General features: G+C 45.0%; 1 protein-coding gene across 2 annotated transcripts; it reads right to left on the reverse strand.

Annotated features, from left to right (window-relative positions):
• Positions 1-44,600: 44,600 nt before the first annotated feature.
• ANAPC1 (anaphase promoting complex subunit 1) lies at positions 44,601-230,728 on the reverse strand. Of its 2 annotated transcripts, none has more exons than XM_073672779.1 (47): positions 230,192-230,728; positions 229,140-229,301; positions 206,434-206,485; positions 205,358-205,458; positions 195,590-195,672; positions 194,417-194,490; positions 194,179-194,321; positions 192,181-192,407; positions 188,599-188,805; positions 188,416-188,511; positions 184,839-184,929; positions 179,427-179,492; positions 175,451-175,591; positions 173,934-174,074; positions 169,725-169,785; positions 156,970-157,157; positions 155,499-155,573; positions 154,898-155,163; positions 152,631-152,722; positions 148,698-148,846; positions 148,157-148,235; positions 147,900-147,933; positions 147,754-147,824; positions 138,585-138,763; positions 137,550-137,779; positions 135,577-135,695; positions 135,083-135,354; positions 127,087-127,321; positions 124,833-124,924; positions 120,405-120,539; positions 112,276-112,358; positions 109,065-109,143; positions 108,831-108,905; positions 108,404-108,480; positions 107,404-107,494; positions 107,286-107,333; positions 106,717-106,910; positions 94,663-94,749; positions 93,984-94,101; positions 93,764-93,841; positions 92,478-92,545; positions 76,316-76,454; positions 71,810-71,896; positions 63,960-64,055; positions 57,787-57,985; positions 56,827-56,958; positions 44,601-45,416 (listed from the first exon to the last, which is right to left on the reverse strand). In XM_073672779.1, exons 1-47 carry the CDS (start codon positions 230,402-230,404, stop codon positions 45,301-45,303), a joined length of 5,841 nt encoding a protein of 1,946 aa, XP_073528880.1. In that variant the 5' UTR covers positions 230,405-230,728; the 3' UTR covers positions 44,601-45,300. The 2 variants fall into 2 exon arrangements, with proteins under 2 accessions (XP_073528880.1, XP_073528881.1); XM_073672780.1 differs by lacking the exon at positions 44,601-45,416 and adding an exon at positions 50,573-50,883.
• Between the last annotated feature and the right edge of the window lie 57,630 nt (positions 230,729-288,358).

Below are 288,358 nucleotides of genomic sequence, written 5' to 3' on the forward strand. Positions count from 1 at the left end.
TAGATCTTAACAGCTAATTTACATATTAAGAAAAATGTGCATTACTCTGGAATAAAACATTGGATCACAGATATTAAGGTATCATTTTATTCAACTTCCTGTGACCTAAATGCTCATATAGATGGCTTATAATCTTATAGGCATGGAATGAACAAGTTGGAGACATATTGCAACATATATGTTTTTGCATTCTTCAAGAACGCCTTCTTTTAGAGCCTGGATGCTGGATGGAGGGTGATGCTCAACCGTACTTGTCTCTTCAGAATTCCCCATAGATGTTTTGATTATGTTCGGATCAGGAGACAGACTTGGCCACGGAATCACTTTTACCCTGTTCCTCTTCAGAAATGCACGTAGCCTTAGATATATGTTTTGGATTATGTTGGTTATGTTGGAAAAGTGCTTGTCTACCAAGGTCACGGAGTGATGGTAGCATCTTCTCCTTCCATATAGATAGGTACATCTGTGAATTATTGATACCATCAGTGAAATGTAGCTCCCCGAAGCCAGCAGCACTCATGCAGCCCAACATGAGGACACTGCCACCACCATGTTTCACTGTAGGGACATCATCTATGCAACATCTATAAAAAAAATAAAACGGAAAAGATACATTTGAAAACAACTACACATGTTGCCTGACCACTTTCTTTTAAAATAAAAAGTCAGACAATCGCAGGAAACCTCTTATGTCAAATGTGTCTTTGGATGGGATTCTTCAGTGTTTGGTCTTTTTAATGGCTTATATGTAAAGCCAAGGCGTATGTCAATGTATACAATGCAGTGGAATACATTGTCCATAGGTTTCTGTGCAAAAGAAAAACAAAAAACCACATGGCAAGTAGCTTTAGCAAATTAGCACATGCCAACTAATACTGTTTGAACATATGCCAAAAGGATACTTTATGAGGCTCTGAGGGTTTACTATGTGAAGTAAACATGGCCATACCTAGTGTGAAGGAAATTTTGCCAGATTAAAGTGAGGAAGCTAAAAGGAAACCGGCAGATGATTCATGGTGCTGAACCACGGCACAATGAATCAGAGACGGGCTCTGTTATTGCACACATATTGGTGTCACTCTGAAACGCTGCATTCTTTAAAACAGAGTGTGAATGACCAACTGTGGAGGTATGTATGTGCCATCTTCTCCCTGCCATGCTGTCAGTCAGGGCCGAGAGCACAGTTACAGCCGACGCTCTGAATTCAGTGACTGAACCAGCGCCGTCCACGTAACTGCAATCGAATGCTGCCGGGGAGAATATAGTTAATTTTCTCTCCGCAGTGTTTGGCTACGTACAAGGGCCAGCCAGATTAATAATGCTATTAACCTGCATATTAGCCCCATATCTGCAGGTTAATAGCGTTTTTGCCTTTAACAGGTCTTTCCTTATGCATGTAGTGACCTGTTCCTCCAGCCCCAGTTTGAAGTGCGTTCTTGCCGAAACATCACAGCCTTACAGTGTGAAACTGACAGGTTTCCATTAACGTTGTTTCAGCTGCATAAATAAAATACCAAACAGAGCTGGGGCGTAACAGTTCATGTGGTTCCCACCTAGCATTAATCTAAGGACACTGGTATTTATTCTATATTCTTTATCTTTGCCCAGGCATGCCTAAAGTGACAATGGCTGAAAGGAAACCAGTCAGGCCTCCTGATGCTTTTGAATTGCCACATGACCTTTCAGAGCGTTATTGTTAGCCCAATGTTTTTATGGAACTGCACATACTTTAGTAAAATCATCCTATATACAGCTGTATGAAAATGAACCTGGAGTAGTTTGATGAGGTGTTTCCGCACTGACAGTGGTCCAGATTCAGAAGCTGCAGTCACATTCCTCCAACCCTTTGGTCTTGATTGACAGTGCCTGCACTCTCTGCATCTCCTGGCATCTCTCTTACTCTTTCACAGCTCTGCTAATCGACAGCTGAAGCGCAGAGGTGTGACAGGGGCTGAAACATGCCAGGAGGAGCACAAACTGTGAAGACGCCTACAATGCAAGGATTGTTGCTCACATCCAGGGAACATGATGTTGGTATCGTCAATTCAAGGTGGGTTGGCCCCCGCCTCCTCCCTCTTAACTCTATCCCCCAAAAACGACAGACACCATGGCTTGGATGTAATTGGCCACAGTGGCCTTTTATTAACGCAATAATAAAAAACGTGTTGTATTTTTATATACAGTTAGGTCCATATATATTTGGACAGAGACAACATTTTTCAAATTTTGGTTCTAGACATTACCACAATGAATTTTAAACAAAACAATTCAGATGCAGTTGAAGTTCAGACTATCAGCTTCCATTTGAGGGTATCCACATTAAAATTGGATGAAGGGTTTAGGAGTTTCAGCTCCTTAACATGTGCCACCCTGTTTTTAAAGGGACCAAAAGTAATTGGACAGATTAAATAATTGTAAATAAAATGTTCATTTCTAGTACTTGGTTGAAAACCCTTTGTTGGCAATGACTGCCTGAAGTCTTGAACTCATGGACGTCAGCAGACGGTGTGTTTCCTCCTTTTTGATGCTCTGCCAGGCCTTCATTGTGGTGATTTTCAGTTGTTTGTGGGCCTTTCTGTCTGAAGTTTAGTCTTTAACAAGTGAAATGCATGCTCAATTGGGTTGAGATCAGGTGACTGACTTGGCCATTCAAGAGTATTCCACTTCTTTGCTTTAATAAACTCCTGGGTTGCTTTGGCTTTATGTTTTGGGTCATTGTCCATCTGTAGTATGAAACGACGAGCAATCAGCATGGCTGCATTTGGCTGGATCTGAGCACACAGTATGACTCTGAATACATCAGAATTCCATTCGGCTGCTTCTGTCCTGTGTCACATCATTAATAAACACTAGTGACCCAGTGCCACTGGCAGCCATGCATGCCCAAGCCATCACACTGCCTCCGCCGTGTTTTACAGATGATGTGGTATGCTTTGGATCATGAGCTGTACCACGCCTTCGCCATACTTTTCTCTTTCCATCATTCTGGTAGAGGTTGATCTTGGTTTCATCTGTCCAAAGAATATTCTTCCAGAACTGTGCTGGCTTTTTTAGATGTTTTTTAGCAAAGTCCAGTCTAGCCTTTTTATTCTTGATGCTTATGAGTGGCTTGCACCGTGCAGTGAACCCTGTGTATTTACTTTCATGCAGTCTTCTCTTTATGGTAGATTTGGATATTGATACGCCTACCTCCTGGAGAGTGTTTTTCACTTGGTTGGCTGTTGTGAAGGGGTTTCTCTTCACCATGGAGATTATTCTGCGATCATCCACCACTGTTGTCTTCCGTGGGCGCCCAGGTCTTTTTGCATTGATGAGTTCACCAGTGCTTTCTTTCTTTCCCAGGATGTACTAAACTGTAGATTTTGCCACTCCTAATATTGTAGCAATTTCTCAGATGGGTTTTTTCTGTTTTTGCAGCTTAAGGATGGCTTGTTTCACCTGCATGGAGAGCTCCTTTGACCGCATGTTTACTTCACAGCAAAACCTTCCAAATGCAAGCACTACACCTCAAATCAACTCCAGGCCTTTTATCTGCTTAATTGAGAATGACATAACAAAGGGATTTCCCACAAATGTCCATGAAATAACCTTGGAGTCAATTGTCCAATTACTTTTGGTCCCTTTAAAAACAGGGTGGCACATGTTAAGGAGCTGAAACTCCTAAACCCTTCATCCAATTTTAATGTGGATACCCTCAAATGAAAGCTGAAAGTCTGAACTTCAACTGCATCTGAATTGTTTTGTTTGAAATTCATTGTGGTAATGTCTAGAATCAAAATTAGAAAAATATTGTCTCTGTCCAAATATATATGGACCTAACTGTATATACATAAAGACGCGTTAAGGTCCTTGAAGCTAAGAAGAATCTGGTGATCCCAATGACACACCTCCACTAAGTCCCAGCCGCACCTCAAGCTCGGGAGCACCACAAACCCCTCTAATGGGGGGTTCAAAAGTAGTCTCAAGACGCCACACCCAGGTCTCGACATTCCTTTGCCGTGAGTCCCACAAATCACCAGACCCAAATACCACACATATAAGCGAAGGATCCATGTTCTGTGGACACTCCCATACCAATTTATAACAAACTTCAAGGACCCCAAGCTCGCCACCACAAGAGTACTTGACTCCTTAAGTACTCGAGACTCCCCTTCCTCTCATAAAATTCGCCTGGTCGATGCCCCTCTGCAAGGCTGATGACCATACGTCAATTCCGCCACTGTTCAAATGAACTCCGTCACTCAACCAAAAAATAATTCAAGCCATTTTTCAAGCCAAAATGTCTAATTGACCCCCGGTCGCGGAAACAAAGTTTGAACTGCCCTGCTCACCTTCCTCAGAGCTCTATTCAGACTCTGTACTGACCTGGCATTTCGCCAATTCTTGCAGGGAACAATTTCTGACCAGACTGTTACCATCCCCGGAAAAGATGCCCAAAGCCGTGAAAAGTCATGCCCGAAGTCTTTAATTAGTCCCTACATGGCCGAACTCATTGCCCCCCCATGTGTAACAGCAGTATATCTGGTGGGCGATCTAAACAAACAAATTTATTTACCTCCTGCAATACCCTGTTCCACCCCATCCCTCTAAAACCCAGCCAGCGTATGGCGGCTTTGTCCATTGAGATGCCGAGTTGCCTTCCATCTTGTCTGCCCGCAACGCGCCCCCAGTGTAGGTAGGAGTGACCCAGTATTTAAAGCAGTAGAGGGGAACAGGGCCGCGTGCAGGGCCGGCGTCAGCACCCTGTGCACCCGGGCAAGTGCCAGGGCCCTGAGGAGGCAGGGGGGCCCACTGGCGGTCGCACACCCCGCTGGGCTATGGGCGGAGGAGAGCGGTGCCAGTGCCCACCCTTCTCCCCCGCTTGCTCAGGGCCCCGGCAGCCGGACACTTACCTCTCCCCGTACCTCCGCAGATCCTCCGTCTTCCTGCTCTGCACTCCCTATGACGTCTCAGGTCAGAGGGTGCGGTGACGTCTTTCCACCGCGCGCTCCCCTGAGCCGTCACAGGAGCGCAGAGCGGGAAGACGCTGGCGACGCTGGAGTCCGGACCCGAGCAGCTGCAGCAGGTGAGGAGGAGGGAGGTGAGTATTTGATTTTTTTTTTTTTAATGTATGGAGGCATGGGGCATAATATGGGGGGGTGACATCCTGCATGGGGCATTATAAAGAGAGGGGGGGTAACATCCTGCATGGGGCATTATAAAGAGAGGTGGGGTGACATCCTGCATGGGGCATTATAAAGAGAGGGGGGGGTGACATCCTGCATGGGGCATTATAAGGGAGGGGGGGTGACATCCTGCATGGGGCATTATAGAGAGAGGGGGTGACAGCTTGCATGGGGCATTATAGAGAGAGGGGGAGACATCCTGCATTGGGCATTATAAAGAGAGGGGGAGTGACATCCTGCATGGGGCATTAAAGAGAGAGGGGGTGACATCCTGCATGGGGCATTATAAAGAGGGGGGGTGACATCCTGCATGGGGTATTATAGAGAGAGGGGGTGACATCCTGCATGGGGCATTATAAAGAGAGGGGGGGTGACATCCTGCATGGGGCATTATAGAGAGAGGGGGTGACATCCTGCATGGCGCATTATAGAGAGAGGGGGTGACAGCCTGCATGGGGCATTATAGAAAGAGGGGGTGACAGCCTGCATGGGGCATTATAAAGAGAGGGGGGGTGACATCCTGCATGGGGCATTATAGAGAGAGGGGGTGACATCCTGCATTGGGCATTATAGAGAGAGGGGGTGACAGCTTGCATGGGGCCTTATAAAGCATGGGGGTACATCCTGCATGGGGCCTTATAAAGAGGGGGGGTACATCCTGCATGGGGCCTTATAAAGAGGGGGGGTACATCCTGCATGGGGCCTTATAAAGAGAGGGGGGTGACAACCTGCATGGGGCATTATAAAGAGAGGGGGGGTGACATCCTGCATGGGGCATTATATAGAGAGGGGGTGACATCCTGCATGGGGCATTATAAAGAGAGGGGGTGACATCCTTCATGGGGCATTATAAAGAGAGGGGGGTGACATCCTGCATGGGGCATTATAGAGAGAGGGGGTGACAGCCTGCATGGGGCATTATAGAGAAAGGGGGTGACAGCCTGCATGGGGCCTTATAAAGAGGGGGGGTACATCCTGCATTGGGCATTATAAATAGAGGGGGTGACATCCTGCATGGGGCATTATAAAGAGAGGGGGTGACATCCTGCATGGGGCATTATAAAGAGAAGGGGTGACATCCTGCATGGGGCATTATAAAGAGAGGGGGGTGGCATCCTGCATGGGGCATTACAAAGAGAGGGGGTGACATCCTGCATGGTGCATTATAAAGAGGGGGGTGACATCCTGCATGGGGCCTTATAAAGAAGGGGGGGGTACATCCTGCATGGGGCATTATAAAGAGGAGGGGTGACAGCCTGCATGGGGCATTATAAGGGGGGGAACAGCCTGCATGGGGCATTATAAGGGGGGGGGCAGCCTGCATAGTGCATTATGTGGGGGGAACAGCCTGCATGGAGCATTATAAGGGGAGGGACTGCCTGTATGGGGCATTATGTGGGGGGTAACAGCCTGCATGGAGCATTATAAGGAGGGGGGACAGCCTGTATGGGGCATTATGTGGGGGGTAACAGCCTGCATGGAGCATTATATGGGGGCCAGTATCCTGTATGGAGCGTTATAAGGGGACCAGTATCCTGTATGGAGGGTTATATGGGGGCCAGTATCCTGTATGGAGCTTTATAAGGGGACCATTATCCTGTATGGAGCGTTATATGGGGGCCAGTATCCTGTATGGAGCTTTATAAGGGGACCAGTATTCTGTATGGAGCCTTATATGGGGGCCAGTATTCCGTATGGAGTCTTATATGGGGGCCAGTATTCCGTATGGAGCCTTATATGGGGGCCAGTATTCCGTATGGAGCCTTATATGGGGGCCAGTATTCCGTGTGGAGCCTTATATGGGGGCCAGTATTCCGTATGGGGGACAGTATTCTGTGTGGAGCGATTCGCCGGTTTCTGAGCTATTGTGGAATTTACAATAGGTGTCGCTCATGTAATGTAAGAAGTGAAATCTTTGCATTGTACTAATATATATATATATATATACAGTACAGACCAAAAGTTTGGACACACCTTCTCATTTAAGGATTTTTCTGTATTTTCATGACTTTGAAAATTGTACATTCACACTGAAGGCATCAAAACTATGAATTAACACATGAGGAATTATATACTTAACAAAAAAAGTGTGAAACAACTGAAAATATGTCTTATATTCTAGGTTCTTCAAAGTAGCCACCTTTTGCTTTGATGACTGCTTTGCACACTCTTGGCATTCTCTTGATGAGCTTCAAGAGGTAGTCACCGGAAATGGTCTTCCAACAATCTTGAAGGAGTTCCCAGAGATGCTTAGCACTTGTTGGCCCTTTTGCCTTCACTCTGCGGTCCAGCTCACCCCAAACCATCTCGATTGGGTTCAGGTCTGGTGACTGTGGAGGCCAGGTCATCTGGCATAGCCCCCCATCACTCTCCTTCTTGGTCAAATAGCCCTTACACAGCCTGGAGGTGTGTTTGGGGTCATTGTCCCGTTGAAAAATAAATGATGGTCCATCTAAACGTAAACTGGATGGAATAGCATGCCGCTGCAAGATGCTGTGGTAGCCATGCTGGTTCAGTATGCCTTCAATTTTGAATAAATCCCCAACAGTGTCACCAGCAAAGCACCCCCACACCATCACACCTCCTCCTCCATGCTTCACGGTGGGAACCAGGCATGTAGAGTCCATCCGTTCACCTTTTCTGCGTCACACAAAGACACGGTGGTTGGAACCAAAGTTCTCAAATTTGGACTCATCAGACCAAAGCACAGATTTCCACTGGTCTAATGTCCATTCCTTGTGTTCTTTAGCCCAAACAAGTCTCTTCTGCTTGTTGCCTGTCCTTAGCAGTGGTTTCCTAGCAGCTATTTTACCATGAAGGCCTGCGGCACAAAGTCTCCTCTTGACAGTTGTTAAAGAGATGTGTCTGCTGCTAGAACTCTGTGTGGCATTGACCTGGTGTCTTATCTGAGCTGCTGTTAAACTGCGATTTCTGAGGCTGGTGACTCGGATAAACTTATCCTCAGAAGCAGAGGTGACTCTTGGTCTTCCTTTCCTGGGGCGGTCCTCATGTGAGCCAGTTTCTTTGTAGCGCTTGATGGTTTTTGCAACTGCACTTGGGGACACTTTCAAAGTTTTCCCAATATTTCGCACTGACTGACCTTCATTTCTTAAAGTAATGATGGCCTCTCGTTTTTCTTTACTTAGCTGCTTTTTTCTTGTCATAATACCAATTCTAACAGTCTATTCAGTAGGACTATCAGCTGTGTATCCACCAGACTTCTGCACAACACAACTGATGGTCCCAACCCCATTTATAAGGCAAGAAATCCCACTTATTAAACCTGACAGGGCACACCTGTGAAGTGAAGACTATGTCCGGTGACTACCTCTTGAAGCTCATCAAGAGAATGGCAAGAGTGTGCAAAGCAGTCTACAAAGCAAAAGGTGGCTACTTTGAAGAACCTAGAATATAAGACATATTTTCAGTTGTTTCACACTTTTTTGTTAAGTATATAATTCCACATGTTAATTCATAGTTTTGATGCCTTCAGTGTGAATGTACAATTTTCATAGTCATGAAAATAGAGAAAAATCTTTAAATGAGAAGGTGTGTCCAAACTTTTGGTCTGTACTGTATATATATTTCTCTGCGGTATCTGTGCATCATGAATCGTGGTATGTATTAAAGGGGCCCACTGAGACTCTTTCGCCCAGGGCCCAGAAAAACCTGGAGCCGGCCCTGGCCGCGTGGGCGGAGCCGTGACATCGGCCGAAATTCCAGCCTCAAGTGTCCGTCCTGGTCGCCCGCTGGTGGCCGTCCTGGTGGTCCCGCTGTGATTCCGGCATCTCCCGCTGCCGTCAAAGGGTAAAGGAGCAGAAATTTCCAGGGGGCCGAGGTGCTGGGCAGGCCTTTGGTAAGTCAGGGGGCTGTGTGAGGCTAGCGAGCATAGGGGATGAAGAGGGGGCTACAAAAACCTGCGTGAGACTAACGGGCCGGTGGGGGAAAAAGCGGGGGGCTATGCTACCTCGCCCGCTGCCCGGTCCATCGCCGCCCGCCGTGCTCCATTGCTCTTCCCTGGTCCAGGTTGACAGGCCAGGTCGCAGCTACTCATGTCTTTTCCCACAGTCACGTGACCACAGATCCTGCAGGTCGCGCCCATCCACTTTCCCTTAGACCTTAGCCCAGTCGGGACCTTGATTATTCCGGAGGGAGGTGTCCCGCTCGTGTTAGGGTCCTTGAAGCTAAAAAGGGTTTGGTGATTCCAACAACACAATTCCACTTCCAGCCGCACACCTCAAGCTCGGGAGAACCACCACACCCGGGACTCAACATTCTTTTGCCATGAGTCTCACAAATCACCAGACCCCAATCCCACACATATAACCAAGGGATCCATGTCCTGTGGACACTCCCATACCAATTTGTTACCAACTTCAAGGACCCTAAAGCAAAGACCAGATCACACCAGCTGGCCGACATGACGCTGCAAAAGGCATCCACATTAGGCACATATTGCTCTAAGTTTGTAGTTCGCTTGATGACATTTTTCCTATAGCCGCTCACACTGGCTCCAGGGCACCGGGGATAGGCTTATTGCCCCTTGTGTTGATGCAATTGATTTCTTTACTCTTGGTCGCTCCCACCGACTCAAGGGCACCCGATACATTGCTGTTTGTGTGTGCACTCGATTATTGCCTTGTCCCGGTGAGAAACAGGAGTGGGTTAGTACAAACATTTACAATCCATACCAGAATTATTAAGTCACATGTAAAACAGAGAGGGTCCTTGAAGCTACTGATTGTATTGGCAAACATGTTCTACCTCTTTCTGGCTCGTAGGAGTCCATTTATTCTGTAGACATGCAAATTAATGCAAATTATGATTGTCCTGCCCCCAGGGACTTTACCTATACCTGAGATGGTTACCCCTCCATACCAGGGGGCCATACCTGGGATTGTTACCCCTCCACACCAGATGGTGTTGTAGTGCCGGCGTCCCTGCCCTCTGCTAGGCAGGGACGCTGTTCCCCTCACCGCTCTGCTCCGTGCCCGGCGTCCCTCTCCCGCTCTGCTGGCAGCGCGCGCTCCTTCCCGGCCACTGTGCTTAGGGCGCGCGCGCGCGCCCTCCCTCCCTCTTAAAGGGGCCGCGCGCGCCGTCCTAAGGAGTTCCCGGCCAATGGCCGGAGGACTTTACCATATATAAGGCACCTCCTCCAAAATGGAGGTGCCCGAGCAATGTTGTTGCACTGTTCACTACTCTGCTTCAGCCCTCAGGTCCCGTTGCCAGTTACCTGCCAGTTACCTGCCAGATTCCTGCCTGATTATCTGCTACCTGCCTGCTAGTCTGAGGTCCGATGGTCTGCCTTGCTACTCCTGTCAGTCTGTCTAAGGACCAGCCTGCCCGCTCACCTGGGAGCGCACACCAGCCACCTGCCTGCTTGCCTGAGGTCCGACGGTCTGCCTTCCTACTCCCGTCAGTCTGTCTATGGATCAGCTTGCCCGCTCACCTGGGAGCGCTCACCTGCTACCTGCCTGCTAGTCTACCTGGAGGCTCTGCCGTCACATGCTGTGACCACCTGCCTGTCCAGTGACTCCTGCTCGCTCACCTGGGAGCGCTCATCTGCTGCCTGTCTGCTAGCCTACCTGGAGGCTCTGCCGTCTCGTGCTGTGACCACCCGCCTGTCCAGAGACTTCTGCCCGCTCTCCTGGGATCGCTCATCTGCCGCCTGTCTGTTGGTCTTCCTGGAGGCTCCGCCGTCACATGCTGTGACCACCCATTTATCCAGAGACTCTCGCCTGCTCACCTGGGAGCTCAAGTCTACCATCAGCCGCCACAGGTCGTACCAACCCTTTACCCAGAAACTGCCCCGGTCACTTGCCGTGACCACCTGCCCGTTCACCCAGAGACTGCCCCAGTCACTTGCCGTGATCTCCTGCCCGTTCTTCCAGAGACTGTCCCGGTCACTTGCCGTGACCATCTGCCCGTTCACCCAGAGACTGCCCCAGTCACTTGTCGTGATCTCCTGCCCGTTCTTCCAGAGACTGTCCCGGTCACCTGCTGTGACTGCCTGCCTGGTCGCCACCCGCTCCCTTACAAGGACTGCCCCCTTGTATAGTAGCTCAGAGGTTCCGCCTCCCAGACCCGTTACAGTTTGCTCGGGCCATGGAACCCGGTGGCACCCAAGCTCCCTCGCTCTCGGACCTCTGTCATGAACTGTCCCGTCAGAGGTCCCAACAGGAGTCCATCCTGGGTCACCTGCGGAATGTCAATTCTCGCCTGGACACTCTGACTGCTCCACCAGCAACCACCGCCAGTGCCATGACTCGCAACCCGGCAGCTCCGCTGCCCACCAATACCATGGTATCCTACCCCGGACCCCGGCTTTCTGCACCTCCTCGCTTCGGAGGCGACCCCGCCCAGGCTCGGGGCTTCATTAATCAGTGCACCCTGCACTTTGAACTATTGTCCCACCAGTTTAACTCCGACCGGGCCAAAATTGCCTTCATCATGTCCCATCTCACCGGGGAGGCCCTGGCCTGGCTAAATCCTCTATGGGAGAGAGGAGACCCCCTGGTGTCCGACCTGCCTGCCTTCCTCACGGCTTTCCGGAAAGTCTTCGATGAACCCGGACGGAAGACCTCATCCGCATCGTCTCTGCTACGCCTCCGTCAGGGAAGTCTCACCGTGGGCCAATATGCCATACGGTTCCGTACCCTTGCCTCGGAGCTGGCCTGGGATAACGACGCTCTGGTATCCGTCTTCTGGGAGGGTCTGTCCGGCCGTATTAAAGATGAACTTGCCGTTCGGGACGTTCCTACCACTCTCGATGACCTAATAACTCTTGCCACCCGGATTGACCTACGGTTCCAGGAGCGTGCCAAAGAGGTCACCCGTGAGAGGAGGTTTCCACGTCTAGCTCCTACTTTTCAGAAACCCGTCACTCCCTCCGTCTCTCCCCAGGTACACTCTCCTGAGCCTATGCAGGTCGACCAGACCAAGATGGTCAAAACCCGTCAGGACTTACGCCGTGCCAAGGGGAGCTGCTTCTACTGTGGCAGTAAGGAGCACCGGATCCGTGCCTGCCCAGAGAGGTCGGGAAACGCCTGTGTCTAGGTTCGCTCAGAGAGGTCGACCTAGACAAGAATAAATCCTCTCCATCTCTGCTGCTGTCAGTTTCAATCGTCTGCGGGGAGAACCGTTATTTCGAACTAGCCCAACTGGACTCTGGAGCTGCCGGGAATCTTATTTCACAGTCCCTGGTAGAGAAGTACCGCATCCCCACCAAACCTCTGGCTGTACCCTTGTCTGTTGCTGCCGTGGATGGGGGTCTCTTACCACGCCCCATCCAACTCATCACCGAATCCATTACTCTGCAAGTGGGAATGCTGCATTCTGAGAGTATCTCCTTTCATGTTCTGCCTGGACTCTCTCACGCCCTCCTGCTAGGTCTACCTTGGCTCCAGAGACATGCACCCGTGCTTGACTGGCAGACCGGAGAAGTCCTTCGCTGGGGACAGGACTGCCATAAGACCTGTCTGGTTCCCGTCCATCCCGTCCGTCCTTCTCCTACCCCAGCTAATCTACCTGGACTTCCGATTCCTTATTGGTCTTATGCTGATGTCTTTAATAAAAAGGAAGCAGAGACACTACCCCCTCATAGACCATACGACTGCCCTATCGACTTGTTACCCGGTACTACTCCTCCCCGTGGGCGTATTTATCCATTATCCGCTGCTGAGACCCGGTCGATGTCCGAATATATTGAGGAGAATCTGGCCAGGGGATTCATCCGGAAGTCTACCTCCCCGGCGGGAGCAGGCTTCTTCTTCGTAAAAAAGAAGGACGGCTCTCTCCGTCCCTGTATAGACTATAGAGGCCTTAACCAGATCACGGTGAAAAATAAGTACCCCCTTCCGCTCATTCCGGAGTTATTTGATCGTCTGAGAGGGGCTAGAATCTTCACCAAACTGGACCTCCGTGGGGCTTACAACCTGGTTCGTATCCGTCAGGGGGATGAATGGAAGACGGCATTCAACACCCGGGACGGCCACTATGAATATCTGGTAATGCCCTTTGGCCTCTGTAACGCTCCTGCCGTCTTTCAAGAGTTGGTCAATGACATCTTCCGGGACCTTCTCTACTCCTGCGTAGTGGTGTACCTGGACGACATCTTGGTCTTCTCTCCGGATCTCCAGACTCACCGGAGGGATGTTCGTCAGGTCCTGCTCAGGCTCAGGCAGAACCATCTCTACGCTAAATATGAGAAGTGCCTCTTTGAGCAGACCTCGCTTCCGTTTCTGGGCTACATTATCTCTCAGACCGGCCTACAAATGGATCCTGAGAAACTGTCTGCCATCGAGAAATGGCCCCGACCAGAGGGGTTGAAGGCTATTCAACGGTTCCTGGGCTTCGCCAACTATTACCGCCTCTTCATCCCGCACTTCTCTTCCCGGACTGCCCCAATTTCCGCGCTCACCCGTAAGGGTACTAATCCCAAAGAGTGGCCGCCCGAAGCAGAGGAGGCCTTTCTTTCCCTAAAACAGGCCTTCTCTTCCGCCCCGGTGCTGCATCGCCCGGACGGCAACAAGCAGTTCTTCCTGGAAGTTGACGCCTCCTCCTCTGGAGCCGGAGCGGTACTTACTCAAAAATCATCTTCCGGGAGAATGGTAACTTGTGGCTTCTTCTCCAAACTCTTCTCCTCTTCTGAGCGCAACTATTCCATAGGAGACCGAGAGTTATTGGCCATCAAGCTGGCGTTGGAGGAGTGACGTTACCTACTCGAGGGGGCTCTTCATCCGGTAATAATTTACACTGACCACAAGAACTTGGCTTACCTCCAGCATGCCCAGAGACTTAACCCGCGCCAAGCCCGGTGGTCCTTGTTTTTTGCTCGCTTTGATTTTGTTCTTCATTTTCGCCCGGCTGACAAAAACGTCAAAGCAGACGCCTTGTCCCGATCCTTTCTGGTGTCCGATCTCGAGGAAGAACCTAAACATATCATCGATCCCGCCAGAGTAATGCAGGTGGCTCCCGTGAGTCTAAATCGTCTCCCTACCGGTAAGACGTTTGTTTCAGTACCTGATCGGGAGAAGATCCTACACTGGGGCCATTCGTCTAAACTAGCTGGCCACGCCGGTCAGAAAAAGACCCTCCAGCTTATTGCCCGGCACTATTGGTGGCCTACCCTGCACAAGGACATAATAGACTTTGTTTCTGCCTGTGTGTCCTGCGCCCACAACAAAGTCCCGAGACATCTGCCAGCCGGACGCCTCCTTCCGCTTCCTGTACCTGCTGCCCCCTGGCAGCATATAGCAATGGACTTTATAACTGATCTTCCCGTCTCTGCCGGTTGTACGGTCATTTGGGTGGTCGCTGATCGCTTTTCCAAGATGGCTCACTTTATTCCCCTGCCAGGCCTTCCGTCTGCACCCGAGCTGGCTAAAGACTTTATCCGCCACATCTTCCGTCTTCATGGCCTGCCCCTCCACATCGTGTCGGATCGTGGGGTACAGTTCACCTCACGTTTCTGGAGAGCCACTTGTAAACTACTAGACGTCACCCTGGACTTCTCTTCCGCTTACCACCCACAGTCCAATGGTCAAGTGGAGCGGATCAATCAGAACCTGACCAGTTACCTCCGGCACTTCGTTAATGCCCACCATTCTGACTGGGTGGATCTCCTACCATGGGCCGAGTTCTCTTATAATAATCACGAGAGCGAATCCTCCTCCAAATCCCCGTTTTTTGTAGTCTTTTGTCAGCATCCTCGGATTCCTTTTCCTGTCTCCACCTCTGTGGACAACCCGGCTGCGGAATCTCTCGTTAGCAAATTTTCCTCCATATGGGTGAGTACCCGGTCCGCACTCCTTCTGTCATCCGAGCGTATGAAAAGACACGCTGACAAAAAACGCCTGGATCCTCCACAATTTCGTCCAGGAGATAAAGTCTGGCTCTCATCTAAATATGTTCGACTCAAGATACCTTCTTACAAGTTAGGGCCTCGGTTCATCGGTCCTCTGGAGGTCATCAGTCAGATCAACCCGGTGGCCTATAAATTGAAACTCCCGGCCAACTTACGGATCCCTAACTCCTTCCATGTATCTCTCCTCAAACCCGTGGTGCTTAACTCTTTTTCCAAGTCTACAGGTACGCCTCCTGCTCCGGTTTCTGCTGAGGACGAGTTTGAGGTAGAGAACATTCTTGCCACCAAAAGGGTAAGAGGAAAGACCTTTTTTCTGGTAGATTGGAAGGGGTTTGGTCCTGAGGAGAGAACGTGGGAGCCCCGGGAGAACATCCATGCCCCTCTCATCCTAGCTAAATTTCTATCTGGCCTAAAAAAGGGGGGGCCTAAAGGGGGCGGTACTGTAGTGCCGGCGTCCCTGCCCTCTGCTAGGCAGGAACGCTGTTCCCCTCACCGCTCTGCTCCGTGCCCGGCGTCCCTCTCCCGCTCTGCTGGCAGCGCGCGCTCCTTCCCGGCCACTGTGCTTAGGGCGCGCGCGTGCGCCCTCCCTCCCTCTTAAAGGGGCCGCGCGCGCCGTCCTAAGGAGTCCCCGGCCAATGGCCGGAGGACTTTACCATATATAAGGCACCTCCTCCAAAATGGAGGTGCCCGAGCAATGTTGTTGCACTGTTCTCTACTCTGCTTCAGCCCTCAGGTCCCGTTGCCAGTTACCTGCCAGTTACCTGCCAGATTCCTGCCTGATTATCTGCTACCTGCCTGCTAGTCTGAGGTCCGACGGTCTGCCTTGCTACTCCTGTCAGTCTGTCTAAGGACCAGCCTGCCCGCTCACCTGGGAGCGCACACCAGCCACCTGCCTGCTTGCCTGAGGTCCGACGGTCTGCCTTCCTACTCCCGTCAGTCTGTCTATGGACCAGCTTGCCCGCTCACCTGGGAGCACTCACCTGCTACCTGCCTGCTAGTCTACCTGGAGGCTCCGCCGTCACATGCTGTGACCACCTGCCTGTCCAGTGACTCCTGCTCGCTCACCTGGGAGCGCTCATCTGCTGCCTGTCTGCTAGCCTACCTGGAGGCTCTGCCGTCTCGTGCTGTGACCACCCGCCTGTCCAGAGACTTCTGCCCGCTCTCCTGGGAGCGCTCATCTGCCGCCTGTCTGTTGGTCTTCCTGGAGGCTCCGCCGTCACATGCTGTGACCACCCATTTATCCAGAGACTCTCGCCTGCTCACCTGGGAGCTCAAGTCTACCATCAGCCGCCACAGGTCGTACCAACCCTTTACCCAGAGACTGCCCCGGTCACTTGCCGTGACCACCTGCCCGTTCACCCAGAGACTGCCCCAGTCACTTGCCGTGATCTCCTGCCCGTTCTTCCAGAGACTGTCCCGGTCACTTGCCGTGACCATCTGCCCGTTCACCCAGAGACTGCCCCAGTCACTTGTCGTGATCTCCTGCCCGTTCTTCCAGAGACTGTCCCGGTCACCTGCTGTGACTGCCTGCCTGGTCGCCACCCGCTCCCTTACAAGGACTGCCCCCTTGTATAGTAGCTCAGAGGTTCCGCCTCCCAGACCCGTTACAGGTGTTACTTTTTCTGAGAATTAAAATTAATGAAACGTTCTTTGGAAGCCGACGAACATTACTACTACTGCCAAATTATAAGTAACCTCAAGGACCCACTAAAAGGAAAACCAAATTTACCTATCTATCTATAATACAATAACATACATAATAATACACTATAATACACACCCACGTATACCTACATACCCATTTCTTTTTTTTTTTTGTATATGTATTATATAGATACGTATAATGACTAGAAACAGTGTATCTATACAACAGCTTGTTCTAAAGTTTAAATGTAGGTATCTTTCACTAATAAACCCTACACCATGTGAGTAGATATGTTACTTAGAAACTCTAAGGTATATACAGGTTGATCCTGAAAACTATAACATCATACCTGCCCCCTTATCTGATCGGATAGAAATATAGCATGTAGGTCTAATATTAGCCGTCTGCAGCCATAAATGTACCTCTTGAAGCTCATCAAGAGAATGCCAAAAGTGTGCAAAGCAGTCATCAAAGCAAAAGGTGGCTACTTTGAAGAACCTAGAATATAAGACATATTTTCAGTTGTTTCACACTTTTTTGTTAAGTATATAATTCCACATGTGTTAATTCATAGTTTTGATGCCTTCAGTGTGAATGTACAATTTTCATAGTCATGAACATACAGAAAAATCTTTAAACAAGAAGGTGTGTCCAAACTTTTGGTCTGTACTGTATACCGCCCAGGAACGGAGCCTGTCCCCATATTACACCTATAGTATGTAGTGTGTGACAGAGTCACTGGTAAGGAATATGAGGGGAGGTATGTGTCGCACAGGTTGCTAGCCTGTGAGAACTGAAACAAGTGGACTTTTTGCCAGCATGTTATATGCTGGTGGGTTATCTCACTTAAAGGGTGTGACTGAGCATCGTTTAAATGTTCAGTCCTGTTTTTTTTTTCTCTGAGTTGTGTTTGGAGAGTCAAGGTCTCCAGACTAGACAGCCATAGCTCAGGAGGGAGCTGAAGGCTGGACATAACCTGTGTGGACGACCCGACCCGCACACACATATATGGACTGTGCTATAGGTTATCTTTTGTTTAGCTGTTTAGCCAAGTAAGGCTGTATTTATTTTGCTGGAGTGCAGAGCTTTATGCTGTTAATAAAGCCTGCAAGGAAAACCCGGGTTCCTGAGTCTACTTCTGGAAGTGGCCGAGCGAGTCGTCCTACCACAAGTGATAATGCCCTTGATATACTGGCTCTGTATTCATAAGCATAGAGCACAGGAATGGAGCCTGTATCCATATTACACATATATATTTTATAGTGAGAATACCCTTGATATACCGGCTCTTTATACATGATACGTATACTGCACAGGGGTTGAGCCCGGATTGAGTGAGAACACCCTTGATATACTGGCTCTGTATACATAAGTATACCGTATAGTGTACCGTGATAATACCCTTGATAGTGACAATACCCTTGATATACTGCCTCTGTATACAGTACAGACCAAAAGTTTGGACACACCTTCTCATTTAAAGATTTTTCTGTATTTCATGACTATGAAAATTGTACATTCACACTGAAGGCATCAAAACTATGAATTAACACATGTGGAATTATATACTTAACAAAAAAGTGTGAAACAACCGAAAATATGTCTTATATTCTAGGTTCTTCAAAGTAGCCACCTTTTGCTTTGATGACTGCTTTGCACACTCTTGGCATTCTCTTGATGAGCTTCAAGAGGTAGTCACCGGAAATGGTTTTCACTTCACAGGTGTGCCCTGTCAGGTTTAATAAGTGCCATTTCTTGCCTTATAAATGGGGTTGGGACCATCAGTTGTGTTGTGCAGAAGTCTGGTGGATACACAGCTGATAGTCCTACTGAATAGACAGTTAGAATTTGTATTATGGCAAGAAAAAAGCAGCTAAGTAAAGAAAAATGAGTGGCCATCATTACTTTAAGAAATGAAGGTCAGTCAGTGCGAAAAATTGGGCAAACTTTGAAAGTGCCCCCAAGTGCAGTTGCAAAAACCATCAAGCGCTACAAAGAAACTGGCTCACATGAGGACCGCCCCAGGAAAGGAAGACCAAGAGTCACCTCTGCTTCTGAGGATAAGTTTATCCTAGTCACCAGCCTCAGAAATCGCAGGTTAACAGCAGTTCAGATTAGAGACCAGGTCAATGCCACACAGAGTTCTAGCAGCAGACACATCTCTTCAACAACTGTTAAGAGGAGACTTTGTGCAGCAGGCCTTCATGGTAAAATTGCTGCTAGGAAACCACTGCTAAGGACAGGCAACAAGCAGAAGAGACTTGTTTGGGCTAAAGAACACAAGGAATGGACATTAGACCAGTGGAAAATTGTGCTTTTGTCTGAAGGGTCGAAATTTGAGATCTTTGGTTCCAACCACCGTGTCTTTGTGCGACGCAGAAAAGGTGAACGGATGGACTCTACAAGCCTGGTTCCCACCTTGAAGCATGGAGGAGGAGGTGTGATGGTGTGGGGGTGCTTTGCTGGTGACACTGTTGGGGATTTATTAAAAATTGAAGGCATACTGAACCAACATGGTGTTACGGGTCAGGGTGGTGGAACCTCTGTGCCACGATGCAAGGAGGGACCCAGAGGGGCGTAACTAAGTATCAACTCAGACCGACCCTGATCGTACGGCGGGTAACGACTCCGTGACCAGGGAGGGACCGAGCAGAGGGACCAGGTGCTACTCTGGGGACGACCTTGTAAGAGATCAGGTGGCTCCCACGGGTCAGAAGACTGGGACTGACCGGTATAGCGGATGGGCACAACAAGCAGGCAGAAGTCTCTGGGTTAGTTGTCGGGTGGTCACGGCACGTGACGGCCAAGCAGGCTGAAGTCTCTAGGTTAGCAGGCAGGTGGTCACGGCAAGTGACGGCAGAGCCTCCAGGTAGGCTAGCAGGTAACAGGCAGGTAACAGGCGAGTGCTCCCAGGTGAGCGGGCTAGCAGGCACGGCAGGTAGCAGGCAGGTAACTGGCAGGTGCTTCCTGGTAAGCTGGCGGACTTGCCCATAGACAGACTGGTGGGTTGAATGCAAGACAGACTGTCGGGCTGAAGAGTAGTCAGGCTGGCGGACTGGAACAGTAGTCAGGCTGGCAACTGGACCTGAGGGCTGAAGCAGAGGTAAGTATACTGTGCATCAACTATTGCTCGGGCACCTCCATTTTGGAGGAGGTGCCTTATATATGGGAGGTCCTCCGGCTATTGGCCGGGGACTCCTTAAGACGGTGCGTGCGGCCCCTTTAAGAGAGAGGGAGCGTGCGCGCCCTAAGCACAGTGCCCGGGAAGCTGCGCGCGCCGGCAGCTACAGGAAGAGGAGCGCAGGAGGACGCCGCGTGGGGCGCGGGGAGGTGAGAGGGACGGCATCTCTGTCTGGCAGGGGGCAGAGACGCCAATGCTACAGTACCCCCCCTTTTACGCCCCCTCTTTTTAAGGCCAGAAAGAAATTTTTCAAGGAGAAGCGGGGCATGGATGTTCTCCCTGGGTTCCCAAGTTCTCTCCTCTAGGCCAAACCCCTTCCAATCCACCAGAAAAAAGGTTTTTCCTCTTACACTTTTGGTGGCCAGAATATTCTCTACCTCAAAAAACGTCCTCAGCGGAAACCAGAGCAGGGGAAGAACCTGGATTGTTGGAAAAAGAATTAAAGACAACTGGTTTGAGGAGAGATACGTGGAAGGAGTTGGGAATCCGTAAGGTGGCTGGGAGTTTCAACTTGTAGGCCACTGGATTGATTTGTTTAAGGACTTCGAATGGACCGATGAACCGAGGACCCAACTTGTAGGAGGGTATTTTGAGCCGAACGTGTTTGGAGGAGAGCCAAACCTTGTCTCCCGGACGGAATTGAGGCGGATCCAGACGTCTCTTTTCAGCATGTCTCTCCATCCGCTCGGAGGACTGAAAAAGTGCGGACCTAGTATTCTCCCAAATGGTGGAAAACTCGCTGACCAGAGACTCCGCGGCAGGGTTGTCCACAGAAGCGGAGACGGGAAACGGAATCCGGGGATGTTGACCATAGACTATAAAGATCGGAGACTTGGAAGACGATTCGCTCTCATGGTTGTTGTAGGAGAATTCGGCCCATGGCAGGAGATCCACCCAATCACAATGGTGAGCGTTAACAAAGTGCCGGAGGTAGCTGGTAAGGATCTGGTTGATCCGCTCCACTTGACCATTGGACTGTGGATGGTAAGCGGAGGAGAAATCCAGGGTGACATCCAGCTGCTTACACGTAGCTCTCCAGAAACGTGAGGTGAACTGAACCCCTTGATCCGACACGATGTGGAGGGGTAGGCCATGGAGACGGAAGATGTGAAGGAAGAAGTCCTTAGCTAGCTCTGATGCAGATGGGAGACCAGGCAGAGGGATGAAGTGTGCCATTTTAGAGAAGCGGTCGGCGACCACCCAAATGACTGTACAACCGGCAGAGACAGGGAGGTCTGTGATAAAGTCCATAGCAATGTGTTGCCACGGGGCATCAGATACGGGAAGAGGCAGGAGATGACCGGCTGATAGATGTCTGGGAACTTTGTTGCGGGCACAGGACGAACAGGCTGAGACGAAGTCTACCACATCCTTGCGCAGGGTAGGCCACCAGTAATGCCGGGTGATGAGCAGGAAGGTCTTCTTTTGGCCAGCGTGGCCGGCTAGTTTAGATGAATGACCCCAGCGATGAACCTTCTCACGATCTAGTACTGTTACAAACGTCTTACTGGGTGGAAGACGAGTCAGATCCAAGGGGGCCACCTTCATCACCTTGGAGGGGTCGATGATGTGCTTAGGCTCCTCCTCTTGATCGGAGGACAGGAAGGATCGGGACAAGGCGTCGGCTTTGACATTCTTGTACTCCGGGCGGAAATGTAGAACGAAGTCGAAGCAGGCGAAGAACAAAGACCACCGGGCCTGACGCGGATTGAGTCTTTGGGTATTTTGGAGATATGCCAGATTTTTGTGATCCGTATAGATGATCTCCGGGTATAGAGCCCCTTCAAGCAGGTAGTGCCACTCCTCCAGCGCCAATTTAACAGCTAACAATTCTCGGTCTCCAATGGAGTAGTTGCGCTCAGACGAGGAGAAGAGTGTGGAGAAGAAGCTGCAGGTTACCATTCTCCCGGAAGAAGACTTTTGGGTGAGCACCGCTCCGGCTCTGGAGGAGGAAGCATCAACCTCCAGGTAGAATTGCTTGTTGCAGTCCGGACGGTGCAGTACCGGGGCAGAGGAGAAGGCTTGCTTTAAGGAGAGGAAGGCCTCCTCAGCTTCGGGCGGCCATACCTTAGGATTTGCTCCCTTACGGGTGAGCGCAGATATGGGAGCAGTCCGGGAAGAGAAGTGCGGAATGAAGAGACGATAGTAGTTGGCGAAGCCCAGGAATCGCTGAATCGCCTTAAACCCCTCCGAATGGGGCCACTTTAGGACAGCAGAGAGCTTCTCGGGATCCATTCGTAAGCCTGTCTGGGAGATAACGCAGCCCAGGAATAGAAGAGAGGTCTGCTCGAAGAGGCACTTCTCGTATTTTGCATAGAGGTGGTTCTGCCTGAGCCTAAGCAGGACCTGACGAACATCCCTCCGGTGTGTAGGAAGATCCGGAGAGAAGACCAAGATATCGTTCAGGTATACCACCACGCAGGAGTAAAGAAGATCACGGAAGATGTCGTTGACCAATTCTTCGAAGACAGCGGGAGCATTGCAGAGACCGAAGGGCATCACACGGTATTCATAGTGACTGTCCCGGGTATTGAATGCCATCTTCCACTCGTCTCCTTGACAGATTTGGACCAGGTTATACGCTCCACGTAGATCCAGCTTGGAGAAGATCCTGGCGCCCTTAAGGCGATCAAACAACTCGGAGATGAGCGGCAGGAGGTATTTGTTTTTTACCGTGATCTGATTGAGTCCTCTATAATCAATACAGGGGCGTAGCGAGCCATCCTTCTTCTTGACAAAGAAGAATCCGACTCCAGCCGGGGTGGTTGATTTCCGGATGAATCCCCTAGGCAGATTCTCCTCTATGTACTCAGACATGGCCAGGGTTTCGGCCGCCGACAACGGGTAAATACGCCCACGGGGTGGAGTGGCGCCTGGTACCAGGTCGATCGTGCAATCATATGGCCTATGAGGTGGCAGTGTCTCTGCTTCCTTTTTACCGAAGACATCCGCGTAGGACCAGTAAGGAGCCGGTAGACTGGGTAAATTAGCTGGAGTAGGTGGTGGACGAGTCGGGCGAACCGGAACCAGGCAGGTCCTGTGGCAGTCCTGCCCCCACCCGAGTACTTCACCGGATTGCCAGTTCAGCACGGGTTCATGTATCTGGAGCCAGGGTAGACCTAGCAATAGGGAGTAAGAGAGTCCGGACAGCACATGGAAGGAGATTTTCTCCGAGTGCAGCATTCCCACCTGCAGGGTAAGGGGCTCAGTGACGAGCAGGATGGTCACCGGAAGGAGTCTTCCATCCACGGAGGCGACGGACAATGGTTCAGCCAGAGGTTTGGTGGGAATTCGGTATCTCTCTACCAGGGACTGGGAAATGAGGTTTCCAGCAGCTCCAGAATCCAGATGAGCAATTTCAAAGAGACGGTTCTCTCCCCAGGAGATAGCGACAGACAAAGTCAGGGATGGAGAGTGCTTACTCTTGCCTAGGACGACCTCTCCGAGCGGTCCTAGACACTGAAGTTTCCCGGCCTCTCCGGGCAGGAACGGATCAGGTGCTCTTTACTGCCACAATAGAAACAGCTCCCCTCGGCTCGACGTGACTCTTGGCGAGATTTGACCATCTTGGTCTGGTCGATCTGCATGGGTTCAGGCGAGTGCGCCCGGGGAGTGACTGGTTGAGAGGCAGGTCTCTGGAAAGTGGAAGCAAGGCGGGGTAGCTTTCTCTCCCGGGTGGTCTCTTTGGTGCGTTCTTGGAACCGGATGTCAATCCGGGTGGTGAGTGACACCAGGTCATCCAGAGTGGTAGGAATGTCCCGACCGGCTAGCTCATCCTTAATCCGACCGGAAAGACCCTCCCAGAAGACGGACACTAGAGCCTCGTTATCCGAGTCAAGCTCAGAAGCGAGGATACAGAACCGTATGGCATATTGGCCCACGGTTAGACTCCCTTGGCGGAGGCATAGTAGAGAGGAGGCTGAAGAGGTTTTTGCCCTGATTCATCAAAGACTTTCCGGAAAGCAGTGAGGAAAGACGACAAGTCGGACACCAGGGGATCCCCTCTCTCCCACAGGGGATTTAGCCATGCCAGTGCTTCCCCAGTGAGATGGGACATGATGAATGCCACTTTGGCCCGGTCTGAGATAAACTGATGTGCCAAGAGTTCAAAGTGCAGGGTGCACTGGTTTATGAAACCTCGAGCTAAAGCAGGGTTGCCGGCAAAACGTGGAGGTGCCGAGAGCCGGGGTCCATAGCCGGATGCCATAATAGGACTAGGTTGTGGTGCCGCGGAAGCAGGTGCTGCCTGACCAGAGATGGACACAGATGGATCGGACAATGCCCCTAGGCGAGAGTTTAACAGACCGCAGGAAGGACAGGACCGACTCCTGTTGAGTCCTCAGACGTAAGATCTCCTGGAGCAGGTCGAAGATTGTGGGGGTCTGGGGGCCACCGGGTTCCATGGCCCGAGCAAACTGTTACGGGTCAGGGTGGTGGAACCTCCGTGCCGCGATGCAAGGAGGGACCTAGAGGGGCGTAACTAAGTATCAACTCAGACCGACCCTGATCGTACGGCGGCTAACGACTCCGTGACCAGGGAGGGACCGAGCAGAGGGACCAGGTGCTACTCTGGGGACGACCTTGTAAGAGATCAGGTGGCTCCCACGGGTCAGAAGACTGGGACTGACCGGTATAGCGGATGGGCACAACAAGCAGGCAGAAGTCTCTGGGTTAGTTGTCGGGTGGTCACGGCACGTGACGGCAGAGCAGGCTGAAGTCTCTAGGTTAGCAGACCGGTGGTCATGGCAAGTGACAGCAGGAGCCTCCAGATAGGCTATCAGGTGGTCACGGCAAGTGACGGCCAAGCAGGCTGAAGTCTCTAGGTTAGCAGGCAGGGGGTCACGGCAAGTGACGGCAGAGCCTCCAGGTAGGCTAGCAGGTAACAGGCAGGTAACAGGCGAGTGCTCCCAGGTGAGCGGGCTAGCAGGCACGGCAGGTAGCAGGCAGGTAACTGGCAGGTGCTTCCTGGTAAGCAGGCGGACTTGCCCATAGACAGACTGGTGGGTTGAATGGAAGACAGACTGTCGGGCTGAAGAGTAGTCAGGCTGGCGGACTGGAACAGTAGTCAGGCTGGCAACTGGACCTGAGGGCTGAAGCAGAGGTAAGTATACTGTGCATCAACTATTGCTCGGGCACCTCCATTTTGGAGGAGGTGCCTTATATATGGGAGGTCCTCCGGCTATTGGCCGGGGACTCCTTAGGACGGCACGCGCGGCCCCTTTAAAAGAGAGGGAGCGTGCGCGCACTCCCTAAGCACAGTGCCCGGGAAGCTGCGTGCGCCGGCAGCAGCAGGAAGAGGAGCGCAGGAGGACGCCACGCGGGGAGGTGAGAGGGACGGCATCTCTGTCTTGCAGGGGGCAGAGACGCGGATGCTACACATGGCTACCACAGCATCTTGCAGCGGCATGCTATTTCATCCGGTTTGCGTTTAGTTGGACCATCATTTATTTTTCAACAGGACAATGACCCCAAACATACCTCCAGGCTGTGTAAGGGCTATTTGACCAAGAAGGAGAGAGATGGGGTGCTACGCCAGATGACCTGGCCTCCACAGTCACCAGACCTGAACCCAATCGAGATGGTTTGGGGTGAGCTGGACCGCAGAGTGAAGGCAAAAGGGCCAACAAGTGCTAAGCGTCTCTGGGAACTCCTTCAAGATTGTAGGAAGACCATTTCCAGTGACTACCTCTTGAAGCTCATCAAGAGAATGCCAAGAGTGTGCAAAGCAGTCATCAAAGCAAAAGGTGGCTACTTTGAAGAACCTAGAATATAAGACATATTTTCAGTTGTTTCACACTTTTTTGTTAAGTATATAATTCCACATGTGTTAATTCATAGTTTTGATGCCTTCAGTGTGAATGTACAATTTTTATAGTCATGAAAATACAGAAAAATCTTTAAATGAGAAGGTGTGTCGAAACTTTTGGTCTGTACTGTACTTGATCTGTATACATAAGTAAACTGCATCGGGGACCTGAATACAGGTCACATCCATATAATGAGCAATGATCATTTTCAAACACAGGATCTGTACACATAGCATGGTCCGTATATAACAGATTAAACATATATAGTGAGGAATGATCTCTTACATACACAGGATCTGCAGGCATCCAGACTTAATACATGGGAAGGGGGGGAGGGGGTTGTTTTTAAACAGCACACAGCAGGGTCAATATACATTTTACTGACATGAATGCACTCTCTCCTCTTACATATACACCCCCCACCCCAGCTGTTCCTCTCTCCCAGGTCTCTAGTAAATGTGGCTGTCCAGCTCTACTATTAAGATCATAGTAGTGGCAGACACTGTATGAAACCATATGTGATGTAGGAACTAATACTACAATAGTACATGAAGTCTAAAGTGAATGTGGTCATATCAACAGCAATGTGAGGGTGATGTCCTAGTATTATACTTCCCTGAGGCTGCAGATGATGATCCTGATGTGTGCTCCAGGGAGATCACGGCTGAGGGGTCACTATGGACGCTGCAGACGTGGGACTGGAGGGAGGGGAACAGTTGTGAGAACACGTGGGGCTGCTGGAGAGAGGATGGGGCTGGGAGGGAACGCAGCAGCAGAGGGACACAGAGGCTGCTTTGACGGTGGGGCTGGGAGCCAGGAGCAGGGATGCAAGCAGGGCAAGGGGGAGAGAGCACATGGGCAGGGGAGAGACAAAGGGACGGGGAGACACGTGGGCTTGGGAGCAGGGAAGAGACAGGGGCATAGAGGCTGCTGCCTGCGAAAGACAGGAGCAAGGATGCAAGTGTAGCGTCCCGAAGGTTCGGTCGCTACAGAGGTATTGCATCTCAACCAGATGTGCGATATCTCACTTCCAGGTAAGGATGGAGTGTGGATCAGGACCTGACACCTGCATGCATTACACCACATTTCAGGGGGGCAGGGCAACCGATATGCTCCAAGTAGAGCACGACAGTCCCTGGCTGGAGTGGGGGGGAGGGAACACCGAGGAAGGGGGGACCCTGTAGTGCATAGGAGGGAGAGAGCAGTTCCTGGGTGCACTTAGAGGGAGGTATAAAAGGTGGGCACCATCTTAGAGATGGGGAGAGAAGAAGTTCAGTCAGTAAGAGGAGAGGACAGGGAGCAGAGGCTCAGACCGAGCTCTGCTCCGCAGGCAGGCCTGGGAGAGGCCAGAGCCTGGAGGAAGGAGAAGGAAGGAAGAGGAGCGGAGGAGGCTCCTGGAACAAGGAACGAAGGGACCCCAGGGGTGTGGACCGGCGAGTCGCCACCGCACACCCGAATCTACCTGCGTAGGGGGGTCAGGCCAAAGGGGGAGTCCGGTCCCCGAAGCTAGTGGAGGCGGGGAACTACCCTCAGCTAGAAACCGGAGGCTGTGACATTTTTTGTGGCGCAGCCCCTCGCTACACCCGCTAGGAAGGCACCACATAGGGTCAGGGAAACGGCGCCAAGGTTTACCAGAGAAGGCCCGAGGCCGCCGGACAGAAGCGAGGTCACTGGCGGGGTACGACAGGCCAGAGAAAGGACACACAAAGGGGGTCCTGTGAAACGCTCCAAAGTTATCTGGGAGTAGGCCGAGCCCCTCACCTGGTGAACACAGAGCGACGTGGAACATTATGATCAGCTGTAGTAACGTGGATAAAGAACTGTGAGTAAACACCCTGGACTGCATTACAGGACTCTGTGTCGTTACTGCTGCTCCCGTGCGCCATCACCCCCAATATCCACACTTGCTGCCCTGAGGCTATACTCCTCCCGTGGGGAGTTGTACTATCCTTCGCTGCACCCACAACACCAGCCTCAGCGGTCTGCCCTGCAGCGGCGGTTCACTCTGACCACAATTAACGGGTGGCGTAGTCGGACATTCAGCATATAGACTGCCATTTGGTTTGACCGCCCTGGGCACGGACCGGATCGCCGCCACGGAGACTACCACCCCCAGCATCCACAAGAGGTCCGGTTCCGGGTATTCCCACACACACACGGCCCAGGGGGCGCGTCACAAGCAGAGCAGGGGGGGACTCGTGGGCAGGGGGGTAGGGGAGAGACAGAGGGACAGAGAGAGAACACGTTGCTAGGGGGCAGGGGAGAGACAGAGGGACACAGAGGCTGCTGCGATGGTGGGGCTGAGAGACAGGAGCAGGGAGAGGCAAGAGAAGAGAGAAAGAGGAGAGGCAATCTTATCTGTGTCCAGGGAGCAGAGGGTTCTTAAGTTTTCCACTGAAAATGGTGAAAGAGACCAGGGCACTCCTCCTGTGGCCTTATAAGCGGCCCCCACTTGACCCCAACCATCCCTATACCTGTCCCCACCTATGTCGCACCAGCATCATGCCGGCTTCTGCCCCACTGCCTTAGGCCGTTGCTCTAGCCTTTTCTTGACTGCAGCTTCTTAACACAATCTAAACTCTGAGTAAACGCCTAAGGTCTCACTCACACGAGCATATAAATTGGATGAGTGCAATGCGAGAAAACATTGCATTGCACTCTAACCAATATTAGTAAATGAGTCTGTGCTGATCTGTGAGTTTTTTCTCAGCTCGGATCGGACTGAGAAAAAAATTGCATCATGCTGCAATTGTCTGCAAGAATGAGATCGCACTCGCCAATGCAAGTCAATGGGTGTGAGAAAAAAAAGAATCGCACGGTATATGGACCATGTGTGTGTCGTCTGGTTTTTACGCACTTATCTCAAGGAAAGCCTGACATTTCATCAACCAAGTACAGTAAATTCACAGCCCGAACTGTCAGAATAGAATAGATAGAAACATGTCAGTGAGACATATAAGTGCAGTGCATGTGTAGTTTACAGTAAATGTATTAAGATAATAAATATAAATGAAAAAATAGCGTGGGATCCCCCTTATTTTTAATAACCAGCTGAAGGAAAGCAGACGGCTTGGGGGCTGGTGTCATTATTCTGGGAAGGCGGAAATAAGCATGGAGCCTTTACCACTTATTAAAAAGGGGACACCCAATAAAAAAATGACGTGGGGTCACCCCTATTTTTAATAACCTGCAAAGGCTAAGCAGACACCAGTAGGCTGATATTAATAGGCTGGAAAGGGGCCATGGATATTGGCCCCCTCCCAGACTAACACCAGCCCACAGCATCCCCAGAAATGGCGCATCCATTAGATGCACTAGTTCTGGCGCTTACCCTCTGCTCTTCCCGATTGCCCTGGTGCATTTGCAATCTGGGTAATGGTTTTGGGGTTGATGTCAGCTGTGTAATGTCCGCTGACATCCAGCCCAGGGGGTAGTAATGGAGAGGTGTATATAAGACACCCCCATTACTAACCCCATAGTCAAAAGAAACACACACATTAAGTCCTTTAAATGTAAAGAGCACACCCTGACCCTCTTTTATCCATTTAATACCCTTAAAAAATAAAATAATCCAAAGGGGCCCGCTGTAAATCCATAACAAGGAGGTCCCATGACGATCCCCGACTCTGCTACATCCAGAGGCTGTGCTGAGCAGTGACATCAGTAATGTGACCGCTAAGCATGGCCGCTGGAACACACAGAGTAAAGTGTGAATCCATCTGCTGTGACGAGAGTTGACTTCACTAAGGTTATCGCAGTTCACAGCCGATGAACTGCAGTAACAGTGTGAGAAGCTGCAGTAAGTTCACACGCTGCGAGCAGTGACATCAGTAAGGTTACCACAGTTCATAGACTGTGAACTGTGATAACCTTACTGATGTCAGCACTCGTCACAGCAGCCTACTCTCTGTGTGTTCTAATTACTGTCACCGCTCAGCACAGCCTCTGGATGTAGCAGAGTCAGGGATCATCGTAGGACCTCCTTGTTATGGATCTACGGCAGACCCCTTTGGATTATTTTATTTTTTAATAGTATTAAATGGATAAGAGAGGTTCGAGGAGAGCTTTTTACAATTAGGAGTGCTTTTTACAATTAAAGGACTTTTCTGTGTGTGTGTTTATTTCAGCTGAGGGCAGGTGTTTTTAGTCTGGGAAGGCACCAATATCCATGGCCCCTTATCAGCCTATTAATATCAGCCCGCAGCTGTCTGCTTAGCCTTTGCTGGTTATTAAAAATAGGGGGGACCCCATGTCATTTTTTTTTGGGTCCCTTTTTAATAACTAGTAATGGCTATGCAGACAGCTGTGAGTTTATATTAATAGGTTGGAAAGATCCATGGATAGTGACCCCTTCTCAGAATAATAGCACCAGCCCCCAGCTGTCTGCTTTCCCTCAGCTGGTTATTAAAAATAAGGGGGATCCCACGCCATTTTTTTCGAATTATTTAAAAAGGTTTAATAAGGCAAGTTTATTATATGTAGGGGGCTTATGACATTAAATATCTACAGGACTTCTATCCCATTTATTCTATCTCTGTATATAACATTGCTTTATTAGTTTGTAAACTAACTTGAAATACAAGAGAATTACTGTACGCATTGCAATGGATGTCATACGGATGCTAGGTGAGAAAAATCGCATTGTACTTGCATGACACTTGTCCTACTTTTCTGGCTCAACATTGGACTGATTTTTTTATATGTTAGTGTGACTTCAGCCTAACCGAACGAATCCTACTTTCCTGGATCATTATCATACAGCAGGGGTGCATAACATTTTTTGGTCCAGGGGCCACATTGTCATATTGAACCAATCCGAAGGGCCGCATAACAAGCGTCAATACATCATCAGAATTAAGTGTTGAGTATTTGAGAAGGATTTGGAGAGTTTCTTCTCAAAAAAGAAAAAAATCAATGTGAACACACCCAAACTTACACTGAGTTTTTGGAGCAGAAACTCAACCAAATTCTCCTCAAATTCAAAACTTAAGTTTTGAGGATTTTTCAGCTTCAATATGAAGCACATTATGGATTGCTACATGATCAGAACATGAATGCAGTGCCAGAACCACAGTCAGTACATGAAAGCAGCGGCAGAACCAAAGTCAGTACAGGAATACATCACTAAGCTTAGTACAGTGATGAATTGCAGTTTCAGGTTAGCCATATATACACTTGTATCACGTAAACCTGCAACACCCAGTAAGTCCTTAACAATGGTAAGGAGATACTGGGAGTTGTTGTTATCAGCCATCTTTAGACTGTGGACTGTACAGGAATCACAGCACTGATGAGACACAGAAAGGAATACAAATAAACTTTTATATCCAGACTTCCCTCTTCTCCATCTTCAGCAGCACTTTCCAACATGCTGCCCTTAAAAATAAAAGTATCATTATACTGTCCCATAAAAATCCTGCTTCCCTGAACAAATAATTGCCCCTCAGTGTGCTTCCTGCACAAAATATTCCCCCACACACAGCTAAAAAAGTTCATTTTATAGACCAAAAAATATGGTATATTTCCATACATAAATAACTAGCATGATTACAGTGGTGCTTGAAAGTTTGTGAACCCTTCAGAATTTTCCATATTTTGGCATAAATTCTACCTAAAACTACATCTGATTTTCACACAAGTCCTAAAAGAAAAAACAAATTAAAGTAGTCAAAAATATTCAAATTTGTATTTTTTTAAATGATTTAAATGATCCAATAACATCTGTGAGTGGCAAAAGTATTCAAACCTTTAGGATTAGAAAATAATTTTAAAGGTGAACTTACAGAGTATTTTTGTCCCCCCCCCCTTAATCAATAGGATAACAATTAGGTGTGAGTGGGCAACCTGTTTTATTTGACCCCTTCCTTCTGCAGCCAAGTTTCGTTTTTGCGCTTTTGTTCTTTCCTCCCTTTCATTGATACCAATCTGGGGTAGATAGTGTTTTGAATTGTTTTTATTTCTTTTTTTATTTTTTTTTTTAAGGGAAGAGTGATGACAAAAAAAAACAATTGTCATTTTTTTTTTCTCAGTATAGCATTTACTGATCAAGAATTGTACATTTTGTTTGCACTTTTACAGATGTGGCGAAAGTAAATTATATATTTTTTTAATTCATTTTTATTGGGGGGTGATAGGGTGATTCAAACTTTTATCTGTATCTTTAAAAACTAATTATAGACACATATGTAAATATACACTGCTCAAAAAAATAAAGGGAATACTCAAATAACACATCCTAGATCTGAATGAATGAAATATTCTCATTGAATACTTTGTTCTGTACAAAGTTGAATGTGCTGACAACAAAATCACACAAAAATCATCAATGGAAATCAAATTTATTAACCAGTGGAGGCCTGGATTTGGAGTCACCCCCAAAATTAAAGTGGAAAAACACACTACAGGCTGATCCAACTTTGATGTAATGTCCTTAAAACAAGTCAAAATGAGGCTCAGTATTGTGTGTGGCCTCCACGTGCCTGTATGACCTCCCTACAACGCCTGGGCCTGATGAAGTTGCGGATGGTCTCCTGTGGGATCACCTCCCAGACCCGGACTAAAGCATCTGCCAACTCCTGGACAGTCTGTGGTGCAACGTGACGTTGGTGGATGGAGACAGACATGATGTCCCAGATGTGCTCAAATGGATTCAGGTCTAGGGAACGGGCGGGCCGGTCCATAGCTTCAATGCCTTCATTTTGCAGGAACTGCTGACACACTTCAGCCACATGAGGTCTGGCATTGTCCTGCATTAGGAGGAACCCAGGGCCAACCGCACCAGCATATGGTCTCACAAGGGGTCTGAGGATCTCATCTCGGCACCTAACGGCAGTCAGGCGACCTCTGGAGGGCTGTGCGGCCCTCCAAAGAAATGCCACCCCACACCATTACTGACCCACTGCCAAACCGGTCATGTTGAAGGATGTTGCAGGCAGCAGATTGCTCTCCACGGCGTCTCCAGACTCTGTCTCGTCTGTCACATGTGCTCAGTGTGAACCTGCTTTCATCTGTGAAGAGCACAGGGCGCAAGTGGCGACTTTGCCAATCATGGTGTTCTGTGGCAAATGCCAAGCGTCCTGCACAGTGCTGGGCTGTGAGCAGAACCCCCATCTGTGGATGTTGGGCCCTCATACCACCCTCATGGAGACGGATTCTAACCGTTTGTGCAGACACATGCACATTTGTGGCCTGCTGGAGGTCATTTTGCAGGGCTCTAGCAGTACTCCTGTTCCTCCTTGCACAAAGGTGGAGGTAGCGGTCCTGCTGCTGGGTTGTTGCCCTCCTACGGCCCCCTCCACGTCTCCTGGTGTACTGGCCTGTCTCCTGGTAGCGCCTCCAGCCTCTGGACACTACGCTGACAGACACAACAAATCTTCTTGCCACAGCTTGCATTGATGTGCCGTCCTGGATGAGCTACACTACCTGAGCAACTTCTGTAGGTTGTAGAGTCCGTCTCATGCTACCACGAGTGTGAAAGCACAACCAACATTCAAAAGTGACCAAAACATCAGGCAGAAAGCATTGGCACTGAGATGTGGTCTGTGGTCTCCACCTGCAGAACCACTCCTTTATTGAGGGTGTCTTGATAATTGCCAATAATTTCCATCTATTGTCTATTCCATTTGCACAACAGCATGTGAAATTGATTGTCAATCAGTGTTGCTTCCTAAGTGGATAGTTTGATTTCACAGAAGCTTGATGTACTTGGAGTTACATTCTGTTGTTTAAGTGTTCCCTTTATTTTTTTGAACAGTGTGTATATAAACAGTACAGACCAAAAGTTTGGACACACCTTCTCATTTAAAGATTTTTCTGTATTTTTATGACTTTGAAAATTGTACATTCACGCATATTATCAGATCCATACACTTTTTCAGGCATCCAGTTCACAAGGAGATCAATACAGGCAGCCTTTTTTGCTGACGACGTAATTTTATTTATGTCTGATCCCATTCAGCATTTGCCTAAAGTTCTCGGACTACTTAAAAACTTCGGCACTTACTCCGGTTTAAAATAAATGTCAAAAAATGCGAAATACTCCCCTTAACCAAGAGAGGAATAAAATTATTCCAGAGTGGATCTTTCAGTGGCATAAAGTTAGCCCCCTCATATATTACATACTTGGGTATCAAGATAGGTCGCTCGCCCTCGTCTTTATACACTCTAAACTATCTCCCCTTATTAAGAAAATTATTAATCAGCTAAAGACCTGGCAAGATCTACCCTTATCCTTTATGGGTAGGGCACACTAGGTGAAGATGATAAGTATGGCAAAGCTCATTTATCATCTACATACCTTACCATTACTTTTAAAACACTCAGACGGTACTATACTTAATAGAGCTTTTAGTCAGTTCATCTGGAAGGGAAAACGTCCTAGAATAAGTAAGAATAAACTGATATCCTCCAAGGAAGAGGGAGGCATCAACTTTCCATGAATTTTCTAACCTAGAAAACCTTTCTAACAACCTAGCTTGCCTTTTTCAATATATAATAGATTGGCTTCATAAAAGAAATACATATTCTCGCTAGATTCTGACTATGCATCCCCCTACAACTTAACAGCTCTCTTCCACTCATGTTTTACCTCGCTACCCTTAGTAATCAAGAAATCCGTGATCTTTAGAGATAACTATCCCTACATGGAACGCAGTCAGGAAAAAATATGGCCTTTCATTCAGAATCTCAAAACACCTTCCGTTGTGGCACAACCCAGAATTCCCCCAAGGTAGTGAAAATAAATTCTTTATAAAATGGCAACAAGCAGGTGTTCTGAACATATCTCACCTTCTTCACTCAATTGAACAGAGATGGCTAACATGTTTTGAAAGTTTAGGAAAATATGAACTACCCCTACAGCACTATTTCCAATATGGACAGATCAAACTCTCCGTCATGGCTAACTTAAGAGATGTTACTTTTGAAGCTTCCCGAAATGAACTGGATAATATCCTGTCATCTCCAATGGGTACCCCCTCAATATCTACACTATATTCATCAATGAAACCTAACCTTGTGGAAACACACCCAGATACCTTTTTTAAGTACTGGAAACAACAATTTGATCATGTAGATATCCCCGAGAAGATTAGAACGGGTTGGAGGATATTCAGGAAACATATTATAAATGAGTCGTGGAGAGAAACTCATGGTGTGATATATGCCTTTAATCTACCAAAAAAAAAAAACCCCCCACTTTCTAATAGACTAATTCCATGTCCCAAGTGCCAATATCCACACTGACCTCCTACATGGCCTTTGGTCCTGTCCTGCATCGGTTTCCTATTGGGACCAAGTAGCTGACATGATTAACACCACATGGGGACCAGGATATGACCTTTCTCCATGTTTAGCCCTGCTGCATGTTTGGACTAACATAAACTACCCTAACAAATTAATAGGGAGTCCCTTGAAGCTACTACATACCTGGCTTATATTGGCAAAAAAACAGCTCCTAAAACATTGGCTAGATCCCAATATCCCCCCCATTACGGAACTAACAGCACAAATGAACCATTATATGGAGGTAGAACAACAAGGCGCCCTATGTAATAAAGAGAAGCAAGCAGGCAAATTCCTTCTAAAATAGAAACAGTTTATTATAAATTGTTATTCAATAGAAGACAAAAGGAAAATGGTAGAACCCTTTACATCTACAGCATGGTATATACTAGAAGATCTCAAAAATAACTTAGGTCCACTTCGTTTAACTTAATATGAAGAAGAGAATGGTGAGAACAAACAATGGGCCAGGACTTCTGGCAAAGATATAAATGCATTAATTATCCATGATTGCTTCAATGAGATATAAGACATACTGTCAACTAATTCATTTTGTTGTTTGTTATATCTGTTATACCAATTAAATATGTGAATAGAGTTGCTATAGACCCAGTCTGCGTACGGGCACTCTTACCTCTCTATGTACCAGATTAGATGTATGTTATGTATTAGTGTTTTGAAAAATCATATAAAAATGGATGTTGAAAAAAAAATCAGCACTTTGACTAGGCCACTCTTAATTTTGTTTGTCTTAAGCCATTCAGAGATGGACTTGCTGGTGTGTTTTGTACATTCTCCTTCAGGATTTTTTGGCAGTCAGCAGAATTCAAGGTTCCATTTACCACAGCAAGTGTTCCAGGTTCTGAAGCAGCAAAGGCAGCCCCAGACCATCACACTACCACCACATTTTACTGTTATGATATTCCTTTTCTGAAACGCTGTGTTACTTCTATGCCAGATGTAATGGGACATACACCTTCCAAATTGTTTCATCAGTCCACAGTATTCTCCCAAAAGTATTGGCAATCATCAAGATGTTTTCTGGCAAGACTGAGATGAGCCTTTATGTTCTTTTTGCTCTGCAGTGGTTTTCGTCTTGGAACTCTGATATGTTTGCCCAGTTTCTTTCTTATGGTAGAGTCATGAACACTGACCTTAACTGAGGAAATTGAGGCCCGCAGTTCTTTGGATGTTGTTGTGGGGTCTTCTGTGACCTCTTGGATGAGTAGTCACTGCGCTCTTGGAGTAATTTTGGTCTGCCAGCCACTCCTGGGAAGGTTCACCACTGTTCCATGTTTTCGCCAATTGTGGATAATGGCTCTCAATGTGGTTCGCTGGAGTCCCAAAGCTTTAGAAATGGCTTTATAACCTTTTCCAGACTGATAGATCTCAATTACTTTGTTTCTCATTTGTTCCTGAATTTCTTTAGATCGCAGCATGATGTCTAGCTTTTGAGGATCTTCTGGTCTACTTCACTTTGTCTGGCAGGTCCTATTTAAGTGATTTATTAATTGAGAACAGGTGTGTCAGTAATCAGGCCTCTGTGTGGCTAGGGAAATTTAACTCAGCTTCCCAAAGATGTGATAAACCTCAGTTAGGCTGTGTGCCCACGATGCGTTTTTTAAGCGTTTCTGCAGCAGCAAAAATGCTGCAGAAACGCTTAAACGCATGGTAGAAGGCCTGCCATGTTCCTTAATGATAATCTGCATGTGCTGTGCACATGCTGCGGAAATTTCCACTACGGAAAAAAAAGCAGCACTACCAATTATTTTGCGGAAGTGCTGCGCTTTCGCCGCCATTGACTTGCATTAGAACCCGCCAATTCCGCAAGACTGCATCTGTACTTGCGTAATTGGCGCCTTCTAATGTGCGGATGGTACCCGGGTGTGGAGGACAGGAGACTCTCCTCCGGACCCAGGTACCATTAAAAGCTGTAAAAAAAAAAAAAAAAAAGAATAACATAAAAAATAAAGATTATATTCACCTTCCGACGGCCCCCGGACTCCTTCCCTGTACTTGCCTGCAGATCGCGCAGGACTGAAGGACATGCGGTGACGTCCTTCAGTACAGCGTACCGCGATCTGCCGGCAGCCAGCACAGGAGCGCAGCAAGACTGCAGGGGCCATCGGAAGGTAAGTATAGGTTTATTTTTTATTTTTTGACATTCTCTCGGGTCACACTATAGAAATCCATGCCGTTTGCATGGATTTATATAGTGTGACCGAGTTGTCAAGCACTTTCCAAGTGATGCTAAAATCTCTTGGAAAGCGCTTGTCAACCCGCGTGCGGAAATGCATGTGAAGAACGCTTCATGTCCGCATGTCCCTGGCAGGAAAACCCATGTACAATCCGCATGCGTTTTTTTCTGCCAGGGAGATGCAGAAACGCTGAGGAAAAAATCCTGAGCATTTCAGCATAGCCTTAATTTATGTTTTAAAAGGGGCTGTGGTCACTTTTTCATACAGGGCCCTGTAGATTTGGATTCCTTTTTCCCTATATAATAAAGACCATCATTTAAAAACGGCATTTTGTGTTTGTTATCTTTGTCGAATATTTAAATTTGTTTGGTGATCTGAAACATTTACAGTGACAAACATGCTAACGAATAAGGAATCAATAAGGGGCAAACACTTTCACACCACTATATAATATATATATATATATATATTTTACTACTGTATATTTTAGTCCCCTTGGGGTTGTCTGATCGCTTGCACTATATACTGCAATAACAAAGGCATTACACATAGCAATATAGTGGAACTTTACAGGAGGACCAAAATGGCAGTGAAGGAGGCATTCAGCAGGCCCCCAGCTGTCCTGTTAACCCAATGGTGTCCCACGATCGCATCACAGGGCATCGATGGGAGCCAGTGTGAGCTGTCAAGCAAAGTCACACAATCCATTTAAACAGCATTGTCAAATTTTTGCAGAAATATGGAAAATTTTGAAGGTTTAGCATACTTTCAAGCACCATTATACATCTGACTAGTGAAAATCTGTACAGTAAGCAATACTGCTATATCTGTATCACATTATAGGTATGGGTAGAAATAAAGTGTGAAATATAGAAATAGTACTTAAATGTTTTCACATGTTGTGATTGAGTGGTCTAACTTGACTCTGCAGCCATATAGGTTGTCAGCCAGCTTTCAAGTAAGAAAAGGCTGAATTTAGAAATTGTGTACGACACCTCATGTCCAATAAGGAAACACAGGAAAAAAACCAAAATACATGCCGTCATTCTATCGCATTTTATATTGGCAAAAATTAAGAGACTACTGCAAAATTTTCATTTTCTCTGATTTTTCTCTTTATAGGGTATATTTTTGAGTAAAATGTACATTGTTGTTTTATTCTACGAACTACTGACAACAGGTCTACGAAATTCAAAGCTAAAAATTTTGCATTTATTTGCAGCAAATGAGAGATCGTCAAAATAATAAAGAAACAATGCTTTCAGACCTCAAATAATGTGAAGAAAACAAAGTTCTTATTAATTTATAAACAACAATACTCATGTTTTAACTCAGGAAGAGTTCAGAAATCAATATTTGGTGGAATAACCATGATTTTTAATCACAGCTATCATGCGTCTTGGCTGCTTTCCACCAGTCTTTCACACTGCTTTTGGTTGACCTTCTGCCATTCCTGGCACAAAAATTTAAGCAGTTCTTGTTTGAAGGCTTGTGACTATCCATCTTCCTCTTGATTACATTCCAGAGGTATTCAATGGGGTTCAGGTCTGGAGATTGGGCTGGCCATGACCGGGTCTTGATGTGGTGCTCCTTCATCCACACATTGATTGACCTGTGTGGCATGGGACATTGTCCTGCTGGAAAAAACAGTCCTCAGAGTTGGGGAACATTGCCTGAGCAGAAGGAAGCAAGGGTTTTTCAAGGATAACCTTGTATGCGGCTTGATTCATACATCCTTCGCAAAGATTAACCTGCCCAATTCCAGCCATGCTGAAGCATCCCCAGATCACCATTCCTCCACCAAATTTCACAGTGGGTGCAAGACACTGTGGCTTGTATGCCTCTCCAGGTCTCCGTCTAACCATTAGACGACCAGGTGTTGGGCAAAGCTGAAAATTAGACTCATCAGAGAAGATTACCTTACTCCAGTCCTCTATGGTCCAATCCTTATGGTCTTTGGCAAACTTCAGCCTGGCTCTCCTTTGCTTCTCATTGATTAAAGGCTTTTTTTCTAGCTTTACATGACTTGAGGCCAGCCTCTAGGAGCCAGTTATGAACTGTTTTTGCCGTGCACTTCACCCCAGCTGCCATTCGCCATTCCTTTTGTAGGTCACTTGATGTCATCCTGCTGTTGCTGAGTGACATTCAAATAAGATGACGGTCATCCCGGTCAGTGGAGAGTCGCTTTCGCCCTCTGCCGGTCTGTAGCTTTGTTGTCCCCAATGTCTTCTGCTTGACCTTGTTGTAGTGGACTGCCGTCTTTGAAATTTTAAGGATGGAGGCAACATGATGCTCACTGTATCCCTCTGCTAGTAAAGCCAGAATTGAGCCCTTCTTTTCCTCACTCAAGACTTTTCTTTCCAACTCATTTGGCATGGTTAAAAGTTATTTTTTCATTCAAATTACTTTTGGCCTATTCCTAGCACTTGTTTTGCCATCCAGCTTGTCCTATTGCAAGAGGATTGTGAAGACCACAGCAGTGTTTTTTATACTTTCCCTCATTACATAACATTTGGTTCAGGTGATCACCTAATCAGAAGCACATTAAGTAGAATGAGGTGGACTGTGGTTGGAATTCAACTGACACTGGAATGGAATGGCTGTCAGACATGTAGAGATGGGGATTTTTAGAAAACTGTGCAGTGGTCTCTTAATTTTTGCCAGAGCTGTATACCATCTGATCAGTCTTCGGTCTTAGAATAAAAATTAATAATCTGCCATTCATGCCATACAAATTCCGTGTTGTCTTCTAAGTATAGTGCCTCTGCCAATACAAATATTGACTCAAACTAATAATATTCTAGATAAGGGTTCAGCTACATGCTAAATACAGTGACTGTCTGCTAAAGAGAGGCCATTCACCAAGAGGCAGACTGAAATATCTGTTTGGGAGTGACTACTTACAAATGAGTTGAGCTCAATGTTAACAAAGCAACATTTGTAATGAGAAACAGACAAAAGGAAGCATCAGATAGCCTTCAGCATGAATAGAACGGCACGAGAGAAGGCTTGTATAACTGGAATGAATTAATGCTAATTGTGCTTCTATATTGAGCACCAATGTGCATGTCCTATTTGTGTTATTATGATAATAGTACAAGCACCTGTCTGGTTCATTCATAAATCACAGTTGAATTATTTATTTTACTTACTTATATAGCGCCATTAATTCCACAGTGCCTTACAGACGTCGCCACTCTTCCCATTGGGGCTCACAATCTAAATTTTATACCAGTATGTCTTTGGAGTGAGGGAGGAAACCCACACAAACACGGGGAGAACATATAAACTTGTTGCAGATGGTGTCCTTGGTGGGAGTTGAACCCAGGACCCCAGCGCTGCAAGGCAACAGTGCTAACAACCGCAAAGACCTACACTACAGCACTGCAATTATAAAAAGTTCAGAGGTTTTTTCCACATCGATTTTTGGAGTGGAAAGCACGTTTTCTGTGTAAAAGTGATTTTTTGAAGTTCCAGCATCAAGACTTCATATATTAACACATTGCCCATAGGAGAGCAAACTTACCTAAAGCTTTCCACATATTTTATAAAACTTCCTTTTTATTATTAAAATTGAATTAATCTCCCCAAGAAGAGAGATTAAATAAATGGAAAAGACTTGTGTCTGAAATATATAGAGACAGAATAAATAATAAAAATGTTTTGCTTTATAAAATAGAAAGAAAGCTTTAGGTAATAATTTGCTCTCTTATGGGCAATTTGTTAATATAGTTTTATTATATAACACCACCTTATAGCAACCATCCCCAATCTGTGGATCAGGAGCCACATGTGTCTTGCAAGCCCATGTGTGGCTCACCGCTGTCTGCCAGCTTGGTGCACCAGGTTTAGCAAACAACTATGAAAAGCATAACTGTGCAGGGCTGCTCACAAAAGCCACCATCTGTAGAAGAGCAAATATGCATGCATGTATACTGATGGGGAGGAGCGGGTAAATATAATAAACAGGAGATAGGATGATACTGGCAGCTAGAGGGGTGTTGGAAGTTGGGAGTGATGGGAATATCATCAAAAAGTTAATTTATTTCAGTTCTTCAATACAAAAAGTGAAACTCATATTATATAGAGTCATTACAGAGTCATCTATTTCAAGTGTTTATTTCTGTTAATGTTGATGATTATGGCTTACAGCCAATGAAAACACAGTCATTATCTCAGTAAATTACGATAATTAACAAAAAACACCTGCAAAGGCTTCCTACGCGTTTAAAAAGGTATCTTAGTCTATTTCAGTAGGCTCCACAATCATGGGGAAGACTGCTGACGTGACAGATGTCCAGAAGGCAGTCATTGACACACTCCACAAGGAGGGTAAGCCACAAAAGGTCATTGCTAAAGACGCTGGCTGTTCACAGAGTGCTGTATCCAAGCATATTAACCCCTTAACGACCTTGGGTCTTTGCTTTTGTGTTTTCATTTTTTGCTCCCCTTCTTCCCAGAGCCAGAACTTTTTTAATTTTCGTTCAATATGGCCATGTGAGGGCTTATTTTTTGCGGAACGAGTTGTACTTTTAAACGCCATCATTGGTTTTACCATATCGTGTGCTGGAAAACGGGAAAAAATGTCCAAGTGCGGTGAAACTGCAAAAAAAATGCAATTCCACAATTGTTTCTTGGGTCCTTTTTTAACCACGTTCACTGATTGCTAAAACTGACCTGACATCATTATTCTCCAGGTCATTACGAGTTTGTAGACACCAAACATGCATAGGTTCTTTTTTTATTTAAGTGGTGAAAAAAAAATCCAAAGTTTGCTATAAAATAAAAAAAATATGACGCCATTTTCGGAGACCGGTAGCGTCTCCATTTTTCGGGATCTGAGGCTGGGTGAGGGCTTATTTTTGTGCGCCAGGCTGACATTTTTATTGATACCATTTTGGGGTAGATCCGATGTTTTGATCGCCCGTTATTGCATTTTATTGCAATGTTGCAGCAACCAAAAAAAACGTAATTCTGGAGTTTAGAATTTTTTTCTCGTTACGCCGTTTACTGATCGGATTATTTTTTTTTATATTGATAGATCGGGCGATACCAAATATGTGTATGTTTTTTTTTTTTTATATATATATAAATATATATATATTTTATTTTGAATGGGGCGAAAGGGGGGTGATTTAAACTTTAATATTTTTTTAATATTTTTAAAAACTTTTTTTTTTTTTTTTTTTACACTTTCTGCTTGCTTCTATAGTCTCCATAGGAGACTAGAAGCAGCAGTTGTCTGATTGCTTCTACTGCATACAAGCGATGAGCAGATCGCTTGTATGCAGGAGAAATGCTCATTTTCTGGAGACCCTGGGTTGTCATGCCCACCCATTGGTGACCCGCGATCACGTGATGGGGGTCACCGATGGGCGGGGCTTAGGACGCGCTTCCCGGAAGCGCGAGTTAAATGCCGCTGTCAAAGATTGACAGCGGCATTTAACATGTTAACAGCCGCGGGTGGATCGCGATTCCACCCGCGGCTGTTGCGGGCACATGTCAGCTGTAATCATCAGCTGACATGTGCTCGGTTCAGTGCGGGCTCACCGCCGGAGCCCCCGCTGAACCGGCCTTCCCAACCTGGTGCATACTATTACTGACCAGGTAATGGAAAGGGGTTAATGGAAAGTTGAGTGGAAGGAAAAAGTGTGGTAGAAAAAGGTGCACAAGCAACCGAGATAACTGCAACCTTGAAAGGATTGTTAAGACAAGGACATTCAAAAATTTGGGGGAGATTCACAAGGAGTGGACTGCTGCTGGAGTCATTGCTTCAAGAGCCACCACACACAGACATATTCAGGACATGGGCTACAAGTGTCGCATTCCTTGTGTCAAGCCACTAATGACCAATAGACAATGTCAGTCGTGTCTTACCTGGGCCAAGGAGAAAAAGACCTGGACTGTTGCTCAGTGGTCCAAGGTGTTGTTATCAGACGAAAGTAAATTTTGCATTTCATTTGGAAATCAAGATCCCAGAGTCTGGAGGGAGAGTGGAGAGGCACACAATCCAAGCTGCTTGCGGTCTAGTGTTAAGTTTCCCCAATCAGTAATGGTTAGGGGAGCCATGTCATCTGCTGGTGTAGATCCACTGTGTTTTATCAAGACTAAAGTCAGTGCAGCCGTCTACCATGAAATTTTAGAGCACTTCATGCTTCCCTCTGCCAACAAGCTTTTTGTAGATGGAAATTTCATTCTCCAGCAGGACTTGGCACCTGTCCACACTGCCAAAAGTACCAACACCTGGTTTAAAAACAACAGTATCACTATGCTTGATTGGCCCACAAACTCGCCTGCCCTTAACCCCATAGAGAATCTATTATAGAGAATCTATGGGTTATTGTCAAGGGGAAGATGACAGACACCAGACCCAACAATGCAGACGAGCTGAAGGCTGCTATCAAAGCAACCTGGGCTTCCATAACACCTCAGCAGTGCCACAGGCTGATCGCCTTCATGCCACGCCGCATTGATGCAGTAATTGATGCAAAAGGAGCCCCGACCAAGTATTGAGTGCATTTACTGAACATACATTTGAGTAGGCCAACATTTCAGATTTTAAAACATTTTTCAAGCTGTTGTTATAAAGTATTCTAATTTACTGAGATAACGACTTTTGTGTTTTCATTGGCTGTAAGCCATAATCATCAACATTATCAGAAAAACACTTGAAATAGATCACTGTGTTTGTAATGACTCTATATAATATACGAGTTTCACTTTTTGTATTGAAGAACTGAAATAAATTAACTTTTTGATGATATTCTAATTTTGAGAGACACCTGTATGTAAGCATACTGCCTATAAGGAAGGGGGCACTAAGTTTCAGCGTGCTTTCTGTGCAGAAACTTTGGCTGTAATTATATCACGACTATGGGGCACTTGGTGTCACAAGGTGTTAAGTGAGAGGGGTCCCGCAGAATGTGGCTCAGGACAAACTATCACAGCTGAATGTGGCTTTATTTGTAATAAATAGTGATGAGCGCAAGCGCTCATTACTCGAGTTTGCCTAGGGTTCTCAGGTATCGCAGGTGCTTGAGTGACATGTTGAGTCCCCACGCCTGCATGTTTCGCGGCTGTTAGACAGCCAAAAAAAAAACATTCACGGATTCGGATGCATTGTGGCTGTCTAACTATTGTGAAACATGCGGGTGCAGGGACACGAACATGTCACTCGAGCACCCGCGATATTCGGTGCATACAAGAGCACCCTAGGCAAACTCGAGTAATGAACACTTGCGCTCATCACTAGTAATAAAGGTTGGGGACCACTGACTTGTAGGATCGTCTTCTTTGTAAATAGGCATCAGGACTACAAACACTGGCAGAAGTCCGACAACGGAAGGTGATTAAAAAACTGAAAATCTTTGGCTAGAACTATCAATACATTTCATCAACTCAACATAGTATAAATAATATACAATAAAAGGAGGATGACACAAATGAAGCATTGCTTCTTTTCTCTTTTTATTTTAACAAAACATTATGTACAAACATTTTGCAGCATCACAATTTGATATCTATAATACAAATACACCAGAGATTTTAAGACATAAGAAACATGACTGTACTTCACTTTGTCTTGATCTACCAAATGGAGAAAAAATCATTGCAAATCCCATGTTCTTACACTATGTGGTTTCGGCTTTTGATTTGTGTATCCTACTAATTAGTTCCCTTTGGCATTTGGTTCTATTCGACAACATGAAATTACATTATTGCTTGTAGTAATACAAATTGAGAGAGGATTATGGAACGATGTTCTGATGTATTTCCACTCCTAAATATGAATGTCACTATTGTAGTAAAATATTATAGGCTCTATGATCTTCCACTGACCACAAACGTTAAGGGACATCACGATGGTGCTCAGATAGTATCAAAAATATGCTGTGTCCCACTGTTTCCACAATGTACTGTATTACAGATTACAGCCCTCCCGCAATGACTGCCAGCATTAGTAGCCTATAAGTCCAGACCATGTGTTTTGTCAATATTGCATGCAAAGGGGGCATCTATATCTTAATACTTCGCAATGGGATTACATCCATGTGGACCATCCAAATTATAAAATGCTGCTATCAGATAAGGCTCATTCTTTTAATACAGCGCTTCCAGAATTTGCTTTTAGGTTTCTTTTGGTCAATCTGAGAGTTGCTATAGGACCATAGACTGTGGATTTCCAAGTAGAAGTGGTGCCAGCCTAAGTAGTGCTCTCACTGGAATTTTGAGGTTTCGGAATTTCAAGAGAAGCTCAGAGAAACTATTACTTCCTATGGAAAAAAAAAAAAAGATAGAAAGTAATTTCAAACATTCAAAAATTGAACTTAAAATGTATTATTGTGGATGAAATTAAACATGTAGGCCCTGATTCATCAAGACTGGCATTTTGCATGCCACTGTAGACAGAGTGTGCCTGAGTAAGATGCGCTAAATTCATTAAATAGCATGTGCCTCTATAAATTTGGTGCATCTTTCAGCTGCAGTGCACTTACAGCAAGAAATCTACTCCAGTCAGGTACTAGAGTACATCACTCATAATTTAGATCACCTTTTTTGTGCGCTCAGCCACACCCTCTCGCGGAATCTGCTCACTTTTCAAAAGTGGGTTAGCTGTCATAAACTGGTGTAAAAATACACAACAGTCACAAAATGTTTCCACTATGAGTTGTGCAAAAATGTTGTGATATTTCAAAGCGGTATTACACCATAATCATAATTCTTCCTAGTAATTGAAGAAATTCACCACCTCAATGACAAGTTAACTCAAGACACAACAGATTTTTTTCAAAAAGGATAAGTGAGCTTTCTGTCCAGTCTGTTATTCTGCTGTAGGATTTTTTTTCTCAGTCTGACCGTCAATGTTGATCGATGTGCACAAAGTTTGAGGTTTGTTTTTTTTGAGAGGGTACGATCCAATAAAAAAGCTTAAAAAGACTTTATATTCATTTATATTGTAAAACCACTTTTCTGTTCATATGTTCAATGTTTAGAGCATTTTTAGAGAGTTTTTGAGGTTTTTTGTTTGCACTTCAGACTTTGAAATATAATTTATTTGAACTGGCTCCTGGTGGAATCTGCTTCTAACCAAGCACTGTCAAACCAAAAAGCTGCAATAAGAGCCTTCATTGGGGGACACAGGAAACCATGAGTGTATGCTGCTGCCACTAAGAATTACAACCCAAGAAAAAATAGTCAGCTTCTCCTCAGCAGTATACAACGGATACTGGCATTAAGCTATTCAGTTAGTGGAAAAAGCTGTAAAAATTTTTTTATAAAAAACACATATGCCCAATGGTGCAACAAGAAAAAAGGGATATGTACTGGGTCCTCAATGAAGACTATGCGAAAGGGATTTACTTGGGTGCTTCATTATGGAACAGAGGAAAACATGGGACATCCCAAAGCAGTTCCAAGGGTGAAAAATATATTAAAATCCCACAGATAATCACCAGACTTATTGCTGCTTGCAGTCGCATAAGAAACAGCCAGTACTCGACGAGGTCCCTCTGAGATGACAAACGGCAATCTGAATATCTAAAGGAAGGTGTGTAAGGATTTCTCTGCTGGACTAGAGAGAGGAGGAGGACAGAGTGAAGGCAGAACGATCTCTTCGTTAATATGGGAAGAAGAGAACAAGAAAAGAAGAGGGACAGGAGAGCTGCCAATTCTGAAACTCGCCTGATGGAAGTTATCGCAATCAGAAACGCCACCTTCCAAGAATCAGAGGAAATGTTCTGTATTGGTTCTAAAGAATTACACTGTAAAGCGCTAAGCATCAGGTTAAGATCCCAGGGAGGCTGACTAGGAGGAGCAGAGTAGGCCACATCCTGAAGAAAGTGCTGATTTGAGGCTTAGAAAATCTGTCTTTAAATGGATGGATAGGCTGAGATCTGACCCTTGAGGGATCCGAGGGCTAAGCCCAACTCAAAACCTGACTACAGGAATGAAAGGAGAGACCGAGACATAAAAACATAAAAATGGCTTTTATGCTTAGATCACAATCTGCACAACTTCATCAGGAGAATCTCAGAATTTCAGAACTGTGGCTTCACCAGTCATGCCATTAACCTGAATGACCAAGAATTTGGGTGAAAGAGAACCCTAGGAAAGTAGGTCTGGTGGATAATGCAGTCTCCGTAGAAAATGTGCATAGAAGTTGACCACTTTCACATACCAGTATCTTCTGGTAAATCAGGGGCCAAGACGGTGACAGGAATTTCTCCTTACTTGATCTTCTTGAGCAACTTGGTTAGCAAAGATAAAGGCGGGAAACAATTAAGGGAGGAAAAATCGGGATCATGGAATTGCCAGAGCATCAGCGGCAAGTGCTAGGGGGTTGCGAGCTCTAGACACCAACTGAGGGACTTTGTGGTTGAGTCTGAATGCGATTAAGTCGACATCTGGAGTGCTCTATTGAGGGCAGATCTGATGGAAGACTGTCACATGCAGGAACCACTCTCCAGCGGTTAGCCCTTTGAGGCTTATAAAGTCCACGGCCTAGTTGTCTACTCCCAAAACGTGGATCACTAAGCTTGCCAGAATTCTATGTTTCTCCCAGTCACGAATCTGTGATACCTGAGAAATGGCTTGGCAACTCCTGATTCCCTCCTTCATGGTTGATGTAAGTCACGGTGGTGGGGTTGTCAGACTGAATTCAGATTGGGATACCTGACCACTGGTCCTGCCAATGTATAAGTGATAGATGAATTGCTCGGGGTTCTAGGACATTGATGAGAAGTAGGGCTTCAAGACTATTCCACCGATCCTGCACTGTAAACTTCCAGAAGACTACTCCCCAACTGAGAAGTCTGGCATCAGTCATCACAATCTTCCAATCAATTGGGAGGAAGGAATGACCAAGACGACTGAGGAAAGAGTTCCGCCACTAGATCAGAGACTGCCTGACTTGAGTGGGCATTTGGGAGAGAAGGTTTGAGCGATCAAGGGAAGGGACAGTCCTATGCCAACAGGAGGGGCCAGCTGTAAAGGCTTGATGTGGAACAGAGCACAAGGGATCTCCTCATTGGCTACTTCCAACTTGCCAAGAACGCTCAAGCAGAAGCATAGATGTAAGGGGCAAGGAACGATTCAGAGACTGGATACCGGTTTATAAAGCCAACATTTTGTTTTCTGGAAGAAAAACTTTTGGTTGGACGGTGCTGAACAGCATTCCGAGGAAGATGAGACACTGTGTCGGGGATCAGGGATGACTGACTGGTTGACAATCCAGTCGAAGAGGAGCAGTAAGTCCAGTGTGATCTTCAGACTCAAGGTTCTCTGAGCAGGAAGAAACATTGACAAGGATGTCATCCAAGTAGGGAATAAACACTATCCCGCTGACACACAAAAGGGCAATTCGGCAGCCATGCATTTTGGGAACACCCAGGGGAGCCAAAAACTGAAAATGGGACTGGTTGACGGCAAATAGAAGGAATTTCCAGTGTACTGGAAAGATTGGTATTTGGAGAAACAAGGATGTTGAATCTTTAATGTCAACTGAAAAAAAAACTCTTCAGGTTCTATGAAGGCAACAGCAGAACAAAGGGACTCCATCCTGAAGAGGCAAAGCCGGACAAGCTTGTTCAGCAATTGTGTGTCCAGAATGGGACAAACCGAACGGTCCTTTTTAAGGATGACAAAAAAGTTTGAATAAAACCCTTTGAAACGTACTTGAGAACCGCAACAATGACACAGGACTGGAAAAGTGAACAAAAAAAAGGCTTGCCAAAAAAATGGCCACTGGGGAGGGTGTCTGTGGGATATGGGATAGAAAAATACGATCTCGTGGAGTACTGGAGAATTCTAATTTGTATCTGGAGAAGACAATTTCTCTGACCCAGGCATGGTTGAATGCAGGGAGACATATCCCAAAACAGGAGGGAGACAGCCACCCACCCAAAGAGGGTTACCGGGTGGGAGTGCCCTGTTTTGCAGAATAAAACTTGTTGCTTCTGATCTTTTAAGACTTGGCAGGCTGAATGCCAAGACACCAGAGAACTGAAGAAAGAAGCTGAACTGATTATCTTCTTTGAAGGATCGAGTAGATTTAGGCTATAGAAGCAGGATGCTCTTACCACCTGTGGTATCCAAGATCATAGAATCATAGAATGGTAGAGTTGGAAGGGACATCCTGGGTCATCTGGTCCAACCCCCTGCTCAAAGCAGGATTCACTAGATCATCTCAGACAGATGTCTGTCCAGCCTCTGTTTGAAGACGTCTATTGAAGGGGAACTCACCACCTCTCGTGGCAGCCTGTTCCACTCATTAATCACCCTAACTGTCAAAAAGTTTTTTCTAATATCTAATCTGTGTCTCCTCCCATTTAGTTTCATCCCATTGCTTCTAGTCTTTCCTTGTGCAAATGAGAATAAAGATGATCCTTCTACAATGTGACAGCCCTTGACATATTTGTAGACAGCTATTAAGTCTCCTCTCAGTCTTCTTTTTTGCAAGCTAAACATTCCCAAATCCTGCAACCGTTCCTCATAGGACATGGTTTGCAGACCAGTCACCATTCTGGTCGCTCTTCTCTGAACTTGCTCCAGTTTGTCTATGTCTTTCTTAAAATGTGGTGCCCAAAACTGTACACAGTATTCCAGATGAGGTCTGACCAAAGAGGAGTAAAGACCGATAATGACTTCACGTGATCTAGACTGTATGCTTCTGTTAATACATCCCAGAATTGTATTTGCCTTTTTTGCTGCTGCATCACACTGTTGACTCATGTTCAGTCTATGATCTATTAGTATACCTAAGTCTTTTTCACATGTACTGTTGCTTAGCTCTATTCCTCCCATTCTGTATATGCTTTTTTCATTTTTATTGCCCAGATGTAGTACTTTGCATTTTTCCCTGTTAAAAACCATTCTGTTGGTTGCTGCCCACTGCTCCAGTTTATTTAGGTCTTTTTGAATCCTCTCTCTCTCTTCTCTAGTATTAGCTATCCCTCCTAGCTTTGTGTCATCAGCAAATTTAATCAGTTTACCCTCAATTCCTTCATCTAAATCATTGATAAAGATGTTGAACAATACAGGTCCCAGGACGGAGCCCTGTGGTACCCCACTTGAGACATTCATCCAGCTGGATGTGAAGCCATTTACAACCACCCTTTGAGTCCGATCACTAAGCCAGTTATGAATCCACCTAACAGTTGCCTGGTCCATTGCATACTTGGTCATTTTTTCAATAAGGATGGTGTGAGATACTTTGTCAAATGCTTTGCTGAAGTCAAGATATACTATATCTACAGCATTTCCCTGATCCACCCAGTCAGTGATTCTGTCATAGAAGGAAATTAAGTTAGTCTGACATGACTTGTTAGTTACAAACCCATGCTGACTCTGGTTAATCACTTCATTCTTATCCATGTACTTACATACATGTTGTTTAATAATTTGTTCAAAGATCTTTCCTGGTATAGAAGTCAGACTCACCGGCCTATAGTTCCCTGGGTCCATCTTCTTCCCCTTTTTGAAGATAGGAACAACATTTGCTCTTCTCCAGTCTTCTGGGACTTCTCCTGTTCTCCAAGAATTTTCAAAGATTATGGAGAGTGGTTCTAAAATTTCTTCTACGATCTCCTTCAGTACTCTGGGGTGTAATTCATCTGGACCTGGAGACTTGAACTCATTTATGTTAGCTAAATATTCCCTCACAATCTTTCTGTTTACAGATAACTTGGATTCCTCTATTCCTTTAAAAGGACAGTGAAGATCAGTTGATGTTACATTTTCTTTCTGAGAGAAAACAGATGCAAAATAGGAATTAAAAAGTTCGGCCTTCTCAACATCCTCTCTTACCATTTCTCCATTTTCATCCTGTAAAAATCCTATAGCATCTTTGACTTTTCTTTTACTTTTGACATACCCCCAAAATCCATTTTTATTGCTTTTGACATCTCTTGCAAGCCTTAATTCATTGTCAGCTTTAGCTAACCTGATACGTGCCCTGCAGGATCTGCAGACTGCATTATAATCTTCTTTAGATATGCCTCCCTCTTTCCATTTAATAAACATTTCTTTCTTTCTTTTTAGCATGTGTTTAAGTTCTGTGTTCATCCATCCTGGTTTCCTTAAATGCTTCCCATTCTTCCTACTTTTCGGGATTGTTAACGATTGTGCTTTGAGAATCTCATTTTTAAAAATTTCCCATCCTTCCTGGACATTTTTGTCCTTAAGGACATCCAGCCATTGGATCCCTCCTATTCTCTTTCTGAGTCTCTTAAAATCTGCCTTTCTAAAATCTAACCTTGAAGTTTGAGTCTTCACATGTCTTCCTCCTCTAGTTATCCAAAATTCTATAATAGCATGATCGCTGCCTCCTAGGGTCCCAGCCACCTTTACCTCCTCAACCATTTCCTCCCTGTTTATAAGGATCAGATCCAAAGTAGCAGATCCCCTTGTTTTCTCCCCTACCTTTTGGAAGATAAAGTTGTCAGCAAGAGAGGATAAGAATTTGCTTGACCTGTTAGTTTTAGTTGAGAGAGATTCCCAACAAATGTCTGGATAGTTGAAATCTCCCATGACCACTACGTCATATTTTTTGGAGAACTTGGTCATTTGATACATAAAGAGTTCATCCATATCTTCAGCTTGCCCAGGTGGCCTGTAGTAAATGCCTACAATGGTGTCCTTTCCGTTGTTCTCTCCTTGTATTCTTACCCAGTTTCCACAGAACTCCCAGTCTCTGAAGCTTCAATCTCTGTGCAGATATACGCTTTTCTAACATACAATGCAACACCTCCTCCTCGTTTATCAAGTCTGTTTCTTGCAAATAAGTTGTATCCTTTTAGCCTTTTATTCCAATCATGTGTATCGTCCCACCAAGTTTCAGTGATTCCAATGACATCATATTCCTTTTCCTGCATTAGTAGTTCCAATTCTCCTTGTTTGTTGCCCATGCTTTGTGCATTTGTATAAAAACATTTTAGTTTGTGATTGGTTTCTCTTCCTCCCATATTATTATTTAAATTGTTTTGTCTTTGTTCTTCTTTTCCACTTCCAGTAGCAGAGATCTCAATAGTATTTGTCAGCTGTCTGGCTTTTTCTGGCCTTTTGCTTCCCTTCCCACATTGTTCCCTTCCCACATTGTTCTAGTTTAAAGCTCTTCTGATGAGTGTAGCAAGGCGACTTCCAAATACATGTTTTCCAGTCTTCGTAAGGTGCACCCCTTTTAACCCGAAAAGTTTTAACCCGAAAAGGCGAGACCACTTGAGCGGAAGGCTCGTAAGGGAACATTTGGATGCATGGTCCGCATTCCACAATTTGAGCCAGAGGATTCGACAAATCACTACAGTGTTGTTAGATGTTTGAGCAGAACAGCAGGCAGCCTCAAAAGAGGCAGAGAGTAAAGATATTTACCTCCATGGGCAATCTGATCTGCAAGATCTGCCAACTCTGACTTTGGAGAACCAAATATGATGCATTGGCCCAGGTGTCATTTCCTAGGCAGTAATTGCCTTGGTAACCCAGGTAGCAGCAAAGGCTGGGCAGCAGGCCGAACTTACAGCTTGAAATGCAAACTTGGCCATGGATTACAGTTGTCAGACAGTGGGGACTTTTAGAGAGGCTGCGTGAGTGGTTGCGTCGTGGTTCTTGATAATCTACACAATGAAGGGTCCATTGAGGAAGAGAAAGAGATTCATTCGAAAAGGAAACAAAAGCTCCATGTGTTTTCGTCTATGGAAAAGTTTTTCAGGTAGCGTCCACTCCTTGTCCAGTACATTGCTTAATTCTAAGTGGTTGGAAAAACATTTGACAGCACGTCTGAACCTCCTAAAGGTCACCAAGTCTACAGAGGGTGAGGGATCGGCTTCCTTCATGTGGAGGGATTGGGTTACAGTACAGACAAGACTGTCAACCATGTATCTCAGCTTTAGCGCTTGATCAGCAAACCGATCAGAGTCCGAATCAAAGCTGTGTTCCGATACCAGAGGTGACTGCGCCTCTGAGAAGCAGGATGGAGAGTGTGGTGTCTGAGTGGTGGATCAAGAGGAAAAACGAACTCTAGGTCACTGATGGGATCAGCCATGCTGGTGGATCTGACTCACACTGTGCAGTGGTTGTAGCACCCACTACATTAGTAGATATGGGTAGCCGCTCCATGAACGTAAATGGTCAAATGTGCAACAGACATGGAGGTTGATGGCCCAAGCTGGGGGGAGGAAGTGGAGGAACTTTCTCATTGCAGGGGCTCCTAGCAGACCAAGCGCAAGGACCACACCATATCAGTAGATGAAGGCTGACTGTGTTGGGAGAAGAAAAGGTCCTGCCATCAAGACAAGAGAGGATATGGCCTGACCCCTGGCAGACTGAGCTCTCAGTCTATTGGGTCGTGACTACAGAGGTGCCCACTCCCCCTCTGTTTCTTTATCTAGAGGGGATAAAGGAAGATCAGAAAATTTTTTTAAAAAAACATCATCGGCAGAAACCAATTTAGAGAGAGACACGAAGCTAAAATGAATATCCCAATAGAAACGCCCAAGAAAAACTGCTTAAAAAACTCCTGAGGGAAAAAACCGCTCCCAGAAGCTAGTTCACTTTTAAAAACCTCCATGCACACATAGCCTAAAAGATAGTTTTCATGGACCCACTGGTGGCTCTAAACGATCACTGATCGGTAAATATTTACAGATCAGCAGACTTTTAATAGCCCATTTAGACAGGCAGACCACAGTAAATGATGCTCATTCATCTATTTGTAATAGATTGTTCAGTGTGCAAATTCAGGGCTGTGGAGTCGGTAAGCCAAACCTCCGACTCAGACTCCTCAATTTCCCTGACTTCTCACTCCACAGCACGGCCTCAGTACTGAGCATGTACATAAAGTGCAGCACAGATGCATCTCAACTAAAAACCTAGATCTAGATCTAAGAGCCTAGGACTTTTCATAACTTTCCCAAATTCTTATGAAAAAATTTACAGCACATACTGCATTGAACTACTGTACCAATTTATTATATATTTTAGGAGTCAGAGTCGGTCCATTTTATACCAACTCCACCAAAATGGACACCGACTCAGACTCCACAGTCCTGGTATGAATAGGCTACCACTGTTCTCGGCAGCACAAGTCCTGTTAGCCCTGGACTATCTGCTGTGGAGAACAATGATGTATTATACAGCACAAAAGATCATGTCACCTGATGAACAAAATGCTCTTCCCTTGTTTTGTGTAGTCTGGTGGAGAAAAGGCACCATTTTTTTAAGAGGAAAGACAGGAACCATTGGACGTTCTAAAGTCGTCCCTAGGGTGGGAAAACTAGTTCTGCAGAAGGAGGAATTGCAATCCCTCAGGTTACTAAGTAACTGCCTTGTAGTACCCTTCTGCTAAGACTTACATCCCTACACGCAAAAGGTAAGTGCTCCACAACGATGTGGACTGAAGCTTAAGTAGTGGCCCGAAGAAATAGAAGAACAGACACTTGGAGGCTTAAGATTCAGGAGGCTTCTACTCCGCGGTGGAAGAAAGCTGTGCCCTGCAGGGGCATCCTAGCTTAGCCCGAACTTCCACATTGGCAATTCAAAACCAGAGAACAATTGTAGCCCTAGAGGCTGTCTGACCTCTGCTAGAGCATATCGGGATGATCCACAAGGCAATCGAACATTTGATGTTGTCAGAGCTGTGCAACTCTACTTGTCTTTCACAGCTCTCTTCAGATTATTTAAGGACCTCTCCAAGAGATGAGAGGCGAAATACTGTACCTAAAGGAAGAAGAGCAAAATCGCCTCTTTAAGATGATAGGCAGAGAGAGAATCGCGCTAAAGCGAAAGGAGGGAGCACAACACCAGGCCAATTTGTCCTGGAGAAGAAGACCTTTTCGAAGCCCTGCCTGATGGAAGAAAAGAAAATCACTCTTCAGGAAAGCCGAAAAGGGGAGATATTTCTGATTGGCACAAAAGGAGGACCGAAGTACATCCAATAAGAGAGTGAAGTCCCACAGATCCATGGGAGCTAATACGGTAGACCCAAGTTTGCCCTGTCCTGACCTATGAACTACAAGTCAAGTTCCGCTGGACCAGGATAGCTAAGGAAGGAACCTGGCTCTTGGGAGTCATTCCTGGCTCAAGACAGACCTGCAAAAATTAAAAATTTCCTAACCTGCCTAAATCAAGGCTAAGACAGGCCTGCTTCACAGACCCATTATCTGCCTCCAAATGACACTGAGCTAAACTGGATAACTGGGTGTCAGATGCCGATGTGTAGTATGGTGGACAGAAGTCAGCTTAAGATGTATTCTTAGTGTCAGCCTCCAGGTGGCAGCATATTAACCAGTGGCTCCTGTCCCCCAATGAAGCGACCGAGAAATTAATATAGGTGGCTATGTATTTTGATAGGAAGAAATAATGTTTTGCAATATAATGCAATGCTTTCAATTTGTTATACTTGGGAGTTGTTGGCATCATTCATATTTTGTACCGAAACAATAATGTATATTAAATCATATGGACAAATGCTTAGGTCCAAATTAATCAAGTAAAAAGTGGTGTTCACCTTGCCAGAAATCTTACTCCAGTCAGACACTAGAGTAAGATTTCTGGCGTTCGGTGCGCCACAGCTCGTCATGAACTAGATGAGCTGTGGAGCAATATCACTGTTCCACACCAGCTTCACTGACTTTGGTGGAGCTGGTTGAAAATGGTGTGAAAACACTAAAAGTTGTTATCCTCTTGTGCAACCTTGATTGGCGAAAACACTGATGAATTGAGGCGTTACTATGCGTCACATTTGATGACACGACATAAGTCACGCAAGTTTTGTATTAAAGCCTTGTAATCCTAGTTAGCCATTATCATTTAAACAGTTATGTTTATTTTAGAAAATCAGTTTTCATATACCTTGTCAGGGATTTCTGAGTTAATAGACGGGGTCACTGTTTTAGGGTTAATATCTCTTCACCAGAGTAGAGAGTGACTACAAAGAACATTTCTTTGTATTTGTCTTATCCTGCATCACAAAGACAACACACCGATATCTGCAACAAGAGCTGTTTGTTCCTTCACCCTTCTCCAGCGAGGGTAAGTGGAACTCACCTGAAAATGCAACTGGCCAAGCAGGTGCATCCCTAAACAGATCATCTCTGAGATGGAACCTATCTGGAAGGTCCCAGGTAAAGTCCTCCCTCAGGAAACTGCTCTGTGGATAAGGTAAGTATCTGCGCTGAAACCCTCATCTAAGGGTATGTGCAGACGATCTGGAGCCGGCTGCGGCCCCGAGGCTGCAGAGAAGCCGCTTCCGGCTTCAGCTCATTATGCAAATGAGTGGCGGCTGTTTTTTTTCTCACAGGCAGCCTTTTCTCATAGAGATTAGGTCTATGGGGAAAGCCCGCATGCGGACCTGCAGGAGGAAATAGACATGCTGCGGTCTGGAAAGACGCGCCACATGTCTGTTTTCGCGTGTGTGCCGCAGACGCATAGTGGGCCTGGGATTTGTATAAATCCCATCCACTATGCTGTAACATCTGGCTACTGCGGATTGCACGCAATGCACTTGCGCTGCGTCCAATCTGCAGCGAACACTGACCGTATGCACATACCCTAACAGTGAAGTAAGGCTGAGGGAACAACAAAGGTAACAAGTATTGCTCCAATGTAATGTAACGTTTACAAAGCAAAGAAAAAAAAGCTGCCACAGATTAGCAAATTTTAAACAAAATGACAAAAAAACAAAATTAAAATTACCGTCCAGTCTTTCAGATAATTCTTTTGGTGCCGGCACAGAGTAGTAAACCAAGAAACAGGATAGCATATTAAGCTGAGAGTCTTCTACACACTGACCAGCTAAATAAGAGTGCAGTGAAACATCCCCACCACCTGCCAAAAAACAAACGCTTAGATAGTCAACAATACAAGGAATACAAGACACTAAGTAATAATGTTATCAAAGAAATAAGCTTCTTTATGCACTTATGAGTCATCACTAGAACTGCCACTAGAACTCATCATCCACTCTGGAAAACCACTCAAATTAGTCTTTGTTAAAGCAAGACTAACTGCAAGCTCACTAAACGATCAGGTTACAGCTTCTATTAAACCCTATGGAGGAAAGGGGAAGTAAAGGTAACTAAGGAAGAGAAAAACAGATCCGTGCTGCAGCTTTTTGCATGTAATGAGTCTTGTCCCTGAGCTGGATTCATAGCTACACTGCTCAATACTGCTGAACATGTCCTACATGCCGCTTATTTTGTCTGTGTGCTACAGAGAAGGAAGAGCAGGAATTCTTTTGTGTGCGGAGAGTAAGACATCATAGCAGCTTGTCTCCATCCACAAGTTCAGAGACAACTGAAAATAAATTATGGAGCCCGCAGAGGGGAAAGCTGGTAAAAATTTTTTTGCAGGATACAAGTTATATAATGGCCAAAAATAGTGTTATTGCTCATGTAAACAAATGACAGTTCATTCAAAAAAGTTACTTGAGACAACAGATATGAACAATTTTACTTTATATGAACAGATGAGCACCCCAAGTGACAGCCAGCTGCTCCTAATGCCATAAAAATAATGTATTGTAAAATATGGGACATGAACGCCCATGGGGAGAACAATTTTTTTCTTTATAAATCACAAAATAGATGACACTGAATAATGTGCATACTATATAAAGTTTGTCACAAGTTTTCAGGCTCATGCCAAATCACTTACATTGCAGCCATTGATCCAAGGTGTTATCGATGGTACATTTCATCACTGGCAAAAACTCAGAGTTCATAAACAGTCCACGGTTGGGGTTGCTTTTCATCCTTTCCTGAAGGTTCTGGGAACTGAAAAATTCTAGAACCAACTTGATCTGCCACAGTTCAAACGTTTCTGTTGTTTCCTTTCTTTCAAGTGTTCTCACGGCCTTTGCAAAAAAGAACATAATCCAAGTCAAATAATTTCTGTAACCACAAAGACCAGCTCGTGGACCATTGTGGCACAATTTTTGGAAGAAAGCAACCATGCTTTTCTATTCCTGTACAACCCTTTATTAACAGCAGCCGCATTCTGGCGAATTATTGATGGTAATACAGAACAAGTGCAAAGATACCAGAGGTTATAGTCAATCCTTCCTAATCCAGAATACTGCTAATCACCCTTAGGCCACGGCCCCACTATCAGTATTTGGTCAGTATGTGGTCAGTATTTTTTCTCAGGAGTGGGAGCCAAAACCAGGAGTGGGTGATAAATGCAGAATTGGTGACTTGTTTCTATTATACCTTTTTCTCTGATTGTTCCTCACCTGGTTTTGGCTCCTACACCTGAGAAAAAATACTGACTGAATACTGACCAAATACTGATAGTGGGGTCGTGGCCTAAAAAGGTTATCCAGTTTAGAAAACCCATTAGGGGATGCTAAGGTAATTTAGAAGGGTCTTACTTTGGGGGACCAGTCAGTCCTGCATTGCACAGACAGCCCACTGATTTGAATGAACACTGTAATTTATCTAATTTCCTTAGTGGTGGTGCCGCAAAAAAACTGAGCACTTATTGCCAGATAACTGCAGTAAAAGCACAGTCTGAAGTAGCAATAAAAAGTGTCACATGTGAGGAATATATAATCTTGGAAAAAACTGAAACCGTACTACCGCGTTCGCACTCCCTAAACACACCAGATAGTGTACCTAGTTGGATAGCATCAATATGTGCATAAAAAATGGGTGGATATAAGATAAGGTCTGATAAACTGAAAAACAACCCTACTATGGTGGCTGCTCCACCTCCAACCGATTAATTATGCCTATAGACAAGTGAGTAGGGCATATGCAGAAAATTGGATAGTATTTGGCACATATGTAGTTAAAAGGTCATGCACAGAAAAGCTGCTTGCTAGCTAGGATGGTGGTGATCGTGACCTCTACTACAAATAAACTAAGTGATGAATGTTAAAATACCTTGTAAGTGCCCGGATGCTCTACGGACTGGCATTGCTGCCACCGAGTTAGTCCCGCTGTAGATGTCAAATGTCAGATGGGGGAGCGTCCTCCCAGAAAGGCTTCACTCAGTACGCGGCAGACAGCGTGTGATAAGACAGCATGCTCCGGCCGGAAGCCACGCTGCTGACTGACACCGCGCGCAGGGGGCGTGAAAAAATGATGACGTCACAAAAAAGGGGCTAGGCACCTAGAACAGGCCACACAGACCAACGCGTTTCGAAGGACGCGATCCTTCATCAGGGTGTGGCCTTCAAACACTGATCCAGGTTTATATAGCCCCACTAATCAGACCTACAGCGGGATCATGGGGTGTGGATAACAAGAAAATCTACAGGGGTCTAAAACCCTTGCCAGTGACTTTGGGGATCCTTCTATACAAAGTGAGTGGGAGGAGATGGTCTCCAGTTTTTCAAATAAAACACTTCAATTTATATTAGATTAACGGAGGGAGATTTTAAACAAAACTGGGACTCGTATTTCCCAGTTGTTTGAACAACTCAAACCTTTCCATCACCTTAATAAAATTCAGGATCTTTCAACTAGCATCATGAATAGGTTGAAAGACAAGGAAAAAACAATCATCCAAAAAAAGCTAAACAAATTCTCCCGGGACAACATAGCCCATGAGGTATACCCCCATTCTCCTTACAACATCACTTCGCCGGCAATACCAACTCATGTCCAGAGAAAATCGAGAGAATGGATTGTTCTGGACGAATATAATGCCACACCAGTACATAATGTGTCAGATATTTCAATAGTTTTTTCCACATACACTAATACCAACTCCACCCAATATACTCCAGTGTCATTGCACACTAGATATAATCTTAGGATGGATAATATTGCAGGATGGGATATCCCTATCACTCCAGGTAATTCGATTAAGGCTAATTTGACCCTTATGGAGGATTCTACACAGCAAGAGTTGGTTGATGGTGAGGAAATGGTGAATGTCCCCACAGCTAATAGATATTCTCAACTGTCCTCGGTGGCAGAGGTTACTACCAATGAAAGGGACAATAGTACTGCTGAAAAACCGAAGAGCTTTTCCTACATAACCAAACGGGGGAAAAAATCCAAGGCTTAATAAAAAGCTCAATGTATCTAACACACCTAAGTACAGTAATAACAATCAGCAACCCTATACCACTAGAAACAATGGGAGCTCACTGGGTAATAGGACTAATGGACACCTGTCTACCCAAAAGAGAGGAGGGAGAGTGCATCCACAACCCAAGAAAGATCAGGATTTTTTCAGGTCAAGAGTTTTAAAATCAAAAGAGGTAAGAGAGGGGGGAAAGTCGCCAAAACAAAAACAGAAATAGAGGCACCAAGGAGGAAGAAACCCTCCTCCAAAAAGGACTCAAATTTGCTCCAACTAACCGATGCCTACCCTTTTAATTTATACATCAGCACGAAAAAATATTTGCGCAATTTAGCTCTGAAAAAATATTTTATGAAAAAAGAGAACCATGGTACCGGTTTTACAGACACTAATCAGAGGGACAGATTTGTCCACAATACATTATCCAAGAATTCGATCTTTAATCCATTGAGTATTCCAGGGCATTTGTCACTTTTGACAACATGGTTACCTCCGACATAAGGAAAATTAAAAAGAGAAACCCCAAATATATCCCTCAGAACGTGAGTAAAAAAAGAAAAAATGGCAACTACGCAATTACAAGATAACCATGAATTAGTTATTCGACCAGCAGATAAAGGAGGCGGGATTGTCGTCTTAAGTAAACCATGTATGATGATGAATCCTTGTGTCTCCTAGGGGATTCAATCACCTATAAAAAAAACAGCTAAGTGACCCCACTACAAAATTTATAAAAGAACTAGGTGAATTAGAAGGGAAATCCTTGGCTGTTTTAAATAAAAAGGAGTATTATTTTATACTCCATAAAACTCCGAATCTAGCGGTGTTCTATCATATCCCCAAACTTCGTAAGAACATCACATGCCCACAGGGTAGACCTATAATTTCAGGTATAAATTGCCTTACGGCGAATTTATCAAAATATGTGGACACACATCTACAGAAACGTGTTCCACTTTTACCTGCGTTGCTAAAGGATACTGGTCATGTTCTTCAAATCTTAGACTCACTCGAGTGGAAAAATCGATATACTTTAGGGACTTTGGATATCAAATTCCTATATACAGTCATTGATCAACAAAAAGGGTGTGAATCAGCGGGTTACTTTCTGTATAAGTCTAATATATATGAGGACACCCAGATTCAATTTATTGTTGATAGCATCAAATTCATCTCAACACACAATTACTTCGTGTACAACCGTCAATTTTATTTGCAAACGTGGGGGACCGCGATGGGGGCGTGTTTTGCCCCCAGTTATGCAAATTTATATGTGGCCAAATGGGGGGAAACCTGTATTTTTATTAACGGACAACTAAGGAGCAACTTAGTAATGTGGCGGAGATTTATTGACGATGTCCTCTTTATTTGGGACGGACCTCAAACTAGTCTTCAAACATTTATTACTAGTTTAAACAAGAATAGTTTTGGGCTTCAATTCACCCCGACAATAAGCCAAGTTGGTGTGAATTTTTTAGACCTATTTTTGTAGATCAGGGTAGACTCTGTACTAAATGTTTCCGTAAACCTGTGGACTCCAATAGTTTCATACATATTACAAGCAGTAACCTACCAGTATGGCTAACTAATATCCCGAAAGGACAGTTTACATGCATTTGGCGTAACTGCACTAAGGTGGAGGACTACATGGTGGAATCTGATTATTTGAAACATCAATTTTTAAGTAAAGGGTATGAGGAGCACCATCCGGAAAATTCTATTTAAGAAGTATCACACATTCCCCGTAAAGATTTGGTGTTCAAACAAAGAGGTTACACTGAACTGAACGACATTGCCAAACAGATAAATGAATTACCAATAATTACTCAATACCATTCAAACCACCGGATTATTCGGAATATTATTAACAAATATTGGCCGATCTTGAAACAAGATAGATCTATAGGCACTTTATTACCGGACCGCCCTCGGTTTGTATACAGAAAAGCATAAACTATCGGTAATCTTGTAGCCCCGTCAATAAAAGCAAAACTTAACTCCTTAATACTCTCTAGGGCCATTTAGGGGAATATGGGAGTATCGAATATAGGTTTTACTCCGTGTGGAAAGTGCTCCTGTTGTATCCGTACGAAAATGCATAACAGAGTTCAGAGTAGTTTTTCTAACTTTAATGGGACCCGGCTTTTTTCTATCAAGGAAACCATCTCCTATTACACAATGGGGGTAATCTATATGATTCGGTGTCAATGTAACAAAATATATATAGGTCGTACTAAACGGAAACTGTTGGTACGTATTAAAGACCATTTGGACAATACTGAAAAGGGGTATAAGGGACACCCGTTATCTCGCCACTTCTCCGAATATCATGGTCGATCATGTATAGGTATTCACTTTTGTGGGATTCAAAGAGTCCAACCAAATTGGAGGGGTGGGGATTTTTAAAACAAATGTCAAGGGTGGAATCCAAATGGATTTTCACACTAGACAGTTTGGCTTCTAGAGGGCTCAATCATGAGATTGAATTATACATTTTTGAATAGCATTGTCAGCTATAGGGCCCTCTTTCCGGGTCGTATTTTTTGGAGGAACTCGCCTTCTCACTGCTTTTCATTTATTATATATATATGTATCATATGGTTTTATTTACCGATTTGCCTTTGTAGGATTAATAACGGCGATTAAAGATTGATCCATCTATTGGCATAATACCACTATTTATTATATTTTTATTATTCTGCAAGGGGGGTTGTTTAAGCGTATAAGCATACTGATGAACAGTACAAAAAAACAAAAAACAAACCCAGTCCATATTTAGTAGGGATTTTTAATTGTTAATTATATAATTTTATGCACTTATTATGATAATAAAGAATTTTTTGTAAAGGTAAACTTTATCAGTGTTTATATGTATACATTTTATAAAATCATTCTCCTCTTTTTGGTAGGTTGCGTACTTGTATTAGGAAGATTCTGGCAACTGCATCTAATTTATAAGCATTTATAGGCCCCCTGTAGGTTTTCTTGTTAGCCACACCTCCTGATCCCGCTGTAGGTCTGATTAGTGGGGCTATATAAACCTGGATCAGTGTATGAAGGCCACACCCTGATGAAGAAGGACAGAGTCCTTCGAAACGCGTTGGTCTGTGTGGCCTGTTCTAGGTGCCTAGCCCCTTTTTTGTGACATCATCATTTTTTCACGCCCCCTGCGCGCGGTGTCAGTCAGCAGTGTTGCTTCCGGCCGGAGCACGCTGTCTTATCACACGCTGTCTGCCGCGTACTGAGTGGAGCCTTTCCGGGAGGACGCTCCCCCATCTGACATTTGACATCTACAGCGGGACTAACGCGGTGGCAGCAACGCCAGTCCGTAGAGCATCCGGGCACTTACAAGGTATTGTAACATTCATCACTTAGTTTATTTGTAGTAGAGGTCACGATCACCACCATCCTAGCTAGCAAGCAGCTTTTCTGTGCATGACCTTTTAACTGCATATGTGCCAAATACTATCCAATTTTCTGCATATGCCCTACTCACTTGTCTATAGGCATAATTAATCGGTTGGAGGTGGAGCAGCCACCATAGTAGGGTTGTTTTTCAGTTTTATCAGACCTTATCTTGTACCCATTTTTTATGCACCTATTGATGCTATCCAACTAGGTACACTATCTGGTGTATTTAGGGAGTGCGAGCGCAGTAGTACGGTTTCAGTTTTTTCCCTCATTTTCAGGACAGGTTATTCACACAGAGCCTGTGTCACTACCAGCAGCTGCACACAATTTCAGAAGTGCAGCGCGAGCGTGTTTTTATATATTATATGTTTGAATATACTTACCTGGTCAATTGCAATGTATGCAGGGAGCATTTCTGGATTCTCTTGAGTTACACATTCATACAAGATTGATGAAAACAAGTCCAAAATTTCCTGCTTCTAATGAAATAAAACATGGTACAATTATTTTTAACTTGCAGGATGAATGAGCAGTACTTCATGCTAAAATACACTGTGTTCCAAATTATTATGCAAATAATATTTTCTCAGATTTTCCCAAATTACCTATATGAATTGCAGTCATTGTAATTTTCCAGTCAAATAACTATTAGAGTACAATTGAAAGGTTTTTGTACAAACTGCCTATGATAACAGTATATTTCTGCATCGTGGGCACATAGCCTTAGGCTACATTCCCACCATCCAGAGCCTGCTGCAGCCCCGACGCTGTGGAGAAGCCGCCGGCCGCTTCCGCTCAATAAGCTAATGAGCGGCGCCTCTTTTTTTTCACCTGCAGACTTTCCTCACAGAGGTTAGGTCTATGGAGAAAACCTGCATGTGGACCCGCCGGAAAATTGACATGCTGCGGTCTGGAAAGACGCGCCGCATGTCAGTTTCCACGGGTGATCTGCAGACGCATAGTGCCTCAAATCATTGTCATAGTGCGTCCAATCCGCAGCGATTAGTGATCGTGTGCACATACCCTGACAGTAGGTGCATTGATTGGTATAAAAATTAGCCACTTTTACACATGTACCCTTGCTGTGCCTGATCTAGAGTGAAATTTTAGAAAACCAATTAATACGTAACTAAAATCTTTTTTTTTAATTATACATCAGCCTTTTCAAAATTAAGAATTATTGCAATATAACCCATGACCTTATTTTGCCTCCTTCTCTCCCAAACATGCTGATTTAACTGCCTAGTTCAAACACCGTAAAAATCTGCTTTCAACTGCAGCTTAGCAAGAATCCATGCTCTACTACAATCACAGTATGGAACATTCCCTGTCTGAGTATGGGGGAGCAGACTCTTTGTAAGGCTACTGTCACACTATCGGTATTTGTAAGCCAAAACCAGGAGTGGGTGAAAAATGCAGAAATGGTGCACGTGTTTCTATTATACTTTTCCTCGGATTCTGCCACTCCTGGCTTTGGCTTACAAATACGGAGAGAAAAAACTGACCAAATACGGATAGTGTGACCGTAGCCTAAAAGAGTGGATTCTTGCTGCACAGAAGTTGAAACCAGATTCTTAGGGAGCTTGAACTAAGTAGACAGTTTATCAACAGACTAACAGTGTTTGTGACAGGAGGTATAATATAATGAAATACATTACAAAAAAAAAAAACACTTTCTAAAAGGTCAATGTTAAATAAAAAAAAGTATAGTCTTTAAGGGGGAATAAATACAGATTAAATAATTGAAAAAAACTCAGGTAGACATATCTGCGCAGCCAATTCAGCTGCACAGGGAGGAGTGTCCTTGATCTGTATCTTGGATGCTAGCTCATAGCAATATGTGTTATTTCTTAGGCAAGACATTATTCGGAGCTCACACGTAGATTTTGTTGATGTAGGGGACCTTTTAGAATATGACTGATTTCTTTATAGTTTTAATTATTGATTTTCATTTATCGTTTTTTTTCCCAAGAATTCAAACTCAAGACCTTCAATGCAAACTCAAAAAGCATTAAAAAACGAGCCACAAAAACAACGTTTTTGGATGACATACTACTGTAAATTTAACCCCTTCTTGACCAGTTTTCACTTTTTGCACTTTAATTTTTTCCTCCCTTTCTTCCAAAAGCCATAACTTCTATTTTTTACATCGACATATGAAGGCTTGTTTTTTTCCAGGACAAGTTGTACTTTTGAAGGACACCATGCATTTTTTCATGTGATATATTGTGAAGTAGGAAACAATTCTAAGTGGGTCAAAACTGCAAAACAAGCACAATTCTGCCATAAGATTTTTGGGATTTTCTATACGACACAATACGATTTCAATTTTCAGTCGATGGAGCTGTATGAGGACTTATTTTTTGCCCCCTGAGTTGACATTTTAATTCATACCATTTTAGGGTAGGTCCGAAGTTTTGATCACCCCTCTTAATGCATTTCTTTGCAGCATTGCGGTTGGTGAAAAACTACAACTCTGGTGTTTAGATATTGTTTCTCACTACAGTGTTTACCCATCAGGTTCATTTTATACTTTGATAGATTGGACTGTTATGGAAGTGGAGATATCACGGGAGTATTTCTTAAATGTCTCTTTCATTTTAATGTGGAAAAAGGAGGTAATTCAATTTTTTTTTCTACATATTTTAAAAACCATTTTTTTGTTAACTTTACTTTGTAGTCCCCCTAGTAAATTTGAACCTGAAATCATCTGAACACATATTATACACAGCAATACCATAGTATCGTTGAATGTAGCAAAACTCAAGATCTCCTATAAACGCCAGTCACAGGCTGGCCTTCATAGGGGTACAGACATGACAAGCATGGGGGTCTTCAGTAGACCACTAGCCCTCATGGCAGCCCACTGTCACCCCACAATTGCGTTCATGTGCAGTAAGAACAGATAGCCAGTAGCATTTAACAGGTTAACAGACACAGTTGGACCTTTGCTCCTTTTGCGGCTGTTAGAAGCAGATGATGGCTGAATAGCACAGCTATCATCGTCCGGAAAGATGACGACTCACCTATTGAAAGAGCAAAGAGACAGCAGACATACATAACGTGGCATTATACCAAATGTCGGTAAGGGGTTAAACTAACCATATGCTTCGTTTCTCATTTTTTTCTCTAGAAATGTGGAATTTGTACCTTTACACTTTGAAAAAGTAATTGCACAGAGAAATCACTAGCAAATAATGTGCACTACTGAATGTGGGTAAACACACACGATCCATTCCACTTTACAATCTTGCTGCAAATTAAAACGCATCAACATATGTCACGACTCTAGAGGTTATGGTGAATTAGGGAAAAAACGTGTGCAGGTCAGATACTGTATTTTGAAGGGGTCAATAGACCCAAGTAATTTTCTTGCTGTATTGCATAGTCAAGCTTATGTCTTGGGAGGAATCCCAACTATTAACCCCTTTACCCCCGAGGGTGGTTTGCACATTAATGACCGGACCAATTTTTTCAATTCTGACCACTGTCACTTTATGAAGTAATTAACTCTGGAAAGCTTCAACGGATCCCCCTGATTCTGAGACTGTTTTTTAATGACATATTGTACTTCATGATTGTGGTAAAATTTCTTCGATATCACTTGCGATTGTGAAAAAAATGGAAATCTGGCAAAAATTTGGAAAATTCTGCAATTTTCAAAATTTTAATTTGTATGCCCTTAAATCCGAGAGATATGTCACACAAAATAGTTAATAAATAACATTTCCCACATGTCTACTTTACATCAGCACAATTTTGGAACCAAAATGTTTTTTTATTAGGGAGCTATAAGGCTATGTGCCCACGATGCAGAAATGCTCCGGATTTTTCCGGAGCGTTTCTGCATCTCCCTGGCAGAAAAAACGCATGCGTATTGTACATGCGGATTGTACATGCGGATTGTACATGCGGATTGTACATGCGCTTTTCCTGCCAGGGACATGCGAAAATGAAGCGTTCTTCACATGCATTTCCGCATGCGGGTTTGTCAAGCGCTTTGCAAGCGATTTTAGCATCACTTGGAAAGTGCTTGACAACTTGGCCACACTATATAAATCCATGCAACCGGCATAGATTTATATAGTGTGACCTTAAAGAATGTAAAAAAATAAATCTATACTTGCCTTCCGATGGCCCCCGGAGTCTTGCTTTGCTCCGTTCTCACTTGCCGGCAGCTCGTGGTACACTGCACTGAAGGACCTGCCGTCACATGACTATGACATCAGCGCAGGTCCTTCAGTCCACCGCGATCTGCCGGCAAGGGAGGACAAGCGCAGCGGGGGCCATCAGAAGGTAAATATAACATTTATTTTATTCTTTTTTTCACAGGTTCTATGGTACCCGGGTCCGGAGGAGAGTCTCCTGTCCTCCACACCCGGGTACCATCCACACATTGAAACACGTGGAATGCGCATCTACATATGCAGTGATGCGTGATCCATGCGAAAACGCAGCGCTTCCGCAAAATAATTGGTAGTGCTGCGCTTTTTTCCGCAATGATAATCCGCAGCGCAAATTTCCGCAGCATGTGCACAGCACATGTGGATTATCATTGGGGAACATGGCAGGCCTTCTACCAAGCGTTTTTTAAGCGTTTCTGTGGCGGAGTTGCCGCTGCGGAAACGCTTAAAAAACGCATCGTGGGCACACAGCCTAAGGGTTAAAAGATGACCAGCAATTTCTCATTTTTCCAAGAAAATTTACAAAACCATTTTTTTAAGGACCACATCACATTTGAAGTCACTTTGAGGGGTCTTTATGACAGAAAATACCCAAAAGTGACACCATTCTAAAAACTGCTCCCCTCAAGGTTCTCAAAACCACATTCAAGAACTTTATTAACCCTTCAGGTGCTTCACAGGAATTTTTGGAATGTGTAAGAAAAAAATGAACATTTTACTTTTTTCACAAAAATGTTACTTTAGACCAAATTTTTTTATTTTCGCAAGGGTAACAGGAAAAAATGGACCCCAAAATTTGTTGTGCAATTTTCCCTGAGCACGCAGATACCCCATACGTGGGGAAAAAACACTGTTTGGGCGCACGGCAGGGCTCGGAAGGGAAGGAGCGCCATTAGACTTTTTGAATGTAAAATTTGCTTGAATAATTAGGGGACGCCATGTTGCGTTTGGAGAGCCCCTGATGTGCCTAAATAGTGGAAACCCCCCACAAGTGACACCATTTTGGAAACTAGACCCCTCAGGGAACTTCTCTAGATGTATAGTGAGCACCTTGAACCCCCAGGTGCTTCACAGGAGTTTAGAACATTGAGCCGTAAAAATACAATTTTCACATTTTTCCCACAAGAATGTTTTCAGCCCCCAATTTTGCATTTTTCATAAGGGTAACAGAAGAAATTGTACCATGCAGTTTGTTGTGCAATTTCCCCTGAGCACGCAGATACCCCATATGTGGGAGAAAACCACTGTTTGGGCACATGGCAGGGTTCGGAAGGGAAGGAACGCCATTTGACTTTTTGAATGTAAAATTTACTTGAATACTTAGCGGATGTGCCCCTGATGTGCCTAAACAGTGGAAAACCCCCACAAGTGACACCATTTTGGAAACTAGACCCCTCAGGGAACTTATCTAGATGTGTGGTGAGCACCCTAAACCCCCCAAGTGCTTTGCTGAAGTTTATAACATGGAGCCGTGAAAATAAAAAAATCAAACTTTTTCAACAAAAATAATGTTTTCGCTCCATTTTTTTTTATTTTCACAAGGGTAAGAGGAGAAAATGTGCCTAAACCGTGAAAACCCCCCACAAGTGACCCCATTTTGAAAACTAAACCCCTCAAGGATTTTATCAAGGGGCATAGTGAACATTTTGAATCCAGAGGTACGACACAGAATTTGATAACATTAGGTCATCATATTGAATAAGTTGTCATTAGTCTTGAGAGCAAGTGCTCGCTACTTGAGTTTGCATCAGGTACACGGGTATGCACCATGTATCACGGGTGCTCAAGTGACACCCAAAAATAAACATGCGGGGATCGCTCGTGCATGGCAGGCAATCCACGCAAGGTTTTTTTGTCCACGAAGCATATGGGGCAGAGACTCGAGCATGTCATTCGAGCACCCGTGATACCCATTGCATACCCGAGCACCCGATGCAAACTCAAGTAGCGAGCACTTGTGCTCAACACTAGTCGCCATATCATCTTTTTTTTTTTTAACTTTTGAAAAAAATCACAACCCCATCACAAACCTAACCCTAGCCCAACCCTAACCCTAGCCCAACCCTAACCCTAACACAACCCTAACCCTAGAGTTTATTTTTTACGCCGTTCCTAGTGAGGTATAAGTGATTAGAAAACTTTATTCTTCGGGTCGGTGCGACTACAGAGATACCAGAATCATATCGGGTTTTTATTATTGACAGCTGTCACACACTAAAAAAACGCATATTTTTGCAAAATCTAGTTTTTGCATCGCCATATTTTGAGAGCTATAATTTTTCTATATTTTGGCCGACAGAGTCATGTGACGGCTTGTTTTTTGCTGGATGACTTGACGTTTTTTTTGGTGCCAGTTTCAGGCACTTGACAATTTTTGATCGCTTTCTATTCTGATTTTTGGGAGGCAGAATAAACAAAAACCAGCAATTCCAGAATTTTTTTTATGTTTTTTTTTTATGCTGTTCCGCGTGTGGTAAAATTGATAAGGCAGCGTTATTCTTCGGATCAGTACATTTACAGCGATACCACATTTATATTGTTTTTCTATGCTTTGGTGCTTTTACACAATAAAAGCTATTTTATAGAAAATAAATATTTTTTAGCATAGCTTTATTCTGAGAGCTATAACTTTTATTTTTCGGCTGATGGAGCTGTATAACGGCTTGTTTTTTGCGGGACAAGATGACATTTTCAGCGGTACCATTTTTATTTATATTAGTCTTTTTGATTGGCGTGTTATTTCATTTTTTGTTTGGCGGTATGATGATAAAGCATTGTTTTTTGCTTCGTTTTTTTTTTTACCGTGTTCACTAAAGGGGTTAACTATTGGGACAGTTTTATAGGTCAGGTCGTTCCGGAAGCGGCGATACCAAATATGTGTACTTTTATTGTTTTTGTTTCAGAATAATATTTATTGATGGGCACATTATATTTTTATTTTTGGTGGATTATTTTTTTATTTTTTTTTAAATATTTTTACAATTTATTTTTTATTTTTTTAACACTTTTTGGACTTTTATTCTGTGTCCCACTCTGAGACTTTCACTTTTTTTATTCTGATCGCCTGCATAGCACAGGAATGCAGCACCATCCCTGTGCTATAAAGGCTGTCAGTGCTGCACAGGGAGAAGATAGTTTGGTCATGCACTGCGCATGACCAAAGAATCTTCCTGCTGTCTAGTGACCCGGATGATGTCATGACGACATCGGGTCGTCATGGCAACATCCGGGAAGCCACGGCAGACAGCGCTGGAGGCCGGAAGAGGAGGCGAGTATCCCGATCACCTCCCCTTGCCACCGCAATGCTGCAATCGACTTCAATTGCAGCATTGAGGGGGTTAATGTGCCAGGAGCGGTGCGGGACCGCTCCCTGCACATAGCACCGGGTGTCCGCTGTGATAATCAGCTGGCACCCGGTAGCGATCGCCCCGCACCGCTTGTGTGCGGGCGCGATCGCCGTATGACCTAATAATACGTCATTGGTTCAATCGGCCCAGGTCACCATGACGTACTATTAGGTCATACATCAGAAAGGGGTTAAAAAATAAAGAATTCCTGCCAAATCACAAACTTAATAAGTGACACCAAGGGCAACATACACATTTCTTTAAATACTGATTTTTTGGTGGGGTCTCATGATTTGAACAAAAATAGCTATGTGTAAGGTCATAAAGAACTTGACAAACGCAGACAATGTGATAAAAAAAAAGCCGGTACACAGAGACTGACGAGCACACTGGAGCAGAACGTGATATCACAGATAAAATACCTAATTATAAACTATTTTTTATGATCTCTGCAAATCCAATCAAGCTTCATGCCCCATAGAGTCATTGAATTACTGCATTTTGCAGCCACTTCACTGTTTTTCCAGTGCAAAGAATCTTTCAAATAGTCTTTAAAAGCCATGATGAAATGTTTTTTTGATAGCTTCAAGATTCTTTCCACCTTATTTCCTTAATTTTTTTCCTATTTAATTTTGCAACTCTTGTGTCACAGTGTGGAACTTCTCACTTCAACAAATAGAATTAAACATGATCCATAATTACCTGGCCCATGTCAGATAAAGGTTTACAGAAATATTCTGCAAATGATAGGAGTGCTGGATCAGATGTGAAAGCAGAAATGGCTTCGGGCTAAAGCAGGAAGAAACAAACAGTCCATTTACAAAATGCTTACATTTATAAAAGGCAATATACAAGATCTCTGTCACCCATTTATAAAATGGTTAGAATGTAGCTGAAATAGTAACCGTCGTTTTAAGATAAGATACAAAGTAGATTCTATGTAGATAGGAGGAGATGGAGGGCAGAGCTCTGCCTCTAGCTCCTCCCCTCCATAGAACCTCATCAGCACCAACTGTCACCTTCTCTCTCAGTAATGTAAGAATCTGTCTTCACTGAATACAGATTTTAACCAGGAATTGAGAATTTTGGAAATCATCAGTGCTGGCAGAGAAAAAAAATAAAGTAGATTTATCTGATAAGATACATTTCAAAGTTGCTTATTTTCATGTGTACTAATGATTTACTAAATAAAAATGAAAAGGACAATTACTTTAAGAGTACCGAAGAACAAAAAGCTGAATAAAGAATACACATTCCGCAATTTCCAGTATAACACATGCAGAATCACCATAATTTACAGTAAGGATTATGAGCAATCTTAAAGCAGATTTACAGTTATTTACCTGTGGGTGCCCTTCTAAACGTTATCTTTCAGTATGATAAAAGATACCAAAAGTGAGTGTGTCAAAGGCAAAATGCATTATAGCAACCATACTAGCACTGTACCTGTTACTGGAACAGTGTCTGAGAAAAGAATATGCAAATGAGGAGGCTTCGTGCACCTTTGGCCTGGCCAAGAGTTTGGTGAGCTGTTCCACCTCAATATTTGCATATTGGGGGCCCTCCTCCGCCGCTGATTTACAGCGCTCCCTTCAGAGAGCAAGCACTGACTGAATGCTGCCAGCGTACGTGCACAGAATAGACGGGCGAGTTCTCCTGTCTCCTTTCTTCTGACGCTGTCTGCTACACTAATACACCCGGAATTGTAGCAAGCAGAGTCAGAAGAAAGTGGACAGAGGACTATGTGCGCAGCCGCACACATACCGGCAGCATTCAGACAATGTTCACTCTAGGAATCGAGCACTGTCAATCAGAAGCAGAGGAAGGCCACCAATATGCAAATGAGGAGGCGAAATGAGGCAACAAACAAGTGGTAGCCCTGTCAGTCCAGCTGAGCAGGAAGGGAGCAGCCAGCACGACATTCCTTCAAGACTTGTCACGTAGACCCCGGCCAAGTCTTTATCCCCAGCGTTCCCGAGAATAAGGATGCTTAAAGGAGAGGAAGTCGAGCATGTGCACCTCTGCTCTAATTATGCTCTATGGGACTGTAGAAGATAGTGAAGTACAGCACTCTGACAGTCTCCTACAGAATGAATGGTGCGCATGCTTGACGCTCCATTCCTTTTATATGGAGCGTTGCAGAACATCGTTCTGAAGATTGCTGGGGATCCAAGCAGTTAAGCCCCTAAATTATCCCCTATCAGATAAAAAAAACTTGGTTAATACTTTCTTTGTAGAGCTAATTATCACAAATGACAAGCAGAGAAGTGGGATTAAAGCCAGCTGGTTTCCATGAAATTGTGCAGCATTGGATTGTGCACAGCTGCAGTCACCCCACCCATCCTCTTCCTAGAAATCTGACAATGAGGTTTCTTCATCTACATAAATACACACATTTTACATCTAGAATTGCATGTGTGAAACATCTGCTTTCACACAACATTCCCACATCTTAACAAATGAGTCTCTTTATCCAACACTTCATATAGCAATGCCATGGGCTGAAAGACACCACTCACATGATCAAAAACATGGCAGCCTTAAGTGATTCTTGCCAACTGTGAAATCTCTCTAAAGTTCACTCCTAATGTGGACCAGAGCTTTCTGTGAAGATGCTATGATGTGGTCTCAGAGCGGACCACCCCTCTAGAAGACCCTTTTTCACTGCATTTTTAGAGATCAGGTTACATTGTAGTGAAACAGCTACAAAACGGAGCTAAAAAAAAAACCACAGAGATTTATCAAAGTGCAATAGATGCCGCAGTTCTATGTACTACGCAATTGTCTGGTGTGAATCCTACTACGGTTTTTCCACAAATTAGCTATTTTCAGACAATTTATACGGAATAAGCACCCATCCCCTATTAAATCGCAAACTCTGTCCAGTTATTTTAAACAGTAGAAAGTTATGTGTACTCTTAAAGGCGTGAGCGCACAGTTTGGGGTGCGGAAGGCAGGTAAGCAAAGTCCCCACAGTAAGTATAATCAGAAGGTGGAGTTGATAAAAAGTCACCAGGGAGTCCAGATTTCTGTAAAGCAGACGTGACTCTTGAGTTGGGAGCTCTTTGAGTCTGCAGACTTGTTCTACCTTTGATTTCCACTGGATGATGGAGGGTGCTGATTTGGATTTTCACATAGTAGGAATCAGGAATCTAGCTGAGGCCAGTAAGTGTCTAAGAAGAAATAGTTTGTTTCTTGAAATTTTGTCTCTGGCTATTATGCCAGAAATATGTCTACTACACCTTTTCCAGTCATGTTTTGAGGATCTGCTTTATGAAGCGCAAGATCTCGGACCAGAATATTTAGATTTTTGGGCATGACCACCACATATGGTAAAGCATAACAACCTCAGAGAGGCATCTCCAGCACATTCAGCTATATGCTTTGTTGAAGTTTGGCTGAAATGATATGCCACCTCTGTTTTCTTGCATACGGAAGCATTTAGAGAGCTTCGGGGCAAGTAGAATTTTATCCACCTCCATGGTTGAGAAAGACCTGTTTAGGTCGAGTTCTGATTTGCTAAGGAATGGGAGCTTTTTGGGTATACAGAGAGAGACTATTTGATTGTATAGAGTCGCAGTTACCAGTTTTTGAGGCCTAGCCTTGGCCAGGAGTGTCTTGAACGTTATTAGGTGTCTGTCTGAGTCTGGGTTATTTGCAATAGATTTAAAAAGGAGTGTGAATTTGTGGAGGTGAAGAGGGTTTAATGAGTTAATGCTTGGGAGTTTTTCTAATTCCTCTCTAGTGGCGATTAATCCTGTTTCCAACAGGTCTTGTAGAGGCTTATTGGAGTTGCTCAATGCGTAAGGGAGGGTTTCATTTTGTATGGGTATAGGCGAAAAAAATATGCAGAAAAACACGCAGCATGTCCATTAATTTTGTGGACATGCAGCGTAATTGCTGCCATTGACTTACATTGAAAAGCATAATATCCACATGATTACATGTGCACATGCGGATATTAAGCAATTCAATGTGCGGATGGTACCCGGGTCTGGAGAAGAGGAGACTCTCATACAGACCCGGGTACAAAAATAATTTAAAATAAAAAATAAAGATTACACTTACCTTCCGGTGGCCCCCGGTCTCCTCAGCGATGCGTCCGGTCTTTTCTCGGCTCGCGATGGTCTAAAAGGACCTTCCATGACGTCATTTATTCATGTGACAGGTCACGCGACCGCTAACGTCGGCGGTGCAGTGACCTGTCACATGACTAAATGACATCATGAAAGGTCCTTTCACACCACCGCGAGCCGTACAAGAGACCGGACGCAGCGGAGAAAAGAACGGGGGCCATCAGAAGGTAAGTGTAATCTTTATTTTTTATCATTCTTATTCTTTTTAACTATTACTTGGTGACACTATATATATCCATGCCGGTTGCATGTATTTATATAGTGTGACCAAGTTGTCAAGCACTTTTCTAAGTGATGCTAAAATCGCTTGGAAAACCGCTTGATAACCAGCATTCAAAAATGCTTGACAAACGCTTCTACCTGGCAGGAAAAAAGCATGTAAAATCCACATGCGTTTTTCCTGCCAGGGAGATGCAGAAAAAATATGCAGCATTTCTGCATCGTGGGCACTTAGCCTTAATGGACATGCGGCGTATTTTTCTGCAATGATAATCCGCAGCGGAAATTTCCACATCATCATTGGGGACTATGGGGCACGTATTACCAAGCGTTTTTTAAGCGTTTTCACTGAGAAAAATCCGCGGCAAAAACGCTTGAAAAACGCATAGTGGGCACGCAGCCTAAGGGGAACAATTTTCCCTTATATGGGGTGTGAACCGGATTTTTAGAAGCAACTGCGGTAAAAGGGTTTTTTGGAAGAAGTTAGTGCAATCAGCAGGAGAGAAGATAAGCTGTCGGAGAAGATAAGCTGTCACAGAGGGTACATTAGGTTTTCTTCTTGAACCCAGGTTTTATGTGTGGGCCGTTTAATCTAGTCCACGACTCTCTGGAGGTGGATAGCTTGCGGAAATTGGTGGGGCTGGTTTGTCAATGCCTCTTTTGCACATTGTTTTCTGATCCACTGACATTTGAAAACATTATTGTGAGGACTGTGTATAGATAAGAAGTCTATACAACTTTATTCTTTATTTCTAAATGTCATTTCGCTAATTATAGCACAGTTTTAATATCACATGGAAAATAAGAACACCGATAATGAAATAAATGAAAATTCATTAATTGAATTAGGTACCTTAAAACTACGAGCTTCTGAGTTTCTATGAGTAACAGTCTGAGCAAGTAGACTTCTCCAGCCCATAGGGTCCTCCTTATAGGACAACTGACCAGCCCTGAGTTTCACATACAAAACCCCATCCTTACAAAGAATTGACCTAAAAAATAAAATAAATATATATAGTGAGGCTGTAAAGTTTTGTAGCTCGTGTTAAAGTCAGAGGTCAGGACTCCAGAATTGCACACATGGGGTTGGAATCTGACCAGAACAATATCATCTATATGAACTTTGTATGTTCTCTTTATGTTTGCATCTGGCCCCTCTGAGTATTCTGGCTTCACGGGTTAATTTTGTCCTACAGTAAAATCAATGAATTCTCTGCTCAGCACTTTGCAAAATGTGTCAACTATATACATAAAATTCATGAAATCGTTTTTCACGTAAAACTGATGGACAGGGAATAAAATTAAAATTAACACAAATGAAAGTTGGTGATTACTGCTTAACCCCTTAAGCCCCGCGGGTGGTTTGCACGTTAATGACCGGGCCAATTTTTACAATTCTGACCACTGTCACTTTATGAGGTAATTACTCTGGAACGCTTCAATGGATCCCCCTGATTCTGAGATTGTTTTTTCGTGACATATTGTACTTCATGATTGTGGAAAAATTTCTTCGATATCACTTGCGTTTATTTGTGAAAAAAACGGAAATTTGGCGAAAATTTTGAAAATTTTGCAATTTTCAAAATTTGAATTTTTAAGCCCTGAAATCAGAGCGATATGTCACACAAAAGAGTTAATAAATAACATTTCCCACATGTCTACTTTACATCAGCACAATTTTGGAACCAAAATTTTTTTTTGTTAGGGAGCTATAAGGGTTAAAAGTTGACCAGCGATTTCTCATTTTTCCAACAAAATTTACAAAACCATTTTTTTAGGGACCACATCACATTTGAAGTCACTTTGAGAGGTCTTTATGACAGAAAATACCCAAAAGTGACACCATTCTAAAAACTGCACCCCTCAAGGTGCTCAAAACCACATTCAAGAACTTTATTAACCCTTCAGGTGCTTCACAGGAATTTTTTGAATGTGGAAGAAAAAAAATGAACATTTAACTTTTTTCACAAAAATGTTACTTTAGACCCAATTTTTTTTATTTTCACAGGGGTAACAAGAAAAAATGGACCCCAAAATTTGTTGTGCAATTTCCCCTGGGCACGCAGATACCCAATATTTGGGGAAAAAATACTGTTTGGGCGCACGGCAGGGCTCGGAAGGGAAGGAGCGCCATTTGACTTTTTGATTGTAAAATTTGCTTGAATAATTAGCGGACGCCATGTTGTGTTTGGAGAGCCCATGTGTGCCCAAACTTTGGAGCTCCCCCACAAGTGACCCCATTTTGGAAACTAGACCCCCCAAGGCACCTTTCTAGATGCATAGTGAGCACTTGGAACCCCCAGGTGCTTCACAAATTGATTCGTAACAATGAAAAAGTGAAAAAAAAAAACACTTTTTCATTTTTATGAATCAATTTGTGAAGCACCTGAGGGTGCCAAGTGCTCACAATGCATCTAGATAGGTGCCTTGGGGGGTCTAGTTTCCAAAATGGGGTCACTTGTGGGGGAGCTCCAATGTTTGGGCACACAGCGGCTCTCCAAACGCAACATGGTGTCGCTAACAATTTGTGCCGATTTTCCGTTAAATTTGTTAGAGGACACCATTTTGCATTTAGAGAGTCCCTGTGTGCCCAAACATTGGAGCTCCCCCACAAGTGACCCCATTTTGGAAACTAGACCCCCCAAGGCACCTATCTAGATGCATAGTGAGCACTTGGAACCCCCAGGTGCTTCACAAATTGATTCGTAACAATGAAAAAGTGAAAAAAAAAAACACTTTTTCATTTGTATGAATCAATTTGTGAAGCACCTGAAGGTTCCAAGTGCTCACTATGCATCTAGATAGGTGCCTTGGGTGGTCTAGTTTCCAAAATGGGGTCACTTGTGGGGGAGCTCCAATATTTGGGCACACAGCGGCTCTCTAAATGCAACATGGTGTCCGCTAACAAATTTAACGCAAAATTGGCTCAAATTGTTAGCGACACCATGTTGCGTTTGGAGAGCTGCTGTGTGCCCAAACATTGGAGCTCCCCCACAAGTGACCCCATTTTGGAAACTAGACCCCCCAAGGCACCTATCTAGATGCATAGTGAGCACTTGGAACCCCCAGGTGCTTCACAAATTGATTCGTAACAATGAAAAAGTGAAAAAAAAAACACTTTTTCATTTTTACGAATTAATTTGTGAAGCACCTAGGGGTTCCAAGTGCTCACTATGCATCTAGATAGGTGCCTTGGGGGGTCTAGTTTCCAAAATGGGGTCACTTGTGGAGGAGCTCCAATGTTTGGGCACACAGGGACTCTCCAAATGCAACATGATATCCGCTAACAATTTGAGCCGACAATTTGTTAGCGGATATCATGTTGCATTTGGAGAGTCCCTGTGTGCCCAAACATTGGAGCTCCCCCACAAGTGACCCCATTTTGGAAACTAGACCCCCCAAGGCACCTATCTAGATTCATAGTGAGCACTTGGAACCCCAGGTGCTTCACAAATTGATTCATAAAAATGAAAAAGTGTTTTTTTTTTCACTTTTTCATTTTTACGAATCAATTTGTGAAGCACCTGGGGGTTCCAAGTGCTCACTATGCATCTAGAAAGGTGCCTTGGGGGGTCTAGTTTCCAAAATGGGGTCACTTGTGGGGGAGCTCCAAAGTTTGGGCACAGAGGGGCTCTCCAAACGCAATGTGGTGTCCGCTAACAATTTGAGCCGATTTTCCATTCAATTTGTTAGCGGATACCATGTTGCATTTAGAGAGTCCCTGTGTGCCCAAACATTGGAGCTCCCCCACAAGTGACCCCATTTTGGAAACTAGACCCCCCAAGGCACCTATCTAGATTCATAGTGAGCACTTGGAACCCCAGGTGCTTCACAAATTGATTCATAAAAATGAAAAAGTGTTTTATTTTCACTTTTTCATTTTTACGAATCAATTTGTGAAGCACCTGGGGGTTCTAAGTGCTCACTATGCATCTAGATAGGTGCCTTGGGGGGTCTAGTTTCCAAAATGGGGTCACTTGTGGGGGAGCTCCAATGTTTGGGCACACAGGGGCTCTCCAAACGCAACATGGCGTCCGCTAACAATTTGAGCCGATTTTCCATTCAATTTGTTAGCGGACACCATGTCGCGTTTGGAGAGCCCGTGATGTGCGTAAACAGTGGAGCTCCCCCACAAGTGTCCCCATTTTGGAAACTATACCCCTCAAGGATTTTATTAAGGTGTATAGTGAACATTTTGAACCCAGAGGTACGGCACATTATTTGTTTACATTAGGTCATCATATTGAATAAGTTGTCATTATTCTTGAGCGCAAGTGCTCGCTACTTGAGTTTGCATCGGGTACTCAGGTATGCACCATGTACAGCGTGTGCTCGAGTGACATGCTCGAGTCCCTGCTCCGCATGTTTCACGGTTATTAGACACCCAAAAAAAAACATGCGGGGATCGCTCGTGCATGGCAGGCAATCCCCGTAAAGTTTTTTGGCCGCGAAGCATATGGGGCAGAGACTCGAGCATGTCACTCAAATACCCACGATACTCAATGCATACCAGAGCACCCGATGCAAACTCAAGTAGCGAGCACTTGCTCTCAACACTAGTCGCCATATCGTCATCTTTTTTTCTTACTTTTGAAAAAAATCCCAACCCCAGCCCTAACCCTAGCACAACCCTAGCCCCAGCACAACCCTAGCCCCAAACCCAGCCCTAACCCTAGCCCAATCCTAACTCAAGAGTTTATTTTTGACGCCGTTCCTTGTGCGGTATAAGTGATTAGACGACTTTATTCTTCGGGTCGGTGTGATTACAGCAATGCCAGAATCATATGGGGTTTTTATGACTGACAGCTGTCACACACTAAAAGACGCATTTTTTGTAAAATCTAGTTTTTGCATCGCCATATTTTGAGAGCTATAATTTTTCCAGATTTTGGCAGACAGTCATGTGACGGCTCGTTTTTTGCGGGATGACTTGACGTTGTTATTGGTGCCATTTTCAGGCACGTGACATTTTTTGATCGCTTTCTATTCCGATTTTTGGGAGGCAGAATAAACAAAAACCAACAATTCAGGAATTGTTTTTTTTTTTTTTTTTTTTTTTTATTCTGTTCCGCGTGTGGTAAAATTGATGAGGCAGCTTTACTCTTCGGGTCAGTACGTTTACAGCGGTACCACATTTGTATCATTTTTCTATGTTTTGGCGCTTATACACAATAAAAGCTATTTTATAGAAAAAAATATTTTTTAGTATCGCTTTATTCTGAGAGCTATAACTTTTTTATTTTTCGGCTGATGGAGCTATATGGCGGCTTGTTTTTTGCGGGACGAGATGACGTTTTCAGCGGTATCATTTTTATTTATATGCGTCCTTTTGATCGCGTGTTATTCCACTTTTTGTTTGGCGGTATGGTGATAAAGCATTGTTTTTTGCTTGTTTTTTTTTGTTTTTTTTTTACCGTGTTCACTGAAGGGGTTAACTAGTGGGACAGTTTTATAGGTCAGGTTTTTCCGGACGCAGCGATACCAAATATGTGTACTTTTATTGTTTTTTTTTTATTTTTTTTATAATAATATTTATTGATGGGTACATTATATTTTTATTTTTGGTGTATTATTTTTTTTATTTTTTTATAATATTTTTGCACATTTTTTTTTTTTTTTTTTTCCACTTTCACACAGTTTATACACTTTATTACTTTGTCCCACTCTGGGACTTTCACTTTTTTTTTTCTGATCGCCTGCATGGCACAGGAATGGAGCACCATCCCTATGCCATGAAGGCTGTCAGAAGTGCACAGTGTGAAGATTGCTTGGAGATGCACTGCGCATGTCCAAGCAATCTTCCTGCTCTCTGGTGACCCGGATGTTGTCATGACGACATCGGGTCGTCATGGCAACACCCGGGAAGCCTTTGCAGACTGCGCTGGAAGCCGGAAGAGGAGGTGAGTATCGCCGATCACCTCCCCTTGCCCCCGCAATGCCGCGATCGACTTCGATCGACTTCGATCGCAGCATCGCGGGGGTTAATGTGCTGGGAGCGGTGCGTGACCGCTCCCTGCACATAGTACCGGGTGTCAGCTGTGACAATCAGCTGACACCCGGCGGCGATCGCGCCCGCACAGCCTGTGTGCGCGCGCGATCGCGATGACGTACTAATACGGGTCTGGCTCTTAAGTCCCAGGGCACAGACGCGTATTAGTACGTCAGATGTTATTAAGGGGTTAAAGAGCACCTGTCAGCAGGATTGTGCTCAGTAAACTACACTGTTAGGTGGGCGACATTACACTGATTAAAATACCTTTGATTATTAAATCCGTGCTGTGGTTCTTGTGTAATCTTTACTATCAGTTTGGAGATGATGATATGCTCGTGCTTTGGGGCGGCCTGTATCTGGTGCTCTGCTTACATATTCATCTGTATGCTCTTATGACAGCTCACTGTGCCTTCACTGACCTGCCTCCTATTTTACATAATGCATCTAGTAGTGCGGGGCTAGGTAAAATAGGAGGCAGGTCAGTGAAGGTACAGTGAGCTGTCATAAGAGAATACAGATGAATATGCAAGCAGAGCACCAGATAGAGCACACCCCACAGGCCGCCCCGGAGCACGAGTATATCATTATCTCCAAACTGAAAGTAAAGATTACACAAGAACCACAAGATGGATTTAATCAACCAAGGTATCATATTAATCAGAGTAATGTTGCCCACCTGACAGTGTATGTAGTTTACAGAGCACCATCCTGCTGACAGGTGCGCTTTAAATAGCAATATTAAAGACCTTGTTATACTAAGTAATATACTAAGTATTCTGTGCAGCCTGTTCCAGCTACTGAAATAGACAGGGCAAAGGTTGTCATGATATGAAATCTTTATAGACTTTATATACAAACTAGAATCGGACTGGAGCTGAGGACTATTGTTCCTTCTTGAGACAGGATATTTGCCAATAAAGTTATTTCATATACATCCATAGATGTTCTGAAAAACAGGCAGACAATTAGTTTGGCCAATCTAGTCGTACTTTCACATATATCCTCTATCGTGGCCAAACATTTACCTGAACAGACAATGCTACTTACTGGAACAGAATATCTTTAGAAAGCAGATGAGACATTTTGCACATGTAACAAAAGTTTTTTATGGTGTAATTTTGCTAACACTGATCTAACATTTGTACAGTAATCTTGAGAATTAATGAAAAATTGCAATTAATAAAAACTTCCTAGAGCAGTTGATGGCGAATCTTTTAGAGACCGAGTGCCCAAACTGCAATCCAAAATCCAGTTATTTATCGCAAAGTGCCAACACGGCAGTTTAACCTGAATACTGAGGTTTTAGTTTAAAAAAACAACTCATACATTGGTGTGCTATAGAGTCTACAGCAAAGAGCTTGTAAGCACAGCACTCCCAGCCTAAGATACTAACCACCGATTGCAGTAGAGGTCTGTTCTTGAGAATGGAGAGGATTTTTAATCAAAAGTAAAATTGTTTTTACCACCTCTTTGCAATTGTAACGCTTTATCATGATGAGAATAACCCTTTAAGCCAGGGATGTCAAACTGAAATACACAGAGGGCCAAAGTTAAAAGCTTGGACAAAGTCGCAGGCCAACCTAGATATTTGTTAAAAAAAATATCTAGAATTGAGGATATTTTTCCTTATAAAATAAAACAATTAACTTTTGGAATTATAGTGGAATAATATAATATGTTATGTAAGAGCAGTAAAAAGCATATGGCCCAATGGCCTAATTTAAATAGTAATAAAGGATAAAAAACTTTGAATAAAACAGATAAAGTATGATGCAAACAAACTACCCCCACAAGCACAGTTTCTCCAACTGTAATCCCCACGCACAGCCCTCCATCCCGCGCAGCGGGGCCCCACGCACAGCCCTCCATGCCGCGCAGCGGGGCCCCACGCACAGCCCTCCATGCCGCGCAGCGGGGCCCCACGCACAGCCCTCCATGCCGCGCAGCGGGGCCCCACGCACACAGCCCTCCATGCCGCGCAGCGGGGCCCCACGCACACAGCCCTCCATGCCGCGCAAAGGGGCCCCACACACACAGCCCTCCATGCCGCGCAAAGGGGCCCCACACACACAGCCCTCCATGCCGCGCAAAGGGGCCCCACACACACAGCCCTCCATGCCGCGCAAAGGGGCCCCACACACAGCCCTCCATGCCGCGCAAAGGGGCCCCACACACAGCCCTCCATGCCGCGCAAAGGGGCCCCACACACAGCCCTCCATGCCGCGCAAAGGGGCCCCACACACAGCCCTCCATGCCGCGCAAAGGGGCCCCACACACAGCCCTCCATGCCGCGCAAAGGGGCCCCACACACAGCCCTCCATGCCGCGCAAAGGGGCCCCACACACAGCCCTCCATGCCGCGCAAAGGGGCCCCACACACAGCCCTCCATGCCGCGCAAAGGGGCCCCACACACAGCCCTCCATGCCGCGCAAAGGGGCCCCACACACAGCCCTCCATGCCGCGCAAAGGGGCCCCACACACAGCCCTCCATGCCGCGCAAAGGGGCCCCACACACAGCCCTCCATGCCGCGCAAAGGGGCCCCACACACAGCCCTCCATGCCGCGCAAAGGGGCCCCACACACAGCCCTCCATGCCGCGCAAAGGGGCCCCACACACAGCCCTCCATGCCGCGCAAAGGGGCCCCACACACAGCCCTCCATGCCGCGCAAAGGGGCCCCACACACAGCCCTCCATGCCGCGCAAAGGGGCCCCACACACAGCCCTCCATGCCGCGCAAAGGGGCCCCACACACAGCCCTCCATGCCGCGCAAAGGGGCCCCACACACAGCCCTCCATGCCGCGCAAAGGGGCCCCACACACAGCCCTCCATGCCGCGCAAAGGGGCCCCACACACAGCCCTCCATGCCGCGCAAAGGGGCCCCACACACAGCCCTCCATGCCGCGCAAAGGGGCCCCACACACAGCCCTCCATGCCGCGCAAAGGGGCCCCACACACAGCCCTCCATGCCGCGCAAAGGGGCCCCACACACAGCCCTCCATGCCGCGCAAAGGGGCCCCACACACAGCCCTCCATGCCGCGCAAAGGGGCCCCACACACAGCCCTCCATGCCGCGCAAAGGGGCCCCACACACAGCCCTCCATGCCGCGCAAAGGGGCCCCACACACAGCCCTCCATGCCGCGCAAAGGGGCCCCACACACAGCCCTCCATGCCGCGCAAAGGGGCCCCACACACAGCCCTCCATGCCGCGCAAAGGGGCCCCACACACAGCCCTCCATGCCGCGCAAAGGGGCCCCACACACAGCCCTCCATGCCGCGCAAAGGGGCCCCACACACAGCCCTCCATGCCGCGCAAAGGGGCCCCACACACAGCCCTCCATGCCGCGCAAAGGGGCCCCACACACAGCCCTCCATGCCGCGCAAAGGGGCCCCACACACAGCCCTCCATGCCGCGCAAAGGGGCCCCACACACAGCCCTCCATGCCGCGCAAAGGGGCCCCACACACAGCCCTCCATGCCGCGCAAAGGGGCCCCACACACAGCCCTCCATGCCGCGCAAAGGGGCCCCACACAGCCCTCCATGCCGCGCAGCGGGGCCCCACACAGCCCTCCATGCCGCGCAGCGGGGCCCCACACAGCCCTCCATGCCGCGCAGCGGGGCCCCACACAGCCCTCCATGCCGCGCAGCGGGGCCCCACATAGCCCTCCATGCCGCGCAGCGGGGCCCCACATAGCCCTCCATGCCGCGCAGCGGGGCCCCACATAGCCCTCCATGCCGCGCAGCGGGGCCCCACATAGCCCTCCATGCCGCGCAGCGGGGCCCCACATAGCGCTCCATACCGTGTAAGGGGCCCCACATAGCGCTCCATACCGTGTAAGGGGCCCCACATAGCGCTCCATACCGTGTAAGGGGCCCCACATAGCGCTCCATACCGTGTAAGGGGCCCCACATAGCGCTCCATACCGTGTAAGGGGCCCCACATAGCGCTCCATACCGTGTAAGGGGCCCCACATAGCGCTCCATACCGTGTAAGGGGCCCCACATAGCGCTCCATACCGTGTAAGGGGCCCCACATAGCGCTCCATACCGTGTAAGGGGCCCCACATAGCGCTCCATACCGTGTAAGGGGCCCCACATAGCGCTCCATACCGTGTAAGGGGCCCCACATAGCGCTCCATACCGTGTAAGGGGCCCCACATAGCGCTCCATACCGTGTAAGGGGCCCCACATAGCGCTCCATACCGTGTAAGGGGCCCCACATAGCGCTCCATACCGTGTAAGGGGCCCCACATTGCGCTCCATACCGTGTAAGGGGCCCCACATAGCGCTCCATACCGTGTAAGGGGCCCCACATAGCGCTCCATGCCGTGTAAGGGGCCCCACATAGCGCTCCAGACCAATGGCCCCACGCAGTGCCCCACGCTTGCTGTATACTGGCCCCATGCATTCCGTATTAATGGCCCCATACCTGTATGCTGGCCCCCCACGGTGCCCCATACCTGTATGCTGGCCCCCCACGGTGCCCCATACCTGTATGCTGGCCCCCTACGGTGCCCCATACCTGTATGCTGGCCCCCCACGATGCCCCATACTGTATAATGGCCCCACATGATGCTCCATACTGTATAATGGCCCCACACGATGCTCCATACTGTATAATATAATGGCCCCACACTATGCTCCATACTGTATAATATAATGGCCCCACACGATGCTCCATACAGTACACTGTGTGCAGAATTATTAGGCAAATGAGTATTTTGATCACATGATACTTTTTGTACATGTTGTCCTACTCCAAGCTGCATAGGCTTGAGAGTCAACTACCAATTAAGTAAATCTGGTGATGTGCATCTCTGTAATAAGGGGGGGTGTTGACTAATGACATCAACACCCTATATAAGGTGTGCTTAATTATTAGGCAACTTCCTTTCCTTTGGCAAAATGGGTCAGAAGAGAGATTTGACGGGCTCTGAAAAGTCCAAAATTGTGAGATGTCTTGCAGAGGGATGCAGCAGTCTTGAAATTTCCAAACTTTTGAAGCGTGATCACCGAACAATCAAGCGTTTCATGGCAAAGAGCCAACAGGGTCGCAAGAAGCGTGTTGGCCAAAAAAGGCGCAAAATAACTGCCCATGAATTGAGGAAAATCAAGCGTGAAGCTGCCAAGATGCCATTCGCCACCAGTTTTACCATATTTCAGAGCTGCAACGTTACTGCAGTATCAAAAAGCACAAGGTGTGCGATACTCAGGGACATGGCCAAGGTAAGGAAGGCTGAAAAACGACCACCTTTGTACAAGAAACATAAGATAAAACGTCAAGAATGGGCAAAGAAATATCTTAAGGCTGTGTGCCCACGATGCTTTTTTTAAGCGTTTCCGCAGCGGCAAAACGCTGCAGAAACGCTTAAAACGCACGGTAGAAGGCCTGCCATGTTCCCCAATGATAATCCGCATGTGCTGTGCACATGCTGCAGAAATTTCCGCTGCGGATTATCATTGCGGAAAAAAAAGCAGCACTACCAATTATTTTGCGGAAGTGCTGCGTTTTCGCCGCCATTGACTTGCATTAGATCGAATGGATTACGCATCACTGTATATGTAGATGCGCATTCCACGCGTTCTAATGTGTGGATGATACCCAGGTCTAGAGAAGAGGAGACTCTCCTCCGGACCCGGGTACCATAGAAAACAGTAAAAAAAAAAAAAAAAAAAAAAAAAAAGAATAAAATAAAAAATAAATACAGTACAGACCAAAAGTTTGGAGACACCTTCTCATTTAAAGATTTTTCTGTATTTTCATGACTATGAAAATTGTACATTCACACTGAAGGCATCAAAACTATGAATTAACACATGTGGAATTATATACTTAACAAAAAAGTGTGAAACAACTGAAAATATGTCTTATATTCTAGGTTCTTCAAAGTAGCCACCTTTTGCTTTGATGACTGCTTTGCACACTCTTGGCATTCTCTTGATGAGCTTCAAGAGGTAGTCACCGGAAATGGTCTTCCAACAATCTTGAAGGAGTTCCCAGAGATGCTTAGCACTTGTTGGCCCTTTTGCCTTCACTCTGCGGTCCAGCTCACCCCAAACCATCTCTATTGGGTTCAGGTCTGGTGACTGTGGAGGTCAGGTCATCTGGCGTAGCATCCCATCACTCTGCTTCTTGGTGAAATAGCCCTTACACAGCCTGGAGGTGTGTTTGAGGTCATTGTCCTGTTGAAAAATAAATGATGGTCCAACTAAACGCAAACCGGATGGAATAGCATGCCGCTGCAAGATGCTGTGGTAGCCATGCTGGTTCAGTATGCCTTCAATTTTGAATAAATCCCCAACAGTGTCACCAGCAAAGCACCCCCACACCATCACACCTCCTCCTCCATGCTTCACGGTGGGAACCAGGCATGTAGAGTCCATCCGTTCACCTTTTCTGCGTCGCACAAAGACACGGTGGTTGGAACCAAAGATCTCAAATTTGGACTCATCAGACCAATGCACAGATTTCCACTGGTCTAATATCCATTCCTTGTGTTCTTTAGCCCAAACAAGTCTCTTCTTCTTGTTGCCTGTCCTTAGCAGTGGTTGCCTAGCAGCTATTTTACCATGAAGGCCTGCTGCACAAAGTCTCCTCTTAACAGTTGTTGTAGAGATGTGTCTGCTGCTAGAAGTCTGTGTGGCATTGACCTGGTCTCTAATGTGAGCTGCTGTTAACCTGCTATTTCTGAGGCTGGTGACTCGGATAAACTTATCCTCAGAAGCAGAGGTGACTCTTGGTCTTCCTTTCCTGGGGCGGTCCTCATATGAGCCAGTTTCTTTGGAGCGCTTGATGGTTTTTGCAACTGCACTTGGGGACACTTTCAAAGTTTGCCCAATATTTCGCACTGACTGACCTTCGTTTCTTAAAGTAATGATGGCCACTCGTTTTTCTTTACTTAGTTGCTTTTTTCTTGCTATAATACAAATTCTAACAGTCTATTCAGTAGGACTATCAGCTGTGTATCCACCAGACTTCTGCACAACACAACTGATGGTCCCAACCCCATTTATAAGGCAAGAAATCCCACTTATTAAACCTGACAGGGCACACCTGTGAAGTGAAAACCATTTCCGGTGACTACCTCTTGAAGCTCATCAAGAGAATGCCAAGAGTGTGCAAAGCAGTCATCAAAGCAAAAGGTGGCTACTTTGACGAACCTAGAATATAAGAAATATTTTCAGTTGTTTCACACTTTTTTGTTAAGTATATAATTCCACATGTGTTAATTCATAGTTTTGATGCCTTCAGTGTGAATGTACAATTTCCATAGTCATGAAAATACAGAAAAATCTTTAAATGAGAAGGTGTCTCCAAACTTTTGGTCTGTACTGTATATACTTACCTTCTGGCGGCCCTCGCTGCACTCCTCCTCGCATGACAACAGTTCGCGATGTACTGAAGGACCTGCGCTGACGTCATAGTCATGTGACGGATCATGCGACGCTGACGTCAGCAGGTCCTTCAGTGTACCGCAGCCGGCAGCCAGGAAGGAGGGAAGCAACACAGCGCGGGCCATCAGAGGGTAAGTATAGATTTATTTTTTTATTTTTTGACATTCTCTCGGGTCACACTATAGAAATCCATGCTGTTTGCATGGATTTATATAGTGTGACCAAGTTGACAAGCACTTTCCAAGTGATGCTAAAATCGCTTGGAAAGTGCTTGACAACCCCCATGCGGAAATGCATGTGAAGAACGCTTCACATCCGCATGTCCCTGGCAGGAAAACGCATGTACAATCCGCATGTACAATCCGCATGTGTTTTTTTCTGCCAGGGAGATGCAGAAACGCTCAGGAAAAAATCCTGAGCATTTCTGCATCGTGGGCACATAGCCTAAGACTGATTTTTCAAAGGTTTTATGGACTGATGAAAGGAGAGTGACTCTTGATGGGCCAGATGGATCAGTAAAGGGCAGAGAGCTCCACTCCGACTCAGACGCCAGCAAGGTGGAGGTGGGGTACTGGTGTGGGCTGGTATCATCAAAGATGAACTTGTGGGACCTTTTCGAGTTGAGGATGGAGTGAAGCTCAACTCCCAGACCTACTACCAGTTTCTGGAAGACAACATCTTCAAGCAGTGGTACAGGAAGAAGTCGCTATCGTTCAAGAAAAACATGATTTTCAAGCAGGACAATGCTCCATCACATGCATCCAACTATTCCACAGCGTGGCTGGCCAGTAAAGGTCTAAAAGAAGAAAAAATAATGACATGCCCCCCTTGTTCACCTGATCTGAACCCCATAGAGAACCTGTGGTCCATCATAAAATGTGAGATCTACAGGGAGGGAAAACAGTACACCTCTCGGAACAGTGTCTGGGAGGCTGTGGTGGCTGCTGCACGTAATGTTGATCGAAAACAAATCGAGCAACTGACAGAATCTATGGATGGAAGGCTGTTGAGTGTCATCATAAAGAAAGGTGGCTATATTGATCACTATTTTATTGGTTTTTGTTTTTGCATGTCAGAAATGTTTATTTATAAATTTTGTGCACTGATATTGATTTACCTGGTGAAAATAAACAAGTGAGATGGGATTATATTTGGTTTTTATTAAGTTGCCTAATAATTCTGCACAGTAATAGTTACCTGCACAAACAGATATCCTCCTAAGATAGCCAAATCTAAAAAAAAAACACTCCAACTTCCAAAAATATTAAGCTTGGATATTTATGAGTCTTTTGGGTTGATTGAGAACATAGTTGTTGATCAATAATAAAAATAATCCTCTAAAATACAACTTGCCTAATAATTCTGCACAAAGTGTATAATGCGCCCCAGATAGTGCTCCATACTGTAAAATGGCCCCACATAGTGCTCCATACAGTATAATACGCCCCACATAGTGCTCCATACAGTATAATGGCCCCACATGATGTCCCATACTGTATAATGGCCCCACATGATGCTCCATACAGTATAATGTGCCCCACACGGTATAATCGCCCCACATGATGCTCCATACAGTATAATGGCCCCACAAGATGTTCCATATTGTATAGTGGCCCAACACGATGCTCCATACAGTATAATGTGCGCCATACAGTATAATGGCCCCACATGATGTTCCATACTGTATAATGGCCCCACAAGATGTTCCATACTGTATAATGGCCCCGCATGATGCTTCATACTGTATAATGGCCCCAGATTAAAAAAATAAAAACTACTCACCTGTGCCTGTTCCAACGCTGTTCTGGTCTCTTCATATATTACAGTCCTACCTGTGGCCACGCGCGCCATCTCCTCAGCGCTACTGTCCCCACTCTCCTCAGCCCACGCGCCATCCCCTCACCCTCCTCCTCAGAGCGCACTAGCGCCGCGGACACTCTCCTCTGCATGAGCGCCCTCCCATCAGGCCGCGCACGTGCAGAGGAGGGTGGCCGCGGCGTTAGTGAGAGGGGGTTGTCCCGCGGGCTGAGGACAGGAGAATGGTGGCAGCGACAGTGCTGAGGAAATGGCACGCATGGCATAGGTTCGCCACCACTGTCCTAGAGAATCCCTAGAGTTTCACTTAGACTGCTTACCTGAAGTGTAAGTTGACTTAGTTAACATTTTTTTTTATCAAAAAATCCATTCAACCACAACAAGATGACCTCATTATGGATGGTCCTCATCTCTAATGACTCACCTCTTCATGTGCCCAGACAGGCCTCAAATAAAATAGGGCGGAAGAGTTAAAAAACCAGGCTTAGTGCGTAATGAAGCCTATATAGGAAAGATGGATTGATAAGGGTGCACAGTCAGGGAGGAGACCAGACCAAACCTGGTATCCATCTCTTCTCCATTACATGGCCGTGCAAACAAAGAATTAACTCACTGTAGGACAAAATTAACCTGTGAAGCCAAAATACTCTGAGGGACCAGATACACTGGTAATGCACCCTTTCATTTAAAATAAGCTCTGGAGGCAGATTCTCAGTGAGATCTATGTCCGCCCCATAGATCTTAACAGCTCATTTACATATTGAGAAAATGTGGATCTCTCTGGTATAAGACATCAGATCGCAGATATCAAAGTATTATATATTCAGCTTCCTATGACCTACATGCCCATATAGACGACTTAGAAGGGTTGATCTTACTGACAGATTCCCTTTAACATATTTCCTTTTATGCCGTTCAGGATGAAGTTACTGCGAATGTGTATTTTATTTTCCACAAATATCTTAGTCAAAATTTTTAAATTAATTAATAACAAGTTTTCTCTAAAAATTAGAATATTCCAGTTCACTCAAAGGGCCAGATGGGTACAAACAAAAGTACAATTAATTATTTTGTATACATCTACCTGGTCATCTTAGAACAAAGTCTGTGAGGATCAAGTTACCTTAAAAAGCTGTAAATGATTGCAACACAGTGATTATTTAAGTGGGTTAATATTTGACATCCCATGAGTGTTATTACAATTTTTCTTTGCGTATGACTTTTTTAACAAGCTTCATTCCATTTTTGTGAGGCGGAATGATAAATAGCATTTTAGCCATGTTTATTTTTTGTACGGTGTTCACTACAGTGGTTAAATAGCGTGACAGCAATATAGATCGGGTCGCCCAAACGAACCGATACCGAACATGTTTTTATTTTTGTTTTCTAAGAAAAATATGCGTTACTGTTGAAACATCTGTATGATTCTTACATTCTTTATTTTTTTTTATATATTTTTTACTTTTTTTTTTTTTTTTTAGATTGGCCTTATGAACTAGACCAGCAATCAGACTGTAAAATGTTCAACAATTTTATTTTTTTAATCTGGGGAACAGTAGCATTTAAGAAGTTAACCCCGTTAACTCAAACAGGAATGAGAAAAGCCAAAAAAATTGTTTTCCACTTAGATGCTGATTTAGCTCTAATTTTTTTATTTGCACAAGAAGCAATAGGAGATATAGCACCACACAATTTGTAACGTAAACTAATTAATTAATCCGAATATCCTCCTATTTGCTTTTTAATATATATGCTGTGTTTAATAAGTATCAAATAATGAAATGATTCCTTTTTAGATCTTATTCAACTTACTGCAATTGTTGAGTTCCTTTACGCAAATCAATAAGGATTTCCCAGTACCGAGGGCCTTTAACTTTTATCTGTTTCGGAAAGACAAAGAAAGTAAATTACTCAGCCCTTTGTTTTTCTGGACTCCTAATTAGCAGAGTTCTATGTAACATGTTCCTATATATCGTTTCTATACTAAAATTTTATTGCAATTGGAGTTTTTAATAAAACTAACAATACAGCATCTAGAGACATTAAAAGGTTTTGTCCAGTGAAAATATTGATTGGTGGGGGTCTGACCACTAGGAGAATAGGGAATTTTCATCCCCATTACAATGAAGTGGCAGTGTGCATTGCTCGACCACAGCACCATTAATTTATTCTCTATGGGGCTGTCAGAAAAAGCCAGATGCAACGCTGGACAGCGACATAAAAAATAAATGGTGCAGCGGCCAGAAATGCCCACTGCCACTCCTTTCTGATGTGACAGAAGTGCCCAGTTGTGCCGATCGGTGTAGGTTGGTCCCATTGGTCAGATCCCCATGAATCAATTAGTTATCCCAGATGTGTACCTAACCAAAAGTCCGATCTGTAATGTAGACTAACTTTGATCTCCTAAGAACAAAATAGTTCTAGCTTTGACCATAATTGAAGACACATGGCCACTAGAGTTACATTTTCGGTTACTGAAACCTCAATTCATTCCAATAGAGAGTGGCCACATAAGAATAACTGCCTCTTCATCCTAGAGCAGAATAGGGACCAGTTTGCTCTCCAAATAAGCGAGTTGAATACACAAGAAACACAAGCAGTTAAAAAGGAAACATTTCTCAAGGGTGAGATACATCTTGGGAAAAAAAAAATTATACACAGTTGACTATTTTATCAAAAATGGTAAAAGGGGTTGTTCACGTTTGGCACAAACGTCTGCAGTCACTATGTAACTGCAGACTTATGAGTCCTCACAGAGCGCACATTGTGCAGTCAGGATTCTGTGATTCAATGATGGGAGCGGGCGGTCATGTGCCCACCAAGTATGTGATGGGCAAACTCCTGGCCACAGCCCGACTAGCCTAGCCTCGCTCAATATAAGTGAATAGAGTGAACCTGTGCATGTCTATTCGGAATGCGACTAGAAGTATGCATATTGCATACTTGTTGTCGGAGAATCCTGACAGCGTGTAGTGCACGCGCTGTGAGTATTCACAAGTCTGCAGTCACAGAGTGACAGCAGACTACTGGGCCAAATCTGGACAACGCCTTAAAGGACAGAATACATTTTCCATTTTTATATGTATCACATTACATACTTGTTTCAGTAGATGTAACTCTGGAAGAAGGGTGGGCGCCATGAGCTCTTCCGTGGTTTCTTCATACCACTGTGTCCCCTGCAATTTTTAAAACAACTGAATGAAACAAAGTCATTAACTTAATCCATGCAGATGATACTGTACTTGTTGTAGCGATCTTCTACTTTTAGATACTGAGAAGGGAGCATCAGAAAGCCAAGAATACAGACACACAGCATACCTTGTATGTTACCTCCAGCAGGACATAACAGGGAATGTTTGTGTCCACATCCACCGGCACCAGGAGCCTAGGCTCAGCAGCCAGCACATAGAGATGACGTAAAGCTTGAAGGTGATACCTAGTTGTACACACAGATATATTAGCACTCACCTACATCATGTCATTAGAAAATATTATGATACATTAATGAGCCAGTTATACTAAAAAAAACAACTTACCTTTATAAGGTATATTTATATACAATTAGACTAAAGAAACAATGCACTATAGCTGTGTGTCTATGGAAAACGTCAGACGCTGCAGGAAACAAGTAGCATCACCAGGTGCCATGCTTGCTCCAATCCCACCATAGCAGAAGCCCCTCTTTGCCACTACACTACTCTGGCTAATGGGGTCCTGTGCTGGAGAGCTCTGCTCTACCACAATCATATTGGGTATTTCCTTGATGAGTCAGTGTCTGGCTAATCCACTTTCTTATGAGAATCCTTACTATTCTCAAATGTCATTTCCTTACACAATGAAAAGTATCTGCTCAGAAAGCACAAATGTGTGTAATGAACAGTATGGTGGCATTCTTAATAGTAAAAGAAATATAGAAATAAAACTAACCAGAAACATGAGAGCAGAAAATATATGGGAACTGAGCCATGTGAACCTCACAATCAACCAGGGACACTACCTGTTATCTGTACTGTGGACAGGAAAATGAGGATACAGGGCGCAGAGCAAAGCGGCTATTGAAGAATTTGAGGTGCTCAGTGAATACCTGAAAAATAAAAATCACAAGGTGTTTTTAGCAACATGTACCACCAAACCTCAACAGGGTTAGGGGGGGGGGGTATATAATCAAAATGCATGGAAAAAAATAGCTCCAAGAACCAAAACCCAACTCTCATAAAAAATGAAAATGGTACTGGTTTGCTATACTTTCTCTTTGCACAGATATACAACTCTGTGATTGTACCAGACTATGCCAACCAGATTAAAGCACAGTCCAGTGGGCATCAGGGCTGTGGAGTCGGTAAGCCAAACCTCAGACTCCTCAATTTCCATGACTATGACTCCGACTCCCTCATACATGGCTCATGTATAAGTGATAAATTTACTGTAGTACAGATTCATCTCAGCTAAAAGTGTAGACCCTTAGATCAGGAATAGGACAGACATTTATAGGACATTTCATAACTTTCCAAAATTCTTATGAAAAAATATTCCCCACAAACTGCATTGAATTACTGTACCCAATTTATTATATATTAGGAGTTGGAGTCTGTCCATTTTATACCGACTCCACAGGGAAGGCAGCTTTTATCATTGACTTCACAGCAGAATATTGGCATAGAATAGTTGCATATGTGGACACACGCCTATCCTGAGCAAAAGCTTGCACCTTTTTAAATTTTTACGTCCCCCCTCAACAGTTTGCTAAAAAGAAGCTGAGTTTTAGTACGAGGGGGCATAAGCTTCCACCAATGACAAATTTAGCATCATATATACCAAAAACTAGTGTGGATTAAAATGAAAATCTACGCTTACACATAGCATGTGTAGGTTTTTTTTCTATACTAACAAGCAAACATCTGACACATGATTCCAGCGTACACTGGACTAAGACAAATCTATAAAATGATATCTAAGTAATTCCCTATCTAGAAGCTTTTCGCAATAGATCTCCTGCAGACAACTAAGCTTTTTCTATGTCTCCTTTTAAGCCAAAGTAGATACTGAACTGCAATCGCAAAAAACACGGCATGCTAAATACATTTTTGCAGACCTAATCTCACCCAATATTGCTTGAAAGTAGTCTTAGAAGACAGGGATTTCTCACGGGCATGGGTTCTCAGGGTCATCACTCAAACCCGATTGGGTAGTTGCTGGATGGACTTGGCTTGGTTTCAGTTGAAAAGCATTTTCAACCCCTGCACATGCCATATGCGAATGAGCCTTTTAAAGTCAAGATAAAAGAAAAGGGCGCTCCCCAGTGATGCATTGTTTGACCGATATGTGAAAGATAGGCATATGTTTAATGGCCTCCAGATAGTTGGGATACAATCCTCCAGATGCTACTGCTGTGCCTGCTCCCAACTCTTTAGTGAGACCCAGGACTTTGTAACCCATATAGGTAATTAGCTAATCTGCACCGGGGACTGGGAAGTATTGAGGGAGAGAGAGACAGGGAGCAAACACAAGGACACTATCCAATTATTTCTTAAAAAATTGTAAGACGTTACCTATTATTTCAACAACTATATACCTCTAGAGAAATGGGAAAAAGGGCAGAGCCTTATCTCAGTTATGTTATAAAACATAAATTTAATTAGTTCTAATAAAAAGAGAATTATAAAGTTCTCATGAATATGATCTTCATAGCGTTTAAGGTAAACTTAATTCCATTGAGTTTGATCTAAACGCCAATATATTGATATTATGGAAAACATTCATTCATGACTCCACATACGACAAGCAGGCTAAAAGATTAGGAAGATCTCTGTATTGTCAACTTCATATATTTGTGCACTGTAATAAGATCACCCCTAAGCCTTCTTTTTTCTAAAATGAATAATCCCAAGTTTGATAATGTATCTTGGTATTACACCCATTCCCTTAATAACTTTTGTCTCTCTTCTGCACCAGCTCTACACTGTGTTCCAAATTATTATGCAAATAATATTTTCTCAGATTTTCCCAAATTACCTATATGAATTGCAGTCATTGTAATTTTCCAGTCAAATAACTATTAGAGTACAATTGAAAGGTTTTTGCACAAACTGCCTATGATAACAGTATATTTTTTTAAAAAATAAACTCAAACTGCACTCAAAATGCATGTTCCAAATTATTATGCACAGCAGTTTTCAACCTTTTCATTTTAATAAAGAACAAAAATATTGACATTTTTGAAATTATAAGCATTAGCGGGTTATTACAAACTGAAATCAAATAGTTTTCAACTCAAAACTTTATTCTAGGTGATGTTACATTTGCACATAGGACCGCTTGTTCGAAAGGAGCTTCTGAACTCTCTCGTCCATTGAATTTGTCAGGTTTTGGATGGTTTCTGATTAATTGTTTTGCATGAGGACAGAATACCCTCCCAGGGCTGTTGCTTAGATGTGAACTGCCTCCCGCCATCATAGACACTCTTTTTGATGATGCTCCAGAGGTTCTCAATGGGGTTGAGGTCAGGGGAGCATGGGTGCCACACCATAAGTTTGTCCCCTTTTATGCCCATCGCAGCCAGAGATGCAGATGTGTTATGTGCAGCATGAGACGGGGCATTATCATGCATGAAAATGATCTTGCTGCGGAATACACGGTTCTTCTTCTTGAACCATGGAAGGAAGTGCTGTTTGAGAAACTCAACATACATTATGGAGTTCATCTTTACCCCTTCAGGGATCCTAAAAGGGCCAACAATCTCTCTCCCCATGATTCCAGCCCAAAACATTACTCCACCTCCTCCTTGTTGGTGCCGTAGCCGTGTTTGCATGGGGTGTCCATCAACCAGCCATCCTCCACTCCATCCATCTGGACCATCGAGATCATTTCATGCATGATAATGCCCCGTCTCATGCTGCACATAACACATCTGCATCTCTGGCTGCTGTGGGCATAAAAGGGGACAAACTTATGGTGTGGCACCCATGCTCCCCTGACTTCAACCCCATTGAGAACCTCTGGAGCATCATCAAAAGGAGTGTCTATGATGGCGGGAGGCAGTTCACATCTAAGCAACAGCTCTGGGAGGGTATTCTGTCCTCATGCAAAACAATTGAAGCAGAAACTATCCAAAACCTGACAAATTCAATGGACGAGAGAGTTCAGAAGCTCCTTTCAAACAAGGGGTCCTATGTGCAAATGTAACATCACCTAGAATAAAGTTTTGAGTTGAAAACTATTTGATTTCAGTTTGTAATAACCTGCTAATGCTTATAATTTCAAAAATGACCATTTTTTTGTTCTTTATTAAAATGAAAAGGTTGAAAACTCTGCTGTGCATAATAATTTGGAACATGCATTTTGAGTGCAGTTTGAGTGTTTTATTTTTTTTTAAATATACTGTTATCATAGGCAGTTTGTACAAAAACCTTTCAATTGTACTCTAATAGTTATTTGACTGGAAAATTACAATGACTGCAATTCATATAGGTAATTTGGGAAAATCTGAGAAAATATTATTTGCATAATAATTTGGAACACAGTGTAGTTCAGCAATGTCCTTCTTATACACTGAAGCCCAAAACTGGTCATAGTATTTTAAGCATCGCCGCACTATTGACTTGTATATATTTTAATCCATGGCTGAGTCTGACCGTGTACGGGACATACCACAGCTCCTGGGCAGGGGAGGAAGCAAAAGACAATACAGATATTACAGCAGGGGATCACAGAGGATTCATTTTGTGAGGTTAAACATTTCACTGCCTCTTTTTAAACATTATTTTACCTCACAGAAAGAATCAGCTGTGATCCCCTGCTGTCCTGTCTGTATACTCTTTTGCTTCCCCCCCTGCCGAGGAGCTGTGGTATGATCAGACCGTGTTCCTGCACAGTCAGACACAGCCATTGATTAAAATGAGCTTTTGGTTTTGGGAAAACCCCTTTAAGTGAAAAAGACGTGTGTATGGGTGGACAGCAAACTCCGTTTTACGCAATACTTTACCATTTAGCACAAAAAACGTAGTTACTTACCGGTAAAGGGATGTCTCAGAGCCCATGACGGCATCACGGAGAGAAGGGATCCGCCCTTCAAGGACAGGAAATCTACAGATAAAAAGGGCGGCACCTCTCTCCAGCAACAGTTGTTTACAGAGCACAGAGAGGACCCCCGGATTAGTAACACAAATTTTAACATTTTTAAGGAGTTTATCAGGAACACCTCGTGACTACATATAAGTAACAAATAAGTGTGTACACCCATGCGTGAAGGGAGGGAATGTACTGGTGCCGTCATGGGCTCTGAAAAATCCCGTTACCAGTAAGTAACTACGTCTTTCTCCTTCCCCCATGACGGCACCACGGAGAGAATTGCAGAGAAGTGTCGTTAGGGAGGGACCACCGCTTCCAGAACCCTTTTACCAAAAGTAAGGTCTGAAGAAGAGGCTAGATCCAGCCGGTGGTGTTTAAAGAATGTAGAGGGGGAAGACCAGGTTGCAGCTCTACATATCTGTTTTATCGAAGCGCCGGCTTTTTCCGCCGAGGAGGCTGCTACTGCACTTGTCGAGTGACCTTTCAGATTCTCCGGCCCGGTTTCCCAGCTTGACGAATATGCCAGGGAGATGGTGACTCTTATCCATCTTGCCAGTGTGCCTTTGGAAGCTTTTTGCCCCTTCTGCGGTCCCCGGAAGCAGACAAAGAGAGCCCTATACTTCCTACACTCCCATGTGGCCTTTAAGTATTTGATAATGCACCTTCTGACGTCTAAGGTGTGTAGGTCTTTTTCCCCACTGTTCTTACGACTAGGGCAAAAGAAAGTGAGGGTGACCTCCTGAGACCTATGAAAGTGTGATCCCACTTTAGGAAGGTATGCTGGGTCAGTCCTAAGTGTTACCCTGTCCTCTAGGATTTGCGTGAAGGGGGCCCTGCCGATAGAGCTTGTATGTCGCTAACTCTTCGTGCCGACGTGAGAGCTACTAAGAGTGACGTCTTAAGAGATAGGGTATTTAAAGATGCATCCGCTAAAGGTTCGAAGGGATGTTTGGTTAGGGCTGTAAGGACTAAGTTTAAGTCCCAAGGAGGAGTATTTCGGGAGAGGATGGGCCTAGACCTGGATGCTGCTTTGATGAATCTAGATATCCACCTATTTCTGGCCAGGTTGCAATTGCACAGGGCTCCTAGTGCTGCAACTTGAACTTTAAGTGTGCTTGTGGCCAGACCAGATTCTAACCCCATTTGTAGGAACTCTAAGATGGAAGTAATAGGGACCTCCCCTTGTACCTTAGAACCTGAATATGTGAGGAATTTTTTTCAGGTTTTACCGTAAAGCCTGGTAGTTAAGGGTTTCCTACTCTGTAGTCGAGTGGACATCAAATTTGGAGAAAAACCTCTATCCCTTAAGAGCACCCTCTCAAAATCCAGGCTGTCATGTGTAGATTTGCTACCTGAGGATGGAGGACCGGTCCCTGGAAAAGGAGATCCAGAATTTCCGGAAGAACCCAGGGGTAAGAGGTGGACATTATCCTCAGCCAGGAAAACCAAGGCGTCTTTGGCCAGAAGGGAGCTATCAAAATTACGTTTGCCCTGTCTTCCCTGACTTTCCTCAGAACTGCCAGAATCAGTGCAATAGGGGGAAAGGCATAGGCTAGCTGGTAGTTACATGGGATTGTAAATGCATCTAGTGCTGCTGGGTTCCCCTTGGGGTTTATCGAGCAAAATATGTCTACTGTTTTGTTCTGCCAGTTGGCAAATAGGTCTATGGAAGGGTATCCCCACATTTCCGTGATTTAGTTGAACACTAACTGATACAGCTCCCATTCGCCCTGGGTTAGACTCAGTAAGTCTGCGGTGAGATTTTCTGATCCTTTCATGTGGGCTGCAGACAGAGACCCCAAAGTGTTCTCGGCTAACATGAAGATGGATTTTGTTACTTGTAGTAGAGAATGGGACCCTTCCTGTAGATGGGTTTTTCCTCGAGATTGACGCCCCACTGGAGTCCTTGCCACGCTGCGAAGACATGCTGGAATGCCCGCTTCCGCCGTCACTTTGCTCGTGCTGGCGGGAAGGATCACTGGGGGGTCCTTTCGCACGCTTCCCTTGTTGCGGTGGTGGTGAGTGGGGGTGCAGGTATTGAACCTCCTGTAGCTCCTGCTCGCTCATAGCTAGTGCCAGAGTGTACTAAAAAAGCACTTTCCCAGTGCTTACTACTGGTATTTGAACCCCTATAGGGTTCCACCCCTCCTCAGCTGGCTTGAGTTTCCAATCAGCCAACCTCAGGGCATTTGTGCGCTGCACTCTCCCTTGGGGGTTATGAGAGTGCACCTCTCCCGGTGTGGGGGAAACCCCCCTCCTGGAAGCTATGCGTGGTGCTGCTGTCCAGTCCAGGGGTCCCGCGCGCGCGCATCCAGTCACGCCGTTACCCAGTGATAAACTGCGGCACGCGCGCACCCAGTTACGCCGACTTCCCCAGTGGTGCACCGCAGTTCGCGTCATGGGGAGGCACCTGGTGCACGTGCGCTCGGTAACTCCGACTCCTCAGTGGTGCACCGCGGCAAGCGTCATGGGAGGTGCCCGGCGTGCAAGCTCATGCGCAGCGGGACCCCGAAGTCCCAGGCCTACTCACCGCCCTGGACACGCCGACACCACAGGAGAACGCGATGGCTCCGGCCTTCTTCTGCGCCACGTCTCCCTGCCACCCTGAAGGCCGACTGACCTCAGCGGTGGCGCTTCAGGACGCAGCGCCAGCCGAGGCAGGGAACCCCCACTGCCTGAACTGGTCTGGCCGGGCCAGGTATGTCATCATCATGATTTTCCTTCTTAGAAACAATGTAGGTCCCCGTCAAGGACAGGAAACCAACTGATGCGGGAGAGAGGTGCCGCCCTTTTTATCTGTAGGTTTCCTGTCCTTGAAAGGCAGATCCCCTCTCTCCATGGTGCCGTCATGGGGGAAGGAGAAAATGTACATTTTATTTCCGAAGCCCAGGTGCATGACCATACATTTATCAACATTAAATTTCAATGGCTATTTCTCAGCCCAAGCCTCCAGTTTATATAAATGCCTCTGTAATATTACATTATTCTACTCTGTATTTTATTTTCTATAATATTTAATGCCTCGTAAAGCCTCTCTTTATTTCCTTAAACGCTTTATTTTTGTCATTTATTGCGCCCCTTAGACAGCTCTACTTAGCAATAGTGGTTTCCTCCCATTATTAGCTTGTTTATTCACATCCGTATGTATCGAGTGCAGGACCTATACAGGTGCTTATAAACCAATTCCTGAGTCACTTAGTCACTTCCCTATTCTCCCGCTGCCTCGCTGGCGTGACACAGGTAGTATTTCACAGAACACTACCTTCAAGGTTCTTGCATTAAAACTTTCAGCCAAATTCTCTGAAGTTATTTTTAAAGGACCTTCCACCTACCTCTAACTTTCTCATTGGTGCACCATGAGCGCTGGGTCTGCACCAGCCCCTCCCAGTAATCTGTCAATATGATACGCAATGTTTCGAACTCAAGCACCAGGAAGACAATACACTGTTCGACCATCCAATCTGTCTTTGTGACAGACTGCCCTGTCAGTTCCCCTTACAATGGATTCCCCCACTATCAGCACCTGTCTGGACCTGCCTGCAATACTATTTCCCCCTTTACTAGAGAAGACACTCCCCTGGCATTCAGAGGAGTCTTGCTGTAGCAGTGCTACTCAGGTACTGACACTCCCTTCATGGCCAAACTTGTTGGGGTGTGCCAGATCAGGACTAGCCTCTCTGACCCCTGAAACCCTTCACTCTAGTTCTCCTTCTATCACCCAGCTAGCGGCCTCATTGTTCTTCAGCTCCATGCTACCATCCTTCCCAATTTCTACACCACAGAGTACCTGCTGAGTCTGCAGCAAACTCTTATCCATATGGTCTATGGATCGCAGTGCTGCAAACTTTTAATTTAGATCCAATACCTGGGCTTCCAAATGTACAATGAGCATACATCTTGCACAGCAGTATGCACCATCAAACAGCTGGACGAGGAATGCATACATGCGACAGGATGTACACTGGTTGACATTGTCCATAATGGAGCACATTTCACTAATGGGAATGACACAAGACAGAAATACAGCAAGTAAATATAAACAGTGAATTACTACAAGTCACTCCCCTACTAGAACCTTAAAGAGAAGGTGCCGCAATTTTTATTTTTGCATTAATAATTATTGATTATATAGTCAATTAATTACTTTTAATAAAAAATTAAATGCACTGCTTTAACAGTTTATTTATTAATTTATTCTCCAGCCAATGGGGGCTGCCATTTGCTGATGTGCAAGTGTCTGAGCAAGACACTTACCTCAAATATGGCAGCCCCTGTACACAGGAGACTGCAGTTGTCTCCGACCGCATCTCCTGCTCTTTAGCTGCCTGCAGCTGTGACCCCGCACGCCCCCTGGGCTGTCCAGGTCATTGCTTGGGAGGAGATAGATGCCATTTTGTTGAAGCTCATAGCAGCGTCTAGAATGGAGTTGCTCCTATGTGAAGAGATGATGTTACAGGAAGGGGTGGGGTCTCCTTCAGTCCAGCGCAGACCCGATAACAGGAAGCAGCGTTGTGCGGAGGCTGCCAGTGATGAGGGTTGTGTGGAGGAGATCCTGAGGGGCTGCACAATGGAGCTTTGTAGAGATGGGAAATGAAGTTTTTTTCTTTTTATATACAGACTAAGGCAGTGTGCCCACTATGCGTTTTTTAAGCGTTTCCGCAGCAGCAATTCCGCCACAGAAACGCTTAAAAAACGCTTGGTAGAAGGCCTGCCATGTCCCCAAGATAATCCGCATGTGCCATACACAGCACTACCAATTATTTTGCGTAAGCGTGGCGTTTTTGCCGCCATTGACTTAAATTGAATCGCTTAATATCCGCATGACTACATGTGCACATGCGGATATTAAGCGATTCAATGTGCGGATGGTACCCTGGTACCCGGGTCTGGAGAAGAGGAGACTCTCCTCCAGACCCGGGTACCATAGTATCTGTAAAAAAAAAGAATTAAAAAAAAAACAAAAAAACAAACATTGTTCTTACCTTCTGATGGCCCCCGGTCTCCTTAGTGATGCGTCCTGGCTCCCCGGCAGCTCGCGATGGTCTAAAAGGACCTTCCATGACGTAATTTAGTCATGTGACAGGTCACGCGACGGATATCAGCGGTCGCGTGACCTGACACATGACTAACTGGGGAGACCGATTTTTATTCTTTTTTTTAACTAACTTGGTCACATTATATAAAATCCATGCCGGTTGCATGGATTTATATAGTGTGACCAAGTTGTCAAGCACTTTCCAAGTGATGCTAAAATCGCTTGGAAAGCGCTTGACAACCCGCATGCGAAATCGCATGTGCAAAACGCGTGACAAACGCTTGTCCCGGGCTGAAAAAAACGCATGTAAAATCCGCATGCGTTTTTTCTGCCAGGGAGATGCAGAATCCGGAGCATTTCTGCATTGTGGGCACATAACCTAAGTGTGAGGGGTCTGAGTATGTATTTTGGGGGCAAAGAAACATGGATGATGTTACTATATAGGGCTGCATGTTGGAGAGTTGCACAAAGAAATGGGAACTGCTACTTGTATGGGGCTGCATATTGGGGGGTGATGATGATGAGGGGTTGTGAGGAGAAGGGTGTAATGATGATGAGGGGCTGTGTCAAAAAAGGGGTGATGATGAGGGGCTGTGTCAAAAAAGGGGTGATGATGATGAGGGGCTATGCAGACAGGGGGTGAGGATGGTGAGGGGCTGTGCATAGAGGGGGGCGATTATGATGAGGGGCTGTGCAGAGAGGAGGGTGATGATGATGAGGGGCTGTGCAGAGAGGGGGGGTGATGATGATGAGGGGCTGTGCGGAGAAGGGTATCTATTGCCATCACATGTGGTATGCCCCAGAGAGTGCATCTAATGCCATCACGTGTGGTACGCCCCAGAGAGTGCATCTAATGCCATCACATGTGGTACGCCCCAGAGAGTGCATCTAATGCCATCACGTGTGGTACACCCCAGAGAGTGCATCTAATGCAATCACATGTGGTACGCCCCAGAGAGTGCATCTAATGCAATCACGTGTGGTGCGCCCCAGAGAGTGCATCTAATGCCATCACGTGTGGTACACCCCAGAGAGTGCATCTAATGCCATCACGTGTGGTACACCCCAGAGAGTGCATCTAATGCCATCACGTGTGGTACACCCCAGAGAGTGCATCTAATGCCATCACGTGTGGTACGCCCCAGAGAGTGCATCTAATGCCATCACGTGTGGTACACCCCAGAGAGTGCATCTAATGCCATCACGTGTGGTACGCCCCAGAGGGTGCAACTAATGCCATCAAGTGTGGTACGCCCCAGAGAGTGCATCTAATGCCATCACGTGTGGTACGCCCCAGAGAGTGCATCTAATGCCATCACGTGTGGTACACCCCAGAGAGTGCATCTAATGCCATCACGTGTGGTACGCCCCAGAGAGTGCATCTAATGCCATCACGTGTGGTACGCCCCAGAGAGTGCATCTAATGCGATCATGTGTGGTACGCCCCAGAGAATGTCTGTAATAACGTGTGGCATGCCCCAGTGTGTATCTAATGCCGATCAAACACGATACGCCCAGAGCCGTGTATCTAATGGCCATCACATTACTGCTCTCATAGAAGTGGACGGGAGCAGGGTCACACGTTACACCACTGCTCCCATAGAAGTGGACAGAGAGGGGTCACACATTACATATCTAGTCCCATCCTGTGTTATAAAGTTCACTGAGCTCTATATCACATCATGATACACTACACTGAGCCCTGTAGCTAATCCCAGTGTGTATTATACTCCGCATATCTAATCGCGGCACGTGATACACTCCATGTATCTATCCCCAGTGCAGGATACGGCAAGCAGCACCAACTAACAGAATCGGTGCTGCGTCCATATCTCATTATCACCTTGCAGTCACCAACAAAATGTCTCTGCACTGTGAGCCTAAACTTCACCCTCTCTTATCCTTTTTCAAACACCCAGAAGAGGCGGAGAGGAGTGACACCATACATGTGAGCAGATCCAGTACACATTTACTGCAGTCGTAATGTGAGCTAGTTGTACACTAGGATTTCATAGCAAATTATTTTTCATATTTTACACCATTAAAAACAAATATATATTTTAATTACACCATTAAATACTTTACATTTTTTCAATTGTTGAAAATATATATTTTTTTGGATGGCACCTTCCCTTTATTACTATGTGGACATGCTTATTGATGTCCTCATGGAGTTCATCTTGGCACAGTAACCCTGCAACATAAAAGCAACCAAGTTGCAAAATTTCCTTTTATTTGGACCCAATTGATCTCCACCTCAGTACATCTCTGAGCCCAGTGCAAAGCATATTTCCAAACCCCGTGTCCCGCAGAGTCAGGGAGAGATACACAGTTTATGGTGCAGTTCACATGTCCTATTTTTTCCTTGGACAGAGTGGTCAACACAAAAGCATATAAGCTTGTCCAATATTGAGTATCAGATCAAACTTGCCGATGCAAGTCTATGGCTCCGTAAAAAAAAAAAATTGTCCTGTTTGAGAGAAGAAGCATTTATCCTTATCCTTTTTTTTCTATCCGAGAAAACCTGATAAAACTAACCAAACTCTGGTAGTAAAAATTGACACTGACCAAACTTTGATAACACTGATGAAACTTGGACCGTTTGTTGCGTGTGTAGGAGCCCATAATCTAGCTTTCACACTGTTCAAGCAATGCTACACTTGGGAGCGCCTTGTATCTTGAGCATGTGCAGCGATGAAGATGTTAGATTAAAACCTATAGAATGTACAGCAGTGGATCAGTCAGCTATAGATGACAATTTGAAGAACAAAAAGTTTCTGAAAGCTCACATTTAAAATCAAGTCGTCGTTTAATTGCCTAATATAAAGTGAAAAAAATAAATCTAGAACGTCCAGAATCAAGTTGGTCTAGTGCCTACTATTTTGTCTGAGTGTTTTACATCAGGTGTAAAAGGGTATAGAGAAAGCCAAGTAAAATACTACTATTCACCTTCCACCTCCCAAGAACAATAATCCCAGGGCCATGTGATGTGCCAAGTGGAAGCCATAGTTCATCTCATCGCCAGTCTTCTTGTGCATAAATCTGCACAGCTGAAGAACTCGAAGATTGCCAGAGCCAGCCATCACCATGGAAAGAGATAAGAGCACCACACTCAGACACGTCTCAAGGTTATAATGACCTGTCTTGGAGAGAGTTCAAAGACAATGTAGCTTTTTTGTCTTCCAAATAAATCATAAGAAAGTATAAATAAAAATGACTAGTTTGTAAGACATTGCAAGAAAATGTATCCTTCATATTAACTAATTGGAGCATGTTGTGGTGTACGTGGATCTTGCTGCAGCTCTGTGGTTAACTCTGCTGCAGGGGTTTAGCTTGGCTTCATGCGAATAAGCAATTTCATCCATACACACAAATATAAGTGAACGCATCGCATGCAAATATAGATCATATAATATACACATTTATATTTTCATAGCAACAATTCACACTTCTGGACACATGGGGTGGTAATGTATACATTTGGTTCATAGATAAGGGGGACTGTTTATTCTACTTACTGTGCTAGCTTGGCCAGACAAACATTCAAAGTCTTTAGCAAATTTACACTGTAAAACAAATCCAGTGATCAGATATAATCTATGTATTGCCATATGCGTTTAAGAAATCCAAACTTACCAGACAATTGAAAGCAGCCAGGTTTGCAGATCCAGCAAATCGAAACCCTAAAGCTAGACAAGCGCCAGCTACAATGTAAACATAAGCTTGTCTGGAAAAGATTGAAAAAGACAATAGATCAGGAGCATAGAGCACAGCAACGATGGAAATGCACTGTCCCTGACTGTTTTAAATATGCAGTCATACACGGCAATAAGATAAATGAATAATATACAGTACATAATATAACCTACATGAATTTGTGCACGTAATAAACAAGATATAAAAACTTCTGATGTCCCAGAGGTATACAATAAAAGGAAACCTGCCAAGTTCAGAAATGCCATTTACCTGCAAATACAGGGTTTATCAGCAGGTGGAGTTTAAATAATGAAGCAGTGACTGCAGGGAGAACATGAGGTTTTATTCTCCCTGCAGCCGCTCACTACCAGTCATCGGGAAGGGGTTGTGTAGGAAGCAGTCACAGTACACTATACAGTAAGTGCTCTATAATTACTCCCCGGTACTTTGACTGACAGCTTGCTCTGCACACACATGCTGCGGAGCAGGTTATCAAAGTGCCGAGGAATGATTACAGTGCCCGCTCCCTACACCTACTCTATGAATGGAAGTGAGCGGCTGCAGGGAGAATAAAACTTCATGTTCTCCCTGCAGCCGCTGTTCCAGTAAGCCTGCTACACAGGATTTAATTGGTATGTACTTGCAGAAAAACTCTATGTTTGTAGGTAAATAACGTGACAGTTTCCCTTTACAAATCAAGGCCATTTAGTGTACAATATGCTGAGGTCCCATCTCCTTTGGACAGGCATTATAGCCAAGTTCTGTTTGTGTTCCATAATGGAATAGAGAACGGTAAATGATTTCACATATGTGAACTCAGCCTCAGAATAGGAAAATTTTCAAGATTGATTGCCTGAAGTTACGCCTTCTCAGTAACCCACATTTACGGTTATTTCTGGTATATGGTACTTATACTAGATTTATTGGATATGGTACTTACGCCAGAGTTTCCAAGTTTAAATCTTCAGAGGCAGGTTGCTCTGCAGTATGAAGTGAAACACTATTGGCTGTGATTATCTAGAAAAGGAAATCAAAGTTTGAAAAGGGAATTGCGGATTAGTCCTGGCTGATTCACTAGTGTAGGTAGGGGTTATAACTTTATTTTTGACTTATTATATGGCACATCAAAGAGTTTGTGGTGATAGAGCAATAGGCTTATGTGAAATCATGGTGGTCGTTTAAGTGGACTAGACGAATTTACATGGTTTTCTTTAAAACTGCACCATAGGTTTGGAAATTTCCCCCATTCCATAACTATCTAGATTACGGTTTCTATATCTCAATGTAATATACAATGAGAACACAGTGAGAATTTCACACTACATGTCAATGCCGTTACCATCTATACTATTTCAGGGCTTACTTACTTGCGGCACATGGCTGTTTACCCACTGTGCATTAGGTAGTATGTCATCCCATAAAATAAGACATCTCGCAAGAGTCTAAAATGAAGGAGACATAAGAGTTTTCTTGTAAAAGTGACACACTAAACATTCACAGCCAAAATAGATGGTGCCGTGCTGTCTAGCTATTCCATGATTATTAAAAACTATAAATATATTCAACAGAAGAAATATGAAACCAGATAAAATATTCCATACCCTTAATAAGAGGAACTCTGGCTTAACAAAGTCAAGCAAATACATCGTATCTGGAGCTCGGAGCCAATCTGCAATTGACCTATAAAAACAATAGAAATACGCTAGTTAGAAAACAATAGTACAAAAGCTGAACACAAACAAGCTATGGGTGGGTTGTCAATGTAATGTGATAGGGGTTGGGAGAGGGGGTGGCTGGAAAACAATTTCAAACTAGAATTTCTACAAAGATTAAAAGGACGGCTGAGTGACAAAAACTCAAGGTATGGAGGTCCACACAGTGAACTCATTCCGTTGTATATTGTGACATTATTGTAAGGGAACCAATAATAAGGGTTGTTTTAGTAGAAGGTGAGAAAAGAAAAAACTTCATTTTAAAGGGGTTGTCTGAGCTGAAATTAAAAGTCTGCGGTCGCTCTAGACTCCTGCTCTTCTCTCAATTCTCTTCTATTAAGAGAAGCTGGGTGAGTCTAATCTCCAAGTGAAGGCCGGTGTGTATATCGCACACATGCAGTCTCCCAAATTGCTCAGGGAGAAACCCCCTTGAATGTGGGATCAACAATCCTAAAATCAATTATATGGACAAAGGCTGACCTTCCGGGACCAAAACATTTTTTGTCAGCCGTTCATTCAGTCAGAGATTTTACATTTTGGATAGAGCATCACATTCCATTAACTAGACATGGTGGAGATAGGACTGCAAGGTTGAAGTGGATTTTTGATTGAAACATCAGGAACTATAGTAGATTTTTAGTTGAACACTAGCACCACATGGCCTAAATGTGGATTTTAAATTAGTCTCTGCAATACAAAAAAAAAAAGCTTGTTGTGGTACTGACTGCTATTTGCTAGATGTCCCCCGATATGGTCTCCGTTCCCTACACTTTCCCTTTTCCTCTTCCAGTTTGGTAAATGTTAATATCCGTATAAGTCAAAATTAAACGAATATTGCTGTATGATTTACAATTAGTAATATAGCACTTTTTTCTTTCCGCTCTAAGAATTTCTCTTTGATACCTCAGCCATCATTTGAGGATAAGCAGTTGGTAATTCTACAAGACACTTAGGCTATGAGCCCACGATGCAGAAATGCTCCGGATTTTTTCCTGAGCGTTTCTGCATCTCCCTGGCAGAAAAAACGCATGCGGATTGTACATGCGGATTGTACATGCGGATTGTACATGCGGATGTGAAGCGTTCTTCACATGCATTTCCGCATGCGGGTTGTCAAGCGCTTTTCCAAGCGATTTTAGCATCACTTGGAAAGTGCTTGTCAACTTGGTCACGCTATATAAATACATGCAACCGGCATGGATTTATACAGTGTGACCGAAAGAATGGTAAAAAATAAAAAAATAAGCCAGTCTTTACTCGCTGTCATCTCTCAGTACACTGAAGGACCTGCCGTCACATGACTAAATGACGTCAGCGCAGGTCCTTCAGTCCACCGTGATCTGCCGGCAAGCCAAGACAAGCACACCGGGGGCCATCAGAAGGCAAGTATAATATTTTTTATTTTATTCTTTTTTTTTTACAGGTTCTATGGTACCCGGGTCCGGAGGAGAGTCTCCTCTTCTCCAGACCCAGGTACCATCCGCACATTGAAACGCATGGATTCCGCATGTACAGATGCAGTGATGCGGATTACATGCGTTCCAATGCAAGTCAATGGCGGCGAAAATGCAGCGCTTCCGCAAAATAATTGGCAGTGCTGCGTTTTTTTCCGCAATGATGATCCGCAGCGGAAATTTCCGCAGATCGTGCACAGCACACGCGGATTATCATTGGGGAACATGGCAGGCCTTCTACCATGCGTTTTTTAAGTGTTTCTGCAGCGGAATTGCCTCTGCGGAAACGCTTAAAAAACACATCGTGGGCACACAGCCTTACGGTAATTACCAGCAATCACTCAAATTGTTTTAATGTTATAGACATTAATAATGTTTTTTTTTTAGTATTTAATTGGATAACCTGTATATATTCTTTATTTTTTAAAATCAATTATGTGGACAGTGGCACATTTACGAGGATCGGTGATAAATGAATGGAGGTCTAAACGCTGTAAGTGTACTGAAATTGTGCCCCCAATAAAGATAGTTCATGACCCCATTACTGGACGAGGTTGGCATGCCTTATGTTCGTGCAAACCATGCCTGGTTCTTCTCCTTGGGTTGTCTGCTTGCCATTATGGTGATTGACTACTCTGGGAAGATGGAGGTGGCCATTATGCCTGCGGGATATAGACTTTCCATGCTTTCATTCTGCTGACAGATCCATATAGCAGCTGTGTGAATATTCTCTGCCTTCATATTAGTGCGTTATGTTATAAATAACTTCTTATAATGGTTGATGATTTCCCTCCTTTTTCAAAACTTTTTTCAGTTAACTTTATTTCAGTCTTTCAGACCATTTTTATACTCCGGTGACATTTCTATGTTAATCCTTATTGGTTGCTGGCTGGTTTTGATTATTAAATTGTGTACTACAGCACTGATTAGGATAGCTGCCCCATGTCTTTGCTGACAGGTTGCAGCCAATTAAAGGGGTACTCCAGGGAGATAAAAAAAAGTGTTGTACTGTTCCTGCCCAGTGCAGTTCTATGATCTTTAGAACCCTTCTAATTCAGTGTGACAGCAGCTGCTCCTCACTGCTCCTCCCTCCCATCTGGGACAATGCGTCACACACAAGTGTGCAGCTCTTCCCTGTAACAGCCAGTTCGAGAAAAGGGTGTGTAGCCACGCTCCCTGTGCTATGCAGAGAACAGCTATTATCAGGAGTCTGGATGATAGTAACAGCATGGAGGTGCACACTGTAATGTCCCATACGGAGGGGCGAGTAGCGCAGTGAAAAGCAGCTCTTGTCACACCAGCCCCCTAATAATGGCTCCATCTGCAGTCCAAGGTGAGGGGGCTTGGCCTGTTCCCTGCTAGTAGCCTTGCAGTGAAGGAGACATCATCAGGGGGCTGGCTGCTGCTACTAAAAGCCAAGAGAAGGCCATGCCCCCTTACCTCGGACTGCAGCCTGGGAGACATTATCAGGGGGCTGGTGTGACAGGAGCTGCAACCTGTCAAAGACCGGGAACAGGTGCGCTAAAATACATGCTGAAGTTATGGAGGAGTTTAAGGTGTTAAAGGAATATGATCATTAGTATTTCACCTTCAGTAAAAGCACATACTGTTCTGAATGAATCCTGCTTTGCTCTTCTGTTTATTACCTGTTGTTGGTTTTTAAATAAATCATAGCTAAAGCCAGAGTAGCTCCGGGGCATGTAACATCCACATTGATTGTATCTCCTTCCTGCAAATACAGCAAATGAGTTCACACTTAATAACAAGCATCTGCACTTATTAACATATGTATCAACAGCAGGTACATACGCAAATTTCACATCTGGAAAGAGATAGACCGATATACACACTGTGTACACAATTACAGTATTTTTTGGACTAAGACATACCGGACCATAAGACACACCTTGGTTTTAGGGGAGGAAAATAGAAAAAAAAATTGCACTTTTAAGGGGGAGGGGGTCTTCTGCTGACACTGGTATAGGGGTAAAGTCCCCCAATTCTGACAATATCCCCCATCCTGGTATTTATGCCCCCTCCTTCCTTTTATACGTGGCCCCCATCCCCATCCTGGTATGCCTGGCATCCCTCCATCCTGGTATGCATGGCAACCCTCATCCTTATCCTGGTATGCATGGCACCCCTCATCCCTGTCCTGGTATGCATGGCACTCCTCATCCCTGTCCTGGTATGCATGGCACCCCTCATCCCCATCCTGGTATGCATGGCACAGTAATCCCCATCCTGGTATGCATGGCACACCTCATCCTTGCCCTGGTATGCATGGCACCCCTCATCCCTGTCCTGGTATGCATGGCACAGTAATCCCCATCCTGGTATGCAAGGCACACCTCATCCTTGCCCTGGTATGCATGGCACCCCTCATCCCCATCCTGGTATGCATGGCCCCTCATCTTTATCCTGGTATGCATGGCCCCCTCATCTTTATCCTGGTATGCATGGCCCCCTCACCTTTATCCTGTTACGTATGCCCCCTCACCCTTATCCTGGTATGCATAGTCCCCCTAATCCCCATCATATAAAAAAAATAAACTCTCCTACTCACCTTTCTTCTGTCCTCCAGCGCTGTGTCCATGTGAGCCGCGCATGGCGTCACTACCATGCGCAACTCACAAGGAGAGATCAGCTGCCGGAAGTCACTGCTCCCCACGCCAGGACTGTGTGCGCGGGGAGCAGTAATTTCATGCTCCTTAATAGCCGGCACACAGCGTAGCCGCAGTGCGGCTCCTGCTGCAGCCGGGGGATCGCGTGTGCCCGCTATTAAAGGGCATGAATATTCACCCCTCCCCACGCCCATAAGCGTGGAGAGAGGTTGAATATTCATGCCCTTTAACAGCGGGCACAGGGGATTCCTGCAGGAGCCGTGCTGCGGCTACACTGTGTGCGGCTATTAAGGAGCATGAATATTCAGTGCTCCCCACGCCCCATGGCGTCCCCCAATTCTGTTAATATCCACCAACCTGGTATGCATGGCCCCCTTCATCCCTCACCCCGGTATGCATGGCCCCCTTCATCCCTCACCCCGGTATGCATGGCCCCCTTCATCCCTCACCCCGGTACGCATGGCCACCTTCATCCCTCACCCCGGTATGCATGGCCCCCTTCATCCCTCACCCCGGTATGCATGACCCTCTCATCCTGGTATACTTGGCACCCCTCCATTCTGATACGTATGCCCCCCCTCTCATCCCTCTTCCTGGTATGCTTGGCATCCCTCATCCTGGTATGTATGGCCCCCTTCATCCCTCATCCTGGTATGTATGGCCCCCTTCATCCCTCATCCTGGTATGTATGGCCCACTTCATCCCTCATCCTGGTATGTATGGTTTCCCTCATCCTGGTATGCTTGGCACCCTGATCCCCATCACGAGGCGCACACACGAAAAAAAAATTATACTCACCTCCTCTCTCCTACATCGCTGCATTAAGCTCTGCTGCCGACAGGGATTTCACTGTGTGAGCCGCGCATGGCGTTACTACCATGCGCCCTCACCCTGTGAGATGATGTGCCGGAATAGTCACTGCTCCCCACGCCGGGACTGTGTGAGTGGGGAGCAGTGACCATTCACTCACCTTAATAGCGTGCACACTGTACCCGCAGTGCGGCTCCTGCTGCCACGTGTGCCCGCTATTAAAGACCATGAATATTCACTACAACCCATGGGAGTGGATTGTGGTGAATATTCATGGTCTTAAATAGCGGGCACACAGACTGCAGAGCGGCAGCAGGAGCTTTGCTGCATATACAGTGTGCGCGCTATTAAGGCGAGTGAATGGTTACTGCTCCCGACGCACACAGTCCCGGCGTGGGGAGCAATGACTATTCTGGCACAGCATCTGACAAAATTTTGGAGGAAAAAAGTGCATCTTATAGTCCGAAAAACACGATATAGATACACATACATATACAGCTCTGGCAAAAATTAAGAGACCACTGCAAAATTTTCAGTTTCTCTGATTTTTCTCTTTATAGGTATATTTTTGAGTAAAATGTACATTGTTGTTTTAGTCTATAAACTACTGACAACATGTCTCCGAAATTCAAAGCTAAAAATTTTGTATGTATTTGCAGCAAATGATAAAGCGTCAAAATATTAAAAAAGAAACCATGCTTTCAGACCTCAAATTACTCATGTTTTGACTCAGGAACAGTTCAGAAATCAATATTTGTTGGAATAACCATGATTTTTAATCACAGCTTTCATGAATCTTGGCATGCTTTCCAATAGAAAACTGTTCAGTTAAAAAACCACCTGGTTTTTGCCAGAGCTGTATCTGTGTGTGTGTGTGTGTGTGTGTGTGTGTGTGTGTGTATGTGTATGTGTGTGTGTGTATGTGTGTATGTGTATATGTGTGTGTGTATATGTGTGTGTGTGTATATGTGTGTGTGTATGTGTATATGTGTGTGTGTATATGTGTGTGTGTATGTGTATATGTGTGTGTGTATATGTGTGTGTGTGTATATATATATATATATATATATATATATATATATATATATATATATATATATATATATATATATATATATATATATATATATATATATATATATATATATACACACACACAGTGCCTACAAGTAGTATTCAACCCCTTGCAGATTTAGCTGGTTTGATAAGATGCAAATAAGTTAGAGCCTTCAAACTGCAAACGAGAGTAGGTTTTATGAACAGAAGCATAAATCTTACAAACCAAAAAGTTATGTTGCTCAGTTGAATTTTATTAAATTTTAAACATAAAAGTGTGGGTCAATTATTATACAACCCCTATGTTTAATATTTTGTGGAATAACCCTTGTTTGCAATTACAGCTAATAATCGTCTTTTATAAGACCTGATCAGGCCGGCACAGGTTTGTGGAGTTATCTTGGCCCACTCCTCCATGCAGATCTTCTCCAAGTTATCTAGGTTCTTTGGGTGTCTCATGTGGACTTTATTCTTGAGCTCCTTCCACAAGTTTTCAATTGGGTTAAGGTCAGGAGACTGACTAGGCCACTCCAACACCTTGACTTTTTCCCTCTTGAACCAGGCCTTGGTTTTCTTGGCTGTGTGCTTTGGGTCGTTGTCTTGTTGGAAGATGAAATTACGACCCATCTTAAGATCCTTGATGGAGGAGCGGAGGTTCTTGGCCAAAATCTCCAGGTAGGCCGTGCTTTCCATCTTTCCATGGATGCGGACCAGATGGCCAGGCCCCTTGGCTGAGAAACAGCCCCACAGCATGATGCTGCCACCACCATGCTTGACTGTAGGGATGGTATTCTTGGGGTCGTATGCAGTGCCATCCAGTCTCCAAACGTCACGTGTGTGGTTGGCACCAAAGATCTCGATCTTGGTCTCATCAGACCATAGAACCTTGAACCAGTCTGTCTCAGAGTCCTCCAAGTGATCATGAGCATTCTGTAGACGAGCCTTGACATGACGCTTTGAAAGTAAAGGTACCTTACGGGCTCGTCTGGAACGGAGACCATTGCGGTGGAGTACGTTACTTATGGTATTGACTGAAACCAATGTCCCCACTGCCATGAGATCTTCCCGGAGCTCCTTCCTTGTTGTCCTTGGGTTAGCCTTGACTCTTCGGACAAGCCTGGCCTCCGCACGGGAGGACACTTTCAAAGGCTGTCCAGGCCGTGGAAGGCTAACAGTAGTTCCATAAGCCTTACACTTACGGATGATGCTCCCAACAGTGGAGACAGGTAGGCCCAACTCCTTGGAAAGGGTTTTGTACCCCTTGCCAGCCTTGTGACCCTCCACGATCTTGTCTCTGATGGCCTTGGAATGCTCCTTTGTCTTTCCCATGTTGACCATGTCTGAGTGCTGTTCACAAGTTTGGGGAGGGTCTTAAATAGTCAGAAAAGGCTGGCAAAAGAGATCTTTAATCCACACATGTGAAGCTCATTATTCTTGGTGCCTGAACTACTTCTTAATACTTTAGGGGGACCAAATAGAATTCTTGTGGTTTGAGGGGTTGAATAATAAATGACACTCTGAATTAACTTTTAACGTTTTTAAAAAAAAAAAAAAATTTGCTGCAGTGCATTTCCCACTTCCAGGCTGATCTACAGTACAAATGTCACAATGCCAAGTTAATTCCACATGTGTCAACCAGCTAAATCTGCAGGGGGTTGAATACTACTTGAAGTTGACGCGCCCCTGGGCCTGAGTCGCGCAGCGTTGCGCACGCGGGAGCCTACCCGGAGCCGGATCTGATAGGGGTAGTAGTCTCGTGGCGGTGACCCGGTCCGTGCCCAGGGAGTCAAGCTGAGTGGCAGAGTTTAGCAGAAGATGGTACGGTGTTAGACTACGCCACCCGTTGAATGCGGCTATGAGGCCGCCGCTGCAGGGCAGACCGCTGAGGCCGGTGGTACGATTGTGCAGCGTAGATGGTATAACCCCCAACGGGAGGGGTATGGCCTCAGGGCAGCCGACGTGTTTGAAGGGGGTAGCAGAATAGCAGGCAGGTAGCAGGAACCACTCAGACGGTGCGGTGTAGTTCAGGGTCTTTACTGATGACAAAGGTAGACCCTCCCGGAGTACTGGCTAGCGATCGGGGCCTGGTCAGTCCGTGAGCAGATGGGATCTCCCCTGGCCAGGCGGAGTTGTAGGCCTCCCCAACTAATTGTACTCTTCTGGCTACCCTGCTAGAGGCGGGTAAAAGTAGCCCACGTCCCTGAGTGCACCGTGTGGTGCCCACCCGCATGGCCGGCGACTCGGGGCCTTCTGGTAGCTTCCGCTCCACGACGGCGGTGCTGGTCCCTTGCGTGTGACCGTGCCTTCGGGTTTCTTGGCCAGAGGACCTGAAATCCCCTGCCGGTCGGTTTCTGCTGCTGGGTAAGGATTAGTCCCCACAGCCTCGGACTCCGGGTCCGGTGAGAACTCTTCAATCAGGGCGAGCTCTACAGCTTCCAGCCCCTGACTCCTTTTAGCACTGCTCCCACTGAGCTCCTGATCTTTCTTTCCTATAGCTGCTCCTCTCCAGACCAGACTATGTCTCTGTCTGGGACTCCTCTTCTCCTCTTTCTCCCTAACCCTGCCTCAGCCCCAGTTTTATATAGGGGAAGTTCTTCCCCTCCCAGGACTGGGCAGGAGGTGTGGCATGCTTAGGATTCCTGACCAGGAGACCTCCCACCTGCTCTCAGACGTAATATTGCTATTACTGTGGAAACCAGACCCCTGGGGTGCCACATAGGCACTGTGTATGTGTATGTATATATATATATATTTATATATATGTATATATTTATATATATATATATATATATATATATATATATATATATATATATATATATATATATATATATATATGTATGTGTGTGTGTATGAATGTATATACACTGCTCAAAAAAATAAAGGGAACACTCAAATAACACATTCTAGATCTGAATGAATGAAATATTCTCATTGAATACTTTGTTCTGTACAAAATTGAATGTGCTGACAACAAAATCACACAAAAATCATCAATGGAAATCAAATTTATTAACCAATGGAGGCCTGGATTTGGAGTCACTGCCAAAATTAAAGTGGAAAAACACACTACAGGCTGATCCAACTTTGATGTAATGTCCTTAAAACAAGTCAAAATGAGGAACAGTATTGTGTGTGGCCTCCACGCGCCTGTATGACCTCCCTACAACGCCTGGGCATGCTCCTGATGAGGTTACGGATGGTCTCCTGCGGGATCTCCTCCCAGACATGGACTAAAGCATCCGCCAACTCCTGGAAAGTCTGTGGTGCAACGTGACGTTGGTGGATGGAGCGAGACACGATGTCCCAGATGTGCTCAATCGGATTCAGGTCTGGGGAACGGGCGGGCCAGTCCATAGCTTCAATGCCTTCATCTTGCAGGAACTGCTGACACACTCCAGCCACATGAGGTCTGGCATTGTCATGCATTAGGAGGAACCCAGGGTCAACCGCACCAGCATATGGTCTCACAAGGGGTCTGATGATCTCATCTCGGTACCTAATGGCAGTCAGGCTACCTCTGGTGAGCACATGGAGGGCTGTGCGGCCCTCCAAAGAAATGCCACCCCACACCATTACTGACCCACTGCCGGTCATGTTGAAGGATGTTGCAGGCGGCAGATCGCTCTCCACGGCGTCTCCAGACTCTGTCACGTCTGTCACATGTGGTCAGTGTGAACCTGCTTTCATCTGTAAAGAGCACAGGGCGCCAGTGATGACTTTGCCAATCCTGGTGTTCTGTGGCAAATGCCAAGCGTCCTGCACAGTGTTGGGCTGTGAGCACAACCCTCATCTGTGGACATCGGGCCCTCATACCACCTTCATGGAGTCGGTTTCTAACAGTTTGTGCACACATGCACATTTGTGGCCTACTGGAGGTCATTTTGCAGTGGCAGTGCTCCTCCTGTTCCTCCTTGCACAAAGGCGGAGGTAGCGGTCCTGCTGCTGGGTTGTTGCCCTCCTACAGCCCCCTCCACATCTCCTGGTGTACTGGCCTGTCTCCTGGTAGCACCTCCTGCCTCTGGGCACTACGCTCACAGACACAGCAATACTTCTTGCCACAGCTTGCGTTGATGTGCCATCCTGGATGAGCTGCACTACCTGAGCAACTTCTGTGGGTTGCAGAGTCCGTCTCATGCTACCAAGAGTGTGAAAGCACAACCAACATTCAAAAGTGACCAAAACATCAGCTAGAAAGCATTGGTACTGAGATGGGGTCTGTGGTCCCCACCTGCAGAAACACTCCTTTATTGAGGGTGTCTTGATAATTGCCAATAATTTCCATCTATTGTCTATTCCATTTGCACAACAGCATGTGAAATTGATTGGCAATCAGTGTTGCTTCCTAAGTGGACAGTTTGATTTCACAGAAGTTTGAATTACTTGGAGTTATATTTTGTTGTTTAACTGTTCCCTTTATTTTTTTGAGCAGTGTATGTATGTGTATATATATATGTGTGTGTGTGTGTGTGTGGTGTGTAAATCTATCTATCTATATATATACATACACACACACACACACACATACACATATATATATACACACACACATACAGAGATGGATATATAATCTATATATATACAGATTTCTCTCTATACCCACACACACACACACACACACATGCAGAGAGATCTCTCACTCTATATATGATATTTTTTTACGATTTTTTTAATGTATGTTCAAATAAAAATTGTATATTTTAAAATATAAAACGTAGGCATGTGTCTCTTCTTAACCCTGAGGCTGAGGCTCTCAGGCAGTGTGATATATTATCTATTTTGAAGTGTTATGCACGTTACTATCTTTGACAAGTGTGTTTAATGTATTATAAATAGATATATGTTATAGAGCAGGGTGAGCGGAGCAGATTGATATATAGTTTTGTGAACGGATTCAGTGTATCCTGTGTATTCATTATTTGCACCTCTGCTCTTTTCGTCCAGTGAGTGGTCCCATCAGTAATTGACAGCTACCTCTGTATAAAGAGCTACATAGAAAGCAGTATGACAGGACCGCTCAAAGGCGTGAAAAGCCCAGAAAGAACTATATAAATCAGTTTACTCAACTTCCCCTGCTCCGTAACATGGTGCCTGCAGATTGGACTGCATTTTTATTGAGACAGGTTCCCTTTAACAGGAAGGAAAAAATAGTAAGGAGATCCGCACACTATCAAATACATAAATATAGGATCAATGTATGCAATAAACCATGAATAAGAAAAATAAATCCTCTTATAAAGAATTACACTGCGGCAATACAGGGTGCCAATCAAACATTCAGTTACCTTGATCTGATAACTTGGGGACTTATGTTTTTCCCGGTTAACCCCCACTTGTGAACGCTTGTGTCCTCCTACCATATATTGGTACAGCTGTTCTGGAACATTCAAGTCAGACATACCAATCAAATTGCTTCCATGCTGCAAGAGGGATACAGACAAAAGTTACGATCAAATATGACAATAAAAGTATTAACCACACCTATCAAATACACAGTAGCAAAACACAGAAAACGCACAATTAGGGCTCATGTGCATGGACGTACTATAATCTTACAACCACTGCGTCACTGTATCATGGAGGTAAACAACAAAAAGTGGATTTTTTTTTTTTTTACTATTTACCATAAAATCCTTTTCTCATCATATTCATTGTGGGACCGAGACCTTGGGTTATAGCTGCTGTCACTAGGATAGATTAGTGTTTGCTCCTCTCATAAGCTGTACCCCTCCTGCAGCCACAGACCTAATCCACTTGTAGCTAGTAGTAGTAGATGACCTAGATGGCTATCATAAGCAAAGATCAATAGGACATTCAAGATCTATTAAGAAAAGATTGGGTAGTGTGTTCCACAATGAATGCGACGAGAAAAGGATTTTATGATAAGTAATAAAAATCCATTTTTTTTGTCCATGTTATTGTGGGACACAGAGACCTTGAGATGTTCAAAAGTAGCTCCTAGGAGAGGGAAAAGAAAGCGCGCACGTCCAGAAGTACTGCTGTCCCCGAACAATGCGATATGGAGAGGCATTGCAGGATTCAAAGTATGGGGACTAACGAAAGCAGAAGATGAAAAACTAACCTTCGAACAGGCCTCCACAGAACACACACTATTCCAAGATAGACCTATGACTTCGTTCTATTGGAAGGGTCTATTAGCTGGAGAGGAAAACCTGTCTAGTCAGTGATAGCAGGCCTATCAAGGCAGGCTGAAACCAACAAAAATGGAAAACAAAATAGAGGTAAGGAAGGGTAATACCTGCCTTGCTATATGGAAGGTAAAAGATCTCTGTAGGGGGAGGCAAGGCGCTAGTAACATTGCTCTGATAACCATCAAAAAAAAAAAAAAAAAAAAGAGCAAGGCTGAATTCAGACATTTGCGAAACATGGTCTGTGTATGGACCAGCAGTAAGTCACCCAAACTAAACTCAACAGCCTCCTATCCTTTTATGCGACTGTTGTGTTCAGTTTAGGTGATCCGTGGCCAGTCTGTACAACACTGTTCGTATACATGGACTGTTTCACTGATGTCCAAATTCAACCTTAATCAAGAATCAAATAAAGGTTCTATGACAAAATAAACTGATGGAAAAGAGATCACTAAGAACCACTTCCTACAGAAAGATATCAGCCAACTGGTCACCATGCACATTTTATAGTGCATTCAGAGGAAGCCGACTTCTTGGACCGCTTCCTAGGTCCAAATCCTAGATTAGATCACTTGTTCAGATAATAACAGGATTCTAGTGTGATGACATCAACTGCCAAATACCTAAATAAGGTTTTTGAGACCTTGGATGGAAACATGAATACTGAAAAAAAGAGAAGTCCAGAGTGAGAAGAAAACTAGGATACATACATGTCAAAAGTTGTGCAGCAAAAGAGAAATGGAAATGAATGCTAAGGGGTGACCACAGCAAACTCTTAAGTTCCCAGAATTTTTTGATTTCTGGACTAGAATGAATTAGTCTGGGATCTATGGTATCCAAGCTGCTTGACACCCATGTAAAAGGGAACCTGATAGCCAACTGATATGAGCATGAGTTCCATCCAGGGAGGATCAGAGTGAGCTCTTGGGGGGAAAATAGCTGAAAAAAATGCTCAATTCATCAAAACCTTCCTAGAAGTTAGCCTGGACCAAAAATGAATAATAATTTCTAAATGTTATATCTATGCCTACCACTTGAGCCAGAGTTGTCTATGATGATGAACTGGTAGTAATCTGGCTTCTTATAAGGGTGCCTGGAAATATAGCCGAGATATGGATATGAATACTCATACAAAGCCAAAGAAAAAAAGACTGCTATACAGACAACCATTCCAACCATTATGCCCCCCCAAGAAAGATTTGCCAATAATTTGATTGTCTTCATCTTGGAAGGATGAAACACCATAATACACAAAAAACAGTTGTCCTGTACCTGCAAGCTGTCATTCACAACCATAATGTTGTCAACCTTAGAAGAAGGTTGACCGTTGTTTTATGTCTCAGTCTGAGTCAAGGAGCTCAACCTAAAATCTGGTTCTCATGTGTGGAGGAGACTTGAAATCGTACTCCTAGGAGGAAGGTTTTGTAAAATTATGTGCCTTATTTCAATCAGATGGTCTACTTGCAAGTAAATATACAAAGCTCCAAGCAGATGTTGTTCCCAACAGGACGTAAACTAGGACCCTAGCACTGTAGAATAACACCCCTAGACAGCATACTGCTCCATGGCCTACAGCGAGAGGAACCAGGATCAGCTAGATTCTGGTGTCCTGCCTAGCCACTAGTTTGCAGATATCACGTGAGGTGGTTTACGGAAAGGACATCTTGGCGTTAGGCAGTTAGGTTGGTGTGCTCTGATGGGCAGAATAGTATGTGCCACACATCACATGAAGGTACAGCTCTGGCGGGCAGGATATACAGCTTTTGGCTTGGTCGGTAGAACATAGAACCTACACAGATTTTGCCCTAAAGGTTATATGCAGATGTTGCCTTGGTGGGCATGACATGACAGTTCTATTCAGATACAGCTCAGGTGGGAATGACATGCAGGTTCTATGTAGATATTGCCCTGATGGGCATGACATATGGATTCTATGCAGATTGTGCCCTAATGGGCATGATATGCCAGTTCTATGCAAATGTTGCTCAGGTGGCCATGATATACAAGTTTAATGCAAATGTTTGACCGAGACTGGATAGGGAGCTTGTGTGAGCACCATTGGAGAACCGTTTTTATTTGGTAAATTAACCGGCTGGAATCTGTGTTGCCAAGACTGAGGAGGAAAAGGAAGCAGGCAGAAGAAGCCAATGAGTGGCAGGGAATTCATGAAAATCCAAACCGCAATTTAAGCACCTCATCCTGTAATACTCACCCAGTCTCTATTTTCTTCTCTTCCGCTTTTCTAAAGAGGCAGCTGTTTCATTCCCTTCAGCGCTGGAATAGTGGGTTGACTACAATAGCTGACACTATGGCTGGCAGGAAGCAGAGGAGTCTGCCGTTTTATTATTATTAGTCAGCACTGTTTTCCCTCCTCATTCGGGTATAAGCAGGTAGTTTGTCTCATCCCAGTTAGAACGGAAGAAAATAAGTAACTAAAAAATAATAATAGCAGGAAAACCTGCTTCCTTCATACAGTAAACTAAAACGGATTAGCTCAGTGCTTGAACGAGTGGTCTAACTGATGGGAGTAGCAAAAGCATAACTACCTCCTGTCCGACTCCAAGTGGGAGGCAGCTATAACCCAGGGCCTTTTCATCCTTGAGTCACATGGACAAGAAACTAAATTTAAACTACAACATGTCTCCAATTGAGAGGTGTTGATTAAGTTTGGAAAACCCATTTTCATATACCCCTTTTGCAAACTGACATGAATAGGAGCTGAGCTGCAGGAACATGGAAACGGCCACTACACAGTGAATGAGCAATGCTGTTGGGCTTCATTCACCATTCATATGCGGACACCGCTGTAGATGTAAACAGCTTATGGGTGGGCTGTCTGCAGTTGAGGATCAATCGTAATCCTGGACGAACACTTGAATCTTACTGCCAGGATTCTAAAGACGCACGTATTTTATGTAGCATTTTTTCCTGTCAACACTATTGTTTTTGCAGCAGAAAAAAAATCAGTTATAAAATGTGTGCACATACCCTAAGGCTATGTGCACACAAAGCGATTTTAATGCATATTTGCGGCGTATTTTCACTGCGAAAACACATTAAAATCGCTTGTAATAGGTCTGCCTTTTACTGCAATGTAAATCCGCATGTGCTGTGCACATCATGCGGAAATTACAGCTGCAAATTCGCATTGCGGTAAAACCCGCAGCAAGACTGATTCTAGTGCGATTTCGCTGCGAAATCGCTGCCATTGACTTGCATTGGATCGCATAAGATCCGCATGACTACATGAAGTAGTCGCGTAATCGAATAGTAGGGGCGTGTAATAAGATGCTGACTAGGCACGGTGCCGCGAGTGTGTGAATTGCACCCTACTGCAAGTTTCATCTGTGAGCAGCTTTAGTCCTAGGCAGTCGCTCCTCCAGTGAGAGGGGGTGAGAGTGATTGTTCATCAGCATTCTGCACCTGTGTTACCTCCTTTTAATAAAAGGGGGCCGGCTGCGTCCTGGTGTGCACTTTTCTTGAAACCTTGGCTGGTGAGTATCATTGCCTTTTGCTTTTTTCTAGATTTATGGTCATAAAGCTTTATTCACATTGAAGGCTTACCCCTAGACAGACCATACCCAATGCCAGACCAGCGGCCAATGAATAAGACTCGCGATCTGTACAGTATTCCATTTCAGGTCCTGGGGGACGACCTAAAGAAAAATTCAGGTATAAGTATAAAAAAAACAAGCACCATAAACATTAAACCACTTTGATTTTCTTTCAAACTATCCATCAATGCTCCGCAAAAAAATACAATCAGTATTAAAAATATAATAAGGTATAGTATTAATAATAGAGATTTAAAGTAATGAAAAAAAAAAAAAAAGCTGGCCATAGGCATGGGATGTTTATCCTCAGATCATCAACAGATTCAGGTGATTTTGGCAAAATCTGCTTGCAATCTGAGCTAACTGGTAGATTTAAAGGGGTGTTTCCATCTCCAAGATCCTATCACAATATGACCGCAATCCCTAACTTTTTTCCTCTATTGGATTATCCCAATATATAGTAGATGTAATATGAATAACATTAGCAAATCCCTCCAATTAGAAATGTAGTATAATTCTTCAGATTCGCTATGTCACTTACCCTATGTGCAGAGCATTGCAGTAGCTTAGATGTCCATGGCTACGACCACTCATATAGTGACAGTTCGTTCCGCACATGGGTTAAGCGACAAAGGAAATCAGAAGAATTGTATTACGTTTCTAATTGGAGGTATTTGCTAATATTACACCTACTACATATTGGATAGGATCTTGGAGATGGGAATACCACGCCAAGCATAAAAATGACCAAAGATTCCACTAAAATAAACTGGATCTGTGAATCTGCAGAAGCATCTCAAGCCTAAGGACAGGCAAACTATAAAGATTAGGGGGTAGCAATAAATGGGGTTTTTCTCTCAAAATATTATTCAAAATTACATAAAAGTACCTACGAAAGTAAAAATGACCTAACCCACAAATCGAGACAATTATTCTATTCATCAATATTTCATTGCAAAAGCAAGTTAAGAGAAAAAAAATGCAATTAAAAGAAAGCCATATTCATCAGCTGACAGACTAGTCTATTCAGCAGAACAGAATTTACCAGTATTACCAACTATGCTTTTTTAAAAAAAAAAAGTCTGTAAAGAGTAAATGTCATTTACATTTTTATTAAACAGAGGATCTAACTAGTTTAAATTACTTTGTGATATAATGTATTACCCAATTCTGCCTCTTTCATGCCTTATGCGGCTCCTCATTTCTTTCACTCCTGTAAATGTTTATGGCTATGTTCTATCCGTACTCCGTCCAGGCAGAGTACGGATATATGATTGGGGGGTCCTTTCATTGTGCACCTGCTCCACACAGCTAAGACAAGCACAGTATTGTGTCTCAGTGAGCAGAGCTGCATGAGTACGAAGGGAAGCCAGCATGAGACAGGAGTGTTAATGAATGTCACTGCACAGAGGTCCCTGCAGCCAAAACGCCTCTGCTCGGGTTCTGGTTGCAACAGCGATGTCGCATGCAAAACGCATATCGCTGCTATAGTCAACCAGTGAACACAGCGGCGGTGCTGAAGCAGATGGCAAGGGCCGCTAAGCTCAGTGATTGGCTACGGTAATGATGCACGCAGCAAAAACACAGATCAGAGCAGCAGCGGAGTGTCATGGCTGGCCCCAGGAAATTGAGAATTTGGCTCTATGATTTTAAAGAAAATCTGTCAGCAGGATATCACACCTCAAAATATTTATATGTAGCTAAATCCAGCAATACCTGTACTTAAGACAATCCGTTCCACCGAAATCAAAGTTTGCATTGATGTGCAAGCCACTGTCACTCCAGCTCTATTCATCACCCAGAGCTGCACATTCCTGCTTGACTGTCGGCTTCTATGCTGTGTGACTTCAGGTAAAGGAGCGCCCAGGCAAGCAGAAGGAGATGGCACTAGGTGGAGAACAGAGCTGAAGTGACAGAGGCTTCAGATTCATTAACCTTCTTCAGCTTTATTAGCATATGAATTCAAACGCTGGTTTCTCATCAACAGACTGGCCATGTAAAGCTATCTCTGGACATGTCTCTGAAAGAGCTGCATGTGCATATAAAGGGTGGGGTGTGAAATCCAGATGACAGAATCCCTTTAAAGGGCAACCATACTGATAAGTAACTTTTCACAATAAGATGTCCTGTGTGTGTACATGATGAACACACCAATCTTTGGCCATTATATACCTTGTATCCTGCATTTTCAGCATGGAGGAAATTATACAGCATAGCAATATAATAAATAGGAGCTCTGCCCTCATTTGAAGTGGATATTTTACCTATTTCAGCTAGCAAAACTTCTGCAATATGTCGATGTGCGGTTCCCTGGTACACCATTCCAATGCCAATGACGGCAGCCACCTGCACATTGTGCGGTACATCCAGCTCAGTGGATGTAGGAGGCAAGAGAGCAGGGATGTGAATGCTAAGAAGTCGTGTAATGGAGATGTCCATTGTACCAAGTTTGGCTGCCGAAACCCCAAGCAGTAGTCCAATACTTGTCATCTCATGACCCTGATTGAAAAGACAGAAAAGTACATAGAATTCTTCACGCATAATCGTTAGGAATCAATAGGACATGCTCTGTGTGCAGATCACATTTCAAATATAACAGCTGATGCTAAAATGTTTGAAGAGTAACCATCGATTTAATTTTTATTTCACAAATCAGTAGTACACATGAAAGTAAGAAACTTTGTAATATATCTTATCAGAGAAATCAGCTTCTTTCTCCGCCTGTCATCTCCTATCTTAGTAATGTACAGATCTGTCCTCAGTGAATACAGAGTTTACAAGAGAATTGAGAATATTGAGAATGATCGTTCAGTACCGACGGAGAAAGAATAAATTGCTCTGATAACATATAATACAAAGTTTCTTATTTTCATGAGCACTAGTGATTTATGAAATAAAACAATATGACCGTAATTTTAATTTTTAACAAGGTTATTTAAAATAACAATTAATGTAGGCTTGGTGCATGGATAAATATGGCTAAGTGCATACTGTGCTTTAGGGCTGCTGCCAGGTGCATATGCTCTTATGGTTTACATCAAACAAAGACCACCTACGGTGGGGAAAAAAAGTATTTAGTCGGCCACCAATTGTGCAAGTTCTCCCACTTAAAAAGATGAGAGAGGCCTGTAACTGACATCATAGGTAGACCTCAACTATGAGAGACAAAATGAGAAAACAAATCCTGAAAATCACATTGTCTGATTTGGAAAGAAATTTCTTTAAAATTTTGGTGGAAAATAAGTATTTGGTCAATTACAAAAGAGCAAGATTTCAGGCTCTCGCAGACCTGTAACTTCTTCTTTAAGAGGCTCCTCTGTCCTCCACTCATTACCTGTAGTCCTGGCACATGTTTGTAATTGTTATCAGTATAAGGCTGTGTGCCCACAATGCATTTTTTAAGCGTTTCCACAGCGGCAATTGCGCTGCAGAAACACTAAAAAAAAACGCTTGGTAGAAGGCCTGCCATGTTCCCCAATGATAATCCGCATGTGCTGTGCACATGCTGTGGAAATTTCCGCTGCGGATTATCATTGCGGAAAAATACGGAGCACTACCAATTATTTTGCGGGAGCGCTGCATTTTGACTTGCATTGGAATGCATGGAATCCGCATCACTGCATCTGCACATGCAGAATCGATGCGTTTCAATGTGCGGATGGTACCCGGGTTTGGAGAGGAGGAGATTCTCCTCCAGACCCCGGTACCATAGTACCTGTAAAAAAAAGAATAAAATAAAAAATATACATTATATTTACCTTCTGATGGCCCCGGTGTCTGTCTTGCCGGCAGATCGTGGTGGACTCAAGGACCTGCCATGACGTCATTTAGTCATGTGACGGGTCATACGACCGCTGACGTCAGCAGGTCCTTTAGTGTAAAGCGAGCTGCCAGCAAGCCGAGACGCATCGGATAAAGACTCGAGGGGCCATCAGAAGGTAAGTACAATATATATTTTTTCTTTTTACCATTCTTTCGGTCACACTATGTAAATCCATGCCGGTTGCATGGATTTATATAGTGTGACCAAGTTGTCAAGCACTTTCCAAGTGATGCTAAAAATCGCTTGGAAAGCGCTTGTCAACCCGCGTGCGGAAATGCATGTGAAGAACGCTTCACTTCCGCATGTCCCTGGCAGGAAAAACGCATGTACAATCCGCATGTACAATCTGAATGCATTTTTTCTGCCAGGGAGATGCAGAAACACTCAGGAAAAAATCTGGAGCATTTCTGCATCATGGGCACATAGCCTAAAAGACACCTGTCCGCAACCTCAAACAGTTACACTCCAAACTCCACTATGGTGAAGACCAAAGAGCTGTTGAAGGACACCAGAAACTAAATTGTAGCCCAGCACCAGGCTGGGAAGACTGAATCGGCAATAGGTAAGCAGCTTGGTGTGAAGAAATCAACTGTGGGAGCAATAATTAGAAAATGGAAGACATACAAGACCACTGATAACCTCCCTCAATTTGGGGCTCCACACAAGATCTCACCCCGTGGGGTCAAAATGATCTCAAGAAAGGTGAGCAAACATCCCAGAACCACATGGGGGGACCTAGTGACTGACCTGCAGAGAGCTGGGACCAATGTTACACAGGCTACTATCCGTAACACACTACGCCGCCAGGGACTCAGATCCTGCAGTGCCAGACGTATCCCCCTGCTTAAGCCATTAAATGTCCGGGCCCATCTGAAGTTATATTTTTTTATAAAATCTATACAGTGCCTTGAAAAGTATTCATAACCCATAAACTTTTCCACATTTTTTTCATGTTAAATCCCCAAACTTAAATGTATTTTATTGGGATTTTATACCAACACAAAGTAGCAAGTATCTGTGAAGTGTAAAAGAAAATGATACATTGTTTTTAATTATTCTAAAAAAAAAATCTGAACATTGTGACGTCCATTTGTATTCAGCCCCCTGTAGTCTGATACCCCTAAATAAAATTGCCTCCAGAAGTCACATAATTAGTAAACTGAGTCCACCTGTGTGTAATTTATTCTCAGTGTAATTACAGCAGTTTGACAACATTAGGGATCAAATAACATCATGAAAACAATTGAACACATCAGACAGGCCAGTGTTGGGGTATAAAAAAAAAAAAAATAGGCCAAGCTCTGAATATCTCAAGGAGCACTGGTCAACCCATCTAAAAATGGAAGGCGTATGGCACAGCTGCAAACCTACCAAGACATGGCCGGCCACCTATACGGACATCAAGGAGAGCACTAATCAGAGAAGCAACCGAGAGCCCCATAATCACTCTGAAGGATCTGCAACGATTCACAGCTCAGGTGGGAAAATCTGTCTACAGGACATCTATTAGGGTATGTGCACACGATGCAGAAATGAAGCAGAAAATTTCTGCATCATTTCTGCATCTCCCTGGCAGAAAAAACGCATGCAGATTGTGCATGCGTTTTTCCTGCAGAATACATGCGGATCCACATGCAGATTCACATGCGTTTCCGCATGCAGATTGACAAGCGCTTTCCAGGCGATGTTAGCATCACCTGGAAAGTGCTTGACAACTAGGTCACACTATATAAATCCATGCAAACAGCATGGATTTATACAGTGTGAACCGAGAGAGTGTATATACTTACCTCTGATGGCCCGCGCTGTCCTGCTCACTCCGTTCTCCCGGCTGCCGGCAACTTTGAATTGAAAGACCTGCCGACGTCAGCGTCACGTGACCCGTCACATGACTCTGACGTCACCGCAGGTCCTACAACTCACTGCAAGTGCCGGGAACCAAGCGGGAGCGCTGCGCGGGCCGACAGAAGGTAAGAATACATTTATTTTTTATTTTATTCTTCTTTTTACAGCTTTTTTAATGGTACCTGGGTGTGGATGAGACTCTCCTCTCCTCCACACCCGGGTACCATCCGCACATTAGAACGCACCAATTACGCAAGTACAAATGCTGTCTTGCGGAATTGGCGCGTTCTAATGCAAGTCAATGGCGGCGAAATCGCCGCGTTTCCGCAAAATTAATTGACATGCTGCGGATTTTTGACCGCAGCGTTAACGCTGCGGAAAAATCCGCATCATGGGCACAGCACATGCGGATTTCCATTGGGGAACATTGCTGCCCTTCTACCATGCGTTTTTCATGCGTTTCCGCAACTGCAAAAACGCCGCGGAAACGCATGAAATACGCATCGTGTGAACACAGCCTTAGTCGTACACTGCACAAATCTAGCCTTTATGTAAGAGTGGCCAGAAGTCCCGGATTTTTCGGATTTTAAGACGCACTCCAAATTTTGGGGTGAAAAATTTGAAAAAAATATTTTATATTTTGTTTATAAGATGGGGGTCCGTCTTAGGCTATGTGCCCACGATTTTTTCCTGAGCGTTTCCGCATCTCCCTGGCAGAAAAAATGCAGGCGGATTGTACAGGCGGATTGTACAGGCGGATTGTACAGGCGGATTGTACATGCTTTTTCCTGCCAGGGACAAGCGGATGTGAAGCGTTCTTCACTTGCATTTCCACATGCGGGTTCTCAAGCGCTTTCCAAGCGATTTTAGCATCACTTGGAAAGTGCTTGACAACTTGGTCACACTATATAAATCCATGGAAACGGCATGGATTTATATAGTGTGACAGTAAGAATGGTAAAAAATAAACCTATACTTACCTTCTGATGGCCTCCGGAGTCTTTATTCCATCCGTCCTGGATTGCTGGCAGCTCGCGGTACACTGAAGGACACCGCAGGTCCTTCAGTCCACCGTGAGCTGCCGGCAAGCGAAGACAAAAACACCGGGGGCCATCTGAAGGTAAATATATTTATTTTTTATTTTATTTTTTTTACAGGTTCTATGGTACCCGGGTCTGGAGGAGAGTCTCCTCTCCTCCAGACCCAGGCATCATCCGCACATTGAAACGCATGGATTCCGCATGTACAGATGCAGTGATCCATGCGTTCCAATGCAAGTCAATGGCGGCGAAAACGCAGCGCTTCTGCAAAATAATTGGTAGTGCTGCGTTTTTTTCCGCAATGATAACCCGCAGTGGAAATTTCCGCAGCATGTGCAAAGCACATGCGGATTATCATTGGGGAATATAGCAGGCCTCCTACCAAGCGTTTTTTAAGCGTTTCTGCAGCGGAATTGCCGCTGCGGAAACGCTTAAAAAACGCATCGTGGGCACACAGCCTTATAGTCCGAATAGGTCTCTTACCTGGGGGGCGGTGGAGCGAGGGTCACAGGAGGCAGGGTCCTTAAGGAAGCCGGCGGAATGCTGCGCACATCTGGGGTGCTCCAGCAGCGGGGAGTTGCAGTGGTGGAGCAGGATCGTAGGTAGCAGGGCCCTCCGTTCCCTCCGTCAGGAGCCCAGCAGCAGCGGCAGAAAAGGTGAGATGCTGCAGTGCCGCCGGTGTCTGGCTGTCAGCGGTGATGCAGAGCAGCGTGCGCTGCTTTTCCGGTGGCAGCGGCCATGTCCTGAAGCTGTGGGCCTCAGAGAAATGGCTACCGAGCTCCCAGTCTGCACATGCGCCAACTTGGGCGGCCATTGTCCTGTAGATCACGGCTTCAGGAAGATAGCCGCGGCCACTGGAAAAGCAGCGCACGCCGCTCTGCCTCACCGCCAAAAGCCAGGCACCGGCCCCGCAGCATCTCGCCTCTTCTGCTGCCGGGTTCCTGAAGGTGGAAACAGAGGGCCCTGCTTCCTACGATCCCACTCCACCACAACTCCCCGTTACATTCTGACCATAAGACACCCCCCCCCCATTTTTCTCCCAAATTTGGGGGGAAAAAAGTGTGTCTTATGGTCTGAAAAATACGGTAAGTCATTTCTGAAAGCAAGCCATAAGAAGTTCCGTGTGCAGTTTGCAAAAAGCCATGTACGGACACAGCTAGTGGAAGAAGGTGCTCTGGCCAGATGAGACAAAAGTAGAACTTTTTGGGCTAAATGCAAAACGCTATGAGTGGTGTAAAGCCAAGACTGCACATCATCCTGAAAACATGCTGTGGGGATGTTTTTCTTCAGCTGAGACAGGTAAACTGGTCAGAGTTGAAGAGAAGATGGATGAAGCTAAATACAGGTTAATCCTAAAGGAAAACCTGCTAGAAGCTGGAAAAGACTTGAGACTGAGGTGTAGGTTCATCTTCCAGCAGGACAACCCTAACATACTACCAGAGCTACAATGGAATGGTTTAGATCAAAGTATATTAATTTGTGAATGCCCACAGTCCAGACCTAAATCTCCTCAACAACGAATTTGCAAAAACACTAGTGCACACCATCATCATCTCCCACCTCGACTACTGCAACCTTCTGCTCTGTGGCCTCACTTCTAACTCTCTCGCACCCCTCCAATCTATCCTAAACTCTGCTAACTGACTAATCCACCTGTCCCCCCACTATTCCCTGGCCTCTCCGCTCTGTCAATCCCTTCACTGGTTCTCCATTGCCCAGAGACACCAGTTCAAAACCATCCACAATCGCTCTCCTCCAAACATTTGTGACCTAGTCTCTCGGTACTTACCTGCAAGCAACCTCCGATCCTCACAAGATCTCCTTCTCTACTCCCCTCTTATCTCCTCTTCCCACAATCAAATATAAGATTTCTCCCGTGCAACACCCCTACTCTGGAATGCTTTACCCCAACATATCAAACTCTCGCCTACCGTGGAAACCTTCAAAGGGAACCTGAAGACCTACCTCTTCAGACAAGCCTACAACCTGCAGTAACCACCGCTCCACCACACCACTGCATGACCAGCTCTATCCTCACGTATTGTATCCTCACCTATCCCTTGTAGACTGTGAGCCTTCAGGGGCAGGATCCTCTCTCCTCCTGTACCAGTCGCCGTCAGGTTTTGTTCAAGATTATTATAATGGTTTTTGTCCTGTATACCCCTTTTTCACATGTAAAGTGCCATGGAATAAATGGTGCTATAATAATAAATCTCATTGAGAATCTGTGGCAAAACTCGAAAATTGCTGTTCACAGACGCTCTCCATTGAAATCTCACTGAGCTACAGCTAGTTTGCAAAGAAGAATGGACAAAAATTTCAGCCTGTAGATGTGCAAAGCTGGTAGAGATATACCCCAAAAGACTTGAAGTAATTAGAGAGAAAGGTGGTCCTAAAAAGTATTGACTTGGTTGGGGGTTGAATACAAATGTAAGTCACAATTTTCAGATTTATATTTTTAAAATATTTAGAAAACCATGTATCATTTCTTTTGCACTTTACAAATAATTAGTACTTTGTGTTGGTATATCGCACAAAATCCCAATAAAATACATTTACGTTTGTGGGTGTAATGTGAAGAAATGTGACATAGTTCACGGGTTTATGAACACTTTTTCAAGGAACAGTAAATATTGTAGAGATTTGCACTCTCAGGTAGGCATTAGGTAGAGTTCACACAGGCAATGCAGTTTGGTCCAAACAGGTGCAATATTTTCATAAAACTCCAAGGGATTCAAACCCCAAAAAAGCCTCTTCTGGGCACCACAGGTATCACAGCAAATAAACAATTCATTTAGCAGTGAACATATATGTCAATGTGGGCTCACCTAAACAGATTAAAGTCTTTTCTCCTGGAGCAAAGTTTAAACACAGAAGAGGCACGATCCTACCATGTCTCTTCACCCCGAGCTCCAGCAGCTTCCAGCGCCACAAAAAAGCATTCAACTGCGGGCATAGTTCCCACTGAACAGGCAGCAACTTCCACACGGTTCTCTGCAGCTCCAACACACAGACTGCTCAGTTTTCCTAGCTGCCCCATGCAATCTCCATTCAGAGAGAGACCCTGGCATGTCTCTCTCCCAGCTATAGCTTACATTTTGGCTGGTCGCTCACCAGCAGAACACTCGACTCTGCTCCATCCAGCATACTGGCACCCCTAGCGAACACAGACCCTGGTTCTTGGTTAAAGCTTGCCAGATGTATCTAATTCAGATCTGCAGTGCTAGAATTTAACCTAGTCCTATCTAGCTTTGCGACAATACATATACACACCAGGATCTTAGCCAAATCGACACACGCACATACATTCATAATATATATATTTTTTTTTTTCATTCTTTACTGTAGCGGCTTTCTGTATAGCAAAGAACATGCACAAGAAAGCCTCAACACTCTGGTGATTGAATGGGAACTATGAAAAACTTTACCAGGCATTGGGTTTGGCTACGTTCCCGGTATATATCTAAGTGCACAAACACAGTGTCAAGACATTGATTATATCATGTAAACAACTAGTCCCGTGACTAAGAAATATGATCACAGCTATCATACCTTTGTTAAGTAGTCATGTATGTTCAGCGTGGCTAGCTTGGTGAGATGTCCATTTAAACCCAATGCCATGAGAAATCCAGCATACTCATTAGCCAGCTCAGCATTTTTAGGCTTGTTGTAAACAATCCAAGCAGAGTCTATCTGGGAGGCAGGCGCAATTTTTAGGCCTGCGGCCACGCCATTGTGAAAGCTGGCCCAGCAAGCCATGTTCGGTGGTACATCAATATTTCCACTATTGAGATCCACAGTTGTATTTCTAGGTGGAGCTCGCCCTGTTAATAAAAAAACACAAAAATATTAAACTTTGTTATATACAGTATCCATGTTTGTCATCAATCTCTATAAAGTGTCAGCAGACAATAAGGTGGGGGAATTGTTAACACCAGCTATAAGCTGCCAATCTAATATTTATAATAACATTTTCACCCGCTCCACAGCACTTTAATACAAGCAGTAAGCGAGAAAGTGGCACATTTTTGTTGAAGCCAACCGACCTGTGAGGTTCAGTTTTGGAATGGGGAGCGGCTCTGTTGGAACTGGATGATGGGAAAATAAGGTGAACATCCCTCGGCCCACAGGTAAAGCCATTGTCCTCTGACACAGCTGTAACAGTCTACAAGAAATTCAGATGAAGAGTATAGGTGAAATAGATTACTCAACAGGAATATATCGGCAGAAAATGACCTATTGTTTACATCAGTTTTTTATGGTACATGTGATTTAAAAAATTGTGGATAACAATTTCTTCAATTTTACATAAGAATTTTTCCAAAATCTTGTTATTTTCACACTAAACCTAATATTTGACTGTGCTACTGTAGACAGTACAAATAGCTAAACCTGGTGACTGGCTGCAGCGGTGATTAGCACTGGGTTGTAACATCACTGCTGCAGCCTATAAATCATCGGGAGCAACTGCGGGGAGGCCCTGCTGGTGCAGAGATAAAGAAAAACGATACAATTTTAACCTCTTCCTTCTCCATGACATAGCATTACTTCATGTAGAGGAAATGGGTGTATAGAGCAGGCTCAGGAGCGAAGCCTGCTCCACATTGGACAGGTGCTGGCTGTTATACTCCTAGCTGTGATCCCTACTGTTTAACTACTTAAATACCTCTGTCTACTGCTAACAGTAGCAGACACAGGAACATGTCTAAGTCTGGGTCTCATATTGGAGACATTTGTACAAAAAGAAAATGTTTACAATTGCCAAACAAGGATTAAAGGACAATTCATCTGTATATGGTAATAAATACGAAATGTGAAATGGTTATTGAAATTGTACTAAGAGAAATTGCATATACAGTAAAGGTTTTTGTTTTTTTTTATAGCATATTGATGCAGCTTGGAGTGCATTTCTTTCAATTTGCTACGTTTCTTGGAAAATGGCAAAAGAAACCAAATTTTATTTATTTTGTTCTGAATTAAAGCGAATAATAATCCTATACAAGTTTGGTATTATCATCATAATTGTACTGACCTGTCTGGAGAATGCGGTTGGCAGGACATTTTGCTGTACAATGAACACCACTTATTAAAATGAATATATATATATATATATCTTGGAATAATAATAATTTCCACAATTGAATGTGTTTACCTCAGCACAGGAACATTTTTTTAATCTTATAAATGTGCCCCTGCTGTTTGTTGTGTAATGGCTGTGTCTGACTGTGCTGGAACATGGTCTGATCATACCATATCTTCTCGGCAGCCTTATAGAATACTATCACATGGGGCTGAAAGGTGGTGGTCGAAGGTTCTTTGGGAAAATCCTGGTGATAGGTTCCCTTTTAGGCCATGTGCCCACGTAGCGTTTTTGCGGCGTTTTTACGGATGTGCTGTGCACATGATGCGCTAATTAGCGCGCCGAATTCGCATTGCGTTGCAAAACGCAGCATGACCATTTCTACTGCGATTACGCTGCAAATTCGCGGCCATTGAGGAACATTGAAACGCAGCAAACCCGCAGGTACATGTGGATTTGCTGCGTTCCAATTAAATTCAATGGCACCCAAATTTGCAGCGTAATCGCGGTGAGTGTGGTACCTGGGATGAAGACTCCTCTTCATCCCGGCTACCAAGCGGGGAAAAAAAAATAAAACCTGTATACTCACCTCTCCGGTCTGCTCCCGGCAGCGATCCTCTCTTCTCGGCGTCCCGCGGTGTACTTGCAGGACATGCGGTGACGTAATTTAGTCAGCTGATGGTCACGCGACCGCTGATGTTAGCGGTCAGGTGATGGTCGCGTGACCATCAGCTGACTAAATGAAGTCACCGCAGGTCCTGCAAGTACACCGCGGGACGCCGAAGAGATAGGATCACCGCTGGGAGCAGAACGTTTTTCCTGCCAGGGAGGCAAAAACGCTCTGCATCAAATCTGCTACGTGGGCACATAGCCTTAATCCACCAATGGATTTGTTTGCGGGGATTTTTCAATAGTGATATACTCTCTGAACACCATTACCTGTTCTCTTTCTCCTCTATGTACTCATGGTCGCTCACTTCTGGCATCTGAACCACGTTGACACGTACTGGATGGGAACTTTGAAGAAGTCTCCGCACTTCCTGCACTCTCAAGTCTTCACTCCAGATTAAAGACATCACATCTTGGTTCAAGTCATTCATCCCATCATCCTCTTCTTCGGTCTCCCCCGTAGGAGGAACTTCTGTGGATGGAACCTGAGTGGTCGAGGTCTGAAAACAGAAAGGTGAAATCACCTTCGGCAGAAATACCATGTTTAGAGGGTGCATGGACATAATCATTTTAGACTTTATGTAGGGTTAAGTGAAGTTTTCTTATAAGAAAGAAAGAAAGAAAGAAAGAAAGAAAAGCTCTGCTTGATTAAGATAATATACAAGAAAACCTACCACTCTCTACAGTGGTGAGCATTGTAAAGAAACCCGATCACATCTGTGCACAGCTACTTAATTTTACTGCTGTTCTGAAATGAACTAGAGGCGCCTTTGGGCCTCCTCCAGCAACAAAGCCTAGATGTGACTGGATTCTTGAGAAAATAAAGATATATAGATCTATACAATAACAAGATTAATATGATGCTTCTATCGAACCGAAAAAGCTGGTGAGAATCAGATCCAATTAAAAAATAAAGAACAAACACACTGATCTTAATGAGCAAATGTCTTGCCAATGTTCTAGATCTTACAGCACTTTACCCGTTACATTACTTTACAGCATTGGCTAGCAGTTTCACTGATCTCTAGGACATTCAGTGACCATTCCAAAGCCCAAAATTATATTCATGAGTTTACAAAACTAAAATTATAACATTTTATAGTTTAATAATATCCAACTGCAAATAACATTAAACAATTACAATTTTTACATAACATTTTCAGCAATTTTAAGATATTTCTATTTCTGCAAAATTACTTTTATTTTACATTTCCAAAGCAATGCGTCCCTGGGCATTACTGTGCCATATTACACTGCAAAGGTTTCCTGAAGAGTATGCAAGTCTCCAAATCTGCAGGTACTCACAGATTTGGCGTGCGGAAAGTTCCCTTGACAGGCCTGCTTGGAAAGGTCCTGCCGTCCAATGAGCAGGCAGACAGCTTCCGGCCAGTCCGACACAGGCTCTTGTCGACACTGATAGATGGCGTGTCGGATAGAAAGTGCAACCCCAAATGGAAGGGACTCCAAATCTTGCAGCGAAAATCCTTACAAAAATGAAATGGCAACTTTAAGAGACTATAGAGAGTAAGAGATGCAATAAAGCAGAATGAAAAAAAAATCCATTTTGTCTACGGTAATTATGCAAAAGACTTCTTTCTATGGCTCTGATGATACTTCTTATTCATTTTTTTTTTACTTGTCTTGGGTGGCCTGTTTGGTATATCTCTAGGTGACGTCTATTTGTGTTTCACAGTCTTACATTTCTTCTACGATGGCCATCATTGTCCATGACTTACATTATATGGTTTTGTGTATTCCCCAACTCCACGACAGCAGCACAGAGCATGTCAGCGACTCCACCACAACAGCACAGATTATGTAAGCGACCCCGGCCACAGCATCTCTCTGTCTATGTATCTCTCTTTGTCTCAAGCATGGGTCGCTGACATACTCTGTGCTGCTGTGGAAGAGTCTCTGGAGGGGGCTCTGTACCAATGAGTGGTTGATGTATAAGAGAGAGAGAGAGACTCTCTCAGGCTGGCTGGCTGTCTCAGTCTCTATGATGAGGAACACATTTGTTCTTCAGGGAAGGCCTGTGGGCAGGTCTTTTCTTGCTGATCTGGCCTACAGCACCAAGATAAGACCCTGCCTACAATCACCCCCACCCCCCCACCCCCCCCCCCTGCCTCCCGAAGCACAGGCGAATCATTAACTTAAAACTTCTAACACTGATTACACAAGTACACAAGAACCACAAGATGAGTTACTTCACCTCAGGTATCATTTTAATCAGTGCAGCAGCCCGAACATAACAATGCCTGTAGTTTACTTAGCAAAACCCTCCTGACAGGTTCCCTTTAAAGAAAGGCAGTAAAAAGAGGTTACGACTAGTGACTAGTGATGAGCGAGTATGTTCTGTAAACCGTTTCGGCGAGCATGCTCGGGTGCTCTCCGAGTATCTTCAGCGCGCTCGGTTATGTTTTAGTCAATCTGTGTGCATGATTTGAGACTGTTTGACAGCTTTAATACATGTGAGGAATGCCTAAGAAACAGGCAGTCCTCACATGTATTAAAGTTGTCAAACAGTCGCAAATCATGCACACACAGCGACTCGCATAACATTCGAGCACGCTGAAGATACTCAGAAAACACCCGAGCATGCTTGTAAATCTCGAGTAACGAGCATGCTCGCTCATCACTAGTTAAAACTGAAATCTTAGCACTTTGGCAATGTACAACAGCGTAAAGTTTAAAGGACAACAGGACAACAAAACGAAGCCTATAAAGAAATGTGCGCTCTACCTACAGTGAAACATGGTGGCGTATCCATAATGATGTGGGGGCTGCTTTGCTGCCTCTGGGACTAGAGGCATCAAGCGTGATATAGGAACAAGCGTGATATAGGAACAAAGAAATCAGGATAATTAGCAAAGCATTTTATAGCGTTATGTTTTCCAAAGTGAAGAATACTAGGTATGAGTAAGACAAAATAAGCCGCACAGCATTATAATGACCCAAAGTACACATTTAAAAGTTTGCAATAATGGATAAGAAGGAAAATAATGTAGTGTTTTGAACTGGTCAGTGATGAGTCCTTATCTCCATCCAAATGAAAATCTTGCAAGAGAGCAGAAACTAGCCACTGGGAAAAGGAAGCCTGCAAACACTGAAGGAGAATTGCAGTGGAAGAATCTACAAACGGGTACGTGCAAGAAGATGGCTAACAATACATTTGGTGGCTCTCATTGCTTAAACAATTGTGCAACCAAGTATTACGGAAGGGTGTGTAAAAAGGATTCTGTCAACTGGTCTTTGTTATGGAATCAGAGCAGTACGATGTAGAAACAGAGAGCCTGATTATAGTGATGCGTCACTTACTGGACTACTTAGTGCAGTTTTGATAAAATCCCTGTTTTCTCTGCTGTAGATGTAGCAGTCGTCAGAAAGCTGAGCGGTGTAAAACTCCACACCCAATTGGCAGCATTTTCTGTACAATAGCAAGCTGGTGGGGGCATGGTTACACAGATTAGCTGGACTGATTTGCTCGTTACACCTAATCCGGCAGTGAATCTCCGGCTGATAAAATACTGATTGTATTGAAGCTACAGACCTGGAATCATGAACTCTCTGCTCCTATTTTATGCTGCTCTCAGAATAAATAGGAAAAACCTGGCGACCGATTCCCTTTAACCACGGCCATGTGGTATACTGTTTCTTATTTTCTTTTTTTAAATGGCCTCATGTATGGCAACAGGTGAACTTGTATTTGGTATTCGAATATTCCAAGGATACACAGTTGGTACATACCCACTGCTGCAGTTTTATAGAAAACAATCAACATACCCCCACTGTATATATTGAAGGGATTCGCGCTCTCAGGTAGGCATTCACACAAGCAATGCAGTTTGGTAGAAACAGGGACAGATTAATTGCTTTCATAAAACTCAAAGGGATTCAAAACCAAAAACAGCTTCTTCTCGGCACAAAGGAATCACATGAAATAAACAGTTCATTTAGCAGGGCACATACATGTCAATGCAGGCTCACCCAAACAGATTAAAGTTTTTCTCCCAGAGCAAACTTAACTCCTTCACCCCTGGGCCATTTTCCATTTTTGCTGTGATCATCTGTGCTACACACAGGCGATGATCAGATGTGTGTTGCAGAAATGCTCACTTGCTATGAGCACCAACCGCTGGGCTCACAGCATCCTAGCAATGCCAACCCATCGGAGACCCGTGGTCATGCGACACAGGTGCCAATGGGTGGGACTAGTGACATCCTTCCGCCGCGGCCATGTTAAACGCCATTGTCAGAGTTTGACAGAGGCATTTAGCATGTTAACAGCTGCAGGTGGATTGCGATTCAACCCGCGCGTGTTAGGGGCAAATGACAGCTGTACACAACATGTGCCGTACATGTATGGCACATTTCATGAACGGGTTGACACACAGAAGAGGCACAATCCCAACAGTCTTAGTATCCCCTTTAGCCCGAGATCCAGCAGCTTCCAGCAACAAACAGAAGTGTTCAACACAGGGCACAGTTCACACTGAAAAGGCTTCCACACGGTTCTCTGCAGCCCCACCACACAGACTGCTCAGCTTTCCTAGCTGACCCATGAAGTCTCCATTCAGAGAGAGAAAGTGGCATGTCTGTCTCCCAGCAATAGCTTATATTTTGGCTGGTAACTCACCAGCAGCACACCTGACACTGCTCCATCCAGCAGACTGACACACAAAATGAACACAGGCCCTGGTTCTTAGTCAATGCTAGTCAGATGCATCTAATCAAGACCTGCAGTGCTAGGACTTAACCCTAGCCTAACTGGCTTTGATTCAAATCTGAGTACAGCAGCTTAATCTCTTCATTCAATAACTTTATTTATAGTGTACAAAATTTACAGCAATGCAACTGTACATATAACAAATACATTTGTAAAAGGGGTCTTTTCTTTAAAACATAGACGATATATTAGGAAATGCCGACAATGTCTAATGGTATGGGTCATAACAGGTCTTGTAAATTCAGATACAGAATGTAGATGAGATTGGCACTCTTTGGTAATACACAGAAGAAGCCACAACATAACCCCCCTTTGGTAGCAACCATATTGACCAAATAAGAGACATGACATCAATATTCAAAGAGGACCTGTTACCAGTGGACAGGTTTTGCCCCTATTTTTCCTGCTGCTCCCAAGTATTCGTGGTTTTTTTTCTTCTTTTTTTAAATTCGCCATACTGTTCCAGAAATAGTCCTTTTTACTTAGTGGTTATTTTGGTCTTTACGAAAGGTGTGAGATTCACAGGATTCTTTGGGGGCATGTCTTTAGGCAACTCTACATTAGTCTTTGAGCCATGCCCACAAAAAGAAACAATAAATATAAAGGTCCATATCTCTATAAATGCATGGCGGATTAAAAAACAAAGGAAAACAAAAAATGAAATACTCAGGGAAACAGAGAGAATAAAAAAAAGAGCAAAAACTGCCTACTTTTGATCTGGTGAAAAAAGCACTCTTTATCTGGAACCTGTCAGTAACTTTAACACCCCGAAAACATTTATATGATTATGTATGACCCCAATGTGCTGCTTCAGCAGCGAGAAATCGTGTGGTCAGTCTGGAAGTGCATAGGGCATGACGATGCACTTACAGCTCCTCAGCCTCCACTGGCCACTGACCTGTCAATCAGCCAGGGGAATGTGAGGACTACAAAGTCACAGTAATGGTCTGGGGGGTGGCGTGGGGTGTTTATGGCTGGTTCCCTTTAAAGGGTTTGTTGATATGAAGAACCCTCATGATAAGAGTGTTGTAAAAACAGATCTACAAATGATCTTGAAATGATTTAACAAAATGGTTGTCACGTTATCTATCATCTCTCTTACCAATGAGAGAAGATAAAATTTATTAATACAAAAAATCATAAAACAATGAGCAATTGCACATCTAATCACCCCTGCAATAAATATGGCCATTTGTTGACCCTATGAGTAAAATATTGGCATCCAGATAATGGAGATTATCCATGATGTTGGATGTATTTTGTCCATTCAATGTCTGCTCCCTGACTTACGCAGGTTCAGTAACTGAGCCCGCATCTTTCCCGGCAGAAGATTCAGCCATGATATGCCTCTAACAGCCATAAGTGAAGCAGCGCTCCACCCGATGATGCTGTCAATCTGTGACAGCGGAATATAAAGCGTATAGCCTGGGGGTGCGTTGCTCTAATTGCACAATTGATGCAGCACGGTGCCAATGGATTGCCATAAGCCCTGGGGGTCTGCTAAACCCCCCCTCCCCCGTGCCTGTCTTTCATAGCAGACTGACTTTTCCTATATACAGCAATACTACAGCGCCGGCAAAAAAAATCTTTACAAATTCAACGAAATCTTAACATTCAAGTGTTTTATTGTTTATATTTCGTTACAATTAGTATTTAGTCATTAAATTAATGAATTAGTATTTACATAGTGAAATCATGATTCGGATATTACATGTAAAGATTTTTTTTTTTGTCGGCACTGTATATGGTATTGCTGTGCATGGTACAAACGATCAGATGATCGCAAGTTCGAGTCTCAAGTACAAAATCTTAGAAAATACAGTAAAATGTAAAAAAAATAAACACAACAATAAGAGGCAGTTGAGACACTTAAAAATAAAAACAAGCCCTCACTCAGCTCCATTGACCGGAAATTGAAAACGTTATGGGTGTTAGAAAGTGGCGACACAAGCAAAAAATTTTTGTTTTGTTTTTTGTTTGTTTTTTTTACACATTTCTGAAATTTTTTTCATGACTTTAAAAAAAGAAAAAAAAATGAAAATACCATATTTTTCGGACTATAAGACGCACTTTTTTTCTACAAACCCTACAGTCTTATAGTCCGGATGTAGTATATTATACTGTTGCTATGGATGGTCGGAAGGGTGGGATGAGCGGCAGCAGAGGAGGAGCGGGGCACAGGAGGCAAGAGCCACCTGCTGCAGCTATCACGTGTGCCAAATGAATATTGTGTGGGTGTGTGGAGCACTGAATATTCATTCTCCTTGATAGCGGGAGCACAGTGTCAGCAGCAGTCACCAGCTCCTGCTGCGGCACGGCGGTCACGTGTGCCCACAATTAAAGAGCATGAATATTCACTACCACCCACTCCCGTGGGCATGGGGAGTAGTGAATATTCATGCTCCTTAATAGAAAGCACACACGATCGCCCAGCAGCTGCAGGAGCCAGCGGCTAACCTTGTACCCGCTATCAAGAAGCATGAATATTCAGTGCTCCACACACCCATGGGCGTGGGGAGCAGTGAATATTCATATTCTTTAGCAGTGGGCACACGTGATAGCTGCAGCAGGCGGCTCCTGCCTCCTGTGCCCCGCTCCTCCAACGCTGCCGCTCCCTCCCCACTCCCCTCCCACCATCCACAGCAACAGGATAAAATAGTACATTCGGACTATAAGACTGCTCCCCACGCCAATTGTCTCAAAGTGGGGAGCAGTGACTATACCGGCTGCTCATCTCAACACGTGAGGGCGCATGGCAGTGACATCATGCGCGGCTCACAAGGGGAGATCAGTAAGTGCGTAAGTAAGAACAGGGCATAGATAGAGGAGACGCGAGTAGAATCCTTTATTTTGTGTGCAGCGTGATGGAGGTGCCATGTACACCAGGATAGGGATGAGGGGGTGCCATGCATACCAGGATGGGGATGAGGGGGTGCCATGCATACCAGGGTGGGGATGAGGGGGTGCCATGCATACCAGGGTGGGGATGAGGGGGTGCCATGCATACCAGGGTGGGGATGAGGGGGTGCCATGCATACCAGGGTGGGGATGAGGGGGTGCCATGCATACCAGGGTGGGGATGAGGGGGTGCCATGCATACCAGGATGGGGATGAGGGGGTGCCATGCATACCAGGATGGGGATGAGGGGGTGCCATGCATACCAGGATGGGGATGAGGGGGTGCCATGCATACCAGGATGGGGGATATTAGCACAGAAATGGGGGACATTTACCCCAATAACAGTGTTAGCAGCACCCTCTCCCCCATAATAGTGCATCATGACCACATTTTTTGCTTCAGTTTTTTTTTTTATATTTTCCACCTCTAAAACCTAGGTGCCTCTTATGGTGGAAGGTCGGATTCGTCTAAACTTAGTCCAAAGTTTGGTTCGGGTACCAGAACTCTACTCGAACTCCACAAAAGTCAATGTGGACCCAAACTTTGGCTCTCCTTCTCTCCCACATTCTCTAGACTTCGCCTGGAACTCCAACTCCGAACATTAAAATGGACTTCCGTTAGAAGTCCATGTCGGACTTCAGCACTAAACACTAGGTGTCCGGTACAAACCCCGAGCTTTACAGTTCGGGTTCGTTCAGCTCTACTAGGAACGGCTCATGTTCCAAAGCACATCCTCTATGAAACATCAGTGGCCGAGTCAATTAGCAGATCTCAACCCCATCGAGCATGCATTTTACATGCTTAAGTCAAAGATTACCTCTTCACTAGAGGACTCTGTGAAAACTAATATACGATGTTGTGCCTAGTACAGGATCCGAAGGGGTGTTACATGACACTAGGATTGAAAGTGCACCAAGCAGAGAATATCAGTCAAGCTCCATCTACTCAGGCCTTTTGAGGCAGTGAGAAGCATGTCCATGTAACTAGTTGATGGTCACGTAAAATGTCATTGCTGATTGTGCACCGCTTTCTTTTTCCACCACTCACCCCCAAGTCCTGCTTCACTTTTTTTTAGTATTACACAGTACTGCGCTATACATACTCCATTTATCTTGTAGTAAAAAAACTTCTTAATCTTTTCCTTTATCCCTTACTGACAGGACGTACCAGTACTTCCTTTGTTGGGTTTGGTTGTATAGAGCTTGTTCAGGGCCTGAGCCCAGTTCACTTACAACAGGCTTACAACAGTGGGCATTTGCAAATAACAGCAGCACACCCTTAAATGCCACTGTCAATGACCGGGGGCATTTAAAGGGGCTGTCCCATGAGCAAAAGTTCATTTTAATCAGTTTATTTTGGAATAATAACAGCTTCCACTATTAGATGTGTTTAAATAAAATGTTCCTGTACTGAGATAATCTTATAAATGTGCCCCTGCTGTGTGCTGTGTAATGGCTGTGTCTGACCGTACAGGAACATGGTCTGATCATACCACAGCTCCTGGGCAGGGAGGGAAGCAAAAGAGTATACAGACATTACAGCAGGGGGATCACAAATAATTCTTTATTTGCAGTAAAACATTTTTTAAAAACAGGCAGGGAAAAGCTTTACCTCACAAAAAGAACCAGCTGTGATCCCCTACTGTGCCATCTGTATCCTCTCTTTTGCTTCCTCCCCTGCCCAGGAGATGTGGCATGATCAGACCATGTTCCTGTACGGTCAGACACAGCCATTACACAGTACACAGCAGGGGCACATTTATAAGATTATCTCAGCACAGGAACATTTAAAAAAAAAAAAAAAAAAAAAAAAAACATCCAATTGTGGAAATCATTATTATTCCAAGATAGATTGATTAAAATAAACTTTTACATTAACTTTGTTCGTGGGAAAACCCCTTTAAGGCAGAAAGACCCACAAACAAGCAACAACTGAAATCAGCTGCAGTAAAGGTCTGGCAAAGCATCACAAAGATGGAAAAACAGTGTTTGATGATGTCCTTGACTTCCAGACTTCAGGCAGTCATTGTAGAGAATACTTTGGAAGCAAAGTGTTAAAAATGAACTTTTTATTTATGGTAAAGTTAATTTGTCCAATTACTTCTGAGCCCCTGAAATGCGGAGGCTTTGTAGAAAAATGGTTGCAATTCTTAAACATTTCACAGGATATTTTGTTTAACCCCTTTAATGAAATGGTATCTCAGTTGTTTAATTGTAAATAAAAAATATTGGTATACAAAGCCCAAATCACTAAGATTCGGTCACTGCCAAATATTTCTGGGCCTGAATGTATCGGTATAAGGTGCATTATTTCCTTGAATTTATAATTTAGCTTGAAAAAAAAACTTGGCACACGATTCATGCTTCCCGATCCACAGGCAGCATACATAAGAGCTTCTGCATTACAGACATCGATGTTTTTCTGAGAAATGTTGTGGTGCTGCAGAGAAAAACATAGCTGAAAGCCGGGCCAGAGATGGGGGTAATCTCCCTGCTCGCTTAGCTAGACTGACAGGTCTCACCCAATCCACACATACAGAGAAAGCCTTCAGCCTAGCTGGGGGGCAGGCGGAGAGTCCGGCAGGGTGGCACCTCTTGGACTAGGCACCTCTCTCCTGGCCATGCCACAGACATAGGTTGTAGTTTATTTCTATAAACATACAAGAGCAATCCTTGCTAAGCAGGCTGTCATACATCACATATTGAGACTAGCCAAGCATTGATCCTAGTTCAGAAATTGCCAACCTCCTAAAATGAAAGCTATCATTCAGCCAATGTGGTTAATTGTACAAATTTACAATTTAAAAGTTTATCACATATGCGTGTGCTGACTAGTGTAGCGTTGCTCACCTATGTTAGTCATCCACACCACCAGCTTTTCAGCAAGACTTGATACAGTTGGAGGGGGCTTTAAGCTACACCTACAGTGGAATACAAAACACAAAATTAGTGAGCGTCCTCATTGTTACTTTAGTAACAATGTTTTATGTTCCCACCTTCTGTCGTCCTCCAGCTGCTGTTTTCTCTGTCCTGAAAAACAAATTGGTCTAATTACATTTGGATTACATGTGGCTACTACCATTGCGGTAGGGAACAACAGTGTGGCCAAAAGTCGTGCCCACACGTAGAAGTGAATGAGTGCAGTTTACATTTGCTTGAACAGATGGACTAAACCTTTGGCCACAGGGGGCATCTGCATAGTCAGACTCCCTCCTTTACCAAACCACCGTTCATACATGTATGCTCACTTTACCTGCTGTTATTTTGGATAAGTACTTCGATGTTCCGTTTGAAACAGCAGTCTCATCTCCAAGAATATACTGAGCAAAACTCTACAACAAATAAGTTGAAAGAAAGCAGAGTATTAAAGAAACAACATAGTACACTACAGTGAGAAATTAAGAACACTAGGCTTTTTAACATTAAGCCACTATGGACACAATAATAATAATGAGAAGGCATGAACTAAATCTTAAAAAGAGCTTTTCAGCACAATTTTGTAATGCAAAGGAAAGGCATAGCTGTAATGGCGCTGTAACACAGACTAGATGGATACATGTGGTGAAGAAATCTGCTTTGTTGTTCTTCAGACGTTTTCGGTGCACAGGGGCTGGACTGTACACTGGGCCTTCTCCTCCCTGCCTGTGATTCCCCGGCTGCTCTGCCTACGAGGAGGCTCGTCATTCACAGATTGGAGGCAAGCCGAGAAGCCAGGAATCACTGCAATCTTCACATTTGATAAATGTTAAACATTGGACATGCGATCTCAGGCAAACCCGTCAACTCATTTTTACCAGTGCTACAAGCTTGCTTCTCTCACATATCCCAGGAAGGTAAGGGAAAGCTAGCAGCTTTTCTCCCTTTAGACAAGAGCTCAGCCATTGATAGATACTTGGTGGATCAGAAGTAAAAAATGATGGATAATTCATGAAACCGATCTGAGCTGAAACGACAAAATAAAAAGATTAGAAGCATATTATTGCTTATGTATACAATATTGTAACAGCGATCTAGATACCCCAATGAGTAGAATGGTGGTAAATATATGGTATTGGCCACTACTTTACATCTCCTAGGAATCTCCTGCTTCCTCTGATGTCAGTCAGATTCACCTTCACTTCCAGGCTCTGGGAACTGACGGGCTGGTGGGGACTAGCCGCACGGGTTGCATTTAGAGCCAGCTCTTTCTCCTATCTGTATGTATACCACAGGGATACACTGCTGACACACTGCTCACTGCTGGAGATAGACTACTATAGGGCGCACAGAACCATGATTTAACAACGACCAGTATAAAGCCTGCAATGAATCTCTGCACTATCAGTATAATGAAGACAACTGCTTAATAGGCAATGTCATACATCAAAAGACAACTACATAAAAGCAGCAATGTGACTAAACTGCTACCAATAATTGAAAATGTTAAAAGTATCTGGTAGGAAAAGGACGGCTGTATCGCAGATTAAATAATAAAAATAAGGTGCTAAATAGAACAAAATATAAATAGCATACTAAGGTGAGAGGTAATAAGTAAATTACCCTCACTGTATGTTATAAAAGTGCAGCGTGTGTCCATATGATGAAAGATCTGTAGTAGTTGTCCTGTGGACATGGCAAGTAAATGCAATCCCACTTGAAATATTAGATAAAGTGCATCCTGGATTTGTGGAGGAAAAACTTCTCCATGCTATGGGGCCCCGGCCAGCAGCGTTCACAAGGTAGTGTATACAGTCCGTATGGTACCGATAGGAAGGGAACGTCACCACCACTTTTTTTGTATCTACAGACCACTGTACCTGAAGTGGTGACGACATCTACTCAGTGGATCTTTCATCATATTGATAATAATGGTACTCAAAAAAAAATTTAAAAAAATCAGATTTCATGGGCTGGGCTTCATAGAAGAAACAACATAGCTGCAAAGGACCTTCACCAGGCCCACAGCTGCCATTACAACCCATCAGCACCTTGCGATCATGTACACCAGCAATCACTGGTATCAGCATTGCAAATGTTGGATAAAAAGCTGAATTTAAATGATTGAATATGTAGCGATCAAAGCTCGCTCTGCTTGCTGCTGTTCTAGGCAGATGCTGGCTGTGTAACACAGTCTGCCTGTGCGTGATATGGTGAGGGCTATTCTCCTGAGTCTGGTTCACACATGCAGACCTGATCTGGGTGTACTATTAAGTGGCATGTTGTGAAGAATTAAAAAACAACTTGAATATAATAACTACACTGTCTTATTTGTCATCAGAAATTCTCACCATGTATATATTTGTAGTCAATATAGCGGTATGACACCATTCACTGCACTATATTATGTCATGAAAAATGGGGGAAAAAAATTCCAAATGCGGTGAAGGAAAAAAAACAATTCCGCTAATTTTTTTTTCCTCAGCATGAATCCACAGGTCAGTGCAATTAGAGCCATATCAAAACGTGAATATTTTATTTAATAATGCTGCCATTCACCCAGACATGCCTGATAACCGCTTCTGGGCCAAATCCTGACTGAGAACAACCCATTATAATTTGAATGAGGGGTCGCTCACTGTGGAGTGGGTGCTCAGAGGTAAAGAGAAATCTAATATATAGAGAGAAACTCGGCACACCAATATGGATATGAAAAAATTCATAGAATTCTGGAGGTACAGCAAAAATTAGTTTATTTACTCAAAAATACAATCCCTTTCTTTAATGAGAGTATATTGGTCATATATCACAAAGCATTCTTTGTCCAAAAAAACATTGTTAACCGACGTTTCGACCTATGAAGGTCTTTATCAAGGTTTACTTAGCTCAAATGGACATATGCTAATGGGACCAGAGGGGTACTGATAACATGGGCAAGGGTGCCTCCCGGAGGGATATGTCGGTGCTCCGGGCGAGATCTGGAGAGTTTCCTGGCAAACTGTCAATGTTTGGTTGACCGAGCCACTTAGTTGTCACTTTGGTCTTGTGACATGATGCTCCATCATGTTGGAAAAAAGTATTGTTCATCCCTAAATTTATCCTGGATTGTTGGGAGAATTTGCTCTTGAAGAATATTTAAATACTATTCTTTATTCATGGCAAACTTCTTAGGTAAATTTGTGAGTGAGCCCACTCGATGGATGAAAAGCAACCATACAGGATGCTTTACTGTTGGCACAACACAGAGCTTATGGTAGCGCTCTCCTTTTCGTCTCCAGGCAAAAATTCTTCTAGGCTTCATCAGAAAAAAGAACTTTGCCCCAATAATCTGCAGTACAATTCCTGTACCTCCTGCAGAATATTACTTGGCCCTTGATGTTTTTCTTGGAGAGAAGTGGCTTCTTTCCTGACCTTCTTAACACCAGGCCAGGGAACAGAATAGGGGGAAGATTCCAATTTATATAATTTGTTAACTTTTATTTTTTCAAACTTTATTTGGTTTTTACTTTTTTAGCCTAATAAGTGGGTTTGAAGCTATGGTTGATCGCTTCCATATGGTTATAATGCAGTATTATAGAGTAAGTTACGTTTTCCTACAAAGCACACCACAAGCTGGACTTCAAGGGAGAATGAGGGTAGCAGGTAATTACAACACTTGGCACCCCAAGATTGCGGTGTGATTGACAGCAGCATCTAAATAAATAAACAGCAGCAATCGTAGCTAGCTCTGGTCACTGTTACAGGCAGATGCTGTCTGTGTAATACTGCCGGCATCTGTTTGGTATGGCGATATGGAGCGGACTCTGCTCTTGAACTTACTCCACACTTGGGTATCTGACAAATAAAAATATTATGTTCTACGTCAGGAAGGTGTTAAAGCAGAGTTTTGCTAACTTTTCCTGCTCAGTGCTCACCATACTGACTAACATAATACCTGGGCCTCCCCAGACAAAAAGAGGATTCATATAGTGGAAGTGAAATTTAAAACATCACCCAATTTTTCTTTTCTTGTCTTGTCTTCTGAACCCAGAACAACAAAATACGGAAAAAATGAGTCAATGATGTTATTAAACTAAAGATTGTTTTAGCAGTTGAAAGGACTGAGCAACTTATAAATCACTTCCATAAAAACTCTCCAGCTGTGCTCACCAACAGCTAAGATTAGAAGGAGAAAAATCGGCACACTGTCCCTTTGAAACAATTGAGTACTTGAGGAAAGGACTCGTGGTCCAAACTTATAGAAGCTGGAACCTCAGCACCACAAAAGAAAATGAAATGAGACCGTGGGTTTTGCTGCAGTGTAAATTTATTTTGATCCGGCAAGGAGTCAAAAACAGATCTTGTCCGACGTTTCGACCAGGAACAGTCTTGGTCAAGGACATCTGTTGCGGGTACAGGTAAGCAGAAATCTAGTAGAGCAATAACGTAAAACGTAAGATCTTTCATGTCAAGGAGGACCTGTGTGGAGCAGGAGCCAGGATTCAGGAAATTCAGCAAGCAGGGTGTAAGCCGTTCCCTCCTTGCCATGAAAGAGATCTTACGTTTTACGTTATTGCTCTACTAGATTTCTGCTTACCTGCACACGCAACAGATGTCCTTGACAAAGACCGTTCCTGCTCGAAACGTTGGACTAGATCTGTTTTTGACTCCTTGCCGGATCAAAATAAATGCACACTGCAGCAAGACCCACAGTCTAATTTCGTTTTTCTTTTGTGTGGCTGAGGTTTCAAACTCACCAACAGCTAAGCGGTGCCTCACTGGAGAGGCCAGCCTTAAAATTCAATAAGCACTTGGTAAAGTATAAAACATACTTGGTTCCATGCAATACGTCTGCCCGGAGTTCCTGAGAAGAGCTGGATAGTCTCTGAAGTAAAAGTCGATATAAGTGGGCAAGTTCAAATCCCTATGAAAACAAATAATCAGATATATAAATAAAATGTGAAGCAGCTTGTAGTCTCCAATCTAGTATGATGCACACACTCAGTTAAATGGCTAATATTGTATTTAAAAATAATGGCATTAAAAATAAACTCATATACGGTCAGTTAGCAAATCACACTTGTTTTGTCTATGGAGGTAATCACCATAGAATTAAAATGGCCTGTCTTGTTACACTGACAGAAAACTGCTCCAGAATGCCAATATGCTCAGGTGTCTGAGCATGTGCAGTAAAAAGCTACACCTCCTCCTTTCAGGTGTAGCAAGATATGTTTCTTTTGGATATTCTGACCTAATACTGGAGATACCAAGGGTGCTGAGATAAGAAGAGGCTGCTCACACTGTTGTCCGCCATATCTGATCTAATACTGGAGATACTAAAGGTGCTGAGGAAAGAAGAGGCTGCTCACACTACTGTGCACCATGTCTGGAACTTTTTCAGTTTTATTTTTATTCATATTTGAACCTAAGAACTTGCGATCGCATTCTGAGTGCTGCTGGGAACCTGTATGCTTTTCCATCAGCAATCGCTCCATTTAAATGCCGCTGTCATGATCGACAGCAACATTTAAATTAACATCAGAAGTTGCCAGTAGTCGGCATCTGTAGCTCGTGGAGTGGGCTCAATTTCTGAGTCTGCTCTACACATACGGACCACCGGACCACGGCATAGATGTACATTAAATCTATATGCAACAAGGGGTTAAAAGTATCTTGCAACCTATTTACAAACAAATTTGTTTTATTCATCTAATTATTTCTATTTCTTTAATGAAAGAGAAGCTACGTCCTGCCTATTATTAAGTCTTTTATGGCATAAACATAGGTGTTTATGCCATAAGTGATCCACTTAGCATTTGTGACACATTAGGTGGAAATTTGGTGAGGGAAGCAAAAAAAAAAAAAAAAAACACCAGTGGACGCCATATCAATAATTTAACTACAATAGCTAAACACGGAAGCAGGGAGATTACCACCAAATGCACCAAAAATTGTGCCTAAACTTTTTTCATGAATTTAACCACATTTATTAAGTGTTTTAGACACACTTGCGTTTTGTGTGACAAGAAGGAATGACTTAGCTTAAAAGAGGGCATGTCATTAATGTGACTCAGTGCATCAAAAATGAACCAAAACCTTGGCATTAATTTCTCATAAATTAAGCCAACTAATAGGTGGTGTAAACTATAATCTGGTTCATTCTTAGATAGTCTAGTCTATCAAACAGCCTGCGATAAATTTGGTGCATTTTAAGACTATCTTATCTAAGGATCCACGTACACAATCGACCAGCGATAACGGCCCATTGGTTAATATAAATTGGCAGTACTTGGAAGTCTGCTTACACACACAGACTTCACAAAACCAAGAGCACTGAACAATCTGTAATAAGTTTCAGTCCTGTTTCATCGGGTGATCGACACGGTTTACATTGCTGGCTTACCATGAAACAAGAAGTCCAAGGAACATTTATTTGCTCACGATAATCTTTGCACTAATAGTATGACAGTACTGATAATTATGATATATATGCCCCATTGTGTTTTGAATGATTTAGCAGAGAATACTAATAGGTACGGGATCAATCCAGGAGTTTCAAACGAATCAGCAGTCTTAAAGGGGATGTTCGGTCAAAACAAAAATGTTTACAGGGGCTTGATACGCTAAATAATAAACAACGCGATACTCATCGACCAGCACTTAGTTGAATCTAGCGCGGGCCGTTCCATGGTCTGCCTTTACGCTGGAAGGGAGACTTCACTGTTCAAGCAGCAGAACAACTCCTGTGGCCTGTGATTGGCCGCCACAGTCAGTTGACATCCGGAGTGCATCACCCGTGAAGTCACAGATGACACGCTGCGTAACTCACCCAACCACGGTAGCCAAACACAGGACCATTGGTCCTGCAGCCAATTTGAACAGTAACAACATTCAGCCGGCATAAATGCAGACTACGCAGCAGGCTGTGCTGCATCTAGGTAAAAAACTGGTAGGCGAGTATGGCTTTTTGTTGTTGTTTTTTTTAACTTACCAAGCCAATAGAAAAATTTTAATTTTGCCCAGACAACCTCTCTAAAAAGGTTTTTGCACAAATTTATACAATGTTAAGGTCTTGTATGCATTATCTATTACTAAGCACCTTGCCAGCTGCAGGAGCAAGGTGACCAGGGAACGAATTCCTTCTCTCATTAATGTGTTCAGTTTAAGCTCTTCGTAGGTCAGATGAAGCACATAGAATATGGATGGGATGTAACTGAAGAGAAGAGCAGTGGTGTCCAGACTAAAAACTTGCTGGATATCTTCTTTAAAAGCAGACACTTCCACAGGATCCAGCTGCAAAGCTTTTGCCAGCACATGAAACTCAACATTTCGGTGATAATCTGAATTTATCAGGTACTCCCAATCCTAGAGATGCATACAAACAAGTTAATGCATGAGAAATTCTAAGAAAAACTTATGTTTAGCACATCAAAAAGTTTATAGTCAACTGTACAACACTTAGAATTCAATGATCCATATTTTCATTAAATAAAGATCTCTGATGGTAGCTTAAGAAAGTATACTTGTGGAAGTCCGAAAACTCAAAAATCACAAAAGTGTATTGGTATGTTGACCCTTAACTCAGTTATTAGAATGATTACATTTTCTTTCTTCCTCTGAGGGGTTTTCTTCCTCATCAGGACAAGAATATACAAACGTAACCTGGTTGTGTAAATGCAGCCTTACAGAATATGTTTTACCTCGTCACATCCAGTTTCTGATGGTCGGGCCTTCTTAGGAGCAATTACTGGAGACAATAAGTTTTCAAAATCAAGCTGAAAAATAAAACAATGATTGAATATTCAATAAAATCCTGCAAATAAACACCAATCTAATATGGTTTGGACAACTCCACTACGATTAAACGCCTTGAATGCCTAAAGACATGTCCACATTGCAGATCATGCTCCGTATTTGCAATCCAAAAACAAAAGTGGATTAAAAAAATGGAGAAGTGCAGTAGTTGGTCAACTCCTGGTTTTAGCTTACAAATACTGATCAAACTATCAACTACCAACTTGTTAAGTTGGACTGAAGCAGACCACCTCCTTTTACGCTGCCAAATGCATAACCAAACTACGCCCCCTTCCTCCTTCAATGCATCCTTCACACTCATCTCTTCCTTAAAGAAGTTCTCGAGTAATCGAAAAAGATAAAAGAAAAAAAAAAAGAAAATGTCATTATGAATAAATTCCTAAATACTTTTATTACCAAGCCCCATTCATTTTGTATAGGTAGTTAACTACTAAGATACATTAATATGGCCACTGCCTTACACGGACAAGAGAAGGTCTTAAAATGTTCAAAGGATATGTGTCTGTGGGCATGTGCAGTAGGTAGCTCTGCCACTTCCCTTTATGTATAGTAAGATTAGTTTCAAGTGAATATTCTGATCTAATAAAGGAGATACCTGGGATGCTAAGGTAAGAAGAGGCTGCTCACACAGCTGTCCACATTGTAAATCTGATCTAATACTGGAGATACCTGGGGTGATGAGGTAAGACAAGGCTGCTCACACAGCTGTCCACCCTGTTTCTGATCTAATACAGGATGGACATACCAGGGGCGATGTAGTAAGACAAGGCTGCTCAAACTGCTGTCCACCCTGTCTATCTAATCTAATACTGGACATACCAGAGGTGATGATGAGGTAAGAGAAGGCTGCTCACATTGCTGTCCACCCTGTCTAATACTGGAGATACTAGACGTGCTGAGGTAAGAAGAGACTGCTCACACTGCTATCTGCTTTGAATGTTAAGAAGCTGCTGAATCTAGGAGATAGACAATACGTGGTATAGGTTTCTCTCCAGGTCACAGAAGCAAAGTTTACTATTGCACATGCTTACAGACACCTGTACTATTAACATAGAACAGTGTGAAAGAACAACGGTTATTTTAATGCACTATAGTGAATATGTAGCTAGACAAAACAAATGCGATTTGTATTTAGGTATGTATAAAGATATTGTTTTCATTTTTTCTATAGCTGGTAAACCCCTTTACCTAGTAATATAGGTGTTGATAAATAAACATTGCTATATTCTATATCAACTAGGATGATTACTATGACTTAACGGAAGGAAGAGGCTAAAACCCACAAGAATAACACTGTGCAGTATTGGACAATGTCTATAGGTTTTGCGCATCATTCAATCTCATGCACACACTTACATTGTGAGTCCAGGGCAGTTTGTCAGTGTTATAGCCCATCATATTCATGAGGCAGGTAACAAACAGATTCCATTCAGAGTGATTACTGGGGCCTCCTGGTGCATTGTGGCAGTTATACCATTTCACAAGCATCTGTACAGCTACTTTTTTTGGCAAGATGTATTTAATAGCTTGAAGACATTTTTTTACTGCAAAAAAAAATAAAAAAAGATGATGTAAAAAGACAATTTACAGCTGCAGTAGAAGAAATGCAAATTCCATCAATAAAGAGCAAGTTTTTTAAAGCCAGAATAGCATTTTTTATGCATTTTACCAAGTAAGACTTAGGCCTGAGTCACACATCTGTGTTTGGTCATATAAGACTCCATCAAGTTAAAGTCAAAAGACAAGCTGGCAGCGTCACAACCTCTGTTGTCGGGTATCCCAAGGCTCCTTCTCTGTCCCTAACGCTAGGGGCACCCTGGCTATCCCTGTTCCCCGGTTTCCTTCTAGTTGTGAAGACGCTGGGGCCATGTACCTTGCTGAGCTCCTGAATCCACCCTCAGTCTGTTCCCTCCTCCCACCCAGGGAAGAGGGAAGTAGTAGTGTATGGTAATACACCAACCAGACATTCAAGATAATACGTACAGGGATAAAGGAAAATACCAATCATACAAATCTGCTCTCACAGAGAGAAACACCAGGAGTGAAGGAAATGGAAAACCAAAACTAGGAGAAGGAGAGGATTTGTACAAAACCAAGCAACAGTCTTTAGCCAAGTCCACCAAACACCTTCTCAAAAAACAAAACTCCACCAACTCTTGAACTATGCAGCTTGAAGGTAACTCTGGCAATTCCTCCTTGCCAGAGTCCAGTATACATAGGAGAGGAGAGTGGTTAACACTGAACAACTGAGAGCATCAGCCAAGAAGGCTTTCAGGAGCTCTCAACTAAACAGATTAACCCCTGCACTGCTAGAAGAAACCTGCAATATTTAATATGAAGGTGAAGTGCTTCTAATCAGTGTAGTAGAAGGAGAAATCAGACGGCGCGGTCTTCTAGTTCCTCTCGGTCCTGGTAAACCCGTGACCATACCTGCCTTCTATGAGAGACCTCAGGGCCGGGTTTATCAGGGTGTGCCATGTGAAAAGACAGGAACAACCTGACCGCATGGACGTCAGATGCAGGTACCCACATCCTCTCTTCAGGACCGTAACACTTCCAGTGTATCAGTATCAGATATTGAAGAGATAGCCGAACGAAGCGAGAATCAACGATCTTAGCAATCTGAAATTCCAAATTACAATCAACAATAAGTGGAGATAGCAGTAGTGGTACAGAGGACGCAATGTATTTTTTGAGTAGAGACCAGTGAAACACATTATGAATCCTAAAAGGTGCGCAGCAATGCAAGGTTGAATGCTACAGGATTGACGATGGCCACAATCTTATAAAGGACCTGGAACCCAGGTTCCAAGAGGGCACCTTCAACTTAATGTTCCTTGAGGACAACCACACCAAATCACCAACACGGGTCCAGACCCACCAAACGTCTCCAATCAGCCACACTCTTATATTTGGACCTCATCTTCTTCAAATTATTAAGAACCCCTTGCCATACAGACATAATAGAAGATGAAAATCGTTCCTCTTCAGGTATTCCTGAAGATCGATCTCTATTAAAAGAGCTGAACTTCGGATGAAACCTGTATGCCCCGAAGAACAAGGACTTGCCAAGTAGACTCATGACAACTGTTATTCACCGCAAATTCAGTTAGAGGTAAGTATTCCAATCCTCCTGATTCTCAGATACAAAACAACTAAGATACAGTAAGTCTCAAGATTCTGGTTAAAATGCTTAGTTTGTCCATTACACTGTGGATTAAACGCTGAAGAAAATGACAGATGGATCCTAAAACGAGAGCAAAACGCCTTCCAAAATTTGGAAATAAATTGCACCCCCCGATCAGAAACAATATCGGTAGGAATCCCATGTAATTTTACGATCTCTCTGATGAAAACTTGTGCCAAGGTATTGGCTTTGGGTAACGAAGGTAGATCAATGAAATGTGACATCTTACTGAATATGTCCACCACCACCAAAATTACAGTATTACCTGCCAATACGCGTAGTTCAGTGATGAAATCTACCGAAAAATAAGTCCAAGGTCTACTGGGAATCGCCAATGGTTGGAGAGACCCAGGCGGACAAGTATGACGGGTCTTAGAACACACACAAACACTGCAGACGGCAACATACTCTTCAACATCCTGATGCACCGTTGACCACCAAAAACATTGAGTAAGGAGATCTGTGGTGGCTTTACTACCAGGATATCCAGCCAAGACCGAATCGTGATGTTCATTTAAAAAGTTTAGATGGAGAATTGAGATTCACAGATACAAACAGTTTACCTAATGGAAAGGGAGCTGGGGCCCCCCTGAGCCTCTAAAACGTCCTTCTCAAGATCGGAGAATAAAGACGCAATAATCACCCTTTTTTGCAGTATAGGAACCGGGTCGCAATTATTTCCAGCCCCAGGAAAACAAAGATAATTATCTGGTGGAGAACAACGCCCATCTTGCCTGTCTAGGCGTTAGATTCTAGATATACAAGATTCTTCTGTTCCGTGATTACCATGACCGGATGAATTGCCCTCTTCATAAAATGATGCCACTCTTCAAAGGCACACTTGATTGCCAAGAGTTCCCTGTTACCAATGTCAGTTTCTCTTAGCGGATAACAGTTTCTTAGAAAAAATATACACACGGACGCCATTTACCAGGAGATGCACCCTGCAACAATACAGCCCCTACTTCATTCAGACGCATCAACTTCTACAATAAATGGCTGAGTGACGTCAGGCTGTATGAAAATAGGCGCGGATGCCAAACAATCCAAGGTACCAAATGCTTCATTGGCCGGACTGTACCATTTTGAAAAATCTGTCCCTTTCCTGGTCATATCAGTCAGAGGTTTGGCCACTAAAGAAAAGTTTTTGATGAACTTACAGTAGCAGTTGGCGAAACCCAAAAACCTTTGTAATGCCTTTAAAGACCTCAGGATGATCCCAATCCAGTACTGTCTGGACTTTCGCTGAATCCATGCGGCAACCGGTGGATGATAAAACTTAGCCCAGAAAAGGGATCTCCTCAACCGAGAACATACATTCCTCTGGTTTGACAAATAATTTAATGTTTCTGAGTATCTGTAAGACCTGCCTGACATGTACCTGATGTTGCTCGAGGTCAGGCGAATAAATGAATACGTCATCAAGATAGATCACAATAAATCTTCCTGCCAGGTGACTAAAAATATTTACAAAGTGCTGAAAAACAGCAGGAGCATTAGTCAACCCAAATGGCATCAAAAGGTTCTCAGTGACCCTCAGGTGTATTGAAGGCCGTTTTCCACTCATCCTCCTGTGATACGAATGAGATTATATGCTCCCCTGAAATCCAGTTTAGAAAATCATTTTGCACCTATGATCTGGTTAAAGAGGTCCGGGATGAGAAAAACCCTTCAGCAACGGGGGATGAGGATATGATATGATATGACCCTTTGCCAGACTTTCTGCGATATACTCCTTCATGGCCTGCCTCTCTGGACCAGAGATATTACACTGCTCAAAAAAATTAAGGGAACACTCAAATAACACATCCTAGATCTGAATGAATGAAATATTCTCATTGAATACTTTGTTCTGTACAAAGCTGAATGTGCTGACGACAAAATCACACAAAAATCATCAATGGAAATCAAATTTATTAACCAATGAAGGCCTGGATTTGGAGTCACCCCCAAAATTAAAGTGGAAAAACACACTACAGGCTTATCCAACTTTGATGTAATGTCCTTAAAACAAGTCAAAATGAGGAACAGTATTGTGTGTGGCCTCCACGTGCCTTTATGACCTCCCTACAACGCCTGGGCATGCTCCTGATGAGGTTGCGGATGGTCTCCTGTGGGATCTTCTCCCAGACCTGGACTAAAGCATCCGCCAACTCCTGGACAGTCTGTGGTGCAACGTGACGTTGGTGGATGGAGCGAGACATGATGTTCCAGATGTGCTCAATCGGATTCAGGTCTGGGGAATGGGCGGGCCAGTCCATAGCTTCAATGCCTTCATCTCGCAGGAACTGCTGACACACTCCAGCCACATGAGGTCTGGCATTGTCCTGCATTAGGAGGAACCCAGGGCCAACCGCACCAGCATATGGTCTCACAAGGGGTCTGAGGATCTCATCTTGGTACCTAATGGCAGTCAGGCGACCTCTGGAGGGCTGTGTGGCCCTCCAAAGAAATGCCACCCCACACCATTACTGACCCACTGCTAAACCGGTCATGCTGAAGGATGTTGCAGGCAGCAGATCGCTCTCCAAGCCGTCTCCAGACTCTGTCACATCTGTCACATGTGCTCAGTGTGAACCTGCTTTCATCTGTGAAGAGCATAGGGCGCCAGTGGCGACTTTGCCAATCCTGGTGTTCTGTGGCAAATGGCAAGCGTCCTGCATGGTGTTGGGCTGTGAGCACAACCCCCATCTGTGGACATCGGGCCCTCATACCACCCTCATGGAGTCGGTTTCTAACCGTTTGTGCAGACACATGCACATTTGTGGCCTGCTGGAGGTCATTTTGCAGGGCTCTGGCAGTGCTCCTCCATGCACAAAGGCGGAGGTAGCGGTCCTGCTGCTGGGTTGTTGACCTCCTATGACCCCCTCCACCTCTCCTGGTGTACTGGCCAGTCTTCTTGTAGCGCCTGCAGCCTCTGGACACTATGCTGACAGACACAGCAAACCTTCTTGCCACAGCTCGCATTGATGTGCCATCCTGGATGAGCTGCACTACCTGAGCAACTTCTGTGGGTTGTAGAGTCCATCTCATGCTACCACGAGTGTGAAAGCACAACCAACATTCAAAAGTGACCAAAACATCAGCCAGAAAGCATTGGTACTGAGATGTGGTCTGTGGTCCCCACCTGCAGAAACACTCCTTTATTGAGTGTGTCTTGATAATTGCCAATAATTTCCATCTATTGTCTATTCCATTTGCACAACAGCATGTGAAATTGATTGTCAATCAGTGTTGCTTCCTAAGTGAACAGTTTGATTTCACAGACGTTTGATTTACTTGGAGTAATATTCTGTTTAAGTATTCCCTTTATTTTTTTGAGCAGTGTATATAGTCTGCTCTTTGGCAGCTTGGACCCAGGAATAAGATTGACGTCGCCATCATAAGGACGATGGGGAGGAAGTTCTTAACACCACTGCTCCAAGAACACATACCCAAAGTCAGACAGATATTCAGGCACAGATTCGATACCTACCCTGGCTAGCAGTGTACCCAAGCAGTGTCCTTGGCAATACTCACTCTACTTTACTAACCTCCCGAGTCTGCCACTCTACCACAGAGTTGTGCAGCGTAAGCCAAGGTAGTCCAAGAACCACAGGAGAGGGCAGACCCTCTAACACATAACAGTCAATACATTGAGCGCATGGCCCCTACCTGTAGATGTAACCCTCGGGCAACTTGAGTAAAATACCCCTGGCTCAAGGGTGTGGAGTCAATGGCGATTATGGGTATATGTTTAGACAGTATGTGGCTGAGGCCCTGGACGAACCTAGCGTCAATCAAATTAAATCCCGCCCCACTGTCCATAAAGGCAGAAATGACCACCTTATTTTTGCAGAGATGGATCTCAGCCGGTAGAAAAAATTGTGACCTTCCCACGGAGGAGATATGTACACCCGGGTTGCTAACCTCCACGCAATCCGGGCTCATTAGTTTTTCATCGGCTGTTTACGATCAGGTAGGGAAGGACAAGCACCCACAAAATGAGACTTTCCCCCCACAGTAAAAAACACACTCCCCCCATTTTTGCCGAACTACAGTTTGACCAACAGAACAAGTCGCCCCACCCAACTGCATGGGTTACTCAGACCCATGTTCCCTTGACCCCAGACCCATTTCAATTTGGAGTGTCTCTTTATGTCTCTGGCAAAGACGGCGATCCACCAGGATAGCCAGAGACAAGGCCCCCCTCAAGGGAAACCGGAGTCTAATACAAAGCAAAGGAATCTTTCACCCTTACAGATAGCCATTGACAGAACTGGCTTTGGAGCGCAGGGTCAATCCACTTAGTGTCTGTGGACCACCCCTGGAACTCAGAAATACTCCTCCGCTGGCCTGTCTCCCTGCTGAGCTGACGTAGCTTGGACTCAGCCAGGGAGAGGCGGTCGGGGTTGTCGTATATATAAGACTCAGCAGCAGAAAAAATTCCTCCACCGTCCAGAGAGACAGAGTCCGACGGGAGAGAAAATGCCCATGCTTGGGGGTCTGACTGAAGGAGCGAGATTATTATCTCCACCCGTTGCTCCTCGGTTCCTGAGGAGTGAGGACACAACTTAAAGTAAAGCTTACAGGCCTCCCTGAAAACAAACCTGTCATGCCCCCCCAGAGAACATGTCAGGCAAAGCGATCTTGGGCTCCTCTATGGGTTGCCTGGGAGTCACGATCCCCAAACCTGATGGGTTAGGGTGCTGCAAAACTACAGTGTGTAGATCTGCCACCTCCAGGCTGATTTACTGCTTTGATAAGGCAACTACAGCAAAAGGATCCATGATGAGTCGGAAAAAACGGTTTCGGCCAGAGTTAATGTCACGCCTCTGCTGTCGGGCATCCCGGGGCTCCTTTCCCTGTCCATAACGCTAGAGTCGCCCTAATTATCCCGGTTACCCGGATTACTTCTAACGGTGAAGACGTTGGGGCCACGTATTTTGCGGAGCTTCTGAATCCGCCCACAGTCTGTTCCCTCCCCCCACCCATGGAAGAGGGGAGTAGTAGTGTATGGTAATACACCAACCAGACTAACAGTAATACAGAAAGGGAAATACCAAACATACAAATATGCTCTCACAAATCGAGGGAAACACCAGGAGTGAAGGAAGGTGGGAACCAAAGTAGGAGAAGAAGAGGATTTGCACACAACCAAAACCAAGCAACAATCTTTAGCTAAATCCACCAAACGGATTCTCAAATAACACAACTGAACTAATTCTTGAACCATGCAGCATGAAGCCAACTGTGGAAATGCCTGCTTGCCAGAGTCCAGTATAGATAGGAGAGGGGAGTGGTTAACACTAAACAGCTGAGTGCATCAGCCAGGAAGGCTTCCAGGAGCTCTTAACTGAACAAATTAACCCCTGCACTGCTAGAAGAAACCTGCACTGTTTAATATGAAGGTGAAGCGCTTCTAATCAGTGAAGTAGGACAAATCAGACGGCACAGTCTTGTGGCTCCTCTCTGTCGCGGTAAACCCGTGATAGGCGGTCTGTGCATCCATATATGGACTGCAAAACTCAAATGTGCCATTTAATCCATAGTATCCGCTTAGATCATACATCTGCGTAGAGGGAAAAAAAAATAGAGTGTGTGTATATAAAATATATATTTCTATACACACTACTGAACGTTAAAAATGTAACCCCAGAAAGGAAAAAGTTGTGGAATTATGAAAATCACAAAATTAATAGATGTAATGATAAAACAATTTACAAAATATTGTTTTAATTTTTTTCAACATCTCGATTTATTCAGTATCAAGTATGAGCGCAAAGAGAGGAAATACACGCACTTACACAACTTGGCTGCTATCATTGAGGTTATTAATGGTTGTCTGAAAAATATTCTGCCACACTGAATGCACTTGTACACACAAAGCCGCTGCTGGCCGCTTCCTTTACAATTGCCAACCAACGAAATCCCAAATTTATTCGATGGAAATAAGTCCGAAGATGCTGCAAGCCATAGTATGTTTAAATCTAAAATTAAAAAATGGATCGGCACTCCCTATGTCAAGGTGGTGCTCGTGGAGCAATCATGCTTAGTTCTCAAATGCTGCTGTTTTTTTCTTTATTCACTGGACTTGGCAAACAATTTGCGATTCAGTTCATGCAAATCGTCAAGAATCTTACAGAATTCAGAATATTGCATAGACCAGAGAAGCCCAATAGAGATTCTCAAATGCAACCAGGCAGGCTTCCCCATAATGCCTTGCTACTATCACATCATATGAAATAAATATAAAATATATAAAAACACACATTATATGGTATAGCACAGTCAATCAGGAGGGACTATCAAAGCCTGTATAAAAGCAGAAGCAGGTAATGCAGCAACCATTTAGGGATAGTGAGAGGATGTCACAACTTAGCTTTGGAGAGAAAGTCATAAAACATTGTATAAATACTACAGTCTATGTTTTACAACTGCAGAAGTGAAAAAGATTTGTGTAGTTGTCTGTAAATAATACAGAGCTTCAACTGATAGGGGTAAGGGGCAGATAAAGAGAAAAGTTGGCAGCCTCGATGGAATGATCATGTTGTCATTCAGAGGAGTTTGCAGCTGCTGCATGTCAATTACACTTTTCTTCGTTCTTCATGCAGAAATAAAAAAAAAAGTCTGTGTCTATCAGAGTGTGTGCACATCACAAGCTTCCATACGGAGTTTTTCTTCAATGTTTTTTGGGAAGGATGGGGAATAATTATATTAAAAACTATACCAAGGAAAATGAACTAAAATTCAGACATTTTTTGGGAAGGGGGAATAATTGGGGTTGAAAACTGTGACAAAAATTAATTATACTAAAGAAAGAAATGTTTGGTAAAAGAAAATGTGGGAGCCACAAGAAGGAGCACCAGCAGCAAGGTATAATTGGCCTCATTTGCCATCAGCAAGTGTACATTAAATGGGATGAAAATGGCACATCACTTGTCTCAATCAAAACAGGATGATGTGACCGCTGACATTGACAGTGTCACTTTGAGTCAGTGTTCTGCACAGTCCTTCTCCTCTACTGCCTTAACAGTTCGTCTATTACATTGCACGCTTTCAGTTCAGACAATGACACCCATCTCCTCTCCAAAGCCACAGCATTCCAGGGAGCCAAGCAAGACATTTCAGAATAGCAACTTATTACAGTTGCTGTATTGGACGACAAAAACAGTCAACGTTTGTACTTTGATTAGATGGGGCTGAGTAAATGGAGGACTTGTTTCAAACACCTAGCTCTGGTTCCATCAGAAGGAATGGTAGGGGCACTGGCAGCCGAGGTTGTAGTAGCGCTCTGAGTCAGGGCAAATCTAGAAGTGGGAATCGGGAGAAGTGGAGCAATGAGCTCAGGACAGTTCATACACTATATTGTTCACACGTGGCGTTTTTAGTGCGCTTTTTATGCAAATTTTAAGTTGCGTTTCACAGCAAAGTCTATAAGGCTGTGTGCCCACGTAGCGTTTTTCAAGCGTTTATGCTGCGGAATTTCCGCAGCGGAAACGCTTGTGAAACGCTAGGTAATCCGCACCCCATGGTCCCCAAGGGGATTCCGCATGTTCTATTCACATGCTGCGGATTTTTCCGCAGCGTTTATGCTGCGTACAAAAATCCGCAGCATGTCATTTAATTTTGCGGAAGCGCAGCGGAACTCCCGCCATTGACTTGCATTGAAACGCATAGAAACCGCGACTGTACATTTGTACAAGCGGCTTGTATACGTCTCTATGTGCGGATGGTACCCAGTTCTGGAGGAGAGGAGACTCTCATCCAGACCTGGGTACCATTGTACCGGTGAAAAAAAGAATAAAATAACAAATAAAGTTTATATTCACCTGTCCGGCGTCTTCTCTCTGAATGCCGGCATCGCTTGAGGACCTGCGGTGACGTCACAGTCATGTGACCGCAGGCCCTTCACCGCTGTGTCTCGCGATATGCCGGCAGCCGGGAACCAGACAGGAACGAGCGCTGCTGCACACACCGGGGCCTCGGGGATGAGTATAGCTTTATTTGTTTTCATTTTTACGGTTCACACTGTATAAATCCATGCCGTTTGCATGGATTTATATAGTGTGACCTGGTTGTCAAGCACTTTCCAAGTGATGCTATCGCCTGGAAAGCGCTTGTCAATCTGCATGCGGAAACGCATGTGAATCCGCATGTATTATGCAGGAAAAAAGCATGCACAATCTGCATGCGTTTTTTCTGCCAGGGAGATGCAGAAATGATGCAGAAATTTTCTGCTTCATTTCTGCATCGTGGGCACATAGCCTAAGACTTCCGAAATCTCATGCACACACCTTGGTTTTTTTTTCCTGACTTTTGTCAAAGAGCTGCATTTTGCAAAATGTCACTTCTTTCAGCGTTTTCCATCCATTGAAAGCAATGGGTAGTAAAAAAAACTGCTGAAAAAAACACAGGTATCACTTTTGCGTTTTTAGTGAAAAAAAAGCAAGTACAGCAGTATGTGAAACACATTTATTTGTGCAATTTTCCCAAGTTTAAATCATCTTGTCTTGGTCACCTGAGATGGCAGTTTGGATTAGCACAGTTTAATTAAATTAGCGATGTGTTCAAAGTAAAAAGTGGCCAATCAAGGTGTGAGATTGAGCAATACCTGTGGCTGACCAAGGTGTGAGAATGAGATGCCTGAGCAACTCAATAGCAGACCAAAGAGTGAAAGTAAACAGTGTCCTACAAACTCAATGAACTACCAGTGTCTTAAGAAACCTATTCCTGAACAATTCACCTCCCCCCACTGTTGCATTTGTATTTCTGGTTAATATGGTTTCACATATTCTTTTCCCAATTTGCAGGCCAAAAAATATTTTGCAGTGTCGCTGTGCAGGCTCTGCAAAAGGAAAATAAGCTATGGACATCCAGGCTAAAACTAGGAACAACGGCTCTCCGTCAGCACATGAAGTGGGTTCACCTACTCATGGGGGAAAAGCAAGTTGACCAGCAATATGAGGAAGGCTCCCGCTGTCCTGCCCCTTCTCCTTGCACTCATCATTCAGGGTAGCCAGACCACATTCTGAAGTAATACCTGGCTGGTATCATAAACATCATCATCTGCTGCTTGTCATACTCCGACTACTCCCCCTCCTCCTCCATCGCAACAACAGTTATCCATATCAAATAGTGAGGTCAGGAAACAGATTTCATGTGACATCAAAACGTGAAAAAGTTCTGAAGTGATTCTTCTTGGTATGATTTTTTTTACATGACTAAAACCTGCCATTTTTACAGGGGAGTGTAAATGCCTTATATCCACAGCAGATTATTGTATTATATGTATATATATGTATGAGATCTATCAGGCCATTTCATCAGTTCTCACCTAGAAGCACGCCCTTCAGGCTTTGCAAAAACCAAACAGTCTGTCAGCACACCGCCTGATTTGCCACTCTGCAATGGGATAGACTTTGTCCCAGCTTGTGGTAACTAAGAGTACAGTCCGTGTGAGAAATTGATGGTGCTGCCCTAGCTGTGACAAGTAACCATCGTAGCACAGCGCAAAAAGTGCTGGTGAGTATACCAAGCTATATAGTCGATTGCTTGTGGGCTGATAGCTGTATTATTAGCATCAAGCAAAGGGATGCCCATTAGAGATACGTGATTTTAGACCCTCGCTATACATATTTACCGGCTTTTGCAAGGGGGTCAAAATTGGCGTATTAAGCTGTGTTCCCTGCTCACCAAAGCTTTAGCTTAGTACACGCTTGTTAACTGCATGATTTACCAGAAGACCCCACTCCATTCCCCAGAAAGCCAAGCTCTCCTGCTGCTTGTGCCAGTGCTGCGGCTACAGTAAGCAACCAAGACAGTAAGGATTACAGTATATTACATGCTGGAACAGATGGTTTATTTGCCACTGCACCAACAAGAAGCACATCAGCAGAGACACTGCCTGAAAAAACAGGATCAGTCATACCTGGACTGTGTCCTTTCTCTGACAAATACCACGAGTCCCGATGCCATGGACTGCTTAGTAGGCAGACTGGGACAATGGCAAGAATGGGTCAAATTTGCCAGGGGCACACTGTCATGATCAGCCTCCGGGGTTTTCAGTGCAGCAGAAGATTTTGTCAGGTCTAAGCAGACCAGATCTTACATTTGTCAAAGTGTATCAGACTTGGATCAGTGCTGACTTTCATTCGCCTGCAGCTGATGCCAATGGTTAGAACGCAGTGGACAGGCAGATGCTACTGCTGACCTATTCTTTACTGTCCTGCTGCCATCAGTGCTGATGCCCCACAAAGCTGGGCCTCTCCTGCCTGGCCATCATATCTTATCTATACAGTACTGCTTCTGCCGGGGCTCTCGGTGCAGGCTCCAAACAGCCAGACTCCTCATATTCTATACTGCTAATAGATAGTGTTCTATAGCGGCACTGCACAGCTGCTAGGACCCCTACCTGCACAGGCTAAAAAAAAAAAACAGCTTCCAAAAAAATCATTTTTGCAAGGCTATTAACAAGTTATTGCTTCTTCATTTTCTGAACAAACCTGCTGCTACTATAATTTTTGGTGCAGCACTTGTCAAAAAAGCCATGTCTTCATTACTATACACCGGCAGAGCAGGCATCTGCCCCAAAAAGCCATAGGTTTTGGATCATGTTCACATTTTAAAGAGTATAAAAGTCTGAGTGCTGTAGGGTATTAAACATGCTGTTAATTAGCACCGTTTACCATCAGTTTCCTCATAGCCATACAGGTTGAGATCACTTTCACATTAAGGCAGTGTGGGCATTAGAAAGATTCAGTACAGTCCTAGGAGACCTCAGTTACACACGCCATTTCAGAGCAATTGGGAGGCATTACAGTACTTGTGATCTGTGGCGAATAAATCTAATTTATGGAGAATTTGCTCGTCTCCAATATATATAAATTTGCTTTGTGGTTCTATACATGAAGGAATTTTACAGTACATGGCACTTAAAACTCACCTAATTCAGACGTAGCAACATCTGGAATAGATATCCTAACCATAGATCCATTTGTCAACTCCTGTAATAAAAATAAAACCAAATGAACTGCAGTTCACTAGAAAAAAACTGATGTGAATGGCCGCAATGTATATTGGGGTGACTATCAAGGTAGACTACTGAAAAAAAAACTAACCCCATCACCCCCAAGCCATTTTCTGTTTTCTTTTCCTCCCTCTCTTCCAAGAGCCATAATTCTTTTTTTTTCAGTCAATATGGCCGTGTGACGACTTGTTTTTTGAATGACATCAATGATTTTACCATATAGTGTACTGGAAAACTGGAGAAAAAAATCCAAGAGCTGAGAAATTGCAAAAAAAAAAAGTGCAATTCCACAATTGTTTTTATTTATTCACCATGCTCACTCCATGGTAAAACTGACCTGCCATTATGATTCCCCAGGTCAGTACTAGTACGCAGATACCAAACATGTACAAGTTTATTTTATTTAAGTGGTTAAAAAAACAAAAAAAAACAAAGGAAATTTGTAAAAAAGAAAAAAAATGTTTGCTTTTGTCGCCATTTTCCAAGACTGTAGCATTTTCATTTTTCAGGATATAGGGCTGTATGAGGGCTCATTTTTTGCGCCCTTGAGCCTCTTATTATATGTTATTGCAATATTGCTATAACCAAAATAATTTAACTCTGGCAATTAGATTTTTTTATCAATACTGATCGGATTAATTTATTTTATATTTTGACAGTTCGGACAATTCTGAACGCAGGGATACCAAATTTGTGTATTTTTATTTATTTTTTTAATTGTTTTGTTTTCAATGGGGCAAAAGGGGGTGATTTGAACTGGTGCTTTTGTTTTTTTCCCTTAAATAAAAGTCCCCTTAGGGGACTCAAGGCTGCGGTCATGCGATCGCTTGTGCTATACATAGCAGGGCTTCAGCATGTATAGCAGAAATGGCCATTTCTTATGAATGCTGGCCATGGAGTGGTTTTCACAGGAGGATTGTAATAACAGGCACAGGGTCATCAGCAGACCCCTCGGCTATCATGATAACGTATCGGCGCCCCCAGAGTAGAATGACGTGCACTCCTGTCTGCAAGTGTTAAATCACACAATCAAAGTTTGACTGCGGGATTTAACAAGTTAACAGCCGTGGGCGGAGGACTGCTCCACCTGTGGTTGTTAAGAGGCACATGATGGCTTATTAAATCAGCCGTCATGCGCAGGGAAAGATGAGGGGTCAGAATTTGTGCCCACATCAAAGGCAGAGGGACACGAAACATGGCGTAAATATATTTTATATGTCGTGAAAGGGTTAACCCCTTCCAGACTGGGAACATTTTCATTTTTGTGTTATTGTTTACCTCCCCCTCTTTCCAAGAATCAACTTTTTTCACCCCCTGTCGTGAGTTCAAAGTGACCTAGTAAAACGATTCTCCAGATCAAGTAAAAACGGCTTTGCCAGTACTAAAGAGGGTAAAAAAAAACTTTAAACGGGTTGTCCACTACTATGTAAAATATGCCAAAGCGTTTTTATGATGAAAAGCAGCTTCTTTGTAATTACCTCCTGGTGCTGTTTCTGCCTGTGAGCGGCGCCATCACTGGCCTCTCACAGGCATCACGTGACCCCCGGCTGCAGCCGGCTCTGACATCCGCTGACCTCTCTTTTCCATGATAGCTGCAGGGTTGTGGGCGGGGTTATCCTGCGCGTCATACCCAGCATCCACTGCGCGATCTCCCTCTCCCCATTCATTGGGAAAGCGCACGGTGGATGCTGGGTGTGACGCGGTGGGGGTAACCCTGCCCACAACCCTGCAGCCACCGCGGGGACCCCAGCGCTGAGTCACGCCTCAATAGACGGGACGTCAGCGGGGGGTCACGTGATGCCTGTGAGAGGCCAGTGATGGCGCCGCTCACAGGCAGAAAAGGCAGAGGGAGGTAATTACAAAGAAGCTGCTTTTCATCATAAAAACGCTTTGGCATATTTTAAATAGTAGTGTACAACCCCTTTAATGGAAATTCATATTGACACACCAAGTACTGGCCTACAGATAGGCCTTGATTTAATTAGGGGAGGTTGGAAAACCATAAATTCAGGCATTTTTTTTTCTGCTTATGGCATTTACTATATGGGTTAGATAATTTGATGTTTTGAAAGATCGGACTTTTACAGATGCGGTGATACCAAATAAATGCTTTTTTTGTATTTAGATTGGAAAAGATAGGCCAAGTGATTTTAACTTTTAGGTTTTTTTTTCAATTAATTTATAGCACTCTTTCCCACCCACCGGGGCAAGTGAACCTGTGCTTGCACAATATACTGCAATGCTTTAGTATGTCAAAGGCAGGTGTCGGCGGTATAACAGAGCCAGCAACCACTGTGAAAGTTGCAGGACAAGATCCAGCACTTGCTCCATACAAGCCTATCAGGCATCCACCGTACTTTTACAGTCTTTATCAGGAAGTGGATAAAACAATCTTTACACTGTGTGCCGAATTATTAGGCAAAATGCGTATTTTGATCACTTTGATACTTTTTATACATGTTGTCCTACTCCAAGCTGCATAGGCTTGGGAGCCAACTACCAATTAAGTAAATCTGGTGCATCTCTACAATGAGGAGGGGTGTTGTCTAATGACATCAACACCCTATATAAGGTGTGCTTAATTATTAGGCAACTTCCTTTCCTTTGGCAAAATGGGTCAGAAGAGAGATTTGACGGGCTCTGAAAAGTCCAAAATTGTGAGATGTCTTGCAGAGGGATGCAGCAGTCTTGAAACTTCCATACTTTTGAAGAGTGATCACCGAACAATCAAGCGTTTCATGGCAAATAGCCAACAGGGTCGCAAGAAGCGTGTTGGCCAAAAAAGGCACAAAATAACTGCCCATGAATTGAGGAAAATCAAGCGTGAAGCTGCCAAGATGCCATTCGCCACCAGTTTTGCCATATTTCAGAGCTGCAACGTTACTGGAGTATCAAAAAGCACAAGGTGTGCAATACTCAGGGACATGGCCAAGGTAAGGAAGGCTGAAAAACAACCACCTTTGTACAAGAAACATAAGATAAAACGTCAAGAATGGGCCAAGAAATATCTTAAGACTGATTTTTCAAAGGTTTTATGGACTGATGAAATGAGAGTGATTCTTGATGGGCCAGACGGATGGGCCAGAGGCCGGATCAATAAAGGACAGAGAGCTCCACTCCGACTCAGACGCCAGCAAGGTGGAGGTGGGGTACTGGTATGAGCTGGTATCATCAATGATGAACTTGTGGGACCTTTTCGGGTTGAGGATGGAGTGAAGCTCAACTCCCAGACCTACTGCCAGTTTCTGGAAGACAACTTCTTCAAGCAGTGGTACAGGAAAAAGTCGGTATCGTTCAAGAAAAACATGATTTTCATGCAGGACAATGCTCCATCACATGCATCCAACTACTCCAAAGCGTGGCTGGCCAGTAAAGGTCTAAAAGAAGAAAAAATAATGACATGGCCCCCTTGTTCACCTGATCTGAACCCCATAGAGAACCTGTGGTACATCATAAAATGTGAGATCTACAGGGAGGGAAAACAGTACACCTCTTGGAACAGTGTCTGGGAGGCTGTGGTGGCTGCTGCATGCAATGTTGATCGAAAACAGATCAAGCAACTGACAGAATCTATGGATGGAAGGCTGTTGAGTGTCATCATAAAGAAAGGTGGCTATATTGATCACTAATTTTTTTGGTTTTGGTTTTTGCATGTCAGAAATGTTTATTTCTAAATTTTGTGCACCGATATTGGTTTACCTGGTGAAAATAAACAAGTGAGATGGGATTATATTTGGTTTTTATTAAGTTGCCTAATAATTCTGCACAGTAATAGTTACCTGCACAAACAGATATCCTCCTAAGATAGCCAAATCCAAAAAAAAAACAACTCCAACTTCCAAAAATATTAAGCTTGGATATTTATGAGTCTTTGGGGTTGATTGAGAACATAGTTGTTGATCAATAATAAAAATAATCCTCTAAAATACAACTTGCCTAATAATTCTGCACACAGTGTATAGCATCTTTTGGTGTACATATAAAGCTCACAAAATCAGGAAAGCGAAGTTAAAATGGACATTTTCTGGATCAGGGGTTCAGAATATAAGAATATAATGGTCTGTGGCCAAATGTCTGTATGATGATGTATACTATAATATCCATTAGGCAAATCAGATTACCCACCAGAGTTAATCTGTTGTGCACAGGATCTCGGACAGAATGTATATAAATTCCAAACTGATGAAAACTGCAGTCATCAATATAATTAGACTCATTGATTCTGCTGGAATCCCGAAGTTCGGGTACTGGGGAAAGAATTCCTGCCTGAAATGGAAGAAAAGAAAAAAAAACTAATATATTGGTATTCCATATATTATGCAACATAACAAAGAACAAAATGGAATGCTATAGTTAAAAATACTTTAATTGGGTTGATCTGGTCACAAGATATTGATGATCTATCCTTAGGATAAGTCATTAATCAGTGTGGGTCCGACATCCAGCACCCTCAACGCTCCAGCTGCACTGTGCAACTCCACTCAGTGTGTAGCATCATCTGCAGGGTAGCAGCAAAATTTAGGCTATGTTCACATCTTGCTGTTTTGCTGCGTTTTTTTCTGCAGTCAAAACGTGATCTTGACAGTAAAAAAGCTGCAGCCAAAAAGCAGGTTTTGCTGCGTTTTCCAGGATCCCAAAGTTCTGCTTTGCTTCCACTCTAAGGATACATTAGTTCATGATCCGAAGTTACATTGCACGACTCGTTAAAGGGTTGATTGTGACTTGTAGGATTGCTGCTTCCAATAGGTGGCGCTATAGAGTTCAAGTCCTCTTTTTCTCTGAAGAGGCAATTTGCATATGAAAAAAATACACAATTTTAAAAGAAAAAAGTGTGTAAGGGGGGAGGGGGAGTAGAATTGATGTTGCATTGTTTACTTTCACACATTGGTAGGGCATGGAGTTGGTCGGGCATTGTTTACTGTTACATATTGGTAGGGCAGTGAATTGGTCCAGCAATGTTTTCACACACTGGTAGGGCATTGAGGACAATGCTCATGTGAAGACATTAAGGTTTAAACTTGGGGGGGGAGGGAGCCAAAAATAAATGAGTTTCCCATCCTGCTGTACCTGTGTTATTTTACCAAAAATGCCGCAACAATTGGTAGCAGTGCTTTTGCTGCATTTTGGCATTTACTCAATGCTTTTTATGGGTGAAAAAACAAAATTTACATGCTGCAGTTTTCAAAAACACAGCAGTTTTCCAATTCAGTCAGGAGAAAAGTGTATGAGATTTCTAAAGTTTTATAGTTTTTGCTAGTACTTTAAGTGTGAACATAGCCTAACTATTCTGAATAGGAGTTGTTCCGCAGCACCTGACAACAGCCACTACACTTGGTGTTCAATTTTTACATCCAGAAGGGCTGCTAGTAGCTTATCATTGAGGGTGACTGTTGTTGATTCTCCCACTGATCTGACATTGATGGATAAGTTTTCAAAATGTGACCGAACAACCACTTAACTTGTGTGGCTAGACAGATAAGTGTATTCATACACCCTTAACTTTAGTACTTTCATTATTATACACAAGTATGACTTATTCAAGTTAAGTTTACATTGTTCTATAAAACCTGCAGTAGCAGCGTTGCTTATGCCAACAGTGATATAATGTAGCAGAGAGAATAATACAGATCAAATACTCTTACCACTTCGTCCATTGGGACCAAATGCTTGCTCAGTGGTTTTGTAGGGGTGCTGATGCTCTCTAAAGGAGTGCTCGGTCGAGGCATTGGATTTGACATGCTGAGAGATGGTGCAGGCAGTCCCTGAATGAAAATCTTTCCTACCTTTGGCATAAAGAATAAATTATATTATTATAAATCTTTTGGTGACACTGATAAACAGAAAAACACAAAATTCAATATCAGAGAGAACCAGTAAGATCCTCCAGTTTATTGTGATACAGCAGAAGATTATGCGTGAGTTTCAGGGAAAAGCTTCAATAGAGCACAACTTGGGTAACAGAGTACATCAAACTAAGACTAAACTAAACTTATGTGAAAAATCCAGAAGCAATTAAAAGAAGTGCCAAGCAAAGCTTCGGATAGGCGTCCACCCGCTCTCTATATTTAAAAGGAACCTGTCACCCCACTGGGACTTATCTGACCTCTAATATGGGCATACAGGTGATAGAAATGTAAATCTATACATGCCAGTATGCCTCATATTACAGGTTTGGTTGCTTTGAAATGTCATTTTATTAAATCTGTTTTCTTATGCTGGCAGGCCAGGAGATGGGAAGAAATCCCCGCCTACTTAGTGAATTTCAATGTTCCCCCTCCCCTGTACGTCACAGTACCCTGTGACGTGCAGTCTCGTCTGTATGGTGGCTTGATTTTTGCGGGACAAGATGACATTTTCAGCAGTGCCATCTTTATGTACATTCGTCTTTTTGATCGTGTTTTATGCCACTTTTTGTTCGGCGGTATGATAAAGAACTGTTTTTTTTTTTTTACAGTGTTCACTAAAGGGATTAACTAGTGGAACAGTTTCATAGGTCAGGTCATTCCGGATGCAGCGATACCAAATATTATTATTATTATTATAGCCCCATTTATTCCATGGCGCTTTACATGTGAATAAGGGGTATACATACAAAAACAATTACAATAATCTTGAACAAAACGTGACGGCGACTGGTACAGGAGGGGGAGCGAGGACCCTGCCCGCGAGCGCTCACAGTCTACAAGAGATGGGTGAGAATACATTAGGCGAGAGTAGAGCTGGTTGTGCAGCGGTATGGTGGAGCAATGGTTACTGCAGGTTGTAGGCTTGTTGGAAGAGGTGGGTCTTCAGGTTCCATTTGAAGGTTTCCACGGTAGGCGAGAGTCTGATATGTTGGGGTAGAAAGGTTCCAGATTAGGGGGGGGATGCCCAGGAGAAATCTTGTATGCGATTGTGGAAAGAGGAGATAAGATGGGAGTAGAGAAGGAGATCTTATGAAGATCGGAGGTTGCGTGCAGGTATGTATCGGGAGACTAGGTCACAGATATATGGAGGAGACAGGTTGTGAATGGATTTGTATGCCATGGTTAAGGTTTTGAACTGGAGTCTCTGGGTAATGGGGAGCCAGTGAAGAGATTGATAGAGAGGAGAGGCCGGGGAATAGCGGGGGGACAGGTGGATTAGTCGGGCAGCAGAGTTTAGGATAGATTGGAGGGGTGCAAGAGTGTTGGAAGGGAGGTCGCAGAGCAGGAGGTTGCAGTAGTCGAGGAGGGAGATAATGAGGGCGTGCACTAGTGTTTTTGCAGATTCGTGGTTGAGGAATGTGCGGATCCGGGAGATATTTTTGAGTTGGACGTTGGCAGGAAGTGGAAAGGGCTTGGATATGTGGTTTGAAGGAGAGATCAGAGACCAGGGTCACTCCAATGCAGCAAGCTTGCGGGACTGGGGAGAGTGAACAGCCATTGACGTTGATAGATAGGTCAGGTGGAGGGGATGAATGAGATGGTGGAAAGATGATGAATTCAGTTTTATCCATGTTAAGTTTTAGAAATCTAGCAGAGAAGGATGAAACAGTGGACAGACATTGTGGGATTTTGGTTAGTAGGGAGGAGATGTCGGGTCCAGAAAGGTAGATCTGTGTGTCATCAGTATAGAGGGGATACTGAAAGCTGTGAGACTATGAGCTGTCCCAGGCCAAAGGTGTAGATGGAGAAGAGCAGGGGTCCTAGAACTGAGCTTTGGGGGACACCAACAGATAGGGGGCGAGATGAGGAGGTGGTGTGTGAGTGGGAGACACTGAATGTCCTGTCTGTTAGGTATGAAGAGATCCAAGACAGGGCCAAGTCTGTGATGCTGAGAGATGAGAGAGTCTGTAGTAAGAGGGAATGGTCCACTGTGTCGAAGGCAGATGACAGGTCTAGGAAAAGAATGACAGTAGTGTCGCTTGGATTTGGCGGTTAGTAGGTCATTGGTGACTTTAGTCAGGGCAGTTTCTGTAGAATGGTGCGGTCGGAAGCCAGATTGGAGGCGGTCAAAGAGAGAGCAGCAAGAGAGGTGGGAGGACAGTTCAAAGTGAACATGTTCCAGTAGTTTTGAGGAATAAAGGGAGAAGTGATATGGAGCAATAGATAGTCAGAGAAGATTGATCAAAGGAGGGCTTTTTGAGGATGGGTGTGATCGAAGAATGTTTGAAGCATGATCGGAAGATACCAGTTGTTAGTGACAGGTTGAAAAGGTGGGTTAAGGTTGGGATGAAGATAGTGGTAAGGTTGGGGATGAGTTGGGACGGGATTGGGTCAAGTTCACAGGTGGTGAGGTGTGATTTGGAGAGTAAAGAGGAAAGTTGATCTTTCGTAATGGTGGAGAAGCGGGTTTTAGAGGAGGAGGATTGAGTAAGTGTGAGGAGGGGCTGGGGGGACTTCAGGCAAAAGCTTTGTCTGATGGTGTCAATCTTCTGCTTGAAGAATGAGGCAAAGTCTTCGGCTGAGAGGAGAGGGAGGAGGCGCTGGGGGGGCGGAGGAGAGAATTCAAGGTGTTGAATAGCTGTTTAAGGTTATGAGACGGAGAATATGAGAGCTGAGAAATATGTTTGTTTTGCTGCAGTGAGTGTGGACTTAAAGGTAGTAAAGGACTGTATGAATGTGATGAAGTGCTCATTGGAGTGGGACCTTTTCCATCTACACTCAGCAACCCTGGAGGCCCGTCGCAGTTCTTTGGTTAGGCTGGTGTTCCAGGGTTGCCTGTTGACTGTGCGAAATACACAAATATGTGTACATTTATTGTTTTTTTCCATAATATTTATTTATGGGTACAAATAAAATATAAATATATATATATATATATATATATATATATATATATATATATATATATATATATATATATATATATATATATATATATATATATATATATATATATATATATATATATATATATATATATATAAAGAAAAAGAGCAGCACAAGCAGACAACTTGTAAATGGGTGGGTGCCCGTCCTCCAGGTAAATACCAAACCTTCTTACATATGAAAAAAAATAGTAGAAACAGCACTCCAAAAATAGATGATTTATTAGCTCAGCAAGAGCTGTGGCAACGTTTCGGCTGAATACAGCCTTTTTCAAACAAAAATTTTTTGCTTGAAAAAAGGCTGTATTCAGCCGAAAAATGATAAAAAAAAATGTACAACTTTTTTTCACTTTTTTACCTAGTCCCACTATGGACTTTCACTTTCTGCAGTCTGCTATACCTTATAGCGGTCAGCCCTGCAGACACAAGATAGTTAGATCATGCACTGCGCATGATTAAAGTACCTTGCTAGTGCCTGCATGTCATCATGTCAACATCAGGTCACCATGGCAATGATTGGGACCCTACGATGACATCGCAGGGTCTCCGATCCAAGAACAGAGGGGCTTTTGTCCCTCTGCTTGCTTGCTAAATGCAGCGATCACAGAATTTAGGGGTTAAAGCGCCGGAAACGGTGCAGGCACCACTCCTGGCACTAATTGTCGGGTGTCAGCTGTCAGAATCAGCTGACACCTGGCAGCGATCATAGAGACGTAATAATATGTACCTGGTAATTAAGGCCCAGGGCACAGGGACGTATTATTACGCCTCAACTCAGAAAAGGGTTAATGTTACAGCACAATTTATCATCGATAGATAGCACTTACCTTTACAACACCAGTGTACAGAATCAAATTCCCATTTATCTCCAACACCACCATTGTGTTAACACTCTAAAAATGAGAAAGTAGAATTAAAACATTAAGTGAAGCATAAAGCATTTAATGTAAATAGTTTATTTCATAAATCTATAATGCACATGTAACTAAGCAACTTTGTAATATATTCTATCAGTGAAATTTGCTTCGCTCTCCTCCTGGACTTTTCATTGAATCTCATTTCATACTTAAAATTTGGAAAATCTGTATTCAGGGAACACCGTTTTTTTTTTTTTTTTTTTTTAACATTACTGAGATAGGAAATGACAATTGGTACTTTTAAAATTATGCGGAGGGGGCGGAAAGCTAAAGGCAGACCCAGACATCCTGCTACAAGTTCTCCTGAATTGACAGTTGTAGTTCTCCAAAGAACTTTATGACCACCAACTGTCATCTCCCATCTCAGTCATGGGAAAATCTCCATTTAGGTGCAGAAATATTTAGCAGTGATTTGGGCTCTGCATGCCACCGTGTTTGATTTAAAATGAAACAACTGAAATGCAATTGAAGTGTTGACTTTCAGGCTTAATTAAAGGGGTTGAACAAAAATATCTTTTGAAACGTTTAGGAATTGCAACCATTATTTACCATAAAGAAAACGTTAATTTTAAATACTTGGTAAAGAATCCTTTGTAGGCAATAACTGCATCAAGTCTGGAAGCAATGGACGTCACCAAAAGGTGGGTTTGCAATGCTTTACCAGGCCTTTACTGCAGCTGACTTCAGATGTTGCTTGTTTGCTGGTCTTTCTGCTTCACATTTTGTCTTAAAGGGGTATTCCCATCTCCAAGATCCTATTCCAATATGTAGTAGGTGTAATAATAATAATATTAGAAAATACCTCCAATTAGAAATTTAGTATAGTTCTTTCTGATTCGCTATGTCTCTTCATGTCTAATCATGTGAAGGGCATATGGAGAAGCACAGTGGCTCAGTGGTTAGCACTGCAGTATTGCAGCACTGGGGTCCTGGGTTCAAAAGCCCACCAAGGACAACATCTGCAAGGAGTTTATATGTTCTCCCCGTATTTGCGTGGGTTTCCTCCGGGGTCTCGGGTTTCCTCTCACACTCCAAAGACATACTGATAGGGAATTTAGATTGTGAGCCCCAATGGGGACAGCAATGATAATGTATGTAAAGTGCTGTGGAATATGTTGGTGCTATATAAAAAATAACGATTATTATAGGATCTTAGGTATCCATGGTTACAACCAAGAACAACTAACTACTAGCTGTCACTAGATCAGTGGTTGTAACCATGGATACCTAAGGTCCTACAATGCCCTGCACATGAGGAAAGAGACAGTGAATCAGAAGAACTATACTACATTTCTAACTGGAGGTATTTTCTAATATTATTATTATTACACCTTCTACATATTGGAAAAGGATCTTGGTATGGGAATACCCCTTTAGGCATATGAAATGCATGCTTGATGGGGTTGAGATCTGGTGAATGACTCGGCTGTTGCAGAATATTCTACTACTTTGCCTTAAAAAAAAAAAACTCCAAGGTTGCTTTCGCAGTATGTTTTGGGTCATTGTCCATTTGCACTCTGAAACACTGTCCAATCAATCAACCTTGTTGCATTTGGCTAAATATGAGCAGAAAGTATGGCTCTGAACACTGCAGAATTCATCCGGCTGCTTCTGTCTCATCATCAATAAACACTATTGACCCAGTGCCATTGGAAGCCATGTAATTCCTAAACCTTTACTCAAATTAGGTTGTGGGAGAAAAACAAAAAATAGAAAGCACTCCTTGAAACAGGTCAATGGAATGAATCAATAGCGGTGGAAGTTGGTGCTCACCTGAACTGGTTGTGCGGCGTCAAGCACAACACTGATAATCGCAGGAAACACCTCTCCGCTGGCTGCAGCTCCGCCCGCTGGATCCCACAAATCCAGATGAAACACGGAGAATGAAAAAAAATGAATGCTCAGGACTCCAATTAAGCGTGCTGCCAAGAATTGGAGATGGAAAAACCAACTAAGCGTTTTCTTGGCAGCGCTATATTAGAGCCCTGAGCATTCATTTTTTCATTTTCAAATTATGTGAATACCCTACAATTAACCCCTTTACAACCCAACGTGGTTTGCACGTTAATGACCAGGCCAATTTTTACAATTCTGACCACTGTCACTTTATGAAGTAATTACTCTGGAACGCTTCAACGGATCCCCCTGATTCTGAGACTGTTTTTTCGTGACATATTGTACTTCATGATTGTGGTAAAATTTCTTCGATATCACTTGCGTTTATTTGTGAAAAAATCAGAAATTTGGCGAAAATTTTGAAAATTTTGCAATTTTCAAAATTTGAATTTTTATGCCCTTAAATCAGAGCGATATGTCACACAAAATAGTTAATAAATAACATTTCCCACATGTCTACTTTACATCAGCACAATTTTGGAACCAAATTTTTTTTTCATTGGGGAGCTATAAGGGTTAAAATTTGACCAGCGATTTCTCATTAACATTAACATTTTTGTGAAAAAAGTAAAATTTAGACACAATTTTTTTATTTTCGCAGGGGTAACAGGAAAAAATGGACCCCAAAATTTGTTGTGCAATTTCCCCTGGGCAAGCAAATACCCCATATGTGGTGAAAATACAGTGTTTGGGGGCACGGCAGAGTTCAGAAGGGAAGGAGCACTGTGTGACTTTTTGAACGCAAAATCGGCTGGAATTGAGAGCGGATGCCATGTCACGTTTGGAGAGCCCCTGATGTGCCTAAATAGTGGAAACCCCCCACAAGTGACCCCATTTTGGAAACTACACCCCCTCAAGGATTTTATTAAGGGGTATAGCGAACATTTTGAACCCAGAGGTACGACACAGAATTTGATAACATTAGGTCATCATATTGAATAAGTTGTCATTACTCTTGAGCGCAAGTGCTCACTACTTGAGTTTGCATCGGGTACTCAGGTATGCATCATGTATCACGGGTGCTCAAGTGAAATGCTCGAGTCCAGGCTCGCAAGTTTCACAGTTATTAGACACCCCAAAAAAAACATGCGGGGATCGCTCGTGCATGGCAGGCAATCCCTGCAAGGTTTTTTTTGACTGCGAAGCATATGGGGCGGAGACCCGAGCATGTCACTCGAGCACCCGCGATACTCAATGCATACCCGAGCACCCGATGCAAACTCAAATAACGAGCACTTGCGCTTAAACACTAGTTGCCATATCGTCATCTTTTTTTTTTTTTTTTTTTTTAAAAAAAAAAAAACAACCCTAACCCCAACCCTAGCATTTATTTTTTATGCCGCTCCTAGTGCGGTATAAGTTATTAGACTACTTTATTCTTCGGGTCGGTGTGATTACAGAGATACCAGAATCATATGGGGTTTTTATGATTGACAGCTGTCACACACTAAAAGACGCATTTTTTTGTAAAATCTAGTTTTGCATCGCCATATTTTGAGAGCTATAATTCTTCCATATTTTGGCCGACAGTCATGTGACGGCTTGTTTTTTGCGGGATGAGTTGACGTTTTTATTGGTGCCATTTTCAGGCACGTGACATTTTTTTATCACTTTCTATTCCGATTTTTGGGAGGCAGAATAAACAAAAAACAACAATTCAGGAATTGTGTTTTTTTAAAATTTTTTATTCTGCTCCGCGTGTGGTAAAATTGATAAGGCAGCTTTATTATTTGGGTCAGTACATTTACAGCGGTACCACATTTATATCGTTTTTCTATGTTTTGGTCTTTTTACACAATAAAAGCTATTTTATAGAAAAAATTATTTTTTTGCATCGCTTTATTCTGAGAGCTATAACTTTTTGATTTTTCGGATGATGGAGCTATATAGCGGCTTGTTTTTTGCGGGACAAGATGACGTTTTCAGCGGTACCATTTTTATTTATATTCGTATTTTTGATCGCGTGTTATTCCATGTTTTGTTTGGCAGTATGATGATAAAGCATTGTTTTTTGCTTCGTTTTTTATTTTTTTACCGTGTTCATTGAAGGGGTTAATTAGTGGGACAATTTTATAGGTGAGGTCGTTCCGGACGCGGCGATACCAAATATGTGTACTTCTATTGTTTGTTTGTTTTTTTCATACATTATATTTTTGGTGGATTATTTTTTTTTTCACTTTCTGAAAGTTTTTTTTACTTTTTTACTTTGTCCCACTATGGGACTTTCCCTTTTTTTATTCTGATCGCCTGCATAGCATAGGGATGGAGCACCATACCTGTGCCATGCAGTCTGTCAGCGCTGCACAGTGAGAAGATAGTTTGGTCATGTACTGTGCATGACCAAAAAATCTTCTTGCTGTCTGGTGACCCGGGTCGTCACGGCAACATCCAGGAAGCCGCGGCACACAGCGCTGGAGGCCAGAAGAGGAGGTGAGTATTGCGATCACCTCCCCTTAGCCACCGCAATGCTGCGATCGACTTCGATCGCAGCATTGCGAGGGTTAAAGTGCCGGGAGCGGTGCGGGACCGCTCCCTGCACATAGTACCGGGTGTCAGCTGTGACAATCAGCTGACACCTGGCGGCGATCGCGCCCACACAAGATGTGTGTGCGCGCGCGATCGCCATGACGTTTTAATACGGGTCAGGCTCTTAAAGCCCAGGGCACAGACGTGTATTAATACGTCATAGGCTTTAAAGGGGTTAAAGCTGAGAGTCTGCACTATAAGCCCATATTGGTTCTATAAATGTATCTTGAATATGTTTTGGTAAACAGCTAAAATGGCACAACTTGTGTCACTGTGCAAATATTTCTGGACCTAACTGTATATTCACTAAATCTAGATGTTACCTGTGAATTAAGAATTTTGAGAATTATTGGTCAGTCCGAAAGGAGATAAAACGAGATGTCTGTAAAGAAATATATTACAAAGTTTCTTATTTTCGCATGAACGATTGATGGGGGTAAAAAAAAAAAGAAGCTTTCACGTTAATATTTATGTATTCCAGTAATGTAATCTGCTACAAAGGATAACCTACAGGATGATATTAATCATTTATCAGATCCCTCCTTGTTTCTAAGAACATCCCCCAATCCGCTGAATTTAAGACAGCAGAGGCATAGAAGGGGACTCCAAACAATGATTAGCTAGTTATAAAGCTTCACTGGCTCACACTCTCTATGAAGTAAAGCAAATCTCCATGATATTTCTATGACCTGCAACTTCACCCAGCTAGAAGGATAGGAGAGACAGACTGAAGCGGTATGTAACAGCCTGTGTTACTGATATATAACTGGCTGCCATTAAAAAGAAGAAGGCGCACGGTGACTAGACTGTTCCCTGTACGTGATATGCCATGTCAGGGTTGTTTGTCAACTAACACAAGTAGACACTAGACAGACACAAAAAATGAAGACAAACACATACCTCTACTGGTGCAGCATCCTTTGCTGAAACATTGGAGATAGAGCCGAAGATGAGCTGTGACTTGTCATTACTCTCCTCAAACTTCACCATCCTGGAAAACATGTAACCAGCCACAACCATTCACACATTTGCACAAGTTTGGTTTAAGTCTCAGGCTGTGTTCACACGATGCGTATTTCATGCGTTTCCGCGGCGTTTTTGCAGTTGCGTAAACGCCGCGGAAACGCATGAAAAACACATGGTAGAAGGGCAGCAATGTTCCCCAATGGAAATCCGCATGTGCTGTGCCCATGATGCGGATTTTTCCGCAGCGTTAACGCTGCGGTCAAAAATCCGCAGCATGTCAATTAATTTTGCGGAAACGCGGCGATTTCGCCGCCATTGACTTGCATTAGAACGCGCCAATTCCGCAAGACAGCATTTGTACTTGCGTAATTGGTGCGTTCTAATGTGCGGATGGTACCCGGGTGTGGAGGAGAGGAGAGTCTCATCCACACCCAGGTACCATTAAAAAAGCTGTAAAAAGAAGAATAAAATAAAAAATAAATGTATTCTTACCATCTGTCGGCCCGCGCAGCGCTCCCGCTTGGTTCCCGGCACTTGCAGTGAGTTGTAGGACCTGCGGTGACGTCAGAGTCATGTGACGGGTCACGTGACGCTGACGTCGGCAGGTCTTTCAATTCAAAGTTGCCGGCAGCCGGGAGAACGGAGTGAGCAGGACAGCGCGGGCCATCGGAGGTAAGTATATACACTCTCTCGGTTCACACTGTATAAATCCATGCTGTTTGCATGGATTTATACAGTGTGACCTAGTTATCAAGCACTTTCCAGGTGATGCTAACATCGCCTGGAAAGCGCTTGTCAATCTGCATGCGGAAACGCATGTGAATCTGCATGTGGATCCGCATGTATTCTGCAGGAAAAACGCATGCACAATCTGCATGCGTTTTTTCTGCCAGGGAGATGCAGAAATGATGCAGAAATTTTCTGCTTCATTTCTGCATCGTGTGCACATACCCTTAAGGAGGTTTTATCCTATGCCCAAACTTTTTATTTCTCACTACAGAATTTTTTTTAAAAAATATTTACTTTTTTTATGTTTTCCTAGGGTGGTTTACTGCTAGGAACTTGATTGTCGATACAGTACACAGCAATACTTGTGCACTGCAGTATATTACACCTGTCAGCAAAATAGTGACAGACCGGCTATGGGCCCAACATGAGTCATGATCTTAATATCCAAGGGGATGTGTACATGGTGTCTTAGACACCCGCGTAACCGCATCAGTTCTGAAGCTGAAGACTCTTCAGGTAAATGTCGGTGGAGTTTCCCCTGAATCGTCTTCTCTGGCCGTTCTGGAAGCCTATTGCAGTGGCAGTCACTTACTGAAAGACAACACTTCTCTTAGGGAACACCTCTGCCATGAAGCTGAGTACTTGGTCTACAACAATGTTTGGATACATGTGGTACATGACAAATTAATATTGAACATGAATATCAGAACCTGAGGTTTTCCTGGCATACTATTATACTACCCCTTATTGGTTTTCCTTCATCCCATAGTGTACCCCCTTGTGCCATCTATTTAGATAAGTGACGGACACATGGGCACCGTAAGTGGTCGGCTGTTCTACATCACTGTGTTCTGACACCTTTCTATCAAAGCCAGAATTCAATTTCAGTCATGTGTGTTACAGTAGTTCCTACAAGAAGCTGAGCTAGACGGGTCAGTCTTCGCTCCCCACTCACCGCAATCGGCCCTCTGTGCCAATTACCTTGATGCCAATTATCTAGTTGCAATTTCTTGGAGTACTTTTGGTAGTAAATAAACACTGCACATTAAGAACACTATATGACTGGCTGTTTTGAAGATGCTTTGACAGTCTTCCAGGCATCTCAATTTGGCCTCTGCTTAAATCTTTGCACTATTTTTCCTACCTACCAAAATAAAAACTGATTGGCACCAGTGTATGGGTGGGATATACAGGTGCATCTCACTGAATTAGAATATCATCAAAAAGTTAATTTATTTCAGTTCTTCAATTCAAAAAGTGAAACTCATATTATATAGTCATTACACACAGAGTCATCTATTTCAAGTGTTTATTTCTGTTAATGTTGATGATTATGGCTTACAGCCAATGAAAACACAAAAGTCATTATCTCAGTAAATTAGAATACTTTATAACAACAGATTGAAAAATGTTTTTAAAATCCGAAATGTTGTCCTACTGAAATGTATGTTCAGTAAATGCACTCAATACTTGGTCGGGGCTCCTTTTGTATCAATTACTCCATCAATGCGGCAATGTGGCATGGAGGCGATCAGCCTGTGGCACTGCTGAGGTGTTATGGAAGCCCAGGTTGCTTTGATAGCAGCCTTCAGCTCGTCTGCATTGTTGGGTCTAGTGTCTCTCCTCTTCCTCTTGACAATACCTGATAGATTCTCTATGGGGTTAAGGTCAGGCGAGTTTGCTGGCCAATCAAGCACAGTGATACTGCTGTTTATAAACCAGGTATTGGTACTTTTGGCAGTGTGAACAGGTGCCAAGTCCTCCTGGAGAATGAAATTTCCATCTACAAAAAGCTTGTCGGCAGAGGGAAACATGAAGTGCTCTAAAATTTCCTGGTAGACGGCTGCACTGACTTTGGTCTTGATAAAACACCGTGGACCTACACCTCCAGATGACATGGCTCCCCTAACCATTACTGATTGTGGAAACTTCACACTAGACCTCAAGCAGCTTGGATTGTGGCCTCTCCACTCTCCCTCCAGACTCTGGGACCTTGATTTACAAATGAAAATTGGAACTCTGAGACCTTGTGGAGTGTGTCAGTGACTGCCTTCTGGACATCTGTCAAGTCAGCAGTCTTCCGCATGATTGTGGAGCCTACTGAAACAGACTAAGGGACATTTTTAGATGCTTAGGAAGCCTTTGCAATTGTTTTATGTTAATTATTTTAATTTACTGAGATAATGACTTGTGTTTTCATTGGTTGTAAGCCATAATCATCAACATTAACAGAAATAAACACTTGAAATAGATCACTCTGTGTGTAATGACTATATAATAGATCCCTCTGTGTGTAATGACTCTATATAATAGATCCCTCTGTGTGTAATGACTATATAATATATGAGTTTCACTTTTTGTATTGAAGAACTGAAATAAATTAACTTTTTGATGATATTCTAATTTAGTGAAATATACCTGTAGTAGACTGTAGGTGAACATTGACAGGTAAAGTGAATAATGTTAGTTTTCCCATGACAGAGGTTAATCAGTGCAATGCAAATGTAGATATTTTGGAGGGTTTAATAGGTTTAAATCATCTCACTTCAAATGTAGCATCTATAATTTACAACAGCGTAGTGCCAGCTATAGATTACCCTAAGGCCAGGTTGCGCTTTGCCCTACAATTCTCAGTTGTGGCCATCTGCTCAGACAGGTATACATACAGAAATGCTATGGCATGTCCTTATGCACCACTCTCTTTCTGCATCTTTTTTTATTAATAAGCATAGTAGCTTTACAAGAGCAATTACTGTTCTACGACACCGCTTTGGAGACATACCTGAGCTGATGCTGGGACTCTACAAGGAAGCACAGGAACTTTTGCCCGCACAGGTCTATGGTGATAAATACTTTTGTAGCCTGAGAGTTCTTTTCTCTGGTAACAGTAAAGATTAACACATTGTCAGATAACATTTCCTGGAGCTTGGTGCACACATACAACCATTAATTAAAGCCCCTTTACCTTGTGTTTGTAATGGTCTCAGTCCAGGGGTGGTCAATGCAGAGTTCAGGGACAATGGGTTCTGTTTCTGCAGAGAAGAAATCACTAGAAGTGCTGTTGGGGGAATTGGAAGTTCCCAATCTCTTTGGTGATGGAGTGTAACTGGAGAAATTAAACCGCTGAATACCAGAGAATGAGTGCACTCCTAAGGCAGGTGAATGGGAACGGCTGAAACAGCAGAAAAGAACATTAAAAATAGTATTTAAAAGGGAATCTATGCCTAAAGGTTTTTGCTATGTAATCTGAGAGCACCATCATGTAGGCTCAGAGACCCTGATTCCAGTAATGTATTGCTTACTAGGCTGTGTTTTGCTGTTTCAATACAATCAGTGTTTTATCAGCATGGGAATATCACTAGCAGCCAAGCTGCCCTAATGCCTTTTAGTCCATCTGCGCCCCCAGCAATGATTAGACGCTTCCTGTCACTATACAATGTACATAGAAAGCTACTAATCAGTGGTGTGGGGCGGTTATACAAAGATCAACATTCTGAGCTCTGCTAAATCTGCAGCAGAGAGAACTGTAATTCTGTCACAGCTGCTGCACCAAGTAAACGAAGTAACACATCGCTGGAATCCGGGTCTCTGTCCCTACCTCATACTGCTGTCAGATTACACAGAAAAAAAGGGCGATAGATAACCTATAAAAAGTTAGCATAGCACTCACATACATTCTCAACTTATGACCAGAAGATAAAAAGGTAAACCAATGCTACAATAAAAAAACATGTCCTTCTGGTTGTCACCACAAACAGTCACCATCCCAAAAATCTTAGAGTAAACATAGTTTACATGTTTTCTTAAAGGGAACCTGTCATGTGATTTGCAGCATCTAAAACTGCCCCCAGGTTGTTGTTAGTGATGCAATGTGCATCACTAACATGCTTTTTGCATTAAAATCAGCGCTGTAATCCTTTGTAAAAACCACTTTATATAGTTATATCTTACTTGCTCGTTTAGTCATAGGGGTGTGCATCTTTGCGTTCAGTCAGGGTTGGTGCCACCCACACAATTTGAATGATGTTCCCGGGTTTATGCTGACATCACTGGAATCTGCTGTGAAATGCTGCGCTATGACTAAAAGAGTAAGCAAGATATAACTATATAAAGTGGTTTTTGAAAAGGATTACAGCGCTGATTTTAATGAAAAAAGTGTGTTAGTAATGCACAATGCATCGCTAACAATGACTGGGGACAGTTTAGATGCTACGAATCACATGACAGGTTCCCTTTAAATAGTAAATGTAAAAAAAAAATTCTAAGATATAAGAGAAATTAGCTTCTTTCTCCTCCTGGACTGATCAATCATTCTCAAAATTCTCAGATCAGTTGGTGCTTATAATGTTCTATGTCTGTGTCTGCCTCTAGCTCCACCCTCCTGCTCCCCCCTTTATAGATTTTAAAAGCACTAGCTGTCATTAACTCAGTAATCGGAAAACCTGTCTTCTCTGAATACTGAATTTACCCATGAATTGAAAGTGAAAGATCAATTCAAGCAGAAAAAAGCAAGTTTCTCTGATTCAATACATTACAAAGTTAGTTATTTACATTTGTACTATTGAGTTATGAAATAAAAATCATAACGACAGTTACTCTTTAAAGAGTTATTCTGACTTTACTCACTTTTGTATTGTGAGGTGAACAGAGCCGGTGACGGTATGTCTACTGATACCTGCCGAGGCGTGGAATAGAAAGCATGATACCTGCAGATCACACACAAGAGTCCTGGCAGTGACGGTAACCATCACTGGTCCCACTCCCCTCTTAATAAGGAAGTGAGCGGAAATAACCTTTTAATAGGAATCTGGGATGCTCCCAAATGCTATTAACCAGCAGATATAGGGTTTGCCTGCAGGTTAAAGGGGTTATGCGGTCAAAATCGATAAGTCTGCAGTCACTGTATGTTATTGCAGACTCATGAATCCCCTCCCAGCGCACGCACACACTGCGCTGCGGAGATTCGCCGGTTTCAGACATGGGAACGGAGGGTATGTATGAGTTATACATACTCCCGGCCAGTGGGCACAGCCTATCTCCATAGAATTGTATAGAGTCAAGGCCACAGCATGTCTAGTGACATGCACGGCCAGTGGGTGTGTCCGACTAGAGGGCGTAGTCATGCTCAATACAAGTGTGGCGATGCCCACTGGCCGGGGGTATGTAAAACTCATACATGCCCTCCATTCCGGGTCTGAAACATGCGTATCCTCGCAGACTCATCGGTTTTGACTGGACAACCCTTTAATAGCAACAGAGGTTGCTGGGGTTTGTCTGCTGGCAAGGCTTCAGTCACAGGCCAGAATACAGTGACCGTCGGCAGTAAGCACGCCCTGGCACAGTGAATGGCAGCCAGCGCTGCACTGATATGCTGCATCACCGGCCTCTACAATATAGGCCAGGAATTCTGGTAGAAACATCAGAGTGACTACACGTTGCTAGGTCACAGCATTAAGAAATGTACAGTGACCATATGATGTGCAGTGACCTCTGAAGCCTTGACTTAGCCAAAAGCACAGGCCTATAATGAAGAGGACAAAGAAGTGGCATGTGATTGCAAAAAAAGGACTGGACAGTGGAAAACGAGCAGCCAGAGAAGTGAACAATGAGGTATTCTGTTGTTTTTTTTTGCTTTAAATCTTCCATTTGTAACGGAGTTGCACGTAAGACGGATGTTCGTCCATCAGGGACGGTCTGTACTGTGCAGTGCCTCAGTGGAGTGGAGGCTGGGGAATCAAGACTAAATCTTAGTCTCGGGTCATGAAAAGCTTCGCTATAGCTCTGCAATTCCTACTGTAAAGATCCCACTGACAATTTGACTCTATCAGCCAAAGACCTTAGTGCATTTTTGCAGCAAAGAATGCTGGAAGTACGGGTCTGAAGTCTGTGGAATTGTAACTGTAGCACTAGAGTATAGCATATACTGTAGAATAAGTGAAGCAAGTAGTAATGAAGCAAATCATGCTGTATGTATAGCGAACTTACAAGGCCATCCACAATCTGTCCCCTCCATTTATCTTAGAACCAAGTTTACAATATCTTCCTACATGTAGTCTCCAGTCCTCCCAAAACCTCCTTCTCTCCTCCACACTCATACATTCCTCAACTAATCGCATCCAAGACTTCTCCCGAGTATCCCCATCCTCTGGAATTCTGTGCCCAAACATGTCCGATTATCCATCACACTAGGAACTTTAAGAAAGCTTATAGCCTGCAATGACCCCGCTGCCGCATCACCACCACAGCTGCCGCAACCCCCCAACCTACTGTCTCCTTCCCCATTACCCTCTAGACTGTATGCCCACAGGACATGGCCCTTTCACCCTTTGTACCAGTCTGTCCTTGTTAGTTTGTTCATTGTAATTTATATATGTATTTTGTATATAACCCCTTCTCGTGTATAAACAGAACCATGGAATCAATGGTGCTGTAAAAATAAGGATAAACTTACAATGATGATGAAGAAATCTTACAAGGCACAGCATAAATACAGGAGATATGTGCAATAACTTCAACATGAAATAGACAAGTTTATAACATGAATCACCTGAGAGCAGCCATATTGGATATAGAGGGAGAATGGGAGCGAGAATGGATGCTGGGAGAAGACACTGAGCGACTCTGGCTGTGGAGGGAGGAATAGTTCTGGAAAGGAGAGGCTGCTGGGGAATCTCCTTTGGACACGCTGCGCAGATGAGCGGTGAGTGAGCTATTCATCAGCCCATGCTGCGGGGTACCCAGCTGATCAGTGTATTTCAAGACTGCATTCTGCTCCTATAGGTGAACAACACACACAGTAATGGAAAAATTAAAATCGATATGCAAATAAATTAAAGGGGTTGTCCGGTCTATAACGACAAGTCTCCAGTCTCTCTGTGTGACTGCAGATTTGTGAACCCTCACACAGCGCGTACTGTGAAGACTCTCCGATGTAAGGTCCAGGAATGGCGGTCACGGGACCACAAGTATGCGAAATGCACACTCCCGGCCACAATCTGACTACACGGTTTCCAGCACACTCCATGCAAGTGTATTGCGCGAGGCCGGAAATAGTCTAGTCGGATTATGGCCGGGAGTATACATATCACATATCATGTCACCACCGGTGCTGACACCAGAGAATCCTCACAGCGTGCAGTGCGTGTGATTCACAAGTCTGCAGTCACATAGTGAATACAGACAACCCCTTCACGTAACTGTAGAAATACTTCGTACTAACGATCCTGAGTTGCAGTTCACTCATCTGCTGGTTGGTGTTGGAAAGCGCAGACAATATCGTCAACTGAAATAACTGCCCTAAGCTAAGCTTCTAGAATTCAGTGTAACAGTAAAATATAATATGATAAATGGCTAGCACTCAATGTCTATTCCGGTGCTCGTGAACAGATCAAATGATCCACTTATATGTCAGAGGTAGTAATCACTGCACTCGGTATTGAATAATTTTGTTTCAAGTTAAATTTATTCCAATATAATAGCGCAAAATGACAAAGTAAAAGCTGACGTTTCGGTCACTGTGTGGCCTCGATTACAGTGTCACTAAAGATAAAGGAAAATAATCAAAAATACAAAGAATTCATTTGTTATTTACAAAATAGGTACATATCTTATGAACTTATGTCAAATGATCATTTACAGTAGAGAGATCTGAAGTTATACATGTTCATCAGGTCAACCATCTCTCTGTAATCAGAGAACAGTTCAAAAGGTGGAAAGAAGGTAGAAAAAAAATTATATGTAGGTTGTTGCGTGAAAAATTTCATTTGGAGTAGGTATTTGTACCTGTTGGGTCTTGCATCGTTTACAACCACATATTGTATACTTGGGATGAGGAACAGGCCATTATATACAGAACTCACTTGGCACAGTGGTATGGCTTAACTTTCTTATACAATATCAGATTAGGTCAAGTGGACCTTTATGTGTATAATTGTCACAATTAAACTGGAAAGTTTAAAATAATGTTCAAAAAGTGAAGGGGCTCCAACATTCACACTTTCATCTTGAGATTTTGGCCACTTAAAAGACTGAAAACTTGGGGTGGAAAAACAAAACTTTTTTCTCATCTATGCTGTGCTACCAATCCCTTATACATCACATGGGTAGCGACAGCCAATACCATCTCTCCAGGCTGTGCTAGCCATGTGATTATTCTCTCCTACATTATAACTGTGACACTAGCTGCGTAATTAGCAAAATCAACGTTCTATTTGTCCGCCCTTCCCATCATCCATTTCCTGCTGAGAAAGTGTGTAGTACACTCCATGCAATTTCATCATACAGGAAGTTCTAGTAACTGAAATGGTGAGCCTCTCCACACAACATAAAGCCATGGAATTGACGGGGGGGCTCCATGTGGTCACAAATACTAACGGATTGAAAGAAAAAAATATGGGGCGTGCTACTTTACTGTAAACTTCTTTCTTCTCAAAATAGTAGAAAGATTTTCAATCGAGTGTAAAGCTTACCAGCAGGACATCATCAATATATGTTATAGCCTACTACAGGATATCCTATTGTTATCTATTCATTTTATATGTCTTACCTCAGTTTTTACCTTCCTTAGAGCCCATACAGTATGTGAGCCCTGTACAGTATCATACGTCATCACTATGGAAGGGTCAGCGCTGGTGAAAACTATTCTCATAGTGTGGTCGGAGACATACTGGACTCTGCTGCCGAATAAACCTACAATCAGAGTCAAGGTTTGTTATAAATAATGCACGTCATATTGACTCCATGATAGCGACGTGTGCATGCAATTGTTGACAACTAGAACTCACCTCCCGATTTGCAAACTATTGGAGTAATTTCATCTAAAGGATGCAACATGCTGAACATAGTTGGTAAAGGTTCCCTAAAATTAAAAAATATATATATATTGTAATTTATATTTAATTCTGTCAGATGCTTCTGAAAAGAGAAGGAAAACCAGGAGTAGGGGAAGGTGTCCAGTATATTTTTCATTTCGTCGCTTTTGTTTTTTTTTCTTCCTCTACTTTCCAAGAACCATAACTTTTCTTACTTTGCGTCAACAGAGCCGTATGACGGCTTGTTTATTTTGGCACGAGATGTAGTTTTGAAAGACAACTTTCACTTTATCATATAACATACTGAAATAAGTTGGGCGAGAAGAATAAAAAATAAAAAAAAAAAAAACACAACACATTGTTTTTTGAATTTTGCCATTATTTCATCTAAGGTGTAACGTTTGGGGTGCACATTTACACTCTGTTAACCTTCTTAACGATTCTCCAAGATCTGAAACACGAAAAAGAGAAAGTTAGCTCCTCCTCCTCCGGAGGAGGCCTGATGTTGGCAGGCGATGTATAGTCTGCTGGGGAGGAGCCAATTTTCCTTTGTTAGGATGTATTATTTATGTCAGCCTCCAGGTGGCAGCAGACTAACCCATTGTTTGTGTCCCCCAATGAAGCAACCAAGAAATTCTGTTTGTGTTCCTATCTTCTGAAAACTAACTTTTTTTTCTTTTTCCGCTGATGGTCATGTGTATGTGTGCGAGAGTTGTCTTCAGCAAATCCATTTTAGGGTCCCTTTGACATTGTGATTGTTTTGGGTTTTTTTTTTGCATTTTTTGTGCAATTAATCACAGTCACATGGGAGGAAGGAAGCAAAGGAAAAATAAAAATGTTATGGCTCTTGGAATGAAGCAACACAAAACTAAACTAATAAAACTATATAAATTTTGTATTCCCTTAGTTGCAACATGCTGATTAAAGTTAATATTTTATAATTATTAATAAATTATAGTGACCAATGTAACAAATAAAGGAAACTAAATTGCAGAATTCCTGTTCTTTTCCATCACCCTTGCAAAAAGTGATTCAATTCAATTCCTTAAAATAATGCCATTTAAAATACAGCTCAATTTGTTAAAAAAAGGCCTCATACAGCCATGTCAAGAGAAAAAGCATTTTGGAGGCAAGGAAAGCACGTACCTTGGAGGACTTTGAGGCATCTCATGCGAGTAGCTGTTGCGCTCAAACAATAAGCCATATTTTGTGGGCCATACATTAGCGACCTAAGAAATATAAAAAAGTTACAAAAGAAGGCTGTACAAAGCTTAACATCTTATAAATATCATTGGTCTGGGAAGAATTACAAAACAGTGCACTCATGACCACCTTGTCACACGGGACCTGCTCACACAGAATCCATCTTATTGTAGTAACTTGGTGGGATTTTTTCCATACCTATTCCAGACCCCTAAAAATGATGACACGCTTACTACAATAAAGATATTACGGTTACAGCCGACATCACTGCATCATAGTAAAGTTCTAAATTTAAGTTTCCAAATAATGCAATCTGTAGGTGTAATATTCAGGGTGTCAAACTTTTTTATGGTCGAGAAAGTTAATGAAAAGATTTTCTTCAGGCTCTGTGTAATGAGGTGGGGGGGGGGGGGGAGAATACAAGCTGGCAGAAGAAACACCAGGAAAGGTAATAAATGAACGATGATATGAATCTTACTACAAAACGTATGTTTAATGCCATCTTCGGTCTTTACACTCAACCTCAGCCAGTGGAGCCCGATAGGACGACAAACTGTCCAAAAAGTCTACAATATATGACAGATTTAGTTCATAGTATATGGTCATGTTCTTCCACTCAAGCATATTGGTAAGAGGTGGCATATATAGTTAGGGAGACATGATAGAAGACCCCGATAACGGAACCTCAAATGTGAGTGATCCAAATACTAATGATATCACCTCAGCGTTTCATAGCCTTGTCTTAGCCGGTAAGGGATGCTTACTGGCCAAGAGGCTTCAGCCATCAACACCATCCACTGTCGAAGCCATGGTGAAACTCAAACATTTAAATATGGACAGAAATGAGACGGAGTGTGCAAAGGATAATAAAACAGCGTGAATTCTCAAAGAATTGAGTCTTATCTTTGCTTTTTTACATGATACCAAAATGAGTCAGTTGCTGATGCCATATCCAGATACAGAGTGATATCTAAAGATGAATCTGCCAAACTATCTAACATAGTTGACATGTGATATGCACTCTTAGGTCTCGCTCACACTGGCGTATAACACGGCCCAGTGATATCTGATGTTTTATCAAATAGCATGCAGTACATTGAACAAGCTATCATAGGTCTGCGAGACCCCAGCCTTAAAGGGAGTCCGGAGAAAAGCCTAGGACGAGGGAACGTCTTTTTGCCCTCTTTCAGTCTCAGTTTCTAGAGATCCCCCTCCCACCCACTTTTTTTATACCACTAACACTTCAAACAAAACTAAAGGCGCAAGTTTTCAAATCGCAAGTTTCATATAACGACTGCCGCTACTTATTGATAACAGGCACCATTCCAGACTAACTGGTAACTTTTGTCTCTTATTATGCCCCGAACACCCACCAATCCACCTTTTCTCTTCCACCTGCTTGACTAAGCAACAGAACATGCCCAAGGTATCACACTACTGTGTGGTGACTCAAATTGCATACCGAATCCCAAGCTTAACAAGTCTACCAACCCCAAACTGTAGAGGTCCCCATCAACTCCACTTTCACTAGACACCTCTTTCTCGCCATCACTGGGTCGATTTGTGAATGGAACTACACCTATATTTCCTCACGCCATTCAGCTTGTAGCAGAATAGACCACTTATTCGCCCATCCAGCCCTAATACTAAACATAACAAATGACCACTCTCCAATTCAGTTGACCTGTTCCTCTCTACACCCATGCCCATTCAACTGGTCTCTAAACAACTCCCTGCTCTCCTATTCAGAAATAACCGAAAGACTAAGTAATCAACAGTCAGCCGCTTCTCCAATTTCTCTTTAGGAAGCCAATTAAGCTGTCCTCAGAGACTTCTGCATTCAAGAAGCTGCTCGCAAGAAAAAAGAAAGACTCGCTAGAACGGCTGATATTGAAAGCAGGGTGTCAGCCTCAGAATCCCAAATGAGGAACAAGCCCACCCCCCCATTGACATACCATGACCTCACATATGTATGCACCGAATTAGACTTTTACAAGAACGCGGATTGTGCCTTATGTTGGTCACAGCAGCGATTCTATGCACTTAACAATAAAAGCAACTCAAATCTCACTCGACGTCTAAAATGCCTCCCCACACCGCGTCTCCTGATAAGGTTACACAAAGAGACGGGTGTAACGTCTAACCCACAACGGATTACCTGCTGGTTTCAGTAACAACTTGAATAACTTTATAACGACCCATCCACTAACAACCCGCACATGACCGATGCCTTCATCAACTTCATTTAACTCCCTGCTCTCAACCATACCATGATTTGTCTCTTAAAGCAAGCCATTTTTTCAACTGAAATAGAAAACTGCTATGCGCCAACTAAAACTAAACAAAAAAACAAAACAGGCCCTGATGGTTTTACAGCACTCTAATCCCCCATCTCACTAACTACTTCAACTCTCAAAGTGGGCGCTCCTAGTTTCTGTCCATCTCTAACAGCAAATATATCTATGACACCCAAGCCAAACTCTGACCATACATTGTGGTTAAATTACAGACCCATATCTTTGATCAACATTGACCTCAAACTCTTAGCTCAACGTTTGAACTCTAGGTTGGGATCTCTAATACAATACACAAAGACCAGGTTGGCTTTGTACCTTACTGAAAAGCATCCGATAATATAAAAAGGGTCTTCAATCCTACACCACTGTAAACATCGCATCCTGGCAAGCATGCTACTATTACTGAATATAAAAAAGGCATTCAACTCGGTCTCATGGGCTTACTTGTTTGCATTGTTACTGAGATGGAACATTCTTGATCTATACCTTTCATGGATTTATGCCCAACATGAAGAATATGGGGGTGGGGGGAATTTAATGTTCTGCCCATCAACTGTATCATAACAGGTCTGAGATTACAATCCTCCATCAGCATGTGAAGCAGAAACAGGACACCTGGCTCAGCAGGTGGTCCAACCTTAAGAGCTTCAAAGGAAAACTTCCACCCCCAACAGTTTAGCATCATGACAAGATGACAGCCTGCCGCACGCCATGTAACCGCTTTAATCAAAAATCAGTAAAATGGAATTTAATAATGAGATCAGAGTGTTATCGCATATCCTAGCTGTATACTGGCCACATTTTCGAGATCTCGGGAATGGGTCAAACGCCTGCCAGGGTCTCGATTCGTGCTAGCAGCCCAGGGTCGGGAGATATGGAGAACGGTTAGTAGTAGCCCAGTAGCGAAGCAGTGTTTGGGCTCCAAGCGTAATGGTGGCCCGGCCGGATTCAATGTCGTCAAAACCGCCAGCGTATGACCTTTCATGGAAAAGTTATGATCCATCATAGGTTTTGGAGTTTCAGCTGCAGAAGCCAAGGGGAGGGTGACTAGAACCATCCCGGGGGTGTGGTAAAGTGATTGACCAAGGGGTTAAATGCTCGTGTAAGGCCATGTGGCTCACTCTTTTTCTCATGCTTGCCGTTTACTTCTGAGGTGGTCACGTCGTGTAACGTGTTGGAAGGAAATGGAAACAACTGGCAACCCACGACCCCTATGTGGTCCAGCTCACAAGGCCAAACATCAAGCCGGTAACGGACATGTTTCCTCTGCTTATACCTATTGTACTACCACTAGTATTTGCATATCCGACCATAATAAATAAATATATATATACATATATACACACATATTAATATATATATATATATATATATATATATATATATATATATATATATATATATATATATATATATATAGTTTCGTCTAGTGTGCCCTTCAGGCGATTAAATATATAATTTGACCTTGGGCTGCACTTATCTCGATCCACACGTCCGTGTTCTCGGATTAACTTCACATGCTACTGGGGCTGATTTCTAGCTCGATATAATCCCGTTAATGGACCGGGCTTATATCCAACAAGGAACATGTGGCAGTCCTACTGGGCTGGCAAGGCTCTGTGTCACTGGTGCTAGTGAAAGGGGCCTCGCAGCCTGACAGGGTTGTGTGCAACTGTTGAGCCAAGCCAGCGGCTGCAAGGGCCACCCTCTCTCACTTACCATGCCTCCATGTGCCCACGGGGACAGGGGGTGTCTGTGTAAAACTGTCCAAAGCTGACCTTCAGTATCCCCAGGAAATGCGGACCATCACTTTGGTTAAAGTGGGGAGACCGTACTGTGTAATAGTGACATCAGGTGGGGCTGTGAGATGCGCCTCATCACACCCTATATAGCCACCCCTCAGCACAAGTCCGCTACAACCAGGGCTGTGGAGTCAAAGTCGGTGCGCATTTTGCTGCAGTCAGAGTTGGTATAAAATGGACCGGCTCCTAAAATATGTAATAAATTGGGTTCAGTAGTTCAATGCAGGATGTGCTGTAAATGTGTTCATAAGAATACGTACTTGCTCAACAATGAGGCAATGCTGTGGAGTCGGAAGTCAGGGAAATTGAGGAGTCGGAGGTTTGGCTTACCGACTCCACAGCCCTGCCGACAACACCTTCTCTTCACCTGCTTTCCTCATCAAAAGATGCACAAGTCAAGGCTGCTCCCTGTTCCTATTTTTCTTACTAGCAATTGAACCCCTATCAATTAGCCTCCGCTACAACCACACCTAAGGTACAGAAATCGCATCGATCCCCCATAAGCTTTTTATGTTTACAGATGATATTTTGCTTCTCCTTACCAACCCTCAAACGTCACTGCCCATCTGCTTCCATCCCTGCAAAACTTTGAGCAAATGTCAGGCCTAGAGATCAACTAGTTGAAATCTCAGGCTCTGAATATCTCCCTTCGGCCTCCTACAGTCTCTCAGCCTAAGCTGGACTTCATCAAAGCATTTGGACTACCTATGCCTGAAACTAACTGCTAATCTAGATTCCTTTTACTCTGTTAATTACCCCCAAATGTTCCGAAAGCTTCGTACACTGCTCCAAATGTGGGGAAAACTGCAGCTCTCCTGGCTAGTCAGTATAAGTTTTCTTAAAATGATGTTGCTTATTATAACGCTCCACTTATTTCGAGTACTCAGAGTCTCAGTCTCAACCCATTATCTTAAAATATTTTAAAGTCTAATTAATACTTTCGTTTGGAAGGGTGGTCTCCCCTGAGGAAACAGAGCCACGTTATATCGTCATCATCTGAAAGGAGGCCTGGGAGTTCCCAACCTGACCAAATATTACCAATGGAGCTGTGGAGTCAGTAAGCCAAACCACCAACTCAGACTCCTCAATTTCCCTGATTTCCGACTCCACATCACTGCCTCATTACTGAGCATGTACATAAAGTGCAGCATAGATTTATCTCAATTAAAAGCCTCAATCCTTAATCCGGAATGGAACAGACATTTATAGGACATTTCATAACTTTTCCAAACTCTTATTAAAACATTTACAGCACATCCTGCAATGTACTACTGAAACAATTTATTATATATTTTAAGAGTTGGAGTTGGTCCATTTTATACTGACTCTACCAAAATGGACATCGACTCCACGACTCAAGACTCCGCTCGGATTACCAAGCAGCTCAGCTAGCCCAACAAACATATCATACCTCCACTGAACCACCTCTCTGGGTTTTCCTTGGAAGCTCCAGAATGTCATCCACTGACCCTCGATACCCTATTATGTCTCCTGCCTGCCCAACGAAAAAATCTCTCTAATCCCATGATATAGCACGTGCTTAAAATCTTTGTCTCTTTAAAATACTCCTCTGCCCTCGTTTCCCCCTTTCTACCCCTAGCCTTCCTGTGGGGTAACTCAATTTCAAGGATCGGAGTCGGAATTTCCAGACTCCATTAGCTATTTAACAGACGGAATTATTCCGTTCCCAATCCTCCAAGTATTCCGCTATTTACAACTCAAACACATTATTTCTACGCGATTAAGGAACTCTACTCCACCCTACACGTTCACTCCATTCGAGCAACGATGCCTCCAAAGCCCACACGCCCCATATCGCTCCTGTACTCTCACATAGATCAAGCCATGCACAGATGTAGTCTAACTTACACCTCCCGCTGGGAACTTGACATTAACCACCTTAACTCAGAATGGATCCAAATTTGGTCCTCCTCTACAGTTGGTATACTTAACTCTCTGATGCTAGAAACAAACTGTAAGGTACTAACGGATGGTATCTGCCTCCAGCTAGAGTGGCCAAAGCAGTCTCCAATTATTCACTCAAATGTTTTAGAGGATGCAGATCCACTGGAGACATGTACGACATATGGTGGTTTTGCCCCATAGTACGCAGGCTTTGGATCAGGGTATACTTCCTTATTCTTTCAGTCACTGACCATAACCTTAGAAAGGACCCCCCTTGGGAAGCCCTGCTCAACAAGCAAATTCCTGATATCCTTAAACACTCGCACATTCTTATTTCATTTATATTCCTAGTGACTAAACAAACAATAGCCTCAGCTTGGAAGAAATCGGGACTAGACATGATGTCAAAAGGCGCCTCTCTTGGTATATGGCTAAGGAAAAGTTATCAGCCATTCTCACAGTCAAAGTTCATACATTTAAAAAATGTGGCTACCCTGGGAGGAGTACACAAACCATACCCCTTTTGCAACACCTCCACTATGTTTAAAAGCTTCTTCCACCCCAGAGTCTTCATGAAATAATACCTTCCAGAAGATTGGTCTCCTCCAGACTCCACTCAATTCCCCACCTTACCATGTGTTTGTCTCCCAGTACTTGCTTATACTAATCACATTTTGTATTGTGCAACATTTGTAATGTACTTAAAACGTTCAATAAAAATAGTTAAAAAAAAAGAGTCATGTACACAGAAATGGTGCCAGTGAAAACTATAGCTTATCCCGAAACAAACAAAAAAAAAAACCAAGCTCTCACATAAAAGTGTGTAAGGAGAAATAAAAAAAAATAAAATAAGTTTTGGTTTTCAGAATATGGCGACCAAAAAATATAAATATACAAATCTTCTATTGTTTATTTTTTTATCTTGTTTTTATGGCATATTATTGGGCTGTAAAAATGGCCTGGTAACAGGATTGATTCTCTAGGAGGGTATAATAACAACAATAGCACCCTTGGAGGGTTTTTGTTTGTTTTTCTACATACACTTCATTCTGTAGTTCTCTTAGGGGACCTGATCTTATGATAGCTTGTTCTGTGTAGTGCAATACTGCAGTACATAGGAAAAATGATGGTCACCTATTAAGCTCAGCCTGTGACTGGACTTCACACGAGTACCAAGATCGCAGCATGGGGGTCTTCTGCAGGCCTATGGTTGCCATGGCATCACACCTGGAATCTGATAGCATCCAACAGTTCACTCAAACAGCAGGACATCGGGATTATTTGCCTTAAAGGGGATTTCCCACAAACAAAAGGTTGTTTTTATCAATAGATCTTGGAATAAAAATAACTTCCACAATTGGATGTGTTTAAATAAAATGTTCCTGTGCTGAGATAATCTTATAAATGTGCCCCTGCTGTGTACTGTGTAATGGCTGTGTGACCGTACAGGAACATGGTCTGATCATACCACAGCTCCTGGGCAGGGGAGAAAGCAAAAGAGTATACAGACAGGATAGCACGAGATCACAAATGATTCTCTCTTTGAAGTAAAGCATTGTTTAAAAACAGACAGGGAAATGCTTTAACAAAAAGAATCAGCTGTGATCCCCTGCTGCAATGTCTGTATACTCTCTTGCTTCCTCCCCTGAACGGGAGCTGTGGTATGAACAGACCATGTTCCTGCATGGTCAGACACAACCATTACACCGTACACAGCAGGGGCACATTTATAAGATTATCTCAGCGCAGGAACATTTTATTTAAACACATCCAATAGTGGAAGTTGTTATTATTCCAAAATAAACTGATTAAAATGAACTTTTGTTCGTGGAACAACCCCTTTAAATGCCCCCGGTCATTGACAGTGGCATTTAAAGGTGTGCTGCTGTTATTAGCAAATGCCCACTGTTGTAAGCCTGTTGTAAGTGAAGTGGGCTCAGGTCATGAACGAGCTCTATACAACCAAACCCAACAAAGGAAGTACTGGTACGTCCTGTCAGTATGGGGTAAAGGAAAAGATTAAGGAGTTCTTCACTACAAGATAAATGGCGTATGTATAGCACATTACTATATAATGCTAAAAAAAGTGAAGCAGGACTTGGGGGTGAGTGGTAGAAAAAGAAAGCGGTGCACAATCAGCAATGACATTTTACGTGACCATCAACTAGTTACATGGACATGCTTCTCACTGCCTCAAAAGGTCAAACATAAGACTATCAATACATCTAGGAAAAGCTTCTACTGTGTTACGCCTGGTGCAGGCCTGAGTAGATGGAGCTTGACTGATATTCTCTGCTTGGTGCACTTTCAATCCTAGTGTCATGTACCACCCCTTCGGACCCAGCATTAGGCATAATGTCATATATTCGTCTTCAGAGTCCTCTAGTGAAGAGGTAAGCTTGAGCTATCTGAGACATATCCATGGGATAGAAGGCATGGATTGCCCAATTCTACTATTTGATAAGAGCTCCACCAAACAAGGCCAGGGAGCGGCCATGGACTAGTCAGCTGAGACACACAATCCCCAGACAGCTTTCCAAAGTAGATTTTATCTGAAATCGTGGCATTTCAGAGTAAAGCATACATGGCTGCAATAATGTGCTTTGGGCAGCATGAATCAGGTAACAGGTTCTCTTTAAGGCTTTGTGCCCACGATGTGTTTTTTAAGCGTTTCCGCAGTGGCAATTCCGCTGCAGAAACGCTTAAAAAACGCTTGGTAGGAGGCCTGCCATGTTCCCCAATGATAATCCACATGTGCTGTGCACATGCTGCGGAAATTTCCACTTCGGATTATCATTGCGGAAAAATCCGCAGCACTAACAATTATTTTGCGGAAGCGCTGCGTTTTCGCCACCATTGACTTGCATTGGAACGCATGGAATCCGCATCACTGCATCTGTACATGCGGATAACATGCGTTTCAATGTGCGGATGGTATCCGGGTTTGGAAAAAAAAAAGAATAAAAATAAAAAATTAATACTATACTTAACTTGGCCCCCATTGTCTTTGTCGTGGCTTGCCGGCAGCTTGCGGTAGACTAAAGGACCTGCGGTGATGTTATTTAGTCATGTGACGGGTCACGCGACAGCTGACGTCGGCGGTCGCGTGACCCGTCACATGACTAAATGATGTCATGGTAGGTCCTTTTAGTCTACCACGAGCTGCCGGCAAGCCAGGACAAAGACACCGGGGCCCATCAGAAGGTAAGTATAATATATATTTTTTTTTTTTACCATTCTTTACGGTCACACTATATAAATCTATGCCGTTTGCATGGATTTATATAGTGTGACCAAGTTGTCAAGCACTTTCCAAGTGATGCTAAAATCGCTTGCAAAGCGCTTGTCAACCCGCATGTGGAAATGCATGTGAAGAACGCTTCACTTCCGCTTGTCCCTGGCAGGAAAACGCATGTACAATCCGCATGTACAATAAGCATGTACAATCCGCATGTACAATCCGCATGAGTTTTTTCTTCCAGGGAGATGCAGAAACGCTCAGGAAAAATCCGGAGCATTTCTGCATCGTGGGCACATTGCCTTAAACAGCCTTGTACCCTTGAAATCAATGTATATATTATAGTTGTGATCTCTATAAAGGGATATCCTATCGCAAAGTAATTAGATAATCATATTTTATAATTGCGCACTAGAAATTTACAGACAGGAAAATCATTTTATCTAATCACAGAAAACATTTCTCCTACCTGAAAAGGCAGTGGGGCGATATAGTCTTTCCCTTCTGTGTTGTGGACGTTGATACAGGAGCGTTGCAGGATACAGATACATTTCTCGACTTTATCTTCACCTAAGAAAACGTACAATAGATTTAGAAGTAGGCACATTGGCCTAACATTGTGACCTTTTCTCACATTGCACTGCTTGCATCTTCCACTAACATTTCTTCAATGTAAAGTGGAGGAGCTGGCATTGTTTTCTTTTTTGCACCCGCTAAGACAGGGTTCCCCAACTCCAGTCATCCAGGCCCACCAACAGGTCATGTTTTCAGGATTTCCTTAGTATGGCCCAGGTGATAATTCCATCACCTGCACAGGCAATAATTCCATCACCTGCGCAGGCAATAATTCCATCACCTGCGCAGGCAATAATTCCATCACCTGCGCAGGCAATAATTCCATCACCTGCGCAGGCAATAATTCCATCACCTGTGCAATACTAAGGAAATCCTGAAAACATGACCTGTTGGTGGGCCTTGAGGACTGGAGTTGGGGAACCCAGCGCTAAGGTATGAGATTTGGGAAACCGACAGGCTTTCTCTACGAGTCCAGGCAGAGTTTTACATGAATATATAACCCAAGTTTAGCTCTTTGAGTAGAGCAGCGCTCTTGGGGAATATTCATATGATTTGTAGCGGAAACTTCTGAGACTGTCCCAATCCTCTGTATGAGGAACAGACAAACCATTCAGATTAACGGAACAGATTTTCCCTTAAACATTTCTGAAACAGTTCTGAGATGTGAATAGATCTGCCTGCACTAGAAAGTGAATATTTAACCCAGGCATCGCGCTATGTAGGTAAAGTCCGCTCCCTGAACAGGGGAACTGAAAACCGCAGGTCTCCAGGGTCTTAAAATTAGGCCTTTTTTGTTTAGTCACGTAAAGGCTTACCTATACTACACAACGCAGATGGAGCATCAGAAATAATTTTACTGAAAGAGTAGCAGACACTTGGAACACAATTCTAAAAGATAGACAATCCTTTCAAGAAGAGGTGCCAACACATATACTAGGACAATATTTATGTTTTTGTGTTATAACTTACATTCTTCATTTTCTGCTTTATTACCAATTACAGTAAAGTCACACCAGAGAGCCTGCAAAAAAATAAAAGAAACAATTTAGGTACAACATGTGAAAATTGGTTAAAGGAATCATTCCTTCCAGAAAACCCATGTTCCACAACTGCAGTTTGATTGAAAAACATCAAAAAAAAAAAATCGCCTTCCCCAAGTCCAGCGCTGAGTTTCCACTGCTGCTCCCGATAGCTGTTATTGTCTTCAACATTGACGTTATGTCAATAGCACTGCGAACAATCAGTGAGCTCAGCGGCTCAGACCAAGCAGACAGCACCAGCTGGTAAGCTCGCTGATCGGCCACAGCACTATGGATGGGATGTCAGTGCAGAAACCAGGATCAGCAGCAGAGACCCAGAGATGGACCCAGAAAGGGTGAGGACAGGACAGTTGTTTTTTTTTTAAATATGCAAATAGTTATATCTTACTTAGGAATAGTCCAAAACCATGGGTTTGTATTCATTAGTCCAAAACAGGCAAGTTACTCCTATGTGAGACATAATGACAGCACTGAATTCACTGCAGAGTGATTGCTACAGCAGTGTGGGGTAGGGACAGTACAGCAGAAGAGACTGTGGTAGGAGAGGAAGAGAGCTGATGAGAAGGGTTTGTTATATGTGACGCAGCTAAACTCAGCTGCTCTGCCCTTCCCCCACATTGACTCATGGAGATCAGGGCTGTATCATTACATCTCACACACAAAAACCCACTCTAAGCTATGGTGGGGGCGTGTTTCTCCAATGTTACTACTGGCTTATGATTGGTCTGTATTATACGGGAGGGGGTGGGGCGAATTACAAGCTCCCACCAGTGAAATCTCTCTGACAAAACCTAATTGGACTTCTGGAAAATTAACTCATTGCTTATTAGGTGCCAAACACTTTGGTTGCCAATATCTCCACGAAAGAGAGGCAAAATTAAAAGAAAAAAAATTTAAAAGCACCACTCCTGTGTTTTTTTTTTTTATTGCAGACCTTGAGTAGTGCTACAAATCTAAGTTCCATGCCCCTAGACTTAAGGCCCCGTCACACATAACGAGATCGCTAGCGAGATCGCTGATGAGTCACGGTTTGGTGACACAATAGCGATCTCGCTAGCGATCTCGTTATGTCTGACAGGTAGCAACGATCAGGCCCCTGCTGTGAGATCGCTGATCGTTACAAAGCTTCCTGGACCATTCCTGGGTCGTTGCGCTCCCGCTGGGCAGTGTGCATCGCTGTATTTGACACCTTGTCAACGACCTCGCTAGCGATTCAGAACTGAGACACGTAGAGGTGCATAAATTGGACTTTTCTGCGTTCATCGTCCCCGACTGGTGGTCGCTACTGCGTCCTTGTTTTTCAGATCCCACCAGCGTTCTCCGGCTGTGACTCCACTTTGAACAAATCAGACATCTTTAGCGAAGTAGGTATTGTTTGGGGTCTCAAATGAGTTTCCATTTTTAATTCATTTATAGGACATCTACCAATTATCTGCTATCATTGCTCTTCAGGGAGGGAGGGCTTGGCTTCAATAGCGATCTCGTTATGTGTGACGGGGCACCAGGACCGTTAAAATACTGGCAGCAGTTGTCGCAGCAGGTCTTCGCATAATGGGTGTTTCTGCCATGTCCCACTGGTTGAAGGCCTGCAATTGCAGGATAGTTTGCACGCTATTCACCGAGCTCCACTTCCCCATCGCTCGGTCCACAGAGTCCACAAAGCCAGGTGGACAGTACGTAATTGCATCACGTCGACGAAGAAAGTTTTGAAGCGTGCAACAGGCCAAAAGAACAGAGTCTATTGATTTAAGCTTCATGTTAATTGGCGTATGAAAAACTCTGAAGCGGTTGGCCACGACAGCGTGTCAGAAAACGTGCTGTGTGGGTGTGTGTGCACGAGACCCCTAAAATATCTGCCCATGCAAAAGCATATATATACAGATAGAAGCCAAGCCCTCCCTCCCTGAAGAGCAATGATAGCAGATAATTGGTAGATGTCCTATAAATGAATTAAAAATGGAAACTCATTTGAGACCCCAAACAATACCTACTTCGCTAAAGATGTCTGATTTGTTCAAAGTGGAGTCACAGCCGGAGAACGCTGGTGGGATCTGAAAAAACAAGGACGCAGTAGCGACCATCAATCGGGGACGATGAACGCAGAAAAGTCCAATTTATGCACCTCTACGTGTCTCAGTTCTGAATCGCTAGCGAGGTCGTTGACAAGGTGTCAAATACAGCGATGCACACTGCCCAGCGGGAGCGCAACGACCCAGGAATGGTCCAGGAAGCTTTGTAACGATCAGCGATCTCACAGCAGGGGCCTGATCGTTGCTACCTGTCAGACATAACGAGATCGCTAGCGAGATCGCTATTGCGTCACCAAACCGTGACTCATCAGCGATCTCGCTAGCGATCTCGTTATGTGTGACGGGGCCTTTATACTTACCAGCCACTGTCTTCAGCTCTTCCCGGCGCCACTCCAGGCGGCCTTGAGCAATTTGTGACCTGCTGGATCGCTCCAATGTTTGCTTTAGCAATCCAGAAGTCATAAATCAGTCTAAGTCTATGAGAGCCAGAACAAGGCCAGATCGAGGCTCTCAGACTTACATTGAGAGCTTGTAACCGTTGCCTATCATTTCCAGTCAGTCAGAAGCTTCGGTCACAAGATGGCAGGACCACAGTGGTGCTGGGAAGAGCTGAAGATGGCGGCTGGTAAGTAGAATAGTAGCTCCAGCGCTAAAAAAAAACAAAACTGCTTTAATTCAGCTCTGCAGCCACTACTAGAACGTGTGTCCAGTTCAACGTGAATTGGTGAAAAGTTCCCTTTAGAAATTCTATTAGACATACCTATCCTAAGATAAAAATAATAAAGGATACAAAATACATGCAAATGTATTCACATTTCCATTGCCCTTCTCGCACCAGTGATGCCCAGGAGTACATGAGGACGTGAGGCCAATGTGAGATTGTGTTACCTGACCACAGAGGTAGCGGTGCTTCTTCTTCCAACACCAAAGGGTTTTTAATGTTGCTAAAATTGGCATCAGATTCAACCCCTCCACCTCCTTGCAATTTTCCATTTTTGTTTTTTTGCTCCCCCTTCTTCCCAGAGCCATAACTTTTTTTTAATTTTTCCGTGTGAGGGCTTATTTTTTGCGGGACAAGTAGCACTTTTGAACGACACCATTGATTCAAACCACATTGTGTACGGAAAAAAAGAGATTTTTGTGTACTCACCGTAAAATCTCTTTCTCTTAGCCTCTAATTGGGGGACACAGGACCTTGGGTGTTATGCTGCTGTCCACTAGGAGGCGACACTATGCATAATCTGAAAAAGATTAACTGTGGCTCCTCCCCTGCAGTATACACCCCTAGACGGCGTCAGCCATCTTCAGTTTTGTGCAAAAGCAGTAGGAGGAACGTAACATAGATAACAGTCATGCCTATGAAAAGGCAACTATATAAGAACTCAAAGGAAAACCAATATGAGAACTCAACTTAACGGCCCGGAAGGGCAACAGGGTGGGAGCTGTGTCCCCCAATTAGAGGCTAAGAGAAAGATCCTAGTTACTTACCGGTAACGGGATTTTACAGAGCCCATGACAGCACCACCTGAGAGAGAGGGTATCCGCCCACCAAGGACAGGAACCTACTGAATAAAAAGGCGGTACCTCTCCTCCGCATCAGTTTTGTTTCAGAGCATGAGAGGGCCTCCGAAGACAGGTTAATACATAACCACCACCTTAATATTTGTACTAAACACCTTAAAAAGTGCACACCACGGTGATAAAGGGGAGGGAATTAATAGGGTGCTGTCATGGGCTCTGTAAAATCCCGTTACCGGTAAGTAACTAGGATCTTTTCCCCTTCTCCCATGACAGCACCACCTGAGAGATTTATAGAGATCAAATACCAGAGGGAGGTATCACCGTTTGCAACACCTTCCTACCAAAGGACAGATCAGTAGAAGAGGAAAGGTCAAGACGGTAATGTTTGTAAAATGTAGCGGGGGGTGACCAAGTTGCCGCCTTACATATGATGTCGATGGGCACATCCGCCTTCTCAGCCCAGGAAGCAGCTACCGCTCTGGTGGAATGGGCCTTCAGGTTCTCTGGAACCGGCAGATTGCTAGAAGAGTAGGCTAAGGTAATAGTATCCCTGACCCATGTAGCTATGGTCCCCCTTGTAACCTTAAGTCCTTTCCTAGCCCCCTGAAAGGATATAAATAAGGCGTCACTCTTTCTCCAGGCTTTTGTAACTTCCAAATACCGGACTAACACCCTCCTAACATCTAAGGTGTGAAGCTTATGTTCCTCAGAATCCCTAGGATTAGGATAGAAGGAAGGGAGAGTGATTACTTGAGTCCTATGGAATTTGGAGGCTACTTTTGGAAGATAGGCCGGGTCTGGTCTTAAGATTACTCTATCCGTACATACTTGAGTGAATGGATGGTTAACGGATAGTGCGTGTAAGTCACTGACTCTACGAGCTGATGTCAGGGCTACCAGTAGAGCAGTCTTTAAAGTTAAGATTTTTTCTGAAACCTTCTCTAAGGGCTCGAAGGGAGGTTTGGTTAACGCTTCCAGAACTAAATTAAGGTCCCAAGGAGGCATTCTTGGAATAGGAATAGGTCTGGATTTATGACAAGCTTTAATAAATCTAATGATCCATCTATTTGCTGCCAAGTCATAATTATACAGTGCCCCCAGAGCTGATACCTGCACTTTAAGAGTACTGGTGGCTAGTCCCATATTTAACCCCTTCTGGAGGAATTCTAGTATGGCCTCAATAGGAATCCTCCCTTTGGCAGACTGACCCGAGGTAGACAAGAACTTAGCCCAGGTTCTACCATAGATTCTAGTTGTTATCGGCTTTCTACTTGCCAGAAGGGTAGTAACAAGATCTGGAGAAAACCCCCTTTGCGTCAATAGCGACCTCTCAAAATCCAGGCCGTCAAATGCAGGCCTGCTCTTTGGGGATGACAGACTGGGCCCTGCCTGAGGCGATCCGGGATGTCCGGAAGAACCCATGGATCTGCTTGGGACATTCTCTTCATCCAAGTGAACCATGGTCTCTTGGGCGAGAATGGGGCGATCACTATAACCCTCGCCCGTTCCTCTCGGATCTTCCTCAGGATAGTAGGGATCAGTACTAAAGGGGGAAAGGCATAAGCTAGAGTAAAATCCCATGGAATCTGCAGCGCGTCCACTGCAAACGCCCCCTCCTTTGGATTCAGGGAGCAAAAGGTTTCGGTCTTCCGATTGTGTCTGTTTGCAAATAGGTCTATCTAGGGCTGTTCCCACCGACCCACAATCTGCTGAAAAACGTCTGGATTCAACTCCCACTCTCCTTGTTTCAAGGTGTGACGACTCAAGAAATCGGCCTTTATGTTCTCTTCCCCTTTTATATGCAGTGCCGAGAGCGTGACCAGCAGACTCTCGGCAAACCTGAAGATCTGATCCGCTACTAACATCAGAGGGAGAGACCTGGTACCCCCCCTGATGATTGATGTAGGCGACTGTTGATCGGTTGTCTGACATTATCCTGACGTGAGGACCCTGAAGAGCAGAACTGAATTCTTTTAGAGTGTTTCTCGCTGCCAACAGCTCTTTCGTGTTGGAAGAGAGACTTGTCCGAGCTCCCCAACCTTCTGCACTTGCGTCTGTTGTAATTGTATCCGACACCTGGAAGGTCCAAGGAACCCCCAAAGATAGGTTGACCGGAGATGTCCACCAGTCCAGGGAGTTGATCACGACATCTGGAAGAGACATCTTCCCATTCAGGCGACCTTTGAGCCGCCTGTCCGCTGCCAGAATCTCCTGTTGAAGACATCTGGAATGGTACTGGGCCCACTGAACCGCCGGGATGCAAGACGTCATTGTACCCAACAGAAACATTGCACTCCTCAGGGTCATGGTCGGATTGCTGATAACCTGAGATATTAGGGATCTGATCTTCCGCTTCTTTTCCTCTGGCAGAAGACAGGTTTGGTTTTCTGAGTCCAGAATGAGACCCAGGAAAGACTGAACCCTCTTTGGTTCCAGCCTTGACTTCTCCAGATTTAATAGCCAACCTAGGCGTCATAGACTGGCCATGACGTCCACCAGGGCTAGAGCACAGAGTTGACTTGATCTGCCCACTACTAAGTCGTCGTTGAGATAAGGGATGACCAGAATATCTCTTTCCCTCAAGTGCGCTGCGACCTCTAGAATAATTTTTGTGAAGACTCTTGGCGCCATGGAAATGCCAAAGGTAAGAGCTGCGAACTGAAAATGCCTTGCGTGCCTGCCGAATTGTACAGCTACTCTTAGAAACGGTTGATGATGTGGCAAAATCGGGACGTGGTAGTAGGCGTCCTTCAGATCGAGGATGCACATAAAACAGTCCGGAAATAACATCTTTATGGCTGATTTTATTGTTTCCATCTTGAACGGCCTGTAGACTAAATGGTCGTTCAGCCTCTTTAAGTTCGCAATGGTCCTGAAGGAGCCGTCCGGCTTCTTTATTAGGAAGAGAGTCGAATAGAATCCTCTTCCTTGCTCGGGTGCAGGTGTTTCCACCAGAACTCCTTTCCTGAGCAGAGAGAGAACTTCCTGCTGTAAGGCTATCTGTTCCGCTAAACTCCTGGGGGCTGATATTTTGACAGTGTTCTTGGGCCTGCTTTTGAACTCTAATGTGAGCCCCCTCCTGATTATCCCTAAGATCCAAGGATTGGATGAAATTTCCTTCCAGGCAGGCAGGAAGTGGGACAATCTTCCTCCCACCTGGGGGGAACTGTCACTTAGGGGCTTTCTTATTCTCAGAGGAGGGACCCCCGAACATGAAGCCTCTGTTATACGGCTTTCTGTTTTTCCAGCGTCCTTGGTCTCTGGAAGCTTTACTGCGGCTGTATTTTCTCTTCCGAAAGGAGCTGTTAAACCGGGAACCAGACACCGTGGGAAATCCATGTTTTTTGTCTGCGGCTTGATCTAGGATGTCATCTAGACCTTTGCCAAACAAGAAGTCCCCCTCAAAAGGGATTGAGCACAGTTTAGACTTTGACTGCACATCCCCTGGCCAGCTCTTGAGCCATAGCGCCCTACGGGCTGCATTAGAGAGGTTTGCAGACCGGGCAGCCAGCCTAACTGAATCTGCCGATGCATCTGCCAGGAATGCAGCCGCTCCCTGCACAAGAGGAAGGTCCGATAGAATTTTCTCCCTGGACACATTCCCCCTGATCTGGTCTTCCAATTGTTGAACCCAGATCATCATAGATCTAGCGGTGCAGGTGGCTGCTACTGCCGGTTTAAGGGCCCCTGCTGACGACTCCCAGGCTTGTTTAAGGAAGGACTCCGCTTTTTTATCCAGCGGGTCTTTTAAGGCTCCTAAATCCTCAAAGGGCAGAGTGGATTTTTTTGAAGATTTTGAAATGGCCACGTCAATCTTAGGGGTTTTGTCCCATTTAGCCGCATCCTCATCCTCAAAGGGGTACCTCCGCTTGGAGGATGACGGCAGCTGACCCTTCCTCTCCGGTTTCTTCCATTCCCTTTCTATCAGAGATTTAATCCTGTCATTGACCGGGAATGAGCGTCTCCTCCTTTGGTCTAAGCCCCCGAACATAACATCCTGGACTGTTCTGGGCACCTTGGTATCGGTAATACCCATAGTCCCTCTGACGGCTTTAACTAGTCTGTCAGTATTATCAACCGAAAAACAAGGTCTGCCCCCCCCCATCATCATCCGAAGACTCCGATGATGATGAGGAGAGATTAGAGGAGGAAGGCAGTTCTCTTGTAAAATGGGACTCCATTGATTCCTCTGACTCTGAAGAAACTAGTTTTCGTTTATTCTTTTTGCGTGAGGTTAAGCCTCTTAAAGACTCTCTGACCTCTGTTTGGATTAGATCCTTTAATTCTAAAGAAAACCTGGGGGACTCCTTTGCAATGGTTTTCTGAATACAGTCCGAGCAAAGGTTTTTGGCATAGGAGGTGGGAAGACCGATTTTGCATAAAGCACACTCCCTGTTTTTACTTTTAGCACTACACTTCTTCGCCTCCTGCCCCAAGAAATGAAAGGAGAAGAAGGAGGAAAAGAGAGAGAGAAGAGCACATTATTCAGGGTGAGACTTTCACGAAGATCACTCACCACACTGCCGTTCAGACTAGGGTACCGGAGGCGGTGGTTGCCGTTCACATGAGCGCTCCCATCTGGCGGAGGTGGACTGACGAAGTCTTTTCTGACCAGTCTTGCCGGAACATGCACACCCTCCACTGCTGTGACTTTGTCGATGGGAAGATTATCGATGCTCCATTTGCTTAAGCTGCTTGCGCTGCTTTGATGGCTGCGGCTGCTGCTGTACCTCCTGTGGCGGTGACAGCTGCTGCCCAGGTGACTGCGGCTCCTCATTCATCATGGCGGGGATGCAGACACCGCCATCTTGATTGTTCCCCATCCTTAAAAGCAGTAGGGCTCCATCTCCTTTAGGCCCCTCCCCTTCCGGCAGCGTGCTCATTCCCAAAAAAAATTATTATTATTTTTTTTTTATTTAAATTCAGCCAGCTGGCGCGCTACACCGCAGATAAACTCCCTTCTGCGCGTGCGCAGCCCAGCGGCACCCGGCGCGCTTGCAGCGGGATAACGGCTTTCCACCCGCGCATGCGCAGACCCGGCTTCCGGCGCACTACGTGATAGGGCGCTCCAGCACCCCGCGAATGCTCAGCCCGGACTTCCGGCGCGCTCCGTCACAGGGTGCGACGCGCCCCCACATGCGCAGACCCGGAAGACCTGCCGCTCAGCTCGCCTTGCGGGGCGCAGACCCGGCCGCAGGCCCCAGCGCACGTGGGGAGGAATCCAAAAAACAGCACCTCCTGCCCACACGCAGACCCAGGCAGCAGCCAGATGGGCTGGGAACAGGGACCATCTGCTGCTTCCACGGCCTCCAGGCCGCATCGTCCATAATCCAGGTACGTGAGGTACCACCTGGTGAGGCTCCCATCAGGGACAGGAACCAAAACTGATGCGGAGGAGAGGTACCGCCTTTTTATTCAGTAGGTTCCTGTCCTTGGTGGGCGGATACCCTCTCTCTCAGGTGGTGCTGTCATGGGAGAAGGGGAAAAGAGATTTTACGGTGAGTACACAAAAATCTCCTTTACTCTGTCGCCTCATTGGGGGACACAGGACCTTGGGACGTCCCAAAGCAGTCCCTGGGTGGGAAGCAATGGACGAATATTGTGTAGACGGGTCCCTATAATTAGGGTGCTGCCGCCTACAGAACACGTCTGCCCAGGCTCGCATCTACTGAGGACTGGGTATGAACGCTATAGTGATTGGTAGACGTGTGTAGGCTGGTCCAGGTGGCTGCCTTACACACTTGTTGTGCCGAAGCCTGGTGCCGAATGGCCCAGGAGGCCCTTACCACACGTGTCAAATGTGCCGTAATACCTACTGGAAGAGGAGAATTTTTGAGGCGGTAGGCCTCTTGTATGGTGGATCTGATCCACCTGGCAAGGGTAGCTGGCAGACCCTTGAGGCGACCTTCCAGAAGGAGGAAAAGAGAATCAGATTTCCGGAAGGGCGCAGTGCTAGACACATAGATACTCAATGCCCTGACCAGGTCAAGCGTATGGAAAGCCTTTTCCACTCTATGAACAGGAACCGGACAGAGATGGTAGCGAAATTTCTTCATTGAGATGGAAGTTGGACACAACCTTCGGAAGGAAGGATGGAACCGTACGGAGAACTACCTTGTCCTGGTAAAAAATCAGGAAGGGCTGTGTGCAGGAGAGTGCTGTGAGTTCAGACACCCTGCGTAGTGAGGTGATTGCCACGAGGAAAAAAACACTTTCTGTGATAGAAGACGGAGTGGGACTTCCCTAAGGGATTCAAAGGGTTATTCCTGCAATGCAGTCAGCACCAGGTTGAGGTCCCACGTTTCTAGTGGTCGTCTGTAGGGGGGGAAACCCCCTGAAGAATGTTCTTACTTGCGGTTCGTGAGCAATGCACTTTTGAAAAAGCACTGAAAGAGCTGACACCTGGCTCTTAAGGGAGGCCAGGGATAGTCTGGCTTCCAGGCCCGATTGGAGAAAACCGAGTACCCTGGGTAGGGAATAGGGTAGTGGGGTTTGGTTACGAGATTCGCACCAGGTAAAGAAGGCTTTCCAGGTACGGTAGTAAATCTTGGCCGAGGTTGGTTTTCGTGCTCTGATCATCGTTCCAATGACATCTGGCGAAAAACCTGCCTGGGTTAGAATCCAAGTCTCAATGGCCACGCCGTCAAATTGAGGGCCTCTAAGTTCACGTCTGCTGTGAGTCGTACGATGTCGGCGTACCATGTACGTCTGGGCCAGTCCGGTGCAATTAGGATGGTTGGTACTCCCTCCTGTTTGATCTTTCTCACCACTCTGGAAATCAGGGGGAGAGGTGGAAAAATGTACAGGAGCTGGAACAGGGTCCAGTCCTGAACCAGGGCGTCCTCCGCTAGCGCTCGCGGGTCGCGTGATCTGGCCATGAAGTTGGAGACTTTGGCATTGAGGCGAGATGCCATTAGGTCCACGTCCGGAGTACCCCAACGATGGCAGATCTGTTGAAAGATTTCGGGATGGAGAGCCCACTCTCCCGAGTCTATTCTTCTCGCATCGCCCAGACACTGCGGGTCCCCCCTTGGTGATTGACATATGCCACGGCCGTCGCATTGTCCGACTGTACCCTGATGTGGGAGGCTGCCAGTAAGTGACGGAAGTCTCTTAACGCCAGGAGGATGGCACGAATTTCCAGAATGTTGATGGGCAAGGTTGTTTCTGCTGGGGACCACTTGCCCTGTGCTCTGTGGTGTAGGTGTACTGCACCCCAACCTGTCAGGCTTGCGTCGGTGGTCAGGACCTTCCATTGACCTGGGAGAAAAGATTTCCCTTTTGTTAGAGAGGTCCGGTTGATCCACCAGTGAAGGGACTTCCAGGTTGACAACGTCAGCTGGAACTTCCTGTCGAGAGAAGAAGGGTTCCTGTCCCATGACTTCAGAATGTCTAATTGGAGAGGTCTGAGGTGAAGTTGGGCAAATGGAACCGCTTCTATTGCCGCCACCATCCTGCCAAGGACTCTCATGGTAAACCGGAGAGATCGATGGGGTTTGCTGAGAAGGGTGCGAACTCCTAAACGGAGAGGCAGTGCCTTGTCCTTGGGAAGGAGTATTAGACCCCTGGAGGTATTGAATAGCATTCCGAGGAATGTCAGAGACTGGTTTGGGGCTGGTGACGACTTTTGTAGGTTGACTAACCAGCCCAGGCGACTCAGAGTGTCGATCGTGATTGAGACACTGAGCTCACAGTCCTTGAATGTGGGAGCCTTGACGAGGAGACCGTCTAGGTATGGAATGACCACTATGCCTTTGGAGTGTAGGACGTGCATGGTGGCTGCCATGACTTTGGTAAACACTCTGGGGGTCGTGGCGAGTCCGAACGGGAGAGCCACGAACTGGTAGTGGCCCTGGTCGATTGCGAACTTGAGAAATCTCTGATGGGCAAGTGCAATCGGTATATGCAGGTATGCATCTTGTATGTCTATATTCTCCTTTTTCCATGGATGCGATGATGGAACGAAGAGACTCCATACGGAAGTGACGTACTCTTACATATTTGTTGAGCTGTTTTAGATCTAGTATGGGCCGTGCCCCACCTCCTTTCTTGGGGACTACGAACAGATTGGAGTAGAACCCCTGGAAGCGCTCGGCTGTTGGGACACGTATTATGACACGTGCTTGAAGGAGCGAGGAGACCGCTTGGTGAAAAGCTTTTTCTGGCGGTTTTGGGGGGAACAGATATAAGGAATCTGTTTGGTGGGTTGGAAGTAAATTTTATTTTGTATCCTGAAGATACTAGTTCCCTGACCCACCTGTCTTCTGTAATAGGTAGCCAGACTTGATGAAAGAGTAAAAGTCGGCCGCCTACAGGTGGAGTGTCTTTTTGAGTCCGTGAGTCATGATGAGAAGAAATTTTTTGGATTTCCCTCTTTTTGATTTTGATTGGGCTGCATTTGACTGCCAGGTGTTGTCCGACTTTTGTGTCGATCTCGAGTCTTCCCTGCGTGTGAAGCGGCTGTTATTTTGTGCTGGCTGAGAGACGGACCAGCCGGAAGAGTTCCGAAAGGCTCGGAATCTAGCTTGGTTACGCTTGTTATAATTGCGTTTGGGTTTCAGTTGGGGAAGAGAGGTACTCTTACCCCCGGTGGCGTTGGATATCATTGTGGCCAACCTTTCACCGAAAAGCCGACCGCTGAGGTATGGAAGGTGCGTGAGGGACTTCTTTGAGGCTGCGTCCGCTTTCCATTCACGCAGCCAAAGGATACGCCGAATAGTGATGGCGTGTGATACTGCCCCCGCTGCACCTCTTGCAGAATCCAGAGCTGCATGAAGCAAGTAGTCTGCCACAACTGGTATTTGAACTGCTTGTTCTGACAGTTCAGGGGCAGAAACTTGAAGGCCAGTTTGTAAATTTTTTGCCCAAGCCAGTATGGCCTTGGCTGCCCAGACTGAAGCGAACGCGGGAGCTAGGGAGGCTCCTGTGATTTCGCAAATTGAACGAGCCATACTTTCTACCTGCCGGTCTGCGTCCCTGAGGGTTGAGCTATCTGGCAGTGAAAGAAGTGTCTGTGCTGCCAGCCTGGAGACTGGGGGGTCCACAGCTGGTGGGTCTGTCCATTCTTTGAGGATAGATTTTAAATTCTGAAAGATTCAAGAAAAACTTAGGCGGCTTCAGGGCTCCTTCAAATGAAATGTTATCTTGTGGTGCGTCCGGGGTCGGATCAGAGATATCCAGCACCCGATGTATGGACGAGATTATGTCCTCAACTAGCGCTGTATTGCTATGTGGGCTTAGAGTTAGGGATCCATCAGTTTCTTTGTCTGATTCGGAATCTTCTGACTCCTGTGTGTCACTAAGGTGTCTCCTAGGTGAATCAGAATGGAGTATTTCTCTGGACGGGGAATGGTTGTCACGGGTGTGTCGCCACGAAGATCGTCACGATTACACAGCCTGACTTCTCGCAGCTGACTTTTTGGTGCTTTGTGTTTTCGGCAGTGAGGGAGTTAATTCTCTCTCTCTCTGTGCTAGACGAGGTCCAGCCTCGCCCAGCTGCAATCAATGTTGATTTAGTGAGACTCCTTCAAATGCCTGCTGGTCTGTTTGGGAAGTGTCGGTGAAAGCATTTCATACAGACTAACAGAGCGGATCGTGGTATTTGGAGTTTCTGAGATAAGTGTATTTGGAGTGTTTCTTCCCTTCCTCGCTTTATCATTTATCTCCTTTCCCGTTGGTGTTCCCTCTGTTGTAGTTGTGTAGTTTTTGTATGCAAGGTGGTTTTGGTTTTTCCCTTGTACTGTCTCGTTCGTCTAAGTACTGTGTGTGGGCATATTATTACTTGTCCCCTTTTGTTGTGATCGGGGTCCTTCTCAGGACTAGATTACTTAGGTACAGGGATCCTCAGGAGGTAGGGGTTACGCTGGCGGCCTGGACCTCTGTACCTTTAACAGTACCTCCAGGTTGAGGGATTAGTCAGGGCCCCAGCTTAGGGTCAGCTTAGGCCCCCCTACCTCCAGTATACTGAGACAGCGTGACAATGGTGCGGAGAAATATAATCCCCGTCCCTGGTAGGGGACTGTCTAGATGACCTGGGACTACGGTATCTGTCCCTAGACAGGGATGACCGTGTGCTGTGTGATGACGCAGATGAGCGTGACCTATGGGTGCGCTTGCGTCCTGACCCTGACCTGGATGTGCCTGGGTCAGTATGTGGCTGAGTCAGACTTTCCCTTTGCTAGGTAGTCTAGCAGAGGTATGACTTTGCAGAGCCTGAATCAATAGTCATAGATTGTGACATTTGAGTGGCCCATTCCTCTCTGAAGGGTAGTAGGGGCTGCTTGGGACTCTGGCACAGTAGTCTGCGTACAATCCTTGCAATGCGGATATGCCGCTGGTAAGAGCATTACTGCAGGCTTCTCACCACTCTGGAAAAGCAGTCCTGCCTGGTTTTCTTAGACTTTGAACCTGGCATAGTGCACCTGGAGTGGCTATGCAGGGTGGGCTAACTGTGCAGAGGAGGATACAGAGTGTTAAAAAATTCACAGCTGAGGGGTAACTCAAGCTGAGAACTTACCCCACCAATGTGCCCCTGTGAGCAGCGCTGAAAAAGCCTGGTCCTGTGCCTCCCCGGAGACCTGGCTGGCCTGTGAATATCCTGCAGCAGTAACGGCCGCCGTAACTCTTCTCCTGTATCCTGAGGTGAAGGAGAAGGGGGGCGGAGCGCTGCAAGGGCGGCAGTTTCTATGGGGATGTGCGCCCTGCAGCCTAGATCTGCCCCCTGTGTGACACCGCAGAGTGTCAAAATCGTCATCCGGGGGCGGGCCGGAGAATGGGCGGTGGCTTCGGCTAGGCCGAAGCCACGGTCTAAATTTATAAAGGGCTCCAGGCCGGCGCGGTAGTCTGGGGGGGGGGGGGCGGATCAGAACCGGAACCCCCTGGATTGAAAGGCAGAATGGCAGTGGGGGGCATAAATGGAAGGGGGGCTCTGAAGAGAGTCCCCCTTAGGCGCTTTTAGGGAGAAAGCTGCCGCAGGTGCAGAGCCTGTGAAGGCCTGTGCCTGTGTGTGCCATGGTTGCCTGCACTCCCCCCATGGTTGCCTGCACTCCCCCCGGCTCCTACAGGATCCCACAGACAGACTGGGGCTCCTGTATTGCTGCTGGTCCTCGGCTGCGATGTGCTGGCTGGTGAGAGCTGCAGATGCTGCCGTCCAGGCCCTACCTGATGGTGTCTCAACCTAATACCCCCAGGGGGGATTAGGGAGGGTGCCGCTGTCACCGTCAGGGGGCTTTGTCCTCGCCTCACCTTCGGACCAAGACCGAGGGAATTGGGGAAGGAGGGGGATTCTCAACTTCGAGCCTGACCTGAGGGGCCAGAGAAGGAGCAGCATGGTGGTTACGCCATCTCAACTTCAACTGTGCACCCCATAGTAGGGGGCAGAGGAAGGAGCCATGCCGGGGGTCTCTTAAGAGACCCTCTTTTCTTCATCTGTAATCCCGTGCTGAAGCGAGGGACGAGTGAAGGTCTGAGGTGTGCCTCCTTGCGACACTAAGCAAAAACTGAAGATGGCTGACGCCGTCTAGGGGTGTATTCTGCAGGGGAGGAGCCACAGTTAATCTTTTTCAGATTATGCATAGTGTCGCCTCCTAGTGGACAGCAGCATAACACCCAAGGTCCTATGTCCCCCAATGAGGCGATAGAGTAACAGGAAAAAAAATTCCAAGTGCAGTGAAATTGCAATTCCACAATTTTTTTTTTTTTCTCGTTACGCTGTTTACCGAGCAGATTATTTACTTTTCTATTTTGATAGATCGGACATTTCTGAACGCACCGATACCAAACGAGCTTTTTTTTTTTATTTATTTTTTATTGTGTTTTGAATAGGGCAAAAGGGGATTGATTTGAACTTGTTTTTTTCTATTTTATTAATTTTATATTATTTTATTTTTTTTTAACTTTTCACTTGCTGCAACAGTTCCCTTAGGAGAGTTGAATCTACAAGATTTACAAAGACAGGCACAGGGGTCTTCTGCAGAATCCTGGCTGTTATGACAATCCATCAGCTTCCCGCGATCACATGACAAGAGTGTCGATGGGCGGGTCTTGTGACATGCTTCTGCCAGGCGCGAGTTAAATGCCACTGTCAGAAATTGACAAAGCCATTTAAATTTTTAACAGCCGTGGGTGGATCTCAGATCAACACGCAGCTGTTGGGAGGTACATGACAGCTGATCAGATCAGCTGTCATGTGCAGGGAAAGATGCTAGCTCAGCCCCAGAGCCGCATCAAAAGCAAGGAGACAACCTTGGATGCACCTTATAAGTCCAAGGTCGTTAACGGGTTAAAAGATGTCAACTTTTGGATCAGATTTCAATTTTGCCATCAAAGAAAAATCACAAACCAACCAACGTTGAAAAACATACACCAGATTTACTTGTTTAACCCCTTAAGCCCCGCGGGTGGTTTGCACGTTAATGACCGGGCCAATTTTTACAATTCTGACCACTGTCACTTTATGAGGTAATTACTCTGGAACGCTTCAACGTATCCCCCTGATTCTGAGATTGTTTTTTCGTGACATATTGTACTTCATGATTGTGGAAAAATTTCTTCGATATCACTTGCGTTTATTTGTGAAAAAAACGGAAATTTGGCGAAAATTTTGAGATTTTCAAAATTTGAATTTTTAAGCCCTGAAATCAGAGCGATATGTCACACAAAAGAGTTAATAAATAACATTTCCCACATGTCTACTTTACATCAGCACAATTTTGGAACCAAAATTTTTTTTTGTTAGGGAGCTATAAGGGTTAAAAGTTGACCAGCGATTTCTCATTTTTCCAACAAAATTTACAAAACCATTTTTTTAGGGACCACATCACATTTGAAGTCACTTTGAGAGGTCTTTATGACAGAAAATACCCAAAAGTGACACCATTCTAAAAACTGCACCCCTCAAGGTGCTCAAAACCACATTCAAGAACTTTATTTACCCTTCAGGTGCTTCACAGGAATTTTTTGAATGTGGAAGAAAAAAATGAACATTTAACTTTTTTCACAAAAATGTTACTTTAGACCCAATTTTTTTTATTTTCACAGGGGTAACAAGAAAAAATGGACCCCAAAATTTGTTGTGCAATTTCCCCTGGGCACGCAGATACCCAATATTTGGGGAAGAAACACTGTTTGGGCGCACGGCAGGGCTCGGAAGGGAAGGAGCGCCATTTGACTTTTTGATTGTAAAATTTGCTTGAATAATTAGCGGACACCATGTTCTGTTTGGAGAGCCCCTGTGTGCCCAAACTTTGGAGCTCCCCCACAAGTGACCCCATTTTGGAAACTAGACCCCCCAAGGCACCTTTCTAGATGCATAGTGAGCACTTGGAACCCCCAGGTGCTTCACAAATTGATTCGTAATAATGAAAAAGTGAAAAAAAAAAACACTTTCATTTTTACGAATCAATTTGTGAAGCACCTAGGGGTTCCAAGTGCTCACTATGCATCTAGATAGGTGCCTTGGGGGGTCTAGTTTCCAAAATGGGGTCACTTGTGCGGGAGCTCCAATGTTTGGGCACACAGGGACTCTCTAAATGCAACATGGTATCCGCTAACAAATTGAATGGAAAATCGGCTCAAATTGTTAGCGGACACCACATTGCGTTTGGAGAGCCCCTCTGTGCCCAAACTTTGGAGCTCCCCCACAAGTGACCCCATTTTGGAAACTAGACCCCCCAAGGCACCTTTCTAGATGCATAGTGAGCACTTGGAACCCCCAGGTGCTTCACAAATTGATTCGTAATAATGAAAAAGTGAAAAAAAAAAAACACTTTCATTTTTACGAATCAATTTGTGAAGCACCTGGGGGTTCCAAGTGCTTACTATGCATCTAGATAGGTGCCTTGGGGGGTCTAGTTTCCAAAATGGGGTCACTTGTGGGGGAGCTCCAATGTTTGGGTACACAGGGGCTCTCCAAACGCAACATGGCGTCCGCTAACAATTTGAGCCGATTTTCCATTCAATTTGTTAGCGGACACCATGTCGCGTTTGGAGAGCCTGTGATGTGCCTAAACAGTGGAGCTCCCCCACAAGTGTCCCCATTTTGGAAACTATACCCCTCAAGGATTTTATTAAGGTGTATAGTGAACATTTTGAACCCAGAGGTACGGCACAGAATTTGTTTACATTAGGTCATCATATTGAATAAGTTGTCATTATTCTTGAGCGCAAGTGCTCGCTACTCGAGTTTGCATCGGGTACTCCGGTATGCACCATGTACAGCGTGTGCTTGAGTGACATGCTCGAGTCCCTGCTCCGCATGTTTCACGGTTATTAGGCACCCAAAAAAAAACATGCGGGGATCGCTCGTGCATGGCAGGCAATCCCCGTAAAGTTTTTTGGCCGCGAAGCATATGGGGCAGAGACTCGAGCATGTCACTCAAATACCCACGATACTCAATGCATACCAGAGCACCCGATGCAAACTCAAGTAGCGAGCACTTGCTCTCAACACTAGTCACCATATCGTCATCTTTTTTTCTTACTTTTGAAAAAAATCCCAACCCCAGCCCTAGCCCCAGCACAACCCTAGCCCCAGCACAACCCTAGCCCCAGCACAACCCTAGCCCCAGCACAACCCTAGCCCTAACCCTAGCACAATCCTAACCCAAGAGTTTAGTTTTGACGCCGTTCCTTGTGCGGTATAAGTGATTAGACGACTTTATTCTTCGGGTCGGTGTGATTACAGCAATGCCAGAATCATATGGGGTTTTTATGACTGACAGCTGTCACACACTAAAAGACGCATTTTTTGTAAAATCTAGTTTTTGCATCGCCATATTTTGAGAGCTATAATTTTTCCAGATTTTGGCAGACAGTCATGTGACGGCTCGTTTTTTGCGGGATGACTTGACGTTGTTATTGGTGCCATTTTCAGGCACGTGACATTTTTTGATCGCTTTCTATTCCGATTTTTGGGAGGCAGAATAAACAAAACCAACAATTCAGGAATTGTTTTTTTTTTTTTTTATTATTATTCTGTTCCGCGTGTGGTAAAATTGATGAGGTAGCTTTATTCTTCGGGTCAGTACGTTTACAGCGGTACCACATTTGTATAATTTTTCTATGTTTTGGCGCTTATACACAATAAAAGCTATTTTATAGAAAAAAATATTTTTTAGCATCGCTTTATTCTGAGAGCTGAAACTTTTTTATTTTTCGGCTGATGGAGCTGTATGGCGGCTTGTTTTTTGTGGGACGAGATGACGTTTTCAGCGGTATCATTTTTATTTATATGCGTCTTTTTGATCGCGTGTTATTCCACTTTTTGTTTGGCGGTATGGTGATAAAGCATTGTTTTTTGCTGCGTTTTTTTTTTTTTTTTTTTTTTACCGTGTTCACTGAAGGGGTTAACTAGTGGGACAGTTTTATAGGTCAGGCTGTTCCGGACGCGGCGATACCAAATATGTGTACTTTTATTGTTTTTTTTTTATTTTTTTTATAATAATATTTATTGATGGGTACATTATATTTTTATTTTTGGTGTATTATTTTTTTTATTTTTTTTATAATATTTTTGCACATTTTTTTTTTTTTTTTTTTTTTCCACTTTCAGACAGTTTGTACACCTTATTACTTTGTCCCACTCTGGGACTTTCACTTTTTTTTTTTCTGATCGCCTGCATGGCATAGGAATGGAGCACCATCCCTATGCCATGCAGGCTGTCAGAAGTGCACAGTGTTAAGATTGCTTGGAGATGCACTGCGCATGTCCAAGCAATCTTCCTGCTCTCTGGTGACCCGGATGTTGTCATGACGACATCGGGTCGTCATGGCAACACCCGGGAATCCGCTGCAGTCTGCGCTGGAAGCCGGAAGAGGAGGTGAGTATCGCCGATCACCTCCCCTTGCCCCCGCAATGCCGCGATCGATTTCGATCGACTTCAATCGCAGCATAGCGGGGGTTAATGTGGTGGGAGCGGTGCAGGACCGCTCCCTGCACATAGTACCGGGTGTCAGCTGTGACAATCAGCTGACACCCGGCGGCGATCGCGCCCGCACAGCCTGTGTGCGCGCGCGATCGCCATGACGTACTAATACGGGTCTGGCTCTTAAGTCCCAGGGCACAGACGCGTATTAGTACGTCAAATGTTATTAAGGGGTTAAAGTAGACCTAGTCATAACCCACAAAAATCAAACATCTAAGGCTAGGTTCACACTAGTGTTCGGCATGGCATTCTTTCTGCTCCTTTAAATGAACTTCTGCAAGAAATTTCTCATTCCTTGGCCCCCTTCACACGTCCTGATATTTCTGGCACTGGAAAAAACAGTAACGGTGTTATCAGTGTGCGTCAGTGTGTGTTTGTGTACAGGGTCTTGAAAAGTATTCACTCCCCTTGGCATTTTTTCATGATTTTGGTACCTCACAAGCTGGAATGTTACTGGATTTTTTGAGGGTTTGCATCAGCTCATGTAAAAGAACATGCCTACAACTGTGAACCCCCCTAAATTCAGTACTTTGTAGAGATTTCTTTTTTGGCAATTATAGCTGCAAGTCGCTTTGGATAAGTCTCTATCAGCTTTCCACATCTTGCCACTGGGATTTTTGCCCATTCCTCAAACTGCTCCAGCTCCTTCAAGTTAGATGGTTTCCTCTGGTGAACAGCAATCTTCAAGTCTTACCACAGATTCTCAATTTGATTAAGGTCTGGGGCTTTGACTAGACCACTCCAAAACATCTACACGTTTCCCCTCAGACCACTCGAGTGTTGCCTTAGCAGTCTGCTTTGGGTCACTGTCTTGTTGGAAGGTGAACCTCCGTCCCACTCTGCAGCTCCTTCAGGGTTACCTTTCGTCTCTGTGCTGCCTCTCTGATTAATGCCCTCCTTTCCCGGGCTGAGCTTTTTGGTGGGCGGCCCTCTCTTGGGTACCATGTTATATCCAATTGATAATGGATTTGATGGTGCTCCGGGGGATCATCAGAGATTGGGATATTTTATTATATAACCTAACTCTCACTTGTACTTCAACAACTTTGTCCCTGACTTGTTTGGAGATCTCCTTGGTCTTCATGGTGGTGTTTGGTTAGTGGTGCCTCTTGCTTAACCCCTTTATGGCCCTGGACGCATAGGTATGTTCAAGGTAGTCTACTCCGAAACTGAGCCCACATCAGTTGTCATGTGCCTCTAACAGCCACTATGGAATCACGTCACAAACCGAGCCCATCGGCGCCTCTCTCACATGATCGCAGGGCGCCGATGGGTTGGCATAACAGCCGGGGGTCTGCAGAAGACCCCCATGCTTGTCAATGCAGATCTCCTACGAACGGCAACCTGTGGCCGGCGTTTATGGGAGATGATTTCTGTTTGATTGGGACCTTTCCATTACTAACCCTGGGGCTTGATGCCAGCTGTAATTTTTGACAAATCATAGCTGACATCAAACTCAACTATCATTACCCAGATTGCTACTACAGCAGAGCAATCGGGAAGAGCCAAGCAAAGCGCCAGAACTGGCGCATCTAATGTGATGCACCACTTTTGGGGCGGCTAGGAGCTGGTATTTTAGGCTGGGAAGGGCCCTATAACTAGGGACTTCCCTGCTTGATAGTATCAGCTCACAGCTGTCTGCTTTACCTTTGCTGGTTGTCAAAAATAGGGGGGCCCCCAATGCATTTTTTTTTATTTGCCTTATACACTGCTCAAAAAAATAAAGGAAACACTTACATTGTGTTGTTTAACTCCAAGTGAATCGCACTTCTGTGAAATCAACCTGTCCAGTTACGAAGCAACACTGACTGTGAATCAATTTCTCCTGCTGTTGTACAAATGGAACAGACAACCAGTAGAAATGATAGGCAATTAGCAAGACGCCCCCTATAAAGAAGTGGCTCTGCAGGTGGTGACCACAGACCATTTCTCTGTTCTCATCCTTTTGGCTGTTGTTTTGGTCACTTTGACATTTTGTCATTGCTCTCACCCCTAGAGGTACAATAGCATGAGGCAATGTCCCAACCCACAGAAGTTGCTCAGGTAGTGCAGCTCATTCAGAATGGTACATCAATGAGAACTGTGGCAAGAAGGATAGCTGTGTCGGTCAGCACAGTGTCCAGAGCATGGAGCAGATACTATACCAGGAGACAGGCCAGTACACCAGGAGCCGTGGAGGGCAACAACCCAGCATCAGGACCGCTACATCCTCCTTTGTACAAGGCGAAACAGGAGGAGCTGGGGAATCCCTCAGGAAAACATCCGCTGCCTCATTAGGAGCATGCCCAGGAGTTGTAGGGAGGTCACACAAGTACGTGGAGGCCACACACACACACACACTACTGAGCATCATTTCCTTGTCTTGAGGCATTTCCACTAAAGTTGGATCAGTCTGTAATTTGATTATTCACTTTGATTTTGAGTATCATTCTAAATTCAGACCTCCATGGGATATTAATTTTGATTTACATTGATCATTAAAATGTTTTATTGTTTTCAACGCATTCCACTATGCAATGAATAAAGATTTGCAACTGGAATATTTCAGTGATATCTAGGATGTGGTATTTTAATGTTCCCTTTATTTTTTTGGGCAGTGTACATGTACAGTAATCTACACACGCAAGGCACTAATTATATATCTCACGGATATTTATAATCTATTTACCCCATATCTATCTAACACCTAAACATCTGTCATTTCTATTCGGCATTATATTTCGGTACGGGTCACAAGGACAGTAGAGAGATGTCGCACTTTGTCATCCGTGCTGCTGGAAAAAAAAGGACATGTCCACATGTGGGTCACACAGAATCCGTGTGAACACATCGACATGTGCGCAGCTCCATAGATTATAATGAGTGCGCATGTGTACGTGTCTCCAGCACGTGTGAGAACTGTCACCACACGTACTGGAAACCCTGACATGTGAAGGGGGCCTTATAATGGATAAAAATGGCGCCAGATGGACCCTATTCAGCACTGGTTTATGTTTAGGAGACCACCGTTTTAACACAGAGGAGGAAAAAAAAAGGATCAGCATTTGTCACAGAGCCTCCTAATAGAAATTCCAATGCAAGTGTATGAACCTGACTTGGCTCTAGGATCAATAACTTTTCTTTTTTTACACAATGCTACATACATTATCACTGTAACATACCTGGATGACCGGGCTGTCAATTGTAAAAGCTTTATACACTGCAGATGCATGTATTTTACTCCCTTTGCTCCAAATGACCATGTTCCCAGCAACATAAAGCTCTTCGTCATACTCCACATCTTCACTAGGGTCACCAACAGCTTTCCTTAATTGCCAATTTTCCTGAGGACCAGAGAAAAATAGAAGAATATACTGAAGACAAAGGTAAAATCAAAATCAGCAGTACTTCACTAGCATACACAGAATTCAGTGTAGGGCCCCTGTGCAAGAAATGTGTTTGTGCCCCCCTCCTTTAATGGTCACCAAGCTGACCAGGAACCAGAGCCGTCAGCTGCCTTCGGTGTCCTCACCATCGCGCATGACGTCACTGCCCCCAGTCATGGGCATGCCGAGGTCAGCTGCTGGCCGCAAATTGGAGTGCAGTGCAGGGAGCGGGTGGATCCCCTGCGCTGCAATATTGGTACATGACAACAGTCACTACGTGGCACATTACCGGCAGGCACCTGGCGACAGTCACTACGTGGCACATTACCGGCAGGCACCTGGCGACAGTCACTACGTGGCACATTACCGGCAGGCACCTGGCGACAGTCACTACGTGGCACATTACCGGCAGGCACCTGGCGACAGTCACTACGTGGCATATTACCGGCAGGCACCTGGCGAGTCACTACGTGGCATATTACCGGCGGTACATGACGACAGTCACTACGTGGCATATTACCGGGGGTACACGACGACAGTCACTACGTGGCATATTACCGGGGGTACATGACGACAGTCACTACGTGGCATATTACCGGGGGTACATGACGACAGTCACTACGTGGCATATTACCGGGGGTACATGATGACAGTCACTACGTGGCATATTACCAGCAGGTACATGACGACAGTCACTATGTGGCATATTACCAGCAGGTACATGATGACAGTCACTATGTGGCATATTACCAGCAGGTACATGATGACAGTCACTATGTGGCATATTACCGGGGGTACATGATGACCCACCACCACCACCCACGCCACTCCCCTCACTCCCCCAGTACCTTGCTCTTCTCGTGGATGGTCACGTCCCGCAGGGATCCCACCAGTCCCGCCGCCCCGTCCGAGGACCAGAGCTCGGTGGCCGGCTGCAGCTGCCGGAGCTGCAGGTTCAGGGCATTAGGATGCTGCTTGCTGTGATCGCGGCCAGAAGGTACAAACTCCTGCAAATCCCCTGCTGCAATCATTGTTTGCCTCTCTTCATAGATGTGCGACATGGGGTCCCAATATCCACATTATTTCTACAAGAGGGGGAAACAGTCAGGGAAGACCAGCACGTCACACTGCTCACACTGGGCGCCGGGGAATGTGGCGGGGCAGCACCGGGCTGGGACCGCAACACTAGCAGCACCGCGCTTTACGGTTGTGCTCAGTCCAGAGGCATTACACACCGGCTCATGTGAACACACCACACAGAACAGCCGCAACTACTGTTACCGGCTGCTGAGCCCAGAGACGGGAATGGGTCTACCCCGCCAAGTGTGAGGGGATGGAACAGTCACGTGCTTCTCAGCAATCACGTGACACTTCGCATCACTTTTCGTTACTTGGTGTGCGCCCCCTACAGGCCGGAGGTGTAATGTGCAGATCTCCGGAAATGCAGACTCTGGGGAGTTATCTGTATGGCAGGGCTGCTACACGGGGCAGTAATGGCTGCGGGGAGCACCGGAGCCTTGTCTGTACCGGGGGGATGCACGAGTGTCAGATCTTACGGGTTATGTGCTCTAGCTAGTGTACGTACAAGGGGCCCAGAGGTGTAATAGAGGGGCTGGTGTTGGGAGCCAGAGGTGTAATAGAGGGGCTGGTGCTACTGGGGGCCAGAGGTGTAATAGGAGGACTGGTGCTGGGGGCCAGAGGTGTAATAGGAGGACTGGTGCTGGGACCCAGAGGTGTAATAGAGGGGCTGGTGCTGGGGGCCAGAGGTGTAATAGGAGGACTGGTGCTGGGACCCAGAGGTGTAATAGAGGGGCTGGTGCTGGGGGCCAGAGGTGTAATAGAGGGGCTGGTGCTGGGGGCCAGAGGTGTAATAGAGGGGCTGGTGCTGGGGGCCAGAGGTGTAATAGGAGGACTGGTGCTGGGGGCCAGAGGTGTAATAGAGGGGCTGGTGCTGGGGGCCAGAGGTGTAATAGAGGGGCTGGTGCTGGGGGCCAGAGGTGTAATAGGAGGACTGGTGCTGGGGGCCAGAGGTGTAATAGAGGGGCTGGTGCTGGGGGCCAGAGGTGTAATAGAGGGGCTGGTGCTGGGGGCCAGAGGTGTAGAATCATAGAATGGTAGAGTTGGAAGGGACCTCCTGGGTCATCTGGTCCAACCCCCTGCTCAAAGCAGGATTCACTAAATCATCTCAGACAGATGTCTGTCCAGCCTCTGTTTGAAGACGTCCATTGAAGGGGAACTCACCACCTCTCGTGGCAGCCTGTTCCACTCATTAATCACCCTAACTGTCAAAAAGTTTTTTCTAATATCTAATCTGTGTCTCCTCCCATTTAGTTTCATCCCATTGCTTCTAGTCTTTCCTTGTGCAAATGAGAATAAAGATGATCCTTCTACAATGTGACAGCCCTTGACATATTTGTAGACAGCTATTAAGTCTCCTCTCAGTCTTCTTTTTTGCAAGCTAAACATTCCCAAATCCTGCAACCGTTCCTCATAGGACATGGTTTGCAGACCAGTCACCATTCTGGTCGCTCTTCTCTGAACTTGCTCCAGTTTGTCTATGTCTTTTTTAAAATGTGGTGCCCAAAACTGTACACAGTATTCCAGATGAGGTCTGACCAAAGAGGAGTAAAGACCGATAATGACTTCACGTGATCTAGACTGTATGCTTCTGTTAATACATCCCAGAATTGTATTTGCCTTTTTTGCTGCTGCATCACACTGTTGACTCATGTTCAGTCTATGATCTATTAGTATACCTAAGTCTTTTTCACATGTACTGTTGCTTAGCTCTATTCCTCCCATTCTGTATATGCTTTTTTCATTTTTATTGCCCAGATGTAGTACTTTGCATTTTTCCCTGTTAAAAACCATTCTGTTGGTTGCTGCCCACTGCTCCAGTTTATTTAGGTCTTTTTGAATCCTCTCTCTCTCTTCTCTAGTATTAGCTATCCCTCCTAGCTTTGTGTCATCAGCAAATTTAATCAGTTTACCCTCAATTCCTTCATCTAAATCATTGATAAAGATGTTGAACAATACAGGTCCCAGGACGGAGCCCTGTGGTACCCCACTTGAGACATTCATCCAGCTGGATGTGAAGCCATTTACAACCACCCTTTGAGTCCGATCACTAAGCCAGTTATGAATCCACCTAACAGTTGCCTGGTCCATTGCATACTTGGTCATTTTTTCAATAAGGATGGTGTGAGATACTTTGTCAAATGCTTTGCTGAAGTCAAGATATACTATATCTACTGCATTTCCCTGATCCACCCAGTCAGTGATTCTGTCATAGAAGGAAATTAAGTTAGTCTGACATGACTTGTTAGTTACAAACCCATGCTGACTCTGGTTAATCACTTCATTCTTATCCATGTACTTACATACATGTTGTTTAATAATTTGTTCAAAGATCTTTCCTGGTATAGAAGTCAGACTCACCGGCCTATAGTTCCCTGGGTCCACCTTCTTCCCCTTTTTGAAGATAGGAACAACATTTGCTCTTCTCCAGTCTTCTGGGACTTCTCCTGTTCTCCAAGAATTTTCAAAGATTATGGAGAGTGGTTCTAAAATTTCTTCTATGATCTCCTTCAGTACTCTGGGGTGTAATTCATCTGGACCTGGAGACTTGAACTCATTTATGTTAGCTAAATATTCCCTCACAATCTTTCTGTTTACAGATAACTTGGATTCCTCTATTCCTCTAAAAGGACAGTGAAGATCAGTTGATGTTACATTTTCTTTCTGAGAGAAAACAGATGCAAAATAGGAATTAAAAAGTTCGGCCTTCTCAACATCCTCTCTTACCATTTCTCCATTTTCATCCTGTAAAAATCCTATAGCATCTTTGACTTTTCTTTTACTTTTGACATACCCCCAAAATCCTTTTTTATTGCTTTTGACATCTCTTGCAAGCCTTAATTCATTGTCAGCTTTAGCTAACCTGATACGTGCCCTGCAGGATCTGCAGACTGCATTATAATCTTCTTTAGATATGCCTCCCTCTTTCCATTTAATAAACATTTCTTTCTTTCTTTTTAGCATGTGTTTAAGTTCTGTGTTCATCCATCCTGGTTTCCTTAAATGCTTCCCATTCTTCCTACTTTTCGGGATTGTTAACGATTGTGCTTTGAGAATCTCATTTTTAAAAATTTCCCATCCTTCCTGGACATTTTTGTCCTTAAGGACATCCAGCCATTGGATCCCTCCTATTCTCTTTCTGAGTCTCTTAAAATCTGCCTTTCTAAAATCTAACCTTGAAGTTTGAGTCTTCACATGTCTTCCTCCTCTAGCTATCCAAAATTCTATAATAGCATGATCGCTGCCTCCTAGCGTCCCAGCCACCTTTACCTCCTCAACCATTTCCTCCCTGTTTATAAGGATTAGATCCAAAGTAGCAGATCCCCTTGTTTTCTCCCCTACCTTTTGGAAGATAAAGTTGTCAGCAAGAGAGGATAGAATTTGCTTGACCTGTTAGTTTTACTTGAGAGAGATTCCCAACAAATGTCTGGATAGTTGAAATCTCCCATGACCACTACGTCATATTTTTTGGAGAACTTGGTCATTTGATACATAAAGAGTTCATCCATATCTTCAGCTTGCCCAGGTGGCCTGTAGTAAATGCCTACAATGGTGTCCTTTCCGTTGTTCTCTCCTTGTATTCTTACCCAAACAGTTTCCACAGAACTCCCAGTCTCTGAAGCTTCAATCTCTGTGCAGATATACGCTTTTCTAACATACAATGCGACACCTCCTCCTCGTTTATCAAGTCTGTTTCTTGCAAATAAGTTGTATCCTTTTAGCCTTTTATTCCAATCATGTGTATCGTCCCACCAAGTTTCAGTGATTCCAATAACATCATATTCCTTTTCCTGCGTTAGTAGTTCCAATTCTCCTTGTTTGTTGCCCATGCTTTGTGCATTTGTATAAAAACATTTTAGTTTGTGATTGGTTTCTCTTCCTCCCATATTTTTATTATTTAAATTGTTTTGTCTTTGTTCTTCCTTTCCACTTCCAGTAGCAGAGATCTCAATAGTATTTGTCAGCTGTATGGCTTTTTCTGGCCTTTTGCTTCCCTTCCCACATTGTTCTAGTTTAAAGCTCTCCTGATGAGTGTAGCAAGGCGACTTCCAAATACATGTTTTCCAGTCTTCGTAAGGTGCACCCCATCTCTAGCAAGTAGTCCATCGTATAGGTAATTCATTCCGTGATCCAGAAATCCAAATCCTTGTTGACGGCACCATCGACGTAGCCAGTTGTTCACCTGTAGAATCTTATTCCACCTCATTGTTCCATGGCCATCCACTGGGATGATGGATGAGAAGACCACCTGCGCTCCCAATTCTTTCACTTTCTTGCCTAAGTCTTCAAAGTCACTGCAGATGGTTTCCAGGTCCTTTCTTGCGGTGTCATTTGTCCCCACATGTATTAGCAGGAATGGGTAGTGATCTGTAGGTCTGAAGAGTCTTGATATCCTGTCAGACACATCTTTAATTTTTGCTCCTGGAAGACAGCACATTTCTCTTGAGGTTATGTCTGGTCTGCAGATAGCGGCCTCTGTTCCTCTTAACAGGGAATCCCCCATGACCACCACTCTCCGTTTTTTCTTCACAACATTCTTCTTTCTCCATCCAGGAGGATTCTGAGGGCTTACAAGGTTATTCATTGCTGGCAAAGTCTTATTTTGCTGTATTTCTTCATGGTTCTCCTGCGTGAGAGCCTGGTACTGGTTCCTGGGCAGTATGGGTGCTATGGGTGTAATAGGAGGACTGGTGCTGGGACCCAGAGGTGTAATAGAGGGGCTGGTGCTGGGGGCCAGAGGTGTAATAGGAGGACTGGTGCTGGGACCCAGAGGTGTAATAGAGAGGCTGGTGCTGGGGGCCAGAGGTGTAATAGAGGGGCTGGGGGCCCAGAGGTGTAATAGGAGGGCTGATGCTACTGGGGGCCAGAGGTGTAATAGAAGGAATGGTGCTGGGGGCCAGAGGTGTAATAGAGGGGCTGGTGCTGGAGACCCAGAGGTGTAATAGAGGGGCTGGTGCTGGGACCCAGAGGTGTAATAGAGAGGCTGGTGCTGGGGGCCAGAGGTGTAATAGGAGGACTGGTGCTGGGAGCCAGAGGTGTAATAGAGGGGCTGGTGCTGGGGGCCAGAGGTGTAATAGAGGGACTGGTGCTGGGGGCCAGAGGTGTAATAGGAGGACTGGTGCTGGGGGCCAGAGGTGTAATAGGAGGACTGGTGCTGGGGGCCAGAGGTGTAATAGGAGGACTGGTGCTGGGGGCCAGAGGTGTAATAGGAGGACTGGTGCTACTGGGGGCCAGAGGTGTAATAGGAGGACTGGTGCTACTGGGACCCAGAGGTGTAATAGAGGGACTGGTGCTGGGGGCCAGAGGTGTAATAGGAGGACTGGTGCTGGGGGCCAGAGGTGTAATAGGAGGACTGGTGCTACTGGGGGCCAGAGGTGTAATAGGAGGACTGGTGCTACTGGGAGCCAGAGGTGTAATAGGAGGAATGGTGCTACTGGGGGCCAGAGGTGTAATAGGAGGGCTGGTGCTACTGGGGGCCAGAGGTGTAATAGGAGGACTGGTGCTGGGGGCCAGAGGTGTAATAAGAGGGGCTGGTGCTGGGACCCAGAGGTGTAATAGAGGGGCTGGTGCTGGGACCCAGAGGTGTAATAGGAGGACTGGTGCTGGGGGCCAGAGGTGTAATAGAGGGGCTGGTGCTGGGACCCAGAGGTGTAATAGGAGGACTGGTGCTGGGGGCCAGAGGTGTAATAGAGGGGCTGGTGCTGGGGGCCAGAGGTGTAATAGAGGGGCTGGTGCTGGGGGCCAGAGGTGTAATAGGAGGACTGGTGCTGGGGGCCAGAGGTGTAATAGAGGGGCTGGTGCTGGGGGCCAGAGGTGTAATAGAGGGGCTGGTGCTGGGGGCCAGAGGTGTAATAGAGGGGCTGGTGCTGGGGGCCAGAGGTGTAATAGGAGGACTGGTGCTGGGACCCAGAGGTGTAATAGAAGGGCTGGTGCTGGGGGCCAGAGGTGTAATAGGAGGACTGGTGCTGGGACCCAAAGGTGTAATAGAGGGGCTGGTGCTGGGACCCAGAGGTGTAATAGAGAGGCTGGTGCTGGGGCCCAGAGGTGTAATAGAGGGGCTGGGGGCCCAGAGGTGTAATAGAGGGGCTGGTGCTGGGGGCCAGAGGTGTAATAGGAGGACTGATGCTACTGGGGGCCAGAGGTGTAATAGGAGGAATGGTGCTGGGGGCCAGAGGTGTAATAGAGGGGCTGGTGCTGGAGACCCAGAGGTGTAATAGAGAGGCTGGTGCTGGGGGCCAGAGGTGTAATAGGAGGACTGGTGCTGGGAGCCAGAGGTGTAATAGAGGGGCTGGTGCTGGGGGCCAGAGGTGTAATAGGAGGACTGGTGCTGGGACCCAGAGGTGTAATAGAGGGGCTGGTGCTGGGGGCCAGAGGTGTAATAGAGGGGCTGGTGCTGGGGGCCAGAGGTGTAATAGAGGGGCTGGTGCTGGGGGCCAGAGGTGTAATAGAGGGGCTGGTGCTGGGGGCCAGAGGTGTAATAGAGGGGCTGGTGCTGGGGGCCAGAGGTGTAATAGGAGGACTGGTGCTGGGACCCAGAGGTGTAATAGAGGGGCTGGTGCTGGGGGCCAGAGGTGTAATAGGAGGACTGGTGCTGGGACCCAGAGGTGTAATAGAGGGGCTGGTGCTGGGACCCAGAGGTGTAATAGAGAGGCTGGTGCTGGGGGCCAGAGGTGTAATAGAGGGGCTGGGGGCCCAGAGGTGTAATAGAGGGGCTGGTGCTGGGGGCCAGAGGTGTAATAGGAGGAATGGTGCTGGGGGCCAGAGGTGTAATAGAGGGGCTGGTGCTGGAGACCCAGAGGTGTAATAGAGGGGCTAGTGCTGGGGCCCAGAGGTGTAATAGAGAGGCTGGTGCTGGGGGCCAGAGGTGTAATAGGAGGACTGGTGCTGGGAGCCAGAGGTGTAATAGAGGGGCTGGTGCTGGGGGCCAGAGGTGTAATAGAGGGACTGGTGCTGGGGGCCAGAGGTGTAATAGGAGGACTGGTGCTGGGGGCCAGAGGTGTAATAGGAGGACTGGTGCTGGGGGCCAGAGGTGTAATAGGAGGACTGGTGCTGGGGGCCAGAGGTGTAATAGGAGGACTGGTGCTACTGGGGGCCAGAGGTGTAATAGGAGGACTGGTGCTACTGGGACCCAGAGGTGTAATAGAGGGACTGGTGCTGGGGGCCAGAGGTGTAATAGGAGGACTGGTGCTGGGGGCCAGAGGTGTAATAGGAGGACTGGTGCTACTGGGGGCCGGAGGTGTAATAGGAGGACTGGTGCTACTGGGGGCCAGAGGTGTAATAGGAGGACTGGTGCTACTGGGGGCCAGAGGTGTAATAGGAGGAATGGTGCTACTGGGGGCCAGAGGTGTAATAGGAGGGCTGGTGCTACTGGGGGCCAGAGGTGTAATAGGAGGACTGGTGCTGGGGGCCAGAGCTGTAATAAGAGGCGCTGGTGCTGGGACCCAGAGGTGTAATAGAGGGGCTGGTGCTGGGACCCAGAGGTGTAATAGGAGGACTGGTGCTGGGGGCCAGAGGTGTAATAGAGGGGCTGGTGCTGGGGGCCAGAGGTGTAATAGAGGGGCTGGTGCTGGGGGCCAGAGGTGTAATAGGAGGACTGGTGCTGGGGGCCAGAGGTGTAATAGAGGGGCTGGTGCTGGGGGCCAGAGGTGTAATAGAGGGGCTGGTGCTGGGGGCCAGAGGTGTAATAGAGGGGCTGGTGCTGGGGGCCAGAGGTGTAATAGGAGGACTGGTGCTGGGACCCAGAGGTGTAATAGAGGGGCTGGTGCTGGGGGCCAGAGGTGTAATAGGAGGACTGGTGCTGGGACCCAAAGGTGTAATAGAGGGGCTGGTGCTGGGACCCAGAGGTGTAATAGAGAGGCTGGTGCTGGGGGCCAGAGGTGTAATAGAGGGGCTGGGGGCCCAGAGGTGTAATAGAGGGGCTGGTGCTGGGGGCCAGAGGTGTAATAGGAGGACTGATGCTACTGGGGGCCAGAGGTGTAATAGGAGGAATGGTGCTGGGGGCCAGAGGTGTAATAGAGGGGCTGGTGCTGGAGACCCAGAGGTGTAATAGAGGGGCTTGTGCTGGGACCCAGAGGTGTAATAGAGAGGCTGGTGCTGGGGGCCAGAGGTGTAATAGGAGGACTGGTGCTGGGAGCCAGAGGTGTAATAGAGGGGCTGGTGCTGGGGGCCAGAGGTGTAATAGGAGGACTGGTGCTGGGACCCAGAGGTGTAATAGAGGGGCTGGTGCTGGGGGCCAGAGGTGTAATAGAGGGGCTGGTGCTGGGGGCCAGAGGTGTAATAGAGGGGCTGGTGCTGGGGGCCAGAGGTGTAATAGAGGGGCTGGTGCTGGGGGCCAGAGGTGTAATAGGAGGACTGGTGCTGGGACCCAGAGGTGTAATAGAGGGGCTGGTGCTGGGGGCCAGAGGTGTAATAGGAGGACTGGTGCTGGGACCCAGAGGTGTAATAGAGGGGTTGGTGCTGGGACCCAGAGGTGTAATAGAGAGGCTGGTGCTGGGGGCCAGAGGTGTAATAGGAGGAATGGTGCTGGGGGCCAGAGGTGTAATAGAGGGGCTGGTGCTGGAGACCCAGAGGTGTAATAGAGGGGCTGGTGCTGGGGCCCAGAGGTGTAATAGAGAGGCTGGTGCTGGGGGCCAGAGGTGTAATAGGAGGACTGGTGCTGGGAGCCAGAGGTGTAATAGAGGGGCTGGTGCTGGGGGCCAGAGGTGTAATAGAGGGACTGGTGCTGGGGGCCAGAGGTGTAATAGGAGGACTGGTGCTGGGGGCCAGAGGTGTAATAGGAGGACTGGTGCTGGGGGCCAGAGGTGTAATAGGAGGACTGGTGCTGGGGGCCAGAGGTGTAATAGGAGGACTGGTGCTACTGGGGGCCAGAGGTGTAATAGGAGGACTGGTGCTACTGGGACCCAGAGGTGTAATAGAGGGACTGGTGCTGGGGGCCAGAGGTGTAATAGGAGGACTGGTGCTGGGGGCCAGAGGTGTAATAGGAGGACTGGTGCTACTGGGGGCCGGAGGTGTAATAGGAGGACTGGTGCTACTGGGGGCCAGAGGTGTAATAGGAGGACTGGTGCTACTGGGGGCCAGAGGTGTAATAGGAGGAATGGTGCTACTGGGGGCCAGAGGTGTAATAGGAGGGCTGGTGCTACTGGGGGCCAGAGGTGTAATAGGAGGACTGGTGCTGGGGGCCAGAGGTGTAATAAGAGGCGCTGGTGCTGGGACCCAGAGGTGTAATAGAGGGGCTGGTGCTGGGACCCAGAGGTGTAATGGGAGGACTGGTGCTGGGGGCCAGAGGTGTAATAGAGGGGCTGGTGCTGGAGGCCAGAGGTGTAATAGAGGGGCTGGTGCTGGGGGCCAGAGGTGTAATAGGAGGACTGGTGCTGGGGGCCAGAGGTGTAATAGGAGGACTGGTGCTGGGGGCCAGAGGTGTAATAGGAGGACTGGTGCTGGGGGCCAGAGGTGTAATAGGAGGACTGGTGCTACTGGGGGCCAGAGGTGTAATAGGAGGACTGGTGCTACTGGGACCCAGAGGTGTAATAGAGGGACTGGTGCTGGGGGCCAGAGGTGTAATAGGAGGACTGGTGCTGGGGGCCAGAGGTGTAATAGGAGGACTGGTGCTACTGGGGGCCGGAGGTGTAATAGGAGGAATGGTGCTACTGGGGGCCAGAGGTGTAATAGGAGGAATGGTGCTACTGGGGGCCAGAGGTGTAATAGGAGGACTGGTGCTACTGGGGGCCAGAGGTGTAATAGGAGGAATGGTGCTACTGGGGGCCAGAGGTGTAATAGGAGGGCTGGTGCTACTGGGGGCCAGAGGTGTAATAGGAGGACTGGTGCTGGGGGCCAGAGGTGTAATAAGAGGGGCTGGTGCTGGGACCCAGAGGTGTAATAGGAGGACTGATGCTGGGGGCCAGAGGTGTAATAGAGGGGCTGGTGCTGGGACCCAGAGGTGTAATAGGAGGACTGGTGCTGGGGGCCAGAGGTGTAATAGAGGGGCTGGTGCTGGGGGCCAGAGGTGTAATAGAGGGGCTGGTGCTGGGGGCCAGAGGTGTAATAGGAGGACTGGTGCTGGGGGCCAGAGGTGTAATAGAGGGGCTGGTGCTGGGGGCCAGAGGTGTAATAGAGGGGCTGGTGCTGGGGGCCAAAGGTGTAATAGAGGGGCTGGTGCTGGGGGCCAGAGGTGTAATAGGAGGACTGGTGCTGGGACCCAGAGGTGTAATAGAGGGGCTGGTGCTGGGGGCCAGAGGTGTAATAGGAGGACTGGTGCTGGGACCCAGAGGTGTAATAGAGGGGCTGGTGCTGGGACCCAGAGGTGTAATAGAGAGGCTGGTGCTGGGGGCCAGAGGTGTAATAGAGGGACTGGTGCTGGGAGCCAGAGGTGTAATAGAGGGGCTGGTGCTGGGGGCCAGAGGTGTAATAGAGGGACTGGTGCTGGGGGCCAGAGGTGTAATAGGAGGACTGGTGCTGGGGGCCAGAGGTGTAATAGGAGGACTGATGCTACTGGGGGCCAGAGGTGTAATAGGAGGACTGGTGCTACTGGGACCCAGAGGTGTAATAGAGGGACTGGTGCTGGGGGCCAGAGGTGTAATAGGAGGACTGGTGCTGGGGGCCAGAGGTGTAATAGGAGGACTGGTGCTACTGGGGGCCGGAGGTGTAATAGGAGGACTGGTGCTACTGGGGGCCAGAGGTGTAATAGGAGGACTGGTGCTACTGGGGGCCAGATGTGTAATAGGAGGAATGGTGCTACTGGGGGCCAGAGGTGTAATAGGAGGGCTGGTGCTACTGGGGGCCAGAGGTGTAATAGGAGGACTGGTGCTGGGGGCAAGAGGTGTAATAAGAGGGGCTGGTGCTGGGACCCAGAGGTGTAATAGAGGGGCTGGTGCTGGGACCCAGAGGTGTAATGGGAGGACTGGTGCTGGGGGCCAGAGGTGTAATAGAGGGGCTGGTGCTGGGGGCCAGAGGTGTAATAGAGGGGCTGATGCTGGGGGCCAGAGGTGTAATAGGAGGACTGGTGCTGGGGGCCAGAGGTGTAATAGGAGGACTGGTGCTGGGGGCCAGAGGTGTAATAGGAGGACTGGTGCTGGGGGCCAGAGGTGTAATAGGAGGACTGGTGCTACTGGGGGCCAGAGGTGTAATAGGAGGACTGGTGCTACTGGGACCCAGAGGTGTAATAGAGGGACTGGTGCTGGGGGCCAGAGGTGTAATAGGAGGACTGGTGCTGGGGGCCAGAGGTGTAATAGGAGGACTGGTGCTACTGGGGGCCGGAGGTGTAATAGGAGGAATGGTGCTACTGGGGGCCAGAGGTGTAATAGGAGGAATGGTGCTACTGGGGGCCAGAGGTGTAATAGGAGGACTGGTGCTACTGGGGGCCAGAGGTGTAATAGGAGGAATGGTGCTACTGGGGGCCAGAGGTGTAATAGGAGGGCTGGTGCTACTGGGGGCCAGAGGTGTAATAGGAGTAATGGTGCTGGGGGCCAGAGGTGTAATAAGAGGGGCTGGTGCTGGGACCCAGAGGTGTAATAGGAGGACTGATGCTGGGGGCCAGAGGTGTAATAGAGGGGCTGTTGCTGGGACCCAGAGGTGTAATAGGAGGACTGGTGCTGGGGGCCAGAGGTGTAATAGAGGGGCTGGTGCTGGGGGCCAGAGGTGTAATAGAGGGGCTGGTGCTGGGGGCCAGAGGTGTAATAGGAGGACTGGTGCTGGGGGCCAGAGGTGTAATAGAGGGGCTGGTGCTGGGGGCCAGAGGTGTAATAGAGGGGCTGGTGCTGGGGGCCAAAGGTGTAATAGAGGGGCTGGTGCTGGGGGCCAGAGGTGTAATAGGAGGACTGGTGCTGGGACCCAGAGGTGTAATAGAGGGGCTGGTGCTGGGGGCCAGAGGTGTAATAGGAGGACTGGTGCTGGGACCCAGAGGTGTAATAGAGGGGCTGGTGCTGGGACCCAGAGGTGTAATAGAGAGGCTGGTGCTGGGGGCCAGAGGTGTAATAGAGGGACTGGTGCTGGGAGCCAGAGGTGTAATAGAGGGGCTGGTGCTGGGGGCCAGAGGTGTAATAGAGGGACTGGTGCTGGGGGCCAGAGGTGTAATAGGAGGACTGGTGCTGGGGGCCAGAGGTGTAATAGGAGGACTGGTGCTGGGGGCCAGAGGTGTAATAGGAGGACTGGTGCTGGGGGCCAGAGGTGTAATAGGAGGACTGGTGCTGGGGGCCAGAGGTGTAATAGGAGGACTGGTGCTACTGGGGGCCAGAGGTGTAATAGGAGGACTGGTGCTACTGGGACCCAGAGGTGTAATAGAGGGACTGGTGCTGGGGGCCAGAGGTGTAATAGGAGGACTGGTGCTACTGGGGGCCCAGAAGTGTAATAGGGGGACTGGTGCTGGGGGCCCAGAAGTGTAATAGGGGGACTGGTGCTGGGGGCCAAGAAGTGTAATAGGGGGACTGGTGCTGGGGGCCCAGAAGTGTAATAGGAGGACTGGTGCTACTGGGGGCCAGAGGTGTAATAGGAGGACTGGTGCTACTGGGGGCCAGAGGTGTAATAGGAGGACTGGTGCTACTGGGGGCCAGAGGTGTAATAGGGGGACTGGTACTACTGGGGGCCCAGAAGTGTAATAGGGTGACTGGTGCTACTGGGGGCCCAGAAGTGTAATAGGGGGACTGGTGCTACTGAGGGCCCAGAAGTGTAATAGGGGGACTGGTACTACTGGGGGCCCAGAAGTGTAATAGGGGGACTGGTTCTACTGGGGGCCCAGAAGTGTAATAGGGGGACTGGTGCTACTGGGGGCCCAGAAGTGTAATGGGGGACTGGTACTATTGGGGGTCCAGAAGTGTAATAGGGGGACTGGTGCTACTGGGGGTCCAGAAGTGTAATAGGGGGACTGGTGCTACTGGGGGCCCAGAAGTGTAATAGGGGGACTGGTGCTACTGGGGGCCCAGAAGTGTAATAGGGGGACTGGTGCTACTGGGGGTCCAGAAGGGTAATAAGGGGACTGGTGCTGGGGGCCCAGAGGTGTAATAGAGGGACTGGTGCTGGGGGCCCAGAAGTGTAATAGGGGGACTGGTGCTGGGAGTGTAAGACTATGTTCACACGTTGCGTTTTTGCGTTTTTTTCTGCAGGCAAAACCTGCTCTCTTGGCAGTAAAGAAGCTGCTTACAAAGAGCAGGTTTTGCTTTGTTTTTCCAGATCCCAAAGTTCAGTTTTGCTTCCACCACAGAAGCTTGAACCCAGGTCACCAATGCAAGACGTGGGAAACCATAAAACCATTTTTTGGAAAAAAGGGCAATTTGATCAAATTATTTAGTGGAAAAAGATGTTTATGTCTGAAAAAATAGTGACTATTCTGAACAAAGAAGTTCACATGAGTTCATGAGAAAATACACAATTACAAATATAACAGCGGGGGGAGGTGAATTGGTCGGCAATAGTTTACCTAATACATTGGCAGTGCATTGAGTGTGTAGGACACTGTTTACATTCATACTTTGGTCAGCCCCTGAGTTGGTCAGGTATTGTTCAGTTTCACACCTGTTTGGGCACATGGCAGGGCTTGGAAGAGATGGAGCACTGTTTGGCTTTTTGAACGCAAAATTGTCTGGAATCAAGAGCTGGTGCCATTTTGGGTTTGGAGAGCCCCTGATGTGCCTAAACAGTGGAAACCCCCTACAAGTGACCCCATTTTGAAAACTAGATCCCTCAAGTATCTTATCAATCGGTATAGTGAACATTTTGAACCCACAGGTACGAAACTGAATTTGATAACATTAGGTCATCATATTGAAAAAGTTCATTTTGTTCACAAAAATCTTGCTTTAGCCCCAAATGTCTCACTTTTTCCAGAGGTAACACCAAAAAGTGGACCCCACAATTTGTTACCCACTTTCTTACAAGTGTGGCGATACCCCACATGTAGTCAAAAAGTTCTGTTTGGACAAACAGCAGGGATCGGAGCGGAAGGGGCATAATGTGAGTTTTGGAACACAAATTTGTATTTGGAATAGATTGTCATATTTGCAGAGCCTGTGTGGTTCAAGAGCAACAGAAAACCCCCATAAATGTATTTTATGGGGGTTTTCTGAGAGACGAATGTGCCAATAGATGTGGTACACCATAGCAGGCTCCCACCCGCCAAGGTAGGAACCGCTATGTGCTCAAAACAACCAATCCCCTACAGACTCCTGAGAGTATTGTCTGGTACAGGAGGTTCGGCAAGAACCATGATGTAAAGCCCATAGTGTAGAAGTACGGAACAGCCTCATTATTAGAGCTCCTCCATTAAAATGATCATGCCCGTATCACCAACATAAATATATAAGTAATATAAGTGGAAACAAAAGTTTTGTGTAGCAAGACATAGTTGTAAAAACAGTCAAACTAAGATAAATGGTCAGAAATGTTTGTGAGTGATCAAGTCCTGGAATTAATTGTCAGATGACCTGACAATTTTCAAGAACATTTGTGGGGTCCACATTCTGGAGTATACAGACGAGGGCATGTGAATGAGAATTTGTCTGAACAGTAGTTTGGTATGTGATTGAGCAAGTCCTGGAATTAATTGTGAAATGGGGTAAAATGTGATTTACTGATGAAAATATTCTCTTCATTACTTGTTCCATAAAAATTACTCTACTGGGGTCCACTAAGCAGAAAGCATACATTAGTTGAAAAAAACCCACTAATAATTGTAAGATGTGTGGTAGGTCTCAAAACGGGGAGACACAAAGGCCTGGTTGGGATGGACATATGGGGCAATAGTACCGGGAATGACTCCTACCGTTCTTCTTACAAACCCAGCATCTTTTTTGGGGATACTTTTGGGTGGGAGTGGCAGGAACGGGGCAAAGAAAATGGTGCTCTGCAAGTCTCTGCACATCCTCAGACTCGAAGGCTTCCTCCTGTGTCATCGAGTCAACAATTTTCTCCTGGAATTGGAGAACTGTGAGAGCTCCTTGGGTTTTTTAGTACAGGACAAAACTGTTGTACAGTGGTGGCCAAAAGTATTGGCACCCCTGCAATTCTGTCAGATAATACTCAGTTTCTTCCTGAAAATGATTGCAATCACAAATTCTTTGGCATTATTATCTTCATTTAATTTGTCTTCAATGAAAAAACACAAAAAGAATTGTCCTAAAGCCAAATTGGATATAATTCCACACCAAACCTAAAAAAGGGGGTGGACAAAAGTATTGGCACTGTTTGAAAAATCATGTGATGTTTTTCTAATTCGTGTAATTAACAGCACCTGTAACTTACCTGTGGCACCTAACAGGTGTTGGCAATAACTAAATCACACTTGCAGCCAGTTAACATGGATTAAAGTTGACTCAACCTCTGTCCTGTGTCCTTGTGTGTACCACATTGAGCATGGAGAAAAGAAAGAAGACCAAAGAACTGTCTGAGGACTTGAGAAACCAAATTGGGCGGAAGCATGAGCAATCACAAGGCTACAAGTCCATCTCCAAAGACCTGAATGTTCCTGTGTCTTCCGTGCGCAGTGTCATCAAGAAGTTTAAAGCCCATGGCACTGTGGCTAACCTCCCTAGATGTGGACGGAAAAGAAAAATTGCCGAGAGATTTCAACGCAAGATTGTGCGGATGGTGGATAAAGAACCTCGACTAACATCCAAACAAGTTCAAGCTGCCCTGCAGTCCGAGGGTACAACAGTGTCAACCTGTACTATCCGTCGGCGTCTGAATGAAAAGGGACTGTATGGTAGGATACCCAGGAAGACCCCACTTCTTACCCCGAGACATAAAAAAGCCAGGCTGGAGTTTGCCAAAACTTACCTGAGAAAGCCTAAAACGTTTTGGAAGAATGTTCTCTGGTCAGATGAGACAAAAGTAGAGTTTTTTGGGAAAAAGCATCAACATAGAGTGTACAGGAAAAAAAAAAGAGGCATTCAAAGAAAAGAACACGGTCCCTACAGTCAAACATGGCGGAGGTTCCCTGATGTTTTGGGGTTGCTTTGCTGCCTCTGGCACTGGACTGCTTGACTGTGTGCATGGCATTATGAAGTCTGAAGACTACCAACAAATTTTGCAGCATAATGTAGGGCCCAGTGTGAGAAAGCTGGGTCTTCCTCAGAGGTCATGGGTCTTCCAGCAGGACAATGACCCAAAACACACTTCCAAAAGCACTATAAAATGGTTTGAGAGAAAGCACTGGAGACTTCTAAGGTGGCCAGCAATGAGTCCAGACCTGAATCCCATAGAACACCTGTGGAGAGATCTCAAAATGGCAGTTTGGAGAAGGCACCCTTCAAATATCAGGTACCTGGAGCAGTTTGCCAAAGAAGAATGGTCTACAATTCCAGCAGAGCATTGTAAGAAACTCATTGATGGTTACCGGAAGCGGTTGTTCGCAGTTATTTTGGCTAAAGGTTGTGCAACCAAGTATTAGGCTGAGGGTGCCAATACTTTTGTCTGGCCCATTTTTGGAGTTTTGTGTGAAATGATCAATGATTTGATTTTTGCTTCATTCTCTTTTTTGTTTTTTCCTTGCAAGCAAATTAAATGAAGAAAATAATACCAAAGAATTTGTGATTGCAATCATTTTCAGGAAGAAACTGAGTATTATCTGACAGAATTGCAGCGGTGCCAATACTTTTGGCCACCACTGTATGTAGCAATCTGAATGAGGTTGAATGCTACTTTTTTTTGTACGACGCCCTGGTTTTCCGATTTACCAGATACGGTTGAAGCATCAGATCTCATAGGTCAATGCCTTCCATAAATTTATTGTAATCTGTGATGCAGATTGGTTTCTGTTTGTCCCTGGTGGCGTCCCAGTCTCTGACCGTCACAGTGGTGTCCGCATGCAGCGTGGTCAGCATGTAAACGTCCTTCTTGTCATTCCACTTCACTGCAAGAAGTTGGTCGCTTGCAAGTGAGAATGATGCCCCCAAACCTCTGGACACCAAATGTGACGGAAACCCCACTCGGTTTTTCCTGACTGTCCCACAGGCCCCTGTATTTGCAGTGTGGATGGATTGGTATAGGGGGATGCTCTTGTAATAATTGTTGGTATACACGTGGTACTCTTGAAGAAGAAAGGATTTTACCTGGGATGCCAATTGTCTAGAGGCAGTTTGGGGGGCGAATTTGGCAGTCCCTACCTTTTAGATATTAGGAAAGTGGATGTGTACCCTGATGTGCTCTCACACATTTTGTAGAGCTTGACGCCGTATTTTGCTCGTTTGGAGGGGATGAATTGGCAGAATGACAGACGGCCCTTGTAACTCATCAAGGACTCGTCAGCTGCCACATTTTGCTCTGGGCTGTATTAATTTACAAATGAATGTTGTAGGAGGAAAATTAGGGGTCTCAATTTGTTCAGCCGATCATAGTTTGGGACAGTTCTTGGGGGGGCTTGGGAATTGTCACTAAAAGGGAGGAATCTCATCAGGGCTTCATAGCGGGCTCGGGACATGACAACTGCAAATACAGTGGTCCTGTGGACAGATTTTGTTGCCCATTAGAAGGGGAGTGTGTTTTTTTTTTTTTTTTTTTTTACTAATACCATGTTCAGGGTAAGACCACAATTTTTTTTTATTTCAGGGACATTTGTGGGGATCCAGGAACGTGAATGAAAGGCTGTGGGCTTTTGGGAAACATACTGTCTGACATATAGATTGGTTTGGTGGACAATCAATTGTAGGACTTCAGTGGTAACGAAAATTTGGAAAAATTCTAAGTGGGTAAAATTGGTGACATTTAATTTTATTCTAGGGGCTGCTAGAAAAGGGGGGACTTGAGGGGAAAATGAACTGTCATGATACCATAGTGGTGGGGGGGACTGCGGTACTTGGTCCTGCCTCTGAAGCTTCAGCAGTGACGACCGACTCCGCTACCATTGGGCTGTGGGATCCTGTGATGGAAGAGGAGTCGTCACTGTCTGAAAACTGCGCTGCTTTAGAGGCAGATTCTGTTTCACTGCCGGAGCAAAGCAGGGCGAATGCCTGCTCCGCGCTGACTGTTCTGCCAACCATTGCTTTATTTTATACGCCTGTCTAACAAAAAAACTAACCCTAATCTAACACTACTAGCCCTGAACCTATACTAGTATTTTTTAATTTTTTTTTACTTTTGAAAAAAACTGTAAGCCTAACCCTAAACCTAATAACCCTAACCGCAAAAAAATGATACAAAATAAAAATGTACCGTAATCAGACACAGAAGAGCGAGGGGGGGTAATCACTGAAGTTTAGGGGTACAGACACGGGGGTAGAGATTTGATTTCTTCTTCACTGACAGGGCAGCACTGGGACATAGTGTATCTCTCTTCTCTACCAGACCAACTACAAGGAGAGAAGAGAGAGCTGCTGCCATGTTTACAAATATTGGGAGCTTTTGATCACTGTGATAGGGTCTATCACAGTAATCAAAAGCCAGCAGCCAATAAGAAAAATCCCAGCCGATGCAGGGAGGAAGATCTTGGCGGGTGCACTGCTCATGCGCCCTCCATTTTCTTTCTGCAGAAGAAGGAAGGGGGCAGGGGGATCCCATGGGTTGTAGTGAATATTCATGGTCTTTAATAGAGGGCACACCTGACCACCGGCTGCAGTAGGAGCTGCGCTGCGGGTACAGTGTGCGCGCTGTTAAGGAGAGTGAATGGTTACTCCTCCCCACGCACACAGTCCCGGCGTGGGGAGCAGTGACTATTCCGGCACAGCATCTCACAGTGTGAGGGTGCATGGCAGTTACGCCATGCTCGGCTTACACTGTGAGATCTCTGTCGGCAGCAGAGCAGGACGCAGCGGTGATGCAGAGAGGAGGTGGGTATATTTGTTTATTTTTTTGTGTGCAGCGGGATGGGGATCAAGGGGTGCCAAGCTTACCAGGTTGGAGGGGTAGAAAGGGATGACCCGAAGGTCAGAAATAAACGATACTGGGTCTTAGATAGTTGAAAAAATGCAAAAATCTTTATTAGTATCAAATGGGATGAAGTGCGTAAGACATAAAGATAAAAATTGCCCAAAGGGTGCTACTCAAGACATAAAAGAAAAGTCAAAGATGCTATAGGATTTTTACAGGATGAAAATGGAGAAATGGTAAGAGGATGTTGAGAAGGCCAAACTTTTTAATTCCTATTTTGCATCTGTTTTCTCTCAGAAAGAAAATGTAACATCAACTGATCTTCACTGTCCTTTTAAAGGAATAGAGGAATCCAAGTTATCTGTAAACAGAAAGATTGTGAGGGAATATTTAGCTAACATAAATGAGTTCAAGTCTCCAGGTCCAGATGAATTACACCCCAGAGTACTGAAGGAGATCGTAGAAGAAATTTTAGAACCACTCTCCATAATCTTTGAAAATTCTTGGAGAACAGGAGAAGTCCCAGAAGACTGGAGAAGAGCAAATGTTGTTCCTATCTTCAAAAAGGGGAAGAAGGTGGACCCAGGGAACTATAGGCCGGTGAGTCTGACTTCTATACCAGGAAAGATCTTTGAACAAATTATTAAACAACATGTATGTAAGTACATGGATAAGAATGAAGTGATTAACCAGAGTCAGCATGGGTTTGTAACTAACAAGTCATGTCAGACTAACTTAATTTCCTTCTATGACAGAATCACTGACTGGGTGGATCAGGGAAATGCTGTAGATATAGTATATCTTGACTTCAGCAAAGCATTTGACAAAGTATCTCACACCATCCTTATTGAAAAAATGACCAAGTATGCAATGGACCAGGCAACTGTTAGGTGGATTCATAACTGGCTTAGTGATCGGACTCAAAGGGTGGTTGTAAATGGCTTCACATCCAGCTGGATGAATGTCTCAAGTGGGGTACCACAGGGCTCCGTCCTGGGACCTGTATTGTTCAACATCTTTATCAATGATTTAGATGAAGGAATTGAGGGTAAGCTGATTAAATTTGCTGATGACACAAAGCTAGGAGGGATAGCTAATACTAGAGAAGAGAGAGAGAGGATTCAAAAAGACCTAAATAAACTGGAGCAGTGGGCAGCAACCAACAGAATGGTTTTTAACAGGGAAAAATGCAAAGTACTACATCTGGGCAATAAAAATGAAAAAAGCATATACAGAATGGGAGGAATAGAGCTAAGCAACAGTACATGTGAAAAAGACTTAGGTATACTAATAGATCATAGACTGAACATGAGTCAACAGTGTGATGCAGCAGCAAAAAAGGCAAATACAATTCTGGGATGTATTAACAGAAGCATACAGTCTAGATCATGTGAAGTCATTATCGGTCTTTACTCCTCTTTGGTCAGACCTCATCTGGAATACTGTGTACAGTTTTGGGCGCCACATTTTAAAAAAGACATAGACAAACTGGAGCAAGTTCAGAGAAGAGCGACCAGAATGGTGACTGGTCTGCAAACCATGTCCTATGAGGAACGGTTGCAGGATTTGGGAATGTTTAGCTTGCAAAAAAGAAGACTGAGAGGAGACTTAATAGCTGTCTACAAATATGTCAAGGGCTGTCACATTGTAGAAGGATCATCTTTATTCTCATTTGCACAAGGAAAGACTAGAAGCAATGGGATGAAATTAAATGGGAGGAGACACAGATTAGATATTAGAAAAAACTTTTTGACAGTTAGGGTGATTAATGAGTGGAACAGGCTGCCACGAGAGGTGGTGAGTTCCCCTTCAATGGACGTCTTCAAACAGAGGCTGGACAGACATCTGTCTGAGATGATCTAGTGAATCCTGCTTTGAGCAGGGGGTTGGACCAGATGACCCAGGAGGTCCCTTCCAACTCTACCATTCTATGATTCTATGTATCAGACTCATATTTCCTTCTAAGGACTTCAATAGGTATAACAAGTGCACAATAAAAATATACAAAATAAATCATGTACCATGCAAAGAAACATCACATAATAGCACCAATAGTCGACATATATTATATTCACCACAAAGCAGGTTGGTACCACATTGTATATATCATTTGATACACTTTGAGTCTGAGACCGCCATGTAGTGCACCTTCCCCATAAAAACATATAAACATTAAGGTGTCACAGGATGGCAGGGTACTGGACCAGTATTTTAGGAAATATATCCATATTATCCACTGATTGTATGTGGAATGTATTATACATAATAGAAAGATCTAACAGTACACTTTTTTATCATCATATCTGGTCATGCGCTATATACCCACATGTAATCAATTTATAATAAGCCTATGGTGTGTAACACCAGTGTTTAAGGTCCTTTATATGTATATTACCTTAGTCTCTCCAGTCCAGACCACCTGCCACGCTGTGCACCTCCCCCGACGCACGTTTCGGCCTGAGCCTTCCTCAAGGGGTATGTATCCATAATGATGAACGGCCATATATAGGGTCCTAAGACTTTACTGCACATGTGCAAGGGTAAGTACGCCAACAAAACAGAGCACCATAGGTGCTCGCATACCGGAAAATATCTCCTATATCTATGTGAGCCGGTAATAGCCACAAACCCGGAAATGCCCGACGGCATATACTGTGCATGTCCGTGATGACGCTGGCCGCGTCACTACCGTGCTGCGCATGTCTGAAAGGGCAAAGGCTGACGTGTACTGCACATGTCAAAGATGGCGCTGTATATTGCCGTGTGTGTCCAAGTGACGCGGTGGCATCACCGTAACCCAGGCAACCAGGGGGCGTCGGCATCACTAGGATGTCGAGAGCCCACTGATGCGAAGGGACAGTGACACCACCGCGTACAGACATCGCGGTCCCTATAACTGCCAACTGTGCTGTTCCCAAAAAGGTAGGGGGACAATGAAAGGAAAATATAAAATATAGATTTGGGAAACCATGATGATCTATAAATTGATTAATTAATCCGTGCATTATTTCACTCCCTTACATATTTACGGCACATGCACATTCAAACAGACAACGTAGCACACATACAAAAGGTGTCTCCACTACATTATGTGTGTCACCAGTATCTGTCTCATATACACCATGAGATACGCCATATCACCCTATGTGCCGCACACCATGTCGGTGCTCATATGTAACTACTTATTATCACAATATTTTGGTTTATATATAACTATTTGTGCGGCACATAAAGGGAACATAGCTACTCAATATGTGTCCGTTCAGCAACAATATACCAAATTGATTGCGGTGTCACTGCACTGTATATTACTGTTGACACAGAAGTCACACGGACATGCCGCTGCCACATGCCAAATGTACATGCACACGCAATTATATACACACATATTAAAAAATAGTGTTATCAAAGACATACGTACATACAGATAATTGCGTCAGGCAAATAAAGTGGAGCAATACCTCGGCATTGTACAATACAGATGTTAAAAACATTGTTCAATACAGATGTCACACACAAAAAATGCATACACACATAAAGAGATAAAGTTGCCAAATTCATATGCATAATTAATTATGCCAAATGCAAAAGGTGGAGAGAAAATCACAGATTAAATTTTCAGCATCACATAGATATACCGGCGTGAGGATGCTTATTACTCCTTACTCCTACTCATACTTTTGAATTCATTGATGTAATCTCTCTTTGTTTCCACTTCAAATCTTAATTCCATCCGCTCCCCTTTGTCCCTTATTAGCCGTCATGCATAATGAGATAGCATACAATAACAAACGATGGGGCGAAGACAAATATATATAACCTAGTGTAAATGAAACACAGGAAATAAAATTAAAAACAGAATAAAAACACCCGTATGTCAAGATGTAAAAAAGAGGCCAAGAATAGGCTGGGAACTACAAGAAAGGGACGAAACTAATGTTTTCATTTAAACCAGATGGGTGTAATGTTTTGAGTGTCCAAATCCATCTGGATTCCATTTGCGCTATCTGTTGGGAGACAGGGCCTCCGTGTATATTCTCTACAATATTGTCAATACCCCTCACTCTCAATAATTTAGCATTACAGGCATGATAGAGTTTAAAGTGCCGTGGAATGGTTTTTAGGGTGGATGCATCCGTGTGGTCACTCGCCGCCATGATGCCCAATACGTGCTCACGCACACGTACTTTTAATTGTTGTGTAGTAAGACCAATATATATAAGTTTTCACGGGCATATAGCATAATAGATAACGTTGCGTGTCTGACATGTTATAAATCTCTTGATGGAATAATTACATGAGTTGTCTGAATTTGAAAAACTGTTGCAACGATCTATGTTCGAACACGCGACACAGTGACCACACGGACTACATCCACACCGAGCAAGAATCCCATGCAAGAAGGATGTTGTTGGCATACCCTCATAATGGCTTCTAACAAGATGATCTTTCAAATTTTTCCTCACCTGAATGTTAACGATGGTTTTTCAGGGATATTTTTGGCTAAGATGGGGTCTGCTCTAAGAATGGGCCATGCTTTGGATAGGGCGCGTCGTACTGCCGGTATTTGGGTGTGGAATTTAGTGACAAATCTCACTACTCCATTCTTAGTTTCCTTATGATGTCTATTATATAATAGCTCATGACGTGTTGCATATTTTGCCCTTTGGAAAGCTTTTTTCACCATCCTTCTGCTATATCCGCGTTCAAAAAGACGTTCTTTGAGCTCATTTGCCTGAATAAGGAATTCTTCATTGGTGGAACAAAGGCGTCGTAAACATAGAAATTGTCCTATTGGTACTGATTGTACCATGTGTTTAGGGTTGGACGAAGATGCATGTAATACCGAGTTGGTGGATGTCGGTTTACGGAAGATCTAAGTCTGAATAGTGTTACTGTTATCCTGTACTAAACTCACATCAAGGAACTCAGCATTATCCACATGATACTGATAAGTGATATGTATATTCATTGAATTATTGTTTAGACCCGTCATGAACGTTTTTAACTCTATCATAGAGCCCTGCCAGATTAGGAGAATGTCGTCGATGTACCGCGTCCACCAAAGGACGCGGCACATCGACGACTCCCAATAGGGCATGGAAAGGTCCCTTTCCCACAGCCCCAGGAACATGTTGGCATAGGACGGCGCAAAGGCTGCCCCCCTGGCTGTCCCCTGGAGCTGCAGGAAAAAGGACCCCTTGAATTGAAAGAAATTATGTGTTAGTGCGAATTCTAATAATTCAAGTATCAAGGATATCATATCTGTGGCAAAGTTGGAACCCTCCAGAAAGAAACGGGTGGCCCTAAGTCCATCAGTGTGTCTTATCTTAGTGTAAAGCGACTCAACGTCGGCTGTCACTAAGATGGTATCTGATTCTATATGTAGGCCATCGGTTTTTCTCAAGAGATCACCCGTGTCTTTAAGAAAGGACAGTAGACACTCCACATGTGGTTGAAGTTTGGAATCAATCCATTTACTGACAGGCTCCAGAAAATTCCCCCTACCCGATATGATCGGACGTCCTGGAGGTTTATCAATATTCTTATGGAGTTTAGGTAGAAGATACATGGTAGAGATAGTTGGTTCATTGACGGTGAGAGCCTTGGCTACACTTCTTGTGATAACTCCATTGCTAGTTGCCCAGTGCAGTATATCACCAAGTTGTTCCTTATAGGCAGACAAGGGATTAAATGTAAGTTTTTGATAGCATGATTTGTTGTTTAAATGGCGAAACGCCTCATGCTCATACATTTCTTTGGGCCATATAACAACATTACCCCCCTTGTCTGCTGGTTTCAATACTACATCGGGCAAATTTTTAATCTTTTCCTTTCATCAGCATTTAAATTGTCACCAACTATATGACTGGGGATATCCCTAAGTTCTTTTGAAACTATCTGTACAAACATATCAATGTTGGCACAAGATGACAATGGGGGGAATTTCCTGGAGCCCTGCCGAATAGAAGATGGAATCTTACCACTTTCCGGTGTAGAGTGTTCGATGGCTAGTTCTTCTAATGTCTTTAGGGCCACTTGTTCTTCCTCTAGGGGAAACAATGTAAGAGTATCCTCATTGTGAAAATGCCTTTTAAATAACAGTGATCTTGCAAATATGTGTAGGTCCTTAATGGTAGTAAATGCATCAAAGCCAGCTGATGGTGAAAATAACAGTCCCCTATTTAGTAGGGATATATCTGCATCCGATAAGACATGCTTACTAAGATTAATTACCTTGTTGTTATTTTTTCCAAAGTCTCGGAATTTCAATTCTCTTATAAGGGTGATAATTGGGACTTCGCTGCCTCCTGGTGTAGGTCCCTGCTCTAGTCAAAATGGATGAGGAAGATCCATCAGATAAGTCACTGAGTGATGACGCTGATGATATAAGAGCATTGTTAGGTGGCTGCAGATGCCATGCAGGCAACTGCCGCCATTTATATACTTTTTTAAGGTTATATATCTTGTGTGTCTCTGTTTATTTTGGATGAGTGGATATCTTGGATCCTTTTGGCTGATGTATCCATAGTTTTGTCAATTTGTGTGTCAAAAGACGCTAATTTGTCGGCAGGACATCCCCCTCTCAGATCCATTTGCGCCACATCAATGGCTTTTTCCAAGTCGGTAATTGTCTTGGTATTATAGTCAATAAGTAATTTCATAAACGTGTTTGAACAGTTGTTACACGTTTCTTCCCATTTTGCTGTAAAAGTGTCATCATTCACTGGGAATGCAGGAGTAATCCATATACGTAAACCCCTAGGGATCATTTTACGCCCAACATAGGTTTCAAGGAGAGCCCTGTTCCACCAAAGCTTCATTCTCTTGATGAGAAGGGTTTGTACATTAGAAAACTGTTCGTCCCACTTGCAGTTACCAGCCTGTTCAGCCCCCGCACCACTCGTCCCAAAAACCTGTTCCATTTGCATCTGCCAAGATTTCTCTTTAGCTTTATAGTCCATTATTCTTGAAGTAAAACCTGTGCTGAACACAGCAAAAATAGTAAATAATTGAAAACTTTGCGAAAGGTGTAGCAATGTCATGTGACAGGAAACCATATTGTTATGTGCTACTATAGGGACTTATTATGTAGACCAATCGTTCTAAACACTAGTAATAGAAAGGGATGACCCGAAGGTCAGAAATAAACGATACTGGGTCTTAGGTGAAAAAATGCAAAAAACTTTATTAGTATCAAATGGGATGGAGTGCGTAAGACATAAAGATAAAAATTGCCCAAAGGGTGCTACTCAAGTACATGTTGGAGGGGTGCCAAGCATACCAGGATGAGGGATGAAGGGTGCTATACATACCAGGAAGAGGGATGAGGGGAGCCATACATACCAGGATGAAGGGTGGCATACATACCAAGATGAGGGGTACCATACATACCAGCAAGAGGGATGAGGGGTGCCATACATACCAGGATGAGTGATGAAGGGTGCCATACATACCAGGAAGAGGGATGAGGGGGGCATACATACCATGATGAGGGCTGAAGGGTGCCATACATACCAGGATGAGGCATGAAGGGTGCCATGCATACCAGGATGAGGGATGAAGGGTGTCATACATACCAGGATGAGGGGTGCCATACATACTCGGAAGAGGGATGGGGGGGCCATACATACCAGGATGGGGATAAGGGCGGCCGTACATACCAGAATGAAGGGTGCAATCCATACCAGGAAGAGGGATGAGGGGTGCCCTACATACCAGGAAGAGGGATGAGGGGTGCCATACATACCAGGAAGAGGGGTGAGGGGGCCATGCCATACATACCAGGATAAGGGATGAAGGGGGCCATACATACCAGGAAAAGGGATAAGGCGTGCCATTTATACCAGAAAGAGGGATGATCTCTCTATTGCAGGGCGATCCTCAGTCATGGGCGTTTTAGTTACCGCAGGACTCGGTTTGTCTCCAATCTGTGGAGGGGTTTTTCGAGGCTCTGGCCCTCATCTATGATGACCCTGACCGAGTCGCCTTGGCTGAGTCTAGGCTACATCGCCTTCAGCAAGGGATTCGGTCAGTGGAAACATACAGTTCGGAATTCCGTAGATGGGCAACAAAATCCGAATGGAATGACTCAGCCCTTAAAAGTCAATTTTGTGAGGGGCTTACTGAAAGGTTGAAAGATGCCTTAGCTGTATATGAAACTCCTCAGTCTTTGGAGGATGCCATGTCTTTGGCCATACGTCTTGATAGACACCTTCGGGATAGGCGGGTATAACCACCTTCTTCGGGGATTTCTTGCCTGGGTTGTGTACCTCTGCCAGGGGAGCGGTTTGGGGGTGAACAAGTACTGTGGGAGGTGGAGGAACCCAAGCAGTTAGGGGGTGTCTCTACATCATACATCTCTCCGGAGATTCGCAAGAAAAAAGGTGTTTGTTTTTGTCTGTGGGAAAAAGGGACACTTTGTTGGGACCTGTTCTTCAATTCCTAAACAAAAGGAAACTTGATTAACTCTCGATAGTCTGGAGTTGGATAGACAAGGGGTGCATTTGTGGCGAAACTGCAGTTCCCGTTTGTCCTGACAGCAGAGGTGGTGCTAGAGAGCAAAACTGGAAAAATTTCTGTGTTTGCTGACAGTGGAGCCGGGGTCAGCATGGTTTATGCTGAGTTTGTGAAAACTCATGGTCTTGCTTGCTGTGCTTTAGCTGAACCTATTCCCATCTTTGCCATTGACTCGACGCCACTTGCACAGAAAGCATTTACTCAGATTGTACATAATGTAAAACTGAGGGTGGGGTCAGTTCATTGTGAAATTATCCCTTGCTATGTTCTGGACAATCTTCCTACTCCGATTGTCTTGGTTATACCTTGGTTTGTTAAACATTATCCGTTGTTCAATTGGCAAGCCGGGGAGATTATTGAATGGGGAGATTACTACCATGAGAACTGTCTAGATATTTCCATTGCTACTGTCTCTACGGAAATATTTCCTGCTTTTCTGTCTGTTTTTGAGGACGTTTTTTCTGAGAAGGGGTGTCAGGATTTGCCTGCTCATTGTGCTTATGACTGTCCTATTAACCTGACTCCCGGAGCTAAACTATCGAAGTCCAGACTGTATAATCTTTCTGGCCCTGAGAGACAAACAATGAAGGATTTCATTGCGGAAAGTCTGGAGAAGGGACATATCAGATCCTCATCTTCGCCCGTGGCAGCAGGGTTCTTCTTTGTAAAGAAAAAAGATGGCGGTCTACCTCCCTGTTTAGATTTCTGTGAAATAAATCAAATTACCATCTGTGATCCATATCCTCTTCCTCTGAGTCCTGATTTGTTCAGCCAGGTTGTGGGAGCTAAGGTATTCTCCAAGTTGGATTTAAGGGGAGCCTACAATCTGGTTAGAATCAGAGAAAGGAACTAATAGAAGACAGCGTTCAATACCCCAGAAGGACATTTCGAGAGTCTGGTTATGCCTTTTGTCAGGGATCACCACAGCGACGACACCGGGGAGATAATGCAGTACCTCGCCGTTGCCGTCATGCTGTCAGTATTTCGTCCTTAATCACGAGCACACGATCCAGACTACTCGCTACGTGGGTATTGGCAAGCGACCAGTGAGCGTATGGCATCACACCTCTGGGTTCCAAAGCATGGAATCCGTGTTTACACCCTCCTTACGGTCACTGTCAGCTTCACGATAGCCCGATTATTAATATTACTTGCTGCCCCCACCAGCCGAGTTTGAAATATAATGCAGGCCTGGCCAGACGCCTGTGTTTTGGTAGCGTATATGGCTTCAAGGGAGGGAACGATTACAGGACAAAAGAAACAGAACTATTACATTTTATATTTCATCCAAAAGGGAGGCAGTGTTTAGGAGAAATATATACATGGATGGTACAAAGGAGACATTAAAATACATAAGCAGTTACATAAAATAAACAGGATAAAAGAAGACAAATTACTCTATAAAGATCGCTGCGACAATTCAATATAGGTGGAGGAGGGGCTCCCCAGTTTGATTTAAGCATTATCGAACGCAACCCATTGCTTAAAATCCTTATACCCCCCTGGCAATGAGTGCTCCTGTTTTCTCCATGGGTTCTGTTATACCTAAGGGGAGATCTGTCCACACGCCCCTTATAGTGACATCATGTGGGCTGGTCTCCAGCCTACACATTTTTATTAAAAACGCTAACTTCTGCGATAACTCATCGCTCTTTGATCGCAGAAGCTTGCAAACAACGCCATTTTTTCCGTTATGATTTTACCTGCATTTAGAGACCACACATCGCATAGTTGCAGTCTGCTATTCTGGTGTTTTTGCGCTACAGCTCCCTGATCTTGCTGTATACGTTCCTCGGCTGTCCCTGCCACTAAAAATATGGGTCCTGATATCAGAATTATGGAACTTAAGTTATTCCATATTTCATATCGGTGGTGAAGTATCTATAAACTTTTTGAAGCTCGGAAAGCAAGCACCAACAGTTACACGCAGATTATTGCAATCCTGCGTTTTAATCACCCCCTGTGTCTTCCAGGAACAAGATGCTCGCATCTTAACTAAGTTATAACTGCGTTAATTGGGGCTTTGTGCTGAGATTTTTATGGAGACAGCTTTGTATTGACCAAAAGGGAAATAAGGGAGAAATGGTCAATATCTATGACAGACTTTCAATATTCCTAAATATTTCCCTGACATCTCCCCCTCTTTGTGGTGGCGTAAGGCGTGATTTACTGATCGCCCCTTTAAGCCCACCTCCTGGCCCAACCTTCCTGCTGATCCGACAAGTTGGGGATCCAGCTTTCCGATCACCCTGACAGGTCCGGGATACGTTTTCCCCACACCCATGACAGGCTATGGGTGCCTTCCTGCTACCTTGCCTGGTTGTGGGGCCTACCCTTCCTGACATCATTTTTACCTTTGGAGCTGTGCTCCCTAGGGGGGAGCTACGCCCGGCCACGTTACAGTCCGTCGTGACACTAGTCGGTGGCATGGGACCACTTTCCCTATGATCCCCGTGCTTCCCCCCATCCTTCCTCATCACCTCTGGAGCTGTGCTAGTTATGGGGCAGCTACCATTGACCATGCCACTATCTGGCGAGACACTGGTCACCTGCATGGGATGACCTGCTTCCTGGTGTCCGTGCCTGTTCCCCTTCCCCCTAGCACTTATGCTGGATCACTTTAGGGGATCCTCAGCAGCATCACCCCGCGGGGTGAGGTGGCTGAGTTCCCCTTTACCATAACACACATTATTATACATCACATTGACATTTTTGACAGTGGCATTATATGACATACCAGATCTGTCAGGAATGTATTGGGCAACCAACCGTCCCAGACCAGTTCCCAATAACACATTTTCTCGACACCCCCACTTCCCTTAACCACCTCCCCGCACCCTAGTCCAGGAAACCTCGGGCCATCGGTATGGGACGGCGAACACCCCCAAACCCGGTGACAGTCAGGGTCTTCCCAGGAATGAGTTCCTCTGGTAACACGAACTCAGGGCGGATGAGGGTACGTTCTGCGCCAGTGTCCTTGAGGCCAACAGTAACTGTATTGCCCACAGTAACAGGTTGTAAGTTCTCCCGGGCCCGGCCAACCTCCCCACCCACAAATAGAATGGCCGCAGTTGGCCCTGGGGCCTCTGGTGTGGTGTCCATCTTCTGCCTCTCCGGGCAGACAAGGCTGATGTGACCCGTTTGGTCACAAGTATAGCACTTACAGGAGTCAAATGCAGTCCAGGTGCTGGAACATGGGGCAGAACCCGCTGAGGGCCGGCGGGGTGGAACACTTGGGATAGTTGTAGACTTACCCCCTTTCCAGCTGGCGGTGGCTGACTTCCGCACCTCTGGTGTGCGGTTGGCCTCATAGGCATCTGCGATCTGGGCTACTTTGGCGGCTTCCTTCTGCTCCCGGTCAAGCACGAACTATTTCACTTCAAATGGGCAAAGATGAAGAAACTAGTCTTTCACCATCAAATCCTTAAGGTCCTCGAAGGTGGTGACTGACAGTCCTCATATACACTGCACAAAGTTGGTTCTGAGCCCATCTACCATGTCACTGTAGCTATCATGGGGTCCACGTTGGAGGGCTCTGAACTTTTTCCGGTAAACCTCCGGAGTCAGCTGGTACTTTATCAGGGCCTGCTTGACAGCCTCGTAGTCTACATCTTGCTCTCGAGGGAGGGAAGCAAACACCTCCAGAGCTTTTCCTCGGAGCCCTGGAGTTGAGTACCTTGCCCACTAGTCCGTGGGCAGCGGATACTGCCTGCAGGCCTTTTCAAAGCCTCGCAGAAATGTGTCCAAGTCCTCTTCTTTTTCCATCACAGGGAAATGCTCAGGACAGGGTTTAAAACAGTTGACACTGGTGGACTCACGGGTCTGTGTGGCGGATGACTTCTTATGAATCTGGGCTAGCTCCAGCTGGTGCCACTTGCCACTTTCGCTCAGCAGCCTCTCGGTCAGCTTGGGCCTGGCGCTCCTCTCGGTCAGCTTGGGCCTGGCACACCTCTCGGTCAGCTCAGGCCTGGCTCTCCTCTCAATTAGCTTTGGCCTGGCGCTGATCAGCCTCTCAGTCAGTTTTGGCCTGTTGCTCTGCTCGCGCCTGGAACTTCAGGATCACCTGCAGTCGTCCGTCACGATCGTCTGCGGCGAGCTGATTCAAGGCCATCTGCAGGTGGGGCTCCACACTACCCTGGCTGCGGGTATGGCTGGCAAACACAGGTGAGACCCCTGCAGCAGCGCCATCTGGGCCTTGGTTGGCAGCCCCGTCATCAGGGCTCTGCTGTCGGACGGGCTCTGCAGCTCCTTTCAACAGTTCATCAATCATTTGGGCCTTGGTTTTGCCCGTGGGGTCAAACCGTCCCAGCTCACAGAAGGCAGTGATAGTGTTCTCTGACTGCTGTTGATACCAGGGCTCTCAGGCTGCGTGCCCGCGTTGCGGATTACAAGCGTTTTTGCTGCGGATTTTCCGCAGCGGAAACGCTTGTTAAACGCTAGGTAATCCGCACCCCATGGTCCCCAAGGGGATTCCGCATGTTCTATGCACATGCTGCGGATTTTTCCGCAGCGTTTATGCTGCGTACAAAAATCCGCAGCATGTCATTTAATTTTGCGGAAGCGCAGCGGAACTCCCGCCATTGACTTGCATTGAGACGCACAGAAACCGCGACTGTACATTTTTACAAGCGGCTTCTATGCGTCTCTATGTGCGGATGGTACCCAGTTCTGGAGGAGAGGAGACTCTCATCCAGACCTGGGTACCATTGTACCTGTAAAAAAAGAATAAAATAACAAATACATTTTATACTCACCTTTCCGAAGGCTTCTCTTTGAATGCCAGCAGCGCTGAAGGACTTTCGGTGACGTCACAGTCATGTGACCGCAGGCCCTTCACCGCTCTGTCTCGCGATATGCCGGCAGCCGGGAACCAGCCAGGAAGCAGCGCTGCAGCCACGCCGGGGCCTCGGGGGTGAGTATAGCTTTATTTGTTTTAATTTTTACGGTTCACACTGTATAAATCCATGCTGTTTGCATGGATTTATACAGTGTGACCTAGTTGTCAAGCACTTTCCAAGTGATGCTATCGCCTGGAAAGCGCTTGTCAATCTGCATGCGGAAACGCATGTGAATCCGCATGTGGATCCACATGTATTCTGCAGGAAAAACGCATGCACAATCTGCATGCGTTTTTTCTGCCAGGGAGATGCAGAAATGCTGCAGAAATTTTCTGCTTCGTGGGCACATAGCCTCAACGTGTAGCCATTATTGCCAAATAAAAGATAAGACAGAAAAACAAGAGAAGGGGAGGGGATGTAACCACTTTACGTACAGTAATGTCCCAGATAAAAAATATTAAAACACTGAGTCTGATTTCTTAAAACTTTGCACAGAATTCTCGCAAGAATGGTGCAAGTTTTCAGTGACAGGAATGATTGCTCAATCCAGCCACTGATGTTCTGTAATATCCCAACGCTGCCACCAATTTGTCAGGGATCACCACAGCGAAGACATCGGGGAGATCACGCAATATCTCGCCGTTGCCGTCACGCTGTCAGTATTTCGTCCGGAATCGCGAGCACACGATCCAGACTACTCGCTACGTGGGTATTGGCAAGTGACCAGTAAGCGTATGGCGTCACACCTCTGATTTCCAAAGCATGGAATCCGTGTTTACGCCCTTCGTACGATCACTGTCAGCTTCATGATAGCCCTATTATTAATATTATTGTAACATCCCTGGTGGCGTGCTGGCATGGCTTACCACCTCCCACCATGCAAGACCACCATCTTACCTATCAATCCAGGCTGCACACTTTGCTCCAGTACTTGCTGTGTCTCTTGCCTGATTGCTTAGGGTGGCGGCGCGGCTACTGCCTGATTCTTATAGTTACTGTGTGCGCACGCCTAATGCCTCCCCAGCCTATTGCTGTGAGTCACTGGATACTTAAACCCCCTCCACCGAGTAGGAGGTGCCTGAGCAACACTTTTATTCAGTGTGTTCTGTGCAACTGAGTTGCCAGGTCCTGTCCTGTATCTTGTCTGTTTCCGCCCCGGGGGGCTGTATACCCAGGCCTGTTACCTGTATTTGTGACTTCTAGTCTGTCTCCGCCACCCTGGGGGCTGAGTTCCCAGGCTCGTTCTTGTATCTTGTTCCTGGTTCAGTTCCTGTCTGAACTGTGTCCTAGCCCGTTACCTGTTTCTCTCTATGTCCGAACCTTCCCTTTTCCTGCAGTGTCTGTACCTGCACCTAACTCCAACTCGTTGTCTCTGAACTTCTGTTTGTTAGTTTTGTGTACACTCGCTACTTCATTGTAAGTACCTTGTGTGTATCTAGTTCTGCTTGTTCACCGCACCTGCGATTTCGCTCTGCTCAGCTTGTTCACCGCACCTGCGGGTTTTGCTCTGCTCTGCTTGTTTACCGCACCTGCAGGTTTTGCTCTGCTCTGCTTGTCTACCGCACCTGCGAGTTTTGCTCTGCTCTTCTTGTTTACCACACCTGCGAGTTTTGCTCTGCTTTGCTTGTCTACCGCACCTGCGGGTTTTGCTCTCCTCTGCTTGTCTACCGCACCTGCGGGTTTTGCTCTGCTCTGATTGTCTACCGCACCTGCGGGTTTTGCTCTGCTCTGCTTGTCTACCGCACCTGCTTGTTTTGCTCTGCTCTACTTGTCTACCGCACCTGCGGGTTTTGCTCTGCTCTGCTCGTCTACCGCACCTGTGGGTTTTGCTCTGCTCTGCTTGTCTACCGCACCTGCGGGTTTTGCTCTGCTCTGCTTGTCTACCGCACCTGCGGGTTTTGCTCTGCTCTGCTTGTCTACCGCACCTGCGGGTTTTGCTCTGCTCTGCTTGTCTACCGCACCTGCGGGTTTTGCTCTGCTCTGCTTGTCTACCGCATCTGCGGGTTTTGCTCTGCTCTGCTCTGCTTGTCTACCGCACCTGCAGTTCCGTTCCTGTATCCCAGTTTGTACTGGTCCCTGTCATGCTTGCGTTCCTACCTGCCAGTACCCGCCTGTCTGCATGCCAGCCGTGCCTGCCAGTGCCCACCTGTCTGCATGCCAGCCGTGCCTGCCAGTGCCCACCTGTCTGCATACCAGCCGTGCCTGCCAATACCCACCTGTCTGCATACCAGCCGTGCCTGCCAGTACCCACCTGTCTATATGCCAGTCTAACCTGCCTGTTCCTGCATTCCCCGGTGTGGGTCAACAGCTGTGACCGGGGTCTGACCTGGAGTAGCATCTGGTCCCTCTGCTCGATTCCTCCCTGGTTCACGGAGTCTACTGAGCCGCCGTGTGACCTTGGTCGGACCGTGTTGATACTTAGTCACGCCCCTCCGGGCACTCCTTGGTTCATGGTTCAGTGGGATCACTAATCATGCTCACGCCAGTTAGTCCGGGCGTGAGCGTAACAATTATTTGCTGCCACCACCGGCCGAGTTTGAAATATAATACAGGCCTGGCCGGACGCCTGCACTTTGGTAGCGTATATAGCTTCGGGGGAGGGAATGATTACAGGACAAAAGAAGCAGAACTATTAAATTTTATATTTAATCCAAAAGGGAGGCAGTGTTTAGGAAAAATATATACAATGATGGTACAAAGGAGACATTAAAATTCATAAGCAGTTACATAAAATAGACAGGATAAAAGAGGACAACTTACTTTATAAAGATCACTGCGACGATTCAATATAAGTAGAAGAGGGTCTCCCCAGTTTGATTTGAACATTATCGAACGCAATCCTTTGTTTATAATCCTTATACCCCCTGGCAATGATTGCTCATGTATTCTCCATGGGTTCTCTTATACCTAAGGAGAGATCTGTCCACATGCCCCTTGTGGTGACATCATGTCGGCTGGTATCCAGCCTGCACATTTTTATTTAAAATGCTAACTTCTGCGATAACTCATCGCTCATTGATCGCAGAAGCTTGCAAACAAAGCCATTTTTTCCGATATGATTTTACCTACATTTAGAGACCACACTTACTTACTTGCTTACACCAATGAAAAACTGGGTATACGTTCCTCGGCTGTCCCAGCCACTAAAAATATGGGTCCCTTTATCATCAGAATTATGGAACTTTAGTTATTCCATATTTCATATCGGAGTCGAAGTGTCTATAAACTTCTTTTTGAAGCTCGGAAAGCAAGCTCCAACACTTACACGCAAATTATTGCAATCCTGCATTTTAATCACCCCCTGTGTCTTCCAGGGACAAGATGCTCACATCTCAACTAAGTTATAACACTTCTTGGCTGCCAGCAGTTTGTTTAAGGCTATGTGCCCACGATGCAGAAATGAAGCAGAAAATTTCTGCATCATTTCTGCATCTCCCTGGCAGAAAAACGCATACAGATTGTGCATGCGTTTTTCCTGCCAAATACATGCGGATTTGAAGCGTTTTCACATGCGTTTCTGCATGCGGATTGACAAGCGCTTTCCAGGCGATTTTAGCATCACTTGGAAAGTGTTTGACAACTAGGTCACACTATATAAATCCATGCAACCAGCATGGATTTATACAGTGTGACCGTAAGAATGTTTAAAAATAAAAAAATAAACCTATACTTACCCTCCGATGGCCCGGCGTGTGTAGCTGTGCTCGCTCCTGTCTGCCAGCTGATCGCGGGACACTGCACTGAAGGGCCTGGGGTCACATGACTGTGACGTCACCGCAAGTCCTTCAGTCCTGCCCGCAAGCAAAGGGAAGGAGACCGGGGGCCGTCAGAAGGTGAATATAAACTTTATTTTTTATTTTATTCTTTTTTTTACAGGTACAATGGTACCCAGGTCTGGATGAGAGTCTCCTCTCCTCCAGAACTGGGTACCATCCGCACATTGAAACGCATATAATCCGTGAGTACAAATGTAATGACACGGATTATGTGCGTCTCAATGCAAGTCAATGGCGGCGATTACGCCGCGCTTCCGCAAAATTAATGGACATGCTGCGGATTTTTGAGCGCAGCATAAACGCTGCGTAAAAATCCGCAGCATGGGCATAGAACTTGCGAAATCCCCTTGGGGACCATGGGGGGCGGATTACCTAGCATTTAACAAGCGTTTTTGCTGCGGAAATTCCGCAGCATATACGCTTGAAAAACGCTACGTGGGCACTTAGCCTAAGGCCTCACTCATGACTGTGTTAATTGGGACTTTGTGCTGAGATTTTTATGGAGACAGCTTTGTACTGACCAAAAGGGGAATAAGGGAGAAATGGTCAATATCTATGACAGACTTTCAATATTCCTCAATATTTCCCTGACACTTTTAGTTTGACCAAGGCACCTGCAGTATTCCAACATTTCATAAATTATATTTTCCATTATTTGGTGAGCAGCTTTGTGATGGTCTATCTTGATGATATTTTGGTTTATTCACCTGATTTTGAGACTCACCGGGGGCATGTTAAGCAGGTGCTCCAGATATTAAGGGATAACAAACTTTATGCCAAACTAGAAAAATGTATTTTCGCTGTTCATGAGGTGCAGTTTTTGGGGTACTTGTCATCTTCGGGTTTTCGGATGGATCCGGAGAAGATCCGCGCAGTTTTTGACAGGGAACGTCCCGAGAACCTGAAGGCTCTACAACGTTTTCTGGGCTTTACTAATTCCTACCAGAAATTCATCCAAAATTACACTGTTATAGTGAAACCCCTTACTGACATGACTAAGAAGGGGTCTGATTTTTCCAAATGGTCGGATGCTTCCCTCCAGGCTTTTTCTTCCTTAAAGAATCATTTTGCCACTGCATCTATACTCAGTCAACCTGATGTTTCTCAACCCATATTGTGGAGGTCGATGCTTTGGATGTCGGAGTTGGGGCTGTGTTGTCTCAGGGTTGGTCCTCTGGTAAATGGTGTCCATGCGCCTTCTTTTCTAAAAAATTGTCTTCGGCTGAGAGAAATTATGACGTGGGTAATAGGAAACTTTTGGCAATCAAATTGGCGTTCGAGGAATGGCGACATTGGTTGGAGGGGGCTGTCCATCCTATTACTGTTATTACTGACCATAAGAACCTGTCTTATCTCCGGTCAGCTAAACTTCTAAACCCTAGGCAAGCCAGATGGTCCCTGTTTTTTTACTAGGTTCAATTTTGTTGTCACTTTTCGTCCAGGTGTCAAAAATGTCAAGGCTGATGCTTTATCCCGGAGCTTCCCTGGTGGTGGTGACCATGAGAACCCTTCCCCCTATTACAGAAAGGGGTAGTCATTTCAGCTCTTTATCCTGAACTGGAGGGTGAGGTGTTGGAGGCTCAGGGGGATGCCCCTGCCTCCTGCCCTTCAGGAAAATTATTTGTACCATCTGATCTGCGCCGCAAAGTAATCAAGGAACATCATAACTAATTCTGCAGGCAAAATGGTGGTTTTGGTCGTAGTGGATAGGTTCAGTAAAATGGTTCACTTCGTCGCATTACCTGCACTTCCCAATGCCAAGACACTTGCTCAGGTGTTCATAAATGAGACTGTGAAGCTTCACAGGGTTCCCTCCGATGTGGTGTCTGATTGAGGGACCCAGTTATGGAAGGCATTCTGTTCTCGACTGGGAGAGCAGCTGTCCTTTTCCTCTGCCTTCCACCCTCAGTTGAATGGTCAGACCGAGCGTGTCAATCAGAACTTGGAGACATACCTCAGGTGTTTCGTCTCCGAGAATCAGGAGGATTGTGCATCCTACTTACCACTCGTCAAGAATCCACTGGCAGGTCACCGTTCTTCGGTGCATACGGTTATCATCCACAGTTTGGTACCTTCAGTGGGGGAGGAGCTTCAGGAGTTCCTGAGGAGGAACGATTTGCTTTGTCTCTCTCTTCGGTATGGCAGGGTGTTCTGTCTAATTTAAAGACCATGTGAGACAGGCATAAACGTATGACTGACAGAAAATGATTGCCAGGTCCGGACCTGAATGTGAATGACTTTGTGTGGTTGGCTTCCAGGAATATAAGATTGAAAGTTCCTTCTTGGAAGCTGGGACCTAGTTTTATTGGTCAATATAAAATAACCACCGTCATTAACCCAGCAGCGTTTCGTCTTGAACTTCCTTAGGCCCTTAAGGTCCACAATGTTTTCCACAGGTCCTTACTCAAAAGGTATGTGGAACCTCTTGAGCCCTCACCTCTGCCACCGCCCCCATTAATGGTTGATGGTAATCTGGAGTTCCAGATTTCGAGGATTGTAGATTCTCGTCTCCAACGTCGTTCTCTACAATATTGGTGCCCTGGAAAGGCTATGTTCCAGAGGAGAGGATGTGGGTTTCAGCATCAGAGGTGAATGCTCCCAGATTGGTTCGCTCATTCCACACCTCTTTTCCTGAGAAACCCGGTCCTGAGTGTCCAGAGGCCACTCGTAGAGGGGGGATACTGTCGCGGGTATGTCAGAGGTGACAGACAGTCGCCCTGCAGTGGGTTGCAGGAGATCTCTACGTTTGGCATTGCAGACAGTTTCTTAGATAAGAGGCTGTCTTTAGGACCAAGTGGCTACCTCTCTCTTGCTAATTAGCTCTCTGGCCTGGGTGTATATGTACCTGGTGTGTCTGAGAGGGAGTTGCCGGCTATATCCATTTCTACTTGTGAAGCTTAGCAGGAGCAGTACTTCGTCATCTCTGGAGCTTGAGGCCGTGTGCTTATTTGGAGTTCATCTAAAGCTAAGCCATTTACCCTGTTTTGTCCACCCTTGTTGTCTATAGAGTTTAGTGGAGGTTGACTAGTGCTCATCTCCTTTCATCCGTAGCCATATGCCTGGGAGAGTAGGGCGAGGCACGCGTGCGGCTATTGCTGAGGAGGCAATATAGGGACGATAGTTGAGACAGGGATAACGCTAGACCAGACTAGGAGGTTTCCACTTCCCCCCTTTCCCTAGTGTCTGGGCTCCCTTTCCCTTTTCCCTCTGTGTTGCACTAAGTCTTCCCCACACCTGGTGTGACAAAACCACATTCAAGAAGTTTAACAACCTTTCCGGTGCTTCACACAATTAATGGAATGTGGAAGAAAAAAAATAAACATTTAACTTTTTTTCACAAAATTTTATTTTAGACCCAATTTTTTTAATTCCACATGGGTAACAGGAAAAAATGGAAGGGAAGGAGCGCCATTTAACTTTTTGAATGTAAAATTTTCTGGAATAATTAGCGGGCAGTTGAAGAACCCCTGATGTGTCTAAACAGTGAAAACGCCTATAAGTGACACCATTGTGGAAATTGGACCCCTCAGAGAACTTATGTAGATTTGTGGTGACCACCTTGAAACCCCACAGAAATTTATAATGTTGAGTCGTCAAAATAAAAAAATCTAATTTTTACCAAAAAATGTTTTTTAGCCCCAAATTTTGCAATTTCACAAGGGTGACCGCAGAAATTGCACCCCACAATTTGTTGTGCAATTTCTCCTGAGTATGCCGATACCATTATGTAGATAAAATCTACTGTTTGGGCACACTGCAGGGCTTGGAAGAGAAGGAGTGCCATTTGAATTTTTGAATGCAAAATTTGCTGGAATAAATTAGCGTACGCTATGTCGTGTTTGCAGACCCCCTGATGTGCCTAAACAGTGGAAACCCCCCACAAGTAACACCATTTTGGAAACTAGACCCCGCAAGGAACTTATCTAGATGTATGGTGAGCACCTTGAACCCACAGGTGCGTCACAGAATTTTACAACGGTGATCTGTAAAATGAAAAAAATCTAAAAATTTGATGTGCAATTTCTCCTGAGTACGTCAATACCCCATATTTGACCTAAAACTACTTTTGAAGCACAGTGCAAAGCTCAGAAGAGAAGGAGTGCTACATTGGAGTTCAGATTTTGCTGAACTTGTTTGAGGTTGCCATGTCACATGGGCAGAACCCCTGAGGTGCCAGAAAAGCAGAACCCCCCATAAGAGACCCCATTTTACAAAGTACACCTCTCAGTGGGGGCACAGAATTAGCTGGGTTTCTTTTGGGGGTCGAGTAGCCATTTCACTTTTCCAGAGCCTTTGTACTACCAGTAACGTGGAAGCCCCCTATATTTCCAATAATAGATGACGTACCTAAATGGGGACTTGTTTTTTTGTGGATTGAGTTGAAGCTTTTATTGGGAACATTTTACATAACGTTTGGAATCACATTTATCCTGCGCTCTATGCTGAGCACTTACATCAGGATTTCCATCTAAATTTCTGAATGACGTAATTCAGATGAAACCCCAGAGTGATTCATTCACTATAATGAGGGAGCATAGTTATTCTGGAGTCTATCTGGCCTCTGTTCAGTGGTGTCCTTTTTTTCCAGAGGTGCGCAAAACTGTGGCTGACGACACTTTTATGCACTCCTAAAAATACGGATACCGTTGGATCACAGGCCAGTGTTAGAACCTTGCTGTTAGGCTTTTTTTCCTTTGCTGGTCACATGACCTTGTTGGCCTATTTAATCCTGCTCCGCCCTTCTGGCTTTGCTGGACTTCATTGTATATCTACTTTCTAGCTAGGCTGTGCTCTGTATCTAACTCTGTTAGTTTGCTTGGTCTACGGACCTCTATGTTCTATCTATTTTGTTTGTTCGTCTGTCTGCTACTATTTCTGTTAGGAGGTGTCCCATATTCCTCCCAGTCCTTAGTACTTGTAGGGATTCCCTCCTCACATCTATAGGTCTCCGTACAGACTAGATTAGGACTTTAGCAGGTCTGATCGCAGGATCAGGTTCCCTGTTACATCGTAGGGATTCAGCTGAGTCTTATAGTAGGGACAGATCTCCTCTCTTTCCTTAGCTTTGGTAGCAGAACATAACAGCCAGATGACGTCCATGGTGCCTCCATCTGCCTCATTATAGGAAATCTTTCACCAGGGGTTCCATCTGAATCACGTATTTCAAAGATTTACACGGAAATCCCGTTGTAAGCGCTCAGCACAGAGCGCAGGATAAATGTGAGCCGGGCCTTACTGTGATCTTTGGGAGGCAGAATGAACAATTGGTTTTATTTATTTTCTACGCGTTCCTCAAACGGTATAAGTGATTAGAAGACTATATTCTTTGGGTCGGTGCGATTACAGCAATACCAGATTTACAGGTGCATCCACTAAATTAGAATATCATCAAAAAGTTAATTTATTTCAGTTCTTCAATACAAAAAGTGAAACTCATATATTATATAGAGTTATTACAAACAGAGTGATCTATTTAAAGTGTTTATTTCTGTTAATGTTGATGATTATGGCTTACAGCCAATGAAAATAAAAGTCATTATCTCAGTAAATAAAATAATTAACAAAAAACACCTGCAAAGGCTTCCTAAGCATTTTAAAAGGTCCCTTAGCCTGTTTCAGTAGGCTCTGCAATCATGGGAAGACTGCTGACTTGACAGATGTCCAGAAGGCCGTCACTGACACACTCCACAAGGTCCCAGAGTTCCAATTTTCATTTGGAAATCAAGGTACCAGAGTCTGGAGGAAGAGTGGAGAGGCACACAATCCAAGCTGCTTGAGGTCTAGTGTGAAGTTTCCACAATCAGTGATGGTTTGGGGAGCCATGTAATCTGCTGGTGTAGGTCCACTGTTTTATCAAAACCAAAGTCAGTGCAGCCGTGTACCATGAAATTTTAGAGCACTTCATGCTTCCCTCTGCCGACAAGCTTTTTGGAGATGGAAATTTCATTCTCCAGCAGGACTTGGCACCTGTCCACACTGCCAAAAGTACCACTACCTGGTTTAAAAACAACAGTATCACTGTGCTTGATTGGCCAGCAAACTCGCCTGACTTTAACCCCATAGAGACTCTATCGGGTATTGTCAAGAGGAAGATGAGAGACACCAGACCCAACAACGCAGATGAGCTGAAGGCTGCTATCAAAGCAACCTGGACTTCCATAACACCTCAGCAGTGCCACAGGCTGATCGCCTCCATGCCACGTCGCATAGATGCAGTAATTGATGCAAAAGGAGCCCCGACCAAGTATTGAGTGCATTTACTGAACATACATTTCAGTAGGCCAAAATTTCGGATTTTAAAAACATTTTTCAATCTGTTGTTATAAAGTATTCTAATTTAATGAGATAATGACTTTTGTGTTTTCATTGGCTCTAAGCAATAATCATCAACATTAACAGAAATAAACACTTGGAATAGATCACTCTGTTTGTAATGACTCTATATAATATAAGAGTTTCACTTTTTGTATTGAAGAACTGAAATAAATTAACTTTTTTATGATATTCTAACTTAGTGAGATGCACCTGTATACAGTTTTTTTATGGCTGGCTGCTGTCACTAAAAGATGCTTTTGTTTGGAAAAACTAGCATCGCCATATTTTGAGAGCTATAATTTTCCATATTTCGGCTGACAGAGTCATGTGACGGCTTGTTTTTTGCGGGACAAGTTGACGTTTTTATTGGTACAATTTTGGGCACATGACAATTTTTGATCGCTTTCTATTCCGATTTTTGGGAGGCAGAATGAACAAAGAACAGCAATTCATTAATTGTTTTTTTGTTTTTTTTATGTTGTTCCACATGTGGTAAAATTGATAAGGCAGCTTTATTCTTCGGATCAGTACAATTCCAGTGATACCACATTTATATCTTTTTTTTATGGTTTGGCACTTTTACAGAATAAAAACTATTTTATAGAAAAAATAATTATTTCTGCATCGCTTTATTCTGAGACCTATAACTTTTTTATTTTTCTGCTGATGGAGCTGTATGGCAGCTGTTTTTTTCGAGGACAAGATGATATTTTCAGCTGTACTATTTTTATTTACATCACGTTTTATTCCACTTTTTGTTCGGCAGTATGATGATAAAGCATCGTTTTTGCCTCGGGTTTTTTTGTTGTTTTTTTACAGGGTTCACTAAAGGGTTTATATATACATATATTATAATCTTGAAAAAATGAAGACAGCACTCCTATTTCTTTATATATAAATATATATATATACTGTAGTATTATTATTATTATTTTTTAAAAAAATTATATTGTTGCATTTTTTTTATTACTTTTTCTTACTTTTTTACTTTGTGCCACTATGAGGCTTTCACTTTTTGCAGGCTGATCGCTTGTATAGTATAGGAATGCAGGAGCATACCTATACTATACAAACTGTTAGCGCTGCACTGACAAACTTGTTAGATCATGCACCGCGCATGATCTAGCAAGTTTGCTAGTTGCGGTGACCCAGATGTCGTCATGACGACATCGGATCACCATAGCAGCGATCGGCCCCTCGCCGATTCAAGAGCAGAGGGGCTTCTCTGCCTACTCTCTAAATGATGCGATCGATTTAGGGGGTTAAAAGTGGTGCGGCACCGCTCCTGGAACTGAGTGTCAGCTGTCACAATCAGCTGACAACCGGCGGCGATCGAGCGTGCACAGCCTCTGTGTGCCCAAAATTGCCTGGACGTATCCATACGTCCAAGATCGGTAACTACCTACCCACTTGGACGTATGCATTCGTCCAAGATCGTTAAGGGGTTAAACCGTAATGGCTTGTGTTCTCACTTGAGAATGGCAGTTAGAATTAGTACAGTTTAATTAAATTAGTGATGCTTACAAATTAAACATTGGCTGACCAAGGTGTTAAATTGAACAATACCTGATCAACTCAAGGGTTGACCAAAGTGTAAAAAGTAAACTGTGTCCTACAAACGCAATGTTCTGCCAATGTCTTAGGTAAATTATTCCTGACCAATTCCCTCCCCCCGCTGTTACATTTGTAAATGTGTATTTTTTCATGAACTCATGTGAACTTTTTTGTTCAGAATAGTCACTATTTTTTCAGACATAAACATCTTTTTCCACTAAATATTTTGATCAAATGCCTTTTTTTTCCAAAAATGGTTTTATGGTTTCCCACATCTTGCATTGGTGACCTGTGTTCATGCTTCTGTGGTGGAAGCAAAACTGAACTTTGGGATCTGGAAAAACACAGCAAAACCTGCTCTTTGTAAGCAGCTTCTTTACTGCCAACAGAGCAGGGTTTGCCTGCAGAAAAAAAAGCAGCAAATATGCTACCTATGCTACATGTGAATATAGCCTAAAGTGGGGGGACTGGAGCCGAGGGCCCAGAAGTATAATAGAGAGACTTGTGCTGGGGGCCTTGGAATGTGACAAAAGGGACATGTTAAATCAAGTTGTGTCCACTAATTAGCATCACAGATGTCTAAAATCTTGTAATCAGTCAGTGGGCCTGTATATAGGGCTACAGATCACTGTGCTGTTTAGTGACATGGTGTGTACCACACTCAACATGGATCAGAGGAAGCAAAGGAAAGAGTTGTCTCAGGAGATTAGAAAGAAAATTATAGACAAGCATGTTAAAGGTAAAGGTTATAAGACCATCTCCAAGCAGCTTGATGTTCCTGTGACTACAGTTGCACATATTATTTAAGAAATTTAAGATCCATGGCACTGTAGCCAACCTCCCAGGACGTGGCCGCAGGAGGAAAATTGATGACAAATCAAAGAGATAGATAATACGAATGGTAACAAAAGAGCCCAGGAAAACTTCTAAAGAGATTAAAGGTGAATTTCAAGCTCAAGGAACATCAGTGTCAGATCACACCATTCGTCGTTGTTTGATCCAAAGTGGAATTCATGGGAGACGACCAAGGAGAACACCATTGTTGAAAAAAAATCATAAAAAAGCCAGACTGGAATTTGCCAAACTACATATTGACAAGCCACAAAGCTTCTGGGAGAATGTCCTATGGACAGATGAGACTAAAATGGAAGTTTTTGGCAAGGCACATCAGCTCTATGTTTACAGACTGAAAAATGAAGCATATCAAGAAAAGAACACTGTCCCTACTGTGAAAGATAGAGGAGGCTCTGTTACTTTCTGGGGCTGCTTGCTGCATCTGGCACAGGGTGTCTTGAATCTGTGCAGGGTACAATGAAATCTCAAGACTATCAAGGGATTCTAGAGAGAAATTGTGCTGCCCAGTGTCAGAAAGCTTGGTCTCAGTCGCAGGTCATGGGTCTTGCAACAGGATAATGACCCAAAACACACAGCTAAACACACCCAAGAATGGCTAAAAGGAAAACATTGGACTATTCTGAAGTGGCCTTCTATGAGCCCTGATCTAAATCCTATTGAGCATCTTTGGAAATAGCTGAAACATGCCATCTGGAAAAGGCAACCATCAAACACGAGACTGGAGTAATTTGCTCATGAGGAGTGGGCCAAAATACCTGTCAAGAGGTGCAGAAGTCTCATTGACAGATACAGAAATCGTTTGATTGCAGTGATTGCCTCAAAAGGTTGTTCAACAAAATATTAAGTTAAGAAGAGTACCATCATTTCTGTCCAGGCCTATTTCATGAGTTTAATTTGAGTTGAAAAGCAATGTCTGACTTTCATTTGTTCATTTTCATAGACTTTAATTTATTATTACTTTTTTCAGATTCAAGTTATTTCTGTGACCATTGTGTTTTTTTCTTTCATTAAACAAGGGGTACCAACAATTTTGACCACGTGTGTACACTGTGTGCACAATTATTAGACAAGTTAGTATTTTGACCATATCATCATTTTTATGCAGATTTTCCAACTCCGAGCTGTAAAAGCTTGAATGCTTATTGGATGAAGCATATCAGGTGATGTGGATTTGTGTAATGAGGGAGAGGAGGCTCAACATAGATGATGGCAACCCTGGCACACGCTGCAAACATGTTTCTCCAGCATAGCTCACTTTTAGGATAAGACTTCATCCACTATAAGTTTGTGCTCAAAACTTATAACTCTGCTCCATCTGGCCAAACAAATCTACTTCACCACCCTCATAACAACACTATCTGACAATCCAAAATGATTCTTTGAAACTTTCCACTCCGTTCTGTCCCCTAAAGTGCAGGCCCCTGTCAACAACTTCAACTTTTACGATGTGGCCACTTCCAGGAAATAATCAACCATATCTGTCAAGACATTTTCTCCCAATCCCCTCAGAGATGGGATCCACTTCCCTCCCGCACCTGCACCTCTGAACCGGTCACAGAAGGTGAAGTTACCAGGCTCCTTGCTTGTTCTCACCCTACAACCTGCATCGGTGACCCTATTCCCTCACATCTCCTTGAGTCTCTCTCCCCCGATTGTCACTACCCACCTAACTAAAATATTTAACCTGTCTCTTGTGGTATCTTTCCCTTCTCATCTATAATATAACGCTGCATGTGTCCTTCTGTCTGAAGCCTCTATAGACTGCGCCTGCACAGTGGGGCTGGATCAGAAGTCTGCATCCAGCGTTCAAAGGTGACAGGTAGGAGGATTAGAATGGAGGAGTGTGGCGCCGGAGATTGCAGTATCGGTAAGCGTAGGTGCTAACTGCACATCACGATCCCCGCCACCATGAGGACATGCCGCGAACTCCAGCGAGCTGGAGGAGGATTGTGGTGCCGGAGTCAGTGCCTGCGCTAACTCCGGTGCCATTTTGTTGAACAAAAAGTGGTGCTTGAGTGGTTGAAATTTGCACACAGTGTCTTCAACAAAATGGCATCGGATAGCATGGCATGCACGTGTGCTGATTCTGGCACCACTTTATTTAAATAACGCAGACAACGCGCTGCAGGGGAAAAAGTAAGTAGGAATGTTTTTTTTTGTTTGGATGGCTGGATCAACAGCAGTGCAGTTAGGATGGGGAGCATGTAATAGGATGGGGCACCAGGATGGAGAAGCATATACAAGGATGGGGGGAGCAAATATCAGGATGGGGGAGCATATACCAGGATGGAGGAACATGTACCAGAATGGGGGCGCATATACCAGGATGGGGGACCAGAATGAGAGCGCATATAACAGGATGGGGGAGCATATGCCAGGATGGAGGCATATAAACCACAATGGGGGCGCATATGCAAGGATGGGGAGCATATACCAGGATGGGGGATCATATACCAGGATGGGGGTGCATTTACCAGGATTCGGGAGCATAGACACAGATGGAGGACCATATAATAGGGGAAGCTTGTACCAGGATGGGGGAGCATATACCAGGATGGGGAGCATACGCCAGGATGGGGGATCATATACCAGGATGGAGGCACATATACCAGGACAGGGGACCCAGATGGGGGCGCATATACCAAGATGGGAGAGCATTTACCAGGATCGGGGCATATATATCAGGATGGGGTGACCAGAATGGGGGCACATATACCAGGATGGGGGCACATATACCAGGATGGGGGACCAGGATGGAGTCGCATATACCAGGATGGGGGAGAATATACCAGGATAGGGGCGCGTATACCAGGATAGGGGAGGCGCATATACCAGGATGGGGGAGCACATACCAGGATGGGGATGTGGAGGTTTCTCCAATTTAAGATACACCAGGTAACTGCTCTCCTCCAAATTAAAGATGTCCCAGTGCATGCAAAGAAGCTAATTAACCAGATTTGCTAATCTGGTTCAAAAACTTCACTCAGAGACTGAACCACGCAAAATGGCATACTTTATTACGTACACATGGGGTTATATAGTATTCTACTTCTAGGTGGGATTAGTAAAATTCATTGCTCCTTCTGATAACTTGCCACACTGCAATTTGCTCATCCATGTATCTCCTGGCCTCAGTAATGCCTTAGGAATTCTGATGGGAGTGGTGAAGTCGTCTTTCAGCGCCATCTTTGCCAACTCGACATGCCTACGTCATTCCCAGGAAATCATTTAGTTGTTCATGTCTAAGATAAGAGCAGAAACTGTTAGTTATATATTCATTAACTATTAACATAATCCATGTGCATATACACATTTGCATACATACACACACATAGATTATTCCATCATCTCTATATTAATTGACACTGATTAGGTAATCTATTAAAATAAACTAATTGATTTTCTATAATATATATATTTTACCTTGACAAAGCCCCCTAAAATCAATTATTTGCTTTTAATATCCATATGCTAAAAATCAGAGGGGGAGAAGTAATTGACCCTATGTTAAGGCTATTCTGGAACCCTACGATGTGGGTGTCCCTTTTAGACGGACCCACCAACGTTTCCTAAATAAAACGAAGACCTACAGGAAAGGGATGGAGACCATGAAAGATCTAGTGACTGGGTAATCGAGGGCCACCTCTAACACAGAAATATGGATATTAACTTTACAAACCAATTTACTTCCGGTAATCTCTCTGGTACAACAACTTTGTTCTAAGGGGAACTGTTTGTTCATAGGCCTCTTCATTAGATTCTTCGCACAAGACGCTGACAGGTACTGCTGCATCTACTGTTTTGGCAATTAACCTCTTGACACAGGGAATCACACAGATTAGCAATACACTAATTAGAATTATCACACTTAGTAAAATAATTCCCACTTGGATTAACCAACTCTTCCAATCTCTCATCCAAGAAAAATATTTATCCCAGGGATCAGTCACACCTGAATTCCTTTCCAGTTCTTCACTTAAATTTGTCAATTTTTTGAGAGCCTTAGTAACTGTAGTGCCGGCGTCCCTGCCCTCTGCTAGGCAGGGACGCTGCTCCCCTCACCGCTCTGCTCCGTGCCCGGCTTCCTCCCCCCGCTCTGCTGTCAGCGCGCGCTCCGTCCCGGCGTCCTCCTCCTGCTCTGCTCTCAGCGCGCGCTCCTTCCCGGCCCCTGTGCTTAGGGCGCGCGCGCGCGCGCTCCCCTCCTCTTAAAGGGGCCGCGCGCGCCGCCCTAAAGAGTCCCCGGCCAATGGCCGGAGGACTTCATCATATATAAGGCACCTCCTCCAAAATGGAGGTGCCCGAGCAATGTTGTTTGCACCTGTGTCTCACCTGTGCTTCAGCCCTCAGGTCCCGTTGCCAGTTACCTGCCAGTTTCCTGCCAGTTACCTGCCAGTTACCTGCCTGATTCCTGCCTGAATACTTGTTACCTGTCTGCCAGTCTGAGGTCCGACGGTCTGCCTTACTACTCCTGTCAGTCTATCTAAAGGACCAGCCTGCCCGCTCACCTGGGAGCGCATATCAGCTACCTGCCTGCTTGCCTGAGGTCCGACGGTCTGCCTTACTACTCCGGTCAGTCTGTCTATGGACCAGCTTGCCCGCTCACCTGGGAGCGCTTCTCCGTTACCTGCCTGCTTGCCAGCCCGGAGGTCCCGTTGTCACGTGCGGTGACCATCAGCTATTCCAGAGACTCTTGCCCGCTCACCTGGGAGCGCTTCTCCGTTACCTACCTGCTTGCCAGCCCGGAGGTTCCGCCGTCACGTGCCGTGACCACCTGTTATTCCAGAGACTCTCGCTTGCTCACCTGGGAGCACACATCTACCATCTGCCTGCTAGCCTACCCGGAGGCTCTGCCATCACAGGTCGTACCTACCCTTTACCCAGAGACTGCCCTGATCACTTGCCGTATCTCCCTGTCCGTTCATCCAGAGACTGCCACCCGCTCCCTTACAAGGGCCGCCCCCTTGTATAGTAGCTCAGAGATTCCGCCTCCCAGACCCGTTACAGTTTGCTCGGGCCATGGAACCCGGTGGCACCCAAGCTCCCTCGCTCTCGGACCTCTGTCTTGAACTGTCCCGTCAGAGGTCCCAACAGGAGGCCATCCTGGGTCACCTGCGGAATGTTAATACTCGCCTGAACACTCTGTCTGATCCACCAACAACCTCCGCCAGTGCCATATCTTGCAATCCGGCAGCTCCGCTGCCCACTAATACTATGGTATCCTACCCCGGACCCCGGCTTTCTGCACCTCCTCGCTTCGGAGGCGACCCCGTCCAGGCTCGGGGCTTCTTAAATCAGTGCACCCTGCATTTTGAACTTTTGTCCTACCAGTTTAACTCCGACCGGGCCAAAATTGCCTTCATCATGTCCCATCTCACCGGGGAGGCCCTGGCCTGGCTGAATCCTCTATGGGAGAGAGGAGACCCCCTGGTGTCCAACTTGCCTGCTTTTCTCACGGCTTTCCGGAAAGTCTTCGACGAACCCGGACGGAAGACCTCATCTGCATCATCGTTGCTACGCCTCCGTCAGGGGAGTCTCACCGTGGGCCAATATGCCATACGGTTCCGTACCCTTGCCTCGGAGCTGGCCTGGGATAACGACGCTCTGGTTTCCGTCTTCTGGGAGGGTCTGTCCGGCCGTATTAAAGATGAACTTGCCGGTCGGGACATTCCTACCACTCTCGATGACTTAATAACTCTTGCCACCCGGATTGACCTACGGTTCCAGGAGCGTGCCAAAGAGGTCACCCGTGAGAGAAGGATTCCACGTTTAGCTCCTACTTTCCAGAAACCCGTCATTCCCTCCATCTCTCCCCAGGTACACTCTCCTGAGCCTATGCAGGTCGACCAGACCAAGATGGTCAAAACCCGTCAGGACTCACGCCGTGCCGAGGGGAGCTGCTTCTACTGTGGCAGTAAGGAGCACCGGATCCGTGCCTGCCCGGAGAGGTCGGGAAACGCCTGTGTCTAGGTTCGCTCAGAGAGGTCCACCTAGACAAGAATAAATCCTCTCCATCCCTGCTGTTGTCAGTTTCGATCATCTACGGGGAGAACCGTTATTTCGAACTAGCCCAACTTGACTCTGGAGCAGCCGGGAACCTTATTTCACAGTCCCTGGTTGAGAAATACCGCATCCCCACCAAACCTCTGGCTGTACCCTTGTCTGTCGCTGCCGTGGATGGGGGCCTCTTACCTCGCCCCATTCAACTCATCACCGAATCCATTACCCTGCAGGTGGGAATGCTGCATTCTGAAAGTATCTCCTTTCATGTTCTACCTGGACTCTCTCACGCCCTCTTGCTAGGTCTGCCCTGGCTCCAGAGACATGCACCCGTGCTAGACTGGCAAACCGGAGAGGTCCTTCGCTGGGGACAAGACTGTCATAAAACCTGCCTGGTTCCCGTCCATCCCGTCCGTCCCTCTCCTACCCCAGCTAATCTACCTGGACTTCCGATTCCTTATTGGTCTTATGCAGATGTCTTTAATAAAAAGGAGGCAGAGACATTACCACCACATAGACCATACGACTGTCCCATCGATCTGCTACCCGGTACTACTCCTCCCCGTGGGCGTATCTATCCTTTATCCGCTGCTGAGACCCGGTCAATGTCCGAATATATTGAGGAGAATCTGGCCAGAGGATTCATCCGGAAATCTACCTCCCCGGCGGGAGCAGGCTTCTTTTTCGTCAAAAAGAAGGACGGCTCTCTCCGTCCCTGTATAGACTATAGAGGCCTAAACCTGATCACGGTGAAGAATAAGTACCCCCTTCCGCTCATTCCAGAATTATTTGATCGTCTGAGGGGGGCTAGGATCTTCACCAAACTGGACCTTCGTGGGGCGTACAACCTGGTTCGTATTCGTCAGGGGGATGAATGGAAGACGGCATTCAACACCCGGGACGGCCACTATGAATACCTGGTAATGCCCTTTGGTCTCTGTAACGCTCCTGCCGTCTTTCAAGAGTTGGTCAATGACATCTTCCGGGACCTTCTCTACTCCTGCGTAGTGGTGTACCTGGACGACATCTTGGTCTTCTCTCCGGATCTCCAGACTCACCGGAGGGACGTTCGTCAGGTCCTGCTCAGGCTAAGGCAGAACCATCTCTACGCTAAATTTGAGAAGTGCCTCTTTGAGCAGACCTCGCTTCCGTTTCTGGGCTACATTATCTCTCAGACCGGCCTACAAATGGATCCTGAGAAACTGTCTGCCATCGAGAAATGGCCCCGACCGGAGGGGTTGAAGGCCATTCAGCGATTCCTGGGCTTCGCCAACTACTACCGCCTCTTCATACCACACTTCTCTTCCCGGACGGCCCCAATTTCTGCGCTCACCCGTAAAGGTACTAATCCCAAAGAGTGGCCACCCGAAGCAGAGGAGGCCTTTCTTTCCCTTAAACAGGCCTTCTCTTCCGCCCCGGTGCTGCATCGCCCAGATGGCAACAAGCAGTTCTTCCTGGAAGTTGACGCCTCCTCCTCTGGAGCCGGAGCGGTACTTACTCAAAAATCATCTTCCGGGAGGATGGTAACTTGTGGCTTCTTCTCTAAACTCTTCTCCTCCTCTGAGCGCAACTATTCCATAGGAGACCGAGAGTTATTGGCCATCAAACTGGCATTGGAGGAGTGGCGTTACCTGCTCGAGGGGGCTCTTCACCCGGTAATAATTTACACTGACCACAAGAACTTGGCTTACCTCCAGCATGCCCAGAGACTTAACCCGCGCCAAGCCCGGTGGTCCTTGTTTTTTGCTCGTTTTGATTTTGTCCTTCATTTTCGCCCGGCTGACAAAAACGTCAAGGCGGACGCCTTGTCTCGATCCTTTCTGGTGTCTGATCTCGAGGAGGATCCGAAACATATCATCGATCCCGCCAGAGTAATGCAGGTGGCTCCCGTGAGTCTAAATCGTCTTCCTCCTGGTAAGACGTTCGTACCAGTACCTGATCGGGAGAAGATCCTACACTGGGGTCATTCGTCTAAACTAGCTGGCCACGCCGGTCAGAAAAAGACCCTCCAGCTTATTACCCGGCACTACTGGTGGCCTAACCTGCACAAGGATGTAATAGACTTTGTTTCTGCCTGTGTGTCCTGCGCCCGCAACAAAGTTCCGAGACACCTGCCGGCCGGCCGCCTCCTACCTCTGCCAGTACCTGCTGCCCCCTGGCAGCATATAGCGATGGACTTCATTACTGATCTGCCCGTCTCTGCCGGTTGTACGGTCATTTGGGTGGTCGCTGACCGCTTCTCCAAGATGGCTCACTTCATTCCACTGCCAGGTCTTCCGTCTGCACCCGAGCTGGCTAAAGACTTTATCTGCCACATCTTCCGTCTTCATGGCCTGCCCCGTCACATCGTGTCGGATCGTGGGGTACAGTTCACTTCCCGTTTCTGGAGAGCCACTTGTAAATTGCTGGACGTCACCCTGGACTTCTCCTCCGCTTACCACCCACAGTCTAATGGTCAAGTGGAGCGGATCAATCAGAACCTGACCAGTTACCTTCGGCACTTCGTTAATGCCCACCATTCTGACTGGGTGGATCTCCTGCCATGGGCCGAATTCTCGTACAACAATCACGAGAGCGAGTCTTCCTCCAAATCCCCGTTTTTTGTAGTCTACGGTCAGCATCCTCGGATCCCGTTTCCCGTCTCCACCTCGGCGGACAATCCGGCTGCGGAATCTCTTGTTAACAAATTTTCCTCCATATGGGAGAGTACCCGGTCCGCACTCCTTCTGTCATCCGAGCGTATGAAAAGACACGCTGACAAAAAACGTCTGGACCCTCCTCAATTCCGCCCTGGGGATAAAGTCTGGCTCTCGTCCAAATATGTCCGGCTCAAGATCCCTTCCTATAAGTTAGGGCCTCGGTTCATCGGCCCACTGGAGGTCATCAGTCAGATCAACCCGGTGGCCTATAAATTGAAACTCCCGGCCAACTTACGGATCCCTAACTCCTTCCATGTATCTCTCCTCAAACCTGTGGTACTTAACTCTTTTTCCAAGTCTACAGGTACGCCTCCTGCTCCGGTTTCTGCTGAGGACGAGTTTGAGGTAGAGAACATTCTTGCCACCAAAAGGGTAAGAGGAAAGACCTTTTTTCTGGTAGATTGGAAGGGGTTTGGTCCTGAGGAGAGAACGTGGGAGCCCCGGGAGAACATCCATGCCCCTCTCATCCTAGCTAAATTTCTGTCTGGCCTAAAAAAGGGGGGGCCTAAAGGGGGGGGTACTGTAGTGCCGGCGTCCCTGCCCTCTGCTAGGCAGGGACGCTGCTCCCCTCACCACTCTGCTCCGTGCCCGGCTTCCTCCCCCCGCTCTGCTGTCAGCGCGCGCTCCGTCCCGGCGTCCTCCTCCTGCTCTGCTCTCAGCGCGCGCTCCTTCCCGGCCCCCGTGCTTAGGGCGCGCGCGCGCGCGCTCCCCTCCTCTTAAAGGGGCCGCGCGCGCCGCCCTAAAGAGTCCCCGGCCAATGGCCGGAGGACTTCATCATATATAAGGCACCTCCTCCAAAATGGAGGTGCCCGAGCAATGTTGTTTGCACCTGTGTCTCACCTGTGCTTCAGCCCTCAGGTCCCGTTGCCAGTTACCTGCCAGTTTCCTGCCAGTTACCTGCCAGTTACCTGCCTGATTCCTGCCTGAATACTTGTTACCTGTCTGCCAGTCTGAGGTCCGACGGTCTGCCTTACTACTCCTGTCAGTCTGTCTAAAGGACCAGCCTGCCCGCTCACCTGGGAGCGCATATCAGCTACCTGCCTGCTTGCCTGAGGTCTGACGGTCTGCCTTACTACTCCGGTCAGTCTGTCTATGGACCAGCTTGCCCGCTCACCTGGGAGCGCTTATCCGTTATCTGCCTGCTTGCCAGCCCGGAGGCTCCGTTGTCACGTGCTGTGACCACCAGCTATCTCAGAGACTCTTGCCCGCTCACCTGGGAGCGCATCTCCGTTACCTGCCTGCTTGCCAGCCCGGAGGTCCCGTTGTCACGTGCGGTGACCATCAGCTATTCCAGAGACTCTTGCCCGCTCACCTGGGAGCGCTTCTCCGTTACCTACCTGCTTGCCAGCCCGGAGGTTCCGCCGTCACGTGCCGTGACCACCTGTTATTCCAGAGACTCTCGCTTGCTCACCTGGGAGCACACATCTACCATCTGCCTGCTAGCCTACCCGGAGGCTCTGCCATCACAGGTCGTACCTACCCTTTACCCAGAGACTGCCCTGATCACTTGCCGTATCTCCCTGTCCGTTCATCCAGAGACTGCCACCCGCTCCCTTACAAGGGCCGCCCCCTTGTATAGTAGCTCAGAGGTTCCGCCTCCCAGACCCGTTACAGTAACTTTCCCTGTGCGGCCGGTATTGTCTGGAATATAAGTACAACAATGCTCACCTATCATTTTGCATACCCCTCCTTTTTCTGCAAGTAACTGTTAGAACCTTGCTGTTAGGTTTTTTTTCCTTTGCTGGTCACATGACCTTGTTGGCCTATTTAATCCTGCTCCGCCCTTCTGGCTTTGCTGGACTTCATTGTATATCTACTTTCTAGCTAGCCTGTGCTCTGTGTCTTGCTCTGTTAGTTTGCTTGGTTTACTGACCTCTATGTTCTATATATTTTGTTTGTTCGTCTGTCTGCTACTATTTCTGTTAGGAGGTGTCCCATATTCCTCCCAGTCCTTAGTACTTGTAGGGATTCCTCCCCCACATCTATAGGTCTTCGTACAGACTAGCTTAGGACTTTAGCAGGTCTGATCGCAGGATCAGGTTCCCTGTTACATCGTAGGGATTCAGCTGAGTTCTATCGTAGGGACAGATCTCCTCTCTTTCCTTAGCTCTGGTAGCAGAACATAACAGTAAGTCCAGCCAGCAAATTCTCTAAGGAAAGATTTTTTTTGTTCCATCATGGTGTCGGTTCAGGATTTGGCTAAACACCTGCAGGGACTCTCTCTGGAAGTGGCCGAGCTCCGTCAGCACGTGAGTAACTGTTCTGGAGCACATTTCTTGGAGCCTAAGGTATGTTTGCCGGATTTATTTTTTGGTGAACATCGAGAATTTTTTTCATTTAAAAATGCTTGCTTATTGTATTTTCGTTTGAGACCCAAGTCCTCTGGGGATGAATCCCAGCGCGTAGGGTTCATAATGTCACTTTTGCGCAAAGAGCCTCAGGAGTGGGCCTTTTCTTTGCAACCTAGTGATACATGCTTCAGATCAGTGGATAGTTTTTTTTCTGCTTTAGGACTATTATATGATGATCCTGACCGTGTCGCATCAGCTGAGACTGAGTTGAGACGTTTAAAACAAGGATCAGGTAATGTCGAAAAATATTGTACTCATTTTCGTCGTTGGTCCACTCAAACAGGGTGGAACGATTCTGCTCTGAAAAGTCTATTTCTTGCTGGGCTCAGTGAAAGGGTTAAAGACCTGCTAATTGCTTATCCTACACCTGAGGATTTGCAACAGGCTATGCAATTAGCTATACGGGTGGATAGAAGACTGCGTGCTAGGGTTAATGAGAGCAAATCCTCTGCTATGTCAGTTTCTGGTTATGATAATGTGTGTACTAACAGTGGTGAACCGATGGAGATTGGATCGGTGGCACCTCGCTCTCAAGAAAAAGACCGTCGTTTTTCGAAAGGCTTGTGTTTCTATTGCGGAAAATCTGGTCATTTGATTAAAGGCTGTGAGCTTCGTATGAAGAAAGGAAAAAAAATGGTCAGTCACGCCCGTATTGCCTGTTTAAATTCCAAGGGTATATTTTTAGCTGCTTCCACGATTGCTCAGGAAAAATTAATGGAATTTCGGGTGTTTGTTGATTGCGGGTCTACACTGAATGTAATTGATGGGGGATTCGTGGAAAAACTCAATTTAAAACCTGAACCTTTATCATCCCCCATTGCTGTGGTTTCTGTGGATGGTTCCCCTTTGAAGAATATTACTCTCAAGGTCTGTGAATTTCCTCTCACTATTAATGGTGTTCACCATGAGAAATTGGATTTGGTAGTGTTGAATAACTTGCCTTCTCCAGTAATATTGGGATTGCCCTGGTTAAAATGTCACAATCCTGTACTGGATTGGTCTACCAGTGAAATTAAATCCTGGAGCCATAAATGTTATGACAAGTGTTGTAACGGGCGTATTGCAGCTTTGGATAGGGGAGAATTGCCTGTTCCTATTCAGGATTTTTGGAGAGTTTTTTCTGAGAAAGAATCGCAGGTTTTGCCTCCCCATAGAGACTATGATTGTTCTATTGAATTTGTCCCTGGAGCGACTCTTCCTAAAAGTCGTTTATTTAACCTTACTATTCCTGAGAGGAAGGCTTTGGAGGAATACATACAGACAAGTTTGGCCGCCGGTCACATTAGGCCCTCTAAGTCTCCTGTGGCGGTTGGATTTTTTTTTGTAAAAAAAAAGGACGGCGGTTTACGTCCTTGTCTGGATTTTCGTGAGATTAACAAAATTACTGTACGCAATCCTTACCCACTGCCATTGATTCCTGATCTGTTTAACCAGTTATTGGGGGCCAAGTGGTTCTCTAAAATTGACCTTAAGGGGGCATACAATCTGTTGCGCATGAAGGAGGGTGATGAATGGAAGACTGCTTTTAACACTCCTGTGGGTCATTTTGAGAATCTGGTTATGCCTTTTGGTCTTACTAATGCTCCTGCATTTTTTCAGAATCTGATTAATGACATCCTTAGACCTTTGATCGGTAAAAATGTGGTTGTGTATTTGGATGACATTTTGATTTATTCGCCAGATCTGGAGTCTCATTGGCGGAGCGTGCGTGAGGTATTACAGTTATTAATGGACAATTCGCTTTTTGCTAAGCTGGAGAAATGTGAGTTCGCTGTACAGAGAATTAGTTTTTTGGGCTACATTATCTCCAGCAAAGGTTTTGAGATGGATCCGGTTAAGGTTCAGGCTGTGCAGGAATGGCCTAGGCCTATTGGTTTGAAATCGATACAGAGGTTTTTGGGTTTCGCCAATTACTATAGAAAATTCATAAAAAAATTTTCTAGTATTGTCAAACCTCTGACTGATCTCACCAGGAAAGGTGCTGATGCGGTTCAGTGGTCTTCTGAGGCCATTGAAGCTTTTGTGTATCTCAAGGAGAGGTTCACCTCTGCTCCCATCCTTATGCAGCCTGATGTTACTAGGCCGTTTTTGGTTGAGGTTGATGCTTCCTCTGTGGGGGTTGGCGCAGTATTGTCTCAGGATAACGGGGATGGATTACATCCCTGTGCCTTTTTTTCAAAAAAATTTTCGGAGACTGAATTGAATTACGATATTGGTAATCGGGAATTATTGGCTATTAAACTC

This window comes from Phyllobates terribilis, unplaced genomic scaffold (assembly GCF_046119375.1).
Source record: "Phyllobates terribilis strain yellow unplaced genomic scaffold, ASM4611937v1 Scaffold_3__8_contigs__length_932513732, whole genome shotgun sequence".
Lineage (NCBI taxonomy): Eukaryota > Metazoa > Chordata > Amphibia > Anura > Dendrobatidae > Phyllobates > Phyllobates terribilis.

Coding starts and splice junctions, on each gene's coding strand:
- ANAPC1 (XM_073672779.1), bottom strand. CDS start 230,404: ATGTCGCACATCTATGAAGAGAGGCAAACAATGATTGCAGCAGGGGAT. Junction 174,075..175,450: donor TGGTCCCAATGGACGAAGTG/GTAAGAGTATTT, acceptor CTTCCATTTCAG/GCAGGAATTCTTTCCCCAGT. Junction 137,780..138,584: donor ACTTTCCGCACGCCAAATCT/GTGAGTACCTGC, acceptor TTCTGTTTTCAG/ACCTCGACCACTCAGGTTCC.